Source organism: Solenopsis invicta, chromosome 7, assembly GCF_016802725.1.
Source record: "Solenopsis invicta isolate M01_SB chromosome 7, UNIL_Sinv_3.0, whole genome shotgun sequence".
NCBI classification, from domain to species: domain Eukaryota; kingdom Metazoa; phylum Arthropoda; class Insecta; order Hymenoptera; family Formicidae; genus Solenopsis; species Solenopsis invicta.
In genome coordinates, this window is record NC_052670.1 from 313045 (window position 1) to 595000 (window position 281956).

Consider the following 281956-nt stretch of genomic DNA (forward strand, 5'->3'; position numbering starts at 1 on the left):
GTTTAATTGCGTTTCAATCTCGCGAGATTTACGTGTTCGCTGTCGTCATTGCAAGCGTGTCGCGAATGTATATTTCCGAACGGCTCGGGCAGCCGGGGCAGCAGCCTCGATTCGGTTTCTGATTCGACTCGCGTCGTATCCACGCGGCGTCGATATGAAGTGGCGACGTTTGTATCTCTCGGACGCGTCGTCGGTCGTCGGCTGGTCGGAATCAAGTGAGAACCAGAACGAAAGGGTACAACAACAACAATACGGCGATTGTTTACTCTTGGGAGCGTCCAACCAAGTATCGCGGGTGTTATACGTGCATACGTCGTGTAACGGTTCGCTTTCGGTCGTGTTTCCGCGAGTGTTCATCTTCGCTGAGAGTGCAGTCGCCGCAGCTGGCAGCGAGGGAAAGCCCTCCTTGGCACTCCTTGAGACGAGCTGGAGGAGACTTGAAAGGCGTAGCTAGCGTTAAATTCATTGGCTGGGCAATCGTGTCGGTGAGTAGCTCCAGAAGTTTCTTTACGCTTCTATCACTTCTTCTTTCACTCTCTCCTTTTCTTCTATTTCTCTTCCTCGACTTATGTTCTGATTTTTATTGTCATCAAAGATGGATTTCCTAACGGCACAGATGTATGAATAATTCACACGATATGAATATTTTGAATAATTTGAATAATATCATGTGCTGTTCAGGTTTGTGAATTTTTACTGAGTCTCATGATCTTCGATTAACTTATCCTGTTGATTAAATTTAAGAATAGTCAACTACAAAACTTAAAATTGATTGTATTACTTTGCTTTTATTGTTTTATTTTTTGCAAATAATAATTTGTGTAAAATGTAAATTAATAATTGAGGAATTTAATTAAAATATTTAAAAAATACTCTTTAAATTTGAATCAGTAAAATCTGACTGATTTATAGTGCTATACTCATAACTGTTATCAATTAGTGATTATCACTGAAAAACAGTGCATACATTACTGCCTGATATAGTTATATGACTAAAATCAAACTGTCTTTTATATAGATATTCAAAATAATTATCACATGGATATTTATTTTGTAGACTAAAACCAATCTGGCTTATGCTGAAATTAAGATCTCATATCATGTATCATCTTAAAAGTCAAACAGACTTAAATATTAGATTCCTCTATCTAATTTTTATCTTAATTCAATATTGAGGTTGCAAATATTTTTATTATTGTGAACTCTTTAAAAATATTGCGTTGTTATTATCTCTAAGTAATTAATTTTTTTTAATTTAATAACTATTTCTCATACATCAAGTTATAAAAGTTCCAATATCTTTTAATTTCATTTTGTTTTCTAGCTGAAATAGGAGAGAAGAGATACTTGTTTAACAATCTAATGATTATAACACTTTTCACTATATGTAGAGATTTAGAGATACAATAATATTTTTTTCATTTTATCTTTTGTAATTATACAGGGTGTCCTCGTATAAGTGGCCATCCCCTTTTATCTCATAAATCAATAGAAATAGACCCAATAGAAATATTAAATTATATGATTTGAACTAAACTTTATTGTGAGTGGTCACTTAAAGAAATTATCTATGTTAAAGAATAGAGAGACATGCATGGCAAAGTGAATATTTCTATATAATAAAAGTTGTAGCGTTCTTTCTAATGAGTACAATGGTGTATGATATATCAAAGTTATTTTACAAATTATACAAATTATGTCTGTTTGAAATTTCATTGGCGAATACTATACCTTTTCAGTTTCAGTCCTGCAATGTACATGGTTAACTTCTGACTCTCACTTTGATAATTGACATGTAATATGTTGACATCTAATTATAATTTGTATAATTTGTAAAATAATTTTGATATGTCGTACATTATTGCACTCATTAGAAGGAATGCTACAACTTTTATTACATAGAAATATTTACTTTACCATACAAAAGTTATGCACGTCTCTTCGTTTTTTAATAGATAATTTTTTTAAGTGACTACTGTACTTACATAATAAAGCTTAGTTCAAACCATATAATTTCATATTTTTATTGGTTTTATCTCTGTTAGTTTAGTAGATTAAAGGAGATGGCTATTTATACCAGGGGGATACCTTGTATGTTATTGAATTTGTTTTTCACGAATTACATTTTATGTTAAAAAAGTAGTATGTTGTGTTACTCAAAAAATGTGGAATGACTTTTTCCTCTTTGTGTATTTCATTATATTAAAAGTTACTTTTTATATTTAAAATAGTGAAATGTATATGTTCGTATATTTGTATATAAATACCTGTAGCCAGCAATTCATACAATTTGAATATTGCGACATAAAATGTGTCTATGTTGCTTCCAAAGTTTGTAATATGTAATTATGTGTAGTACTTACAGTGAGATTATGTGACGAGATTACAATTATACATATATTGTATTATATTAGGTATCATTAAAATATGTTTATTTTTTTCTGTTGTAATAATTTCTGTAATACTTTCTAAATTAAAGAAATGATTAAATATTATTTAATATATTTACATACATAAACTATACATATATTATAAAAGAATATAATAAATTTGTACTATATAAAATTATATTGTCAATCTGAAAAGTTTTTAAATAAAATAAAATAGTGACTTAATATACAATATTTTGTTTATATTTATGAATAATTTTGTTTATTATATTTTCAGAATCATTAAAAAATGGAAGACAGTAGCAGCAGCAGCAGCAGCAGCAAACAGTGAGTGAATATAATTGCCTTGTAATCATAAGATATGACAAAAATGTAACTTTGTTTTGAAGCACCTTTATACTTGTAAAAGGTCAACATTGAGCTATGTAACCAATATCTTTAAATCCTGCAGGTAATTCTTGTCCAAGATAGTCCAAGAATAAGGTAGGTTAGATGGACAAAGATATCTGACGAATTGATTGTTCGCCTTTGTCTTCTAACTTCATTCTTTCTGATTACATAGCACGGAAGAGAACCGCTAAAACGTGGACATTACCTACAGGTTTTGTAAATATTGATTACATAGTTTGATGTTTACAGTTTCTGAACATAGAGGTACTCTAAGCCACAGCCAAATCGCAGCTGTGGCAGCTCTTAGGCTTTTCTCTGCTTTTACATACACATGCCAATGCGTCTTGAATAAAATTACGAAACAGCTGACAATTTTTATCACAGATAGAGCACACATAACCGTTTTGCGCCATTTCGTTCTTTGACGAAAGCTCTAAGTTAATTGCAAAAGTGTTCTCTAGTATAATAAATTAAGACATGTATCGTTTTAGCGGCAAACATTTCGGTATTGTTAGAAATTTTTGTTCGCAATTTAATGATATCACTAATCTCGTTAAAGTAAGTAAATGTATGATAGCGGTACTTTTAAATAAGTGAATGCATGATTTCTATATAAGAAATTTTTTACAATTTTTATATGGTATTGGAAAGCATGAAAAAAATCTCATTATCAAAAGATTTTAAATACTTTTGTCGATAAGTAATCTTTTGTAACATTATATGTAATGATTATTACTGTATACGGATTGTTTCTGTAGAAAAGTAAGGTAGTCGTCTTTATGAAAGGCGTTCCAGAAGAGCCAAGATGTGGATTCAGCAATGCAGTAGTTCAGATATTACGAATGCATGGTGTTACTTATGATGCTCACGATGTTCTTAAAGATGACAAGCTTAGACAAGGTAAACAATTTCAAATATTTGTTACAAGCTTTTGCATTTCTTAAACAATTTTTGTCAAGGTATTTTAATAAGAGAATAAGTTTTTATTTATATATGTATGTAAATAAAAAAGATTTAAGAATAGTTTAGGAATAGTTTTAGAATTAAAAATAGTTCGTATTGTAAAAAAAATTTATGAAACTTATATACTTTCATAAGTCTCATGTTTGTTAATTGTTATTGTTAATGTTCTTAGATACTAATATTTATTATTTAGGTATAAAAGACTTTTCTAATTGGCCCACTATACCCCAAGTATTTATAAATGGTGAATTTGTGGGTGGCTGCGACATACTCTTAGAAATGCACAAAAATGGTGAGCTTATTGACGAACTGAAGAAAGCTGGAATTACTAGTGCTCTTTTGGAAAAGGAAGAATCTTCTTAAAGTGGTATCAACAAATCTAAAGAATAAATCTATCTTAGGTATATTGTAAATAAACAGAAGGTTGTATCTCTTACTTATAGAAAGATAAAAGGTTGCTTTTTGTTACGATAAACATTTTTATTAATATTGAACATAATTTTAACCATTCAGAAATTATAATTTATATATATGAATCCAAGTTTTATCCAGTATTTACTTAGAAATTTCTTATTGTCAATTTGAGTACGAAACTCGATATTCGAAGAATTTGTTACAGATTTTCAAGTACTTTTCGAAGAATTTTTCCAGATACAGTTTTTGGAATACTTTCTATAACTTGTACATATCCCAATTGTTTGTATTTAGCTACACGTTCAGCGACAAATTCTTTTAGCTCGTTTTCGTTAATTTTTACTCCTGACTTGGGAACTACAAAAGCTTTTGGAATTTCACCATATTTTTCGTGTGCTACACCAATGACGGCGACGTCTTGTATTTTATTATAAGTGCGAATCACTTCTTCAAGTTCAATAGGTGTGACCTGATATCCTTTTACTTTTATTATTTCCTTTAATCGTCCTTTCACATACAGTAGACCTGTACATTTTACAACATATAGTATTTCTTAATTATTTTGCTTCAACTTGGTTTTTTTTTAAGTTTTTGATTAAAGTTATCATCTCTTGCCTACCATCTTCAGTGTAATACCCCAAATCACCAGTCTTGTACCAATTTCCATCCATAGTATCTGCCGTAGCTTTGGGATTTTTGTAATACCCTTTCATTACTTGCGGGCCGCGTAAATATATTTCTCCTATTTCGCCTACACCTAAATTTCTGCCGATAGTATCATCTCGCGTGCTTACAATTCTCATCTGTGTATTTGGAATCAAATACCCGCACGATGCCGGCGATATATTTGCAGTACCGACTGTAGCAAGAGGAGATAGCTCCGACGCGCCGTATCTGTAAACAATATGCATTTTTTTATTATTATTGAACAGACATTTGTAATTGTGTTCTCTTACGCTTGGATAAAAGACACATCGGTATTGAAGCGACTTTGAAATCTTGCGATGGATTCTTCCCCAAGTGGTGCAGCTCCTGACATTATTAATCTCATAGATTCAATGTGACGCGACATTAATTTCTCGTTGTTTTCCATCATCTGTATAATTGGTGGTACGGCATGCAGTATTGTACACCGATGATTTTCAAGCAGTTTTATAAATCCTTCCATGGAGAATTTCGGGAGACACACCAACTTAGCACCTATTCTATAATTATTACAGTCTACGTATTACATTGATAAAATTAATAAGAAATCTCTACGTTCCAAGTATTATTATGCTAGAAAGAATGTTTATGTTTTAAAAAATTATTCACAAGAAGTCAAAACCAGATGATTATTTAACATTACATAAATATTGATCATATTCAAGCATTCACATGTAGTTACGCAAACAAATGATCTAGTTAATCTATATATAGTATATGTGTTAACATACCGCAAGTAACAATACATGGAAAGTATCAATCCATACATGTGATGTACTGGTAATATTAATGGTATAATATCTTGATAATGTTTACTCGCTTCTACTCCAGGGAAGAATACTGGATTTGCACTTTGAAGAATGTTTGCAACAATATTCCTGCGAGAAAATTGCCTTCTAATTATTTGTATTGATACTTTAGCAACAGTATTGAATTTTTGCTATGTTAGGATTGATTTATTTCGAATTACACATTTAATTCCATAAAGTTTGCTTACCTATGAGTCGTCTCAACACCTTTCGGCATACCCGTTGTGCCACTGGAATAAGGCAAGAATACCGTGTCTTCGAAATTAATTCCGGTTTTTTGACTAACTGAAAAATCTTCGATGTCGTCGCGCATAAGGTTATCTAATTGGATTGTGCCTGAAATTGAGCCAGCGCCAGTCCCATCATTCACGATAACAATTGGTAATTTTATTTTTGTATTTTTCTCAATACTCGCTTTGACGTCAGTATATTTAGTTGGAAATGTGAAGATTGCTTCAGCTTCCACATTCTCCAATTGCCTTTTTATTTCATACACTGTGTGTGCTGGATTAATCAGAGTTGTCTGAAAAAAAAGAAAGAAAAAAAAGGAAAAAATTACATGACGATTCCAACAAGCTTATGCATTATAAAATGTATATTTTTCAAAATTTTAGTGAGAACCGTCACACGACTTACTAAATATTCTGCATATGTAAAACTTGTAAATGTAAGAATTTTATCTTACCCGTAAACCGGCTTCATTTGCCGCTAGTGTGATGATGGCATATTCTGGAATATTTGGTAAAACAATAGCAATGGTATTCCCCGGCAGTAACTTGCTTTTTCTCAAACTCGTTGCTAGTTTACCGCATGCTTTTCTCAACTGACCATACGTATATGATCTTCCAGTATTTCCGCACACCTGAAACTCAAAAAGTGATTCAAAAAGTTTTACTGAATCATTTGGTGACGTTCATGAACATAATGAACTCTTCTCATTTTTTTTTTATTTATTAACATATGTAGAAAGAAATAATTTATATAATTACACACTTTTATGATATTACGAAAAGTATCAATAAAATAATCCTACATACTATACTCTTTTTATAATCTTATATTATCTTGTTTGTATTACATACGAGAGCAGTGTGGTTTGACCATTTTCCGACTTTTTCCCAGATGAGGTCGTGTAAGTAAATATTCTCGAAACCACTTATGTCAGGGAATTTGCTATTCACTACATTGTGTGAATCGACGTTTAATTTGACCGTAGTCATATAATATCGATATTCAATCAATTTTTTCATACGATTTTTTGGCAATGCGTTAACAATGCGTTCTCTGATGCACTGATTCAGATTATAAGACGCTCGCACGAAAAGTGACAATTGTAGAATCATCATTGTGCAGATGTTAACAGAACCAACGTTTTGCTAGCAAATGTATTATACGCACTGTGCATTTTCTGACACCATATCTGGCATATCACACGAGTCACGAAGATAGTGAATATGTATATATGTAGATACGAGTATATATTCGATTTAATATGTATCTATCTTTCTTTCGTTTAATGCTGACTCGTTTCTTGATCTAAATTTTCAAAATAGAATTTTCTTACTACACACACACACATTCATGCATTAACAATGCGTTCTCTAATGCACTGATTTAAAATATAAAACACTCGCACGAAAAATGGCAATTGTAGAATCGTCATTGTACAGATAATAGCAGAACCAACGTTTTGCTAACAAATGTATTATGCACACTTTTTCTTGTGTTATCTGGCGACTATCACAGAAGTCATGAAGATATTGAATGTACAGAAAGATATATACTAATTAAACATGTATCTCTTTATTTTTCTCTTAATGCTGACTCGTACAAATTTTTTTTAATCAAAGTTTTAGAAAAGAAATTTTCTTACTACGTTTACACGTGTATTCGCATGCGTGTATGCGTACATGTACAGTAGAGTTTCCTTAATTTTGGCCGATGGGGCGATAAGAGCGGAAAGTTATAGAATACCCTTACCACAGCTACTTTGCTCGCGCAAGTACACGGTGATTGGTAGACTCGTGCTGTGGTGAGGGAATTCTGTAAAAGGAAGGGGTATGGTATTAGTGTTCATGAAAGTACGTGTGAAGGAATGCAAAGATTATGGGGGCCAAAATTAAGGAGACTCTACTGTACAAATATGTATATTAAAATAATTTGAATAGAGTAAAGTTGGTATTTACGCCGCGGGGGAATGTATGCCGCAGCAGTTAGAAAAAATAGAAGGAATAAAGATAATTTGCTCATAACCACTTTGTTACATGCCTTTATGCTATATTAGTATTGTATTGTAATTACAGTTCTTCATTGTTAATATTAACGAAAATATCGTGAATTGAATTAATTTTTTCATGTAGAAGTAGCGCGATCGTGTATTACCATCTACGTAAAATGATTATTATAAGAAATGTACAAGGCATAATGATTATTTCATGATATGTAAATGTAGAGCGATAGTAAAAGATGGAATACAAGCAAGATACAAGTGCATAGCTCTTGTATTCTTTATTTAATTTGATATCTTGTATATTTCACTTGTTTAGGATATACGGTCTTTTCAGGGGATTTATGCCGCATTTTATTTCTTTAAAATAAATCAGTCAATATTTTAACGCAATTACAATTCTTATCAACACCAGTTTGTTATAGAGTTCGACCAATCATCTTATAGATAAAATTTTATTAGTTATAATAGAACAAACGTAATTTACAATTTATTTAAAAGAGAAAGAAGAATGCGTTTATGAGATAGCAAGAGGGTTGTAGAACAACATTATAAAAAACATTTTTAATTATAAAAAATCACAAATCAATAATCCTTTGTAGATTTTACATATCAATAAGTGTAAACAAAAACATTTTATGAACATTTTATAAAATATATTTTATTTAAAAGATTGATTATCTAAAATAATTTTTTTGCTTTAAAAAATAACTTTTTAAAATATTATAATTTCTTTGCTATTAGGAAGCATTATGCACGATGAGATTGTAAAGATCTTAATACAAATGGCTCACTAACATTTCATGATCTCTCACACTACGTAATATAACTTTATATGCCGAATTCATACACACGTTACGGCACACATTAAATTCAATTACGTTAATTGAAAGCCTTCACATTTAAAAGATCTTTAAATTAGACTAAAGTTAAAAACTTACCTTCTATCATACTTTTCAAAATTACATAGAGAGTATACACTGTAAAAATCGCTGCTATCTGCAAAATTGAAATTTAGTTATAAAAACGCAATGAACACTAATGACCAGTAACCATCCCACGATGCTAAAATAGACTGTAACGAAGCAATTTTATTGGTTGCTCTTAGAATTCAACGCAAATTATATGACATATCGTGATATCTCATCACTCCACACGCGTATCTCACAACCTCCGTCTTTCTATGGAAACGCGATTACTTTTTTAATTAGCTTTTTAATTGGGAACGGAACACTGAATATTTCTTAGTTGTCCCGAGAAAGTGTGTCATCGCGAGTATAGTTCGATTACGATATACTTTCTACGATTTGGCTAAAGAATATTTCTTCTATCTTTTCTTTTGCTCGAAATTAATTATATGAATGATTTTCGAGTAATTAGCGAATGTTACGCACGATTGTATTTGGCGCCGGTTCAAGTTGTTTTCTATGTGCAATTTTATATGATTTTATATAAAGTAGTGAAGATATCGCGAAGATTGCCAAAAAGTGCATTTGCATATCTCTAAATTTTCAAGAAAAGACATTGTAATTGAAAAGATTTTACATTAACGCACTATGTTACGAAAATACAAATTATTTAAAGTATTATAATGTTGTATGATTTTATATGATGTTATAATATTATTTAGTAGTAAATAAAAAATATCTACATATCTACATATGTAATATATTAAACATAATATATTAAACATATATAAATAAGAAAATTATAATTGCTTATCTCGTTAAAGCGATATTTTTTTCATTTGTCACGTCACAATAAACACATACAGAAATTTAACGAAATTAATTTATATCATATTATCTTTATCAATGGTATATTTACAGACGTACGTATAGAAATATAACATATACACAAGAACATTGAAGAAATTGAGGAAATGTTACGATTGGAGATATAACTATTATATCTCTTTTTAATAATAAATATACAAATTTTATCAAGAAAGCAGTAATCTTACATTTGATTTTTATAATTTTGAAGAGTTGTTCGATATTTAAAGTTTTTTTTCTTATATCAAAAAGTGATGTTGATGTATCAATTATCTAATTTTGATACTCTTAATTCTATTGTGTTTGTGATAAATTGCTTAAATAAAAATGTTTATAGTTGAAGCATGATATTAAATTATATCCGTTTACAAAAGTCTAATTAGATTGTACAAAAAAATTGTCTCACAACACAAACATCTAAAAATAAAAAAATTATTTTTATTCAAAGATTGCAAGTATTAGCATGAAAGAACTATTGTTAGAAACCAATAATTTTGTAATTCGTGAGAATCAAAGAAAGTGGGATTGACCGCGAAGTGGCGCCCTCTCCTCGATGCCTTCGATCGTGAGCCTGCTGTCCTCACTGGTGCCTTTTTATCTAGCACGCGAGTTTTTTTTCTATTGCAATTCACATTTTCACAGTTTCTGCGGATTAAAAAAAAAAAATTATTTTGATTTTTATTGTCATATGTAGAGATAACAAATTTGCATAAAATCCATGTAACATAGCTAAATAAATATTGGCACACATACTATATAATAATACGTGATCCAAAAATTAAAATGTAGTTCATAAATATAATTCAATGTTATAGATACAAGTTATGCTAAAATGCGCCTTATCAATTTTTATAATTCTATTATCACAAATAGTAGCTCTTCTCGAAAAAAAAATTATACCATTTTTGTTGCATATGCGTGTGAATCTTAAACAAATGCATAAAATTTCACGATGTGAATACTAAGAATATTTTATACGGATTATTTTATCTAAGGAGGCTTTCTTTTCAAAATTGAGAAATTGTTTTAAATTTACGTCGTAATGTGAAGAGAGTATTCCTCAGAGAAAATTGCGTTTTTGTGAAACTTCGTTTTTTGCTTGCCTTTTGCTTCTACTTTTTTTTTTAATGCGTTCAAAAAACACTAACGACTTCAAAAATAACACTCATTTTTCTCAAAGGCATTTCCAATGAAAATAAATATTTGAATTGTGAATTTGTTTTTGAATACTCTTCCTACTTATGTTGATTTTGTTAACAAAGAGTTTGTTAGTAACAATATCCTTAATAATTTTACAAAATACGTATAATTAGTATTTTATAAAGACAATAATATTATTTTATCCGTATTATTGTTAGAATCGTTATTATTGTTAAAATCGTTATTATTGTTAGAATTGAAATATTTTTGCTCTTTATCATTTCTGAATTTTACATTTTTCAAATGAAATCCATTATTAAATACATATACCAGTGCTTTTACAAAATTGATATGTGATCATACATATATACATTACTGTTTTAAAAATCTGGAGACAAAACCTGGAAATTGACATTTTTATTTTAAGACTATTGATAGTAATTTTTGTTATTTTGATTAGAATTTATTTGAATTATAGTATTTTTTTCATATGTTCTCTGAATACACTATTTAGAACTTTTAAGAAAATTTTTGACAAAATATTTTGTTACGAATTAAGATTCGAATAAGAATCTTTGAGAAATTAAAAAAATTTTTGAGTAAGTGAAAAAAGAGATATACTTTGATAATTAGTCGTATAAAGTAATTGCTAATGCAAATAATTTCGATGATTAAAAATATATTTTTTGAATGAGAGATTTGTTTTACAAAAGCTCTCATTATATTTATCGAAATATTTACATAAATTTTTACTTTGATATTGACAACAGAATAAAAGACCGCTAATGTCATGATTGAGTTACAGAATTTAGTCATTGTTTATATGGGAAAAAGTTATTTTGCACGAAAGTATAACGGATCTTACGCGTATTCTAGTTCTGTCGATAGCGCAGAATTTCTTTGTCAACATCAACACGAAAAATCTGACACAAATATACTAGAAAGAAAAATTGTCAATATCCTTTGTGTAAGGTGTCAAAATGTAAATATTGAAATTTGTTTGTGGCTAGTCAGGATCACAGTTCTCGATCGAATGGAGTTTGCGTAAATTATTGAATTTCATGTCGCGCATTTATGTGTCAGCGGGTCACGTGCACGTGCATCCCCTTGGCAGTGAAAGGATTACATCAGGCGTGGAAATTGCTCGCGGTTATCATTACATCTGGTAGTTAAACCGACCGGTTTTCGGCTGTACATACATATAAATCAATGAGGTCAATCAGGTTGATCTGTCATCACATTACAAACCCGATGCAATTCGACTCGGCGCTGATTAGATCACTTCCGATTAGATCTCTTGCATTATTAGTTAGCCGAAAGGGAGTTTCGACGAGACGCGTTGCGGTAGAATGGAGCTAGAGAAAAGGGTGAGACAAGGGGCGGTTGGTTGCAAACTTGCGCGCCCCCCGCGACGCGACGCGACGCGACGCGTCGTCATGTGTGAGTGGGGATATGGTGTTTCTTCTTTCGGGGGTAGTCAGCGCCGCCACGGTATCACGCAGGGTGAGTCTCACTTCTCAGTCGCCACTCGGTCATCCTGCCGAACGGTTGGAGTTGGATTCGAGGGAAATTGATCTATTCGCGCGCTTATTCTCACGCAAAGTCGTATTTAAATTTGGCTTTTCCCGCTCCCTTAAGCTCCCGCTTCGGGAGCTTAATCGGTCTTGAATTCGTTGGATAAATTATTATTATTTTAACGCAGTGTTTGTATCCTCGCTTTTCACCGTTTCACCGTTTCACCGTTTTATCAGGATATACGTATCAAGTGCGATTTGTGCAATTTGTGTGTGGGAACGTGGTGTGCCGCAACCGGTCAGCGCGTGTGCACCTCACGACGATCGATCGACTCGAGATACGATACGATCCAGAGAGACGATGGACGATGGAACCACCCTCTCGTTAGACGACAGATAAGAAACAACAACAACACATGCACTACCGGTACGGCGATTATGTAGCGCGAGATCGGATTGCGATTACTCGATTTGCTCCGATTGCGCTTGATGCGCCGCCGGCTCGACGTTATAAAGCTAATCGAGACCGCGAGTCTATAACGAATCGCGCCGCGCCGCGCCGCGTGGCGCGTGACCTAGCTCGAAACGATCGTTCTTGCTCGGTCCTGAGCTGCTGCCTAAAGCTCAAAAATTTATTGCGCTTTCTGTAGTCGATGATTCTTGCGAGATATCGTCCTATTGTCCTAAATAAACGCTAAAATCCCTTAAATCGTTATATCAAATAAAGATTTTTAATCGCGGGATTTAACAACTCGGCAACTTTGCTTTATTTTATTATAGACGTGTATACAAGAGAACGAGAAAAGCAAAAGGACAAAAAAGAAATGATTCCTTAAATGTAATTTCGAGAAATTACCAATATGTCTTGTGATACGCGGAAAATGCATATTGTCCCCCCCCCCCCCCTATCCCATCTTTGTTTCCTTGCCAGTGATTTGCGTCACAACAGAAAAATCATACGAATATGATTTTGACGAAATATCCTAATGAAAATACGCTTAATTGAAACGTTTACATTATCAGAATCGCGTTTTCAAGAATTGTTGATTGATGACGTCTCTGACAATATTTATACTAAAGTATTGGAGCAATACATACAACGATACATAGATTTAAGAAACATACTAATATTGATTGCAATGAGTCGAACGATTATCCATTGTTCATTGATATTTGATTGTCAAGCTATAAATGATCATGCTATGTGTTGCTCACATTCGGAGAAATTTAACATTGTTATACCGTATTAGGAATCACAGTAAAATAAGTAAAATTACTAATGCGAACTGATAAACAACGAAGAGTTTGAAAAAAAAGCAAGAATAAAAAAAATTAGTTAAATATCTTGACATTGTGCATTTTTTCGCGTAAAGGCCAATAAACAAGAAATATCTCCGTTCGCGATCATACGCAATCATACGATTTTGAAGTATTTTGAAATTATTATACCAAGTGTTTTCCATCGATTTTCGCTTGGTTTTTGAGAAAGTATGTATATTTATGCGTTTAAACGGTTGAACGCGTTAAATTGTGACAGCTTTCGTAACCGATGGTTTTATAGGGACGATAGAACATCGAGTTTTGTCCGCTGTCAAGCGTCGACGATTGAGCCATTTCGATTTTATCTTGCGGAAACTGACAGCGTCACACAGATGCGACAGAAAAGAAATTAAGACTAGTGCAATTCTTATAAAGCTGCATTTCTTACAATGTAAATCCGAGGAATTCATACATATTCGTGCAGCTTAAGCAATAAATTTTTTCATTTTAATTATCGTTAAATGCAATTGAGAATTCTCATCTTGTATTTTTGTGCTTATAAGAATCATCAAGTCAAGGCATATAATTGAATCTTAATAACGACGTTCACTTTGTATTCGTTAATTGATTTGATTCTGATTTTTGGTTGCAATTTGTGTTTGAAATTGATTATAAAATTGCTATTTTGCAATGTAATTGGCAATTGATGCACAATCACGTTTGTAAGATTAATTGAATTTCAGTACAATGATTACATATTTATAATTCAAAACTTTTATAATGGAAAATACTGACGATCCTGTTATCAATAGTACACCCATGTGCTAATGTAGAAAGTCATCGTGATATTCTTACGTTCTCTTACTTATCGAGTGATTGCTTATGATGGTTTAAGAGGGATCGGGACGCATCATAGTCGATTGCGCTTGAATAGAATAGTCTGTGTTTAATCTTACTCTCCAAGAAAACCAAGGCGCGGAAGTCAAAGGTATCCGCCAAGTTTCATCAATTAAAGCTGTTACGTTGAACTTTGACAGCTTAACATTCTCGTAATAGATGAACGCTGGCTTGTAATTCATTGAGAGTTACCTAAGTGAAGTTAATAGACAGTAATCTATCACTGACTTCAATTTTGTTTAATACATTACGTTGTACATTAATATAATTAATACAATTTTTTACCATTTCTTTATTAACTATATCAATCGTGACAAGTTAACGAAAGGAAAGCAATAAATATAATAACAGCGAGATATAAGCAGCACCTGATCCTTAAATTAAAGAAATTAAGGAATTTTGAGATTTAATCGAATCTATGTGACGATTCATGAAGATTTATAGTGGCTGAATTATTTTTCGTACAATTTCTCGATACAAGAATGTTGAAATGTGAAATTACGCATATTTGCACCATTATATGCAATATTATATATTATTATATTTTGATATTATCAATTTTTGTAATTAATATCAATCCTTCAAAGTAATTTTAAATATTACTTCAATAGAGGAGAAGGTGGTATTACGGTCACTCATTTCCATTTTAAACAATAACTTTTTTAATAATTATTTTTAATTGAAAACTTTATGATATTCATCAAACTGTTCTTCAATAGATTCTAGACTCCAAATTATGACATATTATATTATTTATAAAAGAAAGTATAGCGACACTGCATAATGGATCGAAGTAATGTAGTAATATTTACAATAAATTTAAAAAATTGGCTTCAATAAAAAAATTGCAGAATATGTGCAAATGTATACGTTCACATGAGCCTTCCGTACATAATAGACTATAGTATTAAAAATCTATAATGTATGTAATTTAAATTATAATAAAGATTAGTAAAACTACAATTAACTTATCAAATAACTATTTTGATATGAAAACTTTGAAAAAGAAGTCGTATTAAGCTTATTGAAACGTCAATACGCATATTAGCCCGGTATTGTTTAACTTGACATAACTTGAAGTGTGTACAGCCGATTGAAAAGTTAAATTACAAAAAAAAAACACTCGAATGTACATACATTCGTGAGATAATACGCTCAAGTTTAAAAACAATGAGGAAGTAATTAAATGTACCTTATCAAAAGTTTTGAAATGCTCGAAAGTAAAAATGTCTTGTAACAAATATTGACTATTGTATATTAGCATCATTACATAATGGTAAGCTACTAAATAAATACTTCCATAATAATAACTAGAATTCGTCACTTTATAACAGAGATAATACGAGTGGTCATATCTATGCGGCTCGTAACATCACCTCTTGTACTAATTCAATTTACATGCTGAATAAAAAGATTTAGAAAGAATGATATTTGCAGGCTATTTATACTTAAATGCAACATTTGTGTGTAAACGATTTATATTTGTAAATGTAATTGTATTTGTTGTAAAATGTTTAAAAGTACAAAAGTTTAATGAAATTGGAATTGATTTGATCTAACGTTCTAGCTGATTAAAAAACAAAATAGAGCAACTGCCTGAACTCTCATTCAGTTTCCGCCGATCGATTAAGCGAGAAAAATCTTCACAAGCTTTTCCGCTCGATGTTTTCGTTTGCCCTTTAACTCTATCGTACTAGTTTTTTTATACAAAGAAATATCTCCAATTTTATCTTTTACATTTTATCATTCATCCGTTACACACTATTGATTCGATTTTATAAGTTTGTCAATATAGTATGCAGTTTATATCATAGTTGTAAAATTCAACGATTCTCTTTTCTCTTTGGCCATGTAAATCATTTTGTGACATTTTTTAGCATTTCTTTCTTTATATATATATATATATATATATATATATATATATATATATATATATATTGCAAACTTGTAATGCCTAATAGGCTTTGATCTAGATATATAATTTTATTACGTTTTGTTGAATTAAAATAACACATTGTATGATTATTTATTATAGATATTTATATATATTGTTTTTCTTGTCTAAATTACATACACATTGCAAGTGTTGCATTTACATGCATTATTATTTACAGTAGAGGGAGGAAGGGGATGATGGAATACCATTTTATTTTTAAATAATTGAGTAGTTATTGACACGACACAATTCTTATCAATACCAGTTTGTTAGCCAGATAAAGTTCTACCAATCGCTCTGTAGGTAAAAGTTTATCAAATATACAGAACGAATATAATTTACAATTTACAGAAGAGGAAATAAAGAATGCGGTTGTGCCTTCACTAATGTTACAAAAGGCACTTTTAATTATAAAAAAATACAAATTAATAAGCCTTTGTAGATCTTGTATATTAATGTGCTACAAAACAAAGTTTTAAGAACATTTTATAAAATATATTTTATTTGAAAAAAATTTTTTAATAATTTCTTTGGCTCAAAAAATAATTTTTAAAAAATAATTTCTTTGCTGCTGGTGAGCGTGACTCTCGTCTTTTCTCTACTTATTTCTATGACTGTGATGTGTGTAGAAATTTCTAAAATTTTTTCGCAAGAAGTAATTGTTTTCTTTTATTTTTTAAACGTAACATATAGACCTACTATTATTTGTAGCGTGTATGCGTTTTATAAGGAAGCAAAAAAAAATATATTTTACAATTTTAATAATTTATCGCAAGTAATTGATTAGTGTTTAGGTACACGTATTTTATTTTTATTATTATATGAGGTGTAATATATCCATTCTTTTTAAGTTATACAATTGTTGAAGAGATGAATTTGTGACGATTGTTCGATCGTTGTCCTTTTATTTCTCGTGAGCTCTTCTCTGTCTTTCTCTCTAGTCACTTTCCATGTATTTCGTCAAATAGATCGCGTTATGAATTTGTTTGCTTCCCGAGGGAAATCGAGGCCCGTGTATATATACATATTCTCCACCTGGCGGAATAACTACAATTTCTGTTCCGCTTTACCAATCGCTGCGATCCGATTTGCCGTTTTCTTTTCATGTATGCATTTTAAGTAATAATGATAACTCTGCCAATTTTTGCATTGAATTAATTACGACATTTAAATTGAATTTGTGATACTTTACACACAAAGTGCATTAAATTCGATTGATAAGTCGATAAATAAATGTTAGATTTTAGAAGAATTTTTACTTTATAACTTCACTAATACAAGTCTAAAATTTTATTTTTTATATAATTTTTAGCAATAACAGAAATAATTTTGGTAAGAAAGTTTTTGAACTTGTCGCCAACTGAGTGAATATTATATTGATTCGTGTGTTAATTTGCGAAATCAATACATAATTTTGTGAGAATAATATATTACAGCTAATTTGAGGAATATATATTATTTTTCACATTTATTATTTTAATTGCAAATTGGATTTTTATTTTTATAAAAAATAAAACGGCATTATGAAAAAAAATTGGATAAAAAATTGTAATAGATTTGTTAAAGTTGCAGATTATATAGAAAGGTAGAGAAAACACATTCCTCTGAATGTATTTATACTCATATGATTACGAATTTTTAGCGCAGGCGCGAAGTCGCTGCATAACGCTGTAGGTTGCAAAGCGACTGCAATTTTTTTGTATAAGCATGTCATTCAAATATCGGATCGTGTCGTCTGAAAATAGGCCAAGTGCATTACAAAGGAAAAATAAAAAGAAACGAGAATTTAGCGAACAGTTTATTTTCGGAATATGTAACACGTATTTTACATTTCATATTTTAACTGCTCTTTTTCTAGTTTTATTCTGTATGACTTAATCCAACGAGCTATTTGTCTTTACTGTGACAACTAATGTGTAGTCTTACGCGAATATCTCACATATCAAGCTTTGCGATGACGAGCTGACTCTTGGGTTAACATTGCGTACAGTACATTATTTTTTTGACGTTTTCATTATAAGACTTTTAATCTCTATATTAAAATACATTTATTTATGCTTTTGTAAATTGTTAATTAATATTGTAAAGACTCTTTTATTGTAAAATGCTACAAAAATATTTTTAATTTTTGTTAGCTAATTTATCTGGTATGGGATAGTATAAATTAACGTAAAAATGGTGCAATTAAATATGCACTTTTTTTAAATAGCTAATGAAATAATGTAATAATGTAATTGTAATAAATTATTAATCAAACACGTAACATACGTGAAAAAACACAATGTGCGAAACATTTCTCCTTGCTTAAAATAATGAATACTTGGTACATAGACTTGTGTTTGTTTACAAATATTGCATGCTTGTATTATTTCTTTCTTTTGTTTCTTACAATAGATGAATAAAGTTTTAATTGAATAACGCGTTCTTATCTACTTTTTCAGTTTAATTTTTGCTACGATACTTAATATTTTTCTTTTTTAAAAATGCACGCATTTTCGTGCTGGTCGACTGATATTTCGTCGCATATTTAAATGCCAAAGCCAAGCTCGCACCGTTCCGTGTACAAGACGCGAAATAAGAAGCGTTTTTGTACGTGAATGGTCAAGACGACGACAGCACTCTCGAGTCTCAACGCCGTGGATTCTTTCGTTCTTTTCGAAGTACATCGGAATTGTAATTCGACTTTTTTGGGGCTTCGCTATTTCTTCGCGTCTTGCGTCACGCGTCGCGAAACATGCGCGACATTATTTCGCTCGGTGTAACATCGCCAGCGGTACTTGGGAGCAACGCGTTTTCAAATGACAACAGGAAGATAACAATATCTCTGGTTTTAGTTTCGCGAAGACGTTTATTCCAGCATTTTTTTTTTTTTTTTTTTAATGTGAGATCATCTTGGTTGCATTTCAATGCAGCTAAAAGAATTCTACGACGTATTTTATTTCCACACGTTCAAAGATACTGTTTGTGACATAATTCGTGTTTTGTACAAGACAGAATAAATTCTGTCACGAATTCTTCGAATATCTTAAACAATAAATACTGTTTACGACTTAAAATTATCTAGATAAAGGTAAAATAAATTAAATATAAATGTATCTTATAAAGATGATTTAATTTTAATTTATCTAGACAAAAGATAAAATTATATATTGTCTAGATAAATTTTTAAATAATTCGCTATTGAACAAAACAATAAGATATAAAAACAATACATTCATCTTTTTATTTCTAAATCTTTGTTTCTTAGCGCTTTTGAATCGGTAAAGTTTTTAAAAACTTTCGAACCTCTCACTATTTAAAAATGTATATCAGCCAAGTGATGTTGAGGCGATCGGAATGATAATCTAAAGAGGAATCTCGATCTGCATAAAGAAAAATTTTCAAAGCATAGGTAACATTTTTCGTCTTCTTTGTGACCGAACGTAGTCATGTTGCAAAAAATCGCCACTTTGTAACCTCTGGTATCACTTTTTGCACGTTTTATGAGACATCGTCAGCACCTTTAATCAGAGCAGAACAAATTATTTTTGTGGCTTCAGTAACATTATTTCTTAATGAAGTGCGAAGAAATGCTTTTTGAACGTTCTTTACGTTCTATGCTTTGTCAAATGTTTCGAAAACGTAAAGATTCAATACTTGCAAATCACAAAAGGGCGGGGAAAATATTTAATTTAAAAATGCCAAATGTAAAAGCAGAGAATTAATTTAGAGCAAAGAATGTCAGTTATTGTTAAGAGATTACAGGGATTTTGTTTTCTAATTTTAAATATTTTGTTAGCCATTTTGGCGTTACATTTTAATGACGAAATTAAGAAATTTTTAATTGAACACTTTATGTTGAGATATTTATGTGTAACAAAATATTGTTAAAAAACTATCTGTCTAAACCAAACTTTGAAGAACTTTACAATATCGTCCTTGTATAAATTGCGTCAGACGTGCCGTGCGAAAGGTATAAGGCTGAACTGAAAGCATCTTCTCTCCTTGCAACTAGAAAAAAAAAGCAAAATATATTCCATTCTTATAATCTTTTAGCCATCTAGTCTCAGAATAGTCTCGAGAGTCGCTAATTTAGGCGATCGATCGAAACGCTTTGTCGAAAGTTTCTGCTTAAATGCGGTCTTGGTAAGTTAACTTACAAAGTGTATATCGGCAAAAGAAAATTAAAGACGAGTCCCGACACAAGACGCGTCTATATAATAATGCGAACGTTTAATCGATACATTTTAAGAAAATTTTAAGAATAATATGTTTTTGCAAGTTTTTTAAACAAGATGTTGCATCTTTTTATCTTATAAAAATTTTTATTAAACAATTACGTAATTATTAGGAATCATATAGCAACATGATTTCGATGAATGGTCGCTAAAATTAGTACATTCTTCGAAAAGCGAGCATAATCTTGATAGATTCCTCATTGCTCACGTAGTTTAGGAGATCGCGGAATGTCAACAGGCGACTCACCGAGCATTATTCGAGAGATGGGACAGATTCCTTCTGGCAGTCGATGCAAGTTAAACGCGAAGAGAAGACGGCATCGCGGCACCTTCGTCTATAGGTCAATCGATATATGCTCCTTTGAAATGAGAGACCGCTTCCTCCTCGAGCATATTAGCAAAATAGTTTGGCTAAAGCAATGCTAATGGTAAATCGAACCTTGCCTACGAAGTGAATGAAGAATCGTGTCTTTCACGTAAAGGTTAAAAAAAAGCGAAAGGATCAAAAGGCAAAGGAGATCATCTAAAAGTCATGCTTTTATCATCTTTGATCAATTTCACGTCAATTACAGTCATATGTTATTACTTGCAATTATAGGTCAATGTAACTTCCCGATTATCGATCGCGTTCGCAGTATGTTTGCACGGACCGATTCAGTATTATCTCGTTATATAACGCAAGAAATAACTTTCAATGTTTACGCGAATTATTAATGGCGCAATTATTAGTCTAACGTGAGAATAGTTTTCTTCTTTTTCTCTTTGCTCTCTTTATGGCACAGATCTATATTTACTACGTGTAATGATCTTTTTTTTTATTTATTATACATTCTATTATTCTGATCAATACTCCTATAATCGGTATTCATAGTCGATTCTTGTTTCAAGACTAGCTTAAGTAGTATCTTAAGATGCTATTATGACTTTATTAGTTAAAATTTGTCTAGATAAAAGAATAAAATGTACTTTGAATTAACCACATAATAAAGCTGGTTAATTTGACATCTTGTATTTTGTATTTACTTAATTTTTATTTCACTTTAGAATGATTAGGAAATTATATACATTTTCCAAAAAGTCAATAGCGTGGGACTGTGCAAATGTGTGCCGTCGTCTTTGATAACGTATACGTAAAGAAGGAAGGCTCTCTTTCGAAATGAGGATTACTCGCACTCGTTGAATTTTCTTACGCTGTACTTTACCGCGAGACTTGGTGGAATCGTTCCTATTCGACGATTGCGGCTGGGTCTCAATAGGGTCATTCCACTGTTTCGTAGTTGCTGATATGGACCACCAACCGAGAAAAGTACGATGTGGATCAATCGATCTCCAGAGAAAATGAAAAAAAGTAATAAAGCATAGGACGCCAAAAACGTTCCAGTGACGATGGACGTTTTATATACTATAACATATATAACCGAGTTCCTTTTAGCGAAGAAATGCTCTAGTACACTCTTACAGTTATAAATTAAATTGCATGATTAAACCATACTTTGCTAATATCATTAACAATAATTGAAACTGAATCTTAAAATTACTTATTTTTTGGCATTTAGATTACGCACAGAGGCAAAAAATGCTCAGGCTCAACTTTGTTGATGCGAGTAAATTCATCAAAAATTAATATTGACATTTCATCTCTTAAACCAACAAAATTCAAATAGACTTTTGCAATTTTAATGGAATAGGCCTACGGGGAAAACCACTAAAAAAAAAAAAAAAAAAAAAACACATCGACAATAATACCTGAAGGGTGATATAGAAATCTATTGAATTTAAAATATCTAACTAGAAAGATATTCGACCGATACATGTAACATACAATCTAAACAAAAAAGCCTATTCGGTCATAGCTGGATCTTAGTGCTTTATGTATACGTGTGATTTTATATACTTTCTCAGACTCAACCCAACTGCGCGCCGTTACTTTCGGTCATATAACACAGTTATAATCGAATAAGAGTTAGTAATATCACTTTTATTAAATTATAATTAATTTAATAATACTTGATGCTTACTAGCATTTATATTAACCCTTTTTCCCCTTAAAATATCTATATACACACACATATTATGTATACAACACTCACAATTAACATACGTATTCAATTTTTAAGTGTTACTTTTAAATTACATAATAATAATAATAATAATAATAATAAATAATATGACTCTGTAAACAATGAACAGCGCACGAAAAATATGCTTTAAAGCATTAGAGCATACAGTATCGAATACGATTTACAGCTATACAGTCATCTCTGAATTTGAGCGGTTTTTGTCTTTGCGTGGTTTAGATGTTACGACAGTAAGCAAAATTAGACGAAAAGTGCAAACCGGCTGCAGGCCCGAGATAAAATAATGGTATCCAATAAAAAGTTTTGATGTGCAGTTTGAGATGAATTTGCAAATATTGCTACGAGTTTGGAAACTTGAAATACGTGAATGTGAAAACAAAAGTTTCTCCTAATAATTTACACAGCGCTCGTCATAGAATTAAATCTAAGGAACATCTTTATTTGATTACTATGCAACGGAATACAGACTTGTCAATTTGATCATCGCGTCCTTATACAGATTTAGATTTTTTTAGCGCAAAACTAAGTTAATCGATCGTGTGCGAACTACTTTTCCACTTTAGGTCGACCTTCGTACGATATTAGAATTCTTGTAAATCCGGGCGAACTCGGCCTCTCTTTTCTAATATTGGTAACATTTGCCTGCACGCGAGGCATAAGTGCATTTATCCTGTAAACTGGGACAAATTGGAAATGTCACATAACGGCGAGAACATCGACAACGATGATATCAAGACAGCAGTGTCGAGGTTGCAAAGAGTCAACATTCTGTTTTCGGTCGTTTTCGCATTAACTTGAAAAAAAAAAAAAAAAAAACACGAGCTGAGTCTTTCATGTACGAATGTTAAATATCGGTATAGAAATTATCGGATTCAACTTTTTTTTTACATTTGTTTTTATTACTATCATTGACTGCGTTTACATGTCTTTAACACGACACTATGCATTTTTTTATTATATTATATACGTCTGCACATATTTTTTATAGCAAGAAGAATTTTAGTAATATAACACATTGTTTTTTTGTTCAATTACTTTTAGAATAAAAGTAAAAAGTAATAACTTTTGATCGATGTCGCGTTATTATTTGTATTCATTATTGCAATTTAATTTATTACTTATTATAAAGTATCCCGTTTTAATAAGATGCTTAGTTTTGGGTTATTCAAAGGACAGACTTTTCTTTAATTCGAACACTGGTAATACCACTCGAGTTTCTTCAGCATATCTTGGTATCCAACTAACCTGTCTAATTAACTAGCGCTTGATATTTTTTCTCTGACATTTCAAGTAATCTTTTTACGGAAAAATTTGCAACGATCATTTGAATTTTACAAAAAATAATTTTTTGCTATTTCCTTTAATGATTTACTATTTATAAATACTTATCGCGAAAATTTTATGATAACAAATTAAAAAACGATTTATCTTTGATAGATAAATTATTCAATTGAATTGCTAATTTTTATTCACTGTACTGCAATGATTTGTCATATTGATGCAAATTAGGTAATATATAATTCTAATTAGAAAATTCAAAATTTCCGTTTTTTTCTCTTTTGACTTGTTTTTCTATTTGACTCTATCAATAATCAACTATCTTTTAAAAATACTTTTGAAATTTCTCTCGTCGATTTCCTCACAGCAAGTACTCGTAAGTTAATGAATGTCGAGATGTATCGCTACTCTCATCTTATCATGAGTATCAAGCAGCAAAACGCTTTATGTCTTACATCAAGCCAAGTTTTACTTTTTACAAACTTTGAGCGCAATTACTCTGATTTACTTTTTATTTAAAGCGTATATAAGTATATATTTATTTTCATAGCTGTAAACAGAAATCAATATTATATCATTATTATAATATTTGGTATAATTAACTGATGTGATAATATGTAAAAAATTAATTAAAAGTTATGTGTATTTATGATTAAATTATATATTTAATCAAATAATATTTTTTTATAAATATACAATATGATTTAATTTAGGGGAAATTCACAGCCGGCATTGGTGTACAAAATTTCGGCAGTGGACTGCCGAAAAAAGTAAGCAGTGACCTATAATATTGACGGCATTGTCGTCAGTGGTTGGGGAGTGGTGAGCTCACTTCAGAGTCGGTTTTTCGATCATGGGGTTGAGCACAAAAATTTTTGAATACTTCGGGAAAGCTTTAGAATTCTTGTGCAGGCATTGGCGTATGATAATGGGCACGCGATAGTGTTCATAATTGCATGGCATTGCCTTAATTTTAATATAGGATTGACGGCATTGTAGGCATTGACTAACAATAAGCATTGTCGGCAGTGTACAAAAATGTCGGCAGTGTTTTACAGCAATGCCAAAAATCGGCATTGGTGTACAAAATTTTGGGTTCTGAATTCCCCCTCGGATTTAATTTAATATACATGAATTCATATAAACTCTAATCTGACTTGCTTCATATGAAGTGATAGGCTATTATTTCATATATATTTCATGGCTTATAATATTTATGAATACATAATACAAATTCACCGTTTTTGGTGCATACATTTTACAAAATTGTATCTATAACAAAACGATTGGCCAGTACATCACATAACAAAAAACATTAGCGAAGATTTTGCTCGCATTTATAATGATAGTAACATATGCGGAAATCATAATGTTCGCAAAAAGCATGACTACTGGAAATACAAATCTGACACTGTTATAAACGTTTGCATTTTGCTAATATTTTAAGAAAGCGGGCGGATTGAAAAGAAGAACGTTTCTGTTTTTAAAAGAATTGATTAATATATGCTGTGATGAATTAAATACATACAGATTAAGAATGGATAGATCAACATTTTTAAGTATTTTTTCAGTCAGTTTTTAATACAATTGGTGATTTAAATGTTAAAAGTAAAAATAATTTAAATGTTAAAAAGACGATTTATTTTCAATTGATAGGATTCTTATTAATACATCATCAATTATATAATATTTATTTAAGCAATGTTTAAATTACGTTAACATCACTTTTTTGTGTTTTATTCCTTATTTGAAATATATTTCTTTTGGAAAAAACATTTTATTTATACTTGAAAACAATATTTAACCATATAGCAATTTATAGGAAAAAAATGGGAAAAAAATGGGAAACGATTGAAAAAGTGATTTTACGTATGTCTAAAAATTTACAGAGTCAAAAATTTTAAAATTTAGAAAATATAAAATAATAATCTATGATTCGTATGTACGAACGCATATGTGTGTGCGCGCGCGCGCGCACGTTTATCTTAAAGGAGATATGCATGATAAAGATGTATAGAGATGCTAATAGTGATGCTAATATAGAAAATACACAATACATAAGAAGTCGAGGATTTAAATACAATATTGTCATTTATAGCTGTCTACAGTTTGCTATCATTTAAATGTCTTTAAACTGTCTAAACCCACTTTATGTGATAGTAGTAAAGCACATTGTGAAATTATTAGACTGGTTTAGGTAGCGGTAGATAGGTAGGTAGGTAAGTAGGTAGGTAGGTAGGTAGGTAGGTAGGTAGGTAGGTAGGCAGGTGTAAAGTATCATTTTACCTCAATCGATTCGAAATTAAACATGGAAGAGTGGAAGTGTACGTGCGAAAGGAAGTAATCGAAGCTGCCTTGCTACAACAATAATCGCGGCTATAGTTTGGTATGATGTCCAATGCAATTGAAGTTTCCGGGAATCTTATTACACGCGTTACTTGGTGCACGTTATGCCCTCAATTATACTTACAAGTATTCTTTTTGAAAGTTGATATCAATTTCGGGATAGTTAACAGCTTTTAATAGTTTTATCTTTTATTTCAAGGCAATTGAAAAGAAAATATGTATACGACTGATAAATTACGTGGCGGATTTTATCACGTTGTTTCCAGCTTGGGTTAAAATGATATCATAGAGCTCAATCGAATCGCAAGTTTATATCGAACGTTCCCCTTTGTCGCTTCTATCTTAACCGCCATACCATGACGGCTAGACTGTGCATCTCTGTATTTAATGTCGATATCTCATAAAGTTATATACATAAGAGATCAGTCAGCTCTAAATATTTTTTAACATGATATTCATTGTTGGAGTACACGTGCAGTTAATATTATACTAATCGAAAAGTTGTAACGAAGATTAGTTTGTTGCAAAATAATCAAACAAATTTGACACTGCATAATTAATATCGCTTTATATGTATAAAAAAACACGATAAGCGTCTTTTTTACTTGAACTCAATTCTCACAAATTTGAGAATATATAATACATACTGAAAATGTTAAATGCTATATTTATGTTATCAATCAAAATTTAACGGAACATGATATATTTTATTTTATTGTTAATAATACCGACATAATTTGTACATCTACACAAAAGCCTAATTAGTGACATTTAATTTATCTACAAAACTGTATCTAAAGATCATTATCATCTATATGACGAACAGGTGCTACGTAATATGCTCAATATACTCTGTACAATCGACCATATATACCCGCCTTGAATATATCGATAGAAATAGAATTAATCATTTCTACCATTTCTAAAAGATAATAAGCATCGGAAAAGATAATAAATATCTTTTCCGAATTAATAACTGATTTTATGTTTGAGAATTGCTATTTTTAGAATCAGAATTTTTAGAATAAATGACGCAGCAGCGATGCGGACGAGCGACGAAAGCACCGAATCGGAAAGTTCTCGAATAACATTAAAAGTTCAACTGCGACTGCTACATTTCTTCCAACGTGAGGAAGTTATATTAGTCGAGACAATCGCAAACTAGATAAAGCCGATTTTCGCCAATCGAATTTCTTTCAAGTAAAACGTTTGAATCAAAGAAGCAGAAAATCAAATGTTAGATGATGAAACTAGCTGTAACGTGATCTCGGTTGTCTATACCGAGATACCTTTCCACGTACTATATATTATTTTCCTCTATATTGCGTAATATTTATTTATATCAACTAGACGAACAATTATCTTTTCTGTTACAGCCTCTCGTCGCTCTCATCGTTTCGACATCGCTTTCGACTACCGTCGTTTGATCATCGATCGTCAGAAAAAGATATTTCTGTAAAGAAGGAATCGAATGCAAAAGATCATCGTGGAATACGGCAAGACTCGTCGAAAAAGAAGACTCGCGTGATCGAGTTGACGACATCAAAGTGCTTCTCATCGTAAGATAGCACGAGGAACGATCCACGCCAAACGATGATGTGACTGCTGGCAACTGACGTCTCACATCCGGTTAATCTCGAGCGAGGGATGTCCTCCTCCGCGGATACCTGCACGGACGCTGAGGAGGACGCCGAGGATGTGGAAAACGACGTCACGGGTACAACGGCGCAGTCGTCACGTTATCTATCGTCGTCGTTGTCGTCGTCGTCGTCGTCGTCGTCGTCGTCGTCATCGTCATCATCAACAGCAACAGCAACAGCAGCAGCAGCAGCAGCAACATCATCATCATCATCATCATCATCGTCATTATCGCGAATTCGTCGTCGTCACTGTCGCCGTGAGAGCGATCACTTGGAAGGATTGCGGTTAGATGGGTCATCAGTCGCGTATCGTCCGCTATCGTCCGACGACACTTCCGGGAGCATCGTCGAAGACTCGTGCCCATCGATGCGTTGGCCACGCGAATAAGAAGAAGAGGGCACCGTTGCGTTCACTGACAAGATACCTAATCATTCTCGAGGAACGACAGCCAGGTGGATCGATCGGCGCCGCACTCCGATCGATCGTCCTTCTCCTCTTCCTCCTCCTCCTTCTCCTCCTCTTCCACCTGCTCCTGCTCTCCCGCGATGACTCGATAGTCGGACTCTTTCAGCTGATATTCATTCCGCACGGATTCAACGAATTGTCCGACCGCCGCTGCCGCCGCTGCCGCCGCTGCCGCCGCCGCCGCTACCGCGTCCGTGAACGGCCGATCGATAGATCGGCGCGGTCGCCAACTGCAACAGCCAACAGTATTTTCGAGGCGAGGTCAAGAAAGTCGAAAAACGAATTCGCCGAATCGAACGTGCGCTATCGGGAGGCACGTGCGACTGGAATTCCGAATGAGTACAGAACGTGCATATCGATAAGCGAATTTGAAGCGCGCTCGAGGGTCTTCGAAAGGGGGATCAGCAGGGGGCTAGGTGAACCGACAACATCGACCAGCGACACGCCGCGGCTGCCAGTGGCCAACGCCGCCGGTGTTGAGCTGTCCTTTGGCTCGATATTAATCCTCCCGATTGAATGGTCGGCGTCGATCCGATTTAGAAAATCGATCCAGCGACAGGATAGTGGAATAAACCTGCTCGAAAGAATCGTGGGCCTGAAAAAACGATTCTCAATAATTGCTCGACCGATCTCCGCCTTCCATCGATTATCGAACGAGCGAACGAGCACACGTGTTAAACACGTGTTAATTGTTCTGCGCAAATTAAGCAAATCGGCAAATCAGTTTTTCCAGCCGTCTATTCTCGAGGCGATCGATTTTGACGATACGATCCATTCTTCCTTTTTCTTATCAAGAAAATCGTCGATTCATGTAGCTGCCGCGTTTCGAGCTGCCGTGATGACGACGTCGGAAAGGAGGATGTCGCTTAGATGACGAAAAAAGTTGTCACTCCTATTTTCGCCGTTATTTATTAAAAAATCATCGACGGAAGTCTTTTTAGACCTCCGTTCGAACGCCTAATGGGGTAGTAAACGGCACGCGAGGATCCACGAGAAGAAAAATCTCTTAAGAAATTTGCGGCCTTTTCCATTCTTCATTATTTTATTCGATCGAAAGTTTTGGTCGAGCTAGAAATCCTTGGCAGACACGATTATCTTCAACGTCGAAACGAAAAACCGCCAAAACCGAATCGAAACCTACCCCATAAATTTCATTGATTTGCCGAATCGAGCGATGATGATGATGATGATGATGATGATGATGATGATGTGAGAAACTATCGAGTGTTTTTTCTATCGAATGTGCTGCGGAATGATTTCATACAGTGAAATTGTAAAATTGTTCCCTCGAAAAACTAAGTGCTCGCTTCGGAAAGCTATTCGTTACGCGAAATAATTTTAACGCATTCCACATTTTTCCCGGATAAGTGTGCTGGCACTGGGTAATTAGTGCGCGTTATACGATATCAGTTTAATGAATCGCAATGGCGAATCGTCGCGTTCGAGCGTTATCGCAAACGATTCCAAGTGCGTGAGGTGTATGCCATCATTTTGTTACATGTATACCAAGAGATATATCTCATGTGAATACTGGTATGACAACGAGTGACAAGAGAAAAAGCACGCCAAGGATTTTCGCATGATGTATCGCAGGCGGCTATAATCATCGTAGCCGGCACAGGCCGGCCGAGATCCTGATAGCCATAGCAGCGACCAGGATCCGGGACCATTCAACAAAGAAAGGATGCCAGGGGGGCGAAGGGGCCTAGTAGCCCCTCAAAACACGTTTTTGGAGAATATCATACGACGCAGTAGCAGTCAACGTGAGTTTTTCCTTTCTTTTCTTTTCTTTTTTTTTTCTATCATTGAAAAATAAGTTAAAGACAGGACGGATATATATGTCTCAGAAAGTGATTGTTGTTATGCAAATCGGACTTTTTAGCGAACATTTTTAAGCATCCATAATTTTTTAATTATAAATTGATAAATAAGGGATCTTTATACACTTTGAAAGAAATCGAATAGATAATAAGACACTTTTTGTTAATTTTATTTAATAAAATTAATTTGAAGTTTAATTACAAAGAGATATAATGCACTAAAGATTAGAAGATTCGGATAATAATTAGCTAACCTCAGTATTATTTTGATAAAAAAATCTATCAATCGCAAGTTAATCGAGTGATCCGCCGTTAAAAAGTAATGCATGAAAATCCCATATAATCTTAGCTTTAGTGAATAAGCGTACAGAACTTTTTAATTTAGCAACAGAATGAAAGAATAAGTATAAATGCTAAGTTTTGAACTTTGTTATTTTTTCAAGTAATTTTTTATTTAATTTTAACCTTAAACAAGATGCGTTGTTAATTTGTCATTTTTATATAATAATCATTTAACGTAAAGAGAGAAAATATTATTATTAATTATTCATTAATACAAAACAATATTCTCTATTATAATTCTGCATAATTAAGCGAGCGAAATTAATAACGATTTTCTATTGTTGCGCAAATTTTATAGCATGGCATACAGTAACATTTCATATTTCCGCGTTTCAAATTTAAACATTATAAATAAACTCTTGGCAGTTACTGAAAGGTTAAATGAAGCGTGCAATTCGATATCGATTTCCCTAATTGGAATGTCTTGAATTTCCGGAATCTGCAGGAATTTTCTATATTTATATACGATCGTGCGCGAAAATAGCAACAGCGGTTAAGCCAATAAATGAAGGTGAATCTATTCGAGGTACATACTTGGATAATATTTTTCTAAAAAAAAAATATGCACAAAGCATCAGCATATATTTCAAGTATTATCAGAATTATGAGCAATTCTTGCTGAAATTTTAAACTTCGGGGAATCGATTAAAAGTTCAACAAACCGTCGAAAATGTTTTTTCTTTTGACGACAAATAATGACTAACATTCTATTTTTTATATACGAGAATTTTATATTTCTTGGCAAACAAAAAGGAGAGGCAATCGGCGAAATAACGAGCAAATTTTGAAGATGTTTTAATTAAATAACGTACATTGATTGTAATTTATTTACTCATAACAAACCAGTTGATTGGAACATTAGAAAATTGTTTGAAGTAGTGATCAAAAAGGTAAACCACGATTGACTCGGGCTGCATTCGCGGAGCGTGCTATCATTGTTATTGCATTTTATCTTTATTTTGCGTAATGATCGATAAGGATAGAATGACGGAATGTGCTAATAGCGCGCTCTATGAACACAGCCTTAATAAGAAGCCAAGTCAAGAGTCAGAACATTGCCAAATGATTAAAATATTTAAACTGTGGTCGTCGTAATTCAATAATTCTGCTGCTTTTCTGAACAAAGCTGCGTCATAGAATATGTCAACGGACGATTTCCAGTATTGTGGTGGTGTATATAGGCAGTAAATAACGTGAAAAATGAATCTCTGGCAGTTGTTTGTCCTCCTGAAGCAAGTGCACGTTTGATTCATGTATGTACAATGTACATTTACACTCAACAAGTTTGTTATGAGTAAATGAATTACAATCAATGTATGTTATTTAATTAAAACATTTTCTAAACACCTATAATATTTCTTTGTCATTCCGCCGATTGCCTCCCTTTTTTATTTGCTAAATATAAAACGAGCCTATCTAATTATTGACCTTGTTTATATTTCTTATTTGAAGTATCGTAATTTAATGAACATGCTTCAAAATAATAAAATTCTTTTAAATCGATCTAAAGCTATACGTGAGATGAGAAGATTATTCAGAATACATGGAGGATTATTTTAATCTGAAAATTGCGTTAGACGGATCTAAGTGAACCGGTTTAAACGTATTACGGTGAGAAGTTACAGACATTACGTAATAACGAGAGAATTATGGTGTTAAATGAGTAAAGGAGAAAAGAGCAAACTGTGTCCATTGCGTATCCATTGCGCCGCGGTGCGCGGCGACCGAGACATGCCAAGTTTTTCTATACCCTTCGTCGGCGTTTGTCATGTTTATGCGGAGTATCGGGGGAGATCTTTTTATGAAGACTGCGGAGTCTCTATTTCCTTTGACATGGAAGATGGAAATCCCTTGCCATTTCTTCGTAAGAATAATAAATCCTCTCTAACTTGGAGTGTCGCGCACGCACACGGGATAACGTTGTCGCTACGTCTCTTTTCCTATCTTCACGTTGTGCTGCCGGTTGTGCGTTGCGTGACGACGGCGACGCTTCGATGTAAAAACGATGTAGATTTATTCAGACTCGGTTCCCCCGGAAACTATTTTGCATGACGAGAAAGATGAGGATCACTCTGGTAGCGCATAAAGCGAATATATCAAATTTCAAATTGGTCGTGATGATTCTGATATTGAGCACTCTTCAAATAACTTGAACTTATCTAGCCGTTTTTTAGATCAATTAAATGTAAATCATTTTTATCTTAAATAAGATAAAAATTATTTAATTTTAAATTTATCTGAACAAAGATACATTTATATATTGCTTTATGTAGATAATTTTTAAGTAATATCTCTGTTTAGAACGATTAAAAGACATAATCTTTATTTCTTTAAAGTTTTTTTAAGAGTTTTTTAAATAATTTAATTTGACAAAAAAAAATACTCCTTTGTTTATTTGGATCAATACGCAAATGAAAATCAAAGGTGAAAAGAGAAAGAGAGAGTATATAACTTATAATGAGATTCTTTGTAAAAGTTTTTGAACCACTTATGGCTTTAGGCCAATTTTTACATTGCGCTATTATTTTCTAATAGATGTTATTACTTAAAAAAATTCTATACTAGGATAAATGATAATTTGGAAATTGAAGCTAACAATAAGAGAACAATATTTTATATTTATAAACGTTCACATTAACTTAGATAACTAGAAAAAAAATCACTCTTTTTTTTATGTAAAGTAAAGATTGAAATATACATTCTATATAACCTAGAGATAAAATTAAGTCATTTTTTTATCTAGATAATTATATAATTTTATATAAACGTACTGATATTAAATACGAAAATACGACAAATATAAAATATTTCTCAATATAATAGTAATTTTTTATATTATTATTAAGTTAATTTCAATATGAATGTCTCATAATGTCTCAAGACTTATTAAAACCATTATTTGAAAAAACTTTACAGATAAAATTCACTGATTGTAAGTAATTTTATGTGATCGAGAAACGTATAGTAACTTTATGGTTAAATCGGGTATGCGTACCTGATTTTACGTGGAGAGTAATTTATATCGGATTGGATAAAGTAGAGAAGCGGTGAACCGAAGGATTTATATCTTTATGCCGGAAGCAGAGATATCAAGCGTGCACCTTTACAAAGTTACAATTATCCTATTACAAAGAGAATTATAAAGCCATTGACGCAGGTAGCCAGGCTGCAATAATAATGTAACGGTAGGAGAAATTATTAGCGACAATGACAGTAGATATTTTTGACGACTCACTGCTCCGGAAGTAAATTACACAGGGGGCTGATGATGCCAATGCGCAAGAGCTGGTGAATAATGTACATACCTCTCCGCGTTCGCGCACGCATGCATGTGTATATCGCTTTGATGCACATATTATCGTGATTGGAAATCATCAATCAGAGAAATAGCCGACGCTTGCGACATATAATTAAGCCGGGATTTGATAGCCGTCTACTGCGTGCCCGTTAGTCAAACCAACACCAACTACCTATCGATAAACATCGAAACGTTTCGTGCCACTGTACAGAGCGAGAGGTAATAACTAATGTGTCAATATGTATGTATATTAGATCGATGAAAAAGATCTTTTTACAAATGTTACAAATGAATTTATTTGTAGTGCTATTATATTATTAATTTTGATTTTCTCTGATTGACCTGCACTAGAAATTTCATTATGCACACACACACACACACACACACACACACACACACACACACACACACTAGTTGTCTAGAAAGTCTATTCTTATTTTTTATATTTTGGAAACGGAAGGGCTCTTTTAACGGGATTGAGATTAAAAAGAATGGCCCTTTGAAACGATTGAATACATATTTCGCGATTTTTCATAATTTTCAACCATTTTTGAAATTTATATTTCAATAGGAAACAGATTTCATAAACTCTGTACGTATAGTATTGTGTATTTTGTGAGATAAAGATTTTTGTTGGTTTATCTCGCGAGTATAGGCTATATTGAGGAAAAAGTTTTATCTTGACTAAATTGTTCAACTTGATATTAAATTTCTTTAATTAAAATATTTATGAATTTACATTAAATTAAATTTCTTCAGTTCCAGCATTCATATGTATTTAGATCTTTTTTTTAATTTCACGCACAACACTTACATACATACAGATTATTTTTATTTGATATACCGCGCGCCCCCTTTATGCCTAGCCCTGGCGAATATATACTCGGAGGATTTATAATTTTCATAAAATATTCATGACACGTCGATGCAACATCGATGACGACCAATTGTGAATTAATTTAACCGTTATAATTCTGTTATTTATACAAATTGTTTCTCAGTCTCTTTCAAAGCAAATCTGTTATATTATGTTTTATTATTTTAGTTATCATAAAAGTAAACATTTAAAAATTGCTATGACAATCATAATTTTGTTACATTATAAGAAAACTCGTGGCTGCTCGCTCGTGGCAATGGAAGAAAGTAGAATAAAGCTGCGAAAAAGATAGTTTGATCTTATTAGGTTTATGGATATATAGTACGAAACGCCTCTTGAGAAATGATTGCGACAGACGACTGAATTCAGTTAGTATGTTTTACTTGTTACAAGCTTTGCAGCTTTGAAACTCGAGGAAAGTTGGAAAAGCGTGCCATATGCTATCTATTTGTAGCTATACATGACGAGTTCATAGCGTCGTTTTTATATTCGTACACTTATAAATAAAGGAAATTCACTATCATGACAGATTTCAGATTATCTTTCATCAAGTCCTATTATTATATTAACCATTGCTCCCTGTATCCAAGTTTTTGCATTTTGTTATGTCACAAATTTGCATATCTATAAATTGAGGCGATTATATTATAGATAACATGCATATGCAGGTGATATTGACATAATAATATTGGTTTTAGTTACAAGTATTTAATCTCTCTCTCTCGCTCTATATGTACATATACATATATCACAATAGGTAACAATGGTTAATAATGAAGCAAATGGTTATGGCAATTAATAGTGAACAAACATTTGATGAATATCGTAAACGAAATTTGTTTCATATAAATAAATTTAAATTACAATAAAACATTAAATAAAATTGTCGACGTAATACATATATCAATCATAAAAATGATGAAATAATATTATAGATACAGATATCTAAATGTAACTCAACACATCATTGCTGAAAGTACGTACAATTTCTGTTATAACAAGTATAAAGAACCTTTCAAATTTTGTACTATGAAATCATTTGGCTATTTAAAAATATAATAATTAAATTTATAATAATAATGCCATAAAAATATTATTTTTCTCATATATAAAAAAGAAAAAAATTACAATTTTTTGAAAAATTGCATACTTGATTGAATATAAATCAAACTACAATACGAACGATTAGATTCACTTTGAAATCATTCTCAGTGCAATATTGCCAAAATACATGACTTTTATTAGCCTTTTTTAAATATTAAAATTTTTTAATTTACAATTTTTAATTTTTTAGAGTCTCTTTGCAATTTTATCATTAATAAAAAATTTTTTAAATTAATTTATTTTTATAATGTTAACTTTAGATATTTTTATTATTTCAAATTATTCATTATATTCTATGTACATTATATTCTATCCAATATTATTAATTGTTTATTTTAATAATATTTTAATGATATCGCTAATCATTTGAACTTTACTCCATGTATCTATTTAAAATAATTATCCATTTATATATACTTTTTAAATATTTTTGATTGAGATTATTAGTTAACAATTAATGCAAATATATCGAAAGCATTTGTATCGGTTACATTGTTTGTTTAGAAATCAAAGTAATTATCTTTGATAAGTTCACCACAGCTTTATTGAGTTACAGTTTCCTTCAAAGTTTCGCGAATTCAATTTTCAGTTAAATTGCCAAACTGAAATATGATGTAAAGGATGAAAGATGATCGAGCTACTTAGTCAATTAATACATATCTACGCGTATAAAAATTAAAATATTTTTATTAAAATATTTACTATATATAATACATAAATATAATTTGCATAAATATGATTTTTGTTATACTATTAAAGCACGTTTTGTATACGTGTAATTTGTATTTCTCTGTACATGTACAATAAATTGATAACAAAAGTATAAGTAAAACTATTAGCAAGAAAAATAAAAATGGTATTGCTGCAATTACATCAGCGGATGGAACAGATAATAATGATATAGGATAGTTCTATTCAAGTCTATCAACTTTCAATTCTAATCATTTGAAATGTATTACAAGCATATATTTTTTTGTTATAACGCGAAATTAATTATGCAAAACACATGCAGCATAATTATTTTATTTGACGCTCTGAATGTCGAAACAGTCAATATTGGAGTTTAAATTGCAGTTTTATGCTTGACCTAGTATAACTTCTTTTAGTTCATGAGCTTACCCCCCGCGCGTGAACATCGATTCCAAGATATAACTTGCCAACCTGTTTTTTTCTTTAGCCTTGAAAACACATTTCTCTCAGGGCCAACACGAGCGTCTCGTATCGTGTCGTGCGCGCGATACTTTGGACGATTAATATTATCCCATTTCGTTCGAAGGAGAGCGCCCGCGGGATTCCGACGCCCACAAATATCAGATAGCGCCGAAAAATGTTTTATGAACGAAATTTATATCACTACTTTCTTTTCTGTTAGAAAAATCATCATTCTCCGTACGATCTCAGTGTATAGTTTAACATAAATATGAACGTATTTTTTTTTTACAAAAAACTGTTTAAAAGAAAATAATTGTTGTACAATAGAAATAGAAAATTGATCAGACTTATAGATACTCGCACTATTTTATCAGAGTACTTCAGCAACAAAAAATTTTTATGAAAATCGCAGAAAATCTTATCAAAGCATAGATTGCTAATTTTATTTGACTGATTCGACAGTATAATGTTAAATATAAAATAAGTATAAAATAAATAAGAGCGTTATATTTAGCAAAAGATATAAATCGAATACAGTAGTTAAATTGACGATGCTTGCAATAAATTGTATACAACGCGCGCGCGCGCATCCTATAGCTGAAACAAGCAAAAGTTACGTTGCAAAATGTATTTCTTATATATTAGAAATATAAATATTGGAGTAATGCAACATGAAAAAAGGTTTAACTAAATATTGTACTGTATTCCAAATATTTCGCAAATATAATATAATGTAACAAAAAGTCTGTTACAGTGAATTAAAGTGAATACTGAATTTACATGTTTGAACAAATAGATTTTTTTTTATTTAATCATTAGCAATTACCATAAATAAATTAACAAAAAATATACAATAAGACACGTAAAAATGTTTTTATTATTTATGCATTAACAAACATTATTAATAATTTATTAAGAATTGCAACAATATGGCATTTTTCGATTTAAAATTATAAATACAAAAGATATTAAATAACATTGAAATAACGTAATGTCAAACGTTTTACGATAGATATAAAAAAAAATAAATTTTATATGTTTATTTCAAAATTTTGGTAAAAACAGTTTTTTTTCATAAAGAATTGAATTTTTTATTTCGAAATCAAAAATGCCTGTTTTTTTATTTCTAATTGAAATATGCGATTACTACAAAATTCATAAAATTGCCACTGCTCGATAAGTCTGACAAAAACGCGATTATTTAAATTAAAAATTAATTAAAACAAAATTTTAATGACTTTTCGAAAGTCATTAAAACCAGAATAACACCATAGAACTTTGTTAATCCGTGTGCGAGATTATCTTTCTCGTTGCAAAGTAGGCTTTCCGTGTTTTCGCAAATTTTGTTAAAAAGAAAATTAGTGTAATAACAAAATATATTTCAACGTTGTATACTTTTTTAAAGTATCTTTATTTTATTGATAAAAATTTGTAACATATTTTTTTAATCAATTACATTTATATGTTAGACATTTCATAGAATCAATAACAATATTAATTCAATTTAATTTTATAATAAAATAAAGTTTATTTTATACGTGAAATGTTATTACAAAATTTTAATGCTTTCAACAGAAACGATATATATTGCATGTGTGTGCGTGTGTCTATGACATATTTGATTGGTTGCAACAATTACATAGTCTATTTAATTAAAAATTATATTTAATTTATGCACTATATAAAATATACACTCAAACCGCATGCAGTTGAACATTTTCTATAATATAAACAATTTACGGTTTTTTATTGGCACTTGTTTTTTTATGAAACGATTCCTTAGTTTCACTAATTCACGAAACTATCTTGTAAGGATGATTTTATAATAGCGTTCGAATAATCTACAATAAAAATTGTTAAAAATGTTTAATATTAAAGAAAATATATTTATTTTTATAATATATTATATTTCGTGAAACAGATATTACATAGTAATCTGACAAAATATCGTATGCTGTCGTTAGTTTAAATTTCTTTTAGTTACTTGTCCGCTAGTTGTTTCTAAATTGAGTACGATAAGGTGACTGAATATTGCAACTCGGGAAGTATCATCGAGATGTACGTTGCATGATTAATGACATCTCGTTTTTAACCGTCGAAATTATAAATTTACGAAGCTCGTAACATTTCCGTGAAAAGTACTCCATCGTGTTACAGTAGATATGTTATAACTTCTTTTCTTAAAAAAAAAAAAAAAAAAAATATATTACCGCGGTATAAACATATTTACGATAATTTACAAGACATTTTACTAGATACATAAAATAGGATGCCAGTAACTATACATTAATTGAAATAATTATTAGCTCAATATACATATGAGGACGTGCGTGCGCGTATTTACCTTGAAAATATTTTATATTAAAATAGAATTGATGGGGACAATTTTATTTTATGACACACCTTTTCTGATGTTATTGTTATTTGCCGAAAGGACGAAAAAGGTCTTCACCCCTTGAGAGAAGATCACCTGTGGAGAATGCCATGTAGGATAACTGCCGAGAGAATATGGCGTGTCCAGAATAGTATGAATAAAATATGTAACAAAATGTAGAGAACGTCAAATATGGACGATATCGACGTGCTTCTTAAATCGATCCGTTTTTTTGCAGTACTTTTATCAGTTATGAGATACCCGCACATCAAAATTGTTTATCAGATGGTATCAACTCTGCTACATTTTTAAATAAATATGTATGATTGAAATAAATTTTAGATTCTGTGTGCAAAGGAGAGTATGCATTTCAGATGATTTGGATAGTACGCAGGGATCGTTAAGTCTATCTTTTTTTTATTCAATTTTATTTGCTGAAAAAGTTATATCAAAGTAGTCTTCTAGAGTGTTTGAGAAAAATACATTTTAAACAGAAGAACGATTGATTTTATTACCTTGTCGAGCCATGACAGCAATGTGTTTAATGTGTTTTTTCTTAAAATCGTGACTTTTACTTGCACTAATTGTAAGTTTACAGTAAAGGCTGTCACTGTAGAACATTAATTTTATTTTTTTTAAATAAAAGTTTTCTCTGGATGCTAAGACTATTTTGACTATAATTTTTGAATTCAACAAGTGAAACCAAATGAAAAAAAGGTGAATTCAATGATCCTGTCTATCACTTTGTATCCATGCTCAATAATATTGTTGGTACCAATAAATACTAACAATTGATTGTGTGTAGTTTAATATTGATGAATTGATGTAGAATTGATGTATTGACGGTGATTCAAATTTTTTGATTCTCAAGCATCAATATTGCGGTGTAATAAAGATATTGACAGTGATAATGTATGCGTGAAGAGGGCCAGTTTTTCGTCAGTAGTTCTACAAAATAGATGACATAATCGCAAAATCTCCTCAGGTTATAAAAAATATTGATGTATACTGTCAATATTACCGATCAGTACTATTGAGCGTGCAAGATTTCTATAAAAGATTGCGTGATACAATATCTAATGTATATATTATGCATTCAAGATATAATAATAATTTTAGCTCTCTAATGATCTTTTTAATCATCTCTCTCTCTCTCTCTCTCTCTCTCTCTCTTTTATTCTCTTTCTTATTATTTCTCTTATTTAATTAAATTTTTAAATATAAAAATTCTAATGTATATATAATAATAAAAATATAATTTAACACGATTAAGAATGCATTCCATTGAGAAAGAATGAAGAAAAACTGTATGTATTTTACAATTTTTAAACAATTTAAAAAAAAATTTTGGATACGATAACGATAAAGTGTAAAGTGTAAAACACACCCTACTCTTTTATAGGTATACATCGCGTCATATTATAAGGATATATCGTCGAATAATCGAAACGTGTGATTGCTTATCTCGTTCCATTTAATATCACTAGCAAGTTATACGGATTTGCCTAATTGCACCAAAGATATCCCGAGAATTCGTAGAAGGACTCGGAGGAGGCCGGTATGTGAACGTGGTGGCACGCGTAATGCGGCTCCCACGTATAATTTCGCGATACATTATATCGCTGTGACAGCTCGTGAGCTCGCTCAGAGTCTGATTATCCCGAAAACAACCGCAAAGATTAATCATTGTGCGATATTGACGAAATAACGTGGTATCGCTTGTCGAGCGTCACGTGTGTCACCGCTGCTTAGAGGCTTAGCTTAGATGATCGCAGTCTCGCACGCGTAACGGATACACAACAATAAAATATTTATACCTGCGTGCATAGTCGATCAGCGCTAGCGCGCGAGGGAGGGTAGGACGGAGGGAGAAATACCTCCTCTATCCGGGCAGGAAACCGGAATAAAGGGATCGAAAGGGAGGGGTTGGAGAGGAAGGGTGAAGACATGGTGAGTCGGGGTCGAGGATGAAATTCACTCGGGCGTTTCCGCGGCTTTTCGGGCTCGTCCGCTGGGTCATTGGGTCAAATCTACGGTTACATCCAGTGTAGAGAGAGAGAGAGAGAGAGAGAGAGAGAGAGAGAGGGCGAGGGGTACTAGCAGTCATATACACTGTTATACGCGTTCACAATGCAAACTTCAACCTTAGCCGCCGCCGCCGCCGCCGCCGCCACCCCCAGCTCGTTATTCGATGCGCGCCTATTTTTAGAAAGAGCCGCCCCGAGCACGAGAGAAACCTGAGAATGAAAAGACGATGAGGAGAAAGCGAAAAAGAGGGAGGAGCAGGTTGAAGTAAACGTCTAGAATGAAAGGGGCACAAAGCTGCCACCACGAGTCGACGGCCCTCGAGCCTCTAACGATCGATATTTATTGTCAATCCAAGTATTGACAAGAATTGTCAACGTAAAACGTAAAACGTCCAGTGTCAATTATCGATCGTTTCTAACAATTTTCTAAACGAACCAAATTTTCGGATCTAATCTAATTATGGAGAATCGAGATTAAGTGAAGTCAGGGTGAATTAATTGCAAACATGTAAATAGCAAGAGTTGTTACACTCTTATCTTTATTGATTATCAGATAATTCTTAATGCCAGATATTACTCTTATCTATAATAAAGAAACATTTTAACGTTGTACGTAGTAAATGCCAAAACGAGATTATATTCTCGTTCTTTTTGCAGAAGGCAAATAAATTTTATTCTTACTTTACTTTTACATTTCTAATTATTCCTTATGTGCAGTTTGACATTTACTATGTTCTAAATTTTCAACATGGTATTTACTATTCAAACATGTGGCGTGCATATTCAACGCAGTTACTTCTCCGAGCGGTCTCTGATCGTTTCCGATTAATCCGTGCATTATTCTCGTAGCTTTCTCGTAGCTGTGTAAATTTTCAAGTGACGAAATGGAAGTGAACGAGGGAGTGTGACAGTCGCACACTTGTGTACGTTGCGATACAGATTGCTCCAAATGTTTAATTTATCTGACCTAGTAGACGGTTAAACGGCAAAAGAGAGTCTTCCTCTTTTAATGGAGACTGCACAATCGGATATTAACGTATTAATAATTCTTGCTTTTTCGGCAAAACTCGGTTTTTTGACAAAGCTCGATGGATTAATCAAAACTCGCTGTTCTTACGGCCGCGCTCTAATTGTGGGATCTCTAATAGTAATGAAGTGAAAGCGGACATCCAAGGATGTGTCTTTCAGTTATTATTTTATTAGCTAAAAGAGTAATCACATTTCACTTAATCACAGCGCAACAGAGGTTTTTCCTCTTTGCCGAAAGAAAGAGAGATAGAGGTTTCTTCAACCCTTTCCAATTATAACGTGAAGAAATTAACACGTTTCTACATTCTCGTTTTCTGTACATTTAAAACGAAAAATATTAATCTTCTCTATTTCTCCATTCTTGGAGAGACTTAATTACTGAGAATTTATTGCTCCTTCCAATTAAGTAAATTAATATACTCATTCCTTTTTATTTAGTGTAATATCCAGAGTGACAGAATGTGTACCTTCGCCGTGAAAAAAAATTTGCATACATATTTTGCATTGTCAGATTGCCCGTTTATAGTGATATATATGCAAGGGTACATAGAAATTTTTATTAAATATAGTGACAATCTCGTTAATTGCGAAAAATCGCGAATGCCGAGCATGGAATACAGGAGAATTTGCTTACACGACGATATCTCAACGAACTTGCGTTATTTCCATAAATTTTCACAAAATGTTTATAGTGTAACCATTTACGTTGGAAAAGACACTAAACGAATCTCAACAATGACAAAACGGCGCACTGCTGTAGTTGACAATCTTGATAGGTCAATAACATATTGATAGTAATTTGACCCCGGAGATCGGAACAAGTTGGCAGAGAACATCGCTGTCGCGTTTCGACGCTGCTGGGTCATTGGGTCAAACCAGCGGATATTCGCAGCGAACGAAATTGCACGCATCGCCTGTGTGTACGTACAATGTACTCGCCAATTGTTTTCATTTGTAGTCTGTAGAATTTTTCTTTGTTTTATAAAGGAAAACTTTGTTATAGTACCTTGCGCAGTATACAATACGAGTATATACCATTCTTCAAATACGATTAAAATTAAAATCCCATGTTACTTGAGAGGAACAATTCGCAATTGTTTACGCCATAGCAACTTAATTTCTTAATTGATTTCAACATTTTTCTTATGTGGTGGTATAATATGCTTTAGACGTTTATATTTAATAAATATCTGTAATTAATCAATGGTTTTTATATGCATTAAGTAAAAAAGTACATAATATATGTAAAATCATTTTGATAACGGGTGATAAAATTTAAATTTCTTCAAAAGATCGTAAAGAAATTAGAAAAAGTTGTTTACACGCATATGAAAGATTTTGTTGCACTGAAATTTTTTCAATGTTTTAAAATTCGTTAAGGGAAACCCGCTTGAAAAGGAAGAGCTTCTTTGTGATGAAAAATGTAAAAATGAGTATGGAAGAAACCGAAGCGGAAGACATGCATTGAAAATCTAGGTGAAAAGAACTTATGGCGCACCGTTTCTTACGTATGTGTATATGTATCTGTGTCTGTATCTGTATCTGTATCTGTGTGTAAGCCCGGAACAGCGAGGGAGAGTTTAAATTTGCATCAAGAATACTCGAAACGAGAACAGAATCTATCTTGCGCGACGTCGAACCTGGGCTACTCAAATGAATAATTGACGGAAACGTAAATTTTCAAAACGCGATCCGCAATAACTTTACGTTTAAGTGTTACTCGGCAACGTGGAATAACATAAATATAATAGGACTTCTTTCTAGCTAGTTTCTTCTTTCTCTTCCGAAGGAAACTAACATTTTTGTCCTAGTGTTTACGTAGATAATATTGCATGCATTACATAAATAAATTTACATACTTTCTAGACAGAAGTGAAATTAAAGTTGCATAATTTAATATGATTTGGTTGTATTTCTGCTCTTTATTAAATTATGATTTCTCTGGCTCGATTGTAATTATTTTTATACTTTTTTTCGAAATACAGTCAAAGAGAAGTTATAATGACAAAAAGAAGAAAAACCGTACGAAATGAAATTGAATATTATTGCTTTAGCAATTTTTCTATTTCTGACTTTGAACGCGATATAAAAAGATAATCTTATTTATTTGGAGTTTCTTTTTCCGTACGAAAGCTCTTGATCTTCCGCACAGTGGAAGCTGCTCGATAATAGATCAAGAAAACGACATCGTTCAATTTCTGACCGGGTAACTTTTTTCAATCACCTATATCAAGACTTGCGTCGTAACATGTATGTAACATTTAAGTTGAAATTTAATAACTATATTAAAATTCAAGTTTTTATATTTTCTTAAAATAATAAAGATGAAGTTTTTAAACAGTGATATTAATTCTATGAGGATATATCTATACCGCGATAATTAGAAGCAATTAAATTACCTGAGCTTGCAAAATTCGCTAGCGTGAAAATTTTGTTTCGTAGATATTTAAAAAATTATAACGAGTCGCGATGCTAAAAATACAATTAACTCGAACGCAGTCAGCGTACACGAAAAGCAATGATGCTTGCAGCTGAACGTGTGTATAATTATCCAACTTCATTATTTTATTTTCACCGAGATATACTCTTTGATTGCGTTTTTTTTAAAAGTTTCTCTAATGTTTTCTTTTCGCGTCATACATTTATAACAATATTACGCAATATATAAAATTGTACGAATTATAATTGATAGATACAAAAGGTAAATTAATTTATAACAATTTTATACGCGATAATCGTTATTTTTACCTAATACGCATATTGACTTTTCATGTTTGCATTTAATGGAATATAACTACAGTTCGATATTCATTTATCGCTTATAATAGAATAAAAAAAGAAAAATGATGAAAAAGCTTATTACAATTATGATAAATTAATTTTAAAAATTTATTTGTTACAACTTTAATCGGAAGTACTAATGAAATAACGATATTTTAATGAAAAACAGTTTTAATCTTGCATTGGTCAAGAATGTCTCTTGACAAAAGTAATTTAAACATTTATCCGTGAAATATAATGTCGATTTTTTTAATACAAAATTCTTCTCGGAAAAGACAAAAGACAAAGAGAAGATAGACAATAGTTTGATGATGTCGTTACCCTATTGAAATCGTTGAAGTCATCATATTTCAACTTGATATAAATTCTTCTTCTATAAATTTTGTACTATTTTTGATTCCATAAAAATGCGAATAATAAACGGAGAATAAAAACGACTAAGGTTGTGGAAGCGAAAGCGGTGTATGACAGGAGTTTAAATATGAGTATAATATTAACGGAATATAAATAATGAATCTCCGAAAGGAGTGTCGTATTCATCAATTTTCTTTTTTTGTTCAAAAATGTACGTTACACAATTCTCCTTAAATATAGTGATTGTTGTTGAGAGAAAAGATAATAATAAATGCATATTGATGCTCCGATCAGTAATACATAATAATTTTATAACTAATTATCTTTTAGACACACAAGTATATTCATCTTTTATATTAGACAAATTTTTATTTTTCTATATTTTAAATTAAAATCAAATTATCTTGACAAATATTGTGACTGATTGATAAGAGAGAAAGATATATTGTAGAAAGGTACTTAAACTTTCTCTTCACGCTCGGAATCTTTCTACGACACTTGGGTTCTTGTTCTCACCGTATAATTAAACGCTAATTCAATGAGAGTATTTGAAATTTCTACAAAATAGTGTGCATACTCGGCGTAAATGAATGCTTAATCTTCGTGTATATATTTTTGGATATAATTGTACTAAGAAACTTTATACAGACTCTCAAATTCACTTGCAAACTACTGTTTTATCGACATTATTATGATTTTTTTAACATGAATACCGCAGTGTCTCCGCAGCGAACATAAATTGAGATCGTTCCTCTGTACTTTTTCCTTGAACTCGTTGCAATAGTCTGTGAAACCTCGAAATAAACGATGGACACATATATGACACCACTGCTATAGTTGCATCGTAAAATCGGTTCGGGGCGCATTCCCCCTTGAAATTTTCAATACCTTCACCAATCTTATCTAATAAAAAAAATATAGTACACGTCTCTTAAAAATGTCGACATTCAGTGTCCTTTAAAAAATATCTTTTATATACTATTTGCATTTGTAAAATAGGCACAACGTATAATGTTTTATATTTTAAATGTTCTAAAAAAAGAAATATTTTTATAAGATAATTTTTTAAAATAATTGACAATTCTATTGAAAATTAATCATATGATGAACCGAATAGAATAAACAATTTAGAGAAGAAAGAAAGAGAGTGAAACAGTATCATGCAAAATGTCGCGCACATCGCAATGGGGATAAAATATAGCGGTTGCGCGTTGAAATATGCATTTGTCGTATATTACCAGACTCTACTTTAAAACCCTAAAACTGCAGAGGATCAAAACCGGATTTATTATTGAAGCAGTCATATACGTGAGTCAAATGAAGATAAATAACTGTGAAAAATATTCATGTTTAATTTAATTAATAATACTCAATTTTCACCACATGTGTACGTATTTTCAAATTTTTTATAAATAGAAAAACATTTGTGAGAGGAAGATTTATCTGAACGCGTGTTTAATTTTAATTATTTTTTGTTCCTGTATACTATATTTATTTAAAGAATTGTAAATTATATTCCGAAAAAATATTCATTACTAGCTTATATAACGCTTACTAAATAATATAACAATAGTAAAAATGCCTTGGAAATTGGCACGATAGCTATTTAGAATTTGTGTCAGAAGAGAAGATTTTCTCAAGATCGTAATGACCCTGAGGAACAGGATCGCTTATCCACATTTACAATCAGCGGCGTATATCGTAATTACATTAGTTTGCGACAAGTTAATTGTACTAGTGACTGTATCACGTTACAATCGAGCGCACAGATCTACGTGAATGCGTGATTTCGATCACATCTTATCAACTTTCTACGATCCTTACAAGTTTCACTTGGCGTTTCGACGACGGTGCTTCACGAGGCAGCCTTGACGGCGCGCGGCGCGTGGCGCGTGGCGCGTGGCGGTCGACGTTGACGAGGAGAATTCGCCTTCTGACGCACATTAAAGAACGAAGCGAACGACAACACGCGATCCGCGCGTCCTAGCGATAAATCATCCGTAATCATTGCAGTTTTACGAGACGGCGGGATAGGAGGTACCCCTATCAGAGAGGTACTGCGTGCCGTCCCCGATAAAGCGCGAGAAGCCTTCGGGAAAATCCTTTGCGAGCTTAGGGGACGATGTCGCGTGCGACGAAAATCCCTGTACCAACGAATTTAGAAACTCGCGATATGCTCGAATCGATTGAAATCGAACGACGAAATGCGGCACGAAACGTGCTAAAACGCCTATAACACTTGACAATTTTTTTTTATTCTAAAATTCTAAATAATCCTACTTAAAGATAGTTGGATACAATCATTTTTTAATTCTTTTTATTCTTCTTAAAAACTAAAAAGATTAATTTATAAACTTTGAAAACTTTAAATCATTTTAAGTCAAAAGTAAACAATTATTAATGACATACCATATCTCTCTAATTATCGTTTTCTAATTGTAATGGAATCTTTTTGAATACACCATACCAGTTGCCCTTTACTTTAGTGTCTGTATAGAATTTTATACACATTTTCAAATCATTTTTTAAGTTTATCTCTAGATTGCGCATACCCATTATTTGTAGTATAACTTAATTAAGTTTAATCATAATAAAGTTGAAGAATATATTTTTCTAAGAGACTGACTACACGTGTATCGTGTTCGTTCTACGTCGAAGCCTTTGCGAGCGGTCGACGCGTTGACAAAACATGTAAATTCAGAGAGCTTCTTATCGGATAAATCCTATACTTATACTAGTGACCGAGAGAAGCAAAATCTGTCCGAACTTACTTATCGAACAGAGATTATTGAAAAGGCAGTAACATAATGGTAGCACGATGATTTAATCCTTGTAATATTCCCCAAATATTCTCTCAAGTCAAATAAAATTTACTCGACGTTTAATTACTAAATTTACGTTTATGTGCGATTTTACGACAACTTTTTATTATGCTTATATGCGTGTAAAGGACGAATATATATTCACAAATAAAGTTCTTGCACTTTAAGACAATGCAGTATGTAAAATTCATTCTAGATACGATTTTATATTTAAAGGTGACGAATCAAACTTGAATCGCATTAGCTGTGAACAACTTGAAAATATTAGCAGTACTTAATTTTTTTTTACCCGATGAATCTTGTTGCATGGAGCAATTACAGTTTTTGATAAATTTTATCTCTCGCGTGCATTTATTTTACTCCGTCAACGCACTACGTCGCAGATTTCTATATCCTCTTTATGATCGCGATATATTAAAGCTCGCAGAAGCATTTTGCAGAAGAGAGCTGTGCTCGAATTGGGACGCCGCCGTCGCCGCCACCGCCGCCGCCTCGATTCCTGCAATACGCAGACGTGTGGCTCCGTCGCCGTCGTAATAACGCGTCGGATACAAAAGGAAATAGCAGCGTTTTTGATACCGGAGCTTCGCTGTGCACGATCGACTTTGCCTCGCGACTTAATACCATCTTATTTTGGAGCTTTTCCGCTTTACTTGACGAAAAATTGTGTCGCGATGGCGGACGTTTGATAGAGCTTAACGGAAACTGAATACATATTGCATTAAAATTATTGATCTTGAAAAAGTATTGACTTTCCTTATTATCATTTATATGATGGAGAATCTTTCTGTGACTTGGATTTTTGTTTTATTATTTTATAAATGTAAACTATCAGTAAAGTATGCGAATTTACACAGGTTTAAATGGTTTGTTGAAAAATATTTAAGTGAGTGGAAAATGTAATATTTGAAGTAGAGACTTTCTTTCGGGACTTTTATACAGTTATCGTGACTATTCTTACGCAGAAATGAAATATTTTTTTAAGAAAAATTTTAAAAAGTGGTTTTTCTAAAGAGGAAATGGTATCTTTGGCTTAGATTATTATGGAAGTCGAGCAATTATTCGTCAAGTAATTGAATGTCGGTAATAAAGATTATTACATCAGAAATTTATTTATTCATATATAATACGTAATGAGATAATCTGACAAAAATGACAGTTAATTTCATAATCTCGCGGAGAACTTAATATTCATTAAATATGTATAATCCGTCGCTACAGAGATATATACATATACATATCATCCCCTTTCCACTGTTCCCAAGTTTCGAGCAATTATTCATGCAAAGAATATGTATAGTTACTCTCCAAATTAAGCAACATATATCATACGATGTCATATTTCGTACTAGTAATATATCAGCTTTAATGTCCAATATTGCTTTTATTATTCAATATTATACGCAATTTTCTTTCTTTCAACTTTCTTTCACACTTTTGATTTTATTTAATAGTAACCAACTTTTTCTAATAATTTATATTTAATATAACACATACACACGAGTATACACAGGCTATGTTATGACTATATTATGTAAATGCTGAATAATGAATAGTATAAATGCATCTTATTAAGAAATCTTTTCGTATTTATAGTACTACGTTAATTATGTCCTAGGAATAAAGTAAATTACGACAATTCACATGTTGCGGCGTTGCTTTCACGTATAAACGAGTGATACGTATGCATATGTACATATGTACATATACAAATATGTATCAATATATGCATGTGTGTATGTGTGCATGCGTGCGCGCGCGTGAATGCTTTGTAAAACGTTATGTTATTACATGTATGTATAATAACATAATGTTTTGCAAAACCCGCATTATGCTAATGGAAAATATAATTATGCTGCATTGCGTTTGCGAGAATATGATAATATCTAAGTTATTTTATATCTAAGTTTTTAACAAAATCACTTTTCGTGTCTTCGAAACATGATAATTTTTAAAAATCCTTGCCCGAGAAAGAAAGGTCGATTTGCCAATTATAACGAATGCGTATTAACACAAAAGACCGAAGCTGAAAAATCAGAAAAAAATATGAATAAATTTTTCAATATTTTTCATATTTATTAATAAATAATGTCATCAACTTGGACACGAGGCGTACGTGAATATATTTGAATAAAATTCAATAATATCGACACATATTCAAGTATCCTTGACTGAACGTTTCTAAATACGATGTCAGTTAATTGACACTATCGGACATTTTTAATTGATCTATTTCCGTATTTCGACGGTCAATTAATTTGTTTTATATATATATATATATATATATATATATATATATATAAGCTGATTACAGTTAAAAGTTACGTGACGTGTTACATTATGGCAAGTTAAAATAATAAAAGAAAACAAATCTTTAATGTAATCAGCCTTTATATTAAAAACGAATTAATTTACTGTCGCAATGCGGAAACAGATCAATTAAAAACGTCCGATAGTTTCTTTATATATATATACGTATAGAGAGACATCAATTTTCTATACAATTCTATGTATATAAAATATACACACAAAATTGTATAGAAAATTGATATTTCTTTCACGAATACATTTCGAAGCAGTTGAAACAATATGAATTTCTTTTTAATCGTGTACAAGTGCATTTTTGATTAAAAAAATGTATGCAATAGTATTTGAAATAAATGAAAGTAATGATACTTACGGTTATTTGTAGATTTAAGAATTTTTAGTTGTGAAAAAAATGTCTATTTACGGTAAAAATATTTTCCCTAATTATATATAAATCAATAAAAATTTGATTTCGCTCAACAATTTTGCCATTCAGAAGTCGAACAATTTATTTGTAGAGGTGTCACGAACCACCTTGTCAAATCCATCTCGATACTGAACCGTACTCGAGTACTTAAGAGTCGCGAACGCTGGCATAAGTTTGTCCAGCGCAATGCAAAAACTCAGCTGTTGTATGCTAAGACCAACTGTAAGCGCATGCAAGTATATACTGGCTGCACCTTGACCCGATCTAACTTCAGTCGCGAGAGTTATTCGCGTGCGAATCAAGATTAAGTAAGGTCGGCCTGACCTTACTTGCTGCCGACCATCAGACACGATCACCACGTGCGTAATCGTTTTCTCTTCAGAGGTAGAGCTTGTCGTCTTTCTTAATATTCAACGATTAATTAGACTCGCGTCTATTTTCTTTTGCATGATGAAAAGCAAGATTAAGATAAAATTGATTGACGCACTTGACGTACTTTTTAAAATAATTATGTATACATAAGATTTGAAGATTTGACTCACTTCATAAATCTGATATTTTTACACAAAGTTGTAAAGTTATCATAATCATTATATCACTGATGAATTTGATCGTGTAAAATGATATAATATTAGTTTCAAGTCTTTGCATTCTATTTCGTGGTTTAGAAACACTTTTAAAAACATAATATTCTATAAGATTTTTTAACAGAAATTTTTGCTACAACTAGTATCACTATTTAAAAACTTAAAATACGCAACAGCTTGATTATTTATAAGTGACTTTTTATTTGCAAGTGATGTTCATTATTATTGCATCCAAATGTTAAATGTCGATGTTTAATATTACACATATCGATGAAATAGCTGCAAACGCTTTGTTATAATGAATTGAAATGTCGCACAAGTTGTACGTCTCAGTCAGTCAAACGATAGATAACTCATACATATCGTTAGAACTATAAAATATTACTTTCTTCGTGACAAAAAAAGGTTAACATCGCCTTTTGCGCAGCAAATTTGCGTGAGCGTTACAAATGTTGTTCTTCTTTGCGATCTCTTTTAATTGCAATTAAGAAATTACATGCCTTTGATCGATCTATTTTGTAAAAAAATAAAATTGAATCCACTATCTTTATTTTTTGGCATAATCTTTTCACAATTTAATCTTCCGTAATTGATTTTATTACTTAATGTCTAATTATTTTTATGGTATTATCATTATAAGTTACATGTTATATGTTACTTTAGGTTTTATCATATTTTTTTATCAATAGAATATTTTGGAATAAATTTTTCTTTGAAGAAAACGTAGTTGTGTAGAAGGATAGAAAATTAATATATAAGATTTCATAATTTTTTATGTAATATTCAGCAAGAGAGGAGAAAAATATTTTCTTTTATAAGATCGCGTGTAAATGCAGCACATCTTGTTAAAACTTGGTTCAAGCAACAAGATTCAAATAAAATGTTTTCATTGAAATTTGCACATTTTTTCTCAAAATTGTTAAAATAATGTAGAAATATACTGTAAATTATTAATATTTCTTAATGATATTTTTTTAACACTACGGACATTAGTTATATGTGCATTTATCGTTTATTGAAATAACGTTTACATAAGACGACAGTTTTACTCATTAACTTGATTTATTTTTGGGCAAAAAGCTCCGAAGTTTAAAGGTCAAATAACGTTGTGTCATGCAAAAGCGGTCACAAAGGAAGGGTAAATCCATCGAGAGATTACTCTGACAAGTTTGTATATTTTATATTTAAATCACAATAAATTATTTGATTTACTACTTTAATATTAGAAATGCGAAATCAAGTTTTCATAACTAATGGAACTCAATATTTTTTCAGTAAAATACTAGATATTTCCACGTAATAAATTTTCCATGTGTTAAGTATTAAAAACTTACATGGGATAAACTATATGACAAGTTCCATTATCTAATAATGTGTAGTTATAAACCATTCCAGAGGATAAGATAGTGCCACATAATTTGTCGTACTTGTTTATGTGTCCTTATCTAATACATTTTTCCAAAACTACAAGTGGATTACCAGCCAAAATATCAATTTTTCTAACAATAGGATAGCGAAACAAATCTTGTTCGCACTTGAATCTTATAACGTTTTGCCCGATTGTCTTGGCGTTTAAATTTGCTAAGTATGTATTTTTGTGGAAACAAATAATGACAAATTCCTAAATTTATATATAATATTTTTCTTTAAAAATTCTAAAATATTACTATTGAAATAAAATATATTGTTTTCCTAAACATTATATTGGGATTAAAAATATAAAATTGGTGTAAAGTTTTTTCTTATACTTTATTTATTCATTTAATATAAATTTTCTATCATACTAATTAAAACAGATGATATCACCTTCTTTATTTATGGTATATACATTGCGTTAAATAATTCTAAACTTGAAGGAAATCTTTATAATTTTAATAATTTTAATATTTGTATGTTTTAAAATATGGATTTAAATATCCTTTTATAACATTTTTTTTCAATAAAAATATATTTTTTTACATCATTCCGTATAAAAGAAAGTTTGTGAAATGCTTCTAACAAAACGGCTTCGTAATCCATCTCATTCGAAAAGAATAGAATTTGTGTTTTATCGAGATACGTGTGTCTAGAGTTGAAAAGGGCAACGGGTTATCGCACAGGTCATAAATTCATTTTCAGATTTACAAAAGGGTTGTAACGGAATCGTTATACGTTAATGGTTTATAGAAACACGAATTAGTGACGTGTAATGCGAAAATTTCTCTGCTTGATATAAGTGTACCAGGAAATTCTGGGAAAAAATATTATTCTATTTTATGCATGTCGAGTAATGGCGAGAGAAGAAGACTAAAAAATCTAATAGTTACATCGAATACTTTTGTAGGGCAACGTTATTAATGAATATCATGTTCTGCATTTACGTATAAAACGTTAGTATTGGATGTATTTCGCGCACACATTATTTCTACGTCAAAATAACTATAAGATGAGAATAAGATTTATGTCTTCTCAATGCCTAGGATCTTTTGCGTAAAAGAAGTAAATTGCTTTACCGAAACATCGTCTCCGTTTTAATTTAGAACAAAAAATAATACAAAAAACTCTTTTTGTTTTTAGCATACATTTAATCTTTTAAAATTCTCACGACAGTAATATTTGTCTTTTTTGTCTTTTGAAGTGTACGATAAAAACGTTGAAATGTTTAAAAGAATTTTCATTTTTGTATTGTAATTTTACATTAAATAAATACTTTTTTTAAATATATTTTTCTTTCTGGAAAGTATAAATGACTGAATTATATGAGCTATTCTTCAGGAATAGGTTAATAAATCATGGAATAAATTCTCCTTTGTCATCGTAATAACTAACGGAAATCGTCAGTCGCGGCAGTGCGGAGCGTTGCTCGAAGGCAATAGGAATAGACTCTCCGAAGCGCTCTTATGCCATCGCCTACTTTGTTAATTCTTCAAAAACTCTCCGTTCATCTTGAAATTTATCTCATGCTCGAAAGTTGCTCGACGCGATGGCGTCGGAGTTTTGAACCACTATCCATCCTTAATCTAAATCTTTTTAATGCGTTTCATCGATCCGCCTGGTCCGGAGTGGTTCACATTCACGGACTTCGATTCTCTTCGTATCATTCGTCTCAATTAACTTCCTCCCGGGATCGTAGCAGCATTAATTGGTCTGGAATCGTCTGCCGTAGTTCCGCAATTTTTCTGTTCTCTCTTTTTCTCTCTTTCTCTCTTTCTCTCTTCCTTTCGAAAATAGAACACATTGATGCGATAACACAAACACTTTATACATTGGCGGATGTAATTTAAACAGAGTTAACATAAAAATAAAGCATCATACAATTTTAAATTAAAAAAAGCGATATTGTATTTCACATCTTAGTTTTTGCTTTTAATAAATTGATTTGTATGCAAAGTACCTAATAAATACTGAATTACGTATCGTATATCATATCGCGTGAAAGTAACATGCGCGTCGTAAAGTTCAATTATAACTACGTCGACAATCTGATCGATCGATTGTAAGATTATATGCAACCGTTTTAATTCGTCTTCTTATCTGATTCAGGATATTTAAAAAAAAAAATTTTTTTTTTATTAGGATTATTTCTCATGTTTCGAAAATACAATAATAATTTTTCTTTACTTTTTATATGCATTGTATTTGATGTATTATATTGAATATATTTTTTGTATATAATCGTACAAAACATGTTACAAAAATATTTCTCAATTTATTGCTAACATAGACTTTGTCAGTAGATGAAAAGTAGATGAAAAATGATTCAATAAGTTTAGAACATTATTTAATTTTCATCACTTAACGTGCGCGCGCGCGCCCCCCCACACACACACTCTCTCTCTCTCTCTCTCTCTCTCTCTCTTTAACTGCATGTTTTTTTGTGTCAATCCAAACGAAGGATACGGCTTTACGAAAAAAGGGAAAGATGTCAGTTGCATTTCATTGGCTTCTAAGTAGAAAAGTCCATTAAAAGCATCCCCAATTCGCGTCCATGACTTGCGTTGGCGTTTACGTAGATGGTGCAACGTTACCACTGTGAAGAGAACAATCACATTCGTTCCATTATAAAAATTTTTCATCATTTTGCGATGCTTTTTTTAATGTAATGTTTGATTGACCTGAACATTATTCGCTGACGCGAGCGTAATTTGAATCGGAGCAAAGCAAGTTGTTACATTTATGCTTGAAAAAATCGTATTAATTGTGTAAACAGTACTCATAACAAATACAAAACGTGACGTGATATTAATGAAAAATAAATAAAAAAATACATTTTTCGTATATTGTTAATTATAGTCAGTATGATAACGAAACTGTGATATTATTTATTAACGATATTCTTTACTATAATATATTTTGTACATTACATTAAATATATGAAAATTATTATTTGAACAATAGGTAATAATAATGTTAAGCAAATATTTCCAATTCTAATAATATTTTCTAAAATTACAATAATAAATTATTTCAGCGGATAAATATTTTTTTCTTAATCTTGGTACACTTCCATGAAATATTATCATGACAAATTTATATTTGCACGTCGAACAATTGCACTGCAAAGAAGCGATCGTACATATTGCCGCATAAAAATGTATATAAAAATAAAGGCGACTAATTAAATTTCATAGAGAATTCTCATTCCGATAGTAAAAAGAGTTGAAGGAAAGGGAGAATAGATCGACGATGTTACAAGCAGGTGCACTTTTGATCGAGTATCCTCTCCCGAAAGCACTCTGAGTAGAATCGTTGAAAGCTTCGACTAGCTCGAAGTCCGCGTGTTGCGGATGTTGCAGGCACACTCGGTACATTACACGCCTGTATACAAGGGAACAGTATATATTTCACAACACATGCAGCAGGAATGCAACAGGATCTACTTTAGAGATCATATGCTCGGAAGAGCATCCGATTCCCTGTGAAAGAACTTGGAAAAGAATACTGTATAATAGTTTAAGCGAATCAGCAAATTTCCGTTTTGCATGCACAGTTAGTCAAAAAAATGAAGGTGAAAATTATTTGGATAAAGTTTTTAAAAGATTAGACCTAAATTCTGGAAAATGTTATTTAAAACATGTTTAACGTCATTGGAATCAAGCTGTCATCAGAGAAAAGAAAATTTGTTATTAATACAATTTGTGTATTAATACACCTGTATTTATTATAAATCAAGACGTTGATTGCTTCAAGAGAAACGAAAATTATTACAAAATAAGAGGTACCAAATAGAAGGAAAAACATACGAGAAAAATGTCGGATTACTTGCAATGCCAGTTATAGAAAATAAGCAAATTGCTGAAGATAATGAAATCTATAAACATGGAGAGACTTTTATCGTTTATTTTTATTTGGAGACATCAGGTTTTGCTATGAATTGCGACGTTCTACAGATTGTAATGAAATGTGGTAATTCGATATTTAATTAATATATTTATCCAAGTCGAATTATACCATCGCAAGCTTCTCAAGTGCACGGTATAACATTCGAAGAAGGAAATTTATTATTGCGTGGACAGCAAGTTGAAGCGTTTCTAAAACAAATTGTATTAAAAGATTTATTATTATACCTTAAATCATTTAATAAGCCATCTATTTTGATTGCTCATAATAGTTTTTTTGATGCACCTAGATTAATAAATCTTATGCAGGAAACGTTTTTCCTTAATTTTAAGGAGATTATTGCAGATTTTACAGACACATTAGCTCTATTTAAAAAAAAAAGTTTTCCGACAGGAAAGGCAAAGCATAGCTTACGTTATCAGCTTTAGCACACGATATATTAACTTTAGATATAAAAAAATACGCATAACGCCAGTTATGATGTACTTTTGCTAGAAAAGCTTGCAACTTTTCATTTTTAAGTAATACATTGCGTAGTAATAATGTTTCATTTAAAGTAATTCTTTCAAAAAAAAAGAAAGCTGATTTGAGCAAAGACGATATTTGAACTTTTGTTTTTTCCTTACAAGATTCTGTTTCAAAAGGTATGATAAAGAGATTAGCTTATTATAGATTACATTATCAGATCCTAATGGATACTTACTCTTCTAAAGAAATAGTTAAAACTATTTTTAAGACTTTAAGTTTTTAAGAAAGTATCACCTTCTTAATTTTCGCATCACGTACTAGCATACCGCTGGCCACCTTCCTTTAATGGCCTACTCTAAACAAATGGAAATTGGAAGGTGCAAGGATTATAAACTAATTGTAAGTAGTCAAAAACTCGTCAGCTCAGACGGAATCAGAAGACTTGTGGATTATTTCACAAAATTTTTTGTGAAATTGAGCGACTATGTTGAAAAATGATGTATATTATTATATATACTTTACTAAAATGTATTTGAGGAATAAAATAAATTTATTTATTTTACAGTTTAATTTTCCTTCATATTATGTGTACATTAATCAAACTTAACATTGTAAATTAATGGTATAATTTGCATACGTTCTCGGTTTGCAATTAGTAGTTTATCAAAGGGTAATAAAAAAAAACCAACTATCTTTTAAGAACATAATTTTTGATTTTATTTCAATATTCGCTGACGCATGCATAATAAAGTTCGAACGTGAAGCTTTCTCCACGTGAAACGTTTGTTATTCAATAGTCGTTTGTCGTATATAGCATCGCGACGATGTTGACTGTACGACGATTGTTAGCGAATGAGTATCCATGCACTTTATAACCCAAATCGTTAGACTATCGTTTTCGTTCAAGATTTAAGAGATACTTAGTAAACGGAGTCGGTGAAATAACGATCGCTTCCTCGCTTGTTATCATCGCAATTCTTCTTGCAACGCTCTCGAATTTTTGAGTCGCGATATTACGACTTCTGAGCATACAGTAATACTTGAAAATTTTATGAATTCTTCTCGCGCATTTATGTCGCATTTAAACGAGTGTTTGTGAAACTGGGATATTTAATCCTCATCACTCGCAACGTTCCTCACCGGTGAGAACAACCATTCGCGAAAGAGAACAACCATTTACGCACTTTTACGTATTTTACCTTACATCGATCGTAATAAAAGTTATTGTCGAAATAATAATTGTAATTGTTGCATAATCTGAACACGGGTGATTATTAACGTTGGTCACAACGATTTAACTGACTTTAATACAATAAGCTGTTATTAATCATCGTATTATAAGGTGATACGATTAATTATGATTGCCAGATAGATCATGGGTTTATTGTATGTTCACATCTGATAAAATAACAGAGAGTGACGGAGAATTTGTTTTTCGCCGTTTATAGAATACATTTGCCCGAGCTCCTGTTATTATTGGTGATTAAGTGAAACGACGCTTGTTAAACGCTAATATACGATGAGTAATTGGATAAGTACGATAGCGTGACTCGCCTTGCATTCTTTGTTTTGTTCCGTTTTCACAAAAATGCGTTATTATCCGGTATGTGTCCGAGCATGCTGTATTCTTGTTGTTAATTCTCCCTGTACATATAATTTATCGAGAAACTTTAAATGAACTCTAGTGCACGTTGAAAAACTTGTGAAACACCCATTTGCCAAGTAATGTAAATTTATATAATAAAGACAGTCTGAGAGAGAGAGAGAGAGAGAGAGAGAGAGATTTGTTCCAACTATTTGTAAAGTTAAAATAAAAAGAAATATGATAGATAAATATACTGGGTATGTGTATTGCAACTAAATTATTTAATGATTATCAACGGTTTTTTTAATAGCGTGACATATTTTTATTAATAATACATATAATTTATTTAAAAAAAAAAAAATTTATTTATAAAATATGTTGATTTTAAGACATGATCTTAAATATAAAAGATTGTTAATGAAAATATATCATTTTATTTGAAAAAAGTGTTGATTTCTAAATGAATTATAGGAGATACAATTTAAACGCTGAACAATATGAGAAAACGAATAAAAGATACTGTACGATTAAAAGATAAAGGAGTTAACAATAATGCATGTTTTATTATACAGGAGAATAATATCTCGTTGTTTTTTTCTTTTTGTTCACAGCCGACAGCAGTTTTCTACTAGCAAACGCCCAGATCGTCGACTTCCCGATTGTCTATTGCAACGAGAGCTTCGTCAAGATTTCCGGCTACAATCGTGCCGAGGTATGAATATGTTATTATAAATATTCGATTTGTGCTTTTTTCATTTCTTTCACTCTCACCGATGTCACTTGCGTATAATTTTATTTTCACGACGCATATTGCGTAAAATATATATATGAAACATGTAAATTTACATGTAAATTTACGAATTGTGTATTAATTAATTACATATTATGCCATAAATCATAAATTTATTTAATTTGTCAGATATTCATTTAATTTATTAGATTCAATGGAGTGCCAATTATTTGTACATGGATTATCTGGACATTGATTTTCTGCAGCAGATTAAATATAACACATTTAAATGGGAATACCATACAATAATCTACACGTTGCAATTATATTAAAAATACATTATTTTACGGGTTTGTTTTAATAACGTATATATATTATATATATTTAATAGCGTATTTCGAGAGCTTGTATGATTAATCGATAAATGTATTACTGTTCCTCAGCTTAACTTAAACGAATTATTATTAATATTTTTGATATTAATTATCAAATTACGCTTCTTCTCTTAAACTATTATTCTAATTATAGAATCAACAGGCATTGACATCGTAGCACATATCGGATTTTCTCAATCCATTTCTATGTTTACAACATTTTCGTATATTTCGGAATATCCCTCGATATTCAACTGGCGATACTATGAGCAATGGTTCGCTTACATCCTCTCTACCATCCTTTGCTCTCTAGAATGAAAGTGGTGCGAGTGGCGAGCGGATAACGGGATTTAGCGACTAGCAGGTTGATTCATCGTCTTCGATTTATTATAGTCGTGCATGTAGGAGGATATGTGCGAGGCAAGAAGTTTGGAGATGATATCACTAGCCAATTCCTATATCGAACTCTCTAACTAAAATTTAATCGTTAGTTTAACCCATCATCACATTAACAATCTATTTATTAAAATTTGATTATTTATCGTTTAATTTTAAGAAACATTATTTTATATTTATTACTGTTATTGCAAAAAAAAGTTAATAATTTAAATGTGAATTGATATAATAATTGGTAAATAGCAAGACTTGTGCCATAAATAACAAGCGTGCAATAGAGAAAATCATTATTATCATAATTTTCTCTTATTTACTTTATTTTACATTCACATTTGATTGCACGATTATTATATTTACAGCTTTGAAGAATTTGCTTGAATATAATATAAAACATAAATTCAGAAACGAAACAAATTTTCTATTAAAAAACGAATATAAATCATTTACTTACACAGAAATAGGAAAATAAATAAAAAATGCAAACAAATCTTGTTAGATAGAACTCGTAATAAAGTAACAGCACAAAAGATGCAGGCATAAAAATTAAAAAAAACTTTTTACACTTATATTAAGTTATTCTTGAATTATTTTGAATGTGACTCGACTCTCTACAGTTGATTGTGAGCTCTAGCGTCTCGACCAAAGTGATGACGTAGTAGCAAAAGCAACCACCTCGTTTCTGTAAGACTCCTAGTGTTCCAATCCTATTGTTTGAGAAGATACATGGATTTGGGGTTTGCAAACTCCATTACTGAAAACCGGATTGAGGATGCTTTCATGAAAGATTTACAGGACGAAAACGATGACGGTGAAGATGGTGAAGAATACGAAGAATCGCTCATTCTCGAGTTCATTCGAATATTTTGCAACAAATATACATATTATTTTGTATTAAACAAAATTACTATTATTTAACATAAAAATCAGACGTTTGAATGCAAAAATATTAAACGAGCTCGTGAGCTCTTTCCGTAATGAGATTCGTTTTAAGTAATAATTTTACTTGGTAATTTAAATAAAAATTTGCTGCATTTGTGACTTTTCGCTTGTTAGTTATCTCAATTTTATCCGCGTAGCCACGTAGTACTATTAAGGAAAATTACGTCTTTAATCCTATTACCTTCATCAGACTCAAAGATGTAATCGGGTTAATGTATAATTATGCAGTCATAGACCAGCGTTTCTTTCTTTATTTGGAAAATCTTCGAGTTTTCTTTAAAAATCGCATCCTCCCATATTTAAGACGATCGATAACATTATGCCTATGCTTTGTTATTTGTCCATTTTAAAAAGTATATATATATATATATATATATATATATTTTTTTTTTATTGTGTGGAAAGCGTGAAAAAGTGTAACTAACACAATAGACCCATTGCTGCATACAGAAAATATGCGTTATTTCCTACTGTTTTATCGAACATCTGCATGTTATGAATATTGAAACGGCAGATACAAGTAAAATATATTTTGGCCTTAAAAATAAATCTTTTGAATGTTAGTTTATTGATAAAATTAATGGCACACGAATAAATTGCAAAAGTTTTAAAGTTTTTTTTTTGCTTTACACACACACACACACACACACATTAAGCATATGTAGCAACACACACACACACACACACACATTAAGCATATGTAGTATCTCTGAATATCATTCTTTAGGAGATTATATATTATATTTGATTAAACAATTGCGCTATAGGACTAGTGAGATCGATTTAATAGGGATCAAAATTATTTCGTTCCTGTTGCATCTGTATGCAAATCGCGGAATTTAAAGGTCAGCAGCACTATGGGATTAATAAATCTGTTTCGAGGTCGAAAAACACGCTATCATCTATGTTCGATATCCTATCCGAATGGCACAAGCTGTTTCTCGCTTTCGTCGGCATTTGATAACATTTCGGGTCAACTTTGATCGACATTATTGACCCACCACATGATCGCTATTTAAAGAAATAACGCTTCGCAATGGCTTCTGTTTACAGCGTTTAATACGCAATCGAAAGTATTGCATTATATATTTATGATTTTCATACAAGTTTAAATTTAATACAATAAAACATTAATTGGGAAAATATTGTAGCTTTCTGTGAAAATAATTTATTCGTAAAATTTCCGGTTTTGTAATTATACCATACTTTTAACTGCCTATTTTTACGGCGTTGCACGTGCATACTTACACCGTCTCTGAGCGCCGTCTCTGATAATATCTATTACGTGAACAAAATGCGAGTAATAGATGTTCTATTTTTAGAGCCTTGAAAATTTCATAGTGTATAATTTCACTCGTGATTACTCGTGATTACACTCTATTAATACAATAAAACAACCGCGAAATTTTTATTAATAATTGCTAAACTATGCCAATTGTAAAAAATTAATCGATTTTTCATCAAGCATAGTAGCACATTTAATATCTATCCATGTGTATTTTGCAATTATTTATCATCAGTTAATATGGTAAAAAGTGTATACGTTATACACATATACATATACAGATACGCAGCGTACTGTAAATGAAAAAAATAAACTATGACGAATATGTTTTCAACGTTGCGCGTGTTGCCTATGTATTTTCAGGTCATGCAAAAGTCATGTCGTTGTGGATTCATGTACGGGGAGCTAACGGACAAAGAAACGATCGCCAGGATCGAGGAATGCCTCGAGGGTCAGATTCACGATCAATTCGAGATTCTACTATACAAGAAGACCAGTGAGTTATTGCTTTTACAAATCTCCGCATGAAAGCTTAAATGTGGTGTTCGTGGCTTTTTACGAGTATCGATGGTTTTCGACGTAGCCTTGTTACAATTGATATTTAATATCAGATTAGCAAAAAGGATCGGAATGTGATTGGTTCTCACCTGTGGATCCAATCAATCACATTCAATCGCTCGGCGAGTAGGTCTAGCCTAGCCGCTCAATGTGCGAAGAATAAATAAATACAGAGTAAATAAATACATTTCAAATAAAGAACAAAATGATAAATTTGTTTTTATTCTTATCACAACATAAGACGCGATGCAAGAAGATGAAATTATTCGCTCCTGATAGTCACGTACGTTATGGAAATGAAACTTTCGATTTTGACCAAATTCGCGTGTTGCAGCGAAAATCCGTCGATTAGACGAGTACGTTTTCCTTCGTACGTTCATCACGCAGAGTAATTGGATAGCCGTGCAAAAAGCAGGTCGGGAAGGGAGAGAAAAACTAGCCGTGGAATCTCGGGGAGTTATTGCGCGAAATTTGCATGCGCGTGTTTATCGGACCGGCATCTAGTTTCCTATTGCGCCGTCGTGCACTTTATGCATTGTGTACAGTACGGAAACGTTAGAGGTACCCAGCAATCAGCCGGGTCTATGTATTTAATGGAAAACAAAACGCCACCGCTTAGCGTAGAGGAACCAACGTTTTGCCAATGTAACAACGCCGCGCGCCACGCGCCGTTGCGTTAATTGGGATATGCGACCACCGCCCGCGCCGCCACGCTGCTGAAAATGCGCAATTTATAGCTTTTTCATGTACTTGTGGTAAAAAGCATGTAAATAAAAATAGTTGCGTTATACTTTTTAAGTTATACATAGATACGAAAATTGATTTAATAAATTTAAACACCTGTTTCTTTGCTGTTAAACTAGTTTATTTAAAATGTTACATGCGCAACGCAGATCGAATGAATTAGATAACGTTTATTAAAAATTAAATTATAAAAATTTACGCCCTGTTGCTCGCTCCTTCCTCAATATGTATATACTTTGTACTTGAAAAATCATAACGTTGCATAGAACGAAACATTTTTGTTGTAACAGAATTTTTATTTAAATATAAGGTTATAAATTTATTAAGCACTATGAAAGCGTACGCATACGTTTCAACGTTTGCAACAACAATATTGCTAACATCAGCAAAACCATCGATTCTCGTTTTGCGAAAATGCCTCGAGGCACGAGATGTATCAATGTGCATGTACAATATTTGGTGGAATATCGAAACGTAACTATCAGAACTATCTGCATACATCATCGATAAGTTTCGCATTTCGCTGGTCGTTTTGCCGCAATCGTGTCGCATCATCTTGGTTTAATATTCGCGTGTTGTCTCGTTTTGAAAAGAAAACTTTTCAAGAGTATTCGAATAATTTTCTCGATAAAGGGAAACATTCTCTCTTAATGCACGTATTAAACGTAATAACGAAAGACCATTCTGTTTAAAGGTAGCCCAAGAGGTATGTCTAGCACAGATTCGCAAAAGCGTGCTCGCAATTGCAACCAGTAAGTCATTCACGAATCTAAAATCTAAGCAAAGGACACTATATACGCATATAAATCTATACTACAGATATATTTATCACCATTTAATATTCTTATATCAGCAATTTCTTTAAAGAAAATTTAAATTAGTTTAATTTCATTCTAAATTTTTAATTCCAGCAATTTCTTGCAAAGACAAATTAAATTACTATTGTACTAGATTCTTTTTATACTGATTAGATAATACTGTGAAAAGGATAAGATATTTTTGAAATTTATTACAATTATTTCGCACCTTATCTTCAAATTTATCCTCTTTAAATTCTATAATTTCCATTATGGAAATAGCTACGTTCCATTTATAATCGAAACTAGAACGGAAAGATTATCGCCTTGCAATAGCATTGCCGATAGTTGTAAAAATAAATCACGAACATTATTTTTGCGCCGCTCGTTTGGCGAATTCAAGTATCTTTTCGTCGGAAAACCACAGTCGGCAGTCCTTATCGTCGGAAGGGACGCGGAGATAAATGCGATGACGCTCATTTTTCTCTTCGAAAAGAGAAGGAAAGTCACCTTTAGGATCAGCTTATGGTTAATTAACTTATAAATATAAGTATTAAATATTATAAAAGACAAATTAATTGTGCACTTATGGGAAATGAAGATTTATTTTCTAATAGTACATAATTTATTGAATACATACATATGTGTGTGTGCGTGCGTGCGTGCGTGCGTGCGTGCGTGCGTGCGTGCGTGCGTGCGTGCGTGCGTGCGTGCGTGCGTGCGTGCGTGCGTGCGTGTGCGTGTGCGTGTGCGTGTGCGTGTGCGTGTGTGTTATGTATTGTCAAAAAGAATAATCTTGATTCCAATTTGTCTGACTTTATAGATATTTCAAAATCTCTACTACAAAGTTTGGCATACATATAAATTAACGTTTACTTATATATTTCTTATAATTCATTCGAATTAATACCATTAGTATTTCTGTATATTAAAATTTTCAAATTTATAAACTAAATTTGATTTGTTATTGCAATTTGTTATTGACTCATCGTTGAACAGCAAAATTTTATAACTAACTCTTTCGTCAATTTTTACTAGATTATATGAATTTAAATTCTACGAATCATACATATTCAATTCAATTATTACACATCGAATGTGTTCCAAAATTCACTACAAGCATTGAAATCTATAGTGCATGTAATATAAACTATAGATTTTAGCGCTGACAGAATTAATATCACACAATATTAATATCTACTCATTAATACAGTAAAACTAACAAGTAAGACATATCAATCGATTGTCTCTCTTTTTCATTTCAACGAACTTTATTTTATACGTCCTGATATTCCACACATATTCTACGATATTGTTTTTGTTTTGTCAAGTAATGCCTAACATGTTCTATAACAGCACAATGCATGTCATATATTTACATTATTTATATTTAAACATTTAATTGGTATCCGCGCAAAGTTTAATATCGGAGTATTCAAGATAATTTTGTATATTTTGTGCACGGAAAGAGCAGTTTTGTTGAAATACAGAACTGAAAATAATTATATTGAACTATTTAAAAAATTATATCGAATATTTAACTTGGTTGCTAGAATGTCAAAACTATTTGCGGCAATGTTCTACATAATTATATTGATGGCCTAATATATAATTATTTTCTGATCTATATTTAGTTAAATTTTTAAATGTTGCAGTAAAATTGTTCTTTCTGTATGATAAATGTATCATCTCACATTTTTCAATCGATGACTTTCCAATATTTCTCAAAATATTTTAAATATTCATTATTATTTATTCTTTAATAAATTATTATTACATATTACAGCTATTACTAAATTTATCTTTGAAAAGTATTTTGGGGCTGAGTTTTCTTTGTTTAATTATCTTGATTAATTATGAAATTTCTTCTATTTCACTTTGAACTGGTTTAAAGCCGTAGTTATGTGCTCTCATAGCGATAACCTACACTTTTTATTATAATGGAAACATGGTCGTCGGTATTTCTGTTGTCGGTGTATTACGTTGTCGATACAGCTTCTCATATGTAGCTCGTACATTGTTGTCATTTGACAGGCTAACAAGGTTGCTTAATTAAGCCAGTTGTTGGTAAATATCTATGTATAGGAGTAGATATCAGTAGATGCAAAATATTATCGAACATTTATGTACCTATATTCCCTCGAATCCAAAATTTCATTTGTTTAAATTTTGGCTTTTTTTTAATTCGTGATAAAAAATTAACCAATATTGTTGTAATGAAATATTCTTGAAATATAAGAATGTGATTTATCAAAAAATATAAAGATGTTTAAGATATAAGGAAATTTTACAAAAGTTTTCTATTTATTCACATTGAAATGTTTTTTTGACATTACTATTTCAATACACGTAACAATGATATATTTTTATTATTGTACGTGCCTTTATTCCTCAACGCATTACTATTTTTTTCTCGTATTTTAATTCAATTTTACTCATTACCATTATTCGCATGCTTGCATGCTTTATGCTAATAAATATCATAAGCGAATCTGTAATTTGATTCTATTGGTCTGAACTTGTATACAGCTTCGATCCTGCATGAGCTATTATATATCAAATATGCAATATTGCGGACTAGTAAAACTAGTATTACAATAATTTAGTGCGCAATACGACTTGTCATTTAAGTTGACGAAATGTCGTTACATGTACAAGGATTATAAGTATCAACTTAGAATTTAATATTAACAAGTATATTATGCCTAATTAATTTTACTGTGTGTATAAAGTGATGCAGTAATGAATGAATGCTTTAAATTTTTCTAAATATTTTACTTATAACATTTGAGAGAATCTCGCGCGCATCGAGAAAAACTTTTCGTTTTTTTTGCAATAAAATATTTGATTTTCGCATTTTCTTATTTAAATGAAATAGCTTATTTTAACACTTCTCGTTACATTAATCTTGTAGTAATTTTATTATTAATTCTTATCTTTAAAAATTTGTTTAATTTGAAGCAGTAAAATGAAACAATGGTGAATTTTTATACTATTTTACTTTCTTCTTCTTTCGCACTCTTCTGACTACTGTTATAAAGCACAGTATTTTATACAGAGTCTATCTTTTGACATGCAGCATAGATTCTTCTAAATTCTAGCAACTGAATCGATGACCAGCTGTCTCGCTGATTCAATATAGTCTCTGCTAGAAAAATGAAATTTGCAATCTTCCTGCGATTGGTAGTGCTTGAAAGAATAAATAAATTAAATATATTAGATTATTCTTTCTCCTTTTCACACGTTGACGATGTCAGCGTTATATTTTTGTATGATCTGTAGAGACACCATTATGGCTGCTGTTGCAAATAGCGCCCATCAAAAACGAACGAGACCTCGTGGTCTTGTTCCTGTTAACGTTTCGAGACATCACCGCCCTGAAGCAACCAATCGAAACGGACGACAGCAAAGGCGGTCTCTCAAAATTCGCCAAGCTCGCCAGATCAGTTACCAGATCGAGATCGGTCCTAGTTTCTCAATTCAGCTCTCATCTGCCGGCCTTGAAAGACACACCTGTACCGACCACCACCAAACAATCGCATCTGGGTCATGTAAGTTGTGTGCTTTACAAATCTTTGTCATTTTTTCATCATTTTTATATATGTATTATATCGTTCTACTGAGATATTGGTGTAATTGTTTCGTTTACTTTTACGATATCACAGTATCCTTTTTTTTATTATGACTGAAATAGATTATATATAGATTATTGAATCATTTTAAAACAGTCAACATAATGAATAATGGTAGCCAACTTATATGTATATCCCATTTATAAATCGATGAAATGAAATCGTGTTTTCGATACTTGTTCAGAAAATGGAAAGCTGAGAGCACATCTGCATGAATTTTTCTTCAAAATCAACCTAGAAAACTTATACATTTGAAAGCTCTTTCGAGCGTGAAAAGTTAATGGAACCAAATTCGGTGTAAGTAAGAAAGAGAGATATCAGATAGATGAAATAAGAAATCGATATGTGTAAGCGATAAAAATAATTCCTTCTTTTTGACAATGATTTATTATTTAAGACCCAACATCTTTTAATATAAACAACATTTATGAAGAAATATAAAATATCTTTAATTCAATGAAGTAAATAAATATACGTGCATAAATGTATAAATGTATAAATGACATATGTAACCGAGTCAATTTTATGATTTGGTAATAATTATCCTTTTCACAGGGAGAATTTGTTTCCTGATAATAATAGGACATATTTATATATATTATATTTTTGTATTGTATTTTTTTTCAGATGATGACCTTAAGCGGCGATGTTATGCCACAATACAGACAAGAAGCGCCGAAAACACCGCCACATATTCTACTACATTACTGTGCATTTAAGGCAATTTGGGACTGGATCATTTTATGTTTGACTTTTTACACAGCCATCATGGTGCCGTATAACGTCGCGTTTAAGAATAAAACTAGCGAGGATGTTTCCTTATTAGTTGTAGACAGTATCGTTGACGTGATATTCTTCATCGACATTGTCTTGAATTTTCATACAACGTTTGTTGGTGCTGGTGGAGAAGTCGTGTCTGATCCTAAGGTAACTAGCTTTATATCAAAATTTTTCCATAAACAATTTAATTGAAAGGTAAACGTTTCTATTTTATAGTTATATTTAAAATTGCAAACGCTATAAGTAATTTTTTTAATAAATAGTTTTATGAAATAATTTATTCGCTTAATATAGTATAGTAAATATACAATAGTATAATGAAATTTGCTCTTCTATTAACAGTAAGCACATATAATAACATAACGCTTTGATAATTTTCAGGTAATCAGAATGAACTATTTGAAATCTTGGTTCATCATAGATCTATTAAGCTGTCTACCGTACGATGTATTTAATGCCTTCGATCACGATGAGGACGGAATAGGTAGCTTGTTCTCAGCTTTGAAGGTGGTACGGCTGCTGCGACTTGGTAGAGTCGTACGCAAGTTAGATCGTTATCTGGAGTACGGTGCCGCGATGCTCATTCTTCTACTCTGTTTCTACATGTTGGTTGCTCACTGGCTGGCCTGTATCTGGTACGTCATATTAAGGTGATTTTACCCTGCGTACACACGCGTATTGAAGGTAACACACGCCTCTCCGACCGACATAAGTACATGCCGCGTAATACATTACTGTGCAACATTACACACACACACACACACAGAGACCAAGGGTATCTTCGTTGTGTCACAATATGCTTCCATTTTCTACAAATTATATATCTCTGTCTCTTTTATATTATTATTATATTACTTAAAAAATTAAATGCTGACTGTATTATACATATATCATTTTATCGTCATTGTACTTATAAGAAAAAAATGAGAAAACTAAAACACGCTACTAACGCACTGTTTTTGTTTACTGAATACTTTTATTTACTTTTAAAATAAATGTATTATGAACGACGGTGAATAGCGAAAGAATACAAAGTGCTGAAACGATATATCCGATATAAAGTGATAAAATCATAGTTAAAGTTAATCGAGAGCTCGGAAAGCATTTGAGTGTACAAGCGAAAATGTTAAGCTCAACTCTGCGCGATCGTAAAAGAAATAACACGATAGCTGGCATCCATATATAATCTTTCGACATCGTATCAATCTCGTCTAATGGATCCGATAAGATCCCATAAGAAATCTCCTCGCGTTAAAGGTATTCGATAGGGAGATCGGATGCCGACAATGGGTTGCAATACTCTTGGTTGTGGAAGTTGGCCAACGTTACCCAGTCACCGTATAGCTACTTGTGGACCAATGCCAGCACCGCACCCGAACTAGTAGCTGGCCCGTCACGCCGTACGATGTATGTCACTGCTCTTTACTTCACAATGACTTGCATGACTTCCGTGGGCTTTGGAAACGTTGCAGCCGAAACTGACAACGAGAAGATATTTACCATCTGCATGATGATCATTGCTGGTACGAATACCAATATTATTCCAAACCTAATTGAATATCCATAAATCTATAATATTAGCCGATATGTAAAAAGGATATTTCCATCCTTTGATAAAACTAGTAGAAAAATACTCGCAAATATTAAATATTTTGTGTAAAAATTATTAAAATTGTTGTTTTTCTCTTTCTCTCTCTCTCTCTCTCTCTCTTTCTTTCTTTATCTTTCACAACCAGCCTTATTGTACGCCACGATCTTCGGTCATGTCACCACGATTATCCAACAAATGACGTCCGCTACCGCCAAGTATCACGATATGTTAAACAACGTGAGAGAATTTATGAAGCTCCATGAAGTGCCGAAAGCTCTTAGCGAGCGCGTCATGGATTACGTCGTCAGCACGTGGGCAATGACCAAAGGCTTGGATACGGATAAAGTTCTCAACTACTGCCCCAAAGACATGAAGGCTGACATTTGTGTGCATCTTAACCGGAAGGTCTTCAACGAGCATCCCGCTTTTAGGTAAATTTTATATATCGAAATTTTGTACTTTTAAACGATTCAATTTAAAAATTATAAATGAAATACATAACTAGATAAGTTTGAAGTATAATAATTTTAATTCCCTACGTGCGTTTACTATTTAGATTAGCGTCCGACGGATGTCTGCGTGCCTTGGCGATGCACTTCACGATGTCGCACAGCGCACCTGGCGATCTATTGTATCACACAGGAGAATCTATCGACTCTCTGTGTTTCATCGTGACCGGCAGCCTCGAGGTCATACAGGATGACGAAGTGGTGGCGATACTGGGAAAGGGCGATGTTTTTGGGGACAGCTTTTGGACGAATCCGACGATCGGCCAGAGCGCAGCGAACGTTAGGGCGCTCACTTACTGCGATTTGCACACGATCAAGCGAGATCGGTTGTTGGAAGTATTGGAGTTTTATCAAGCCTTCACAAACTCCTTCACCAGGAATCTGATTCTAACTTACAACTTGAGTCATCGGGTAAGTCTCTTAAATTTAAAAACAAAAATCGAATTTTGTTTGGAAATTGTAAATGTGTTTATTTATGTAAATTGATGTTCGCACGTGGACGTCAAATTAAACATGACAACATATAGATTTTGATTGTTTATTGAACTTTTAATAGATCTTACACTAATGCGATGATTTTCTTTGACTTTATAATTGGCAAACGATCAGAGTGTTTGGATACTTTTTTTTATTCTTTGCACAATTATGCAGTCTTAGTTAATAAAAACAATTGTGTGGCACACGGTTATTCGTTTATGAATAATCAACACATACGCAGAGAACGGTAAATCAACAATTATAACGACTCGTCAGGCACTAGACAATAGGCATTCAGGCCACGCAACAATTCGGCATTCTTTAATATCATAGCACTGAATTCATAGATACACGTATACACATAATAAATTTCATGATAAATATGATCGAATGATCGAAGAAACAATCGCGAATCGAAAGATGTCAGGCCGTTATAAAAGGGGACAAAAGTCCTGTAATAATATACTTGATAAATAATTATAAACAAATAGTCTTACACACAAGTTTGTAAAACTGTATGTGGAATTCACTCATGCAAACAGATAAGCAAAATTTTTTCACTCACTTTTACAACAATTTTCGTAATATAATTCGTTTCTATTAATGTGTTTTGTTTTTCGCGTTGCTATCACGTGAATTCGTTTCAAGATACACACGCTCGTGTAAAATGAGAAAAGTTTATATCGTAAATATTACTATATAATTATGAGTTTTTTAATACGTCTCTCGTACCCGCATATATTTCATTACAACTGTAAGAATCGATAACAATATTTATATAGATTTTATTCTGTGTAAAATCAATCGATCAATCTTAAATATCTGCAAATATCTTTACAACTAGCATTTTTTCGCGTGCTCTTTCTCTCTCTCTCTCTCTCTCTCTCTCTTTGCTCAAACTCTCATAAAAATCTCTACACATATCACAATTACTCTTGATCCTCACGAAGTCCTTCACTGTGTAACTTACGACCAGACAATTCTAGCATGACCTTCGATGTTGGATCTTGATCCAACACAGACTTCATTTCACGCACGTCTTCTTCCACATCCGGTACTGGACCGACTCCCCATACTTCGCAATGTTTGATTTTGAAGTCTTCCTTACCGCTAAGCTGTACATAATTTTGAAAAGTTGTACACGTCAAGCTCGACTTGCCGGTGCCGTATTCGCAATCCAACCAGAGGCCGGGATAATTAAGTTGCCCCCCCATAAGCAGGCCATTAGGCATCGTTTGCTGATGGAGATTGAGATATTGATAGTGATTGTTGTAATTTGTCGATGAAAATGTCAATATATCCGGCTCAAGTTTGAATAGGAAGGACGTTTGGTTTCCCATGAAATTCGGTCCTAGCTTCCAGCTGTCCGAAGCAAAACCACCAAACACATGGTCGTCCATATCTTGAAGTATGATAATCGTAGCACCTTGCATCGCGATCCTTCCTAGCATAGTCGAAAACGATTCGCCGTGCACCTGACTCGAAAATAGAAATCGCCATTCGTCACGTAATTCATGTGGCAGACTCAAATTTAGGAACAGAACATCTCCTAAACCTAATATACTTGGAAAGTGCGGTATATTTTCCAAACCTTTGCACAACGGCAAAAGATTCAGATCGTTTATTCGCGCTCCCGTATTCTTATCGCTACCCTTCTTTTGAGAGACTAGATAAAGATATTGGAAAACGTGTGATTGAATATTCTTGAACGTGGCAGCTGTCGTGAACCAATTTTCCACTTGATCGACGGTCAACGTATCTCCGTACTTGATCAAGTCCTCGCAAAGACTGCGAGAACGCATTCCTATGCGCCTGGTGTTGACGGTGCAGCCGATGCTACTCCAAGTGAGGTAATGCGCATTGCCGGAGTTCTTCTGCAGTCGCAAGTAAGAGTTAATCGTTGCTTGGAGATATTGAAGGAACGAAGTGGTGGGCATTTCATATTTTTGCTCCTCTTCCGAGAAACCATCGAAGATCAAGTTGGTGCGTTCCTCGGGATTACCGCGTACGGCGAAGACGTAGAGCCGACCGAAGTTTTCTCCATTGATGGTCGAGACCTTCTTTCCTGGATCGTGACAGAGAAATCGGACCACGAACTGCAATAACGCATCGTCCAAATGTATCGACCAATGTTTGAATATGTCCTCGCGTTTGATGGAACCTGAGCTGCGGGACATGGATTTAAAGAGGTTTTCCACTAAGGTCAATTCCTCTGTAGAAAGGATGTTTGACGAAGCAGAGCGGCTCGACCCATGACCCATGATCTAAAACAATTGCGTTACGCAATGTCAATCGCTCTGCTCATTTCGCTCACACAGCTTTTATTAATTTTTGCTAATTAAATTATTTTCTATATATTTAATTTAATTCTACTTGACTTTAAAGCGTAAAATTGTCGACAGGGTGCATGTTTCTCTAACTTTCTAGAGAGATTGTCAAGCAGCTGTAACATTAATGTACTATCAAAGTGCACAATCATTACAATTGTTGACGTCAAAGATAATAAAAAGAAAGTAATAGTCATAAAAGTTTTCCTTTGCTCCGCATATGTTTCGAGATATGCACGAGGCACGTTACGTTTGACCGGTATTGATTTTGAAATAATGAAAAAAAAAAAAACTATTTATGGCTTAAAGCAACATTATACTTTACGCACCTTTCGTACGAGCGAGCAGCCTTTCTCGACAGTCCATATACCTTCTAGTCTTCCATCCGGTATATGCCGAGGACGCGAGGCGAGGACACCACCCTGCACCTTTTTCGAATCGCAGCCGGCAGCAGGTGTCTCGATGGCGCGACGTTCGCGCGATGTTGCGCGTCCTACGTCACGTCTCGTCTCGTCACGTCGCGTCGACGACGACGACGACGACGACGACGACGACGACGACGATCGTGCGATCGTGCGATCGACTCGGACAACCTCACCAGAAGACTTGAAGGTTATGGACAACGATGGGCAACGCGCGCGCGAGCGAGCAAGCGGCTCCAAGCCACCAAGCGGCTCGCTTGGCTCGCTGCTACGAGTGCGCACTGCGCAGTCTGCGCTGATGTCGCTGTTTGCGCATCCATTATCGACACCTATCGACTTCCATCATTACGCCTGCGCCACCGACCTTCGTCTCGACGCTCTTCTCTGCGGTTTTCACTGGTTTTCACCGGTCGCCGCGCATATGCATCGTTTATGCATTTTCTGACATTTTCTCCATTTGTCATTTACGAAAATTGACGGTGAAATCCTGACGTTTGTCAAAATAGCCATTTCTTTTTCTACAACGCGATATAGTTGTGAAGCAGTGACCTAACAGCTAATCGTGAATTACTCGGAACAAAAATTTGCGATATCTTAGAAACAAAGAGAGAGAGAGAGAGAGAGAGAGAGAGAGAGAGAGGGAGAAAGGCAGAAGAAAATGTTCTCTCCCTCTCCCACCCCCTTCAACCCCTTACTTGCACTCTGTTCCACTACGCGCATTTGCATTGTTCATGCATGCGTCAAAACGTTTTACGCGCAAATCCTCATGGCAAGAAAAAAACAAGGACGAAATTTTCCGAAGGAAAGAGTTTAAAGAATTTATCTAGAGATAATTATCTCTCGCGCATTCATCGCATCACGCGACGTAGAAGGGAAGAAAGGACAGGGAAGGATGCGAAACGCGGTCTCGCTCAAAGGGAATAGGCGCGTTATACAATTTTCAAGCGGGAGTCGCGGGAGATGAGATGATCCGGCCTATGCCTGTGCACAGAGCGCATTCGAGATGACGCGCCTCTATAATACGTCAAAGGCAGCGAAACGCAGCGCCGGCTGTTTCCACGCAATCTTTGCACTGGCGCGAAAACGTTTCGCTGTTAAGTATCGTTTAAATGAGTATCGATTCTTTTGTTTTCCTCATTGTTGAAAACGATTACTTCAACTTATGTATTGAGTGTTGTAAAGCGCGAATCAAACTTGACGTGTGTCAATAGCATTCAGCAAATAGGAAGTTTGTTATTATTGTTACAAACAATGTTTGTAATTTTACAATTAGATATAACCAATATCTATACAATATGTTTTATATACAATATATCAATTTCCTATATTATATGTTTTATATACATACAATAAAAATTATATATGCTCTTTTTTTAATCATTATTTAATAAAAGGATAATTTTTATTATGCAAATGTATTAAAGTTGAAATTTGTGCACAGCTCATCTTTCGAAAAGTCGCCGATGTCCGTCGAGAAAAGGAATTGGCCGAAAGAAGAAAAAATGAGCCGCAATTGGATCAAGCTCAAGATCATCTAGTTCGCAAGATCTTCTCGAGGTAGGAAGATACTTTTGATTACTATCCCTCAGTTATCAAATACGATGCTTTCGAGTTCGATGTCAATTACTCGTCCTTGGAAAAAATATATGAGGAATCCATTCTGGAAAATGGAGAAGTAACAATTGTTTTTAAAAATATAAAAAAAAAACGACGTAAACTTTTAAAGCAACCCTTAATTAGTAAAATAAATGCCCGTTTCTACCAGTGTAGATTAACTTTGATCTCAGTTTAACTTACTTTTTATCTTTTTTCAATTCTTACAACGAGAAAAAGATTAAGAGTACATTAAATTGAGATCAAAGTTAATCTGCGTTGGTAGAAACAGGCATAAGACTTGAACTTTATGGAATGGATTTCTGCTGAGAAAATAATTATAATTGTTGCAAGCATTAGTTTGTAGTTAACGATTTCCGATTGCCATCGATGATTAAATTGTTCGAAAGTATTTGCTTCGACTCGTTTTGACAATTAAAAAATTTTATCGAAGCATGCGAGAGAGCGCAATTTTGCATTCAAAATTTTTTCCTCTATATAAAATAATCTAGATTTAAGTGAATGTAATTTCCCACTCGATGTGTGATAAATCATAAAATTCTGCATATTAATTCACAATATTCTTATGTATAGAGTATATGTGCACGCGTAAAATGATAGGTGATCTTTTTTCTAATTACGCAACAGTGTTGCGTAATTATTTCCATGCAGATTTCTTCCGCGCATTATCGTTAAAACTATATACCCAATGAATAATTTCGTTAAAATTTTATCCTTGCACCAATTAATTAATTAACATGTATTAATAATGTAGGTATCAAAATGGTTAAGAATCATTTAGTTTGTAAAAATGTAGTAACAATATAAATAATGGTACCCTTATAAGAATAACAATTAAACGGTTAACGAAAAGATTGTAAAATTGTTTATAAAAGACGGACTCGCGAAAAAATTTGAGTTTGTTATTGCGCCATCAATAGATCGTTTTAATATTTTTACATCTTTTTGCGCGTGCACATGCAACATCCTGCGTGACACGTGCGAAAGAGAAAGAAAAAGGGAGAAAAAGAGAGGAAAGAAGAGGAAAAATGAAAAAAATTAAACGAGAGTGATTAAGTGTGATTAAGTGTGATAGAGAAATATTATCGCGGATTTTTGTATCTCTCGTGGCTGTTGTTGAATGTGACTGTTGATCGTGTTGCTTGGCTGGCCTGTTCTTTTGGAAAAGGTTCAAGAGCGAAGGGGAAAGTCAGATCGGCATGACCAGAACCGTGAGCGGACGGTCTCAACAGGATTCCGACGAGGAGCTCACCGTGAACGTCCTACCACCCTGGCCGAGTTTTAGGCAATTTCATTATTTTTCTTACGTATTTATTTCTTCTCTAATTCTTTTTTTGCCGTTTTCCTCGCTACGTACACATCTTATTATTATTGTTATTATTATTATTATTATTACTATTATTATTATATCGTTATCTTTTGTCATTGAATTTATATTTATTACCATTATGGTTGCCGTCGTTATGACCGTGGCAGTTTTATTACCCATCGCGATGTATACTATATATTACATTATGCATATAATACCGGAATACCTGTTTCAATATTCGTGTACATGTGTATATATGTGATATTCATGAATATATACTGTATACCACGGCAGCGCGCGTGATGCACGTGTCTCCGCGGGTTAATCCCACATTTGCATTCTGATGATTCTCTGAGTTTCATCAATTAAATGCCTCATTGCATACGTTTGATCTCTAATTGAGCCACTGTTTGGCAACTGAAAAAAACATGATAATGAGAGAGAAGTAAAAAGTAAAATAATTTTATTTTTAAACAAATATGTTTTAAAGAGAGCTTTTACATGGCATATATAATGAAATGGATTATTTTTATAAATAAAAATAAAAAACTTATATTTAAGGTAAAATAATTTTTTTTTTTTTTAATGATAATCAGGCAAATAAGGGATTAAACTGCATTATCCCTTAAAAGGTAACATATACGCGCAGAATGTTCCTGTGTAACATGACAAACTTAATTCGACAAAACTACAAGGTGTAAAGAATTAATTTTTTTTCTTAAATAAAAGAAATTCTTAAATACATTATAAGATTATAAAACTTTCAAAAGAATCAAGTTTTTATTTAATTTGCTTTAAATGAATTTTGCTTTGATAAAATCTTAATTTGAGTTAAAGTGATTAACTCTGGAATCCAAGGAAGCGTAAATAAATTCAGATAGACTCGCCGAGACGATATCTCGATCCCAAATCAGTCAGTTTGACTTAAAATACGTTTAATCTAAAATTTGTCATTGTTATTTGAGAACATCCCGCACACATGCTCGGATACTTTTCCCATATCCATTTTCGATGCGATGAAGACGTAATGCGTCCCGTAATGTGCCAGCCGGAAGGTACCACGTACATACGTGCACTTGCTGTACACACGCTTGAATGTGATCAACGATAAATTTTCATTACACGTTTACGTCGAAACACGAGCAAATCGAGAGTGGCAACCGCCACGAACATTTCAGACTTCACATTTGTCTTCATCGAATTCATCTACGTGATATATAGTATTACGTATTTTATATTTTTTATCAAATAAAATTAATATAAATTTTTTACTTTACAGTACTATTTTAATGTCATTGATATAACTAATATTTATTAAATTAGTGAACAAAAAGTAAAAGTAAGATTTATTTAATATCGATTAATATTTAGAGATTGTTGAACAATTTTTTCCAATGTATAAATATCTCGAATTTTTATTCATTTTTAATGTCTAAACTGAATTTGTTCTATCAAAGATTTTGCTCTAATGAAGCTGTACTATAAAGACGCTTTGGTTTGTTCGTCCTTCCAGCAGCATTTTTACGAGACGTACATTTCATTTACGGTATATTATCGGCATCATTTTAATGATTCTGCAATTTTTAACGAATGCTAGAGTGCTGTAAAATATATGGCTTTACAAGGTCATGCGCATCTTCTTCGCATAATCATATATATATATTTTACAACTAAAAGCCAGAGTCATATAGCGCAAATTGCAGGATTTCGTACAGTTTTATTCCGTCTGTTATACAGCTTTGTAACTTATCCGCCAGCTTTTATTTTCAGCGCTAGAGCGAAATAATATAGTTGTGTAATATGCTATAGTGACACTTGGAATCCTTACAAGGTTTGTTAAAAAGCATAAGGTCTGAATCGTACCATATAATAATATATTTTATAAAATTTATATCATCAATAATACTTTTCGAACAAACGGCATTTTATCTACGAGTATGGTATTAAAGATTGTGAATATTTTTGCGTATAAAATTGCGCAAACTCGATTCTGAGAGGCGAGGTGAGAAACTGCCGAAATCCTGATGTATTTAACGAGCATCAGATTTTCTTCGATTTTTATGCAAAGCGAAGTGCATGTGACGAACGCACACACTCTAGTATTCAGATTTTTCTTTAGCTCCTATATAGTTGGATATCTTTATAAGAGTGCATATATATATATTTATATATATATATATATGAATATCAATGAAATATTGTCATGTAGCTGCCCGAGAAATTATCGGAATGCCAGAGAGGAAACTAAACGAATATCACGCTGCTTTACAGCTACAATATTCTGCTTTTTTAAAATTTCTATTATAATCATCAACGATTTTATATATATATACCTCGTACCTATGACTTTTTCATTCTTAATTGCCTGGTTTATACGCTTTCATCGCTAATTATTCCTCTCAAATTTTCATAGTCTTACGCTATTTTTCTATATAAGTAGCATAATTACAATATTATTTATACTCACTTCTCTCACAATAATTTTCGTAATGATTATTATTCCGACAACGGTCGAAAAACACTTTTATAGATAATAGACGTTATCTTCTTATTTACGTGCATGATAACATCGAGTTTTTTTTAAGTCATGATAATAATAAGAGATAATATAAACTTATTTGTTGTTTGTTATATAATACATTAGTAAATTCTACAATCAATAAGAATGTTTGTTTATTTAATCGAATATAAAAGATTTTAAATCGCTTTTGTCAATTCAATCGCATGATGACACTTTAATATTTTAATAAAAATTTAATATATACATTATATATATATTAGAACTTGGAAAGACAATTATTTTGTATGCAAATTATTTAGCGTTCTCGATCATTGAAATTTATGTAATTTATTTGATTTATATTATTATAATATTATTATAATTGCTATATATTAATATATACCTTTGGAAGATAATAAAAATTTGTATATAAATCGTTGATTGATTAATTTTCGAAAGAACGGTTGTGCTTTGACACATGCATTGTAACAACATTTCCCCACGCGAGCCTTATTTTACAATGGCGCTGTGACAGCATCTATAATTAATAATCATAACATAGCTATTCGCCGCGTTTAATATGTTTGACGAAGTGGCATTCCCAAAGTTTATCAGGCAATTTTTCATCCTAAAATATCGTTTTATCGATCCAAAATATAATATACCAAAGGAGAATAAACGTTGGTCGACACTGGTCGGTGTTATATATTTTCTTTAAAGAATGAATAAAAAATTAACTTAATTTTTTAATATTGTATTATTATGCATAGAAAAATACTATTATTAAAGTGTTTCTTTTTACAATTACTACGTCGCAAATGCGTTTATTATTATGAATTCAGTGGAGATGTCACGTTAGTCATGTACTAAAATTTATCAATTCAAGTATCTTCAATCTGTGTATCGTTCGTCAGCAGCATCGCTTTGCTGTTTTACAATTATCAAATTTAAAAATGTCGCGCATTACGATGTCTATACTATTATGGATACTATCAATGATACAAAAGCTCACTTAGAATACAAGACCTCTTAAGAATAAAAAAAAAATGTATCACGGCTTATCTCCACGATTTGAGTTGAATTAAAAAGTTGTAGCATTTAAAGAGTTTGCGTATGTAAGTTGAGTATACCAAACAGCAAATGTTATCGGTAGTACGATAATGTATTTTGATCGGTGAAAAAGCTACTTGTTCGTAAAAAGCACTTGGTGAAGTTGAATTTTTACCATCGGTGTTGCCAACGTTTTTCCGCTTCCCTCCCACATGTTTTGTCAAGGTTGTCTACCGTCGTGATCCCGTAAACACGTCGCACCGTAAGTTGCTCGATCGCCGACTAACCGGGACTATCTTCCCTTTTTTAGCTCTCGACAGTAGGCGGCTGTATTGTATGCTACGACGAGAATTCGGTTAGCTTGGCCTCGAACTAGTTCGGGGATGCACCGTAGATTCAATCGGGTCGGAAAAGAGAACGAAACTCAATTTATATAGAAAACTAGACAAATCAAGTTTTTTCACGTGAGAATGATCTTTTGTCCAGCACCCCTTCACCACACTCTTGTCCCTCTGTATGCATTTGTATTTTGCTGCCCTACTCCAAATCTAGGGAATAACCAGCCTTTATCATATCTTCTCCTTCGTATGTAAATATATTTCGCAAGTTGCTTGTATGTACACTAGAAGATAAAGGCGATTTTTTCTTTTTCTATTTCACGTAGGTTTCGTCGCGATAAACAACACACTGCCGACGTAGAGAAAGGCGACGGTAAAGATGCCAAGGATGGCGAAACGTCGCACGCTAAGAAACTCTCTACCACTGAGGAAGGTGGAACGACCGTCGCGAAAACACGACCCGGCAAATGGGGTCGTTTGTTAGGTAAAATTCAAATTCAATTTTTATTAATCTCAATTACATGGATGTACACACAATTAAATCAATCAGACACACGATGTATATTGCTTACAGCAATCGAAAAAATTGAAATTGTACGTTGACTAAAAAAAATTGTAATGCTGCAGGTAGCTCAAGTGTAGACTCCAGTAGCGAATCGGGCACGGTCGGTGATACGTTCAAGCGATCTCTTAGCGCGAGAGACGCGCGTCCGAGTTCCAGCGCCGGCAACAAGATCTTCCCGAAGCTGGGTAAACTGGAAGGCACAATCGAGGAGGGCGGCGGCAACGTTGAGAATTCAAAGAGTGCGCAGCAACAGCAGGTGCAGCAACAACAGATCCTCAGCGTGGATTCGAAGCAGCTGCAGCTGCGACGTCTAGAGAGCTACGATGGTGGTTTAATTACGCAGCAACCGAGTCACGAGCGTGAGATTCTCGCGGCGGTGCTGGAAGTGAAGGTGGATTTGAAACTAGAAGTGCAGAGGGTAAATCAGCGATTGGCTAAGATCGAGGACATGCTACAGGCGCTAATGAACAAATTTCCGGCCGCCGGAACATCGCCGTCCGGCGGCAGTAGTGGCGGTTCTCAACAACAAAAGATACCGAGCTTCGTTCTGAGCGGGATCCAGAGTCAGCGGGATTCACCCGTTACCCCGAGCGCGGTAACGTTGGTTCAGTCCGCGACTCAGACTGCCGAGTGCAGACCATCGATCGCTACCACGTCGACGTCCACGACACCGAGCGAGGGATATCGGGAGCAGTCGACGGCGACGGAGCGTGTGTCGAAGAGCGGCCAGGAGCACCATCATCATCATCATCACCATCATCATCAGTCGTCGTCATCATCCCGGGACGTGAACAAGGAGCTATTGGAGCGATTGGCGCAGGCTTCCACGTCGCGTGGTGACGATTCGAATGCCCTGGGACCGCTCATCTTGAGGAAGCGACGTAGCAAATCGCGCCAGAAGGGTGCGGCGCCACTCGCTCCTCTCGCCACACAGCCAATGAGCCCGTCAGAGGCCACGGAGACCACGCAGATGCTCGAGTGTACCGATGATCGAGATTCGAGTGGTGGACCGACTGACAGAGCTGTCGCAGACAGAACCGCTGACAGATCCGATCGTAAAAGACCACCACCCAGACCGAGGGAGTATTTGTGAAAGTTCTTTTCTTCTTCTTCTTCTTCTTCTTCTTCGTCTTCTTCGTCTCGAGACAATCTACCGCGATGCGGTCAAAAAAGTTTATCATCCGATACGCTTGGTAGTTTAGTTTTCTCTCGTGAGAATGTGAGTATCCATTGTACGATAATGCGCTCGCGATTATCTTATTCTAAAACGTTCATATATGTACATCGAACAATAGCTATTGTCTCGTTTGTATATTTACATGTATGATTGCTTATTACGTGGTGGTTCACTATTTCGTTGCAGCTGGAAATTTTAGTTGCTGGCCACCTCACTCGTGTGTTTGGACTTGTTCGACGACACGATTGAGTAAACTGATTCTACTACTCTTTGAATTGCGGACGTCATTATTAACGATATATAATGTATCGATAATTATCGATAATATTGTCCATATATCGACTCTGATTATATAAACATAATATATATTTCGAGAGAAAAGTTTCGCATTTTCGTTAATTGCTCTTCGAGATAAGTGGAACGAAATATGAGACGATCACAAGATTCCACCTCGAACAAATGTAATGCCAGCGTAATTCTACGTGGCCAAAAGCGACGATTAACTCAAGGAAACAAGGTAAATAAATGCAATCTTAAGTACGAATTACTCATTTGCGACGGCTTCTTCGAGACACATCGAAACTCTCTGAGGGAGTACATCCACCTTGTATATACGCGCGCGCACACACAAACACACACACACACACACACACACACACACACACACACACACACGCGTAGGTAGATATAACGATAGATTCACGTGAATCGCGTAGTTGGTTTTACGATAGCATCATTATGCGATTACACTACATTTCTAAGCCTTTCTTCGGCCACAAGAATGGGCCACGTCGACACCAAGCCAATATTTCTCTTAATGAGACAGCGTGGTATTTTGTAAATACTAAGCCAAGCATTCGCGCATTCGTGATATAACTTGTAACGGTGGTGTCTAACCAGATTGTCAAGATTGTATAGTCCAGACCTGACCAAGTACATTAATTTTCAATAAATATCATGAAACATTTTAGACTCGAAAATGTGAAAAATATGTTACAAAAATATAAAGCAAAAACAAATAGTACAATAAAATAATTAAAAGTTTTATATAAAAAATGAAATAATTGAAAATTATTTCTTTCAAAATTTCATGATATTAAAATTTATGATACTTGTTGAAGGCTAAAAGGTCTAAGCAGATAAGTAATTTTTTTAGGATCTCAGGTGATTGATTTTAAATGCAAATATATAGATTTTTGATTCCTGAAAAGCATACAAGTATTTTCGGAATAACTTTTTTCTTTGTAATTTAAATACTACTTTAAATATTTTTAATAATTAGAGTTCCAAATATATTTATATTGCATTCTTATATTGGACTAATTCTGCACGTTTAATCGAATTATTTGAAAGAATCAACTGATTAGATGGAGAGCACATATACGATGTTTAAATATATTTTCCTATAGACAGAATATGGTGTATTGCAATAGTAAATGTACCTGAATGTAAATTCGACGGTTTCATTGCATCGGTATAATTTCTTTTAGTAAAATTAGTCAAAGATTTTAACACACTTTGGTTTGGGCACTACCGACAGGTAAGAGGATTTTTATCTTGAAAAAAATATATATTCAGAAATCTTTAATTTAAATGTAGATTTACGTTTTTTTTTGTTTTACTTTAAATGCATTGAACGGTGTTATCGAATAACGCTGAATAATTAGAACAGAAGAGCGAAAGAACTAAATCGAAATAATTATCTCATATTTAACAAATGGAATTGAAAATATCGTCAAAGGAAAAAAAATATGATTATTCCGTTCAAGATGGAATCTTGATATAAATATCTGTTGCATATTGCAAGTACAATTAAAGGAGTTTTGATTGAAACCAATTGAAAATTTAAAAAGTTCCAATCAATTTCATATAAAATTTAATTATTTTTTAATAAATCTAAAATATTCCTGATAACGTTTTACGTTACTTTCTCACTTAATTGCTTATTAAATCTTATTGCATTTCACGTGACGAGTAATTATAAAGCAATGAAAGTGTGATTTGACTTTGAGAATTTGCTCTTCAAGTTGATGAAGTTGTTAATTCGTCAAAAGAAGTTTCTCGTGCAAATAGAATTAGTATTGTTACGCAGAATGGCGCTACGTTCGCAAATTCGTATTATATATATATATATATATATATATATATATATATATATATATATACACACACACACGAAGCCAAAACAGCAATATTAGATGTATATATCTTGTAAAATGACATGTATATATATTTGCATAATCATTGACCATACAGACGTGAGAAAACGCGTGCTGTTGCTGCTGCTGCTATTGCTGCAGACGAGAATGGCGTCTTTGCTAATAATAAAACGAGCTGACAATCAATCTTTTGCAAATATTTATTAGATCAAATTATTATATAATTATACGAATCTAAATTACTTGCCATCGCTACTTGTGGAGAATAGAAGAAACAAATAATTTGTATCAATAGCGTGCTATTTTTTTACTTCCTCTTTCATTTTAATCTCTTTACAGTTATACAATTGTAAGACATTAGTATTTTTCTATTCTTAATAATCGTGAAGAGCAAAGACACGATTCTCATCAGTAAAGACATTTAATTAAATTGAAAGTATAGACGCAAATACGCGTGCACACACGTAAAATACGCATACACATATATTTACGCGTGTACATATATAAATATAATAAGAGAGACAGAGAAAAAAGAATATGTATAAATAGAGATATATAATTTTATGTTATGAAGAAAAATTATTGAAAAATCGACAACTTTGTTAAATAGATTTTAGAGACAGAAATGATATAGCTGGCTCTATCATAGTTTATATACTTATACGCAAATAAAAAGATTTAACACTGTTGAAATTGTAGCAATTAAGCCAATTAAACGATTAAGTCTATTGAGCATCGATTTGAAGTGCGGTACGCTGAGATTTTTCATGCACCGATCATATCGCGCGGGCTGTTATACGCTAAAATAATCGACTTTTGCAATTTCCACTTAGTTTCGTCGAGGATTTAGACGGAACGGCATCTATGTAAATTTCATTCGTAACATGTAGGGTTATCATCCGTGCGTTTCACTAAATATATTCGAAATTGATGATTGATCGAACGGCATCGATGAAAATTTGCATTAACAAATATTAAATGACGAAAACAAAATTAATTTTAAATACTGTAACAAAGAGATGGATGACAAAGATTACTTTAGTTTGACTTTTTATACAACATGTACAGTTAAATTAAGTAAAAAAGTTCAACTATAAGACGTGTGTTTTGCAATACTTTGATTCGTGTCGGTTCTTCCGATAGGATCGGAATATTGCATATACATAACATTGCAGAAAATGCAGCCATAACTGCTACATCTGCGACTCATTACAGCACGATGAGAGAAGTTAAAAAAATGAAAATCCATTTGTCAATTACAACTGCCTTTTACTTCCTTCACGTGAAACTTGTACAGCACGGAAACGTACGCGATGTGAACCCAAACGGCAATTCTACGCTCCATTGCATCAAATTGTTCACCGGCTGTAATGCCGGTTTATTTGGGGAATGTTATTCGTAACTTCTATTTGTTACTGTGAAACGCGGCGAGACACGCTCATAATCCAACGAACCGTAAGTAGCAGATATGTCTTTTAGAATCAATGCGATATCGTAAGGCGACGGCGAAGAAAAGGAGAAAACGTGTATAGAGAATTTCGATTACAAACGCGAGCGAAAGTTTGTATTCGTTATCCAATTAATCCGTGATATTAACGCATGAATTTAACCAAGTTAATCACTTTTGCCAGGTCAGAGAAGATGATCTCCGTTAACTTTGAAAATTACAATCTACTACTATGTATATGTACGTAACAAAGGTTATCAGAAACGGAAAAAAAATTTGGCATTTAAATAAAAAATATTAATTGGAAGCATTACGATGCGCAAATACGATACGATCGTTTTTAAAACATAAAAATATTATGAATGTTGCATTAATTATCGATGGAACACTTAAAAATTGTTACCAGTTTGTGTTATCCTCTCTTTTTTTCTAATTGAATCATGTCTTTAATAAGGCATATATAATATTGCAGCTTTGGACAAATATTGAATATGTAAAAATAAGTAATCTATATCTCAGAGAGAAAGATAAAAATTGAACAAAGAATGGCTCATAAAATATAGTTATGCAGTTTTGAAAAGAATCATGAGAGGAAAGCAAAAACGAGAGTGTAAGAATGAATGTGCCTGCGTGCAGTTATATAAAAAAATAAATCCGTTTGCGCTCTGCCTCATTTGACTAAATTAGACTTGTTTTAATTTCACTGTCACCGTTTCTTTGCGTTAATAATGTTCACTTATCGAGAAAATCTATGCAATTTTGAGCTTGCGCTAGAGTTTCCTTTATTTTTTAATTTGCGATAAAAATTATATAAAACATGTAGCCGACTTAGAAAAATACGTTAACGCTGTCGAAACCTATTTAGAGATAGTCATATTTGCGAAAACATCGTGATTCACCCCGTGTGCAGCCCGGATAGGGCATTATTGGACATAAATGAGAGAGTATAAATATGATATTACAGTTTTTTACATCAGCTACTTCGCAATAATATGAACAATCATCATTCGAACGACAATGTTGTAACACGAGTCGTCGTCCCTGACCTTACGTGCTTATTCGCTCGAAACAAAGTTTCAAGAAGCAAGTCAATTCTCGCGAGTCGTTTCAACGAGTTATTACACGGCATGTACAAATCCGCGTTCGAAAGTTGCTGCGAAAGCTTTGCCTTGTCCTTGATCATCAATTTCCAAAAATACAAAGTTATATTATTTCCATATTATCATATATAATATTGTATTAAGCTTTAGATTTTAGAAAGAGTAAAAAGAGCCCTGTAGAAATGAAACGTATCGAATTTCATTATCGAGCTGATTTATCAGCGATATTCATGCATATTCAGCGATATAAATTAATTTTAATCAAGATCATAAAAAAGCGGCGATTTAAATCTTAGTATTTTTTTTTTTCATCTCATGCGACGTTGATTAAAATAAACTTTAAAATAGTATAATTTATGTATATTTTACCATTATGTTTTTATGTATACAACCATGACACGCTAAGTAGCATGTCGCAATCGCCGCGTGCGATCTCGAGAGCCTTAAATATAGAGAAATTCGATACGACGATGACGACGAGAGTGTTCGCAACGACCGTCGAAGAAGCCGTGATAGGTATTGTACGAATTTCATGAAAAAAAAAAAAAGATTAAAAATTGCAAAAACTATAAATATATAAATACATATATACGTACATATATAAATATATATTGATAGAAGGGGGGAAAAAGATTTTTGCTATAACACTTCGTCCATTTTTCTATATGGGCAGTTCGTTGCACTCGTAACACAAATCCTTGGCCTTGTAAATTATTGTCCTCTTCAGCCATTTTTTCTGACGAAAAATACTCCCTGTTTTGTAGTAGTATTGTAGAAAGTATGTACATGTGTATGTACATCGAAGAAATCGAACAGAATTAAACCGAACGAAATCAAAATTTGATTTTTACGCCTTTCGTAACTCTTTCTCTGTCTTTCTCATCCCCCCTCGCCTCTTCTTCTTTCTTTTCTCTATGCAAAATTGCCTACTAAACGATAAGCTCTTGAGGTTCGATTTCTACGATAGCGTGGCCCACTCTTTACGTAACGACAGAACTCTTGTAAAGCTTTGCGGGGCCCAGTGGAGAGCGATCTCGGGGGTAAATTCGAGTGAGAATTTGCGTGAGCAACTTCTTCGCTGATAAATTCAAGTTGGAACGATCATTGTGTGACGATTGATGATACGAACAGATGATACGTATCTCAGGTATTTTGATGTCGATTCCTGAGTGAAAAGTATGATGAGATCGGCATCGATAGTGACGCTGCGAGAGAACCGATTAATTTATTTGAGCGATTCAATGTTCTCATGAAAATTGTATCATTGCGTTTGCGATCAATTCACATATAGCATAATCGATTTGCGTTCAGCAAACATTTAGTCTTCCTATTGTCCCCGAATTCGCGTATTTATTCGAAGCGTCGACTGCGTGAAAAACACGATAGAAAAAAAAGACAACAAACGCGAAAACACAAAAATACGTCCAAAATATTATCCCGCAAATCGTCGTCAATGATCGCTCGAAGAATATTCTTGAGAAATCAAATTGTAGCATCGAACAAAGCCTGGTTAGAATACTCAATGAAAAAAAGCTGCTTTCAAACTTATAATAAAAACATTAAAACCTATACTTCCGCTGTATTTCACTTCAAAATGAATGTACAATATTTTTTAAAGATATATTATTCGTATCTGTTTGCTTCTTTTCTGATAAAAAATTGTTTGTCAGATAAATTATAAGTGCAAAATATATTTCTTAATATACATATACATTTTTATATTATGTTTCGCAACAATAGTCACTACATAATTCATTCCAGGGATGGCAAGTAACGAGTTGCACTAAATAACGCCGTTACTCGTTTTACGATCGTTACTTTTTTATAGTTTGGTAATAATGTTGAAATTTCTAAAATAATAATAGTAAGGCCAGGGTTGGTATAATCACTTTTGACAATTAGCTCGTTCATTGAAAAATACTAACTTGTATGTTAGCTTGTTACGTAACGAGCCAAAGTAACGCGTGACTTTTTGCGTTACTTTTCTTCGTTACGTAATGAGTTAACTAACGAGTTACTTTTTTCAATGAATATTGCACAATGACAACAAGTGGTTTGTTAAAAATGATTGTTTTCCAACTCTAGCGTTATTACCATAATAAAAAATTTTAACGTCGTTATTATAAAAAAATAAAAGTAGCAAAGAAGTAACGATTTGCCATCCCTGATTAATTCTAATTAGTTCTTACGTTAAATAAAAAATTTGCAAACACATATTTCGTTTTTTAGCGTAGACAAATTGATTCAATATATTTTACATTGATTGTCATTCTGGTGTTTATTCCGAAGAATTGACGACACAATTGATTTAAAAACTAATGTCACGTAATTACTTGGCTATTTATGTATGACTGTTTATGATGTACTATTTTAATATTGCTTCTCCAGTACGTGGATGTAAAAGCCGGGATCCTCGATATGATTGAGCGGTTTGAAGTCTCCGTAAATGGTGTGTTTCGCTCCGTGGCTAAATGCTTCGGTCAACATATCACGGAAAACTGTCAATCTGTGAGGATAATACGACAATCTGAATTCGCTGATATATTCAGGATTGTCTTTGTTGTTTTCATCCAGAGCGATCATGTAATCCATAGTAACAATTTTCGGTTTTCCGCCAACGTAGAGCACCGACGTCTTGATATCCGACGTATGCTCGCTCTGTGATACAAAAAGTTGACAATTTTTCTGAATAACGAAAAAGTGATGCGACAAGCTAGATAAATACAATAATTAGAAGAATTTTGTAAATTAAAACAAATCTATCTTGAAGTCTTTTAATCACTATATATATATATATATATATATATACATACACACACACACACACACACACCTCAAATACACTGATGATAATAAATAATTTACGTTTTTTCCACAATAATACTTACATTATAATATATGCATTTTGAAGGAGTTTGACCAGTTCGCATTATATAATCGTAATTTCTGTGATCGATGAGCAGTAAGCCTCCCGGTTTTACACAACGTTCAAAATTCGCCAAGGCTTGTCTATGGAACAATCAAATATTTAATGAGTAATCAAGATTCATAAAATTCATTGTATATTAATATTTATATCAAGTTTAATTTTAAAGATGGATCTCGTTAAGCACAGTTTGAGAACCAATGCTTCGAAGTTTAAAAATATAGATAATCTAATCTAATGATCTATATGTTGAATTTTAATACCTCTGCTCTCTCTGATCATCGTAAGAATCAGGCATGTGGGCAAAGCTGTTTCCCAAACATATAACAGCATCGAAACCTTCTCCAATAAGGTGGCTAATATCGCTGGGTAAAGTTAACCAATTTGCTTCTTCGATCACTGTTACAATCCAAAAGATCAAAATGATAATGATGATGCAAAGTTATCTTTTTCGACTTGTAGAAAACTTTCTTTTAAATCAGATAGCGACAGTAAAATCTTTGTTTTTTTTTCCAACTTTTCTTTAGGCCGACTTTATTGTATAAATATAATTTCTCAATATTCTAAAAATAATTTTACAAAAATTTGATAATTATTATTAATACAACTTTTAATATAATTATATTCTTCAATTTCATTGGCATATAGCGATTAGAACCACGAGGTCGAAGGCGAGGAAGTAGAAAACAAAAAGTGACGAATGACCTTTGCTGATAAACGTAAAGATCCTTTCTGTACTTCTATTACTGATATAGCAATCCGTCATAACGATAAGCAATCTGGTGACTGTTTTCGAACGATATAAAATTGCCGTGCTTTAAACTACTTTATCTGGTTTGGATTTCACAATGAGCATGTAAATATATGTATAGGGTGTCTATATGAAAAATTGGCTGCAACGTGTTAATGAAGTTCGAATAGGTGAAAAAAGTTGGCGTAAACTTGTGTCTGAAAATGCTTTATTGAAAAGTTATAAATGTTCAGAAAGATTTTCATCAATTGTTATAATAATTATAATAAACGTTTGAAAATTTTTTCTTTTGCAAGAATGCAGGCTTCTATACGTCGAACTTGACTATCGAACTCCTTTAAATTTTCCTGCAACATTTATTATAATTATTATAACAATTAATAAAAATCTTTGAACGTTTATAACTTTTGAGACAGAAGTTTATATGACCTTTTTTTACCAACTCGACCATATTAATGTATTGTATAAGTTTGATCTTTTCAGATACCAGATAAAGTTCGTAACGTTTTTTAAATTCAATGAAATTCAAAGGCACTGTTTAGATATTTGTATTATACATATTTATGTGTATAAATATATATCTTTGCGATGACTCGTGTCGCATGACTTGGATTATTTTTAATCAGCGTTATTAGACAACATTATTAGTTAACAATAACAAGTTTTATCGATGCAAATATCACGAATGCATTCAATATAATGTTAAATATATGATCTTGCATTATCGCATTGAATTAAGTCCGGAGTTAGATAATTTTGTTTTAAATTAAAAGTTAATTTTGAAAAGCTTTACTTAATTATTTAACTTCTAGCTTCTTAATTAGTTACTACGCAATCCTACTTAAATCCTACTTTTTAATGCATAACATCATGATATTTCTCAATTGGAATGAAAACAAACTTTTGCGTCAAGCTGTTATCTCAAGTTTCTATGCAACTAATTTTCATAAAATGAGTAACTAGATTAGCTCGTCTTCCTCTTCACATTTCAAATATCTTCCGTTTTGTACTTGTTTGGGTTCAATGAGAAATCCGATCTTATTAAAATATTAAATTTTAATATTTTACGCTCACCCCAATTATCGAAGGCAGGCTCCTTTCTACGCTCCCATCTGGATTTTAGTGCATATTTGAGCATTTTGTCAGACGCATCGACGCTGACGACTTGGAAACCCTCTTCCAGCAGCATTACGGAATCGATGCCGGTACCACAGGCGACATCCAATATTCGATGACATCCTTTTTGCCGCAATAGGCCCACTAAGAAATCCCGATAGTTTTGTGTACGTTGTTTTGTATCACCGATAAATATCTCCCAGACTTTTGCCGCTTTACCATCCGCATACTGATCCTTGACACCTTCGGCTGGTGTACCGAGAGAACGGGTACGAAATACGGAATCCACCATCGCGACGGAATAAGACCTTATTACGACAGAACTACGGAACCAACGCGTATTTTAATAATTAAGTATTCAAGCTTATTAGCTTATTAAAAGGGAATTACTCTCAATCACTTTTGTCTTTGCTGATTCAATCATCAGCGTGTCGAATACATAAATGTAAGTAAAGCATACTTGTCAGTCTTCCTTATTATCTATTCTCTTGCATCGCGAAAAACACATTATGCAAATATTGCATAATAATGATTTGACGAAAATTTCGTAATAATTGCGTTAAGATGATCCAGTATAACGCAACAGTCGGAATATAATTTTTCAATATTACTTGTTAAAAGTAGAAATTAAATGAATTTAAGGTATAAATTAAAGTGTAAATATATTTTACGTTTATCTTAAAAGCTGTTTGATTCTTTGTTTAAAATGTTATCATGTTGAAAGTGTAATATTTCATGTTGCAATATTTCTATATTTTAATTTAGGAATAATTGTATTTTTCTAAGCACATGTATAAATTAATGACAATATATTTTGAAATGTTTCATACTAATACAGCTAAAATATTTTTTTCAATTATTAAACAATTTCTTGTCTAATTTTATTTTACAAAAAGCTACTAAAATAATTCGCCATGTCGTTTGTATTTTGCCGAAATACTATTTCATTTATTTTGAAATTGCACACATAGTTATCAATACTTCATAAAGAGTCAGTACTTGTACACATTTTTCCTAATATATTTGTAAATATGTCTACACAATTGCGGATTATAATTTTATGCAAGATTTCGTCACGTAATTTAATAAATATTGTCCTATCTGGGCTACATTTGCTACTCGGCCATGTAGATTTAATCGCGAGTATCACTATCGTGCCTTCAATTTCAATTGTTCTACTTTTCGTTATCTCATGCTAATTATTTTTTATTACGACTATTTTTTTTAATCAAGATTAATTACGCATTCCAGCACGAGTTTCTATCCGCAAGATCGATCAGATGTCTTCATCATATCGCTCTGCATAAATTATAATTATCTTACGTAAATGTAGCTAAGAGCTACATAAGCTTTTGACATAAGTCAAGCGTGCATCAGGCTTACACAGAAGACAAATGAGAGAAGGATGACCTCTCCCTGCACGTTATAATGCCACATGTCTATTGGTAGTAATTCCATCATCTCCTAGTATTTTCTATTTGCTCCCGAGAACCCCGGTGTACTCTGATTAAAAGCGCGGGTGACGATCTCGATGAAAGATTAAAGGCGAAAGCAATCACGTAATTAAACATGTTAACGATGTAATTCCGTGTCACTGAAATTCAAGCAGTGACAACGGTGAAAGAAATACCTCTGTATTCATTGTGACAACCGATATTAATATACGATAATGATTTTCGATAATAATTACGACGTAATAACGCTCCGTTATTAACTATCCTGTATCCATTTGATAATAGATAACAATTTATGAAATTATCAAATTAATTGCAATAAATATATGTCACAATTATTAATTTCTTTGACTGATGAATCGTAAGACTAATTTGACCTTTAGCGCAATAGTCATTCGAGTCTGAGCAAAGTGCGTATTATAAAAATATCATGAAGGTGTGAAAGAAGAAGCTTCTATTCTTCTGCTATTTATTTGATGTTTTTCTCTTTTCTTTACCTTTCACTAATTCGCACGTTAAACTTTGATTCGCAATTACAAAGTAAAGATATATGTACATTTTTACAGAATTCACAGTGATCTCTTTTTAACTTATTTTTTTAACACACAACTTGGAAAAATCTGAATTAAGTGCTGAAAATTAGATTACATCGTAACTTTTCAATTATTCTTCTTAAAAAAAGAATGAATAAAGCCGCTGTTTTGCACTTTTGAGAACTTGTTATTTCTTCCTTTCTTATACGAGATATCGTACCTTCAAGTCGATGACGAATATGATGACGAAATTGTGCGATTCTCGTTCAACGTTGAATATCAATATGAAAACCCCGCGCTAAATGTGAATGAAAACTGCCGCAGTGATATGGCAATCATCGCATTTATATACACTGTGATAAATAAGAGTCGCTGTGTGTGATAGCGTACGCGGATATGCAGACTCATACATGGCCGTGCTAATGACTGTATCATTGGATTACTTCTCAATGTGATGTAATAATTTCCACATGACGCTGACAATTTGGTTTAGTAACGTTTGATAAAAGTGGGCGGCTCCAACTCACATCACGACATCATCCGACAACGGAAAAAATTTTCTTACAGTCCCGATTATCGAAATTGCGATCGCAAGTCGCCAATTATATTCGAACATTTAGCAAGTGCCTTTACTTTATGTTCGATTGTCAATTAAATGTCGCTCACGCTAGTGATTCGAGATTCTCTCTTCACAATCAGAACATACTTGTAACGCTCCTATTCTTGTGTACTATCTTTTATACACAATAAATTTTTATTGCAAAAACGCATATATGTACATATGTAGCCAATGCTTGATTAGTTGAATAATTTTCTTTTTTTCATAGTATACTCGCTATACAACCGGCATTTCAATACGTTCTATTTTATTTCTCGTATTAATCAATTTCAATTAGTTAAATCTTTCTATATTAACAAATTTTTTTGTGCTTCCAAGTCCAAGTTTGAATAAACAGAAGACAGCCGTTGAAAATTCGGACCTTCTGATGTGTCGGTTACTTCGCTACAACATCGCAATAATCAACAAATTTCTATCATAAAGTTGTACAAATATTAATGTCGCAAAATGGTCGCAAATATCATATTTTTTATATATCTAAGAGATACGCTGCAACACATAGTTTATTACGTTAGATTACGTCACTATTAATAGATGACAACAAAAAGGCATTCTATAGATATGATGCAAGTGATGACTTGCACGTCAATGATCTATAGAGAATAAATAAAACTGCGAAAGATAATCATGATTGAAGCGAACATGTATTCTTACAATATTTGCTTGTACTCTCAATATGTAATATTTCAATAATTTTAAATTAAAATAGATGTTGGATCACGTTCATATGTTAAGTAGCAGTGTTCTGAAATATGTTAATAATATTACATTCCAAGAATAATGGATTCTTTATTAAAATCAACAGAATACTCTTACATTTGTTATAATTACATAAATACATAACAATATAGGGTGAATCAATTATTCTTAGTTTATTACGGTATTTTAAGTACTAGATATTTTACAAGCATAAAAAATGCATTATCATTAATTCTTTTTGTAACAACAGAAAGAATTATGTGTGTATTTGTGGAAAGCTTAGTACAATGCAATGACAAGTTCTGTCGTAAAAACAGAAATAAAAATGTTTACCTCTATAAATATGAACGACAAGGCTAGGTAATATCTTCATTTTAGCTGTAATTAATCTTATAGAGCACGCAATATGCTCAATTATAAATTGGCAGTCATATAGTTAAAGATCGTTATGTATCATTCAACCTCTTATAATTTAAACTGTTTTTAATAACTTATATCTCAAAATGTTTAACTATTAAGTTAAATGCAACAAAGTTAACGATAGAAAATATTTTTTCTCATAAAAGAGAAATTTACGATATGAAATTAACATTTATACGTGGGAACATTTTAATGTAACGTTATTGTTCAAATAGAAATACTTTTAAACAATAAATATAAAAAACTTGAATAGAGATGTTTCTTTTAATGTATGATTTCAAAAAATTCTATTTAGTCATTTATATTACTCTTATATATCTTTCCTTGAAACAGAAATAGGAAATCGTGCTCTGTGGTACTGTATTTTTCCTTTTAGCGAAACTTTTCAGAATTTTGCCATTAAATTTATGAACTTTATTTAGAAATATACACAGAATCTCTCCAGATGTAACGCTTATGTAAAAAGTATTGATTAAATGACGTATGTGAAAAATGTCAGCGTTTACAAATCAAGATTTTCCATAAGTAAATCATCGATTATGCTTATTAACATTCTGAGTCGTGCACAACAAGTCTGTCGAGTGCAATAGATTAGTTAAAACACTAACAAGATTTAATTCATTTTCTGAAACTATGCAATGATCGGATGAATGTTGAACTATATCACTTTGTCAGTTGCAGCAAATTTTTCATGCGCTCTCACCCAATCCCCCACTTTACAACAGTTCATACTCTCATATATTCTTCAAATCATCTGGCAGGTCGTTTTTAGGATGTTTATTTTCAAAATGTTGCTTATAAGTCTTTGGATCTGGCATTTGGGCCTGAAAATAAAATAAATATGTCAAATCTATATCGATGAGCTTCCAAAGATGTACAGGTAGATTCTGACCTTGCATACACTACACACGTGCACAAGCGCTTTCTGTGCTGCCTTTTTTTGATCATTAGCACTGTGTCCTTGCTGTTTCTTTAATTTTGCGCTCTTTTCCGCCGCCTTGGCTTGAGACTGTATCTTCTGTTGTCCGCGAGCCATTCTAAAATCAAAGAGAATCCAGAGATAAGTGGAAATGTAATATCAGGCCTGTTATTTCTAGTTGCAAACTCACACGATTCATCTTTGCTCCTTTTCTTTTCTCTATTCCATTGAAGAGAAAAAGAGAAAAGATGACTTGTGCAAAAAGTTGAACTAAAAACAATAAACTTGGTGACAATAACAGCAAAGCATCTTTTTCACAGAGTAAAACATTAAAACATCAAGTGATATTGAATTTAAAATATTAACCATACGTATCTAACTAATCATATCCTTTAACGGTTATCATCAATCCTCTGTCAATACGACGCTTTCTCTTTCTCTGTCTCTCACCTTTCGAAACGGAATACAAAACCATATTGTACTCTACCTAGTTGACGAAACGACCGAGTGATCGAATATTCGCGGAATTTACGTTTGCCGAGATCGTTCACGTGCCTCTTCACCGCGACAATCGCCTCTACGGCTCGGAGTAAAGTGTGTGTGTGAGGTCACTTTCGACAGGTAGAAAAAAAGTGCAGGGTAAACTTTCTAGCTAGGACGACAGAGAGGATGAGAGAGAAAGACTACGAGAGAGCTCGGAGTTTGTGTGTCATCTGGAAGCTGTGTTCTCTCGCAAAATTTCTCTCTCGTCTCTTTTTCGTCGCACATCGGTCACGTATCCATCTCGTTTCAAGTGTAGATGGTGTAGAGTAGCGCAGCTGAACTTGACGTCTTACCTAGCCGCTTCGGCGACTCTGATATCTCGAAAACGGCCGAAACGATTCTTCCGCGACGATGGAGGCGCGGGCAATGCTCACCAATTCTTCAGGCGCGGTGAGAGGGACGAAGAAATTGAAGAGAAATCCTTCCTCTGGGGGGGAAAAGCCAAGGCGAGCGGCGAGCGGAGCGCTCTGGAGCTCGCGTCTCGCGTGAGTCGCGTGCAGGAGGAATAGCGGCCGTCAAACGGTTCCGCGTGTAGCGCGAGTGCCGTCAAGTGCCGCCGTGGCCCGTGGCAGCTAGCAGCTATTCGCGCGTACTGCAGCGTACTGCCAGGTGCCAACCCATGCGATGGCACGTCTCCTCACCTACGGATGATTCGGCTACGAGTTTCCGACTATATTTCCTCCTAAGCTCGTCAAGCCGTTCCGAGTCGTTACGCGACAACACGAATTTTCTTTTTCGACGATATACATTTAAGTTTTTATTGTTCGAATATCAGATTTGGAGCGCGTTTCGCGGCATGTGTTTATTCGTCCAGGACTGCGTTCCAAAACCATACTACAGCAACTAAAAAGCTGTAGCCTGCGTTCAGCAGAAAAAGCAGCTTTGCAACTGTTGTAAAATTCTTTAATATGATTGGCTTATGCATGTAGATCCGACAAGAACCGAGGGCAAGAACCAATCGCATCCAAGAATTTTACAACAGTTGCAAAGCTGCTTTGCTGAACGCAGCCGAATCATGTCGAGACCGAACAAAACGTTTCCAAACAAGATCGTCTTGGACAAGTCTTGACTTGAGATTTTACTCAAGCAATTTGCTTAATTCATGACTATGAATCTAGAGAGAGCAACTTAAGACGATCTTGAAAATAAGTCACGACTATGAATGTAAGGGCTTCTGTATCCTTTCTTATTTTTTTTTCGTTGAAAAGAAAAATAAAAAAAAACTGTGTAAGAAATTCAACTAAATAGGGGATCAATTTTATAGGTTTGTTCGCGTCGCATGTTCCAAGAGCACTTGAATCACTTGGATCACTTTTATCACCAATAACAGCATTAGTTCTAATGCTGTGATTGGTGATAAAAGTGATCCAAGTGCTCTTGGAGCATGCGACGCGAACAAACCTTCTATTATTCTTCTTGGAGAAAATTACAAGTAAATTTACTAGAATATTTGTAATTTCATTGATCAAAAGCTAGTGAATTTGCTCACTTTTGTAATTTTCACTCAACTTATGTGATATAGAATCGACTCCCAGAACAGACTTAATGGAATGGAAAATTCAATCACAAAGAACACACAGGAATATTTAACCGCAATACGAAAACAAATTAAAATGATATTTATTAACCTTGAGAAGCGAAAAATAGAGCAATGAAGATTTATATGCGTATCTTTTAGAAAACTGTATGAGTGAGGTGCGTCACAAGTTTATACATATGCAGAGAGGGCAAAGGTGAATACACATAACCAAGAGACACCATTTTGCACTGAAAGAACTGAGTGAACAGCTGCATTAAGATATTTCTCTGCACATTAAGATATTTCTCTTTTAATAAAGATATTGTTTATTATGGCGACTATAACGAAATTAGCTAAAGTAAGTTACAAAAAATTAATTAAGTTCTTTTTAATATACATTTAATCTTTTTTAAAAAATGTTTTAAAATATATTTTTCTACTTTGTACATGTAGTTTACTTTGCATTATGATAACATATCAGATAAAGTAATTTCTTAATTATTAATAAAATATGAGTTATATTTTTAATACATACTTTTTAGAATTTTTAAAAAATGATTTTTAAAAAATTTAGCTTTTTAAGTTTGATTAAAATCATGTAGATAATATCTTAAAAGGTAACTGTTTTTCTTTTTTTTTTTTTTCAGATGAATTTTATGAGTAAACGCTTTTATAGTTCCAAAGTCAAATTAAATGACGTCGTAATTGTCAGTGCTGTGCGCACTCCAATGGGTTCCTTTCTTGGATCCCTCTCAAGTATGTCAGCTACTAAACTTGGTGCGATAGCTGTACAAGTAAGGTTTTGACATATAGACACTTATATTAACATTTATAATTAGCCTATGAATTATAAACATTTCTGACTATATTATTTTTTTTTAGGCAGCTATTGAAAGAGCTGGTATTGCCAAAGAACAAGTTAAAGAAGTGTTTATGGGCAATGTCTGTCAAGGTTTTTTGGGTCAAGCACCAGCAAGGCAGGCTGCATTATTCGCAGGTTTAAAAATTTTTTTTTGTTGAGAACCATGTTTCAATGAAAGAAAAGATATTTTGATTGAAAAGCTTTATTAAATTATAATGTCAAAAGAGTATGTATTAAAGATTATTATAGATATTGTTAATTAGATTAATATATTTATTATTAGGTCTTCCAAAGTCAACAATTTGTACAACTGTAAACAAAGTTTGTGCAAGTGGTATGAAAAGTGTGATGTTGGCTTCTCAATCTCTACAATGTGGCCATCAAGAGATTGTTTTAGCTGGTGGTATGGAATCTATGTCCAATGTGCCATATTATTTATCACGCGGTGAAACATCATATGGTGGAGTAAAACTTGAGGTTGAGTTTATTTTCAAACGTTCAACGCCAAGTATATAAAAGAAACTTGACGGCCCGTGCTTGCTTACTCTTATTAGTTTATATAGAACCAAATTTATTTACCAAGAAAGGACTTGATTTATAATAGATTTAATCACATATATTCATTTATATTTTTAATGGCTAAAACTTATTTTTAATAACTAAAATCTATCAGTTTTCATCATACTATTTTTATACATACAATATTTTCATTCTTTTATTAACTTATCTAATAACTTATCTAATTTTTTATCTTTATTAACTTATATTATTAGATAATATTAAACTTATCTAACTTAGTTTTTAGTGTCTAAACTTCTAAATTATATTATATTTATTATTTTACGTTATTACAATATTATTTAGTTGTAAGTTTACTGCTATATTAATCTATACCGTAATCTCTTTTAAGTATCTGACTCCCTCTTTCTTTCAATTTTATCTTTTTACACTTATTAGTTTATTACTTCTTAATGCGTGTGCGTGTGTGTAGACTTTTGTAGAACAAAAGTATCTATATATTTATATTTACAGCGATTAACATACACATACTTTAACAGGATGGTATTGTGTTTGATGGATTGACTGATGTTTATAATAAATGTCACATGGGTAACTGTGCCGAAAATACTGCTAAAAAACTCAATATCACTCGCCAACAACAAGATGAATATGCTATCAGCAGTTACAAACGCAGTGCAGCAGCTTATGATAAAAATGTATTTAAAGATGAACTCGTACCTGTCAATGTACCTCAAAAAAAAGGCAAACCAGATGTTATTTTCACTGCGGATGAAGAATATAAAAGAGTCAACTTTGAGAAGTTTGGCAAATTAAACACAGTTTTCCAAGTAAAGTAATGCTTTGATTTATTCATATTTATAAATTTTTGTCTAACATATACTGTATACATAGTATATGGCAACAGGTGGGAGAAAATTTACAAGTGATTCTAAGTAATAAAATGAAAATCAAAATTAACCAAATTGCAATTAAGGCTTCCGTTTTATAAATATTTAAATATTCACATAAAAAATGTCTAAAGTCTAAAGCACACGAACATGATTAAAAACAAAATCTCAATTAGAATTTTGTTATTCTTGATTCGTGTGTTTATCATCTCAAATTGCTTCTCAAAATTTCTCCCATCTATTACTAAACACCTGTATAGTTTCTGTATACATATTTTTATTTGTATATATACAGAAAGAGAATGGTACGGTGACAGCTGGAAATGCGTCCACTCTAAATGATGGTGCTGCTGCTTTAATCTTAATGACCAGTGACGCTGCTCGAAAACTGAATTTAAAGCCTCTGGCTAGAGTTGTCGCTTTTCAGGACGCGGCAACTGATCCTATCGATTTTCCGATCGCCCCGGCTTTTGCTGTTTCACCGGTAAGTTGTTTATTGATATATGATCGATTGGAGACTTTTTGAAGATTTTTAGTAACAATACTATAAATTTTTATTTATACACTTTTAGTTGCTTCAAAATGCTGGAGTTAATAAAAACGATATAGCTCTGTGGGAGATTAATGAAGCATTCAGCGTGGTAGTTGTAGCAAATCAAAAATTACTCGACATCGATCCCGCCAAAGTAAACGTTCATGGTGGTGCCGTTTCGCTTGGACATCCCATAGGGTAGGTTATTTTAATATACATATATATTTCATTGTTTTACTTTAAACACATTATGAAATTGATACAAATCTTACAGCATGTCAGGAGCACGTATCGTAGCACACTTAGTGCACGCTCTCAAAGCTGGAGAAAAAGGCGTTGCATCGATTTGCAACGGAGGCGGCGGTGCGTCATCAATCTTGATTGAGAAATTGTAAGTTCGCAAATCATTACAATTGCCATTTCAGTTTGCACAAACTGGACGATCTAACTACTATCATCAATGATATAAATCGTGTATAAAATAGCAATTATTTTTCTATTACAAAATTGTATAGTGTTAAAAAAACAATATTATAGATAAAAAGCTTCATAGCTTTTTTTTATTTAAGTAAGATTATTGTATAATAATAGCGTTTTACATTTTTCTATGATATATATGTAATGTATGTTATATAAAATGACTTTCAATTAACATATGAAAGTACACATTTTAATGAAGAAAATATATCTTTTACTGTATACTTTTACTATACATTTTATTACTGCTCAAAGTATATATCTCGTCCAAGGTAGTAAGCTGACGTAAAACGATATTTTGACATCACAATGACCTAATTTGTTACCTGAGGTCGCGCTATATTGTTGTGATAATATAATACAGAAATAAATCTTTTTTCAATCAGCAGTTTGATAAGTTTGACTGATTTTTACCTTGAATTGTAATGTGTAAAGAGATCTCTCAAAAGTGGAAGCATTGTATGATTTTTAGGTGTCACCCGATATCTTCCCCACCAAAATTAACATTATACACAAAAAGCCCGTGTCCACTTTGCGACATTTTAAAAAACGAGCTGCGTTTACGTTTTGCCGGTCAATATCAATTGGAAGAAATCGACATCACTGCACAAGAAAACGAACGGTATTTCAAATTGTATAAATATGATATACCAGTCCTCTTTTTAGAAGGTCAGTATCTGTGCAAACATCGGTTAGACGCCAACTTGTTAGAAAGGAGACTTAATGAATTGGTTTCAAGGAAAGATAAATGTACACATTAACAAGACGCTAACGTTCGTCTAACGTTCGTATCATTGTCATAAACGTTCAAATTTATTAATTGTACACACGTATATGTGTATGTGTATCAATTTTATTATATTGTATATATGTATAAAAATTACGTGTTTTTTTTATAGAATACATAATTTTGAAGACATTTGAAATAAGAATTATATTCATAGTAAAGGTTCATGTCTATGGTTGCACCTGAGCTGATAGGTCAGGTGATTGTTCGCAAAGGACATCACTGGACCCGAGATTCGACCAATCTCGATGCTTCCACGTCCGCCTTCGCATCCGTTCTCTCTCTCTCTCTCTCTCCCCCCCTCCTCTCTGTTCAACGCAACGTTTTGTCTTCTTTATCTTCCTTTTGCAACCAGAAGGCAACACGATTCTGTTGACGATTATTATATTATTATTCCAAATAAATAAGTAATGGGATATTAATTATTTGACAAGTCCTGATGTTTCAAAATTGTATCAAATCGAGCGATGTTCCTGAATATTTAAATGCAATATTGAAAAATCGATGTAATCTTGATAAATTTGAATTCTAATGAATGTATATGTAAAACTATACTAATTGTTGCAATGATAGAATTGTAATGGTGAAAGATACATTTTTTTCCATACATGAAAGAAAGTACAAGAATGATTTAAATTTCTACGGAAGTAACACTCCCCCTCTCGCTTTTTCTCTTTTTCTCTCGTTGATCTTTTCAATCACTCACATGTATCAATTAAATTCTATTTTCCGGCAGATTGATGCTCGTATTATAATACATTGTATCATAATGCATTTTTAAATATCGATTGATATCTAGCAATAAGCGTCACGAGGGTCAACGATATTGCCGGAGCAATCTCGGATCTGTCTCGATGTTTGCGTTCGTTCGCCTTACCTGTTTCTTTCGTTCCAACCCTCTCTCCCTCATTCCCTCGTTTCTCCTTCACCGTGTCACTCACACACACACACACACACACACACACACACTCTCTCTCTCTCTCTTTTTCTCACGCGATAAACCAGACTCGTTCTTTCTTTCTCTCTCTCTATGTCTCCCCTTCCGCCGCGGCGCGCGTGCGTGCGTGTGGGTGCGTGCAGCTCGCCGACGGCGGTTGAATTGGTGAACGGACGTACGCGGACTCGCAGTCCGTTGCTCGCGCTCGCGCGTCGGCAGCTCCGTTCTTCATCAGTGCGTACGTGCCTTACGCAGGCACCGTGAAGCACTCGTTTTAAAATCTATAGAGCGGTTACGTGTGGCACGCGCTCCTTGCGACAGCGGGAAAAGGGGGGAAAAAAGAGTAGAAAGATTGACGGATAAGAAGGGAGGAAGAAAAAGAAAGAAAAAGAGAACGAAGCAAGGGGAGGAAAACTTGATGGGCAAAGAGAGAGAGAGAGAGAGAGGAGGAAACGAGTCGATAAAGAAGGAGAATAAACAAGTGTGCGAGAGAAAGAGTACGGAGCAGAGAAGAAGAACGAAAGGGGAGAGAGGCCAGCGCAATCGTTCTTTCGAAGCGAATCGCGAAACGTCGGCGAGTATTCCTCGCGAGTGCATCGCGTTTCAGAATTTCGCGTCCCGCGTGTGTGCAGATCTCGTGAATAAACAAGAAAGATAGAGAGAGAGAGAGAAACGAAGAATAAAAAGAGGACTGTCGAGCTCGATCACATCACAAACTTTATCTGAGGGGCTGAGGAATCTTTCTTTCCGGCGAAGCCCCTCGGTATTTCCAAGCATCAACCAGTATCGTGAATCTGGAGTGAAGTAATTTAGAAAAATATCGATTTCGTTATCGATTAGCGTCCATCGTCGCGACTTCGAATCGGGACGAGAAACACAATAAATTCGTCGCGTCCGTGTGGCACCGGCCGTCGCCGCTGCTGCCGGTCACCCCACCGGAGCGTGAGTCACGCTCGCTCGACGACCCGGTTTTGTTATCGAGGTGAACGTGGCGAATGCGAACGAGAAAGGTCTCTCCATCGCGCCGCGCCGTGCCGCGCCGCGCCGTGCCGCGCCGTGCCGCGCCGCTCCGGTATCGACGATCGAGCGCGCGAGAGTCGATCGATCGCGTCTCTTGGTCTCCTCCGCGAGAAAGATCGCAAAGTTAGCCGCGAGTCTAGTGTCGCGATTCTCTGCGAGAATGCGAGAATGCGAGAGTGCGAGAAACGGAGCAGCGTTGTAACATTTTTTTGCTCGAGTGGTGAGCGCAGTTATGCTGGCCAGCGCAGACACTTTTGAGGAATTTTAAACGACAAGTGCGAGCCGAGAGGAAGAAAGGGAAAAGACCGAAGGATATTCGAGAGAAGAATCTCTTTGGCTCTCTCGACAAGAGAGCCGGTTTGCGTGGACAGAATCTTTCGTGGGAGAGAGAGAGAGAGAGAGAGAGAGAAGCATCAAGTCCCCGCAGGACGAGGAAAGAAGAACGGGTGGAGGAAGGCGCGAGAGCCCCCTCTGGATACAAGGGAGTCAAGGGACATTCTCGCCATTCTCGCTAAGCGAGGCGAGAATGGAAGAGAAAACCGTAAGCGTCCACTGTTTCGTTAGACTCAATTTTTTTACGCTTCTCGACAAGGTCATGCGCGCGAGTGGAATGACCGTGATTTAAACCCGCGTAAATTATCGCGGCCGCGTGCGTACGTGCACGCGCACGCGCACGCGCGCGCTTTCGCGCCCGGTTGTCCGACAGTCCGAGCCCCGAGAGTGAGAGCAGGTAGACGCAGGTAGCGACGAAGAAGAATCCGTTCGTTATCTTTTCTTCTCCCGACAAATGCCGGCTGTGCCCTGCGGTCCGCCTTGGTACGACTTACTCGCCACGCGGACCTCTCCCGCTTGTGCTCCGACGCGAGTGATACGAAGGTATGTACGAAGTTATATATTATAAATAGATATTCGAGTGTGCACAATGTACGCGAATGCAACGTGCGAGTGACTCTCTGCAGTCGACTCTTGCACGAGAGTCGACTTCTTCACCAACAGTTTAGATTTCTTTTCTTTTCTTTTCTTTTCTTTTCTTTTCTTCCTACACAAAGAAACACCTGCTTTGGATTATTTTCAAATGAAATATATATAAACAACATTGCAACGGTAGAGTGATGCCTGGTGAACATTTTTCTCTCAACTTTTTATGTAATTTTGCAGAATTTCTCTACAATTTTAGAACTTTCTCATATTTTTTATACGTATTGGAACACTTTTCAGAAATACTCGGTAAGTCTACATCTTTTCTCAGAATTTTTCATACATGTTAATTATAAAATATTCTATCATTTCTGACGATATTAAATTTTAACAAATATTTCTTCGAATAGTATTATTGAATTATTATATTTAAGGTTAGATATTTCAAAACGTCCTTTCCGATGAAAACTATAATACTCGAAATACATAGTACACATACTGTATTATATTGATTGTGAGTAAAATTTTCCTCCTCTGAGAGGATGTTTCAGCTTATATAATAGCTTAGATGTAAATACATGTTTATTTAGTACAAGAACCACTAATTTAATTGAAGCATTATTTTTTCTTATAGAATAAATATTTATTTAACTAAATATTAGTACTATTCGAATAAATATTTAGTAAAAAGGAACTTTTTTCTCTCAGTGTATAAAATGTAAAAAAGTTTGAAGTATTTTTTACTGATGATGGGATGAAAAATCTGAGAATATTTCAGAATTCACATGTATGAAAAATTCTGAGAAAGATGTAGATTGAGTATTTCTGAAAAATGTTCCAATTCGTGTAAAAATATTCACCAGGGATGCTGAGTAACGAAACGATGTTGATAAAACGAGTTACTCATCTTCTTTGAAGAAGACCGACCCAATGTCCGCGTAAATGTTTATCTAACCCGATATTACTTCTGTATATTATTTCTCGTAAGTAGTAATAGTGAATGGCCAATGGTGACAACCAGTGACCACAAAGTGATCTTTCGGTCTTCGAGTTCTTTCGCTTTTACGACACGTAATACTTTCACATCGATACAATACACGCTTTTTTTCGCGTATTGCATAAAGCGAACAAACTTGAGACTCTTATTTGCAATAAAAGTATCGCATGACAAGCGAATAGCAAGAGAGCTGCGTATCATATGAGATGCGTCCTCTCGAAGCGGAGAGCATTTTAACGCAAAATATTATAGCAAGATACATACGCTAGAAAAGGAAATTGAGTTTCCTGAGTTGCGTTTATATATGTTTTTAACAGCCAGATGTGTGCGCCAGCAGAGACGCTCGAAAGTGGTTGACCTTCGAGTGCAACGTCGATGGACCTAAAGACTCCGGCGAATGTCAAACGACATCTTTACACTCTTGGGAGTAATATGCAATTTATTTTGTTCGTCCAAATATATTAACTGACCTTAACGCTAAAGCTCTCCTCCCAAGCGTTCAATACACACGTATACAGTACATTGCTCCCAAGCGAAAGTCAGTTCGCACCTACCATGTTATTTATTTATTTTTTTAATTATTTCCATTGATATCAGATCAGATTTTTTAAAGAAAAGTTATTCATTTCTTTTTTTTTGTAATTTTATATTTACTCTATGCATTTTGATTATCTATAACTTATTTACATATTTCTGTGATACTCCTAATAAAACTTCTTCATTGCCACAATGTCCGATTGCCATAGTTATTCGCGAAAGGTAACGAATGGTGCAGTTAGGAACAACAGGTGATATCCTGTTTATCATTTCGTTGCCACACGTGTTTTCAACGTTTACGACCGCGATCCAGCTGCGTGCGCTATATTTGCTCAATGTACCAAAACTAAATATTTTACTCTGACCCGGAAATTGAAATGGACAAAAATTTTACAGTCATTATCGAAACTACTGTCGAGATTCCTTTACTTTATGAACGGCTTTTCGCATTTTTGCTCGGACTTGAACGCGAAAAGATCACAATTTGCCGAGAATGCAGTGATGAAATGCCAACGTAAACGCTTTTATGACTATTTAACGTTTTAGAATGAGCTATTCTGGTCTTATCTCAAGGTTGAGTTTATACTAATCTCCAAATTTATGGTTTAATTAAAAATACAAATTTTTAAGAATATTGAATCATAAAAGTGACAATAAAATTCTACTTGTGTAATACTTATTCACGCGTTTTAATGAGTAACGGTGGGTAAAATTTGCTTGAAATTTTGATGAAAGTTAATACAAAATAATTTGTATTAAAGATAATCATTTTTATTACTGCACACATAGCCATATAAACGTAATATAATGAACTCGTGACTTATGAATTTGCTTGAAACACGCTAGGATGATAAACCGAAAAATTAAATTGTCTTGCATATAACTATACTATTAGTTATACTATTCTATTTTTTTATCAAGTATATATTTTAAGCATTGAATTATTAAAATTGAAAAATTTAACTTTTGGCTGGAATATTATAAAATAATAAATGTAAAGAAAAAATAGTAAAAAAACGTCTTGACGGTTGTCAAGATTTCTTGGTTTACAGACATCTATACGACAAAATGAATAAATGATTTTGATAGATTTTCAGTTTAAATTATAATGCATTTTTAATCGAGTGTGCGATCGTGTCTTTTAAAAATTATTTTTAATAAGTAAAGTAATGCCATTCTAAAATTAATGATTAAATCTTTTGATAAAAATTTGATTGATTCTTTAGTTTTCGAGATATCCTGACAATTATTTAAAAAAAGTATTATTTTTGAGAAAATCATATTTTTTTTTCAAGCTCAGAACACTCTAGACTATAACATTCCATATCAATGATTCATGTTACGGAACTCGAGTACCGTGTACCTCGCTCGAGTGACCTGAAGCGCTCTTAAAAATGTTCTATAACTTTATTATGTCTTTTAAATTTAATTTAAATTTAAATTTAATTCTAAGAGAAAATTTTTCTCCTGTATATAGGCTTCTTGCTTATGAAGAAAAATTACACGAGCAATCGTTGTTTAAATTATTAAGACTTAAAAAAATATAGATATATGAATACATAATTTCCAAATCATATAGTGTTATAAATGATAAAAAAATTATTCGCATTATTTATTCGTCGTAGCCTTGAGCTAATCAATTAACACGGTGCATTTTTTACGACGTTGTAATTGCGATGCATCAGCATTGTTTGATAAGGGGGGCATTGCCTGCTCGAATAGAGACAACTCGAGTCTTTATTCACGATATCAAATCATCAACTACGCATGTAATCCCGTACTTGTTATCCGAGTCGCGTGTTAATGTTGGTATTTTTATGTTCGGTCGATTGTAAAACGCAAGCTCGAGTGCGATAATCAAGGCTAGCTCTATATAAAGCGGTGAATGTCGAGGGATTTTCAATATCTTTTCGAATTACATCGAGCCATGTGAATAGCGCGCGGTGTCTCGCGAGGTCGTATTTTTAAAATTGAAATAGCAACGAATGACGATAATGAGAAGAAGCCTGAAATGCACGAGGATGCGGAAAAGGCGCACTAGGAAACGATCCGATCCGAGGCGACGTGAGTGCATTCTTGAAACGTGGGAGCGACTCTCGGCGCGTAGCAATAAAAGGCTATACAGGGTGTCTCCGGCGTCTATATACTTTCCCCAAGTTGTAAAGAAAGACCAGTTTTCTCTTTGCTAAAATACAAAAGAAGAAACAAGTCAGATATTGAAAATAATTATGTTAAACTAGGATATTGTTGAGCTGGCCCAATTACTGCTAGTGTTCCAGACTAGAAATTCTTGTTCTTCAATCTTAAATAATTTTTTTCAATTAAAAAATCAAAATTTTACTTTTAATGAAATATTATAACGTTAAATAGATTCCTTAATAATTAAAGTTTTTATTTAAAAATACACACAATTGTGTAATGATATGATTTATACATTCAAAAGTGGAACAATAATTGAGCTTTTTGATATTCAACCAACTTGATTTAGATAGTTTAACAAAATTATTTCCAAATTTGTATCTAACCTAGTTTTTACCTATAAATTTCAGCAAAACTGGTCATTTCGTGTACATTGAAAACTACGTTGCAATAGCGATCTTTATCTGTGAATCGATGAAATAATATCTTTCGAGCAATTTGAATTGCAAGTAATTGTAATTTACAAGAAAATCACAAGTCAACGAATATCGCATGAGAAGTGAACATGTGATTCAGATATGAAAGCTACTCTACTGCTCTATCAAACTTTTTTGAGACTCGCCTCTTTCATCTCTCTCTCTCTCTCTCTCTCTCTCTCTCTCTCTCTCTCTCAAACTCAAACAATTAATTATAATAAGCAACAATATTCAGTCGCGAATCGTGGAAGGAAGCGTAACCCTCGACACACCCTGTACACACGGTACGAGCGCGCGTGTCGGGCGTATATGACCCCCGCCTTGCTCTCCCGCGTGGCGCGATTAAAAGTTCAATGAACTGCGCGCGATTCGCGGTATGGTTGTCTCTCCCTTCATTGATCACCGCGTCATGATGAACGATTGGCTCGGCGATGAGTCAGAGTGCGGTACGTTCCTGGCATCCGGCGAGACCTCGGAAAGTCGATCTCGCGCCGCGTGCGGAGGAGACGCACCGCCATCGCGCCATGTCGCCGCATCGCTGAGGATTGCGTTAATTATCGTTGAGAAAGTACCGTTCGCGCAATATGTATTCGCACGCGAAGCGTAAAGCGCGCGCGTTACTCGCATCGTTCGCCGCTGATTTTGCCGGCGTTTTTTTTTTCTTTTTCAACGGTCAAATCCAAGATCTGACCGATTCGCTTCACTCTCGGTCAAGTGTTGGATAGGCGTTAGATAGGCACAAAACTGTAATTTATACGGTGAAAGCGCTCTCTGCGTGCGCGCGGATCTACTTTTTTATTTAGGGACAACGAGCGTCCGCTGCAGAGTCATTTTCATCTTTTTACGATTCTCTCGATGACGATTGTCGCTCTTATGAAAAGAACTGTTTTACTGAAATATCTAAAAATTTAGTTAGATATAGATCTGAAAATAATTATAAAGGACACTCAAGGATACCGAACGATGCTACAGAACACTTTTTTAGCAACCAGCTTGAAGCGTCTTACACAATTATTTTCATCGTTTAATAAAACGATTTTTAGATTTGTAACTAATTAAATTTTCGAGTACTGTGACAGAAGCTTTCTTCCTTTGTACGTTTATGTAATATTTACCGTATTATAAATATATAAAATTATCTACATAATTATTTAAATGAAGACGACTTAATAATTATATTCTTTTACTTTTTACCTACATGTTAGATAGATTTTTTCGAGTATAATACTTATATCATTGTCATCATCGGTGTAAGTGGAGCGCATCTTTAGTTGTAGACAAGAGAGATATGTACGAACGAAGGAGCGTGAAATATTACAACGGTTATATAATAAATATTGTGGATTGCGTTAAATTAAAAATATAACAATTATCGCATTAATAGCAGGAGTCTAAACCTTAACATTGAACGATTGCTCGCAAATTGTGCAAATTTTTTCTTCGCGGCACTTTGTTAACTCTCTTAGCCGTAAAGTTCTATTCGTAATTGATTAGTGTTGCAAGTTGTGATTAATAAGTTTGTAAGTGGCACAGGAAAATAACTCTTACGATACCATTAACACATATAACGTTAGTTATTGTCTAGCATTGCGAGTCTCATGGTCTCGTGAAATAACAGATTCTGCTATTGTTTTTAAGCGGCCTCTGTCTTGCGTGCGTGCGCTTTTCAATTTCTCACCGGTTAACAAGGGCGATTTTTCTTAATTCACATGTAGAAATTATGATTATATTTAACCTTTCTTGCGGTCGCACCTTTTTACCTATCCTTCTGACGAGCGGATGTACGCGAGTAGATGGCGACGACGTATCATCAAGGCGGCACATTTAGCCGCGTATTTTATAACGTTAGAGACGAGAAAAAATCTCCTCGGCCGTAATCTCATTAGAGCATGCACGTGGAGGAATATTTAAAATATTTGAAATAAAATTTAATAAAGACATACGTGTAGTTTGAAATTTCTTGGGAAAGAGTCGGAACTTTCAGTTACGTACATTTTTCATTAAATTCACTCATGCAATTTAAGTCAACACGACGAGTATTCTCATTCGTTAAGTTTTATTGAAAACAAGAGAAATATCTTCTTGTACTAGAAATTAAAGAGAGAGAGAGACACAGTGCTTTTTGGTTTCCTCTTGACGTTACTTTGCGTCTTGGTACAGAATAGAAAGTAGTAAACGGGCGACAGCAACGTTGTTAACTCAACTGAACGTGAGTGGAGTGACAGAAAGCCGCCCGCGCCGCACTAGTCGAGTAATTGTATACAATTACATCATTTGTTTGCTTTCTGGCCGGCCGCGGGTCGTGAGAACGGGGTCTAACTGAGCGTTTAACGGCGACGAATAAATTTGTGTGCACGTCAAATGAATTCATAACGGCCGTATGTGTACACGCGCACATCGCGTCGCGTCGGTGGTAATTAATCAGCGCGAGCCGACGCTGCGTGAAACGGTAAGCTCCGCGGATTTCGAGTTGCTTCGGAGCTTAAATAGCATTAAATAGAATTTATAGGATTATTTACAACTTTATTTGTTTAATTAGCTTCGACACTTGTTAATTCCTCGGAATTGATGACGTATGGACGTTAATCAGCGAGAGGAATAGAGGATGCACCTTAATGGTGTACATAATCGGAGAAAATTCACTTTGTCGACGAAACGGCACGTACACACAATGGAAACGTGCCAAGATTGTTACGAACTCATGACAGTGCTGTATGCTAACGAATCAGCGATTATTCAACCGATATAGCGACGACTCGTTCGCGGTATGCACACTTAATTCAGTGACTAAACGATACTCTGCCGTACGTTATTTATTGGTGGTTTATGAGCCGTAATGGAATAGGAGTATATATCGACTGGTCTTGCTTCGCGTCCGATCTCCTTTGAAGTTTCCGCACAGGAAATGAAAAAGAAACTGTTTCCGTCGGCGGAGGAAACATCAGCGGGAAGGGATATACAATATATTTCTGGTGCGTGGACGCAGTTTCCTCATTGATAGATTCGAAAAAGGCACACGTTCGCTACTCGTTTGCGTTAGCGAAGTAGTATCTGAGAAAGGCTCCTCGAGTGAGATTTCTTATTCAGACTTGTTATCGATAACGGGAGAGAAGAGGTCTTGCGACGCACACTAATAATACAAAACTGTTTGGCATCTGGCACATCGCTGAGAGTTGAGAAAATGGAAAAATGATGAAAAAAGTCAGCGATGATTAGGAAAGCTTGCCGCATTTCGACATTGTTGAAAGTTAGAAATAATTCAATCGTAAACACAACAAGCACAATAAAATATACAATGTATTCCACGTGTACAATGTAATCTCCAGTAGCATAATTTATTGGCAATGTATTTACATTGAGAATACGTTGGACTAATATTACGCCAATAAATTTGCCAATGTTATTCTACTAGAGATATTGCAAAATATTTAAAAAGTTAAACGAGAGTGTCGTGCATCAAGCAACGTCAATGCTGTATGACGTCGCAACAGCTTACGATGTTACATTTGGTGCGAGTTGCGAAAAAGGAAGCCATACAGTTTACGTTCGAATCGTAAAACTATAAAAAAATAACTGATTGCGCGCCATCGATGTTTGCCGCTAAACGCACTCCGCGCGTCACGCATCGGTCACTTAGTATCTCGTTGTTAATCGTCGTTGACGATTACGAACACTTATGATGATAGCGTCGGCTTCTCTTCCTCGGATCTCAGTCGTTCCAAATGCGGATGAGCTCACGATCGTGAATTTGCGACATGGCGAGCATACTTTTGCACAACCTTTTCCGGTATATACGAAACGGTGAGTCGAAAAGAAAAAAGAGCAAAAGAGAGAGAGAGAAAGAAACAGCCCAATGGATTAGCGCGAGAGTCTGATATCTGTGGCAGGCTCGAGCAAGATATAGCGGTCAATCGTTGAGAGAAGCGCGGTTTACGACCAGAAATTTCTTGAGCGGGTCAGATGAATCTAGGACGAGTTCATAAGGTTGCAAAAACCGCTGACACACTTTACTCGGTTAATCTGAACATCTCGGATGACTCTCGAGGTGTAATCGTTGATTTGGTTAGCTCAGATATCGCGTAAATCAACGCGATGCGTATACGATTTTATTAAATACTTGGCTTAGATCGCAAATATTTATAAACAACGTATGAAAATATATGTTAATATAATACACTCCGGAAAATAGATTGGAAAGGAAGAATTTAATAATATATAAAACGCAGATGTAGTTTATAGAATGGATTAGCATTAAAGAAAAATTGTAGTTTTCCGGTGATATTAGAAATATATTTCTTTCTTTTATTATATTTACTATATCGTTCTTGAACTATCGACTAACAATAAGATTTCCGTCCTTGAGCGGTGCATCATTCGTTTAATATCAATTAACGAAAGTATTCTTTATCGTTGCAGGTGTAAATCGTCGCAAGATGGCGTACAACGAAGATGGCGATCTGATCGATCTTGGAAACGATGCGTGTGTGCCGCGAGTCACCGAAGATGATGCTACATCCGACGAACAGGAGCATCTGCTGGACGTATGTCCTCCGAAATTGGAGCAGAAGCTTTCCCTCACCAGGCAGCAAGAGCGAGTGCTGAACAGTAGCGATAAAGATGACATCCTGGTGACTCTGGGCCACGATCAAGTGGTACCGATCCGCAAAAGGATCGACGTAGTCTCGTCAGACACGATCAAGCGGGTGCGCAACATCACCAAGAATTTAGAGCCGGTAATACGCAAGAGCTGCTCGGGCATCAACGAAGAGAGCCAGCGGGACACGGTGGATCACGCGGCGATATCGAGCGAAAGAAGGAAGAACGCCGCTCCAACGGCGAGACACGAAGACGAGACGTACGAAACGCGGGAGATAAACGATGCCTTTGATTTCCTTGCCGAGCACGATGACAACGAAGACCAAGCGGAAACGAGTTGTGATCGCACGAGGAAGCAAAATGTCGAGTCGAATCGTGCAACGTCTCCCATGCGTCTCCTGATGGAGAAGAAAGAGAATAAGGTCAGTTACCTGGGCTTCGAGTCGTCGTCGTCGTCGTCGTCGTCGTCGTCGTCCAGAACGTCATTGAACGAAGAAGCGAATAGTAAAAGCGACGTGGAGGAGAAGCGAACGACGAAAAACGCCGTCACGCCGGACGATCCGATCTACGAAGCCTCATTAAATTTCAACAAGTTTCGCGAGAGGAGCTCGCCTAAGAACAGATCCGTTTCCGTCGATTCGGAACCTCGTGCGAGAATCGCTCTCAAGAGACGCGGCCAGAAAGATGTCGGCGCCTTCGAGCGCGGAAGCAAGAGGCGTTCCTTTCAAGAGTCGCATCGTAAATCGTGGACGGAAGGAACGATCCTAAATCCGGCTTTTACCGATGGGCTTCCTGGTATCGATAGATCCATCAGTCTCAAGGAATATCGCTGCGTATCGTCCATTTCCAACGTCGATCATGGGACTTGCAACTTTCTCACGAGGTACGATTGTTTTCATTACGTTTATATTGTCATGCCGAGCGCTTTTACGCAACAAGTTTTACGTTGGTAAAAAAAAGTGTCGAGTCCCCGAGGCCTTGGTCTTTTCAATTAGAATCCGAGAATTTTTTTCAGACTTTTTCACGTTAACTAGCCCACTTACTTTAAAGGATGTATGAAATTTAAAATCCACAAGTGGAATGGAGAATCAAACACGAGAGCCGTTATTTATGTGAATCATGTATTCTCTCATGCCATTAGAAAAGAACGAAATTGAACCTAACGCCACTTTTAACTCAACTCTCCGCAGATCACGTGGGGATTTTATAATCCACAGACGATTTTTAGATTTTGAATTATTCGGTAGATGGACGATAAACGGAAGAAATTGACTCTTTTTCTTAAAAAAAGGACTGAAAAGTAAAGAAATTAATTAAAGCAACTAACTTGATTAAAAATCGCGATTAGAAGGTATACTTTAATCGAATTAAAGTCACGTTTTCTAACTCGCCGTCTCGAAGACGACGATATTTTAGAGAAATTCCTTGATCTCTCGTATTTGGTTAAAATCTCACCTGTCTTCGTAGCGGCTTCTCACGGTGAACACACGCTCGTATCGGTAGACCGACGACCGACTCGGATATAAGAATTCGCGTAGGTAGACTCGAATGCGTCGGCACTCGGGAGAGAAAAGCGCGCTTTCGTGCCGGAAGTATTTACATAGGCCCGAGCCTAACGAGCATGCAAACTGTTTCGATTCAAACTCGCTTGACGTGCATATACGCCTTAGCGACGATGAGAAACGACGCGTGAGACGCGGGGAATCTCGTCGATCGAAGTTAAGACACTGACAATGAAAATGCAAATCTCCTTTGACGACCGCGAATGCATTACGTATGCCCTACCTTTCGAACTATTAGCATAAGTGCAAGTTTGAGAGATCCGCTTTCGAGTGGCTACCGCGCCGAAGTGAACTCGGAACACTCTCGTTCGAATCACTCTCAGTTTTTAAAATTAAAACTTTACGCCGGATCTAGTCGCGCGCGCTCGCGCGCAGGCACGTGTATGTTTTCCTTTAATTAAAAAATTGAGAATCAAGAGACTTCTTAAATTTCAGAGATTTACTCTCTCTAGAGATAGTGAAACTTTCTAACGATTGCGGGATCAGAGCGATAGCGTGAACATTCGGAATCTAAAGGCGGACGCATCGGCTCTCACCTGAAAAAAAGGAAAAAAATGATTATTACAGTCAGGCCGTAAAGGTAAATGACATCGTGTAGCGTGGATTTTTACGATGATTCGCGATACGGTATCGCGCGAGCCGGACATTCACGTAAGCGCATGGACATGCGTTGAATTAAGCGGATTAAGCCTCCGTATCAAATCGAACGCGCGCCTTTCGGAGGGATGGAACATTACGTATGACATGTGAAAGCGGAAAATTCTCGTCCCTGCGTGCCCGGCATCGCAATAACATATATTATATGAAACTATAATTAACCATAAGCATACCGATACGAAAAGAAAAATAATTCCATTTCTATTGTAGTTTTCTTTTTTTTTTGGAGATTCTCCAGCTCAAAACATGGAAAGGAGTTATATAATTTTTCATTATATAGCTTTCAACAAAAGAGCTTTTAACATTGTCGTAAAATAATAAACAATAAACAAAATTTAAATAATAAAACTGATAAAATTTATTATTTAAAAATATTTTCTTTATAATATTGATAAATATTGATATGGAAAAAATTTAAAAAAAAATTGTGTATAATAATGTCTTAAATATAATAATAAGCATCGTCACATTTTCATTAGTAAATAATATTGTATTTAAAGAAAATTTTATAATTCGTCAACATTTCATACTCTTATGAAAATGAAACTTTATTTTTTAATTCTAAAAAGTTTTCTTTAATCTTAATTCTTTCTTATGAATATAGCTTTTCAAAATTATTACATTTTGTTTATTTGATTTTTTGTTTTGTTTTATTTGATATAATATATGTTTTTTCCATAAGACTTAGAATTTTAGAAAGTTATTTAAAGAAAACTAGACGATCAAAAAATTTAAAAAAATTCAGGAATGCTTATAATATTAATCGTGAACTTATTCTCAAAATTTGATCAAGTTCTTATATTATCTGAAAAGATTGGAGAACCTTCTTATAATAGCTCTGTATTTCTGTTGTTTTTTTCGAAATAATATATGAGAATACAATATGTTGTTTCTGGTAACGAATGAAGGAGCTGTTACTACCGTCTGCTCTTTCTCACGAGTGAACGCGAATCGGATAATTTACTAATCGCCCACCACCCTGTAACGTGTCTATAATTCCCTGTAATTCCCTTCCGTTTGCTCGTTAACGCCGCACGCCGCACGCCGCGCTCCTGGAGCGATTCACCTTCGTATCCGTGGCCTTCTCCAACAATAGCGAAACGGCCACTTTTGTTCCACGTGCGGAAATAATTAATAACAATAGCGGTGCGATACCGATACTGCAAAGTGAACCTTGGTTGTCCATAATAACACTACTGCGACATCGTCGCTTGATATGGGTGCGTCGACAAAGGGCATGACCGCGTTTAGAAAGTCACTCCTCGGATTAATCCGCAAATGGTCTGACAATGAGCGAAACGCTGTAACGCTTGCCAGAGTATCTTTGCCAGAAAGACAAGGTAGATGAGTATGAAGATAATATAAAGAACCGAGATGTATAGTGATATATAAAAATGAGAATACGTGAAATAAAGGACAAATAGCCTCTTTCCTCTCCAGGAAAGAGTAAGAAGTCTACGAGATGGAAACTCATTCGTTGAAAACATAAAAATTTCCATCACGGCACATTTCTCGCTTTCAAAATAAATGTGATGAGTATAGATGAATTTAACACGCAAAGATTCTTATTTATTTTAAGTTTTAATTTTTTTTTAATGTATATATTACGCTTATGTAGTACAGTTTCGTTTATAATTGAAGTGAATTTTGTTTTGTACAAAAACCAAACAAATCTAAAAAATTAAATTTTTAGGAAACAAAAACTCGTCTTCATCATTTATTGTATAAATATGAAAATTTTTCTCCGGACATATAATAGGCATAAGCACAAAGTTTTAGGCTTTAATATTTTAATTAATATTTTAAAAATTTATAAAAAAGTAGAAAATTGATGAACTTATTTAATTCTTGGGGAAATTTTATATTTACTATTTATATGTCCCGTTTTCAATTTGATTCTTGCCGGGACGCAATTGTTCACGATGTGACGCTACTGATAAAGAATGATTTGATGCCATAATCTAGATTAAAAAAATAAACTTGTTTGATTTATGTAGGAAACCCTTCAATTGTAACTGTAAAACAAACACGGATTTGTTACGTTATTAAACGCTTAAATAATCGTATGTTAAAAATTTAAATTCAATTTATTTTGTTTCGTAAATTTTGAGAGCTGTTTGTTTTGTCAATTATACGTAAAATTATCAGTGATGATTATTCGTGCAGAAACACTTTGTGTTCCGATATTTGTCGAAAAAAGTTTTGGGGCCTCATGGCCCCTTCAATAAAGGACATGCAACGACGCAAATATCGTTATCGATAAACAGACTCGCTGGGAAAGGGCACGACCGCGTTTAGAAAGTTGGTTCGCGGATTGATAGGCGACCCGCGCCGCGGGCACTGCGAAAGCAATCGGGTCATCAGGCACACGAACACACGGCCTCGCCTCTCTCTCTCTCACTTCCTCGCGCAGATACGCGGGTTTGAACAACAAAATTCAGTTGTTATATTGGCGAAATACTTCCCACGCGCGACTCGCGCACAATAAGGTGAGAGCCGTGCCATGTCGGTCGGACATTACGCATCCGGAAAGCCACGTCGCAGTTATGTGCACTGCCTTGTGACGAAATCCCTCAATGCATCGCTGCACCTTCGCGATGCGAGGCAGTTTCCAAACGAAAAATCTACGATTCGCAGTTAGAGAAACTCGGGATTAATTCAACACGCGAGATTAATTGAATAAAAAAATTAAATTAATACCATGTGTTGTCCATGAAGTTTGCTTATACTGTAAAAACAATATATAAAATTCCGTGAATAACATATGTAAAAATACCTACATTGTTTACAGTGAAAATATATAAAAACATATTACTGTTGAATGTTTTTACAAAAAAGTAAATAAAATAATAAAATCAACAAAATAAAAAGTAATTTTTGATTGAAAGAAAAACTGAATGAATAATTGTAATTAATTACACTTTTAACCAAAGATTGACAATTATTTATGATTATAAATACCAGCCTAATTGTGCCCATAATTTAATATTAGATGAAAAATTATGTAAACGTACAAATTTTTATATTATAATATTATATAATATTACATAAACATTGTACAATACAACAGAATGGTAATATGAATATTAGATATATATTTGCACTTTTATGTTCAGTAATATAGATTCAGACAATTTATACGTAATTTGTTTACAATTTATTATTTACATACAAATATTTTAAATATAAATTTACTTTTACTTATTGTTTAATTAATAATTATAAAGAAGATTAATTTTATTTATAAGTTATAACATTTTATTCTTACACGTATAAATATACAACTTTAATAATTGGTTTTAAAATTACATGTAATTTTTTTTATAGTTTACACCTATTATAGTACGAATCATGTTTGTTTGCATTTCAAGTTTTTATTCCGTAAATAACAATTTAAACATACTTTTCGATAGTTTTTGAGTAACGCGCGCGTGTGTGTGTGTGTATGTAAGATATTATAAATTATTAAACTTCTATAATACATAATTCCGCTAAATAATCTACTAAAACCAAACTTAAAGTCTTCTTACTATAGAGATTCTGAATTACTGCATGCCTTCTGCATAGCGTCATAACCGGCTGGACACACAACACAATTCAAAGGAAAGGAAGTACAGAGCAAGTACAAAGACTACAGTGGACAAGAAACCTCAATTTTAATAAAGAAAATAAATCCTGGATCTATAAATCAAACATTTTATAAAGAATATTATTTATACTATAATATTTATAGTATTAATAATGTTTTTATGTTGTTTGAAAAATCAGGATTTTATTTATAAAGAATAGAACAATAAAACTTTGTTTATAAGATTTTATCCAATATTTTGTAAAGATTAAAATTCTGACTTTTTAAGCAGAATAAATAAGACAACATGAATACAATTATAAAGCCGTTCACTCTCTATTACAATTTTAATGTAGGTATTTTATCTTTGAATTTTATCTTACACTAACAGTCGAATGCAATTTTTTCTATAGGCAAACACATGTGTGAACAGAAAAGAGCACTGACATATAGTGAAAATGATATATTTCGCACATATTTTTCAGAAAATAAAATCTTTCTTGTAAAATACATTATTCGAATATACATATATTTAAATAATTTACTTGATATATAAAATGCGTTTGTACATGATCCGCAAAATATAGCGTTAATCGTACTTTCTCACAATTTTCTTTTCTTTCCTCGAGGGACCTGAATCATCCGCCGTAATCACTCTAACCATTATCTCCCCTTCACCCCCGGCCGCACACCTGTGAATGACTCAATGCTCTATGTTTCGAGGCACGAGGAGAAATTACCGGAGCTTCTCCACCCACATTCCTACGATTATCCTTCTACAATTCGTAATCGCGCGGTAGGAAACGTCTCCGCCGAGGGTAGAAGCCACCAAGAACGCACGGCTCGCGCTCCCACACGTGGGTAGGGCGAATAGCACGATCCGTATCCTGCTATCTCTCGTTGTCTCGGTGGCCGGTGACGGATGTGGGGAGTGCGCCGCACCGCCAGGAATCCATGGGGATACGGCGCGTTAGCTGTGCAACGATATTACGTAGGCGCGGTTTTTTCATTATCTAATTAACTTGAAGTTTTAGCCAATAAACTTCACCTATGGCACCATAACTCCCCACACTTATTTTTGTTTACCTTCTTCCCCACCTATGGGCTTGTGGAACCCTGTAACTTTGATGACACGCTATATCTTTGAACAGAAAGCATATTTTTTAGCTCTTGATATTATAAAATCGAAACGAGACTCGAATCGATAATATTTTATTTCCAAGTAATAACAATTTTTTTTTAATTGTGTTAAAAATTTGCAAACAATAAGTACTTTGGATAGTTTTTTTTTTTAACCTCAAAAATACATAAAAATGTTACAGCGATGTAAAAAATTGCATAGGGTACGTTGTACCCATATGTGGGGAACGAGGGTAGTCTAAGCACAAGTTAAGGAGATAATGAAAAACCGGGCTGTGTGGTGGGTGTTCGCTCGTAGACGTTGCATTTTCGTAGCGGAAGTCACGGTACGCGGGTACACGGGGGTCGTGTGCGCGAGGCGTGGAGCCCGCATCGAGGTGACATTTCTTCTTCCTCTCGTTTAGCCTTCCGTGACGCTTTCGGACGCCTCCCTCGAAGCGGCACGTGCTATTACCAAGGAGATCCTCTTTGAATGATCTCTCTTTTTCGGACTCTTCTCATTCGCACGCGCGTTTGATCGTTACATCGTGGCTTTCAATCTCGGCTTCGGAACAGAGAGAGACGCGTGCGGATGCATAAAATCGGGGAGAACACGACACAGAGATCGAGTTCATTGACCCGCCGCGCCGTCACGCGCGCTTTCATACGGAAATTTTTCAAGTTCGGACAGAGAGGCGGGAAACCTGTTGCTCCCGCGTAAAAAAAAAGTTGTTTGAACTCTCGTCGTATAAAAAACAATTTTTATTATGTGAGGAGAAAAACCTTTGTCGAGAAATCGGCTATTATTACCACAAATAAATAAACGAGAGAAATAATATTAACAATACAAAAGGTAAAAAGGGTTCTTCAAATAGATGACAAAGAAATGTACAATACCGACGTGAGTCGCCACGGTTAACAATGCGCGAGTTTAACAATATACAAACGTTTTGATTCTGGGATCTTCGGATCCTTTTCAACGAGTAAGCAGCCAATAAAGCGATATGGAAATAGGGTAACAGACAAATAGGCGAACCAGCGCGATGTCTCTGCTTCGAACAATTGTGATTCATCCTGAATATCGTCAAATAGTAAAGAGGTAGATGGGAATCGAATGGGAAAAAGGTTGAAAATAATAGTTTCAAATAAATAAAATCTAAAATATGTGAAAATGTAAAATTACACATTATGTATCGAGTGACACGAATCCCATCGATTCCACTATAAACTAATTATTGGTCTATTGATATTTACCGATTCTATTTTTTTTTATAGCCGCAAGATACATGAATATTTTTACCCTATTCTCTCGTAAAAGAAAGTTGTATCGTTAACATTCAGGTTAACGTTGCAGGCGTTTCGATGACACCCGCATAATTCGAGCCGACAAAGATAAGATTAAGCCCGCATTTTTGTGTTTGCAGACAGGAAGCGGCGGAATCGACAACGACCAATCCGGCGTCCGAGGATGTCTGCTCGGAAGGTTCCGAAGTGGATTGGTCGTGGCTCGAGGAAGTGGAGTATCTACGAGCCGCGGAGTCACTCGCGGCTGCTGGAGAACATGGCGAACAGGGGGGGAAGGTGGGGGCGGGGGCGGGGGCGGTGAACGGCGGCGGCACCCCCACCAATGGGAGCGCGGGACGCAGGCGCGGCTGCGAGCGTCGCGAGACGGCAACGGGCCGCAGTGTCGCGATGTCCGTCGCCGCGACGGCAAAGTCCCTAGCGAGTGGTGGTGGCGGCCCGCGATGGCCACCCTCTGGCGGCGGCGGCGGCGGCGGTGGCGGCGCGCTTCTCCTCGATCGTCAAAACAACAATAATAACAATCGACGCAGCGGCCGCGGCAGACGACACCGTCGGCATCGCAGCGGTAACAGCAACAATAACGACGACGACGACGACGACGACGACGACGACGACGATGATGAGGCCGCGGCAGCGCGTTGCAACGCTACCAACGAAGCGGTCGATCGCGAAAATCGCGACGGCGCTATCGCGACGACGAGAGCGACGATGACCGCCGCCGCGAATTCGTGGATGCGCGCATCCATGCGGCGTCTGCGTCATCTGCGATTACCCGAGAGCGCCAACGATTCGGCCACCAATCGGCGCGCCGTAATCGTCTCGGCGCCGAATTCGTTGCCGGATATCGCGCTGATCGCGCCGGAGATTCTCGCCGCACAGACCAACGGCAGCGGCACTTCCGGCACGCTGCTCCGACCTTCGAGCGCTCCCGCGAGAAACGCGACGGCGAACGGTGGTGGCGTCGCGACGCCGCGCCGAGCCGGCCGACAATTCGCCGCGGGTAGATCGCGAGGGACGCGAAATCGCGAGGCATCCTCGAGGCGGGCGGCTAACCTCGGCTCCACGATCACGACCAGTGACACCTCCACTACCATCACCACCACCACCGCCGCCGCCGCCGCCGCCGCCGCCGCCGCGTCCTGCGGCAACACGACCTGCTCCAGCTCGTTCGCCGGTGCTTCCAGCAGCGCGCCCTCCAGCACGGCGACCAGCCCGCAACGCGCCGCTTCGAGAAGGTAAGTGCGCGACGAATTTGTAATTGCCTCTGGACTTTTTACCTTTAGAAAAATATTGAGGTACCAAACGCGAAACTGTAACGGCATGCTAAACAATGCACAACGCTCGTAGAGAATAATTTTTCATTGACTCTTACTTTTCGAAATAACGGGTTGCGTCATTCGCTAGATCGGTATCGATATAAATGCTGCTGAAAACTTAACGCAAGGCAGGATAGCAATCTCTGCGCGTCAGCTTGAATATTCTTTGTCACGCTAGATGTGCAATATCCGGAGGAGATAAGTTACTACTCACGGAAAGGCAGACGCGCGATGGTCGCGATTAAGAAATGTTCCGTGATCAAAAAGCGTCGTTGTGGCCGGCCGGACGCGATGTCCGAACGTTTCTCAACATCTTTTCTGAAAGGCGCAAAAAGCGCGATCTTTATGGCTGGCTGGATTTCTCAGAGTCCTCTCCGGTTCTTCGTCTTCTCTCTCGACCTTGCCATCTCCAGATCTCTCGCCGCACAGTCGCCATACTCGGCGGTGCGCGGCGGAAGCGGGAATGAACGTTAGCGATTCGGGTGTTACTTGTTGCTGTTCGTCCAAGCTTGACGAACTCTCTGACGAACGCTCGGTGCATTGGCACTTTGTTTGCACAATCGCTTCGGTCACGTAACTTTGTAGTGTCGTGGCGTTAGAAAATAATTATCTTTGCACACCGGATTCTTTCTCAGCCAAAGTCCCCAATTAGGCCTGTTGAAAATCGATAATCCTTGCACGTACCTCGGCGTTCTCGCACAGTTGGATATACGTAATTGTCGTAATTGATTGGCAACGATATCAGAAACTGGATGTATCGACGATCCGTGAAGGACGCTACGTGTCTTGCTGTTTGCACGTTGAACGTGATAAATATTTTAACTCTCGTACGAAAGCAATCCAATCTGCTGTTTGATGAACCTTAATTCAATACAAAAATAAAATCGAAGGAATGGACTATACATAAAATAAATATACTCTAAAACTTTATAGAAATACTTAATTATTAAACAATGAGAGGAAAGGAAATATTATGAAAAATCGATATCGATGTGCAAAATATAGAAATATATAAACAGAAGAAAGTAGTATCGAATCAGCAATCATTGTCTTATATAAGCGAGAATATTCAATTTTCATTAAAGAATTTGGTAATCTTGTACAAACATTATTTACTTCAAAGAATTTTATATAGTTTGACCAAGAAAAATATTTTTATTTTTAAATACGTTTAATAATTTTCATGAATTGAAAGAAAAAAGTATCGAATTGGAAATAACAATAGCTTCAAGCCAAGAATTAGAATTTTTTAATCCTATTATTATCAAAACAATTACATTTTACTTTTACTAGATGAATATTATAATATTGAAATAAAAAGATACATATATGTATATAATTTAAGATTATCAAATTCTTTAAAGATTTTATATTTTTTGCTTGTACATACCCTATACAAGACAATGAGAGTTGATTTGATAGTAATTTTTTTCTGTGTAATAGTATGAGAGAACCGTTTTTATATGGTATAGTGTCTATGTTAGAGTTTTCAGTTCTTTCCTTCTATTCAGTTCTTTTTATCTAACGGTCCTTGATATGCGTCACTGACTGTGTTGTCATACATTTCAATTGCAAGATTCATTCGTTCGCAATGTGTCTGACTATCTTGTTTTATGTCCCTCTTTATCTAAGAGAAGTCGAGAGAGAAAAAGAGATTAAGAGGGACACAAAATAAGATATTTTGAATTATTTTGAATCTATATTTTATTAGTAACACACTGTATTTTATTTTTCCTCGTATGATGCTTCCATGTTAAAAAATTGTTGGTGGAGAGCATTACACGTACTTAACTAACCATTTTTAATTGCTGCGATCAGTCACATCAGTGACCCACATAGAGTCCAATAATAAACTTTTCAATGTCGCCCGTAGGTAACTGTAAATTATATCTCGTTTTCTAGCATCAGGTTTAACGAGTCCCGTTTATGATTGATACTAAAATCACCAGAGTTTCGAGTTATCATACTTATTGCAGTGTAACCGACACTTTGTCAGCGACTTTAATCGCGATGCACCATCAAATATATGCCACATGTGAGACGTAATTTATCGTGCCAAGATGAAACGGCAAATCTTTAAGTATAATCATGAAAGATTTGCTATCATTAATCTTCCAAGTTCTTTCTGTTAATATTTTATCCTTTGTTTAGAAGAATCTCTCTGTTAGATAAAATTATTGTTCTCGATAATAATAATAATAATACAAGATATCTCGATTCACAAACAATTTGACGTCGCACGAAATTCAATGTTTCGAGCGCGAACAAATTTGAAATATCGAAGGCCGATAATAAGTTTATAAGAATTCGATTGGTCAGTCGTGTCAATCGAGCAATCCGATCGCGTGAGGACAAAGATTTCATCAAAGTCGACGATCTTGAACGTCCTGAGATTGTTTTGCTGTCAATAAACCGTGTAACCTGTTGCACAATCCGCTCTCCTGAGCAAGCAGCAAAATCTGTTGAAGGTGACGACGAGAATCCAGTTTTTCCGCACGTATAGCGTGAGAATGCAAAGCAACGGCAATTCTCGTAACGGAAATGCAAAACGGAAACGATTCGTTACTCCGTGCGCGATGTCTATTCGGATGCGCCTATTAATGAATTTATCAATATTTAAGAGTGTCGATCGGCGAGAGATCTCCGCTCGCGATCGGCGTAGAGGGCTAGGCGAAGACTCGGCGAAATTCTTCGCGCGCACCGCGGACCTGTCGAATATCATCCCTCATTGAAATCTCGATTTAGATGCGCGTATTAGGCACGCGTAGAACTCGAGGCGTTCGCGTCGAACAGGATTAACAGGATCGACGGCCATCTGCAGAGCGCGCGACTCTTCTTCGCCCGAGGCGGACGAGGCGGACGAGGCGGACAAGCGCAATGAACGCAGCGATTTCGATCGGTTCGAGTTCGTGAAACGGCTTGAAACGGTTTCCCTGTCAATGAACCGTGTCGAGCTGTTTCTTCGTTCTTGGAAGCTGCGATTATCTCGATTACGTCGAGCTCCCACCGAGAGAGCGGGAACGGTCATCGTCGATCGCCAATTATTCCCCTTTCATTAAGAATTTTAATGCAATTAATAACGTGACGTGATTATCCTCGTGTACGTCACGTTTCTGCAATTTAATGCGTCCTATATTTTCGAGAGATAATAAATCCAGTTATGAACTGACTCATAGTTGAAAAATACACGTTGACGATATCTACGTTGGATTTTATTTCGATATTTATTTCCAAGAATTTGTTAATAATTATTTAGATTCACACGTAAGTGGAGAGAATACCTTCAATAGTTTTTCTGATTTTTTCAGGGTACATTCAAGAATAAAAAGGTATAATAAAATTTGATGAGACAAAATGATACCGTTTCGTTGATATGAAAATTGATATGATTTCTCTTCCACGAAAATTTAATTGACTGTAATTTTTAAACGCAGAATGTCCTGAAATTAAATGCCAAACTCTGGGAGAGTGTAAAGAATCGATAAATTAAGAAAAAGTCTTACACATTTGCTCGTTTTGAAGAAAATTGTAATAAACAAGAAAATATGGGTAAAAAAACTTTTCGCGATTTTTTCCAAAACGAAGAAATAAAACACCTGCAAATCTATAAAAGATTTTGTTCGTACTTTATCGATTCTCTACACACTCCCGAAATTTTGACATTTAATTTTAAAAGCAAATTCTGTTACATTCTATTTAGGCGAAAAATAACCTGTTTTATTTACATCCTTAAAATCGTATCCGCGATTCGTCGAAATTTTTTGTTTGTTGAAGTTAAATATAATTCGTTTTCGTTAAAAGAATCCATTCCCGTTTTTTCAATTCAAGGAAATGTTTGCGCGTGTAAAAAATGCGAATAATTGCCAAATAATTGATATCTATTTGTGTCGTTTTTTTCTGAAAAAAATTGTGTAGAAGAAATAAAAAAGTACTGCTCGTAATAACTTCTCTGAGAGAGAGAGAGAGAGAGAGAGAGAGAGTGTGTGTGTGTGTGTGTTCACTCTCGAGATTATCGCACGATATAAGAAGGCGTTAATGAGAAATCTGAATCGCGATACAAATGGTAACAACGCGTTGTTTTGTAATTGCGAAGAATTCTTCGACAATGGTCGGTCGTATTTGGGTCAGTCGGCTGCTACGAGAGTAGGCAGTACCGGGTCGACGACGGTGCGCCGCGCCGCGCTGCCTCATGTAAGTTACCGTAACGGTATACCGACGATTATAGCCGCGAGGATATCCCGGCGTTGGTGTTCTATAATTGTCTGGATGAGTTCGCTAACGCGAGAGGCGGCACAAGCGCGATTTTATTCTCTTCGTCGCGTTTAACGACTTCTCTCGAGAATTTCAACGTCGCCAAGTTTGAGAAATCCCTTGGAATAAAATTCCTCTAAAATAAATCTCGATTCCGAGTGTATTTTATTTGTAGTCGAGTAAATTGTCGTGTTGTTCTCGCCCATCGTTTCATGAGAACGAACGCAACACGTAGCACGTCGCGTTCGGTCGTTGCACTTAATTCTTTGTGCATACTTGCTTTTTCCATCGTCTTTTCTCGGTAGTCCTATTGATCTCGGTGCGAGGGTCGTGTGTCGTCGTGTCAATGTAAACGGCGACTTTTAACGCGTATGCAGACAAGCTTGTAAATTCAAACGTGACTCGCCTTTATGATCCAATTCACTAATCTTGATTTGTGCATTTATTTTATCTCTACAATCTATGGATTCTTTTTCAACGTTTGTCAATTGAAGAATGGACGAAAGTCATTAGATAATAAAACAATTATCTTCGTGAGATGCTCGATTTATTTCTGATTACGAAAAGAAAGAATTCTTTTAGATAAGAATAAACATATGATATTGATTTCCAGCAAACAAGGTGACGTTAAGACATTTTTAACACGTCATTTCATGTCATCTTGTTTACTTATTAATAATTATCTAGCAATCTTTTTGTTCTTGTTTTAAACATATTTACTTAAAATACTCTTTAAAATGTTTGAATAATAAAATTTTTTCAAAATTAACTTTCAAGTTAATTTAATCCTTCAACCGAGTTAGTTATCCATTCGTGCAACTTTTAACGCAACTAAATTAATTTTAACTTTAACTTGATTAAAAAGATGTATTAACTTATCCAATCCTGAGTACAGTAGAGTTTACAATGTAATAGTAAAGTCTTTAAGTAAATTTCGGGAAAACGCAGATAAAAGAGACAGGTAAAAATTCGGAATAGCAGTGACTCGACATAAAGAGTCGACCTCCGTGTGCGCAGATTGTATCGAGACGAAAAGCATTCTTCTTCCTCTGTGCCGACAACTCTTGCAGTGCATTTTTTGTCGTCGTGCAGCGTAGATCTTCCGTCTTATTACACGGTCCAGTTCAGCCACTTTCGCGAGCATCCTTTGTTTTTTGAAAAGTACCGTACGCTCTTATGTTCGCGTGTTCAACGCTCGTGAATCTTCATTACTTTGCCATCTCAAATTATCAACGATTATGACGTTTTTTCGTCAATCGAGACGTGTTATACTCAACGAGTAAGTGCTCACTAATATTTCAAAACTAACGTTTCCGTGTAGAGATGTTACTTTTATATGTTCTACGCTTACGCTATACGAAATTTAATTATTTTCATATATTTCTCAAAGAATTTTTGATTACTATGTTTTTTGTGAAACGAAAGAGAAACGAGAAATATTTTACAATTTAATGCAACATTAAATTATCTTGCAACATTTTTTCAAGTATATCCTAAGATTCTTTATTTCCTCTTAGAAATTCGATCGGCGATTGGAATTAAATAAATATGTTAAATTTCAAGATCAACTGCAACGTAATTGTTGCAAAATGGTTGTTTTATTTATAAAGCTACCTATAAATAACAGTGCTAATCGCTCTCGCTTCGTACATGCTTACACGGGGTTTCAAAGGGAATTTCGTAGCAACCGTACGATGAAAGGGTCAATGGTGATATTAGGGTCGGTATACCTAACGTACACATACAACGAGTTGTTTGTACTTATTGATTATTTCTCAGGTACACAGCCGCGTTGCCTATCGTGAGTTCCCCCAGAACAGGTAGACACTGTAACGGTGACTCCGGGCGTATCTAATCTCCCTTCCTGACCCTAACGATTTTTCTTTATCAATAAGGTGGAACCGAAGGTGGAACCGAAGGTGGAACCGAAGGTAGAACCATCACCGGCCTTGTCCATAATAATTCGAACGTACTGAAATTTATATAAAGAAAGAAAAATCGCACCTGTTACGATTTCATAATTTTCAATGTCTGTGTAAGCATTGTTTGATCATACCGCTGGCGTACACAAGGCATATCCGGTGTACTCTATAGTCTTCACCTGTCGCGAGAACAGATGATTTCTTGAATGGACGTTCTCCCTGATGTTACAAAAAAAACATGCCATTCAAAAGAGAAAAGAGAAGTAGTGCATGGTCACAGAGTATTATTGTTTTAACGGGAGTTTGTTACTGTAGGACTTGGGATGTTTACTAAATTAATTATTCAAACATTGCAAATTTGATCGATATCTATTAATAAGGAAAAAAAATTGTTTTAATTACGCTTTATTTGAATCCGATATCAAAAGCGGACAGAATTTTAAAAATAACTTTATGATTATAAAACTTTGTTTTAATTTAATTTTTAACAATGCTAAGTAATACCAAGTTTTCAATTTCGTTCTATTTGAAGTTCATGCTAATCGAATGGGATGGATTTATACTCAAGTTTATTAACTTTCAAATTCTAATTATGAGCCCTGTATGAGATTACTATATTTTTCAATTTTAGCATTGTTGGGTTACATTTAAATTAAACGATCCACAAGAATTTCTAAAATCGAGTTTCATGATAATCAAATTATTTTTATGAAATTTAGCCCGTATATTAATTGAATTGTGAATTTTAAAATTCAAAGACCAGAAGCGAATTCAACGATTTTGAAATTTCTTAGAAAACCAGGTCTTCCATAAGCTATTTAGTTAGAAAACTCTCTTCAAAGGGTTAATTATATTTAATAAATCTCATTATACATATGCAAATTCTATGGTTATGAATGAAACACAAACATGACAAAACATACAGATGTAGTACGTAATTTAGCAAGAAAGCTAAGCAATTAATATAAGAAATATAAACGTAAACGTCGTAGAATACATACAATGTATAATAATCTTACGAGATTGCGAATTTATTTGTTCCGGGCAAGCCATACTTACCTTTCATAATTAGCTATCTGGTAATATGCGACTTGACGCTCGAAGGATTTTCCGTTTCCGCGAACTTTCGCTTTTCGCGGACTTCCGAACTTGGGTAGCTTTGCTCTTTGGGGGGTAAGGATAGGTTAAGCATGTGGAACGTGAAAAAGTGAATCGCTCTGATAACCGACGGTAGGCGGGCAACCGGTTCTCCATCATTCTGTAATCTTGTCTCTCCTCCCAGAAACTTTCCCCGCGAATTTTTCGAAATTTTTTTCCAATCCCAATCGGATTTCACTTTGTAAGAGTCTCCAGTGCTGTACAATCGAACTTTTCAATCTTCGAATGTTAGCTGGAAATCAATAACTAAAGTTTTAAGCAACTTTGCGGAAGAAAGAGTATAGAGAAGTGAAAGTAAAAAAAAAAAAACAGTCTGCGCATTATTCTTATTTTGTGACAGACACATATCGAGTTCTCATTATTGTTTGCTAAATATTAATTGCTTTTATCGAATACTTGTGCTCGAGTAATGGAAAAAGACCGCGAGGCGGTCATATCGAGGTGGCTGACGAAAGAATTGCAATTTATGATTCGTCCGCGTGCATTTTATCACGTTCGCAGCGGCTCATCATGCTCGGCTAGCTTTTTAAGCGCGCATCCGATTCGCGATGCATGTGAGAGATTTATGAGGCGCAGTCTCCAACAAAGGGATCTCGAGGCCAACGTGTTATTTTGCGTTTCGGATCATCTATCCAGAATTCCGCATATCGCGCGTACTTCGCGAGAATTCAATTTCACAAAGACGCGAGACGGTCTCAGTGACATTAGCGAATCCCTCCGCGAATGTCAGCCTCGTTAAATTCTCGATAGATGCGTGCACACGTTTCTCTCTCTAATGAAATTTAATTATTGCGTTAAACGAGTGGTATTTCAACGTACAATTCTCACACGAAGCTACGACGCAATTCTGATATCGACGCGAACGTCTCTGATTCACGTCTCTCTGCCTTAATTCTCCTTGTCAATTCCACCGTCCTCCTCCGATCTCCGACAAAGTCGAACTTACGCCGCTGCTAGTCTTACGCGCGCGGCTCGCGCGCTTGTCAGAACGTGAGCGAGCGAGCAACGTATTCTCATCAGACAGCCGGTCAGGAGTCAACGGTTGTTTCGAACCAATTACCCAAGTCTGACAGGCCGCGCCGACCGCGCGTTGTTCAAACGCGAACGAGTCTCTCTTTGTGACGTTTTCGCGTTACTATGGGAACGTTCAAACTCATAAACGCGTTTACTGCTTGAACGCACGTCTGCGACTGATGTATATCTCGCGAGATATCTTGGCGAGCACGCGAGTTTGCTGCCACCCTCGCGATCACCTTTTACCGTAAAAGACAAAAGTTTTCAACGTATCGTTCGATCTGTTCGATAATAAAAAGTATAGTTTTTTACGAGTTTCTTTTACGTACTCATCAAGTTTAGATGCAAACTAGAATAATTTCGACTCGAAATTAATTTTCGATTTGAATCAACTTTAAACAGTTTGAACTATTTGATTATTTCAATCCTGAGATTCAATCACCTGACGTTTCCGAATACTTTTACCAATATCAGGTCGCACAAATTATGCTTTAGCTGTGATTATGACGCTAATTTAGAGATCAAGTCATGTAATGGTGGACGTGGAAAATTAACGAGAATATAATAATCGTCGCTTTCTCTAGCGCTTAATTATTATTAATCGCTGAGACATTTACTACACTCAAGAGTATCGATTCCACATTCATTGGGAGAATCTATTCCTCTTCGAAGGAAGGCACTTTTACATCCGGCGTGGCGGTGCGGCACGCGGCGCGCGGCGCGGCGCCTAGAAACGCTGGCTCGTCACATGCGTATCCAAATGGCGTATTTAAAAAGCGATAACAACCGGAGCTCGAGCGTGTTATTCTTCTTTCAGACTTTCGTGTTCCCCGCCAGTCACGGCAAGCGTAATCGGTGCCTCGGCTGTACGAGAAACGTCCTGCACGGTTGCAGTTCAGGAGAGCAAAGCGTGGCCGTAGTAACGAGTAATTAGAGCGTGACCGAAGAAGCTAAGCGTTACTTTTCATGCTTTTAGAAACGCTCGGCCTTCTCTCAGATAAAATCGTACTTTAACCGAGAGATTCGCTCCTTTCGCCGCGCGTCGTTACGAGAAAAAAAACCAAAACATGTCTCGCATTATCGCGCACATTGTATCCCTGTCGTTATGAGAACGGCCTGGAGTCGCGTGCACCTTTTGTTCTATGGCAATTAAATTTTATTTTTTTTTTATTTTTTTTTTTTCGAAGAATATCACTTAATAATTTAACAGATGAGGTTACGCTTACCCTCGCTTCGCAGATCTTTTCTGTAACGGTAACATTTTATGGCTGCGGGACAATGAAAAGTACACGTTATTATCTCAATTCCTTTATATTCTTCCTTCAAACTAGCCTCATAATTACGTGCGTGTGTGATCACATTCTAGAAAATGATAAGAGCCCGTAGCAAATGGATGGGGCGTCTCTGTCGCACGCACTTTTCTTTGTTTAACTTTTCTTCCGAGACTCTCAATCATTTTCAGAATTCTTTCAACTTAAACTTCTGTAAAGCATTAGATATGGTCACCTTTGCTCGTTTCACGTGGACGCACGTATCTATTCCTCTTAAAGCGTCAGGTAGATCGAGCAGTTATGGGGAAATGCGCCATCGTTGGTCCTACTCCGACTTCCTTTTTTGGACGTGATAGCTTTAAGATTTGGTCTGAGTCATTCAGCCATCTCTTCGTGACTACGCATACGCGAATGTACATCTATTTCCTATACTACTGCGTCTGCTTGAATTAGGCTAATACAAGGCCAAATTTTATCCTTCTAATTTATCTAAAGAAACTTTGATCTTCGAAATCAAAGCTACACTCATCAGAATGGATATTAATGTGATAATAAGGCGATTTTTTTACTTATAAATGAATGAATATTTATTCGTTCCCCTTAGAGTTACAAATTTTTTTTAACACAAACATCTTATCTTTTACTTTTCATTTTTTTACTTATGTTGTTTCTTAAATAACCGACTTAGTTGTCACACTTTATTAATTATGCGTTATATTGCGCTTCAAATATTTCTTCAACATTTGGGTCTTTATTTGACAAAGGAGGAAGTCTTATTCACCTAGCAGCTCGGAGTCACGCAGGCTTAAATCCGCGCCATTGCCTCTTTGTTTCCGCGAGGATGCCTCAGGAATCTTAATCATGCCGTGTCACGGAGCCTTTCTCAGAAGATAATTCGGCATGTACGGCATATTCAAATCGCGATACATTGCAAAAGCGACATGTATCGTGTTAATTTCTCTCGTAATTGCGTACATATACACCGTAATAATTATTATTAGCAGACGCGTAAATTTCCGCGGTTGTAGGAACATCTCGCGAATAGCAAATAAGAGGATTATACGAAACGATTAATCGAACGAATTAATATATTACGGGAGAACAGGTGAAGGACGTAGCTATTGAATTTTCGACAATTATATGTTGAAAAAAGATTTGAAATTTGATTGTAAATTCTCGACTATTTGATAAGAAATATGAGTGATTCATAATTTTCATTAAAATAACCAGACAAATTTGATTATGCGCATTTGGTTTACAGCCACATTGAAAATATGACCTGATTGCATTAATTGGAAATCTGATATTATAGATTTTATCAATACGTCTTTTATTACAAACAAAACATTCGAATTATTGTAGGAATTATTAGGTTTTTGAACTAAAAATTATACTATCAAAAAATACATCTTTTGTTAGATTCTGAGTGCAATTTTGAAGATTTGTAAGAGAAACTTTTCTATTAGATTATAAATAATGTATCACAATGCTGCGCCTCTTACTCTATCTTGTATAATTTTTTTTTTGTGAGAAATAGAATGCTGTCAAGTATCAATTTAATGACAGTGTTGCGTACTGATATATACTAGAAGTTTTTCACATTCGACCAGAAAGTGTTAATCAAATCCTTTTAGTTATTATACCTAAATATTCTGGTTACATATCAAAATTATAATTATAATTAGAATTTCTATTTACTTCCTTAAAAATTTGTTTAATCAAATATGTCTTGTTAATTTAACAAGACATAATTGTTTTTTTTTACAAATATATGATTGGAATTAAAATCTAAATTAAACCAGAATTTGTAATTAAATTTTGTTAAGTAATAGAAAAAAGATAACGTTTGGCAAAGGATGACGAAAAAAAAATCAATCGTAAAATATGTTTCGCAAGTGCGAATAATCAATTTTCATTTCTGGCAATATTCCGCCTAATGCTTTTAGTCGCTTGTACAACACGAGCGTGAAATATAGAGTCGTTTTAACAGCGTTTTCGCGTCGACGGAAATGACATTATCGGGTAGGTGCGAATAATAAGTGCACCGAGCAATGCAACTCGCGGATGAAAGCAGAGGAAAAATCGCTGCTTGCGCGTATATGCGAACGCAGTAAATTTTTCGACGATCGAACGTCGCGTTCGCCATGCACTTTCTGGCGCGCACATGTGGTTGTTACACTCGCGTATAATCTGCATAATAAATGCATCGTCGACTCGTTGGATATGGGCGTGTGCATTTCTCCGTCCTTCGTTTCGTCTTTCTCTAACCCCATCCTTCCGTCCTTACTCGATACTGCACTCGGTGGTCAGAGTGCGTGGCTCCGGTTCGCCTTCCTACGCATGATACCTTTGCCTTTACGAAACTGCGATACACTCGTGTATTGCATACACGACGAGCATGCGAAACACTGCTCGTGCGCGAGTTCGTGGATTATAAAACTCCGGTTATGCGCACAAAAAAAATCTCTTACGTTCCTTCAATTCGTAAATGAATCAAAATTCAAAATACAATGTAAGTCAATTTTTGTCGAAACTGAGGTATGCAGAATGAAATATGAGTTTCAGAGTCAGAGAAAATACAATACACATCAGCTTCCTTTAATAATCACATTAGAATTATAGTTAGACACTCATTTCGTAAATATTAAGTCTACAAATATCAAATCATTTACATGAAAAACTATAAGCCAGTGATTGTTTTTTTTTTATATTACATTCTATAAAAACAGACTCAATAATGCATCACTTTACCAGAATTTCAACTATTACGAGTGTGCTTTTTATAAATTATATGTTTTTTTAACAATAAAGTTATTAAGTGTTATCTCAAGATACAACTTGTTATAAAATTTTAAAATTCTTAGAAGAGTCTGTCATTAAATTTGCAGAATTTTCTAATTAAAACACTTTATTTTATATGTACGAAAATGCTCTTTTCATGGATAAACATACCTAAGTCCAAACTTTCGAAATCAGTTTTCTTTTTAGAGAAAAAAAAAGTTAAGAAAGTGATACATTTTTCACTCATTTAATGTATAAGATAACGAAGCATTTTTTAACATATTTTTAATTATTTGTAGCACTGTTGTAAAAAACTAGAGATAGTTCTTTCCAATTCTTCAACAGTAAAATTTTTTTACTAATGTTTTTTTAAATGACCAATTCTATTCTCAAGCTTAAAATTTTCGCTGTGCAACGTTATACATATTCGTGCAGGAATTAAATTACTGTTACGATTTAATGATGTGCAAGCTCTGAGTGCACAAATTCATGTGGGCGTTTAATTACGGGCGATCCGTGTTGCTCGTTTAGTTCGTACGGAACGTTTTTGTTAAAATTCAAAACTGAACCTCATTTAATATTAAATCTGCGATTTTATTACGCGATTGAATAATTATAGGGGATGTCTACACTGCGTCTGAATATAAAGACGTTGTTATAATAGAATGTGTGTGTTTTTTACTTCCTTTTACAATGCTTTTCTGTAGCTTTGTATCTGCTTTTGTACCTGCACACATTACAATTTGCAATTATTATTTTTTTTATCATTAATTTTTTAAAATTCTATTAACCATATTAAAAATTTAAACTTTTTTTGCAAGTAGCATTATTCTGATGTTTCACTTTTTGAGGTGCTCTCTTTATAATACTTTATCTGTATATAAAACGTCCCTTATTTCTTATTCTTTAATAAAATTATCATTATTGTTTTTATTATATTATTGAAGTACAACGGCTGAATGCCATAAGATCTTCAGTAATATCGTACGAGGATATCGTCTCTTCTTGTTGATAATAATAATTGTATAATAATATTTTATTTATTTTGCGCAATTTTTTTCGGAAAACATTCATTTAACCTGTAATACCTAATATAGGTGTATGCGTTATTACATTTTACTTAATCAAGCATATACTTTTAAACGTGTATATTTTTATACGTATTTTACACACATTATTTTTCTCAGATACAAAATAGATCAGGTAAAATAGGGAAGTTAAATCGATTTTGTACAATCCAACTCGAGGCAGTTTATTGCATCAGGAACGAGAGAGAGAATTAAACGACAGTTGGCGCAGGTAGCCGTAATTTCTGCGCGCACAAATCCTATTAGGCCTAGCTGCAGGATGCAATCAGGAAAATACCGTTAAAGTCGTATGAGTGGCGTCTCGCCCAGGGATATGAGATATGCGTGATTCAGTGGATTGAATCAGCGCGCCGGTAACTCACGCGTGATTTCCTTAAAATGACATGTCTCGCGCTTCGCAGTTCGACCATATGTTGCTCGAGTTTTTCGTGAGAGTTTTTTTCGCGAAATCGGGAAGTACGAAAATGTGTATGCTCCCGCGACTTTTGGATCGGAATACGTTTGTTCGAATTTGTTTCTTTACTTGCAAACAAAAAGATGTTCCAAAGCGAATTTCTGGAACTATTTCCGGGAATTGGAATTCTCAACATGATTACATATTTATCAAGTAAAGGATTGTGTTCAATGGAAAACAACTTACAATTAGTGTAACGAAACATCGACGATTTATGAGCAATCAACTTTTTAACAAAAACTATAATATACTTAGCTTGTATTAAAATTAAAAGTAAATTAAGATAAGAGGGCCAATAGTACGAGCAATTATAAAATATATGTATGTAAGATTAATACTAATATATGTATAATACTAATATATGTGTTTTATGTATAATGATAAAACGGAACATTTTATTCGATTTTTGTGTCAGCGGTTGAAACAGACTCAATTAAATCATAAACATCCCGCTTCATCACTGGTTGTAAATATATAGAATCACTGCATTAATAAATGAACGAATACAAAAACAATTTTAGTGATTATTCAACGAATAAAATTATTTTTTGATAAAATCATTTTACACGATTTCGCACGCGTTTTGCTCACTAACTCTTGACGTATTCGTAAATGATCAACACGTTGCGACAATGTTTTCGCGTCGATTACGCAATATTCATAATAAGGATAAGATATACCCTTTGTTTATTTGGAAATGTTGCATCATTGAGGTCGAAAGCGCACACCGCGCACGCAATCGTTCGGCGTATCCCATTGAGAATGAATGACAGTGTGCTTTCGTTCGCATATTACTATCTCCACTTACAAAACAAAGGCTCGGGATTCGACCGGCGCGAAAAGAGCGCGGTGTCCAATTTCCCGCTCTGCGGGTATCACGTATATGTTTGAATTATGGATCATTGTGCATTTACAATCCTCCATACGTCGCGCCGGTTTCGCGTGTTGCACGTGAACAAGCATATATATATATATATATATATATATATATATATATATATATATATATAGTATATGTATGTACACATATAATTACGCATGAAGCATGTATAAACTCACGGTTAAAATAATCAGGCCAATCAATGAATTAAACAAAATTAAAATGACAATTTAAAAGTTAATATTATAGATAAAGTTAAATAAAGTCATATATCTTAAATAATTACGGTCTGATGAAAAGTAATTAGCTGGTGAATTAAACCGCGTGAGATTTAATTGTTCAAATTATGTAGATAAGTAAGCTGTTGACATACGCGCGGTCCTTAGTCAAATATCTCGTAACTGCGAAAACTTAAAAGACTGTACGTCAATTATTCTGCTATGAGTTTACCAGATAAGCTTATTACTTGCCGTGATACGAAACTTTCAGAGCAGTTCGAAAATTCAATAAATTTCTCATCAGATAGTCCGTTAGTGTTATCGCCTTTGGCGAACTTGTTCAAATTCATTTATGTAGCCTTATACCGAATCTACTACGACATACGTACTACTACATATCGCGTCGTAATCAAAATCATATGACGAACAAAACAATGAAGCAGGACTGTTAAAATTAAAGTGAGTTTGATGAACAAATAATAATAAATGGACAAGCAAAATCCATATTTAAAGAAAAGTAATTTAATAAATTTATCAAAAGATTATCAGAAGATTAATTAAAACTGTAACTAAGAATTATTACAAATATCAAATGATTGGAGAAACTCCTTTTGTCCGTTGTGCAAAATCATCTTTACGGACGCGGAAGGTAGAATACGACGATAATACGATTGCCGATGCAGTTTTCTAGACAGGCTCAAATGTTTCGTGTTAGAATCGTATTATAATCAGATTATTGGAATTCCTTTTTAACCCAAGAGATTTACACGCGTCGCCGAAACGCGAAAATGAATGCCAGGAAGTACGTTGCTCGCAGCTCGACAAAGTCGAGGCACATGTACACTGACGTTTCTAGTCTGTTCTGCCTGCCAACTGTTAGTTTATAACGGACTCGTCGACCCGTTACCGTTGATACTTCGTTATCCTGCCATAGTCATTCAGCGGACGATTTCGCGAAGAGTAATCTCTGAAGATCTCTCGACCGTTGCACGTTGTGTTGTCCCGGCGCCTGGCCGCTGTCGTTATCCAGATCCAGCACTTGCGATTCGCGTGCATTTTCCACACTTGCCATTCACAGTATGTAACATTGACGACGACGAGGACGACGTGTATACTCCGATAATGCAGGCGGTCTGGTGCACAGCTGCACTCGTCTAACCGGTTATACGGCGCGCTGCAGCCGACAGAAAAATTGATAATCACTTATGCAACGGTCACTACCGATCGATCGTGCGTTTTGGCACATTGGAACCCTTGAAAACACTCGTGACTCGTGACCGTAATCAGTGTCGATCAGTTATATAAAAAAAAATTAACTTGCAAAATTGACAATTTCTCATGACAATGACCTCAATTTATATATAAGAAGAATCTTCTCTTTATTCTCAAAATTATAGTCATGGGACAACATGAAGAATTTTATTATAATTATAATAAAATTTAATAAAATTTAATCAATTTACTTTATAATATAAAATAATGATTAATTTTTGTAAAATTTTACTAAAAATATAGTAAAATTCTTGTTGTCCCATGGCTACCATGACTACTATTAAGTAAATTCTAAAAGAAAAAATTCTTTCTATGTGCGAACGAGTCTGAATTAATTGCTTGTAATTATCTCAAGACGTATCAGTAACATCGCATGACGGTTTTATGTATATTTTTTAGAATTGGGAAAGTTATTTTGTAGAAGTAATTACAGCAAGTTGAATTAGTTTTTTTTCTCTCAAAAAGAAATTAATTACCGTTACAAGTTGCCGACTGTGAAAAGTAACAGTTGTAGTCATTCAGAAAATAATGAACCGTTACATTTTAATTACTTTTTTGTTAATATCTTGTAATGTTTATTGCTACTTTAAATATAAAGTCTCACATTACTAAATTATTTTAACTACACACACACACACACACACACACACATATATATGTAGGATACAATAATTAGAATAAATTGTTGTATTTATTATACTAAACACTCGGTTACATGCTAAATGATTTTGTATATGATTCTTTTATGCATCATTTATACATATATCCGGTGTCAAGTGTTACTTTGCAATGAGAGCGAGGAACTGTCGTTTATGCACTTGCATCGTCGTGGTGCATCTTGCATAGCCACTTCTCAGTTCGGCTGCTATCCTGATACCGTGGCTGCAGGCGCAGCTGCGCCGACGTGTCGCAACCGACATTGTGAGAAAGAGAACAACGCAGAGCCGCGAAACGGGACAAATCGAGAGGTATTCACCTTCAAGTATTTACATAAAATCTCGTCGAGCTCGGCGCTTGAGACAGCGTCTCTCGCGGGAATCGCGTTTCTCGGACGCTCATCTTCTCGCCGAATTCATATAATGCTTTATATGCGGTCGAATTTCGATTTGTCTCGATCTTGGCTCTGTCGAAATATTTATTCAACGCACCAACGCGCGTTTCTCCCTTACATCACCGTGATCAGCGACGAATTTATCCCGCGAGAGAAGAATTTATCTTGCCGCAAAATAAATACTCGAGTCAATCTTTTATTATGATATGCAATGCAATCTTGTCATAATTTATTAATTTTAATTATTTGAGATCTTCAAAAGTCCCAATACTTTCGTAAGGGAACTGAGCCAAATAAGACATAATATATATTGCTTTTCATTACAGTTGAACGTACAAATAGTTTGTTCGATAATGAGTTTGGTTATTACTAGTAAAAATAATGCAGTTGACAGAAGTGAAAATTACTGGCGTTGCGTTTCGTTTCTTCCACCAGTAAAACCAGTAGACGATCCCGAATATTCCGAAACATTATAAAAATTTTCAAGTTTAAAATTGTGGATATTTTAACATTATCCCAAGCTTGTAGTAACATTGCAGAAATCTTTTGTAACTTCCGTACAATATTACAGTGTTTCAGTGTAAGGTTTATGCAATGTTTCTGTAATATTCCCTGCTTAAAAAGTATAAGAAATCGAATAAGAAATAATAGAAACGCATAAGTAGAAATTTCATAGAAATCTTGTGTAATTTTACCTGAACCTTTAGGCTTCTATTAAATTTTTATATGTTTCTATCATTTCTTATTCGACTTTTTAAGCAAGGTTTCAATGTTGGATTGTGATTTTAAGCATCATTTTGTACAACAAATTATATTCATGATTAATATTATTAAAATGTGGTTTTATTTTATTTTAAACTCTTCCCCTTATAACATCTATCTGACTTATATGAGACGTTTTCTGAAAGACAGAAAAAAAAATTTTATTTAAAAGATTAACTAAGGCGCGCGTGCACGCCAGTTTATACCTCCCCGCTCGGGTCGTTGACCGCACACGGTCTCGCAGACAGGCGCTGCCACTTCCTGTTTCCGACGAAAAAAAACGCCATTTCCTATTTCCGGTGAAGAAACGTCACTTCCTGTTTCCGGTGAAAAAAGCCACTTTTTGTTTCTAGCAAACAAATCTCACTTTCTATTTTCGGCGAAAAAACGCCATTTTCTGTTTTCTGCAGAAAAACGTTACTTCCTGTTTCCGGTGAAAAAACGCCACTTTCTGTTTCCGCCGAAAAAAATGCCACTTCCTGTTTCCGGCGAAAAAACGCCATTTCCTGTTTTCTGCGGAAAAACGCCACTTCCTGTTTTTGTTGAAAAAAACACCACTTCCTGTTTCCACTGAAAAAAATGCCACTTCCTGTTTCTGGCGAAAAGACGCCACTTCCGGTTTTCAGTGAAAAAAACGCAACTTTCTGTTCCCGACGGAGTCTATCTCGATGCGCGAGACTACCGCGACGACTTTTAGGGAGATCTTCTTGCATCGCACTGCATTACATACTCTCGTAATGCATTTGCAGGATTAAATAATTAAAAAATTCAAATTCAAATAATAAAGTTGATAACTTTTAACTTAACTTAAATTAATTTTAAATGATTTAATTTTTAACTTTAACTAGTTATTTTTGTTTAAACACATAAACTTTAATTTATTAACTTTTTAGCAAAGTAAAAAATTTATTTGTATAAAAAAAGGTTGTAAAATAAAAATTTTTAAAAGGACAAAGAAAAGAAATAAAGTTTAAAATAAAGAATGAAAGAAAAAGAAAATAGAAGAGCGAATATACACAATAGAATAATAGACATTTTTAATAACTTCTAGATTACGTGTAATATTTTAAAATTTTGATATAGAAATAAAAATTTATTTAATAAAATATTTTTTTTGTTTTTCAGGAAAAATCACATGTAATAGACGAATAGATCTTAAAAAACGTTGGATATAAAAAGGAAAAGAAATAAAATAATGAAAAATGAAAAGAAAAAAGAAGGGAAAGAGTTTAAAATTAAAAAAATCTATATTTTAATAATATTAATCATTAATATAACATTTGTTATAAAAATAAAAGTTAAAATCATAGACCAGCATTGAAAGATTAAAGAAACATTGCATAAACCTTACATTAAAACATTGTAATATTGCATGGACGTTACAAAAGATTTCTGCAATGTTACTACAAGCTTGCAATAACGTTGAAATGTCCGCAATTTTAAACCTTAAAATCTTTATAATTCGGACTTTTTGAGATTTCGGACTTTTTGAGATTGTCTACTGAGAGTTGATCATGAAACTTTTTTCCTAGGGCGGAAACGTGAAAAGTGAAAATTTCTCCATTAACTTCAATGGAAAAGATTTTCACCCTTTCACATTTCCGCCCTAGGGAAAAAGTTTCATGATCGACCTCCCAATTTTACTGGTGGAAGAATCGAAACGCAACGCCAATAATTTTTACTTCTGTCAACTGCATTATTTTTACTAGTAATAATCAAACCCATTTTCGAATAGAGAGTGAATCATCTTGCTTGATACACTGGGATCTACCGGGTTGTCATGCACACTGTTACCTGTGAACGCGAAGTGAGCTTCGAGTATAAGTCGAACGCATTTTCAAATATGTAATTCTTAGTCCAAGAATAAATAGCTTTCAAGTAATATAATTGAGCTTGTCGTGAGAACAACATGATATTAGAAACAAGAATAAAATATACTTTGCACAGATCTATTTATTATTGATGCAAGTAAACAGTTTTAATTGAAGAGAGCATTTCATACTTAAATGAAAACAAATAGCAATCAAGAATAAAAATATACATGAATGAAGAATTCATTTGTTTGTGTGAAGGAATTTAGAAAAGACGACGGGCGTAATGAGCGTCTCCGACGATGGGCGCCTTGAGTAATCCGTAAGCCGATGAAAAATGGCTCTTGGGGATATTTTCGAGCGTGAGGACGCATTAACCCTCAAAATGTTTCTTTTCATCACTTTTCTGAATAAAACGTGATCGCGCATTTCCTTTTTTTACCCTGCCACGTCCGGCTTGCTCCGGTTTCACGCTCTTCCGTATTCATGTACCTCCCTTGTTTCTTTCTTTCTTTATGTCTTATCCGCGTGCATTACATGTCGTGCATCCGGCAATCGTCAAACAATGTCTGGCTATATACGTATATATTGCATCAAAATACAATACTGTGGAATAAAATATACGTATACATATATGAAGGATATGTGGAGGAAGGCCGATATCCTCGACATATCATTTTGTTTTTGAATTATATTTTTTAGACGGAAACTAAAACTTTGGAAACATAAATATAAATTAAAAAGCATCTTCCAATAGAGAATAGCAGGTTTTATGATGTTTTGAATATTACAATAGCTGAGTTTTTCATAAGATAAACAAAAATGAGCGTCTGACAAAATAAGCCCCAACATTGGTACAATAGACAGTAATGCTACTTTTTTTTTCTTTCATATGAATCATCTATATAAAGTACTTATAAGTTAATGTATGCGAAGGCTTTTAGAAACCTTTCACTTCGATGTAAAACATTTTTTGTCGATTTATACAAGTACCTTACGCTGTTCCGCAAGACGCAGTATGTAGCGCGATGATATATAAAAATTAGATTAGGTTACTAACTTAATAGATAGACCTCATAATACTTTTATTCTATCTTATATGGTTTTTCTTATAGTCTGTATCTTATCGATAGATGCCAGTTTACATTACATTCTGATTTTATATTTAAAACTACATTATGAAAAAATAAAAAAGAGAAAAATATAAATAAAATACTTTTTAGGATATTACAAACATATAAAATGAACTAATATTATTAATAATATTCTTGCTATTGTTTAAACTACGCAATTTAAAAAAAAAAATTGTAAAAATACGCGTTTAAAGAATTTCTTTTTTATATAGAATTATAGAATAATTTTATATAGAATTTTTTATTTTTTATATTGAATTTTATATTAAACCATAGACATATAAATTATGAGTTTTAGTATTAATAAAGTGCAATGTTTAGTTTTGAAAAAACAAATGGGTATCACTTTTGAACTACGTCGGTTGGCAACTTTCCTGTAAATTTTTTGTTGAATGTTTTATGTGGTACCTGAGGCGTCCCATAAAAGATGTAACGAAAGAGATTGTTCGCTAAATAGAAAGGTATCGGCCGATCGTTCCGAGCTGGATGAATATTTCATGTGCATGTACTAATAAATTGTATCGAATAAAGAACCGCACGAATTCCTCCGATCGGTCGAGGTCCGTGTATATCAATACAAAATATTTGTTATTTTTAGCACGATTTTAGCGCAACACTTATAAATCTCTCGTACGTGTAACATTAAAATTGTATTTATACTATAAGAGAGGATGATTTATTAAATTGTCAGGCACGTATTTATTAGAGAACATCCACTGAAACGCGATGCAGCCGAGTGGAAGACAATTTTTCGTGAAAAATCAAGTAAAAAGAAATTTCGGATTAGTTGGCGTAGGTTTTGAATAAGGAAAGTAAACGTGGTCTTATTTGACTGTGTATTAACACCTGCACACGGGCACGTCTATTTGCTAGTAACAGACGTTGCATGTAACCTTAGAATTTATTCGATGTCAAATATTGCCGTTGTCAATTTTTTATTTTTTAAAATGGAAAAATATAACAGTAGATACGAATAGACTCGATAATGCCAGTTAATCATTAGCAATCTTCCGAGTCATTAAGCCTTTCGATACGTATTTCGCAAGACTCAAGATGATTAGGCACGGCATCGTTAATACCTGTCGCGAATCGCGTGTTGGTCGCTCCCGCTCTCTCTCTCTCTCTCTCATCCAGCCGATCATCACGTGGTGGTATCCCATCCATGTGCGTGTACGACTACATATTAACGCATAAGACTCGCTCCGGGATACAGTTATTCGACGCGAGAGTCAAGCGAATTCGGGCTGTTCGCGTCAGTCGCACGCCGCCGCCGCGCCGCTTCGCCACGGACACGAGCACAAACACGACGACGACGACTATCATCTTCAAGGTTCTCTCGTTCGCGCACCTGAGGAGGTAACGTGGTCAGTCGCGGGCGGGCGAAGACCTACCGCGTTCCGGTGCGCGCAGTGAAGCGGTGCCGTGCGCGCGTAGTGGCTCGTAACACAGTTGGTCGTTCGCCGCGCGAGCTCCGGTCACGAGAATCGCACCTTCTCGCAACGCTGGAAATCGCTTCTCACTTCCGGAGAGTCGAACTCTATTAGCGGGCCGTCAAGAGTGAGCGCGCTTCGCCTCGGTCTTGATCTTGTCCTTCCCTTTCCTGAAGAGGAATAATGTGTGGCAGAGTGAACAATTCTTTCGTTAAACGTTCGATTAAGATGATTCTTGCCAACTTGAACTCGCTTCTTAAAATTCATCGTGTTTTCGCCGTTTGCAATGTGTGGTGAACGGAGGAGGCGAGTTGATCGCTCCACTTGCCGTAATTGTAATAAGGGACTTGAGACCGCGGAATAACGAGCTATGCGACTTGCAAGGTAATATACACGTAGGTCTCACCTACGCGACTGCGCTTCGATCGAACGACGAGTTGCGACGAGTCGCGACCACTCGAATCGAATGACAGTGACTTAAGGATGTTCGCAATACTGTCGCGCTGGAGAGCGTTAGTCGAACGCTCGTAGCTGCAACGGGACAGCGTCGATCGAGAGCAATTATGATTCGGCGATTACTCGTGAAGCTAATTGAGTCGTCATTGAATCTTTCGCGTCATTGAATCTTTTGCTGTTCACAGCGAAATAACGGACGCGCTACATCGACATTGACATTTAAGTAGGCTGTCTAGACTGCTCTTTCGATAAAAAACAAGTCCTTCGGAATATAAATATCACTTTAACAATTAATTAACATGATAATTTCCTCAAGAGGCTAAACATATTAGTCATTCACCAGTTGGTATGGATGATTCGTCCGTCCGCGTATCATCGGGTATCTTATTTTTCTGAAATAAAGGCAGCATTCCGTTTCTCGGACTCTCTACTACAACTAGCAGCGTACGAACGACGTAAACTTGGTTTATCGGCGATGACAACTCGATTCGGCATGCTTCTCCGTTCCTGGGCGCTCTCGCGGTATCTCTATACCTCACCGAACGAACGTAGACCGGATTCTCTCGTCGAGGCGAATCTTGGTGGTCGCTCCGAGTCCCCTGTTCGCCGTTGTGGACAATCGTGCGATTCGACGTGCGTGTCGGACACCGACGTGACCGCATTGCGGTGTGTATAGTACGTTCGCGCGTATCGATTAGCCGGCAAAGTTTCCGTCGTAAGTAAACTCGCCAAGTGACCGCGGTGAGTCGGAAGATCGAGGGGATCGAAACTTTTCTGGGCGGCTATAGGTATAAGAGCGGCGCGATACTCGTCGTAAATTCTTTTCTCATCGCGTTGGACGAGGAAAAGAAAATACGAGTGAAGCGAAGAGGCTGACGGATCGAAGAAGAAATTCCTCAGGTTTCGAGTTTCTTCAAGGTGAGACAAACAGCACAACGAGTTTCGATGTTAATGACTTTCGGCAAGAATTTTAACAGACTATTAATCTTTCTATTTCAAGTTCATATTAAAATTGAATTTCAACCATCACGCTTCTTATTTTGTTTTCACTCTGGAATAACGAAATTAACATCGTCAACGTGGAATTATTTGAATGGAAAAGAATAGAGTGTCTGTGAATTTGAGTCTCCTTATTTAAGACGTAATCGGACGTATAAAATGAAAGAAAGAAACGTGAAACGTTATCTCGGACGATTCATGGACATTTAAGACAGGAGTCTTAGCCACTCTCTACTTGTCGAGACGTATTAAGCGAGAAGCGAGAAGCGAGAAGCGAGTGTCTCACGAGTGGCTCTCATCATAATCACCTGCGATTATGGTCTAACGACAAATCGCTAAACCAGGGTTAAGTAATCCTCGGCATTGTTCGTGTCGCGCGTCGAATGTGCGACATGAAAAGTAACGGGTATCCCGCCATCCCGGCCGCGGGTGTACGACACGATTGTGTGCCACTACGGGAAAAGAGAAGCGTGCAGGTGGGTGCGTGAGCGAAATAAAGAGCCGCGCGTGACTCGCTAGCCGCTAGCGGATGAGAGGGCAGCAACGAGGAGAAGAATTCGCACCGCGCGGAAACGGACCGTTTCGAAATTCGATTGTTTCGTGGCTCGTTAAAGCCGTCGTGGAACCTTGAACGGTGGCCATAGAGTGTGTATTTTGCGCGCGGTTTTCCTCGAACTACACTACAATTCCCTTCGTAACGGCAACGACGGGAAAGCGAAGTGCGAGACAAAGAGAATACACCGCGGGAGGCGGCAGAGTCTTTGTTCGCTGACCTGGACCGAAATATCTAAAAAAAAAGAAAACAATCAGATTATCGTTAACGGGATGTTACGAGGACGAGTCTAAGATTCGGGAGTGTATCGCATATGTACATTTCGACCACGTTCGAGAGACGAAGAACCCGGTAAACCATCCGGGAAGGAAGAGAAGCAACGAGCAGCGATTAATTAATGATCTTTTATTCCAAAGCGGAACTCGTTATTAGAAATTAATCGAGCGGACGCTTGCGGTACCTTGGAAATCAGGGTTATTTTATGTAACGATTGTACCAATCCGTGAGTGAAGGTAAAGAGGAGGATGGACTCGGCTCGAGGAAGTTGCATCTTCTTACTCTGAAAATAAGGACGAGGAAAGTGAGATCGCATAGAAGGAGAGTTGACAGAGAGTTTCGTCGGACGACGACGGTCGTTGACGTCGCAACGTGACATGCGATGAGGATGAACCACGATCCAACAATTTGTCATCAATACTTCTACCGCAGTCAGCGGCATCGCATGAGGTATCGAAAGATTCCAAAATAATGTGCAATACATTTACAATAATAAATAAAAACTTCCGTTGCTTTCATTATGCTAATCGTCATGGAAACCAGTTTGAATCGTGCTTCGCGCGTGAATAAACCATCGATTAGGGACGATGAGCGTCAGAATATTTCTACTCAATTAGTAATAAGTACCCAAAAGTGAAAGGAATCAGTGCGAGAAATATTAACTTATTTTTCTATATTTATTTAATGTCAATTAAACTTGCTAATTTTTAAAAGTAGGAAATGATAAAAAGTGAGTTAATCTTGATTGACACACATTGATAAATCCTGTTAAACACCGAAATTACGTTGGAACTTTTTTAACATCTCTATCATCCAGCACGTAGCTTCGCTTTATTTAGCAGACATCGTTAACGATTCGACACTAAATAAATTATTGTGTTGCAACAACTTTCATCGGAACGTGTAATTGATAATAGCAGGATGCGAGAGGAGGACGCGTGGAAAAATTGCTTACCGAGATTAGCGAGAGCTGTTTGCACGGGAGATTCGAGGAGCAAATTCACGTCCGAGGGCCGCGGCGCGATGCGGCGATTACGATTTCATTCGCCGTGGTATCTTTCTTACAGTTTTACGGTCGTCCGATTACACGCGAGCGGCTGGCAAACTCAAAGATGACTCCCGCTTCCTCTCGCGCGACGCATAACGCTGCTCTTACCGTGCAACAAACAGTTTCTCGTTGCATCTCGGCGTAGCGCTCCCCAGCTTCGCGGCATCAACTTAACGAACCGTGTCGAGCCGTACTCGTAACGTCAGTCGCCAGTTACGGCACGGCGCGCGGCATCCCGTCCCCCCAATTGTCCAGCGTGTTTTACACGCGAGAGGATTCGACGACGATTTCGTGTCGACAACGTTTATTCGCCAAGACACATCCGACAACTATTTACGGACGATCAATTTGCACGACGAACGTTCCTTAATCCTTAATAAGTGTCTTTATCAGCAATTAGGTCTAATTCATAATTAGAAAACTATCCATATTAATATATTTAATAATCGTTAAATTGAGTTGATTTTCACACATGATGTAGCTCATAATCGGGTGAACGAAAGATTATGGTAATCAGATTGCGGCGAAACTTGTGTTCTGTACAACTAACAAAGCTTCGATAAGTTTAGACAATTTTTCAAATGTATCTTATTCAATCTTATTATTTTTCAATTTATTTGGAAAAAAAAACAAATTCATTTCGATTATTTCAACGATTCCTTTCACTCATTGTTAGAATCAATGATATAGACGTGACAAGAGACTCTATTAGAGATCACTTGTACTCTGATTACATTTGTAGATATATTCTTTTAATATACATACATTACATGAATGCTATATATAAAATAAGATTACTACTGTGTAAAAAATATAAATCATATGAATTGAATACATTTGTGCAATCTGATCACCATAACATCTTTTGTTTGCCAGATTATTAATCGTCGTACGTGAAATCGTTGAAATTAATACGAAATTAACATTTAATATAAAATATTCGATTGATGGGAAGTTCGTCGTGTATGATGACTCACACAGATGAATTGTTCTTCTTCCAGTATCTTATCGAATATGAAATTTTTTTCGTAAGTTTCGTTGTTGACCACTTTCTCGTATGTCAAGGTCGCGTCATGCGATATGTTCAGTAAATAGTCGCGTCGTTTGGCGCCGGTTTAAAATTTAACATAAAGAGAAAACGAATTCGACGAGTTCAAGTATTTCAGGTTTCAGTAAATTAAAGAAATTCTGAAAAAACAACGGCCATCGAATGTCGGAATGTCTCACCGACGAACGACTGCGCGGCTTTGCTCGAGTACAGAAAACCGAGCGGTCATCGACGTCTCGTAAAATGAATGTATCTCGACCTTGCAGCCTCTCCTTGAAAAAAATTGCATAGCGACGTCGACGCCATATAATTTCACGGATGTAGGCAACGTTAGATAAAAACGTGATGTATGTCAAGCCAGGTAGAATACGCTACCTGCGGCTAGATCGAAAAGTGCCAGCTACTTTTTCGTAACGTACAGGTAATAATGGAGCTCTATGGATAATGTAGCATTTCCTTCGACCAGTATGGAGTAACCGGATTCCTCGAGCACGCGATATTTCATATGATGTCCCTCGCTTTTCGTTCCTGTTCGATTTGCGTTGAATTTATTCGTGGAAATCTTTCGGACTCGGAGTTAATTTTCCAACGTGAACAAATCGAAAAGAGAAAAGCGGTCGTTTGTAGCGTGTCGCAAATGTTGCATTGCGGGAAATTAACGCTTCTTTATTATAATAAGAGGACGTGACATATCTCGCAGGACGGCAACGTTAACTTTCTCGTGTAACAGCTGTGTCTCGGTGTCGCAAAGCTCCGTGCGCGACGCGACGTCTCTCGCAGATCTTATCCGTAACGGATTGCGGCAGAAACTCCAAGTCGAAATCGTGTTTGGCAAGACGCGATTAGATTTTTTTTCTCACGGCAACAGAGTTGAGTAATAAAATAAATTCGCTATTCTGTTTCTGTAAAACCGTCTGCATCGCCGCGCGCTGGTGCCTTAAATCAACTATTTAAATTGAAACAAAGGCGACTAGAGATATCTGTAGATCGAGGCTATCGGATTCAGCGTTTCGGAGAGTGATCGTACGTACGATCAGTCACTTTAGAGAGACAGTACATTTAACCAGCACAAATATGAGACGGTCTATATCGGTCGCAGCAATTTAACAGCTTGAATAGTTTTGATGCTCAGAAGCGTGTACAGAATCCTCCCTCCCCGAAAAACTATTGAGTATTTTATTGCTAAAAGGATAACATCTCGCCCATAACAATTCGAACCTATGTTTTGTGCGGTCCATTTAAAGTTTGTCACTATTTAAAAATAGTATAGGAAAATCACTGTTTTTTTACTTCTTTTATTCATATGTAGAGTCACTGCACTAATCAATGAACAAATAAGAAATTGGACCAGTCAAGGAACAAACATAAAATAACTTAATACAATTATATTTTCAAATAAAAAAATTACATTTTAATAAAATCTCTATGTAAATTAGATTTCAACAATATCAATTAATTTTGCAGTTTATTATTTTGAAGTCTTATTATTTTAATAGTTTTTCTAAACAGTCATTTATTGGCGACTGTTCAGCGATTGGTGCAACGACAACGACCCTATATATTTTTTAATACAGAATATTTTGGCCATCTTTAAAATGAAAAATAATGAACAAAAGCAATAAAAACGATGATTTGTTATTTAAAAATATTTTCTTTACATTGGTAAATATTGATGTGGGAAAAATTGAAAAAAAAAAACAAACATATACTATAAGAGTTTAATTTGTCTTAATTTTATAAGCGTTTAAATCGCTTTAGAATTCGTTTAATGCGTGACTTGTGACTCGGGCGCACAGTCGTGCGTGCGTCATGTTTCGCAAACTTAAATCCCTTAAAGTTCTGTGCAAGAGTAATGTAAGGTGATACATTTAAAAGCAAACACAATTGTCTTTAGAGAATTCGGTTCTTCGCGATAATGTAATGAATAGCATAATTCGTGCTATGCACGCGTACTTGAAAAGTTAAATTATTTTGTTAAAACACATTTTTAGAACAATGTTTCAACTCCAAAGTTATTTTTTTAATTACTTGCAAAAAAATAAGTATTCTAATGAGAATTCAACACACTGAAAGTAAAGCTACACACCGAGCGATATTTTTATTCTTCTACAATCAATAATTATACTAAAATCGCATTTAAAAAATAATATAAAACTTTAATAATTTAAAATATTTAACTAGAAAACTTCGTTTTTTTTTTAGTTATATCGTAGCAGCAATATCTGAAAAATGAAGGGAAATTAAAGACTATTAAAGCGGGATTAAATTATTTGATCGCTATAAGCGAATTTTCGGCAATTTCTCTTATTTCATAAAATCGTGAAATTATATAAGTAATTTTCAACACCACAAATTATGCGGGTGAAGAAACCGCATTTGTCTGCGCACGCTTATGCAATATCAGGATTTATATATACAAAAGCTATTTTGACATACGTGTTGTGTTGTGTGACGAATCATATTTATGATGCGATTTGTGTTTCCTTGAGATTATTGAGTAGACCCTCGCAGATTAATCAGAAAATAATGTGGAATCGAACAAAACATTCTTAATCGACATGACGTTGTTTCCTTTTACTTCTCTAATTATAAGGATTGTATAATGATTTTATCTCTGATCTCATATTGTAATTATGTAGATATTATTCGTATAAATGTGTACGCAATGATATGATAAAACAGCAGTTTTTGTTAATAATTATTTCTTTTGTGCATATCAATGCATATGTGAAGATATGTCTATAAATAGTGTCATATGGCTTGAGAAAAACATCGACGCGACAAATTACCAAGATAGATTCATTACTTGTTGTCGCATTCAATTTTGTTTTCTTGACATTTTTCTTTGTCCCTTTCTCCCCGCTCTCATCTGTCTTTTCAACATTAAGTAGATTTTTTTCATATCAAATATTAAATGTTGATATGCGATTTAATAAGAAAAATTATATCTTAAGGAATTCATACTTTTAATGGAACGAACGAAACAATATGTGCTAATCAGATTCATCTTTTCATTATTTCTGTGGAGCGCATTTTCATATTCTTTTCTACGATTTGATTGTAATTGAATTAATTATTTGAAAAACAATCAAATCGAAAAATCTCACTTTTGGAGAATTAAAAACGAAAAAATTCTAATTTTACTATGCAATTATAAAAATCGTTAAAATATCTAAAAAAAAAATGCTTCATTATCTTATACATTAGTTGAATAAATAATTGATTAATTAATGGAATAAAAATGAAGCATCTTTTTAAATATTTGGTTATTCGATAGATAGCGGATACGACAATGAAAAATTTTCTTACGTTCTCACGATGTAATCCGTCAAATGATTTTATTCGATTTCTCAACAAAGCACATAAGAAAAATGTGCGTGAGTTTGCATCTATTCTTTATTTCACCGTATAGCACGCGACGTAAAAATATACTTGACGACTTCACGCACCTACCGAATTTCGAGACGCTCATACCAATGACAATACGAACGTGTTTATTGCGCAAATATTCAATCTCATGGTAAATACAAATATTTATCGATTCTGCTTCTGAACAATCGTTCAGGTTGACACGCCGGCGAGCATAAATACAGAACGCGGATGTTTGTATTCTGCGATCGCGATGCAATTTCTTTCTTGAGACCTTGCAAGATCGCCCGCAGCTGTCCGTATATCCTTGAAATCTACGCACGAGGGGCATTTTTAAAGCGTACGATTATGTGCACCTGCTCATTGTATGGTTAACTAAAACAGTGCAATTGAACAATTTAACTCGGAACATTTAAACTTAACTCAAATTTAGTTTTTTATTTATGTACTAAGTGCATACGAACATTGCTTTAAAACTAAACAAAAACAATTCAACTACAAGAATAGATTGATCAGATATGGTTGTTTTTTAACTTATATATATTTGTTTTATGTTAAAATAATAAATTTTGACACATGAGTAGAAATTCAAAATTACAAAATATTCAAGTGAGGGAACTGGATTAAATTTGATTTGATTCCGTTGATACTACTAGTTTGTAGTATCAACATCAGTACGGCAACAACATATATCATTGGCAGTGTAATCATGTAATCTTTTGAAATGAAACGTCAAATAAAAAGATATCTTAATGGTGTAAGTGTAATAACAAAGAAAATAATAAAACATCTTTATATACTTTTCGCAAAGGCTTTTAAAGTTTCTCTTCAAAGTCTATAATAAAAAATATATAACGCTTAAATGAAAATTTGTCAATCAAATGAACCGTACATCGCGGAGTAGGGATACTAAGCACTTGATCAGTTTCTAACTGATCAAGGATCAATTCGTTTTCTGCACATGTGCTTCGGCCTTGCTAGAAAATGTCATTGAAATCACCCAGATTCCTAATACGACGCGCTCGCCTTGACAAATTTTATCAAGTTTATGAGAGACTAAGCGAGCGATCAATATAACTATTTTCCCCAACGAGTCGATAAATGCCGCTATCGGATATGCTCTGTCTTCTAAATAACTAAGCGTTTATGTGAGGCGAAACCTTTGAGTCAGTGCTGTCGAGCGAAGCTCGTCACTTTTCAGATTGACGCAAGAGCGAGCAATTAAAAATTAAGAGTAAAATGTCAAAAGAGATATTTTTAATTTACATTATACAAAAAGCTTTTGCGATCTTATCGTTACAGGCATTTTACAAATTCTTAGATTCTGTTGCTCTCGACAAGAGATACTCGTAAGAATTAACAATTGGCAATTTCAATGAAAATGACATACATCGCGCTGATTTCGCATGCGGAAGACTTTCCAAATCTTTTGTATCGAAAAAATTACATTCTTGAAACAAAAGGACTTATTTTGCTCTAATATACATTCTTATTGAATATTCTTCTTTTATCAAAAGAATATCATTTGAGAATAAAATCTTTTTTTCTAACAAACTTTTCTGGACAATGATATTCCATACAAATCGTGTTTCATTTACCGTTTGCAACAATTATACCATAATTTATCAATTTAATAGCTAGTGCAATCCAGTATTAATGGATGAGAAAAGAAAAGAGATAAGGTGAAAAAAACAGCTAACTTAATTGCCTCAGACAACATGCATGTTTTAAAGATTAGTATTTCTTTTTTGTTTCTATATTTAAGACTTTCCTATGATCAGCGGAAAACAATGCTCGTTCCCATAAGATGTAATATTTAAAAATTACAATTTCTTCATATTTGTGGAAAATCAATCTTAAAGAATAAAAAAATTCTTTTGGCATTCTTATTTTAGAAGTAACTTATAAAAATTGGAGGAAAATTCTTAAACTGAGAATAGAGAATATTTTGGATGCGTTGAATTAGCGATTTGCGTTTTATAGTTGAATAATCGGGTCGAGAGACACCGCGCCGCGCCGCGTCGGCCGCCTCGCGATTTACCGGTTCAACTGTTTCGCGGGATATTTTCATCCAAGTGGCCAGCCTCGATCGATCGGACTGACCCAAGCAAAATCGGGCACAGATCCCCGAGCCTAGTCGGAGCGAGCGAGCGAACGGAAGAGAAAGAGAAAAGGAGACCGTGTGGTTATCATGTCAAGAGTGTGCGGCAGCTCGCGTGCGCCTAATCGCGAGCGGCATCGGTTAAGGGGCTGGCTCGGAGTTCGCGGTCATTAGCGGTGACCACGACGATTGCCGTATCGATCTCTCTTTCAAACCGTCCCGCGTCCACCCTTTGTCACCTCCTCGATTTTTAACGACGACGCGCGATGGGCCTCGCGTTTCGTGCTCTCCGTAGTATCCGTGACGTCAATTGGAAAAAAACGATTTGACTCGCTTCTCAGTACTCTGTGCAGTATTGCGTCGACGATGTCGAGTCGATAACGCTCCCGTGCCGACGATCACGATTTTCAGAGCTTTCTCGGAATACTGCAAATAATGCTCGTAAAAATTAGTCAGAGTCAAGACTAGCAACACACCGTAGAGACAACGTTCGTGTTAAAATCAATTCTCTCTAATTAAATTGATATTTACATTTAGCGATTTTTTATTTATATCTAATCGCTAATCAATAAAAACATAAATAATAATTTGCATGAGACGCATTAATCAGTCGGTTCTTCAACAGGATATGCAATTCATATTCAGTCTTTAAGATAATATATTATATAGAGTTTAACGATACAGCTCACGATATAATTAATCGATAAGAGTTTATTACTATTTTATTATTTATTATTTATGTTGTGTAAATTGTTATATAGCTGTTAATTTGAATTGTTTGTTTTTTTGCCTCTGGCATGTAATCGACATGAATTCGTCGTTCTCGTGCTGCACAGTTAGCATCACGTAATTCCTACTCGAATTTTTCAGTATATAAGCGGATCGACGATAAAAACATTCCAAAATTATTCATATTTTATGGTAATACCACTATAAATAATGGTGGCATAAATTTCTGTGGCGTTAATTCGTGTATTAAATATTTCACGAGACTTTTGCAATCAAATGATGCTGGCATTAAGACGGAACGATTCAATAAAAAAGTAAAAATAAGAAAACTTGTTTTTTTCTGGCTACATTGATTGATCAAAATCAAGTTTTATCTTTTATGTCTTTTACGAGATTTCATTATAGCATTAAATTATACACTGAAAAAAAAAATTTAACAAATATCTGTTTGAATAGTTGTAATAAAATTTACTTAATGCAAATAAATATTTGTTTACAGGAACCACTAATTTAATTTAAATATCGCTTTATCGAGTAAATATTTATGTGCCGTAAGTAAATATTTCATTGCAACTATTCAAACAAATGTTTATTAAAATGTAATCATTTTTTTCTGTCAGTGTAAGTAAATTTTATAATTATAAAACTCTAAAATTAAAAATTGTAAAATTAAACATCTACATTCTCTCACTTTTCCTAAATTAAAATCAATATACATATATAATCTAGTAGCAGCTCATTATCTTATTAATAAATTCAATCTAAAGAGAAACATGGAAAATGTAGATAAGATAGAGTTATGCTATATGAATTCAGACGTGAACATGCTGTTGCTCTAGCTACGCAAAACATGTATATACTTACTTTCGACAACACGCGCGTCTAAAGAACGTTTAAAATATATCTTAAAGACGTCATTCAGATATGCGTTACTGTCTGAGTCATGTTGGGAAAAATAGCATTAATGAGCGCACAACTCAACGTGTTCAGTAAATTTCAAATTGGAGAAGTGACACAGGATTTTTAAGACTATTGAGAAGATTATCTGTCTTTTAAAAATAATGAATTTACAGCTTAAAATAACGTCAAAAATAATGTATTAGTTCCTTAATTAAATTATGTAATACATGCGTTATTGAAAAGCGAACGTTTTCTTCTAATCCAACATTTTGGCAGCACCGATTTAATATTTCGATGACATTATTTACACAGGTTATAACCTTAGGAGAATTATAAATAGAAAACACAATTATAATTATATGTTTATTTAAAAATAATTATTACTATAAATAAAAATAAAAATACAAGAAATAGAATTACTTAAATAGGGAGCACGCGTAACTTTTCACAGCATTTTTTATTCAAGCGTGATTCTGCGAATATTTCTTTTACAGAGTAACTTTTCTTATAAAACATGTAATACACGTAAAAAGATTTCTTCAACGTTCTTTTCATAAACAACGCATGTTTAAAGCAGCACGAGATGATACGCCGACCAAGTTACCTCTGCTTCGACGCGCAGCAATCACGATATGCTTCATCTCTTCTATTTTACCTCTCCATCTCGCGATAACGGTACTGATCCGACGGTCAATCTGTTATCGGCATTACCGCGTGATCTACCGGGTATGTGTGTGTGTGTGTGTGTGTGTGTGTGTGTGTGTGTGTGTGTGTGTGTGTGTGTGTGTGTGTCCGGCGTCGCGCGTGATTTAAACCCCGTTGGGATAATCACGTTAAGTAGACGATAGAGCCCGCGGATTGTAATTCACTGTTGATTTTCTTGGTGTATCATCAGCGATCGCCTTGTTGGATTTATACGATCGCCCCTACCACTCGCGTGGATTATTCGTTACGGCGATTAGGCCAGGATAGATTTCTCGCTCCGGCTAATTTTAGCGCAGACAACGGTGTCTTCTGCGTAGAACGAACGCTTCACCGGCTATATCCATCTGTGTAGGATCAGTCGGAAGTTTACGCGATAAGACCCTTTCCGCATTAAGACAGCGGCGTGCGAGCGATAAAATTGTACTCGACCTAGTTTTGCCGCGGACTAACGTGACCTCAGAACTTGAACGGCGGCTCGTAGACTACGATCGGAAATCGAGACGAACGCGATAAAATCATCGCGCAAACGCTAATGCTTATTTTATCACGTGCAAATGGGATTCGTTACATCAATTACAGATTAATTTCATGTCACACGTACTCTTCCTTCCTTCTTTTAAGAACGAAAATAGATTCGACGCTTTTTAAACGTCAAATAAATTAATAATACTTTGTAATAATGACATACATATAGATAAATAAAAATCATAGAGATATATTAAATAATATTAGTCACTATTTAGATTTGTTAAAAAAATTACCTTATATGTTAATGACTCGTAATAATCATGTACTTTTATGGTATCGATTACAGGACATGCGAGAGGCAGAGAGACGCCGACAGGGACGAGGATGACGACGAGGATGAGAATCCTCTGGGGAAGTGGCCTCACGCCCTCAGTTCGGCCTTCGCATGTCTCGGCTGCACTCTGGGGCTCTTTAACATCAGCAGATTCGCCATTCTTAGCGTGCAGTTTGGAGGTGAATACCATATAACGCGTGCGCCAGCCGCAAGAATGTCACAAACGCACCTCGTGAAGACTACGTTAAAATGTTTCACTGAATTCTCTCTCTCTCTCTCTCTCTCTCTCTCTCGCGCGATGCAACAACGGTCAGGCACGAGATATGAGGACAAAGAAAATTTGTGACGCGCGTAATTTCAAGGAGAAACTGAAAGCGGTCTCGTTTCGACAAGGTTGAATTTCGACATTTTCAGCACGCAAAAAATGCCAGATCTCTGTGTATTTATTCGTGACTAGCGAAATTTATACGCAATATGAACGGAACTTTCATGTGGAACCGGTCATAACTGTCCAAAATTAACTTTCCTTGAAATATGTAGTTAAGCACAAAAATCTAAGAGACTCATGTTTTTGAAATATCAATCCAATTTGAGATTAAAAGCAATCCCACAGAGGTAACGATTATATTTGATTTTAAGCAATTATCAACAAAACAATAAGATATATAAAAAAATGTTTTAGACACGTTTTTTATGTACTTTATAACTAATATTAATAACAATACTCTTTCATCTTCTATAGCTTTGAGAGGTTGTTTTACCCCTAAAATCTTAAACTGTTGAGATAAATTGTTTGTAAGCAGGTAATTCTTTTCGTGATAACCCTCCTCTCTTTATTTTATGAATGGCTTGTCCAATTTTTATGGAACTTAGCTTATTTTTTAATTTTAACATTTTTAAATTACATTTAAAGGTTACATTGAGCGATTTCGAGAACCTTTTAAAGTTTCAGATGTTTTAATAATCAGATTATTTTTAAAAATATCTGTTTGCTATATATTGAATTTTGAATTTTGAATTTTAAAATTCCGAGGCCGAAATCGAATTTAGCAATCCCGAAAACTATTAGAAAACAAAATCTTCCAATAAGTTATTTTGTTAGAGAGTTACCGTTCTATTTGCAAAATGGTTACTTTTTAATCTTTTATTCTTTGTCTTCTCTTTTTATAGCAAACTTCATTGTACAGTTCCTGATCTTATCTCTCGTGCTGGGCATCCCGCTGTTGACGTTACAAGTATGTCTCGGGCAAAGATTGGCAGCCGGTACCGTGGATATGTGGAAAATATCACCACTTTTTCATGGCGTTGGCATAGCTTTGCTCACCGCGCAAGCGTTCATCGGTATCTACAGCATAGTCGGTGTATCGTGGATGTTCGTGTACTTCAGGTAGATTTTTTCATGTGTTTAAATACATTTGAAAATGTATCTTTGAATTTATAGCGATAAATTTATGCGCTAGATTTATGATTCGAAATTTGCAGTTTGCATGGCAGATCAATAGACGCGGATCTATCAATTCATATATAATGTATGCTAAACGCTAATTATCTATTATATTTATTCTATCTACTCTATTTATATTCGTTTATGTCTTTTGTTTTTAAACGCGCAATTCTATATTTATGTTAATAATATACTAAGGATATTTTTGATAAGGATGTTAATCAGTTTGGATTTAGATAAATTAATCGATATCATTTTAAATTGTAAATCGCGAATTACAAATGATGAATCGCAAACTTTTATCTGGAAACGCGAATTATAATATAACTCGTGTATAATTTGAATATTCTTTATGGAAGAAGTAAATTACATATACATATAATAATAACAATCGAATAAATTGAAAGGATAAATTATGTCCAAACAAGCAAAATCTAAAAAAAAAAATTACAATTGAAGTAATCCAAGATAAAAATAATCTAAGAGTGATTATGATCAAATTAGAATCAAACTTAATTGATGATTAATCTGATTGGTAGAATTTTACTAAAATTTTTAATTGTACAATTTGACGATCCCAATCTAATCTTTCTTTTCATGCGTCTAGACTAAGATTGATAGAACTTACAAAGATCTATTTTTAAAAATAACAAATATTCACATTCTACTTAACTTTAATGGAAATAAAAAAATGAAGAAGAGAGAAGAAGGGAATTAAATAAATTTATCATTTATTATTTACTACAATTGATTATTTGTAGCACTATTATAATATTATATCACTTAATATAATTTTACAATTGTAGTTTACTTCAAAACTGTTTATTTGATTTTAATTCCTATCGTCGTTGAAAAATTTTCCACAATCCATCGTTCGAAAATCCCTCTGGGGCTCAATTCTGTAACCACTCACATATAGAAACGTATATGTAACGAAGGTTTACATATAGATACCTGTGTACACATATATATAAATTTTCAAATGTAATTCCAAGTTTGCATATACGTTTCTCTTACGAATGGATAGAGAATCGAGTCTCTGACCTAGAGAAGAAAAAATTAATAATTTTGTCAGCAAAATAAAGATATTAATTTTCTAAGTAAAAGTTTGATCGATGTTACTCTCTAAATTTTGATGTGATTTAATGGACAAATTCGTATTTGGGCTTACTAATTGTAAAATACTAATCCCAAGTTTAGTAGGTCAAGAACTATAATGAATATCGTAACTCGTTCTAAAAATAATGTTAGATTAATAAACATCCTTGCGATGATCTCAATATCTCTTTCGAATCTCGAGGCTCTTCCGTCGCTCGCATGCAATATCGAAATAATGTCACGCCGTGTTGATCAAGTGGGACAAAATGCGTGGTACATTGATTGCAGAGATTCGTTCATAACGAAGCAGGACAAATATAGATGGGCGGAGCCGTTTCTTCTCTATCGGGACGACAGCCGTCCCACGCACAACACCACCACTTCGTACAAATTATACGAAACTGTTCCGGATTACTTCAGCGGCGTTGTACTACAAAGGCATCATTTAAACGAAGCTAATCCTGGTGTCGTTACGTTGAAGTTCCAAGTGGCCTTTAATCTGGCCGTCGTATGGATGATCGTGTTTGTTTCGCTGAGTAAAGGTGAATTTTCTTACGAAAAGAGACACGAACATTATGTTCTCACTAGCTGACAATATATATATTTTTTTTATGTCGCATCACTATTAACATACACATTGTTGGTTCAATATATCAGAAAAGTAATTAAATTAAATTATTTTTATTTTAATTTAGGACTGAGATCTTATGGAAAAGTCGTATACGTTTTCACCCTAGTGCCCGTATTTGGCACGTTTATTCTTTGCACGAAACTGCTTGGACTCACTCCGCCGGGCTCGATACACCAACTTTTCCCCGCCACCGTTTGGAGCGAATTCTTTATTAATGGCAAGTCATGGGTTGCTGCCTCGAATGAGGTCTTCCTCACGTGGGGTCTACTCGGTGCGGCCGCTATGCAGGTATAATATTGTCGCCTACAATCGCACAATGATTATTTAACAAGTACAACTTACTTTCTCCTGATAGTTATTCTTCGATTGGTTGTAACACTTAAACATTGGAATACTGCCAATTTCAGATAGCGGCTCATAACAAGCACAAGCATCTTTTACAGCGGGACACGAGCCTTGTGGTAATCGTGACGTTTGTAGTTCTCCTTCTCGGGGCTTTCCTAGCGAATACTTGCGTACAAATTCTCCGGCATCACGGTTACGTCTACACTACTAGTTCTTTCGGTAAATATAGTCGTTTTATATATTATATTACCTCGAGTAATCGAAATCGATCGCCTGTATATTCGCACGATTCGGATAATTCTCACGATTAATTCTCCTATTCGGATTTCAGAGAGAATATCAGGGTATACGTTTATGAGGCTTGCCAATCAACCAGCACCGTCGGGATACAGCAGCACGCCCGAGAGATTCATGCCTCATGCATCGTTTCTTCTTGGCCAGCGTGTAACGCGACCTGGTGTGGACACGAGTGCCGAGTCCGGATACCAGGTGTTACGACTAGCTACTGAATTAGTGCCTTCGACGTTGGCATTGTTAGGCACCGAACAAGTGTCGCCCTTCTGGGCGGTCCTGTTTTACTTCATTCTCATTTTATTTGGAATTGCACAACAGGTACATATGTTTTTAGAAAGCTTCTATACGCCAAAACAAATTTTCTCTTATTATTTATTCTTGAAATTATGATTGTGCGATAACATCATAAGACTTTGAAGAATTTTACCATACTTTTGATAAAATGTTAGCAAATTTTATTAAAATTATATTTTACTTTACTTTCAATTTTATTTTACTAAAATTCTTGAAAATGTTGCTCCACAACTACCATGACTTTGAAAGTAAATTCTATGAAAAAAATTTCTTCATGTACAAATATGCGATCAAAAACTGTCATCTTATTGTTAGTGGGGAATATGTAATCGTGAAGATACTTAAAAGTTTCGTCAATATTTCAGTTGGCGATCTGGCACTGTGTAATAACCGGTATAATGGCAATCAATACGAAAATGATGAAGCTCTGGGAGACTTCGATCACATTTTTTAGCTGTGCTTGTGCCTACATACTTGGATTACCCATGGCTACAGAGGTATGTTAAAATTCTTTATAATTCGAAAAATAATGATCTTTGACAGATTTATCATCTTATCTAAAAATATTGACACACATACACACAGAGTTAGATAATAGCTAGTTAGAAAGTTAATAACTTTTAACTTAACTTTAGTTATTTTTAAAACACAAACTTATTAACTTTATTTCTCAATTAAAAATTTATCCATGTAACAGAAACAAATTGTAAAAGAAAAAATGCATTCTCATATAAAAATAATATTTCTGTTATTTTATGTAAACTTAATTCACATCATAAAATATTAAATTAAAAATGACGATCTACTTATATTGTAAGAGTAATCTATTTTTTAATAAATTACGACATTTTAATTTAATATATGATAAATAATACTTTTGAAAATTAATTTTTAGTCCAACTACAATTTATTTAACACAACTTTTAACTACATTTTATGATGTATTAATTTTAATTTAATTTAACTAAAAAAATATTAACCTCCCTCACTCTGATTTAACAAAAAATGCAATTATTTACGATCACGCAAAAATTTATATTGTTAATAACATGTACGTTACATAGAAATATCGTATTTTAATTTACGTAGTGTATTATTGTAACGCGATATGTGCGTGATACAAATATGTAACTTGACTTGGGTATATTTGTAACATTATCTCTATCTTTGGATAAGGTCCCCAACTCTTATCAGATATAGCGCACAATCTTTCAGTCCAGAGAATTGTTATCAACACTTGATTTTAGTTGGCGCTACGGCGTATTAGTATCGCAATCGCATCCGCATTAAAACGGAAGATGAGTAATAACGTTCACTCGGTAGTGCGTCGTAGCGTGCCTTGTTATTTTTGCAATGAATTTTTAGAGGAAAAATATTTAACGGAGCACATAACGCATTGCGCGGCAGTTCTGGAGGAGTGTCCCAACCAATGTGGGGTTTACGTTCCCAGGAGAAACTTGGAGGTACACGAAAAAATGTGCAACAAGGGAACGTCAATGAGAAACAACCAAATAAAGGACATCCAAGATTCGGTGTGGAAAGAAAAAGTGTTCTCGATATTGACGTTATTGCGTTTGGCTATCGATCAAGGGGAAAAGGAGCGGATTCGTTTACAGGATGATCTTACGAGAAACTTGACTCTATTGCACTCTCAGCAGGAATCTTTCGCCGCGTTACAATTGAATATCGAGGAAACGGTCAAGGAATTTCGCAACAATCACGCGGCGTTGAATCGGAGATTGAATAATTTGGAGATGATCACTAACGATATGCAACATTGCACTACTTCGAATTTACGCCAAATTTCCGAGCAGTTGAAATTATTGCAGGGGGAATTGACCGACGATCAAAACAAGCACGTGTGCATGCCGAACGATTGCTTTCAGGATTTGAAAATCCTCAAGACTTTCGTCGCTAAGGAGAGTATACGCGCGAGCGATATATGGCAAGAACATTCGCAACATGTCAACGATTTGAAACTGGAATTGGAAATGAGATGTAAGAATACGAAGGAATTAATGTCTAAACACGATGCTTTATCAGAAAAGGTAAATAGCTTGTCGGAAGAAATTCGTAAACAATCTGAGAGTGTGGCCAAACGGAAATCGGAAATAAAAGGTCTGAAGTTTCAAATGAAGGAGAATCTGAAATATATCGAAGAGTTAATCATAGAAAATTGTAGACCGGAACCGTCATTGAGTTCGTGTTCCTGTGAAGGAACGGAAAACGTCTCGACAAACGGCCGTATTATATGGCGAATCGATCGTTATAAGGAAAAGATGAACGAGGCGAAGGAGAGCGATCGCGCGCTCTGCAGTCCAATATTCTACAATAAAGAGTATGGTTACACCTTGAAGCTAGAATTGTTTCTGAATGGTAAAGGACAATGGAAAGATCGTCACGTTATCGGATGTTTGCGCGTGGAGAATGGAAAATGGGATCCTCTGTTGGATTGGCCCTGCGTTCTTAGAGCTGTCGTGATCCTACGAGACCAAGACAATCCCGCGAACGATGTTAGGAAAATCGTGAAGACTGTCGGTAGAGATAAGGATGACTCAGATCTCGATAAGGAATCTGGGCTATACATGTTTATTCCTCATACTACACTGAGCAGATACTCTGGTTATACAAAGAATAACGTTATGTTTTTGGATATTCAAGTGAAGGATATAAAGACAAGTGCTTCGACAATGTCATTAATGACTCAATAAACTGTAAAACTTCTAAATGTAGTAATAATGACAAAAATAATTATAAAAACATTAACGTTAAATGGTAATCATTTCAATGGGAAAATATATTTAGAAATATAGGGATCATAATATAATTATCATCTCACAATTAAATAACTTGAAAAACCCTTTTCATTTTTTTAAATATTTCATAATAATTTTATAATAATTTCAATAAAAGTGCTATTCTAAGTTTTATTTTCATTATATTGCTCTATATGTTCGCAGTTGGGTATTTACGTCGTATACTATCTCGATTACACCGTCGGCGGAGCATGGTGGATAATTAGTTTATACTTCATGCAAATTGCCGCCGTGTTTGCAGTCCGTGGACGTCCCCACACCGGCGAGACAGTTGTCGCCGAGTTATTCCCACCGACCGGGCGATGCCTCAGGTACTGGGCCGGTCCTCTTCTCTCCTTCACGTGGAACGTCGTTCTCCCTGTCACGTTAATGGTAAATCAGTTCTCACTTAAACGCAACGAAGCTATCGAGTAGCCGCAGTCACGTACGGAGCGTATCATCGTTATTGTACTCTGCAGGTTCTGACTATCACAATATTCAAGAGCAGCGACTTCCGAGAATTGTACTCTCATCGTCGCACGAGCAGAGATTATTGGGCCGTGTGGGCAAGGCAACTCGGCACGGCGATTCAACTGACACCGATACTCATGATACCGGCAGTGGCTGTCATACAAACATGTCGATATCTGAATAGTGGACCACCCGATATATTCGACGTAAGTATTTCCGCTTGCCGAGTAAACTTGAAATACTTAATTACCATCGCCAGAAAATTATTAACTAGCGCACGATTGGCAAAGAATATAAAAACAACTGTCGTTCAAAAATAATCATTGAACAACGATGATGTCGTAAACGGTGGAAGTGAAACTTACAATTAGTTGGGTTTCTTACATATATTATTAATGTTTTTTTTTTTTATTGTTTATATTGGTATATTTTTTTTATTATACGAGGTATTTAATAATAAGTGCATTATCTCTTGCAGACAGATAGAATGGTTTAAATTGAATATAGAAAAATTCTCTGTTGTTTTGTGATTTTCTCTAACAATTAATGAGAAATTAATTAAGAGAGGTTTCTAATTTATTTTTCAATCTCCTTAAGATTCTTTGGAATATTTAAGAACCACCTCTGTATATATTGAAACAATCTGTATATATTGAAACAAGAGAATTTTTCTATTCGGTTTAACATGTTCTATCTATTCAAAGAGATGATACGTTTATTATCAAACACTCTGTATTATCTGTATGCTAGAAGCACAATTACTAAATGACTAATATATATTTCACACTATCTCTTTCTGTGTTTTTGCTAACGATAGAACGAACAAGTGGAAGTAACAATAAATCACTGTGAACAGTGTAATGGCGTAAGTTCTCTAAGTAATATTTTTCTGCGTTTATATATGTTGCAACAACTTTGCGGTATAATGCGCTCTATAATAATCTTAATCTCTATACAATTAATTATAGATTGTAGATAAATCAAATATATAATATACATGTTTAGTAGGCCAAATATTTATTCTCAATGGAACAATGTTTTATTTTTGCAGAGAATTCAATTGCTCTGTCGACCACCGCTAGAACCTGAGGATCCTCGTGACGCGCACACCCAAATTGGAAGCGACACTGGCACCAGCCTACACGGAAACGGGATCTTGCCTGCCACAACCACGGAAATACCATTCGAGGATCCGCCGCCAAAGTACACGCCTCCGCCGAGCTACACTACGGCGACCGGAGCACGGATCGCAAAAATGCTGCGGCAGAGTTTCCGACGGAGTGTACGAAGAATCGCGAACGTGCTGGGAGAGAGCAGCGCACCGCGGCAAAGGCCAGCGTTGCAACCGCCGCCGCCGGATTACGCGACTGTGGATTACGCGACTGTTTTGGTGGAAATGAATAATCAGAGCGGCGGCGGCGCGCAAACAATGCCACCGATACCACGCGACCACGTCGCGATCCACGTGCTGTCCGAACCGCGGCCGGACGTGACGAACATCGGCAGCGCGAACGCGTCGACTGTGGAACGCCGTCATCGGCCGAATACTATCGATCGCACCAGCAGGATTGGTATCACGACGAGATCGCGCGTGATCGAGCGCACCCACTCGACCATCGACCGTGGTCGTCGGCCGTGCGCGAGCCTCGCTGCCACGCACACCTTGTCCGGCTCGAACCTGACGGCCACCGATGTGGCGAATTTGTTGCGTAGCAGCATACGCAGGGGCACTGCGAGAACGCAGCAATCCTTACGTAGGAGTTTTTGCCACGAGGAACCGACGACGGCAGCGTCCGTCGAGAATCTAGTCGAGGCCGCCGCGCCTATCGGCGAGGACTCCCTGATCCTATCGAAGGACGCGCATCTAGTCCCCAGCGAACAGGTCGACGACCGCAACTGTCGCGATAGCGATAATCACGGCGATCACGGCGACAATGCGGACGACGGCGACGAGAAGAAGACTGCGAACGAAATGGAGAGTTCCGTTTCTGTGATATAGACTGATACGTCGGTCGTGGTGCGCGAAACCGACATTTCGGGATCGGGTGACTCTGCTTATTGTTAGCGATTCGCCGCTGCCTCTCTCTAGACTGTAATTTCTATTTGTAATATAAATGGAGAGAAAACTTCGTTAACCGGCGAATCGAACATTGATCGACACGATCGCTTCGGACAGTCTCCAAAATGCTTGAATCCCCTCGAGATTAGAATGTTGACGCTTTGCTCCCGTACCCGAATAATTGCACGTGCTTGTTACTACTCTGGAGTATTTTTGTGTTCTTATTATATTTATTTCTTAATATGCGATACCTATGTATACAGAGTGTCTTGAATTTAAATGTTAAAACTTCGAGAGCGTGTGGGAGATTAATAATGAACTAAAAGAAAAAGGCTTTTTTAATGATTTATCCATTGTTTCTTCGTTTTAAAGAAAATCGCAAAAAAAACGAATGAGTCATTTTTTCACTTATTTATTTATACGTATTTATTTATGTTGGCTTTCTTAAGGTATTGTTAAAAATGTTGATCACTTGTAACAATGCAAGTCTCGCATCTAGCATTGCTCGTATTACAGTCAAATACCGCTCGTATTATTTTTAAAAGATATCGAATTTAGTTAACCTCGAGATTACATCAAGAAATTGAATTTTAACAATTCAATTGGTTTCTTGAGTCATTTCACAAATGACAATTCATTTCTATTAAAAATAATGTGGATGGATGAAGCACACATTTACAAAATATATCAAACTGCATTTACAAAATGGATCAAATTAACATTTATAAGAAGAGGAATTGTTAATTAAAGAAAATATCATGTATAGGCTCAATGTAAACAAATAAAGTAATAAATAAGTGAAAAATTAAAAAAATTTTTATTATTTTGTGATTGTTAAAAAAACGAAAAACTTATTTTTTTTCTTAGTTTATTGATCTTGCCGTACACACTCCTGAAGTTTTGGTGTTTAAATTTAAGGCATGCAATATATAGGCTGCATTCCAATAAACACTTCCAGAATTGAAAATCCTATACACGTTATGTATACTACAAATTTTCAGTACTGGCAGTGAATTTTGGAACGGAGCCATATACATATATGTATAATATGCGATACCTATATATTTTTCTTCATTAAACGTTTAGAGAAAGTAACGTTTTGCATAATGCAGTTTGATGCATTTTTGCATATCTCGGACCTTGGTCTTACATTTCTCTCAACGTTAAAGCCAGGTATACGATTTTAACCTCATAATCATACAATGGATGCAATTTTTTCTTGCGCTGAATATTCAATAATATTCAGAAATGGATTTAATTGCGGCTCCAAATAAGTCATGTAAATACGGGCCTTTGATCCCTTTCGATATATAGTTTAAGCAAAAGAGAATTATACTGTTGTTATTAATAAAATAGTATAGTACTCGTATCAAGAAGTATATTAATTTCCTGATTCTTCTATTTTCTCTGGAGATCATTTGGAAGAGAAATGATCGAGTTAAACGATTAGAAAACGCGTGTAACGTATCCATATACTTTTATTCATCCTGTAAATACATGTAGTATTTTAATAAATAAATAAATGTAACATTTTTAAAATTGCGTTAGTTTTAAATTGGACTCGTTAGGTATCTCAAGTTTGTCAAGTGAGAGTGCATATTTTGTTACTTCTTTGTGTTATTATATTTCACATTTCTAAAACTTTGATGTCACTTTAAACAAGAAAACTTAATCTACAACGCATGGAATAAGACACATCATACGTTTAAAATTTGAAATATTTGTAAAAAATATGAAGTTGAAGTAGTTTACTAATAAATTCATATACTTCTTTTATAAAATTTTTCCATTTTTTAATATAATTTTATAATTTTTTTTTTAATTTCTCAAATTTTTTATATAATTTGGAACTATACTTTTTAAAGAATGCCACTTTTCACAAAATCTACATCTTTTCTAGAATTCTTCATATTTATTATTACATTAAAAGTTATTTTTGAAATATTCTAAGACATTTTATTATATGATTTCTGAAAAGAATTTATAAAATCCACAGAAGAGTTTAAGGAATTACTTTTAGAAAAATCTTAATAAATATTGAAAAATTCTTCCATGCATAATTCAACGAATTAAAATTATGTCGCGACGTAATAATAATCGATCCATATTATAATTGTTTCAAATATCTAACTTCTAAAAACTTAGAAATTTATAATTTAATATGAATAATGCTTTCCAAAATTAATTTTTTACTCATGTATAATGTAATTAAATAATTTTATAAGCCACTGGCTGCATTTAGCAGAAACCAACACAGGTTACAGATTAGACCTTGGAAAGCACGTCACTGCATGTTGGCACACCTGGTGAAAAAAGCGCCGAGCGCGCGTACACGAATTTCAAATCGTTCCCGTCCTAACGGTTTTCACGCGACTGATTCGACTCGTCGCACTGTACCGACGATAATTTACGCAATGGGAACGAAACGCAAATACTGAAATGTGGAAGCGAATAAACAGTACGATTGAATCGACTCACCGTTCGCCGCTAGTCGCTCTGTCCAGCTCCTTCTCGGCCACAGCTGTCGAACGTTCGAGATTCAAGATCCTCCCTCACGATCCTCCTCCTCTTGATTCACACGAACGCGCGATATTTTCGACACTCCTGCTCACTTGGTACTCACACCCGTCGAAAACTCGAGACGAGATACGGGATACGGGGCAAGACGCGACTGTCGCGTTGCCGGTGGCGATACAGAGGACCCAAGATCCTCCTCCCAACGATTCGTTTTGATTCGCATTTGGCACTCTCGACATTCTCTATACTCACGCGCTCGGAAACTCGAGATACGAGCTGCAACGAAGAAGATACAAGAGACGATTGAACGCGACCCGACTTCGCACACCATGCCTCGTATCCGACACGACGACACAACAGATGTTGACGAAAGCCCGACACTCACATTTCATTTTTGGCACTCTACGGCACATTCGCTCGCGTCGAAAAACTCGTACGGGACGACGGAGATACAAGTTAAAATTGCTTGAAATGCGCCGCGACCTTTCGCCGTGCTCCCTAACCGACCGATTGCTGGCACGGCGTACTGCGACTACTGCGTAACTGCAGCGGTAGCGGCGCGCAGGCGCAGCCACGCTCCAGTCACGTGAATCACGCAGCTACGCAGTCGAGCTGGTCGGTCGGGCAGTACGCGGCACGCCGTGCCAGCAGTCGGTCGGTCAGGTGGCACGGCGGAAGGTCGCGGCGCGTTGCGTCCCATTTCAACTTACATCCTCGTCGTCCCGTACGAGTTCTTTACGCGAGCTAGTGTGTTTCAAGAGTACCGTGGAGTGTCGAAAGTGAAGTGAAGTGTCGGATGTTCGTGCCAACGTCCGTCGACAGTCGGATACGATGCATCGAATTTTAATGAATTAAAATTCTTCCAGACATAATTCAGTGAATTAAAATTATATTGCGATCGACATAATAATAATTCCATAAATGAAAATTATACATCGACAAAAATAATTCCGTATTTCTATTATGTTGCACTCATAATTTTAATTAATAGAATTTTTTTATTATGTCTGGACATAATTTTAATTATTCATTTAAACTCAGAATTTTTTTGAGACAATTATTTTTTTAAACATTTTAAAGCAAACAAGATTGATTCGTCTTATTTTGTCATCTCGAATCACTAAATTTTCTGCCACCTATTGCCGAACACCTTGTATGCAGATTTATTTATCGGAACTTGTGAATTTTTTTAAATATTTTGTATATATTAGGCGTAGGATACGCCCTCATGGTCATATCTTATACAACATACATTCATGAACATTCAGAGTCGGTATCGTCGGTATACAACCCAAACTATCCCAGCATATCCCAGATTGGAGGATCGAGGGAGCCAAAATATAAAAATTGAAGAAAAATCCTCGGATGTCACTGACAGTCACTGATGTCGGGCAACGTGTCAAGTGTCATCTCGTTGCACTTCATCCGTCATCGTCGAATTTCAGGAATATGATTTGAGACGGATGTCGTGCGACGTGCGACCGACGGAATTAGCGTGATCCACGTACTTGTGTCTCGTGTCGTGTGTCCGTACTGTCCGTGATTCAGGACACGTCGGCACCGCTCGGCACGTCGACGTCCCGCGAGAGACATGTACATCGCTGTCCTGTGAGACATTCGCCTTCGTGACTATTCCGTCGGGACCAAGATGCCAGAACGAATCGAGATCGGTACGTGATGCACGATTCCGCTCGCGATACATGAGAATCTGTTGTATGTTTCTCATTTAAACGGAGCAACACAACCTAAAAGTGGGCGACTTCGACCAAACTCTAATTAACTTAATCATTATTTCATTCAACTCATTAAATGATACATTTATTTTGTTAATGTGTATGGAATTATTAAAGTTTTGTTATTTAACATATGAGAAAAAAGATCAGAAACAAAGAATGGTTAGTAATTCTACTTTAAACAATTCTAATTGCCAATTGAATTAGTCATTGATTAACTTGATTTGGTGATTAATTTCAAGTAACGCCTACACTATTTTATTAATACGAATGGAATTGTTAAATCTTTGTTATTTAATATGTGGGAAAAGATTTATGACATTTAATATACAACAAATTATATATTAGAGATTTTTTGTTTTGAAAGTGGTCGATTAAATTAAAATTGGTTAAATTAAATTAATCAGAGTTTGGTTTAAGTCACCCTAATGTGAACAAGTAATCTATATTGTGAGATCTGGGCTTAGAAAGGAAGAGATAAAAATATTCAAGATGATATACAATTTTATATCAAAGACAAGGAATGTAAAATAACTTTTGTTTGAAACTTTGTTTTTTCTGTGCATTCTTTTACAATTTTTGAGATTTTTGATATTTGCTAGTAAATAAAACAATTTGTATGTCGATTGAATATTATTATACATATGTTAGATTTTGCAAAATATTATTTATTTTATATTTTTATTTATTTTATAATATTGCATTTGATATATTTATTTACTAAAGTTTTATATATTTCAGGTGTTATTCCAAATAATTTGAGACACGAAGAGACTATAGTTCAAATAGCAGAAGCTCTGGATAATCTGGGTGATGCTGTTTCATATATATTTGATTGCATTGACAGGAGACTTTCAGAGAACACCCAGAGGTAAAAGAGAAAAAAAATGAATCTACCAATCTCACCACTTTCAATACAATTGCTATTTATTGCCTTGCTTAATTATACATGTGTTTGTTTGAATATCCAGCGATAATATTTAAAGAATAAATTTGTCTTTGTAGATTAACCAACATTAAAGAAAGAGCTAGGAAGCTCGAGGACAGATTACATTATTTACAGACTAATTTAAATCTGAAAGCTGTGAAAATGTATTCTGCCGCTAAATATCCGGCTAATCACACTTATAAAGAGTATCAAATGACGATACCACAACGCGAGCGTACCACCACTATACCGAGCGTGTACAAGTGTTCCGTGCCTATAAAAGATATTCCCGAAGCATACTTATCATCAAATTGTAAGACGGAGGATGGCCAGTACACCGCAAATATCAATCTCCAAGAAAAACTCCAATTTTATCACGTACGATCAAAGGCTGGCAAAAAAGAAAACCTTGAAGATGACATGGAGCCATTCCCGCCGCAATTATCCTCAGTTAGCGCCCTTCTACTGTTCGATAGCATGGATAGTCCATACGAAAAAACGTCCTTGCGATCGCGTCAATCTGCTGACAAGCAGCAAATTGAGGACGCTCCAGATTCGATTGTACAGCCGTGGCTTTCATCAGAAATGGACGCATCTTCCAACTATTTGTACACCCCGATCCTTGGAGAGGTAAGATTCTCATATAATTTATGTTAATTGACAGCATTTGTACTTGTGTTATTGATTTAAAATTTACAATTCTATGATTTATTTTCACATAAAATTTTTATGTATTTCAGGTTCCTCAAATAAATGTACCGTTAACGCTGCCAGATCTACCAGGCATTGTGGATGATGAAAAATTTGTGCTCGATCTTAACTCCCAGAGTCCTATCGCGCCGTCGTCTGCGGTCACAACGCCTACCGTTCGTTTAGATCTACCAACGCCAATCAGTGACGAAAGAGATTCTCGGACAACTATAGATAATGTCCCACACTTGCCTGTTCTAACTGGAGCCACGTCCGCCATGGCAACCGTATCATTACCTGCACCACCGCCTCCACCACCTCCTACAACCTCCATAAATGCAAATAGTGCCTCGAGCAACGAAAAAGTGAATTTTCAACAAGTTGTGGCACCTCCTCCGCCACCACCTCCACCACCTCCGCCACCACCGCCACCAATTGCGGAACCGACTATGCCTATGTCTCCTGACGATTCGAAAAAAAAGGGTAAGACTGTGTCGAACCGTCCACCTGCGACAGCCGGAATGGATGATCGTTCCAATTTAATGGCGGCGATACGAGATGCTGGTGGAATAGGTAGGGCAAAATTGAGGCCCACTGTACCAGACGAGAAAAAGGACGATCGATGGTCCTCGGCTTCGGTCGGTGGAGATCTGATGGCGGATTTACATGCGAAACTGGCTCTAAGACGCAAAGGTATCGCTGGTTCCACGGTAGGCGCTTTAGAAAGAATGTCGAATTTGATACCGCCACCCCCAAAACCGAATGAAGCGTCTGCGTCAGACAGAAATTCCGCCACCAGTGAATATGACTCTCAACCAGATACAGACGATTGGGAAGAGTGATTACTGCTATTTTGATAATTGATAGAACGGTGTACCATTGAACAACTATTGTGTAACAAACGAAAAATCATGACAAATAGCTTAAACTAATCAGCATCTGCGTGAAGACTCAGGGGAATTTTTTTTATTGGATAAATCCAACGAAATAGGAGGATAGAATCGTGATACGCAAATCTAGTTATTTTTTTATTCGACAGAGATCTGAAAACTTCCATTTTAAATTCACTTTTATCCCATAGCTACTAATCATGCTTTTTTTCTGCAAGAGAATAATTAGTATGAAATCTGTATTGAACATATAATTTTGATAATATTACACTAATTTGAGCAAAGTAATGTTACATATTTATGTGAATAAATTATAAATTATATCTTCTTTCATAAGAATGATAAGAGGAATTGTTATAAAAGAATAAGTAACAGAAATAGAAAATTTTATTTTGTGCGTTAATACATTTTTTCAGAAAATTATTTAATTATTTATTTACATTTATATTGTTCTTAAAAGTCTTGTACAGAAGATTGCAAAGTTTTTTTTTATACATAAAGTATATTACAAAGCTGATAAAATTCAATAAAATCCTGATTGTATATTTCCTAATATGCAATATAATGTACAATATATAATACGAATGTAATTAATGTATATATACTGTTACGTTAATAAAATTTTATATTCACACTGTATGATACACAATACGATTTTGTGACATTCAAATTTGCACATATACAGCAATTATTTAGCAGTCTTTCAATACGCATCTTACGGAGATTTTAAAGTAAATTACCGACTTTTTCTCATTTTGAGATATCTTTGTAAATTGACTTTACAAAAGATTGCAAAATTTTTTTACACAATTAAAGTACGCATAAAATTGAAGAACCCAAAAGACGATTTCATGCTAATAACGAACAAAATTTTTTAAACATATATATATATATTATTTTGTAAAGTCTGTAAAGTATGTGTATTAATTCTGTAATATCAATTCAAAAATATTTTAAAAAATGTCGGTAATTTGCCTTAGGATTCCCTTAAAAATTATTAACATCGCGATTCGCAATACATGATATGTTTGAATATTTGAAATTCTCTTTACAAATCTATACAATACCCTGATCTCGTACTTTCATTTGTTTCTTTCTTACATATGTATGTACATGTGATGAAATTTAAAAAATTTGCTTTTCAAAGAATATCTTTCTTCGCATATTTCCAACAGTTTTAATATTCTACGTATGTATTATCGGTTCGAGATACATACAATTAAGACTTATTTTCGAAATAGCTGCAAGGCAAGAATAAATTTATGTAATCTATTTTTATCGCAATAAAATTAATCACTTTGCATCTGCTGAACTATAGTTTGAGATAGGGCCAACGAATATCGAGAGACAGAACACTTTCCAAAAATTCTATAACTACATCGCACGATTTAAATTTATAAACTTGGTGCGATCCAGTTCAAAAATTTCATGCAAATTTCGAAGCCCATGAAACAAGCTGCGTTTGCGGGAAAAGCTCGTAACATTACGGGCACGATGCCCTTGTAAAGCGCCATTGGTCCCTCATTTTTCATCAATTGAACAAATACCTCGCGTATCCCATTTTTGTACGTGCCTTCTGGTGCTGTATAATAATAAATATCACATTGTGTATTATATATTGTTAATTAATAACAATTCAAGATCCAAATTCTTCAATTAGAATCTCAACAGAAAAAGAGAAGAGAAGTATATACGTACCAGTCTGCAGGCGACTTTTTAAGATATCAGGTGGCATCCCCACCAACCAATTTGCAATGCCCGCACAACCGCCGGCCGTTATGGTAGCCAGTAAGCTAAGTTTCCCTCCCTCTGGGGTAAATTGTTCCTTTAGGTATTCGTACGTCATAAAATACATCCCACTGGCTGGAATATCTGCAAAAAAAAAAAAAACATGTAAGGTACAGTGAATTAGGGATCACTCGAGTATCCTTGCGTGAACCGAAGATGGCATGTAAACATTATGTAGAATTAATAATAGCGAGTAGAGCGTGTGGGCTGGCAGATAGAAAGCATCCTGTTTGATAGGAAGTACATCAAAGCATATAGATAACAGTTAACAAAATCCAGTTTCCTTCGGGCCAGTGTGCTGCTGCTGCTGCTGCCGCTGCTGTTGATCCTCAGAGTATTGTGCTTCGTTTCAAAATTGTCATAAAGTGAAACAACATGATGTTTGTCCTGTTCTCTCTTGTCGTCTTGTCGTTGGTACATACACATTTTAACACCTTGTCACGCACATCATTACTAAATTCAACTTCAGTAATTTCTGTATAATTATTTTGCATACACAATGCATTGACAATTAATCCTATAGAGTGCTATTTATATTTTTCTTATATTATCTAAATGAAAATTCACCCACAAAATTAAAAATTTTTTCTACTTTATAAGTTGTAAAGTGTTAGAATAACTGAACTAATATTATTTTAATATAAACATAATCTTATTAAATGTTATTTTAAATTATCAAAATTTTAATAATGAAAACTGTACTAAACTTAAATAGCACTTGAGTGAAAATTCTCTCATAGTAGTACTCCAGAGTTAATATTAATATTAATAAATATATATATATATATATATATATATATATACATACATATATATATATATATATATATATATATATATATATATATATGATTATTCTATCAAATTATGTATTGCACATTATAGATGAATTTTAAAAAAATGACAAAATAATTTATATAAGTGTGATACATGCTGTTGCAATAATAAAATCACTGATTTAAATGATATTGTATTCAGGATCAATGTATGGGACAAATTATCGATATTGGTGATGTGTGGGAAATTGGATGCCCACAGGGATGTACTTGTGAGATCCAAAGGTATTCTGATTTATCCCTGCATCAATGGGCTGGCACGAACAAGAATAACGATCAGGTATGAATAAATTACACAAGCAATCAATATATTATTAGCGTAATTTAACGTTTTTTGATCAACAGGCTATATCAACCGATGATGTTGATTTTAATATGAACGATAATCTAATGAATCATGAATTGCTGAAGATTGCAACATGCGTGATTGTTGACAACTCTGAAGAACTTTTGGCTAAACTGCCTTCAGATATACAGGTCATATGAAAAGCATATACAGAGGTTAGACAAAATAATATGAACATCCAGAAAATACACTTCTTCATATTTTTTTATTAATAAGAAATTGATTAACCTACAAGTTGTCTTTAATAGATTCTTTCCTTGTAGAAAGAAAGTCATACTCGAATAGTCACCAATGGAACGTTGTACTATTCTTTTAGCAGACTATTTTTTAATTGAATTCAATGATTATATAGGTCATGTTAAAGAAAGAAATTTGCTTCTTATTCTATTTTCCAAAATTGCCCTCTGTATTTTTCAAAACTTCAATTTTAACTTCAACTTTTTCAAACCTTTATTTTTGTCGGTCAGTGATCTGACTTACATATTATCGAGTCATTGTGAGTAATTTTGAAAAACACAGTAAAAAAAAAAAGATTTTCTCCAATATCTCTTGTTTTGCGAAAAGAATGGTATATTATACTAGTGACTATTTAAGTATTACATGATCTTATTGTAAACAAGGATAAAATTTATATTAGAAACAAAAATAATGAGTCAATCTCGTATTAATAAAACAAGTAGTGTATTTTCCAAGTATTTTGTCTCCCCTCTAATTTCGTTTATATAATATATCTCTCATATTAAAACTCATCTTGACGTTTCATTAGGTTTTGACATTACTCGAATCGGGAAGCGGAGATGTTGATATTCTTCTGCATGCTACTGCATTCCAACGATTCACCGAATTGATATCGCTAGACATTCAAGGGATAGATTACAGTGATCTTTCCATGAAAGAGGCGAATAATCGTACAGAGAAAGGCGGTATTATTCTCGCGCCTGATGCATTGTATCCTCTAGGATCTACTTTACTGTATCTAAATCTGGAACGAGTTAAATTATCAAATTTAAATTTGTCAAACAAGGACAAGGCAAATTTGGTAATCAAGCCAATGAATTCGCAAAAAACAGAAACGGTCGATGAAAATCAGATGGCCGCGAGCAATACCAGCCAGCATAAAGGACACAGGCTTATTTTTCTCAGTCAGCAGAACAATGAGGATAAAGAGATATTGCCGTATGATTTATACAAGCAAGAATTGGAAGGCTATAGAGAAAATGTCGATCTGTTCGCCGCGCTCGGTGTGTTGACGCATTTAAGAGTATACGATTGCGCATTGAAAGATATATCTTGGCACATGTTTGACGGCCTCAACAGCCTCCTTTATCTCTCACTGGAAAAGAATAGTTTGAAGTTCGTTCCTGAATTCTGCTTTTATGGCACACCAAACTTGAGATCACTATCGCTGGCAAGCAACGAATTATTGACCCTGAAAAGTGTAGATCTGGCGGGATTACTTATGCTGGAACATCTGGATTTAAGACAGAATAATTTAACATTCCTATCGGAATTATCGTTTCCACCTTTCCCGGCTCTCGTAAGTGCCGATTTCACGGACAACCCTCTGGATTCCATTTTTCCAAGGTAATGAGTAATACTATTAATGAGTAAGACTATACGCGATGTGATTAAATCTGGAAACTATCGTGTATTTATTTCAGTACCTTCGAGATCATGAATACGACAATAAAATTGTATCTCGGAGGTATAACATCAAAATTGAAACTACAGAAGAACTCGTTACTGGGACTACGTCGAGCTGAGATATTACATTTGTACAATCTAGAGATACCTATATTAGAACGTTTCATCTTGCAAGGATTACCATCGCTGACGCATCTTAAGATGCGAGGAAACGTTTCGAGCATCGATTTCGATACGTTCGTCGACCTTATTAATTTAATAGATCTTGATTTAAGTCATTGTCATGTTCAGCGAATTTCTATGGATGCTTTCTATGGTTTGGAGAAAGTTAAGAGAATTGATTTATCGAACAATGATCTCGAATCTGTGCCACCCGGTTTATTCACTGCTCAACAGCAGAAGGAATTGAAAGAAATTATACTTACAAAAAACAAATTAACTTCGCTACCTTTAGATTTCTTTAGAAATTTGAGATTGCCAAATAAACAAACGCGTATACAAAATATAAGATTAGACGACAATCCTTGGGATTGTGCGTGCGCCATGATCAGCTGGAATCCTAATCTGGTAACTAATATTATATTTGATCTTTATTAGTTTAAAAGAGTTTTCTACTTTGCTTAATTTTTTACGAGGTTTTTAGGAATTTTTTTTTATTTATCATTGTTTGAAGATTACTTTCTTATTTTTTTTATAATTAAAAAAAAGAGATAAATGTGAATACTAATTTATTAATTATAGATTCAATTTATCGGTGATTCCAAATCTCTCAGTAGATTGAAATTACTTAGAATTTAATCAAAACACTTGCAATTATAATCAGAATTAAAATTAGCTTAATAACATAACTTTTCATATTTTTTTTAAAACTCAAAATATTTAAAAAATAAAAGTAAAAATTAAACTGTTTTTTAAATAAATACCTTTTATTTATTTATTGGACGAAATAAAAAAATTTTATAAAAAAAATTAAATAAAAAAGAAAAATTTTGTAAAATATTTATCTATCTTCTTAAAAAAAAATCCTAAGAACTTCTAGAAAATCAACATGACAAAGTAGAAATCTTCTTTAATAAATAATACAAAAATCACTAATGATTTCGTGCAACGCAGGTAAACAGAAATAAGGAAACAGCTCCACGCTGTTCAACGCCAAAACGATTGCAAAATTGGGGAGTTTTCTATGCATTGCGTAAAGGTGGTTTGCAATGCAGAAATCCGAAAAAAAGGTACCTTCGAAAGTTTCTGAAAACGAGAAGCTCTGACGAAGATAACAATATCAGTTAGCTAATCTCTCTTTTCAAATTATATGTACATGTTGATATACATGGAGAGGATTATGAAAGACATATATTAAAAATTTTTATAACACATCCTTCTTTAAAAATGCATTTAATCCTTCATTTTAGAGTAATATCTTAAAATGCTAAAATATACCTCTGTGATTGGTTTAGGATATTTTAAGATTGTACTTAAGATGGTTTTAAATGTAAGAATGGCCTAAATTATAAATATAATACCTAATTATATTAGTGCATATGTAATAAGCTTGTGTGAAAATAATATTTTGTTTCTTCTGATAGACTGTTGATATACAAAGGACTGCTTGCTCTACAAAGGTGATCCTTAAATATTCTAAAAGATTTTAGGAAGTAATTACATTAATTTAAAACGAAAACTTCATACGACCATACGTCAGGCTTAGTTTCAAAGATATTAGTTGACAAAAAGAGATAGAGCATAATTTCATAGAGAAAATTTATTTCTTTTGGTGGAATTTTTGATTACAAAATTTATTAAAATGTAATTGTTTAGTAATAAAACAAAAACTGAAATAATTTTGAAAAATAAAATAATTTTCAAGAGAAGAGAATTATCCCTTACAATTTTTTTAGAATATTTGGGATTATCCTGTATAAAACCAGTAACATGTGGTAATTTTCTAACGTAATTTTATAAATAATATATATTGCATGGGAATTGTGTGACGTTATAAAATATGAATCATACCTCTTAACAATGTGGCACAGGTGCCTTTATAAATACTCCTGATGCCTCCTTCTCGATATAATTGTTTCGCGCAATCCAAAGGTCCACTATATTTCGGCTTAGCATCCGCATGCTGTATTTGTAACAGACACTTGATACGTTCACCGGGTGCCATTATAATAGTCGTGAAAATGCCGCTGAATGCGCCAGCATAAAACAACTGCGACGTCGTGAGTTTCTCGTCTGGAACCCTCTGCTGCAGCTTCTTCCCAACACTGTACCCAAAGAAACTTATTGCGAATATTGGAGCAACACCAGATAATGGTGCGCCCATGCCTAAGAACAAATAATGAAAACAAATTCTAATAAATAACTTTCTCTTTAAAAAATATACAACTCTCTAAAATATAAATTAATATAAAACAATTCATAAAAAAATAAACTGTCCTTATTTACAATTATCTGTCTGATTGAGTTATTTTGAATAGTGTTTGTCAAGGTTGGATAGATTATTTTCTTAACTAAAAGTTTATTTTCTTAAATTAATTACATTAATCAAAATTCCATAAATCAAAAATCAAAGTAATAAAAAGTTAAAATTAAAATTACTTTTAAAAAATATTTCTTAATTAAATTAAAATAATTTTAATTATTATAATTTTTTTATAATTAACTTTACAGTAAACAATTAAACTCGCTTAAAAATAAACAATGGAACATATTATACATTTTATACATATTATACATTTTATTTTATTTATAAAGAAAGTATATATATGAACTAATAAAGAAATATAATTTTCTAGAAGAAAATCTGTATAACAAATAATAATTGTAATAATGTATAATATAGAGTGCTATTGATATATTATATTCTTATAGTATGCTATATTATATACTTATAGAAAACATGTTACAATTAAATAATTATTGAATTTTAATAAAGTATAATTACAAAATGCTTATTGTTTAATCTTCCTTTTAAATCATTACATTTGCTAGCAAAATCTTTTTATTCAAACTAATAGAATTACATACTATACATTACTATACATACTATAAGAATAGTAGATAATTAATTCATTTGAAAATAACTATGTTAAATTATAAGTTATTAAATATTCAACTATTAATAATCAACTCTACTAAATAAAATATAGAAAATTCTTAAAGGAAGAAAATATCTTCACTTGTAAATACCCAAGTTATTTCAACACTACTTATATATTACGTTACATCAAGTTTGCAGATTCTAGAATATTAAATTGCCTGTTTCACCTTGTTATACAGATGTCAAAGTCCAACCGATATATTTATAACAATAATTTAAGAGAGAGAATATAAAAATTCTTTATAATGCTCTACGTTGAAATTCTACAAGCATAATATGACGATATTCGTGTGAAGTTCAGCACAAACATAAATACCTTTGTATAAACCACGTATTCCCTCTTTGGTAATTGTTTTCTTAGCACAGTCCCATGTACCAGAGTACAAAGGCAATTCGTTAGGTCCTGGCACTGGCATTGTCTGGAGTCGTACCTATATAAAAAAAATGTCTTTTTTACACATATGATTCTTGCAGAAGACAAATAACAATATTCAGAGAGATTATAAATAGGAAAGAGAAAGCAGGAACATACAAATTTTACATTTAATTTTATTAAATAAACTAGTAACAAATTAAAGTGTAACCTCACCTTTATGGTGTCCAGAGGGTGGCCAGCTACCACGGTGCACACCCCTCCGAATCCACCGCTTAAGAAATATTTAATAGGGCTAACGTTATCCGACATGATTACTATGTGACTGAAAGTTTCTCGGTAAAAGAATTAACTGCTCTAAAACTTGTTGGGAAAGCTAGGGGTCAAAGTACACCGGCAATTGGCCCTTGACGTATCGGGATCGGAAATTCCATTAATCGCTCGTGACGTTTTTCACGATGTTTTACATAACTTAATATACATCCGTATTTATGTTGCAATGACATTTTAATAACGAAAATAAATTTAAGAAATATCGTCACAAATATATATCACGAGCGTAGAAAATGATTGGTCTGTTCTTTCGAACAGCGTTTTGCTACACTTTCTGCACTCGAAAAGAAGACGAGTATATATTCAAACATCATGAAAGAAAAGAAGAATAGAACAAATATTGTTCGTTTTGTCTCTCGGGAGCTGCTCGGAATGGTTCCGAACGAACCCAGCAAACGAAAAGATTGACTTGACAAAACATACGTTAAAGTAAAGTGAAATCAAGAAATGTCACATAACAAGATGCACAGTCCTGCAAATGAAAATTTTTCTCAATTTTTACACGAATTGGAACGAAAGCGCCATAGCTGAACTACGGCGCGCATTTAAACACTTCGATCGCTCATCGAGCAGTAGTCGAATGTGATTGGTCGGATTCGCTGGTGAGAACTGACGAGACCAATCACGTTCAAATCTCTTAACGCGCAAGCTAGCCGTTTTATCGTGGCGTTTGTTGACAAACAATCGGTAATCGATAGTATCGGTACGCGTTTGAATTTTTTCATTGTTTTCTGAGTGAAATAATCGTTGCTTGCTACTTGCTACGTAGTGCCAGTCTCTAGTCCTACTAATAGCTAATACATCGGTTGTCGATTGGTTATTGGAAAATAGACACTCGCTGTCCTGGGAAAATATGAAGACGCACAACGAAACTTTTGATCGTATATAAAAATGTAAGTATACATATATCATCACATTGCTGAATAGATATTTTCAACTTTTTTGTATAATATTCACTGACTTAAGGATTTTTTAAACGATATTAATTAATTTTTTATTTTTCGCAGATTTTATAGCCATTACTTTTCATTAACATTCACTTGTTCTTTGCAGTCTATCTTAGATAAACGGTCGAGTAAAGATAAACATTTCAATGTAATTAGCGAAGAACATGTCGACGAAGATTTCGCGAGGAACATGAATGTAGATCATCGATAACACGAGATTTTATGTTGTCGAGTTATGAGGTATTACACTTTCCGATATAACGATGCTATTTGATTCCAATAATAATTTTAATATATTTTAATAGAGGAAAAAAATGCATACGAACAAATGATGAGATCTAGGTGGAAACGTGTCGATGCATATTTCGACAACAATGACACGTATCTCTTGGTGCATCAGAAACCAAAAAACGCTCAGCAGTATGTGAGTGTGGATCCTACTAGAAAATGGGTCCTACATTGCTCATATATATGATTCTGAACTAGATAGCAAATTTCTCGATGCCAATACATTTCCTAATATTAAAGACAAATCAGGGAACTAACATGCTGATTTTAAATAGTACATTTTTCTCTCGAATTAAGAAATTGAGAAAAAAATAAAAAACTTAATTGTATTTTGATTTGTATTACACATTTAAGTTTTTACGTCATTATTTAATATACGAATAATATTTTTGTAGGAGGAAGAGATACAAATAAGGGGCAACTCGAAGAATAAAGACAAGATTCCAAAACCAACGAGATGGAGATCGAGATTGAATTCAAGAAATGCTTGACGCTACTGCCCAAGTAGTCACAGTAAAATCAAAATTGTGCTTATTTACAATTTATGCATAATATTAATACATTAAAATACTGTTTTGTGGAATAACGTACATAATTAAGTCTATAATTGGCGTCCTATTATAATTGAGAATTATGGAATAACTTCTCTTTTTATGTTTAAAATAAGAAATCTTTAAATTCCATTTACAAGTTTGATTGTATAAATTATAAAAACTAACGATGCAGAATCTAATTTAAAAATCTGTAATGGGCAATTCTCTTTCTCTCCCCTTCCCTTTTTTTTCTCTACATCCTGCACAATATTTACAGCTTCATAATAAATACACATGATTAGTAGTAAAATATAATGAAGCTTTAGTATAACAATATTTAATGTAATATTGATACATTTTCCGTTGCCACTTTGCTGCTCCTCACTAAATGATATACGTAAAAAAAAAAATTGAATCGTAACGTAATAATTTTCTATTTTTGCTTTTAAGAACTTGCTGAAAAAATATATTTTATCCTGCTCTCTTCTAATCTAAAGGAAGATGAATAATCGAATATTAGATTAATTTATTTTTTAGTACGCTCTGGTCTGATACTCCTGAATCACGAGTATGAGACCATGTCTTGGTACGCGTATGGACCTAAAAAGAATGGTTGACTTATAATTTTAAGACGAGTTCTACGAATTAAATCTTTGTCTTTAGTAACGCACAATAACTGTCTTGCGTCTCAAGTCTTAAGCTACGAACAAAATCTCTTTTTAGTTTAAGACTTGAGACAAGACGGTTACTGTCTTACTAAAGACAAAGATTTAAGTTGTAAAACTTGTCTTAAAATTATAAGTTAACCATTTTGCTTAGGCTCTTTCAAAAAATTTTTACGCATTGTAAGCACTTGGTTCGTATAAAATCCGCCAGTACTGAAAATCTAGTTCATGTTACGTATACTATTAACACTTTTGAGTGCAGTGAGTTTTAACCCAATCCGAATTAGATTAATGACGTCACAGACTCTATTTTAAATTCTGATTGGATGATTTAAGATTATGGTGTCATTATCCCACCTTGAATTGGGTGTAAACGCACTACACTTGAAAGCGCTGTTGGATGGGGTCTGTTCGCATTGCTTGCACTTTTGTGCTCAGTATCTTTATTGTCTCTTTCTTTTGCGTTAGAATATATATTTATTTCAAATGCAAAAATTTTTGAAGACTTCGAGCAACGCAAATAAACCCGTTCTGCTAAACACGGCTAATTTTCTGCTGTGATGATGCATTAACACGTGTCGCGATTTCATGGCGCAAACATGGCGACAAGCACACTGTACTCTCTGTACTTTGCGTGTGGAGCATCTCTGTTCCTATATTTTTAGTGTATGTACGCAACCATACGCGACAGCTGGCGACACGTTGACTGCTTTTATGCAAATGTAGACATTGCAGTTTTGATACAATGAATATGTAGGTTGCGAACATGCGATAATTATTGACGTTTGATACGTTGATGAATACATACTATTGAGCCGGCTTTGGATTAACCCAGTTTCTTTCGTTCGACGAAAGGTATTGCACGTTTCATTTATTTATTTATCGAAATTGTTAGCTAAAAATGGGACAAGTCAAAGTTTCGTGTTAGCGAATTATGCGGCGGTTGAATTGCCAAGTGTAATTTACTGTCGAAATAATACGCGTCTGCTAGATTTTCAGAAAATCTCACATTACAGCTCCGAAAATCAATAAATGGTAACATAAATGCTTATATTTTTAGATATATAATTTGAAGATGAGGATCGTACAGTTTAGAAGAAATCGCTTGTTCCACATATTGATTGGTAGCACCTTGGTGTTGCTAGTTTTGTACATTCTCCTTGGTTCTTCGGACAATCATATGAACAATATAAAGGAATATTGGGCACAAGGTCTTGGAAAGAAACAGGTGAAATATTTATTTTATTTTAATGTAGTTTATCTTATACATATATTTATATGCTAAAAATTTGTTGTTGATTTCTAATAGGCAAGATGTCTGCAGTATTATGGCAGACATAAACAAATTTGCTCACAGATATTGTGATAAATCCAGTATCATCCTTACTAAAATATTATTTTACCAGCAGAACTGCTAATATAATTTGCTGTCACATTATATTAGTAGAAACTGAGTAGAATTTGTAATTTTGTAAACATTTAAATGTAATACATCATTTAAAGAAGTTCGGTAATCTTTTTATATAAGAATTTAATCAAATTTTAAGAATTTTAAGCTTATGATTAATATATACATACTCTCTCACTTTTTTCAATTTTTTGAGCATGTAGTTTTCTTTGAATAACTGTCTAAAATAGCATTGAGTCTTGTGAAAAGTTTTAAATAATTTAATTGCAAATATAAGAATTTGGAAAACTATATTCATGAGAACAAATAAAGTTTAAAGAACACTTTTTGGAATTAAAAAAAACTAAATTTTACTGTTTTTTGTTGTGTTAGAGTATGAAATATTTATGAATATAATTTATCTTTAAATGGCATACTAGTGGCAATGATGCTTGTTGTTACATTTAAATCATTACTATAATTCTTTTTCAATTTTTCCCATTAGTATTTATCAATAAATATTTTTAAGTAATGTTTTTATTGTTTAAATTTTGCTCATCATTTATTATTTTAAAGATGGCAATACCAAAAATTCCAAAATTTTTTAAAAGTATAAATAAAAAATTACATGATCCTTCTCCACTTTTTTAAGCTGGAGAACCTCTTTAAATGATTACAATATGACAATTTACTCAATTTCTGCTATCAATCATTATATTCTATTAACCAATTCTGCATTGGTGTCCTATCAACAAAATTTGTAGCAAAATTGTAGCTTTTAAAATCTGTTCTCAATGGATCTAGCTAGCCAGGGATTTTCAAGTACTTTCATTCTTATTGCATCAAATCTTTTCTTTTAATATTGCACAGGTACCAGTGTTTGTAGAAGGTTTAGGAAATTATGAACCACGTGATATACCAGTTAGATCTGGCCCTGGAGAAGGTGGTAAACCACATATTTTAAGAGATGATCAGCTAAATGATGTTCAGCAATCAGAATCCGATTATGGTATGAATATGGTATGTTCTGACGAAATCTCATTGTCAAGAGCGATACCAGATACCAGACCTGCAGAGTAAGTCTCATTTCGTTCAGCTAATAACATTGATTTCTGATCTATCTTTTAATTTTTTGTGTTTCTCTTTTATTCGTATGATACAGATGTAAACATTGGAACTATCCAGAAGAATTACCACGCACCAGCGTCATTATAGTTTTTCACAACGAAGGTTGGTCTGTTTTACTGCGAACAATCCAAAGCGTTATAGATCGCACTCCCTCAAAATTTCTCGAAGAAATTCTTCTTGTTGATGATTTTTCTGATAAAGGTAAATGCCTATGTAAAACGTATGTGACAATTACAATAGCTCTATTTGAAAAGTTTCATAACAAATGTGTTGATAAATTAATATTTTTCAGAGAATTTAAAAGGTGATTTAGATTCCTATATTGAACAGTGGGAAGGTAAAGTTAGATTACTTAGAAACTATGAAAGGCAGGGTTTAATACGAACGCGATCTCGAGGAGCACGCGAAGCCAAGGGTGAAGTAATAGTATTTTTAGATGCTCATTGCGAAGTCAATGTAAATTGGCTTCCTCCGCTTTTAGCACCAATTGCTGAAAATAGGTAAAATAATTCAATTTACAATAAAAAGTAAAAATATCGACGTTTTTATATTTTGTATAACTTGAGAAAATTGAAGTATACTATATATGGCGCGAGACGCGACTGCGCCTCTTGATATTAATAGATAGTACACGATAATAAATCTGTAACTTCTCTATTACAGAAATGTCATGACTGTTCCTGTGATAGACGGCATTGATCATAAGACCTTTGAATATCGTCCTGTATATCAAGAAGGACATTTATACAGAGGAATTTTTGAGTGGGGCATGTTGTATAAAGAGAACGAGTTGCCTAGACGAGAAGCCAAAACACGTGCACATGATAGTATGCCGTACAGGTGCAATTTCTATTTCTAGTTTTGTTATAAATATTTTTATAGCCTTGGCCAAAAATATTAGGGACCTATATTTTTTTCATTTAATAAAAAACGATGTAAATAAAAGAATTTTAGATAAGTAAAAAAAAAGTATAAATGCCTAATATTTTTTTGGCCAAGGTTATATGTTATATTTATGTAACTATAAATATTTTTTCTCCATCTTTAGCCTAAAATGCTATATATTTATATATGGACTTACAGGTCACCTACGCATGCAGGTGGGTTATTCGCGATAAATCGACAATACTTTTTATCATTGGGTGGATACGACGAAGGACTGCTCGTCTGGGGAGGAGAAAATTTCGAACTGTCCTTTAAGATATGGCAATGCGGCGGAAGCATTTTGTGGGTACCGTGCTCACACGTTGGACATGTTTACCGAGGATTCATGCCTTATACGTTCGGTAAACTTGCTCAGAAGAAAAAAGGACCATTGATAACTATTGTAAGTGAACTGCCATCTGTAGATACATAAATATATACTAATAAGATAGAGGAATAGTCACCAAGTGAATCGTTTTTACAGAATTATAAACGAGTTATAGAAACGTGGTTTGACGAGAAGCATAAGGAATTCTTTTATACTAGAGAACCTCTAGCCCGTTTACTCGATCACGGTGATATATCCGAGCAATTAGCCTTTAAGGAACGCAAGAAATGTAAGAGCTTCCAGTGGTATATTGATAATGTAGCATACGATGTACTAGATAAATTTCCAGAATTACCACCAAATATTCACTGGGGAGAAGTAAGTTTGATCAAAAATATATAATAAATGCATATATTTGTATTTTCTCAACAAATTTCATAATTTTCGTATTAAACAATATTCTTTTAGCTACGAAATGTGGCAACTGGATCATGTTTAGACACTATGGGTCATGCACCACCAAGTCTCATGGCTACTTCCCATTGTCATGGGTTTGGAAATAATCAAGTAATTTGCAAATATCTCGTTTTTTATTGTATTTTTATCTAGCTTTAGTAATTTCCTTATTTCATATTATATTACTTATAATTTTGCATTATTTCTGATTAGCTTATCAGATTGAATGCCAAGGGTCAATTAGGTGTTGGTGAGAGATGTATTGAAGCAGACGGCCAGGGTGTCAAATATGCATTTTGTCGCCTAGGAACTGCAGACGGTCCATGGCAGTATGATGAAGTGAGTTTATATATATATATATATATAATACAGATATAAATCTTATTATCGATGTGTTATCGATATGTGCTAATTTGTATTTGCAGAAAACAAAAACTCTATTACATAGAGTACATAAGAAATGTATGGCACTTCATCCCCAAACTCAACAATTATCTCTGATGCCGTGTGACATAAACAACACTTATCAACAATGGAGTTTTCACCAAGTCCATCCACGATGGTAATATAAAAAAGAGAGACCAAAACTATTTATCAAAATTTGTAAATTATTTGAGATTATGTGGAAATTTTCGCAAGAGAATGCAAAATTTATCTAGTAATGCAGGATAGTTTGGCATTTATTTGCGAATTTATTATACGTTAGTGTGATATAAATAAATAATAACTACAAAGTTGAATATTGACATGCTCGAACAAATATCTAAGAGCAACCACGAATTTTATATATGTTAAAAGTGAAACTCAGGAGGTAAGCACTCATTATAAAGTGCATAAAGTAAATTTCAAACTTGATTTATGAGCTTCTTGAAGTGTCTATATTTAAATATTAATTAAAATAGTGCTTGGATATGTAATTTTTTTTAAGCAGAACTATCCGATTAAAGAATATTGCTACTTCTTTACACTGACTGATACATTAATGAAAAATTAGTATTAATAGCATTTATATATATATTTTTTGATACATGATCTTCCCATTGCTACTGCCAAGATTTCTTCCTGTAACATTATTCCTGAGATGGATTAATTTGTTAAAATTTCAGTTAAAATATTTTTAAATCTTGAATTCGGAAAAATTTGTGGATTTTCATATTGTTCGAGAGATAAAGGTTTGATATCGCGACACATAGATTTATATTCATTTCTAAATAAAAATTGTAATTTATATATAGATATTATATACATCTGCGTGAATCTTATGCGAGAATGTGTGTAAAAATTTATATATAAAAAAATATGTACATTCCAGAAAGTTAAAATACTTATTACATATTTGTAAGATATTTTTATTTTTATACTAGTGAGTCAAATTCTTCATTATTATTATTAAACATTTTACACGTTTAATAATCGGAGTAATATAAGAATTAATAAGTCTACAAGCATTATTGAAATGAAATAATTAAGAATTAGTAACGTAACAAAACATTTTCTCTTATTTTGTATATCGAAGTTTGGTTTTTTTTTTATAAAAATTGGAAGTATATTCTTTATTTTATTAAAAATTTTTTGCTATTTTACATAAAATTTTATGCTTGTTAATGTTTGCTTTAGATTTATATTTCACATATTTTAAATAATTTATCTTTTTATTTTTATTGGTCAAACAAGGAAAACGAAAAATGATTAATACAATGATATTATGTATATTTACATATAATGTATGGAATAGTTTCTTTTATCATATGAACGTTCTCTTTTTTGATTTTTGCAATTTTGATATGTAAAATTTTGAGATTTTTAATGCAGCTATTATATAAATGTACTTAATCACATTTATGATTAATTACATTAACGATGGTTACATTAAGTACATTAACGACCTGATTTAGAGTTTAAAAGCAATAGATGTGATTGTGCAGTTGGTTTATAAAGTAAAATAAATGCAATATACTCTAATATCGATAAATATATATTTTATTATCTACAACATGTACTTAAAATATTTAATTATTTTTCAGAATTCTGTTGTAAGAGATTATGTATTTTGATTAAATTAAGAGGATCATATATATGTGCATTATGTATAAATCTTTCTTAGATACAAATATTAATATTTAAGACTTCTTAAATTTACCACCTCTTCCTTTTAATAAAAAAAAAACTAAAAAAATGAAAAAATTTTTTAAATTAAGAGAATCTTAAATACCGATCGCATTACAGAAATAAAATTAATTTTTGAATTGGTTTGACAGATCACACAATTTTGTTGTACAAGAAAAGTACGCACTAAATAAAACTTGCACAATATAGATTTTACGCGAAAACCGAAAGAAAAAAAAGAAGCCAGCTGAGAGTGGCCATGCCCAGCCATGCCCACGATTTGGGTACAATTTTTCGAGATAGCGTCTCGAAAAATTAGCTAAAATTCAACTCGTGGGCATGGCCACAGCTAAATTTCTTTTCTTTCTTTAGATTTTCTCGTAAAATCAATCCTATTCAAGTTTTTTTTATACATACTTTTATTATACAAAAGGATTTTGTGATCTATCAAACCAATTCGAAATCAATTTATTCTGTAATGCAATCGGTATTTAGGATCCTCTTAAGGTAGATTATTAATAATTTTATATGCTCTTATGTTCACATATTATGCCGAAATAAATACGAATTATTATTTCACACTAAAATGTTTCACATATCTTTTTATTGTTCCAAGTGTGACATATTAAAAAAATATTGCATTACATTATGTAAAACTTTTGCAAAAAGCACGTATGATTGCAATTGTTAATGTGTAGACTTTCAACCAATGAAATAAACGTGATGTACGTAAGTCTGTAATGAAAATGATGTCACAAGGATAATGGAAATCATAAAATTACATAAATATTATACATTGTTAATTATACTTACTGCAAATACGGAATCAATTTTAACATTTTGCATGTTATGATTTATTGAATTGTATTGACAATGTCATCAATCTTCAGTATACTGCGTACAGTTTCAGAAGCAAGAGTTATTGAACTAGTAGAAACTAACAATGGTTGAATCACGTTCTCCTCCAATATGTTAGTGATGGCTCCCTTCCGGACATTAATTCCAGCTGTTACTTCACCCTTTGCATGTCGATTGCGAAGCTCAGTTACTGTAGCTATTGGATTCAAACCCGCGTTTTCGGCTAATGTCGACGGAATCACCTGCAATTTATAAATTACAAGATTATTAATTAACATATTAATTATTCAAAGCTATTGTACATCTATGAAATTTGGGTTTTTTAGGTAATGTGTAATGTTTTTGAGATGCTGAATGATAGTCCAATGATAGAACAATTGTTAAAAAATTTAAGTTATTAGTCTTGTTATAATATTCTCAATTCAAGAAAATTCTTCAAAATTTTAGAAAAAAATATTTTTCTGATTTTTTTTCTTATTGTATTTTTTCGTATTTTTTTAAATGTCTTTTTATTAATCTTTACGTTCGTGATTATACAAATTTCTTTCACATTTAAGAGCTTTAATAAATAATCCATTGATATAGTTTGTTATCATTATGCTCTTGTTTTCTATACTTTTTGGAAAAAATTTGATTTTTTCTCAACTACATTTTTTTAAAAAAATTAAAATATTAGTATCTTATTGTCATATTTTTCGGGAAAAAACGGAAAACTTGTTTTTTCTCATTTTATTTTTCTGAAAATTTAAACTTGCAACAAAATAACGACAATACGAGCCGACATTAGATGTAACATTCAGTGTCAGCTCATCACTATCGACACGATCAGTACCAATGAGTATACCCACTATACATATAATTTAAAAATTTTAAGCAAATAATATTCCACTATGGAAATATACATTAAAAACAACAAGATAACTAGATAATTATTTTGTGATCTTTAAAGGTCAAAAACTAAAATAGTATGGAGAATACTACAATATTCTTCAAATAAATTTATTTACAAAAAGCTATATAGAACACACTAACCTCAAGCGCATTCGCAAAAGCCTTGATGCAATATGCATCGATTCCGCCTAAGGTCACCGCGTATTCTCCCAATTTCAAAGCCAATTCAATCTCTGGTGCGCCACCACCGGCGATCAGTGCTCTTTGCTTCACTAAACACCGAATGACACATAAGGCATCATGTAGCGATCTCTCTGCTTCCTCTAACACTAATTTATTGCTACCACGCACAAGAACCGTGACGGTTTTCCCATGATTTTGGATTCCTGTGATCTGCATAAAAAATTATTAATTATATACTTATTATTATATTATAACACACGCATACGTGCGCGCGCGCGTGTGTGTGTGTGTGTGTGTGTATGTTCGATTACAAAATAAAAAAAAAGTTAATTGTATATTATAATTTCTGATTTTCTAAGCTAAGCGGATGCACCTTGACAAATTTCGAATTTCCAGTTTGGACTTCTTCGCAGAGCTCCGCGTTGACAAGATTTTCAGGCACAAAATGATCCAGCGACGCGATCGGCCTGCAACCTAGCGTTTTACACACAAAAGGAATGTCCTCGCGTTCCACGTCTTTTATCACCATAACCTTAATTTTGTCCAAGAAATGTATTGCGAGATCGCTAATAGCGTCACGCAAAACCGACTTTTGCACGAGGAGTACATTGCAACCTGATTTCTTAATCTGTTTTACAATATTCAATATGTAAGCACGTTCTTCCTTCAAAACACGATCCATCGCTGCATAGTCAGATACAACAACATTATGATCCATCTAAAAGACATAAGAAGTTGATTATTCCTCTATGCAAAAACATGAAAATGTATTTAGAGATGTAAGAATTAAGATTTTTTGACACTGATTTGAATCGAATTGAACCGTTGAAACGTAACTTTTGATTAACAATATAATTGTAATATATAGATAATAAGACTTCTATGTATAAAAAAATAATATTGATTATACAAGTCATTTTGATTTTATTTGTTAAATAATTTTATTGAGATTGTCAGTATGTGTAATTCGCGTATTTAAACCTCTTAAAAATTTTCATATATACAATAATTCAGATTCTATTCATAGAAATTCAAATTCAGATTAAATCAAATCTTACCTGATTCGATTTAGATTCTAATAGTTCGCACATCTCTACTTGTATCTAGATCTACTAATCTACCTATTAATCACAACACTTACATCGGTTTTTGGTGGTGAAATGCAAAACTGAATTAATCCAATTTTAACTTTCTCAATACGCTTCGGGCCGTTAACATTACAAGATTTTTGAGTAAATATTAATCCATCTACTAATTCAGTGTCTTCGACAGTACCTCCTAACTTCTTTATCACCTTAATATCCTGTGAAGAAAATGCACATAAGTAAATTCATGTTAATTTGCTTGTCTATTAAATAATATAATAGTATGTGTATGTGTATACATATATACTCACACACATCATACAAAGAATTTGTTCTTACATGTAAATCAACAGACACTTCTTTTCCTTCTTCTGTAACTTTCAATACTGCATCCACGGCGAGAGGTGCAAGAAGACTAGATTGTTGATGTACAACCTGTTATATCAATAATAAGCATTGAATCATTACACACACGCATATGTACGCACACACATGTACATACAGGGTTCCTACAAAAAATCAAACAAATCCAAAAAGTTCAATTTTCAAGAATCAAAAAACTTCTCATCTTTAAGCTGTCATAGTAGATATGATACTTTTACTCCTGACATATAAGTGTAAAAATAAAAAGTTATACGCTTTGATTAATATTTTAAAATTAAATAAAAATAATGAAAGGTTTATTTGGTTTTTGCAGAAATTTCACATTTACTATTTAGTTATATTTCCTGTTTTCTATTTCATTCTTGTCGAAACAAAATTGTTTACACTATTGTAAAAAATGATTGGCAACATAACCCAGATTAAAAAAAGGACTTGTTTGGTTTTTGTAGGAAGCCATTCATATATGCATGTGTGTGTGTGTGTGTGTGTGTAAAGTAATTTTACATAATTGTATATAAAATACTGTATACAAAAACTGACAAAGTATAATATTATTGTATCAAACGCATTTTTAAATATACCTTGGAATTAAGAGATGTTGCGGCAACCTTTACAAGAGATTCCTTATCCGTTAAATCAACAGATATGGACATATTTAACAAAATTGATACTGCTTTAGATGCCGCTTTTTGAAAAGCATCGCTAATTGAAGTTGGATGAATGCCTTTTTGCAACAAACGTTCGGCTGATTCTAACAGTGATCCAGCTATTACAACGACACTTGTGGTACCATCGCCAGCCTCTATATCCTGAGCCTTTGACAACTCGACAAGCTAAACACAAGACATATATATAATATAAACTAAAAAAAAAAAAACATAAAATTTTAAGTAAAAAATTTATTTCTCACCATTTTTGCAGCAGGATGGATCACATTCATCTCTTTCAAGATAGTAGCCCCATCATTTGTGATAGTAACTTCTCCATTACCAGCTTGAATCTGCCAGATTTGCATATATGTAAAAATGAATTCATTTGTATACAGAATCTGTATACAATGTATACAGATTTCTAAGTACAAAATATCCTTTATAATAACATATAAAAAATAGTACTTTATCCATATAAATCTACATATTTTGAGTCCAATCACTTTTTCACTTATTTAAAATAATTTAAAAAATCTCAAAATTTATTAACATAGGCCATTATTCATAGTCAATTCCTATTTAAAGACTGTCAAAAGCAATTTCTCAAAAAATTAATACTTTCCGATTGATTGATGACATCTTAAAATAATATTTAAAAGTCTTAAATATAAGAATCAATTATAAATACTGGGTATATTTTAGAACTTTCAATACTGCAAAATGGTTCTTAATGCCACATAACACGCACACATTTGAATAAGAAATCTCTAAATGTTTTTCAAATTTTCATTTTTTTCTCATTGACACCCTAGTAACTATATATAATTTTGTTAAATAACAAAAATGATAAATATAAAATTTACCATCTTATCCATCCCTCTGGGTCCAAGACTTGTACGTATCGCATCACTAACAGCTGCATAAAAATTCATATATAGTAATTGAATTATAGAAGTAATTATTATAAAAGTTTATCCATTGTGTAAATAATAATAGATATAAACATTGTCAAAAAAAATATTTTATAAACAAACTTGCTAGAGTGTAAAAATATACATAGCAACACTTTATTTATGTAACGACACACAATGTATTTTTACACATACATTATTTATTGCTTTTGTAATTAAGTTTAATTATTGCATGAGTATCAAAAGTAATCGACTTTCCATGAACACTGAACATATTCAAGTTCGCAAAGCAGTTTGTTGAGCAAATGCTGTGCAACACACAGCAATCAAATACTGCTAAATGCATGTACTTCTAAACCAAGACAGACTATAATATTTTTGTTGCAATTATATATTAGAAGTCGCTGTCACTACTAGAAAATAATAATATATTCCCACAATACATATAGATTTTTTTATTTCCTAGTAGTACATTTTGTGTTTTTAAAAACATTTCTAGTATGTTACTAAAAATTAATAAAGTATAAGTAATATAAATATATATGTTAACAAACTAATATTATTAAATTTACAGGATAAATTTTAATCAGCTCATGATACTATCAGCTCATGACATTATCAGTTATTTAGAAAAAATTGATTAAATTCAAGTTTTGATTTTTGTTTGAAATAAAAGTAAAATTAACTTGTGTTGTTTCTCAAATCAAAACTAAAAATACAGAGCAATATAAATACATATGTAATAAGAAATATCAAATTTACATCATAGATTAACCAATAGAAAACATTTTTGTCAAAAAACAAATAAACAATCTACACCTATTAACCTATAATAAACTAAATCGTCAGCTAGAAAGCGAAGATGAAACTGATCAAAAGGTAACTGATATGACAAACAACTAACTGTTACAGTTCAATACATTTGATCGATAAACATAAGTAACCGCTTCGCCGGCTCGAACGTGCCCATTGCTATATAAGGTAACATTTTCGAGATCTCGGCTTCGCGCGTGGTCTCCATAGCCGATCGAATTGCGAACACTTTACACGACATAATCGAAGAAACTCCAAATTATAAATCAAAAATCCTACCTTTGGCAGCATTGATATTGCTGCTACGAATGTCAGCGGGCTTGCTCTTGTCCTTATAGGCTTGCCCATGAGACCCACGGCTATCGCCATTCTCCATCGGCTTCCTCACCACGTTCTTAGTCATGTCTCGAGTAGGTTAGGGAAAAAATACTCTTCCGCCTCTTTCGAATAGCGAAGAATAGCGGTTAACGCGATGTTATACAATTCGCGATTATTTCACACCTAACGATAAAACGTTGATGCAAAAAATGCGAAATGCGATATTTAACGATATTTGCCGAGGATAAAACACGTCAATTCAGCGTTTGTTAGAGCTAAAGTGAGAAGATGAGCGACAGCGAGATTCAAGACGCGTGCGCGGCGCGGCCACGAGTAGTCTGTTCTTTTCAGCTGTTTCGCACAGTTCATCTTGCACGATGCGCGCTTGCGCGGCGGCCATATTGGCTTCACGCCTCTGTCCCCTAGCCGCTGTCCCGTGTCACTCAAACAGCAACAGAGAACAGAGTCGATCGAGCGGGCGAAACGGCGCGACGTCGCGACGCGTCACCATACGTTTCAACTCGTATCTTCGTCGTCCCGTACGAGTATTTGATGCGAGCGAGTGTTGGCGAGTGTTTCGAGAGTAGTGCCGTGGAGTGTATCGAAAGTGACGTGAAGTGTCGGACGCTCGTGTCAACATTCGTCGCTTCGGACGCGATGCATGGTGCGAGGGATCGCGTCGCGTTCAATCGTGTTTCGCATCCTCTCCGTTGCCTTCGTTTCGAGTTTCCGACGCGCGTGAGTACCGGGAGTGCCCGGAATGCCGAAAACGAAGGGTCACGTATTTGTGCCAAGTGTGAATCAAGAGGAGGAGAATCGTGAGGAGGATCTCGAGAGCTGCGGCCGAGATGGAGCTGGGCGATGAACGGAGCGACCAGCGGCGAACGGTGAGTCGATTCATTTGTAACTACTGTTTATTCCACCCCACGTTTCGGTATTCGTCCCGATTGCGCTCGCATAAATCGCAACAAGACGAATCAATGAATCGCGCAAAAGCCGTTAGGATAGGAAAAATTTCAAATTTGGCTACCCGCGCTCGACGCTCTCTTCGCCAGGTATGCCAACGTCGGGCTACGTACTTTCCCAGGTTCAAACGGTTCAACACGCGTGCGCAATTGTCATCGTAGTGTATGTTCACGTTTCAGAGATGGCGCGGTATCAGCTAAATTGTAGACATGAACGGCATGACCACTCTGTCTTCTTATTTCTCCCTCTAGTTAAAAGTCGACAGTGAAATATTTTTACAAGCTATATAGCGATTGGATATACGTTTACCAATAAACCGATATCTTTAAAGAAAACGATGAATAAAATTATTGAACGAATTAAAGCCGATAAAGTATAGTTTTGTAATATTAATGTATATAAATCAATTAATTATATTAAAGAATTTTACAACAGTTGCAAAATTGCTTTTTCTGCTAAACGCAACTCAGTGCAGTGTTGTCTAGAAGCAAGTCCTCATGGATAAATTTTATTAAAATTATAACGAAATTTTGATGACATTTTAATAACTTTTTGTTAAATTTCATGTTTATTTTTCAACATTTCAACTAACAATTTTATAAAAATTGTCGTCAACAAAAATTCATTAGTTTTCAGCGAGATTAATTTATTATGGGACATGTATGACATTTACAGCGTTACATAAAAAATGGAGAACATTTAACATATTTATCAAAACTCATAGAGATGAGATTGAATGATAATAAAATTACGGAGTATTCCATGATTATTTTTAAGAGTTATTTTTAAGAAGAAAATCTAAATTAAACAATTCTAAAATAAAATATTGTTATCGTCAGGATTTCATGCAAACGTTATATGTATTATTATTAATTACGTAATGCCAATATAGTTTCTATACACGAAAGATATAAAAAAATAGAAAAAATGTATTATATTCAAACGTTTTTTTCTAAATATGTAATTAATTAATCATTATATTTTTTATTAATTAACATGAAAAGATTGATCATTTTAGACAGAAATTTTATAGAGAAATTATATATATTACAATTTTTATTAAATTAAAAAAATATAAAATAAATAATTTTTATTTCACACATTTAAATAAAATATTATTTTTTACTTGTTTTATCAGTGACTATTTTAGTTTCGCCCCTACAGAAATTTAATACAGTACTGACAGTATTAAATTAGCTAGTGATTATATAATTATCTACTTTGAATATTAAAAGTTAATTAGCTACTGGCCAATTTAATCCCGCGAGCAGAAAATGTCTCAAAGGGGATTTTTCGCAATAGATCGATGAGTAAGGGCGCGCACGTATTCCTCCCTGGAGCCCCTCCTATTCGGGCGTTCGCGTAGAGCCGGTCCTGATGGCGAGAAGCGTCAACAATCTCCCTCCCTTCTCCAGTCCCCGCCGATGGAGTCAGAAGCACCTGTTGCTCGCCTACCTGTTTTACTCGCTCCTCGCTGGCACCACTTCGTCAGTACCAGTCAGTACTCAGTACGTCGCGCGGCGTTACGGCGGGGAGATCCTTTCGCGCCCAAGTAAACGCGTGTTTGTGAAATCGCGATCCACGTGAAGCGCGTATGGAAAAGATGCTTCGCCGCGACGGCTGAAAAACACTCGTGAGAGAGAATTCGATCTTGGTCGGGCGCCGCGCGCCGCGCCGCGTCGCGCCGCGCCGCCGGTCGAATCTCACGCATCTCACGCGACCGACCCCCTCCCCCCGGCCCCGTTCTGTTCGCACGATCCGCAAACCGATCGCGAGCTTCTCTTCATCATCGTGGTAACGTTAGAAGGCCGCGTTCCTCGTCATCTCTATCCGTCCACGACGCATTTTGCGCCGCGCGCCGCGCGAGAACATTACGCGCGCGCGCGTGCTCAAACGCGCATCGTTCGGATCGCTTGCCGCTTCCAAGTCGATTCCACACCGATTCGTCGGCCTGGGTATAGGAAAGTCCCGGAGAGATAATTGACAGCTATCAATCGTTTCCTACCTTCAAATATTCGCATTCGGCAAGCAAGGGATGAGATACGATATAGAGGAATAACAGTGAATCCTTCGGAGCATCTTGCCGCTTTGCGTTTTGCTTCGAACGGATCGCGGTTTGCGCGCGCGAAACTATGCGACGAAATTGACGAAGACACGACGAAGAAGGAAAGATAGAAGGAGAGCGAGTTACGGAGGCAAGTCGCGCGCGGTAAGAAGGCCTCGCGACGACCGGTTGAAGCCGCGCGAGAATATGCGCGAGAGAGACTGATCTGAGAGCGGGAGCCGGGAGCCGGGAGCGAGCGAACGAGCCATGGAGGACGCAGCAGCAGCAGCAGCAGCAGCAGCGCGGGATGCCTGCTTCGGGGCGGGCAGCGTGGCCGGAGCCGTGATCGGGACCTTTCTGACGACGATCCTTCTGCTCGCGGTCGCCACGCTTCTCTACAGGCAGTGGCGCCGACATAAGAGTGAGTCTCTCGTCTTTCAACCTGTTGCTTCACCGACCAACTCCGAGCACTTTTCCATCACTTTTTTTTTATAGCTTTCGAAGCCCAGGCAGGAGGAACTTTAGTTTATCGTTTTATAATTATTATTTTACGAACAAAAAGGGAAAAGTACTCGTGTGGATTATAACATGATTGAAAGATTTTCTAAAAAAACTGAACGAGTCGGAAAAGTTAAATTTTTAGGAAACAAAAAATTTCTTATGTTTAAACTGTTGTAGAAATATGATCGTTTTTCTCTGCGCGTATTTAATAAATAAAAGAAGGGGTTGTAGGGTTTGTTTAATATTTTAAGAACTTATTTAAGAAAGGAATAATCAATTTTTAGACTTGATTGATTTTTGTAAGAATTATATATATATATAATCTATTTACCTATAATTTTATAATAGTACAAATTTACCTTTTTTATGACATTAGTAATAATAAAGATAAAGAAGGAAATATAATTTAAAGCATAAAGCAATAATTTTTTTACTTTTGTTTACAAAATTTTACAAATTGTTTCTAACAAAAACATTCTTTCATGTTTCTTTTTGCATAAATGTGGCAATTTTTCGCTAGATATATAATAGCTAAAGAAAACAAATTTTAGATTTTTATTAATATTTTAAGGACCCACTTAAGAAAAAATGAAAAAACGTTCGGACATTAAAAAAAAAATAATTTTCTAAATACGTAATCGTGTTAGAACTTTTATGCATATTTAAAGCTGTTGATTAATTTCCTTAAGAAGGCGCATTATTTTTTATAAATTTTCGAACTCAGCAATGACTTGGCGAAACAAGGAAAAGAATGCATAATATTCTTTGAATATATTCCGCCTAAATGTCAAGAATTAATCTATGAGTGTTTTCCGCATTTAAGAATGTGGTAAAACGCATTGCTTCTCTCATTAGGAGACGACGCTCGAAAATATTGTTCTCTTGAAAGAAATAAAACTTTGTTCTTTCAATTAAAAAAAGATAGATGATTACGTCGTAGTTTGCTGCAGCACAATAAGCCGACGTCATTCAGAGAAATAGAAGCGGGTGGGGATGCACTTCACACTTCGACGAGTATCCCAGTTTGAGCATTAATTGACGCTATTTTTAAAAGTGTCTGCCATTGAGTCTCGCTGTATTACTTTTTTTTCCTCCGTTCGGCGAATTTTCTTGTTAATTTACGAGAGAGCTCATGACTTATTTAATTCAAATGAAACGTTTAAATGACGGTTTGAATAAATGTTCTCGTGCATAATTAGAACGTTCGATTTACACGTCACGTTCGATTAACGCTTAAAGTTGCGCGACGTGAAAAATTTGGCGTTCTGGGAAAGGAATTGAAAGTGATTTTACATGCCTTGACACTTTCCATATGAATTACTGGTGTAACGAGTCGCGCGAGGCGAGTTTCCGCGCGAATTTTCTCGAGCGATCTGAGAAATCGTTTCGCGACCGTTCTCTTTTAATTTGATTTCTTAAACAGGAACTCTAAGATCTTCGGTATGGAAGATTGACAAATAAAAAGCTTTTGCGTTTGAAAAGATTTCTTAAGAGAAAACTTTTGTTTTAAAAGATCCGGGATTATTCATATAATAATTCTAGTGGCATTTTATACAAATAGTAGTTCTATTAGACTTACAAGCGCTGCAATATTCTTAAAATATTATACGAATATTATTGAAAATGAAAATAATATTTTGAGAATATTATCTGTATTATCATATTTCTAATATCATTTTATTATTATGGAAATATTGTGGTAATGTTACATTTCCGTTTTATATAATATTCATTATATTATTTCAATATCCGTGGAATATTATGAAAATGTTCTACGAATATCATTTTGGTCAAAAACTAATGTGAATTCTTATGCATAAAATATTCATGAACTTTAGAATTATTACATTTAAAAGTTGTAATATTCCCAATAACTTTTTTTTTTTTTAAACAAGAACGAGACTAGTTCCTGGTAGTTTTCTAGACACTGAATACGGATCGAATTTTTTTTAATTGCTCCGTTACAATTTTAAGAAATTTGCAATTAGAAATTTAGAAGAAAGAAGTCTATTTTCACATATTACATTAACTATGTAACTATGACGTATCGGAGAAATTTTATTGTGATAAAAATCAAGTACGTTGTTAAGACTTTCAGCTATTAAAAGGAATTTTTCTGTCAGTTATGGTTAATAAATTTATGTTGAATTAAAATTTATATTAGCTACATAATAATTCAAGCAACATTTCTCAAATATTTAATGTAAAGTTGCGAAAAGAGAGTTTGGTTTTAGTCGTAAACATACATCCAAACGCGACGGTTTCATTCTGATTATTGAAAGATATTGTTTACTCTTCGATCTCCGAAGAGTCGCTATGTTACCTCGTTAGAATATTGCATTCCCGCAGCTTCAGCTTCGTGACAATCGGCCGCATTTTTGTCGAGATTTTTGCGTGATCGCTGCCACGCACGTACGATTCGATCGGTGAAAGTAATTTAACACGCCAAGCGCTGTGGCGAGTATACCGGTATCTGTTACGATATTTGACGCTGGCGAAATTCCAATGTTACACACGCGTGCGAATATTAGCCACGATATCTCCACGATCTCGCTTTCGTTTGCGAATATTATTACCGTTTTGTCGCTCCGCCTGAACATCAGGATTTCCGACGTATACTTGTACATGTGGAAAAAGCCTCAACGTCGTCGTCGTCGTCGTCGTCGTCGTCGTCGTCGTCGTCGTCGTTTCGCACGGCAAATTTAAGAATGGAGAAGCGGCTCTCCCGCGTATTAAAACCGCCGATTAATTTCCTTTAAGGAACGCGTTATTTCCCGCGAGGCCAAATTCCCGGAGCCACCGGGAATGACTTGGCGAAACAGAAGGGAGTAAAGAATGTGTATTCCTAGAGGAAATACCTTTACCATTGTAACTGCAACACTGGTGTGTACAGCGTGCGAGTGCGTGTGTGTGTGTGTGTGTGTGTGTGTATGTGTGCGTGTGGGACGTTGGTTTCCTGGCAAATTCCTACGCGCGGGTATCAACGTCGCGAGCGTTCGCGAATCGCGACAAGATTTACGTACCTAAGGAGAAACGCGGAAGCGACAGGTATATCTACTCGTACCTCTTCTACCTGTTCTCGTTCATCCTCGGCGACGCCGAATATTCGACGATGGAAAGCCGTAACGGAAAGTTCGTAGTAGGGAATCCTTAGGCTATACCTCGATAACGTCGACTCGACAGACTTAACAGACTTTCTCAACTTGAATTTTCCACTACAATTATCAAAGCAATTAAAACAATTAATCGCTTCGCGCGCATAATTTTTTATCAAATTTACTTAAAGTGCTAAATTTTTTTCAGATTTTCTTTCGTGACCTTTCATATAATATGTAAATGAATAAGTTTATCAATTTACATACTTTCCTTCTTCATGTCTTCATTTATGTGTAGTATATTTGAGTTGGTTATTTGAAAAACAACACGAGTCAATTTTTATCGACATTGAAATATTAGGGAATCCAGAATTAGAAAAGATAAAGATATACAATTTTCTTCAATAACCTTCATTAGTTAAGCATTCATTTCCTAGATACCGGGTCTCCAATTCACATGGGAATAACACCATAATGACCGTGTTTTCCTCTTTATTTTCTGTAAAATTACATTCACTAGTCGCTTTAACGTACTGATTTTCCATGTTATGAATTTGCTTTTTTTATGAATTGTGTATATTTTTCAACAATTAAATATCTCTATTAGGATACAGAATCTGTTATTTTATCACATCCTCAGAAGGATATGTCAACACATTACAGAATTTTCTAATTAAAAAAGCTCTATTTTATACGTACGAAAATACTCGTTTGAAAAACAACTTTTAAGTCAAAACATTCAAAATGATTATTTTTTTTAATAAGTTTTAAAAGTGATATACATATCACTCACTTAATGTATGATATAATGAGGCAATTTTACATATTTTTAATGATTTTTTGCACTGCAGTGATAAAAGCTACACAATTTTTTTAATTCTCCAAGAGTCAGGTTTTTTTATACTTATGTTGTTTTTCACAAATAATTAAAAATGTACTATAAATATAATACTGTAGATACATTTATACATTTTTACTATATGTATATTTAAATGTAACAGAAACAGATTTATCGTCGATAGTTGTAGTGTTAAATTTCGAAATCCTGAAGCATTTATCATATATTTGTTAAAAAAAAGGCTTCGCAATTTTGCCTCTAGGTCTATGGAGACCTTTCGGGGCAACTTGGGAAACACTAGTACAAGCGATTAAAAAAAGTAATACACAGATCAATTGGCAATTCCGATACATAATAGATTCGTCCACTCGAGTGGTAAAATGCGCGTTCTATTATCGCATAAGAGGTCTGCGGCGTGCTTTAATATGGCCTCTAATCCTTTCGTATTGTAGCCTATCGTTTAAATCATATTAACGATCTTAAAACTTATACTTATCGCACTGTTAGAAACCATATATACTCTTTCCATTCCCAATCAATTATTCTGCAGGCGATCTTTGATTTCAGAGATTTGTGAACAATAAATATATTCTAAGGCCGGTATTCATAGGCGTGGGTAATTTTCAATCTTTGATTGAAAGAAAGAAAATGAATAAATGTATGAATGAATGTGTAATTAATTGTGCTTTTAATTACGCAAAGAATAAAAGTTATTTGCAACTATGAATACCGGCATAAGTGGAATCAATCTGAAGTGAATAATTTGCAAAGAGAATGTCACGTAGAAATTTTTTTTCTTTTTATTTTATTTTCATGCAATTTAAAAGCTAAGTATGTTAGTATGTAATTTGTACAAAATTTACATAGATATTAAACATATATCGTTAAGGTACACGGAAAAAAACATGGAAAAAAAGTTCATATTCAAGTAAATATGTTTATTTTAACATCATTTCATTGATTAAAAAAAAAAAAAAAATATTTTCCAAGTTTCCAAATAAATTATTTTAATTAGCTAAAACTGTTTTCAATGTATTAACAATATTTTTCGGTTATATATTGTTCTTTTGTCGATTCGCACTTTCCAGTGTTGGATTACAAAGATTTTTAGGTCATGCGTAATAGGACCCTTTTTCTACATTCTCCTTAATCTTGCGCTCGTGCCGGTTTCCGCGCAATCGCTCAATCTCGACGTAACAGCCACGAAATTATTTCGACGAAATTGCAAATGTCACAAGAGCGAGATACGTTGCCGCGACGTGTCCGTGTCTAAGTTCGAGTAAGTAATTCACACCACGGTGCAAGTTGCAAATGTCATGTACGCGTAGGTAGACGCGCAGGCATCATCGTTGCAAATAAGGGGGGTACCTCTGATCCTTTCGACACACGACCAACGCGACGTTCGCGAAGGCCACGGCGTTTAAACGTTTGCGAGAGCATTGGACAGTGAGGACGATTTCCTACGCGCGTATAGGAATCGACGATTATGCGAAATGTCGAAATGAATTATGCCACCGCGGCATGCTACGATCCATCCTGAGGCGCCGACGCGGTTTCCCCGCAGCCACGAAGATGCTCGACATGAACAAAAAGCCGTCAGAATCATTGAATTATGAAAAATATTTATCGCAAATTGACGACTCGCATTAATGATTGACTATTCGATGAAAGATTCATTCCGATTCGGATATTGTCTAGAGAGGAACAGCGAGGAACGCGTTCGGGCGATCGTGCCGCACCGAATTTTACATTCCTGATTGCCAAGGTGGCACAATTTCTGATCTGTCATCGGACTCTGCCGCGTCGCGTCGCCGGGCGCCGAGGGATAACGTCGTCGATCTACCTCCGGGCGGTTTGGTTTAAAAAGCGGAGGCAGGTCGATCGACCGTGCGCGCGCGCGCGCGCGCGGCCTCATATACCGGTTTTCGAGCGAAAACGTGGATCATCCACGCTGGACTGTAGGTCGAAAGAAAGGCCGATCTCAGGGGCGCTCGTTAATGAGTGGCATTGTGCGCGCGCGCGCGCGCGCCCGTGCCTTAAAGGTACACTCGCGGTCGGCGATAGACAAGCCCGGCGAAACCGGCGAAGGTCTTTAGAAAGTGTGGCGGCGGCTTCGGAATCCCCTGGCCGGGTCGTTGTGTCTGATACCATACCGCAGGCACGCCACATCGCGCGTCGATACATTCATACGCGTGTGCGTTATATGCGTGCGCGCCGTGCGCCTCGCGCCGCATCGCATCGCGTTTTAAGACCGTGTCACACCGCCAGTCTTAAGGCTGTCCTTTGAATCGCCGCGCCGATTCAATCCGACCCAATTCAACGAAGAAAGAATGACTTTCTTTCAGTTTACTTGCTGAACTTGTTGAACTTATTGTTTTCTTTACACATTAGAAATAGCAAATCTGTTAATCGGTTTAACATCGAAATTAAAGCAATTGGAATTACTGCTTTGTAAGGTTTTATAAAAATACTGAAAGCTTTTTTCAGAAGAGCATTCAGATTTCTATCTATTTGAATTCGTTTTTGTATGCTGGGTTATTTACTATTGGATAATTATCTTAATTAAGTTAATTGTCGGTAATCCCAGTGTTAATGAACGGTTTCTAACGAACGGATAAAAGATGCAAAAGACGAAATTGAACTCGAGTAATTGAAATCAGAACGCTTCCGTGAAGCAAGACGAGAATATCTCTATCCGTGGAATATTCCTGGATGAAACTCTTCGCGTTGCACGTATCGTGTTTAAGAGGAAAACAAATATACGCTCGATGTAACGAACGTCGTAATAGAGGATCGACTCTCCGCTCGTTACCTTCGGACTTTCATCTTACGCGCTTCCGTCACATTCTTGTCAGTTCGGTCCCGGCCAGTCCCGGCTATTAGATATGCGTGACGCGGCCTTTACTCCTCTTGAACGCGAGACACCCGATAATCTTCGCACGCACACGCGGTCCACGCGTCATTTAACCGCGCCGCGCACCGGTTCTCTTGCGATAATAAATTACTTTTATGAAATCGCGTACCGACGCAACGCGACGTTGCGAGAATCGGATCGCGCGTGATCCGGACGACGCTCTCTCTCTCTCTCTCTCTCTCTCTCTCTCTCTCTCTCTCTGATGATACACGTCGCATACACGTCGCCGCCTATGTCGCGGAAAAAATGCAGACATCCGCGACGTACGCCGTACGTGAGCAAAGATACCTAAAGACACCCGGTACATACGGTACACCCTGTGCAACGGGGCACGAATGTAACACGCTATATTTGGTTGCTGCTCGACCATCGTTTAGTTTACACGCGTAACGGCTATCTTCTGTTTACTCTCGTATGGAGGAGCCTATCGATCCTGTCAGATGCTTCGAGACATGTAATGTAAGGAGCCTCTTTCGGAAAAGATCGCGCGAATTTAATATAAGATGAGAGCGATCGATCGAAAGCAGACGAAAACGGGATCAACGCGTGGAAAAAAAACGACCACCTTTACTTAAAATTTCCAGCCTCCCAAAGTTACAAAAGTCCAATTAAATTATATACTAATAATAAAATAAATATCGATATGTTGCAATAAATAAAAGTTCCAAGTTCTAGAAAGAGAAGAATCACACTTTACGTGTGCGTCTGCATCTGTGGAGATTGATTTCAAGTACATCGCGACGAGAAGTAAGGTGGAATCGGTCATACCGAGGTGGCAATAAACGCATTAAAATGGTGCGACAGGAGTATAACAGGTGTTACGACTGTGGGCGGTGTGGGCAGTGATTACAGATTGTAAAAAAGCGAGACATCGTTTTAATCGCGACGATTAGTCGCGACCTTAAAGCCGAAGAGACCGATGCCTTATATGTCGCGAGAGTGCACGTCGATCCTCGAGATAGAAGAGATTGAATCACCGCTCTGAAATTGTACTTTTCACGCAGCATCGCGTAATGTCGCGATGGGAAAGATGTGATACATATCAGCGAATATAAATTCGATTCTCGCACAATTTCTACAATTATGTCATATCGTTAAAAATTGTCCACGTAAAACCATCTTACCACTCACTACGCTTCGAAAGTTTCAACGCTTGAGATTTCTTGCATTTCACGAAAGGTTAAATATAAAAAAAATTGTGAAAAAATTTTTACGAATCAAGAACATAACATTTTTCTCTTTTTGTTTCGTAAACTCTATAGTTAAAAAATTGAAATACATTTTATAAGAAATGAGTTTTTACACAAGTTTGATATCATTGCACCAATTTTTTTAAAAAAAGAATTTTAAAACTTGGAAAATCTACCTACTAATAAAACAGAATATCGTACAGACAAATAAGACAAAAATTCAAAGTTCTATAATATATTTCCTCTTTAAAATATATTTTGAAAAACTTTTCTATAATTTCTTTTATCGAGACACTTGACTTTCTGTGAAACGCGAGAAAATCTCAATATTTTTGAGCGGTGGTTGCGAAATTACAAATTGGCATAAACTGTTACACTCTCCCCCATTTAAAAATCTTTTCACGTAAGCGATCCAGAGATTGTTTCCGATGCTAGTTAAATGTTTCCTCCGTCCGATCGAAGGAAATGTCAAAGCGGTGGAAGAGAAAGCGTGCGAAGGAAATTATCGGTGACGAGAGGATGCATTCGCGAAATTTGTCAGTCGTCGTGGTAAAAGGACGACGCGAATCGCATTCGAATCTGGGACAGCTCGTATGAGAATTGGTCTACGAGTTTCCCACACCTTCCATTCGCTCGGCGCGCGCAAGAAATCTTGATGCGCGCCGAGAGACGGGAAAATGGATTAATAGCTCGCTCGCGAATTACGCTCGTTGCCAGTTGCCTACATCGCGCGCATCGACGCGATAAATGTGCAGATAAAGATCGCGTCGCGATCGAAGGAGCACGTGGGGGGCTAGCTGTAGTTATTTCCAATACAGAATATTAATTAGAATAAAAAATCTTATTAATCATCAAAGAACAATACGATTGAAAATTTTTTTTAAATTGAATAAAAAAAATAAAATACGTTACACTGGTCTACAGTCAAAAAGCCTCTGGCTGCCGTCTTTCAACTTCTGGAATAGAGTACAATAGAAACGTCCTAAAAATTGAACTCTGATATATTGTAGTATTTCCTGTTGTATATCTTCCAACGTCTCGTTGACAATATTATTCTATTAAATACGCGGCTGTAGTAACGCGAAATGACGCAGTTCCATGAATCACGATGTGCTCGTAATCAGATCACATGTACACACGTATACAAACGCGCGTGCACGAGGACGCGCGCTTTGTCCAATTTTCATTCACAAACGAAAGCATTGTAGGACATACAAAAAAAAGAAAAAAATAGAGAACCGTACGCTCGAGGCCGGGCGGTCGGGCCCATTGGCCGATGGGATTTTCGCTTTTCATTAGACACAGAAGCGCGCCCATTTGAACGACTCAATTGGAGCGGCAAAGTTTCGATTGGAGCGCTAATAATGTCTTCCTGTTCGAGATCGAATAATGGAGTACTTCGATTCATAGACACGCTTTTGACCATTGAATTCCTTGGGATTTATCGGGATGAAAAATTTGGCATACATTTTTGGAATATTCTTTCGCACAATTTCTCACAGACTTGCCCACAAGTTTACTCGAGTTCGGTGACATTGTGGCAACGATGAAAGATGAAACTTGATCAACTTGAAATTCAGAGTTTTTCTTACTAAGACTTACTTTCTGATAAATTCTTATTAAGACTTTTAACAGTAAAATAAACTGATGATGGAAAATATATAGAGGGGATAGATAAAATAATGTGTAAATACCTAAAAAATACTAGAATTAATAAGAGATTATCCTACTATTTATCTTTAATACAATTTTCATCCTTATTTGGAATAAGATTATATAATTCTAATCAATAACGCAGTGTTATATCATTCTTCTATTAGCAGAACACCTTTCAAAAGACATTGAAAGTTACTTAAGAGATAGTGGAGGAGAAAATTTACTTCTCATTCTGCTCTTTAAAACTACTCACAATGATTCGATGATATTTAAAGCAAAGAGTTGCGCTAGCCGGGAAAATGTTCAAGATTTTGAGAACAGAGAGCATTTTGGAAAATAAAGTAAAAAACAATTTTCTTTTTCTAACAGCACTTGTATAAGCAATTGAAAGATGTTCTGCTGAAAGAACAGTACATTCCATTAGTGATTTTATTTCAATATGGATAGAATTTGTATTAAAATAGCACTAATCTTTTATTAATAAAAAAAGTTGTATTTCCCAAGTATTCACATTATTTTAAGTATGTTAATAGTAAAATATGCACGGAAAGGACGATTTTGTTGAAATATCTACAAATTTAACTAGACACAAATTTGAAAATAATTTTGACTATGAAAATAATTGTGTAAGTTTGATATTCATAGTCGTAAATAATTTTCAATCTTTGAAAGAAGAAATGAATGAATGTCAGAATAAATCTGTAATTATTATAATTACGCTTTTAATCAAAGATTAAGAATTATTTACTTTTTTTTTAGTGAAGCATCATCCTCATGTTCAAATGTTCTACAGAATTATTTTCTTCAATTCTGTTTTCACATTTTCTGTATTTAGCTAAAGTTTCGGATACTTTAGCCAAACTATTCTTTCCGTGTACTGAAATCAAAATATGTACGTACCAATACTTAGTTTTTGTTCTAAAAATTAATGAATACTTTTTGGAAGGTTTTATAACCTTATTAAAATTAGATTTGCATTAACAGTAGAATCTTGTAATAATTTTGAGAAAGTCGCCAGTTTTATATTGCATTGTTAATTCTTGCGTTTGATAATGATGATTTAATTTTTCGTCGAGGGAATTAATTCGAGTTGACGAAATAAGAGCTTTTTAAGATTTATTTCCTCAAAGAGATTAGGCTAATCGCGCAATCTTTCTCAAGATTGTTCGGACCACACCATCCATTATTCCGCTGTAGAGTCAACTGTAGGGCGAAATGTGGGCGTAGAGAGGAAAGAGTTCTGCATCGTTATATATACGGCAATGGTACCGTGCAGGCAAAATTGCATTGTACGCGCGGTTTCATTGAACCACGAGGTAGAGGAGGAGGAGAAGGTAAAGCGGAGCGAACTCGCGGAATCCGGGCGCACAGAATGCAGGACCGCATAAGAGCGCAGCTTTATCTGAGCGCCCGCGTATGAGAGCGAGATATCGGCGAACGGGTTTCGCGACTCGACTTTGCAGAACGGAGTTCGGCGAACACGTACATACACGGTCTCTGCCTTACACCGGGTGTCCTGGTGATTTTTGCGCGACTACCGGCGCGCGTTTTTCCGGAGGAGAATGACCGTAGTGGGAATGTTGATCGATTCACCTCACTTCTGCACGGATCAATTCCGTGGAGCGGTACTTGGTTCAACTTTTCGTTCACCACAACGCAACGTACATACATACATCTCATTTGCGTTTTATATCGCTTTTTCTTCTTTCTTTTTCTCTCATTATAATAAATTACTCTTTTGATTTTGACGTTGATAAAGAATAAACTAAAATTATGTAGAAAATTTATTCGCCTGTTCTGTCACGGCTGTCACACGATCCGCTGCTTGAAATTATTCGAAAAGTATAATAATACGATTTGTCTGATTAACGGCAAGAATTATTTGACTAATTAAACGATCTTATCATTTCAACTTTGAATTTTTATTAAAATTTGAGAAAGTAAAATAAACAGGTGGAAAATTACGACAAATGGCGTGTATCCGAGCTATGAGCTCTCATCTGAAGTAGGGCAAAACGCGAAGGCTACCAATTGTAGACGATACGGTAAAAGATAAAGCTGGCAACTGACAACCTACTGTTATTTGACACGCACCTCTTACGCAATAATAGTAAACGCATTCCTCTTAGCATATCCGCATTTACTCATTGGTGAAATCTAAAATTGTACACAAAGGTGCGGAAACATCTTTGAGTTATGGAGCTTGTTCTTCGACTCTTATGAGAAATAATAATTGTTTGAAATTCAATCCGGGAAATGTATCTTACTTACATGTTATTCAGGATTTGTTAAATTGCACATCATATGATGTATCTCTATATTAAATTACATACAACACAATATTTCACAGAGTAAATGCTCAGAAATCTATTTGAGATATTCGATCTCTCGAAAATTTTGAATTCTCGTTGGAAAATCTATGAAAACTTATATCAAAAGTGTAATGATCCTAATGTTAAAAAATTCTTCTTATTTTTTTATAATTGAAATACTAAATATATATTTATACTTTATAAGTATAAATATTTACAGAATACAAATATTCTAAGAATGTTTCAAGTGTTTTACTAAAAAAATTTCTTCAAGTTAACGTAAAACGTTTTACACATGTTTTAGATTTTACATAGGAAATTTTTATCATAGTTATGTAATATATCAAATTGACAATAATAATAATAATAATTGATGCCTAGATCGATAGCCATTTTAGTTTCTTACATTTTGCTCCCAAGATGCAAAACTGTTTCATTGCTTCTTAATGTCTTCAACAAATTATTGACATTTCTTCCGCATCGATCGAAATGCAGTTGTCTGATGTGCATTAATCATTTATTAATAAATATCTCGTAGTTTTTTTTAGTAAGTTTTGCGTTACCGGATATTTAACACATCCATGCAAATTACAAAACAATTATCTTTCTTTCACTCTGACGTATCCGGAGCAGGCAGGGGATTGTAAGAGTGCGTGCTTCTTACCGAAGGAAGATCTTCTCTCCCGGAGGAAGACATAATAAATGTATCTTGCAATGAACTGGCGCGCGGCGCGGCGCGGTGGCGCCGTGCTTCTGCCAGCCGCTCATTCAACCGATCCCACTTATTTCTCGATTGAAACGGATTATGACAACGTGAAAGAAGGCGAGGGAATGGTCTTTTTATCTTCCCTCGAGATCGATACGCGGTGTTCCGAGGCACGAAATTATATAATGAAAAGCAATCCCACGTCGCTTCGGTTCGGATCAACGAGATCGACGCGATTCGACGGTAGGACGATCCCCCCTCCCAGATCGTCTCTCGTTTATGAAAGTCTCCTACTTTTCTGGCGTGGCGTTTTTTCTTCATCTTCTTCGCATCTCGAAGCGTGATTTACGAGTCACGCATCCTAGCGCGCGAGCACGCGCTTTCTCATCTATGTAATTTGATTTTCTACGTGCACGTGGCAACATGAGTTTCGCATTTAGCGAACGGGAGGTATTATAACGCTTAACTATCTCCGTCGCGCGCATGTGATACCAGAGATTAACATACTATTACCGGAGTTATACACGAGGATAAAGGTAACCGAACGTGGCCTTGAGAAAAATGAAAATGAAAAATTGGCAGAAGCTTTTCGCTGGGGCGTCAATTTTGCCAATTAGTTTGGCGTGTGTCTCCGACGCACACAATTGCGATGAGATTGACGTATCCTCATAACGATAAATTCAGTGAAAATATAATACAATATATAATGAATAATGGAACAGGAGAAGCGTAATGTTTCCATGGCGAGACTTTGCAGGGAGCTTAATTCAGCTGCTTCGTTGCTAAATCGCGGAGACGTAATAATTCAGGTGTCGTTGTTCGATAGTTTATTATCAATACACCATCGGGATTCCAATGCTACGGCCGTGGCGTTTCAATCGTTAGCGGTGACAATCGTCTCGTCGTCGATAGACGTCTCCGAGGAACGCGCGCGCGGTATGTTTGCATGTACATTTCGCCACGACGCGCTTACGGTGTAAATAACAATGATAATAGCGCGTTATCACGCGCGTTATAAGCCTGAATGCGACGGTGAATACGACGACATGTGATTGTGCGACGACGTGCGCGACAATAAGCTCTCGAGAGCGCGTGATAGGGAAATGCCATGGCAAGGTGGTGTGCCCTCTTATCGTTACGATCGAGACGCCGCGAGATGTAAAATAACGCGATGAACTATTAATATATCTATTAACATCGCGTTATCGCTCAAAGGTTTCAGCACACTTGAAATTTTCTCGTGTTTCAAGAGATTACTACATTATATATATATTTTTTAAATAGTTGCAGCTTTGTTTTTATATTTAAATAATTTTTTACATCTCTTTAATTTTTTTTATTATTTTAACATTCTTTGGCATTCGACATCTTTTTCTAATCTACGCTAGTATAGTGCCATATTGTTTTTTATTTCTTCGATACATCTCGTTGCCTTGTTTGAAAATTCTCAACTTTTTTCTCACAGTTTACAGATATTCTTTTCCTGTCTTTGCCTTTTTTAAGTATTAGGTAGGTGGCATAGGAATGGCCACAGCACCCCAGCCAACGCGAAGAAATGCAGGATTAGAAATCTTGTTCTGGAAGAGAAACATAGAAAGTGTTGTTCACGAGTCTTAAAGTTCATTTTGTTTTACATTTCTTTATCTCCTAAGGGTTGAAGTAAAATGTAAATTTAAATGTAACGTAATATACTTATGAAAAATATGACAATAATAATATTTCTTTGGGATGTTGTCAACATCTCACCTACTACCTACTTAAAGGCGAGCTATTAATAGAGATATTTTAACAAATGATTAATATCGTAGTACAAAAGCGAGAAGTGGAATACATCTGCACAACGAATAGGAATGAAAATGTACGATACGCAATCGATGAACAGCATAAAGTATAATGCAAACAGACGAGCGGTCATCGATACGCGACCGAGCATGAAATAGATAAGCGAGCTATAGGGGCGCGGAAGCGAAGGGGCGCCGCTCATTCTTTAATTTCTCATGATATCGATTCGAGCTCACGTTTATTCCGCACGTGTCACGTGTGCGTCCACGTAGGAACGAGCACTTACACGGTGCAATGAACTCGCCGCATTCTCGATTCGGCCGCGGCAATTTCGCCAGACTGCACGACGTCCGTGCGACGTCCTCCCTCTCGTCGCGAGTCCTGGAAAGTGGGTGAAAAAAAACGCGAGTTTCTCTCGTTACCGCTTCCTCGATTGTCGATGTCGCTCCGCGTCACGCGTCATCTTCGAGACGAATAGACCGTACAGACGGATAAACGGGGATGTTCTCCCTATGGAGGCAAGAAAATATTTCACGTCCCGCGGTCGTCCTCCCTCGTCATCGATGCGCGTTTCGGAGTCGTCTCCCGCCTCGCGGCCGCGACACGAATATACGGACTTGAGTTAAGGCGGCTTTTTTTTCTTCTTTTACGAACGCCACGCCTCGCATTTCTGCATAATCACGGCTGTTGTCATTCCCCTTCCCCGCGACGTGCCACGCTGCGCGAACCCTTCTCTTCCGTCGTCGTGGAGCTGCTCCAGAGAGGGACCCCTCCCTTCCTTCGATCCCCGATACCTTGCATAGCTCTTTTCCCCCGCTGCGCGCTGTCCTCAGGAATCCGAGTACGTTGCCTGTACTACAATGTGGATAGTAGCGGGCGAACCGGTGCGATTATCCATTATCGAATGTACCGCGTCTCTAGTAACAGGGAGAGAGAGAGAACAAGCTTATATGCTATAATGTTGTGTATGCGTTTACGTTGGACCACAACCGAGTCTATGACTCTCGTTATTGTTGTATCATCATCACGAATTTTCACTTTAATCTTTTCACGATGATTTGATTGGACATTTTACGACGATTTAAGCAAATTCTCCAGTATTTTCACATAATATAAAAGCTTGATCGAATTTTGAATATAAATTTTTAATTCCTGTGAATGTTATCAAATTTTTTTGAAGTAGTTTTCTTTAAAAATATCTTTTTAAAATAGCATTGAGTTTTAAGTTATAATAATTAAATCGCAAATAAAATATTAGAATTTTGGAAAACTATATAAGAATGTATCGTTTGAAGAGTATTTTGGGATTAAAGAAATAAAGTTTCATTGTATCATTTTCATGTAAGTGTATGAAATATTCATGAATTATACAATTCTCTTTAAATATTGATTTTATCAATATATGTAGAAAATATTTTTAAATAACAAATTGTGTTTATTGCTCAAATTTTGTTTATTATTTATTATTTTGAAGATAATTCTAAAAGCTTCTCCTTGTCAAAAAACATAAAATCAAAAATCTCTCCCTATTTATTTAAACTGATAAATTTCCTTAAATATTTTTGCGTACGTTTTTGTTATTTTAATCACAATTGAAAAACTCTTATTTAAAAAAAAAGTTTATGGTTATTGTGCCTCTTCTCATATTTTTCTCATTTTTCTATAAATATGCAAATAAGAATCTATATTTATGTAATACGATTTAGTCATTTGTCTTAACTTGTCGAATTGATTTATTCACGCTATTAATATTTTAAAAAATAATGTGGCTTTAAATAAGATTTTGAAGAGTTATTTTAATACGGAAAGATTAATAAATCATGCAAGGTAAATCTTAATGCGAGTGAATCGTTAGCTTCGCGATAAAATAAATGCAACCGAGATTAGACAAGAGTTATTAGTTAATAACAATCACCAACAATCTCTAAATCTACGGAATACATATATATCTACAATAGATTGCTACGTGTAATATTGATTACACATTCCACGATTGACACATTATCTTTGTTTATTTTGCGAGCGAAGTCACCTCGATGAAATCGATTGTAAGATAGTCCCATAGAGATAGATAGAACCGTTTGATCGTCGATAGTCAGGGCTAATAGGAAATTATCAGGTCGTTTTCGGAACGACTGTGAAATTGCGCCACCCTTGATAAAACCATTATCCAAAGGGATTAAACGCACGTGGTATTTATTCGCGATATTATTTAGAATAACTTAGTCTCGGATCAAGTAAAAACTGCTAATTATATGCACAGGAAAAGATTAGTATCAAATTAACAATTCATTGATTTATATATAAACAAGAATTTATAATCTCAAACAGACATCATTTTGGCAGACTTGAACAGAAGAAATTTTGTTTCTTTATGTAAACAAATTATGTCTGTTTACGATTATAAATTCTTCCAAGAAGATTTTACATTCTTGATTGCATATGAAACAATAAATTGTTGATTTGATACTAATTTTTTTTCTATATATGATAAATCGGAATCGCAAAAGTTGAGTAATGTGAAAAAAAAAAATTTTGCATGTATCTCCTTTTTTACAAACGTGACAAATGATCAGTTGTACGTGCAAAACTGCGAGCGAAACGAGATTTTGATGCAAATACTTTGACTCTGCGATTCATTTTGATGTTTACCGCTGTCCAAGCGTAATTATGTTTACCGTGAAGAATTAGAACAAATAGGTCAAAAGATCAAGTTCGGCCTATGGATGATGATGAATGATGATCGACGATGAATCAACAATATTACTTATCTTTAGCATTCCTGCACTATCGTACATGCCACTTAAATGACCTTCGAGATTAATCATTGAATCGGGGAGTATATACGATGTTAATCGACATGATTTTATTTGTAAGACATCTCGACATCGTAAAAGAATCAAGAAATCAATCATAATAATAAACATTTAACAAGTTGATAAACATACAATTCTAAAAATACGATTTACAGTAATGTAAATTGTTTACATAAATTTTTATCAATCTTTCTTCATTGAAAATTTAAGATACGCAAGTTTTTAAAAATCTCTTTCCAGAAATATGAAATTTACATTTATAATATAATTGGCCAAAATCACGCATGAAAGGACTCGCTCGTGCAGTGTTTTTTATTTTGCTTCTAAACGATTTTATTTTACAATTCGAGTCCAGCATTCTGGAATGTCCATTCGCGTGAAAAATACAACGGGTGTCGCATCGATTGATCCCCATCTTCACCGCTATGCTTACGTCCATTTTTGGACCACCGGTGAAACGAGATGAAGTCGATGATCGTCACGTACGAGCCGATATTTATGGCACACCGCCTTTTTTGCGTCGCACCGCGCTGCGCCACTCCACGCGACCTCGGCCGATACGACGTGACCTTGAAGAATGGCGAACCGGCCGTGATGCGATGCGATGCGATGCGATGCGATGCCATGCGATGCGGCAGGTCCGTACCTAAATACCAGATCACTGGAGTGTGGACGGAATTGCTTGGGCGTGCTGCTCCGGGGCGCGTCACTCGAGTTTCTTCTCGTAATTCACGGAAGGTTGCGCAAGGCTAACGACAGTATTCGCACTGGCCATTTCTATTCTTCTTCGAGCGCGCGCACACATCGTCCAACTTTTCTTTCTTCAGACAAAAATCGGGCCTCGTTCGATCGATCACGCGGAGAATTTTTCCAAAATTTTCTCAAATGTGAATGACGGAAAGAAGCCCAATTTTTCGTAAATTTTGACGATAATCACATCTAATAAGGAACTATACACGTCAATAATATTGATCGTATAAGGTTGTTAAAATATTATTGATAGATGCCATCAATATTATTGATTCAATTATTACTGATCAGTATTATTAATTGTATATAATTCCTGTAATGGGGAAAAGAAAAAAAACATTTAAATTCTTGATCTATAAAATCATTCTTTTTCGAAAAATAGACCAACATCAAAAGATTCTATTTTACATTCTTTGTCTGTTTTTAAATCCGTAAAATATCTAGAATCTGCACCATTTTGCATCGGCAAGGACGCGCGTTCTCGAGAAGTCACATTTCGCATGATTCACACCGGCGCAAAACTATATCCGGTTCCACGACTCCATGGACATTTCTCGACGACGTAATATCGTAATTATAACATCGGTCACGCGGCGATTAATTATTCATTTGTGGAAAATATCACGCCGCGAATAGCGCAAATACGCACATACGTGCGACTCGTTCGAAAACGCAAAGTTTATCGATAGCAAAGAGAAATCGATTGTACAAAATATGATACACTTGAAATGACTCATTGTTAGCGTAATCCACATAGATAATTAATTTGAAAATAATTGGCTACACCCACTTGGCACGTCACGCACCTACTTTGAAATCTGCTGAAGTAACCAGTTTTATCGTTGTTTAACACAAGCGGTTATGACACAAATTGAATTCTTTTAACGTCTCTTCGCTTATCTTCCTGCCTGTTTTTAGCCTTGAAAGTTAAGACGGTCTATTTACGCAAAAATCTGACACGCTTCTACGTGTTTTGCATTACGTGTCTACTGAATATAAACTAAAATTTGCATTGTGGAATCGTATCGTCCAAAGAAATATGAAATTAATTAAAATGACCTGGTTAGTGCTAAAATCTGTTGTTTTGCATCGAATTGAATTAGCGAATTTTTATTTTCAAATAAAAAAAAATGATTGAGAGAGAGAGAGAGAGAGAGAGAGAGAGAGAGAGAGAGAGATGTACGCGACCGAGATTTCACGATCCTTTCCACTTCCAGAGACGTTCCGGGCTTCCTTTCGCAAAAAGCCATTATCTTCACGACGGTCGACGTCGTCGCGTCATACTGTTGCCTGTAAACGGCGGTGGGTCACGAAACTAGCACATTAAATATTTACACATAAGTAAAGTGCGTTTTAATCGTTGAGAAGATCTGCAGCGACAATAGTATTTTCCAACTCCTAAATTCCGACGTATATCATGTTCTTCCGCACAACTCGCTTCGAAGCGATTAGCAAAATTCGACACGTGTACTGCGACCATGATTTTTTATAAAACGACAAACATCCTCCATTCGTCTAACTTTGATGATTATGAAAAAAGGGGAAGGGGATAAATTGCTTATTTATTTATATCATTTTACTTTTATTTTTTTTTAACTTTTTATTGAATGTAATTTTATAAATCTGTTTCTCTACACAGAAAAAAATTCATATCAAATCAACAATCATATATTCCCATATGTAAGCAAGAATATAAAATCTTGAAAGAATTTGATAATTTTAAACAGATATAACTTGTTTAAATGAAGAAACAAATTTGGTCAATTCTTGCTTATATATAATAGTATAAGAATATGATGATTGATGTGATAATTCTTTTTTGTAATACATAATGTGATATGAAAAAGTAAGAGATATACTTATTTTCCATAGATTACAGCTTTGATGTTGATGAGAATTTTCATGCGCAAGGAGTTTGATAATTACAGTTTATTTCAAGATTCAAGCTCAATTCCCATCGTTGAAAAACGTGTCGCAATCCAGCAAAAATCGAGTCGTGACTCTTATCAATGGGTCGCAACCCATACTTTGAGAATCTTTGAATTAAATATTGCAGCGTGGAAAATATATATCGCCCCAGGCAAACTTGATTGAACTTTTCTCGCGGCGCGACGAAAGGTTCGCTAATAACGAGCATTTTCTCGTTATCTCAAGCGTTCGTTGGGCTGCTAGAGCCGTAACGAAATGTTTTCTTTCTAAAAGAAGTGTCACTAGCGGCCGATCATGTCGGCGCGGCGACCCGTCGAGAGCTGGGCTTCCGAGACGAAACGAGAAGCAGATCAGACGGATCTCGATAAGAGCAACGCGGTTAGAAGTAATAGTAGGGTGTGTGAATCGCGACTCGAAGCTCATGGCAAAGAAGAAGAAGAAGAAGAAGAAGAGAGAAAGACGCAGGGTGAGAGAGAGCGAGCTAGCTCACCTTGGCGTCCATGGTATGCGCTCATTGGCGTCTCTCGCAAAGGCGTAGCGTCTCTCGCGAGTCCCAAGCCGCGGTGGACGGGTTTGATGGTTGGCTGGTGTCTCGATAAACGATCTCCGGGCTGAGTAGAGAGAAAGAAAGACAGAGAGAAAATAGTCGCTGTGACAGCGCCTTTATGGCTATTTGTATCCTTCAACCGTGTCGTATCGCCGCGAGCGCATTTTATGCACGCTGTAAAACAATCCATAACCCCGTTAGAGCTGTTGACGTATTTCGTATTGCTGCGCACACCTTGTCTTTCATGAAACGTCCATTTTACGCGGGAGACATCATCATCAGCTGTAAACGGACGAACCGTATCTACGACGATCATCGGGATGAGATACAAGCGCGAAGATGGAGACGCGCGAGACAAACTGTCTTACGTATATATCTTCTTCATTTCAGTAGCTCACTCATTTCAGTAGCTCACCTAATTGCTAAGACGAAGGTTGAGAATCGCGGGAGAATTAATTTCCTTTAGCACAAAAAAATTGTCGGAATTAGATAGGTATCCCGTGTCCAATTTTCATATCATTAAAATCAATTTTGTATAAATTGTCTTTTGTTCTGCTCTCTGCCCGCATTCCTTCGGCGCTCTCTTCTAAATTGGCTCAATTTTATTGAAAATATGTCAGCCATTCGCGGTATTATTAGCGGAATTCTGTCATTCGAGCCATGAATATGGAAAACAGAATGCTTGTTTGGTATGCTGACACATTGCTGAATCGCATATATCGGCCTGGACTCAATGGACTACGTAACATGGCAAACATTACGTATACGAGACTACTGTATTTAATAACTGAAAGAAAAGCTACAATAATTGAAAAAACTGAAAAAATGTTTGTGTTATATTGTTACAGTGTAATATTAACGTTACATAAAATTATTATTTTTCTATTGTTACCTTTACTGATAACCCAACCAAAAGAAGCTGCTATAAAATTAATTTCATCATTCTCTTACCTTATTAGGCTGAACTACGAGAATGGAATAATAATTAGCTAGACTCGCACAAGTAATGTTGATACGTAAGAAATCTATACACCTTTTTTAAACATCATCGTTTACCTAACGTAACAACACGCTTAAAGTTCATCTATCAAATATATAGTTTACTGTTAGCAGTTGAAAATAAATGTCTGTGTTGATCTTAACAATGGAAAATATTGAGTATCAAGTTAAGATTGTTGTTGACGTTTATCTCAGATATATATAGGACATAAAAGACGTGATAAGATGAGGATGACAGGAAATTGAAGTGATTTTTAAAAAATTATTACAATCTCATTCGATACATTTTTGACGATAATTTTTTTATAAATTCTTGATAGGATTTTTTAACTTTAAAATAATTTTTTAACTTTATCATAAAATCATCGAGCGAGATCATAATAATTTTTCTAAAGTGTTAAAGGTTTCTACTTGCTGTTATCTTGATTTTATAATTTTGTTTTAAAGAATACGCCTTTTGCGGTAGAGTTAAAACCTTGGAGCAAACAAAATATCTCGATCTTGCAGAAGATTGTGTTGAAAAATAAAAATGATTTTAAAATAGAAACGGTCTTTCATTGTTAAGCTAATTATTATCCCACCTTCGTACTATTATAGTCGAGTTTCCCACGAATGGGGAATCTCCGAAAAAAAATAGATAAAGCGATAAAGAATAGGATTGGAGAAATTACCTTGGCAGATTTCGCCAAATATTTTTCGCCAGTTTTACCACTGTCGTATGCAGAATTGTGCTTCTCTCTCTCTCTTCCTCTCTGAAAAATTCTATCCAGCAAGCCGATTCGTTTCGCGGTATCGCACGTCGGCGGCAATGCAAAAGTATGCGCATCGTTTTACGGTAGGCATATCGATGCCCCTTCCCTCAGGCGCATCTGCATCGAGAAAATGCAGCCCGGCACGACGACGACGCGCGACGCGCGCACGCTCGCGCGCTCTTAAATATTTTCATTTACTCGGGGAGAAATATACGATACGCGTTCGCACGCGTCGTAAATTCTTCTACCGGCTCCTCTTCGAGCAAAGACTTTTCTTTTCCTTCTTTCTTTCGATTTTTTTCTGCCTTTTGGTCGCTCGTCCAAGTCGCAGCTTTCCAAGTCGAGGCGCGTCGCCTCAATTGTGCATACCGAGCACGATTACTCGCCTCATTATGCGTTACGCAATACAGAGGAAACGAGAGGGGAGAAAAAAGGGAAATACAGAAAGAGAGAGGGAAAAAGGAGAGGAACTAATACGCACATATACGCACATATACGCACTTATACGCGATATTCATGTATACGTGTATATGAACACGCCGATAAATAAACAAATGCGTAGGTGCCGCGAATACGCACAGCGAAAGCGCAGCTCGAGGAATGCCGCGCCCGTCGCGACTCGCGACGCGCCGGCAAAAATCCGGGACATCCTTGCGCAACAACGTTGTGCGTATGTACATGCGTACATACGTACACGATAGAGTAAAAAATAAAGATAGAACTTTTTTACTCGCGCGTAAATTCGCACTTGGGATATGCCGTACGTGATAAAACGTTCACATTTACGTCGCAAACAATCCGAGTGTCAATTTAGCTCTTACAATTAGTGTGCGTGACACGGATATATGATACTACGGTAATACGATTTGTCGCACCGCTTATATAGAGACCTTCTATGATCAATAATATCGATTATTGAATCAAATATTGACAGCATGCATCAATATTTTTACAATCTGAGGTTATTTCTGCGATTATGTTAGTGATTGTAAAACTGTACTGACGTGTCTCTTTATACAATTATTATTATTGTATCAATATTCCTATACAGCGATACTGGAGATCGATCGTGTATCACATAACTCGAGTGAAAATTACAAAAGTGAACAAAGTCATTAATGTGTGTTAACTAATGAAATTATAAATATTCTAGTAAATAGTTTGTAAATAATTTTTTTTATTATTTGTTCATTTATCCATAAATTATAATGTAACACTAAAAAATATTGAATATTGATTTAACATAAAATATTTAAATAACATTAAATATTTAAATTACGTTAAATTAACACTCGGGTATGTTAAAAATTCAACACATAAATTTTAACAAAGACTATTTTTAAATACAGTGTCTTTTACTGTGTATGACTGCGGACTGTGTATCCAGTTTAAAAAGGAAAAATGACAGGAATTTTCTTTAAAAATTTTCCTTAGAAATTAAATTATGTTAAATATTATTTATAAATAAACTATAAAAAATACAAGAAAAGAATTTGTATAAAATTTCAATAATTATTATCTCATACATAAGCAAGAATATAAAATCTTTAAAGAATTTGATAATTTCAAACAGACATAACTTGCTTGAAGAAATTTTGCATGTTAATCGTTAATATGTTAATCGAGAAAAATATATTCATCTTTATTCAATAATAATTTTCATGAGTTGAGAGGAAAAAAGTATCGAATAAAAAGTAACAATAGCTTTACCAAGTATGAGAATATAATTTTAATATAACTATTATTATCCAAACAATAATATTGTTCTTTTTAGGTAGTCGTTATAATATTCAAGTAAAAATGTAATATTTTGCTAAAATTTTAGTTAATCAAACTCTTTAAAAAAGATTTTTTATTCTTGCTTACACATGAGACAATCATCGTCGATTCGATAGTAATATTTTTCTGTACTTGGAGAACGAAAGAGAGGGACTGCCGCCGGCCGCGTGCGCAGCCGTCCGACACTAATGTATCATACAGCATACAGCGTACAACGTACCTGGATACGGTCAGGTCAGGTGGATAGATATCGGATACGTAGCGGGACCATGGGCGGTTTCAAAGAATGCGCTTCCTTCCTGTTGATACGTCGACTACACCGTACTTGGATACGCGCGCGTGATCGGAGATGCACAATCGCCATTATATTTTATAAGTAACGTACCACGCTAATGAGTCACACGTCGCAATTACGATTCCATTCGCGTGCCACGACGAATCTGCGAAGAACGCGACGAGCGGAACTAGCTGTCGCGAAACGACTGCGGGCGCAACGAGCGAGAAATATTTTCCGATGACTTTCAATAAATTCTCATACTTTTATTTTTAAAAATAATTATAGCCGAGAGATTTATATAAGAGAGATGTTAAAATTTGTTAATGCTTTTTTCAAAGGAGAAGTAAAAACATCCTCTTTTAGACAGAAAATAATATCAAACATTTATGAAAATTAAAATATATGTACGTAAATTATATTCTTGCTTATACATGTGTAATTTAATGTTCTTTAAACAATTTGGTAAGCTTAAATTTAAGCAAAACATTAATTTTTATGTTAATATTATAATACTCATCACAATGTTTTGACATTAATATTACAAAATTCCAATTTGGCTTGAAGATATTGTTTTTTTTTTTTGCGTGTATGCGTTATAGAAGATGTTCGATTTTCTATCGATCTCTTTTCCCGTAACCGGCTGGTCGTCGAATTATAGAACGTTACATCTATTTCCGCAGGTAAACACTTGGTGCTGGTGACAGATCCCGAGATTGCCGAGGATGCGTACGCCTTCGACAATCCTTGCTTCAAGGACGCCACGCCTGCGGCAGTCGGTCGCGTCACAGAGAGACCGTCATCGGTTGTACCCGGGGACACACCCGCGAAGGATTCCACGCGATGGTCCACACCCTGGATGTCCCTGGGCCTCGGCTCGGCAATCCGCAACGATAAACGTCGAACTCTCGACGACTCCTGCGTCGGAGTAAGTGCTTCCCATCTCGTTTTTTTTCCTTTTTTTTTCTTGCAAATTTACTTTATTTGTTACTTACATTAGTATCAGTACAGTCGATCTTGATCTTCTTTAATGTTTTATTCCTCTTTGTAATAAAATAGTTAAGAGTTTAACGAGAAAGGTGTAAAATTGATTTGCATGAGAGAGAGATTTTAAGTGAAGACACCGATTAACTTGGTAAATCATTGAATCTAGATTTAGTTTGATAACTGAAGTTCGATACTATGAAAATCTCAGCAGTCCAATATCTTTTAAGTGCCACGATTAATTCTCTTCACATGAAGACGATACAGTTTTACTCCTGTACAAATACATAAATATATATGTACGACGGCACGACGTCTCAGAGAGTGTGCAGTTTTAATTGAAGATTATCATTCTGAATGACCGAGCTATTGCGCCAGGTAGGCAATAAATTCCGCGATTGAACTTGGAAGTGTCACGATAATAGTTCTCGTTTAGTCACGCGATAATAGCTACGTGATAATTGCAGGATGAGGTGGATGAAGGCGGCTATGTAACATTTATAATTCTCTATGATCTAATCCGATTTGAAAATATCCTCTTTGCAGAGATTAAATTGGCAATAATTTCTAGAAAATTTCTAGTAATTGAATTTTCTCGTCAAAATAGCATAGATCATTAAATCATCGAACGAAGTAATATTCGATTGTCATGATAAAATCGAGATGATGTCATATTAATTGAGACTTTATCACCTTTTCATATCAATTTTACGCCACTGTGACTGTTGCGTGTTACTTGGAATGAATCCTGCTTATATTAAAACATTATTATGAAGACAAATATGAAAATACAAGTGAAAAGAGAGAGAAAGAAAAATATAACTGTAGATAAAAATTGCGAATTGAAGAACAGTAATTTTTTAACGCGTTTGAATTTCATCATCAGAATATCATATATCATGCTTATTAAAATATTTATGAAGACAAATTTAGATATATAAACGAAAAAAGATTGAAAATGAAAATAAGAGGAGCTATAATTCTTCAGCTAGAAGAACGTTGCCAATAAAGATAAATAATCTGAATGTCCGAATAGTCTTGTCATAAATAAACTCTTCATTAAGGTAGAATCCGAAAATTTGAATATCCATCAGCTACAATTTATATTCTGACTAGTCAATTTTACGCCAGTGTGACTATTGCATGTTACTTGGAATGAATCCTGCTTATTAAAACATTATTATGAAGATAAATACGAAAATGAAAATGAAAAAGAACAGTCATTTTTGAACGCGTTTGAATTTCATCATCAGAATATCGTACATCACATCATGCTTATTACAATATTTATGAAGACAAATTTAGATATATAAACGAAAAGAGATTGGAAATGAAACTAGAAGAACGTTGCCAATAAAGATAAATAATCTGAATATCCGAACGGTCTCGTCATAAATAAACGTCACGTCACTTAATAATAAGTCAGAATCCGAAAATTCGGATAGCCACAATTTATATCCTAGCTATGACATATTGTATACGTACGTGACGCAGCCGGACGTAATAATAAGATCGTCAATGAACACGACTTCTCTTTCATAAGAATATGACGTATCGCTTCTTCGTCACTTGTCCCTGCGTTATTAATTCGTCATCGGTCAAGTTTCCGTTCATTGATCGCCTCTCGTCGAATCGCGCGCGGAAATAGCGGGCTCAAAGAATCCATCGTAACGCGCGCACATGTGATCACGGCGAACACGAGTTACACGCAATAATGCGACTCCCGTGGTGAGAGTAGTGGAGTTTTCATGACCCGTGTAACAATCGACCCGTTTGTCTCCTTGCTTCAGCCCAAGGCCACCAGGGTCAGCTTGGTCAATCTGCGTAGCCGTGACTTCACCGGCCTGGGTTTTAACGTGTGCGGCAACATGAGGGAGGGCATTTTCGTCAAGGACCTACTGCACCGCGGACCCGCATCCGAATCCGGACGGATACACCCTGGTTAGTACTGCCAGAATCGAAGCGAGTGTTTAGTTCTAATATTTACCGGCTACGTCGAGGATTAATTCGTAAAAGTTTAAAAGTTCATTCTTGATTTCAAGAATTATATGTATAATGCTTGACGTAATTTACAATGTTTTTAAAGATTAAGTACAGGTTTTAAAGTTCTCAATGCAGCGTGGTATTTATAGTTTTAGAATATATTTATTGTTTTATATTGAAATATATTTTAATTTTATATTTATAGTTTTACATTTTCATTATTTAATTTAATGCTATATATAGTTTTACTATTTTTTTTTTTTTTAGAATTTTCTTTAGTTTTCTTTGTACTTAATCTTTAATTCTCGTTTAAAAAAATACATCACACATCTATCTCCGGTTTGATTGTCTTGCGATTAGATTTTCACGCTTAATCTCGTTATCGTTTCGCTTGACGGCATAGCGAGGATTTTCTCTTCACTCGCCGTGCCGAGATTGAAATGTAACACGATTTCTGTTAAGAAAAAGCGATCGCCTCACCATGATTATAAGCGAACGAATTATAATTCAATACCTTAATTAACGAATGGACGTGTTTTACTCGATGAGAGCCGTCTCGGGCTCATGAGAATCACCCATATACCTACATTCCGCAGTGAAAGCATTGTTACCGCCATGTTCGAGCATTTGATAATGCGTGTCGTGAGACAATTAAAACGGAGTATTAAGCTTTCATTAAAGTGTACTTGCTAGCATAAGTGGAATGTGCGCATCACCGTACTACGATGCCAAATGGCCCAGTTTGACAAAGGCAATGGCTGTATATACAATTTTTCAATCCCGAGTTAAAAGCGTAATTTACAGAAAACGCCTTTATCCGATGATTACTTGGGTATCATCTAATCGCAAATCTAATTTTCCATTCGTGTAAAATGTAAAATATCGCACGGCTGGAATTCTTAAGAAATTTCGATTTCTTCTGGTAATTTAATGCACTTTCAGTCGTTACCGTTCAGTCTTGATTAGGAATGCGCGATTCAAAATGTATGCATGAAAGTATTAATTTCTCAATATTCAATGAAATTTGTTATCTACAAGCTAATTCATTTTAAATTTCTTAGATGAATTTCTTGAAAAATATGGAAAATACGAAAGAATGTATCAAAATTTACAAAAATTGTACAATTTGAAGGATAAATAAAGGTAAAATTAATTTAAAAAAAAAAAGATTTCTTAAAGTCATATAAAGATCATCAATTTTTTTAATAAAATATTATTTACATAATCTATTTTTTTCCATTATTCTGCACACAAAAGTATTAAAGAGTTATCAAAAAATCAGTAGTTTACGAGATACTTTATGTATACTTTATTCTAACATATTTCGACATATAATATAAAATATCTTGTAATTTATTAATTATTTAATAGCATCTTAATACTTTTACAGAATAATGAAATGAATCAATTGGTCTACTACATCTTTCACGTATGTGAGATGTAAATGTAGTATGTATATGAGAAATTTCTACTGAAAAGAAAATGTATTAATTATTTCAAGTACTTACTGAACGATAATTTGGTGAAAAAAAATCGCAGCTTAATTTATCAAAACGTATTTTAAAGAGAAAATCAAGTTTCCAAACCATTTGAGGTAAAGTTACAAGAAAAATTTCCATTTTAATGTGCGTAATTACAAAGTTGAAGTTTTTCTATTAACTTTTTACGATTGACTTGGAAGTCATCTAAATAACAATCATTGTTGAGAAAAAGCTTAACAGCGTTTATAAACTGAAATTTTAAACTTCAAAATGCGCTTACAGAAACATCACTATAAACATTTTTTAATAAATTATATACGTTTAAATTTTATTAATTTTTCAATCAATTGGACGTGACGCTTTAATTTAATGCGCATTGTTAACTGTTATTAGGTGTACAACTTAATTTGGTCCGTTTTTTTGCTTGAAAAACGCATTTATTTGAACGATAAAATGAATTAATACTTTATTCAAAGTATTGACCAAAGTATTCGCTAAGCACTACTTTTTCCCATCTTTCTGGCAATTTATGGATTCCGTCGCGGAAGAAGCGTTCATCTTTTGAAGTCAAGAATCGAGCCAATTTTTGATACCCTGTTCTGAAGTGAATCGTCTTCTAATCAAAGCGTTCTGCATCAATCGAAACAAATGGTAATCGGAAGGAGCAAGGTCTGGGCTATTAGACGGGTGAGCCAGCACTTCCTATTCGCTATTTTCCAAATAGTTTTTAACCGGAACAGCAACATGAGGCCAAGCGTTGTCATAGTGAAAGATTATGGACTTGTGTCTAGTCGCATATTCTGAACGTTTTCAGCTATAGTTCGCTTTAAACGGATCAATTGTTGCCTGTAGAAGTCTCCCGTGATGATTTGACCAGGTTTTAGCAGCTCATAGTGAATCACACCCTTCTGATCCCACCAAATATAGAGCATTACCTTGGCACCATGGATATTCGACTTCGACGTTGATGTTCCCGGTTGGTCGGACTTTACATATGATTTTTTGCGTTTCGGGTTGTCGTAGTGAATCCATTTTTCGTCCCCAGTAATGATTCGATGTAGAAAAGACTTCTTTTTGTACCGTTCAAGCAACATTTTGGACATTCAAAATTGTCGTCCGATATCTCTCTGTTACAATTCGTATGAGACCCAATTTCTTTGCTTTTGGATGTATTCCATGGCTTTGAGTCGTTTTGAAATAGCTTGTTGAGTAACTTTCAACGTTTTTGCGAGCTCTTCTTGCGTTTGACACGAATCTTGATCGAGTAATGTTTCTAATTCTTCATCTTCAAACTTTTTCGGTTGATCCAAACGCTCTTTGTCTTCAACACTAAAATCACCACTTTTAAACTCGTCGAAACCATTCTCTGCAAGATTTATCCGATGGTGCAGATTCACCATACACTTCCACAAGCATTCGATGCGCTTCAGCTGCACTTTTCTTCCAATTGTAACAGAAAACGTTTCCGCAAATGGTTCTTATTTGGAACAAAACTCGACATTTTCAACGCAGTAAAAATTAAACTTGTTGTGAAAAACTCAAAGGCTTGTAAACAATATTTAGTTGACAGATGTTGACACTTCACGATACAGCAAAAATCAGTTGTCGCCGTCAACCATTTATAGCATCTAGAGCCATCTTTTGAAAACGGACCAAACTAAGTTGTACACCCAATATATTACTATTATACAAATTTAATAATTTAATTATATTACTGTTATATAAATGTAATAATTTGTTATACACATGCGCAAAAGTAAAAAGGATATTTGTTTTTACGCTAGAAAAAAATAGATGAAATAGTTCAATCACGCTTCTTTCTTTTGGTTGCAGGTGACCGTATCTCCAGCGTGAAAATCAGCTTCCGCAACATGGTATACGAGGACGCATTGACAATCCTGAGCTACGCCTCGCCATACGACGTAGAGCTGGAAGTGGAGAGCGGTGGCAGCGGTTCCAAGCCAGCGACGTTGCTGAAGAAAAGCGTGGGTCCGAGTCCGACGAGGATCTGCCATCCTCTCTACAGAAGCCAATCGATTCCGGAGATGTCGCGGGGTCAGAAAAGTATCGCGAAACGGCTGTTCATAGCCGATCCGAACGAGTCCGTGGGATCCACTTATTCGACGATGAACTCGACTCTGAAGTCTTCAAAATCAACGCCGGGTAGCGGGCAAAGTCTCGAGAGGCGTCACGACGAAGTAAAGAACAATCACCATCACAAGTTCGGCATCAAGGTGTTGCCGGCGTTGGACGGCACCGTGCACCGCATCGAAAATCAAAATGAGCACAATACAAATCTGGAAAGAAGGCACTCGCGCAAGATAGACGCGGAGAAGTTGCTGACAAATAGGCAATCTGAGACTTTGAGCGACGCCGACGAGAAGAAGCTCTGCAACGAGCATCTTCAACAACGCGCGAATCACGAGGTCGTCCCGATAAAAATTACTGTTGACAGCATCCGTAACGTCGACAAGTCGGACGCGTCGGACAAAGGTGAGAAGAACTCGGTCGATGGAGAACTCAACATACCATCGGAGGTGCCGACGGAGGTGCACAACGCGGCTATGGCGGCTCGTAGAAATCGAAAGAGCAGTTCCGAACCTCTGATCATACAGAAGATCACGCCGTCCGATTCTGACGGCACTAAGAGTCCGCAGAAGAACAAGCGGAAGGCACCAGCGCCGCCGAAGAATAGCAACGAAATCACGATGCCGTCCACGAAGAAAGATGCCATAGACACCATCGATAGCATTGCCGATTACACGGAATCGTTGAGCGATTACGTGAATAAAGCGCGCGAGAACATCGACGCCGCTGCGGATGCCCGAAGACATCGTCTAGAGAATCAGCCGATCAACAGACGAAATTCCGAGTCGGATACTGACAACGAAATGCAAAACAGCTTTACGATCGAGTTGAATTCGGCGGACATCACCATTCATCGCACGCCCGTGCCGGAGGCGGACGACGACGAGGACGACATGTATAGAAAAGCAGCCAGCCTGGGCGACCTGTCCAAGTACGAGAACAAAACCGCGGCGACCCTGGAGAGGGCGCAGAGCCTCGACATGAGCGCCGAAACCGGGGCGAAGAAGCGCAAGGCGCCCTTGCCGCCCGAAGACATCAACGAGTCTACGGAGGATCTTACGAAGCTCGATCAGATCGATACGTTCGATCGACGGAAGCTAAAGAAATCGAACGAATGGGGCACTCTGGAGGATGTGATCTGGAACGAAAATGTCACCGAAACGGAGGATAAGACACGTGGAAAAGGGCGTACGAGAAAAAAGAGCAACGGCACTTTGGAGCGCTCCAAGTCTGCTGTGGAAATCAAGCTGAAAGAAGACGACGTCGCTACAACGGCGACGACGGATGATGACGAATCGGAACTTCCGCGGAAAAAGCCCGGCGAGGAGGAAATTTCAAATGAGGAAATCGACAGCATCGAGTTATACAATCTACCGTTGAGCAAACGATTGACCGAGGAGTTTATTCGCACCGAAAGGATGTTCAATCCGGACGAGGACAATTCCTTGGCCAGAATCGTGAACGACGGCGAGGTGGTGAAGAGTCCAACCCCGAAGGAAGTGGAGCTAGACTTCCAATTAGCTAACGAGAAACGATCTTCCGAAAAGAGCAAGCACGAGGCGGAGGCCGGAAACGAGCCGGATAGTAATTCCACGTCGGACAAGTCGGAGGACTTTAGTCGCGCCCTGCGCTACTTCGAGCTGCACGCGAGCGGCTCACCGACAACAAAGATCAATCTGACGCGGCTGGATGCGGCTGGATGAGTTCAGGGAAGAAAGAGCACCTGTTAACGACGCGTCTCTTTATGCCGATAGACAAGTAGTTGTGGAAGAACCCATCGTAAAAGTGACCGTAGATCGACCAGCGGGTTGTCGCGGCTGCGAAGATAGATACGGCCAACATAGCGCCGAGTGCAAGCAGCCGAGTGCAAGCATGAAAAGCACGCCGATCGACAGCATCGCGTGACCGTTCGATCCTTCTCAGAGGATAAAGAAGTAAAACGGACATCCACATCGACGCATCTGCGAGTGCATGCGTCCAAATCGGAATCGTCGACCGAGCGTGACAAATTTCAGGACGGAGAAAAGAACACGGAGGATAAGAACGGTGATAGCTTCTCCACGTTTCACGCGCATCGGACAAAGTTCGAACAGCGGGGTACAGACGGACACTCACCAGTCAAGACGAAATCACTGACCGACTCCACGTTCGCCGATACGCATTTCGCCAGACACATCATTAATGTCTCCAGCCGCGAGAACGACGACGAGGAGGAAGAGGACGAGTACGAGTTCGGCTCGAACGTAACGGCGAACAGCAAGAGCCCGCCCTCGCCTAAGGAAGACCGTCACAACATCAGCAGCGTCAGTGTGTCGAGCGGCGAGAACAGCGAGGACAGCGGTTTGGTCCGAGAGTCGATGGATTATAACAATCCGCAGAATACGGAGAGCCATCCACCTTTGCCTAGTACGCCCGTACCGCCAAACACTATCCAAAAAATGACCTACATTACGGAGATCAAGGTGTCGCCCAACAAAGAGGGCATTCGCGAAATCGACAGCGAAAACGAGGAGATAACGACGGGGACCAACGGTGAGTCGCGGAAACTGGCGCGACACGAGATCAAAGTGACGTCGAATGGCAAACCTACATCTGGTAAGAAGCCGCCGGTACCGCCCAGACGATCGGACGTGACCAAGAGTCCGAGGGAAGACCGGACGGACAAACAAGTCGTCTACGTGTCCGAGTATAAATCTGCGACGGGCAAGGGAACTCAGATCTTAGATGCGCATCCAGGAGCAGATGTAAAACAATCGGAGAATAAAAAATTTGAGCACTGGATCTTTAGAGCTGACAAAGAACAGAAGAACTGGAGCCCCACTTCCGGCCAACCGCAGCCTGTAACGAACATCGTTCTTTCATCCAGGGATGATACGAATTAAAATATTCACGATCCTCGACTTCCTTGAGACAGAACGCCAACAGAAGTAATTGTATATCACTTAGTTCAGAAAAGAGCTAAGTGAGCTAAGTCTTATTTGAAAAATGTTGGAAATGAGATTTCTTCGTATGCGATATTTTTTACGAAGACAAATAATGATTACATCGATTAAGGATGTATTACTCATATAATTTTTGCAAAGTAAATAATTGAAATTAGAAAAATGTTAATATTTAAATTTTAAATAAACTATACATATATATGGAAGTTATGTGAATAACATCATGTTTTTATTTATCTTATTTGTTGTTAAAAATTAAATTATTTTAAAATACAATAAAAAATTAAAAATTTTTTTTGCATAAGAATCAAGTATTCAAAATGATTTATGCAAAATGTTGTTGTGATTCTGAAATTAGTAATTGTTCTGTAAATAAATAGATAAATATATTTTACTTATTTACAAAACCACTAATCTCTGCATCACTATGAAATTTCACAGAAATTATTTTGAATACTTAAATACTTGTATAAAAATTTCAGATTTTTGTCAGCATTTTTTAATTATATTTCCATTAAAATTTACTTAAAATTCACTTATTAAAATGAATTTTTATTCAGATATAAAATCGCCATCAAAAGAGCCCGGCTGTTTTATGCTTTCAAATGCAATATAAAACAATTTATAATTTTTTCAATGTTTTGAACATGTGCGTAATACGTCCTTAATAGAAAAACGATTGTATTATTGTTAATAATGTTCTTCGAGTTTTCAGAAAACTTAAGAACTTTTGGATAACACTCTTTCTAGGATAACCAATTTGTGCAAAAGTTTCAAAAACCAAGGCTACGTGCCGTAATAATAATTTTAAAATAAATATTTTTATATTGATGTATATAAAAATTTTTGCATCAATTCTAGATTTCTTTTTGTTTTTGACTTGGTTCCCTTTTTTCAGTCTTCAATTCAATTAGACCTCAATAAATGATGTAATGATTATGAAAAGTGAGAACACTTGTAAGTCTGAAAGGAGAGAATATGATTAACTTTATGTCACGTATGTGTTGATGCATTTCTTGAAGTGATACGTGTTTCACACACGACATGTATTATAAAATATGTAAATACGTCCCAAGCAACAGTTAGATGCAAAATACGTTTAATAAATGTGAAAATACCAATTTTAAACGTCCAAGCTGATCATTTAAAATTTGATGTGTTTTCTTGAATTATATTTTTGTGACAATAGCACAAAAATATGTTAAGTGTAAATGAGAATATAACAACATTGAACATTTTATTATAAACATACAATAACACTTGTCACCGATAAAATCATTAACATTATTGTAGACTTTCGTAAATAGCGACAGGTTCGCAGATGGCCAATGGCCACTATAGTGCCTTTCGGAACAAAAGGATTAATAAATGTTAAATAGGCGTTAAAAATGTTTGATAAACATTTCTATACATCATAAAAACGGCTAAATGTTTTTTAAACGTGTTTAAATGGTTCGCTTGGGATTATGTAAGCAGAAAAAAATTTTTTATGACTTTACTGAGAAGTTTTATCTTCCAAATGGGGGAATATCTTCGTCTAAAATGTGAATATGTAAGATATTCAAAATTATTACAACACAATTTTTTTTTTTAAAGTGAGAGTAGTGATATTATTTCTCAGATTTTTATATCAATTTGTGTTTAATTTGTTTCTTCTAATTTCTGTGTGTAACTTATCTTAGTATCTTAGGGCCAAAAGAATCGATAATATTTTGACAAGTGTCAAGTATCGCTGTGTTACAAATACAAATAATACAATGAGATTTGCTCTAGATATATTTACAATATTATATTTATTTATACATTTTAGATCAATTGAAAATTAATTGAAAAAATATCCATTATGTCAATAATAAATACGAGATGTATCGAGATGTATGCGAGATAACCAGTAGAGTGCTGAGAAACTACGTGCCATAAAGAGTAATTATGATTAAAGGAGATTACTTGAGGTAAAATTGAACTGTAAATGCATGTAAGATTTACAGTGTGCGTTATATATCCGATCGATCATCATGTGAATAAATAATAAGTTGTAAATGCGATAATCGTGCATACTTTTTTTTTCCAATTATGATTGTGTCGTACATAAATGTAGGCCAGTGTTTTAAATGTGTGCGATTAGCGAACTCAGCGCATTTTATGGAAGATATCATACATTTTTCATTAACTTTTATTTTCCCTTTTATCAATCAAAATAATTTTTAATAAAGTATTATTAGAACTGTTTGCTAATAGACTATATAATGAGATAATACGTAATTCTAATTTATCTAAAAACTGGCAGTAGATTTTTATGTATTTTATGTATAATAACCTCCTTCTCTTTTTTATTTTTTAATTGTCTGTACTCTTGTCGCACATTTAATGCTGAATATGATTATTTCATTCTTATGGGTTAAAAATCATTTTTATATTACATATGTATCAAGTGACTCAAAGTGAAATAATCACATTTTATGCAAAATGTATAGCGAAGACTCAATTTTTTTTTAATTTGTATTCTTTTAATTTTCAAATATTTTATAATTATTCTCTCTGTGAAGATAAAAAAATTACAAATTATTTTATTGTTCGCAATTTAAATATTTTATTTTACTTAAGGATTTTATATTGTCCTATACGTCCATTATGAGATAAAATACAAATAATTTCGTCGATAAGACGTTTGTAACCAAATAACAGACCGTGTAACAATAAACCGCGTAGCACGTAAACAAAATAATCTGTAAATCTGGAACTTAATATATGTAATGACTTTATGTTTATTAATGTACTAACATTTACGTAACTTGTAATTTTACATGTAAGTGTTTACGTATATTGTGTGAGTATTATCCGTATGAAATACAAAGTAAATATAAGTCATTGCTAAAATCTTACGCATAATTGTATTATTCGCTTCAGATACATTGATGCTCAAGCAAAAATTGGGCATGTTAAAACTCTTTCAATAGTATATGTAAAAAGAAAAGCTTTTTTGCTGCCTGATTAGAATCTTTCTTTTACGGCATCTCGCACCGTATCTTTTTTTTTTTGTTATCTGATGTTCTTCGAAAAGACAACAGAAATTCTAAAATATATTGGATTTACTGTAACGTGCGATTGACATCAAGATACGAATGTTTCATCGTGTATTACTACTGTATTATTAATGAAGTGAAATATTATTGCTAATTGATGCAAGTCAGTCATCGAGTCTTTCTTGTGTACGTTAAATGTAATATAATTTATTTCAAGACTAACATGTTGGTAACATACGCTATTGTCTATAATTTGTTAGTAACAAATGTAAAAAGTTTTAATGAATAAAAGTGTATATTTTTAGACATATTTGTATATTGCAAGAATATATTTTGTTATGTGATAGATCTTCGTGGAGAGATAAAGATTATTTTTGTTTATTATATTACACTTTGAGAATAATTCGTATTAGTTTAAAAAATAAATATGTAGACCTCAAAATCTATATAATCAAACTTAGTTCTATACAAAATAGGATAATCTTGTTGGTAAAAAGAATCAATAGTACAGCAGCTGCAATTAATAACACAGTTACATACATTGTTTTATATACATGTGTTGACCATTTTTATTACATAAGTCTGTACAGATTTCAAAAGAAATTATTATAAAAAGACATGATATGTGTATGTCTAAACATTTTATTATGAAATATATATGCATTAGTTTTTTATGCATTTTTAATCTTTCTTTATTTTTAATTATTGTTTGTCATAAGTTGACATATAATAAACTAAATGTATTTATGTGAAGAAAATTTTCTTTACCATTTAATCTTATATTAAAACTATTTTTAGTATTAACTGTAGTCTATGCTTTTATTTGAACCTGATATTTGCATGATTTTTATGTTAAATTATATAATGTACTAATAGATACTAATGGATTAACAAAAAATATGTATGATAATTTTATAGCAATACACCTTAATGCATTAATGTCTCTTATAATAATAATTGCAAAATTTAATTTTTTTAATATCCAGTTCCACCATGGTGTAATTCTTAAAAAAATATATAAAAAGATAAAGAGTAAGTTTTAAAACAAGATCAAAATTAGTTTACACTTTGTAGGAAATGAATATAATTATTTACACAAATCTATTTGAATACTTGCTGATCTTATAATAATATAAGATTATAATAAATTATTAATTTCAAATGCATTTGCATTACAGATGGTTAGAATTATTATGTAGCTGACTGCTTATAATTCTTTGTACTCATCAGTTTTTTGCCACACATAGCACATATAGCTTTCTTATATGCACAGGACTGGCAATAATGGGATCCCACTTGGTGAACCTTCTGCCTGCATATTCTACAAATCTCGAATTTTGTGGTGTATGGGTTGAATCGTGCTTTTCCCGCAGAAAGAGCCTTGTTCTCACCAACCTTACGACCTCCGCTCTCTGTTGTATTCCTTGCGCCCGTTTTCCAAGGATCTGGAGTGATAACCTTACCCAATTTCTTTTCACACTTCTCGCAAACCATGTTGAGATTTCTTATTTAGAAAAGATGTGCAAACTAAATAATTTGAAAAACCTGAAAATTGTGCATTGTACCATGAGTATTTAAAGATAAATTATTTTTATAAATCATTTTTAAATCAAAGATAAAATTATATATATTTATTATTTATATTAATTATATATATTTATTATTGTACCTTGAGTCTCTAGGTTGTAATCCTTTAATTTTTACTTGTTCAATTCTCGTACATGAAATACGATGTATCTTTTCATTAGAACAAAAACGCCGAAAACCAAATATGTCTGAAAATAATTACACAAATCGTACATCAAATAATGGACGTATAAAGACATAGAAAGTTTTTAAAAATATGATCAAATATTATTATCGTACATACCTTGAATTTTTAGGTTATAATCCTTCTACAAGTTATTGTTACTTTTATTACGTTCACGCGTAAAGTATCATGAATTTTCACTAAAATATATTTTCAGTATTTAATGTTCTCCGATTTCTCTGAGCAATTGGGAAGATTATTGGGTAATTATTCAGAAGACTTTCACCACCTTTGATATTGACGAAATTAGGCTCATTCGACGCATTTTCACACGAAATGAACGAATCTGGTAGAAAAAAGTGTCGCTCTGCCCCGCGAACCGAGATATCAAGTGTTAAAATTGGCGACTATTTAGGTTAGGATATCATCTGTCATCTCGGCGTAATGTAACGAACTGAGTATGCGCTGTGGTCACTGATCACGTGTCACGTTAGCATGCATACACACACGCACACACGATGTGATATTTGATTAGGGGTGCAAGGGGGTGGGTCGTAGGTCCGCCGGTAGGGGATCTCGCTCACCTCGCTTTACAACTTATCTACGTGAATAATCACAAACATGATCACAAATTGATCACAGTTATAAGTGGTTATAAGTATACGTATAGCCAGAAACAGCCAGAAACTTCTCTCTCTGGCATCGCTTAAGATAAAAGGATGAAAAGGATTGCGCTACTATCAACTACTATAATATTATAGAGCTCTACTTATTAAAAACGTGCATGCATGTATAACGAGTGTTCTTGCATACACAAGTATACCCAACATAAGAAATTGATTAGTTAAAGCTACAATAAAATAAGTAACACGGTATTTAAATCAATTGATAATAAGTTAGGAGAGAATTGAGGTTATGCCGCATCTGCTTCGCAGCTATCTTTATCGCATATAAAAAAATATGTTTTTGTGTACACTCTACCCGAACCATGTCGGATGCTTTTGAGGAAATACAAGCGATCAAGATAAAGAGGAACAGCTATCGTGAGAAATTACAGAAAAGAAAACGCGAGAGGCATGAATTGTACACGCTCACCTCCACGCCGGTTTCATCCACCTTGACGGCAGAATCGACGTGTCCTGGTAATGAACGTACTGTCATGATTACGTTATTATTATTATTATTATTATTATTATTATTAACGTCTATAATGTTATTGAGGTGAGAAAAAATTGGTTCTCAACTTTGATGTACGAATTTGTTACAGATTCTAATGCATCTTCACGCTCAGATCACAGTGAATATGAAAGAGATGTACTTTGCATCTTGCACGAGTCTATGCCTAGTCTACCAATAACATCTGCAGACTTGATAGACCAACTACGTAAAAATCTCAATGCTGATGTATCTTCTTCAGACATCCATAAGATTCTGGAGAAGTTGGCTGCACAAGATATAGTTAAGTTAGTAAAAATTATTGCATTATGTAATGCTATTCGAATGAAAAAATTTTTAATGAAATTTTGATGAAATTTTAATAATATTTTGTTGAATTTTGTTCTTTGGAGGATTTTATATTTTGGCTCGTAAGCTCATCAAAATTTTAATATAATTTTATGAAAAGTGGAACTTGTAATTAAATGACACTGATAGATTATTGAAAATTAAATGAAATATTGATTAATATCTATACAATATATAAAATATTTATGATTTTTCCTTGCAATTACAAACATTTATTATAATTTTAATAAAATTATTATAATTTTAAATGTTTTAATAAATAGTACATGTTTGTTTTATTACATGTAATAGTACATGTTTGTTTTATTACATTTTTATTAAATTCTTAAAATATCTATTTTTCATTAAAACAAACAATAATCTTTTCAGTTAAAGTATAATTAAAATTTTCTTGCATTATCACTGAAATTTCATTACACATTAATTTTAAATTTCATTAAAATTTTTTTTATAGTTATTTTATTAATATGATATATTTAATATAAAATACATTGTCTATAATATCTTTAGGATTAAAGAAGTTACAGAAAATGGAGTATTTGGTTATACGGTGTTGTCAGTAACAGAATCCCAATCTTCATGTCAATCTCAGTCCGATGACACAGAAAATGCTGAAAGCATAGAAATGTCTATGTCTGAGTTAAATGATCATGTGCCTCCAGAGAAACAGGCAAAAGTCGAGAAGAAAAGCACAGAGGACATCATGTCCTTGATTTCGATGCCAACTATCAGAGAAAAGGAGAGTAAAAAAGTTGGCGAACAAATCCTGGATCTATTATCGAAGCAGACTTCCAAGGAGAAATCTCTGGCTGAACGATTTCGTTCTCAAGGAGGTGCTCAAGTCATGGAGTTCTGTCCACACGGTACAAAAGTAGACTGTATGAAGTTGAATGGTGGCCCAGGATTCGCGGACAAGTGTAAAAAGTTACACTTTAAAAAGATCATACAGAGTCACACAGATGAATCTTTGGGAGACTGTAGTTTTCTCAATACCTGCTTCCACATGGATACATGCAAGTACGAACGTGAAAAGTGCTTTCATTTACATACAGTCATATTTATTTCCTAGCACAAATAATTGTAATTTGAGATTGTGCAGTAAATTTCAAGATTACATCTACATAGATTATTTATGTATTATTTACGTTATGTTTACACAAATCTTTTTTATGTAGACAATACAAACAATAAATTATCATTAATTAGATAACACAATATATAAGAAAATAATCAAGTTTAGAATTGTTAATATATCTAATTTAATCTTTAGAATTGATAACAAAAATATATATTATTAAAAATTAAAACCAATATGTAATTTTAAAATAGATCTATGCGTATAATTCTAAATAAATCGTACACATACAACTTTAGCTATCTCTATTTTTAAGCTAAGAAAGATTTTCAACTAAAGATTCTTTTTTCTGTAGATACGTTCATTACGAAGTCGATGGTCCTACAGCCCAACCGAAGGAAATCAACGATTCTGATAGTCCAAGCAATACCGCGTCGAACAAGACGTTGAACTTGGATAGCAAAAACGGCAGCGGTAGCAGCGGCAACGTAGGTAGCGAGTTGACTCTGTATCCTCCACAGTGGATCCAGTGTGATTTGCGTTACCTTGACATGACTGTTCTTGGCAAGTTTGCTGTAATTATGGCTGATCCGCCATGGGACATTCATATGGAATTGCCTTATGGCACCATGTCAGACGACGAAATGAGACAATTGGGGATTCCGGCGCTCCAGGATGAGGGACTCTTATTCCTCTGGGTAACCGGTAGAGCCATGGAGCTCGGAAGGGAGTGTCTGCAGCTGTGGGGCTATGAGAGAGTCGATGAAATCATCTGGGTCAAGACCAATCAGTTGCAAAGGATAATACGAACCGGTAGAACGGGCCATTGGTTGAACCATGGCAAAGAACACTGTCTGGTTGGCATGAAAGGCAATCCTCGTATCAATCGAGGATTGGACAGCGATGTGATCGTTGCCGAGGTTCGCGCCACCAGTCATAAACCCGATGAGATCTATGGCATTATCGAGCGCATGAGTCCTGGCACCAGAAAGATCGAATTATTCGGTCGGCCGCATAATGTACAACCCAACTGGATTACGTTGGGCAACCAGGTGGACGGTGTTCATCTGATTGATCCACAACTTATTAAAGCCTTCAAGAAACGTTATCCCGACGGAAACTCGATGAAGCCTACTAAGCCATAAAATTATCCTCGGCCAATAAAAAGTTGAAAGGAGAAAATACGATCAAATTTCTGAAGAATTTAATAAGTTAAATCGGTTAAATCTTATTGTTTAAAAAAATTTAGACCAAGTGTTTTTAAAAAAATGATTTATATCTCTTTTGTACACAATGTATTGAATTCATTATAAGAATAACTTTCAGACATTATTGTTACACTCTCAAGTATAATATTTAAACTTGCCAAGTTATTTTTTTTTTTATATTTTTCAAAAATTTTATAAACTGTGATTAAAATCTTTCTATCTAAATAGACATGACGTTTATCGATAATAAATTGAGACCATTTCACGTTTTGTTAGTTTATTGCAAGAAAATGTGTATATAAATTTTATTTATCATATAAATATATGCTAATACAAAATGAATGCATATAACTATATATAAATATAAGACTGACGTTCCGTGAATATTTTGAGATGGATAACATTTGTACATATATATTACACTATTTTTAAATCATGCTTCGCCCAGCATGTACGTACACACATCCACACATACACACACACGTGTAAGCTGTGTGCTCTTAATAAAAATTAATTACTGAGGAATATCAATGCGGATTAAATCCTTGGAAAAATAAAATCAACTTTTACGACATATAAGTCAATTCATCTTTGCGCAATGTCATTGCGGATTGTAAACTCGTGTGTTAATCGCTTCATATTATTTACGTATGAATACAAATTTTTCTTCTACTACTTTTAACTTATATTACTGTTGTTAAAATGTGTAATACAGGTATCTCTTGATTAACGACGAGATTTAGTTACAATGTTTCAAAATTTTAGTTATACGTCGAATTAATTACAAGTTAAATACTGATTGTTTAAATACTGATAAATACACTGACGTATTAGTGGTATTATTTTAGTGGTGTTATAAATAAAATATTGGAAAATTATTTTATCACTAAAAATGATTATAGACTTCAATTTATCATTTTTGACCATTTAAAAATATATTTGATATTGTAAAATTAATATTTAGCTTAATATCTAAAGGCCGAGAAGCCGATATATCAGCTCTAAAGGAGTCAGCTTTTACATGGATCATTAGTATGGCATATATCTCAAAGTTTTAAATTGAAAACTATACAAGTTGTCCGAAAACCACCTCATTCTATAAAGGTTAAACACAAATTAATTTTAACAAGTGATTATTAATACTATTGAAACTGTTTAAATACTCTAAAACAATACTATTGCGATTGTGCACTATAAATTTAAAAATTCACAAGTTGAAGTAGTCATAAATACCAAGATACCTGTACATTGCTATTTTGAAAACTTTTATTTATTTATCATTTTCAAGTATAAAATATCAAGAAAGAAAATTGCAACGTAAATAAAAATAATTTTTCGTTGCATTAACTTGAAATTTTTGTACTAATTTTATACTAATCAATTAATTGTTCCATCATATTCATATAATATGCCAACAAGAATGATTTTTATTGAAAAGTTTGTGAATGACTTTTCACTAAATATAGCCAATGCTGTTGCGTTTTTGTTTGAGCAAATTCCTCTTTATAGAAAAAGAAAATAAAGTGTCGTTTATACTGCTAGTAGAAGTTCTCCTGCGTATCGACGTCTTCGCAACGCAATTATTTGACTCCGGTAACTCTGTGTTGTTCAACAAGTTCTCCTTGTCATCAGTGTTGAATAGTTTATCTGGAATGCCCACTCTGGAATGTATTTTATTGAATGAATCGATCCAATGTCTCTTTTTGTGCCCATCTTCCATTACGAAAGAAAATTCTCCGATCTTGAAGCAGATTTCTGTGGTATTTTTATCCTCCACTTGCACATACATCTGTTCCTTGGATATGACGGGAAAAGATAGATTGTACTTTTTGATAACACGCCGCGTAGGACGAGTTACCACGAAACAAGTGTCAAAAAGGAAGCAGTGATATTTCTGCAAAGACATGAGTTCATATCAATTATCTATTTAAATAGATAAAATTTATATACGTTATCTTCTACACACATTATCTTTACACATAAAAATATATTTATATTGTATTTTTAAGAAATGCAATTACTTAATTTACTTTTCTTCTTTTAACGATTAACTTGAATAAAAAATATTTTCTTGGTAATAATCTTAAAATGTACTCGTCACAAATTTTAGAAAAAATGTTAAAAATGTTTTTTTCAAAGAATATAAAATTTAAAAAAAAATCAGAATAATAAGCAAATCAAATTATTTTAATTAAATATTTTTGATTAAAATATTAAATTTACTAAGAATCAGATTATTTTGAATAAATTTGAGTAATATTTTACTTAATTCAAGTAATTTACAATATGCATTTTCTGTATATATAAGAAATTGAAATGTGAGACTTACTATTCCACGTGTATCCTTAAGTTGGCCTTCCGTAATCAACTCTGTTGCGTTGGCGATACAATTTTCAGGATCGTGCTCGATCTTCGCATTTATTTTCGACTGAGCAAGCTTGCATTCGGCATCGCCCATTATGTTATCAATGTTCTTTAACAAATCCGACAACATTTTACTCGCCTCTTTCAACGGTAAATAATCTACGTCGGTAGTAGGCGTATATTTTAAGATCTCCTTCACTAGCAGTGGATATTTCACGATTCTTGAGCGTGGCACATCAAGGTAAGTCCATAGGTCGACGGAATGTGGTGACTCTAAGCGCTTCTTCAGAAACGACTGGAATCTCTTATTGGTAAATTTCTTCTCTTCCAGCAAATGCCTCGCCCAAACCAATGTTCTGCATCTTTCTAGATATGGTTCCTTTAATGTTGATAACTGTGAACACGATAAAATTAATTATTTTTCTTATTACCTATGATACACAATGGATGCTTTCATGTGAGAACAGTGGACTTGTAATTGATGAGTCTTAAAGTTGATCTCTTATCTCATATGCAAATTTTTAAATTCATAATCCATGTTAGTTAAAGATAGAATGCTCTGACAGAAATCTTTCTAGTTCTCCTAGTTAGAAATTGTTAAAGTTAGATAATAATGAAAAAATTAAAAGTTAATATCTTTAAACTTAGTTCAAACTTCAAACGAGTTAATTTTTAACTTCAACTAGTTATTTTCAAAACATATAAACTTTAACTCGTTAACTTTTTTTCTAAGCTAAAAATTTACCGATGTAGAATACAAAATTGTAAAAGAAAAAAATATATATATATTTCTTTGTTATTTCATATAAACTATTTTACAAATAAAATATTAAATATATTTGATAATTTATATTGTAAATAATAAAATCCGTTTTGTTTAAAGCAACTTTTAATATAATTAATTTTATCAAATCATTAATTTTAACTTAAATTTTGTTTAAAAAATATATTAATTTAAAAACTCTATTCATACACAATGATATTGACAAAAAAAAAAAATTAACTAACCCAATTTAACAGGGTTGGTGCCATGGTCTTTGTGAATCCGTATCTATCCCGCAATTTGAATAATTCATCCCTTAAGTTACTATGTATTTCGATGAGATTTACGAGATCGCCAAAGAGTGTAAATAATTCTTCGGATGTGAACATTTCAGTAGCTGACATCGGTTTGTAGTACAAATCTCTCAGCATATAGAGCTCATTCAGCAGCACATTTTCACCACAGTATAACTCGTAAATAGCTTCTTGTCGCTTGATCTCACTGCGACTTAATACATTGTTCAATCGCTCCTCTCCACGCGGCTGTGCAATGTCTGATACCCAACTCCTGATTACCAGATTATTACAACTTTCAGTAGTGTTATTCAATCTGAAAAAGAATAATTTACTGTAGAAATTATGTTTTCCCTAATAAGTTAAAGTATTTAAAGGTATATTTTAGTAAAACATAAAAATGACTTGTTTTTTGGAATCTCTTTAAAAAAACTATTGTACATATTCTTCTACGCTTTTATATACTTACTTGTTCATTAAGTAACTATCTACAAATTTAGGCATGGTTAAATATTTATTAATTTTTATATAAGTATCACCCTTAAACAATTACTTTTTGCGTAATGTTCTTGTGTCTGCTTCGTCCTCAATGATGGACAGATCTGCAGAGTTTGGCTGGATTGTGAAGGACCTATGAAGAGTGTTTCCAGTCTTACTTGCTGCAGCAGAAGAAAATATGCTGCTGGCAACTTCTGTGATTCTGCGACGCTTTTTCTTCTTACCCATGTCAGAGTCCATGGATATGTCCATTGAGCTGACACTCATAGCGTCGCTCTTCAGCCGTTTTCTTGATCTCTGTGGCAAGATATTTTAGTGTTTTTTTAGCAAGTCAAGAGCAAGGTTAACAATAAAAGCAATCTTATCGTCGTCTGGTCATACAAGATTCTGGCGAAACGGCGATAAACACAACTCTGGTGTCATTCCAATTACAAGAACAAAAAAAATTGTAGAGGAAACAAGCGTTACCATAAACCCTCTATACACACGATTGAGTTATTCATATCTTGTACATTTGTTTTCTTTAAAAAACTAAAACTATTTTAATTATAACATTTATATAAAATTTTTGTTTTAAATAAATAATCAATATAGTTTAAATACTTTTTAAAGATGTGAGGTATACGTAAGTCAAGTTGAAGTATTTTTTTTATACTTGTAAAAGAACAAAAGTTTTTGAAAAACAATGGGGTTTTTTTAAGTTTCATCAAATGATCCGAAAAACAATGTGTATACAGAAGGTTAATGACATTAATATTCGAATGTCGGTTACAACGACAACCGATCATACAAGCCATTGAAAGATAAGCTGACACACTCACCAGCCAAAACCTTTTTCGTGGTTCCTGGAACGTCTCCTTGATTGTCGTGTTGCACTCATCGTCCATATTATTATCTATTATTTAGAAGAAAAATTCAGAAATTTCAAGCAGTTTAGCTCTTCGAGCCGTACCAGCCGTACACAGCACGTTTGACTTTACGGATTCCGCCGGGACGGTTGTAGCGGCCCCATTCTACACTTCACGTTTCCACACCTACACCTACACCTACACCAACAACAGAGCTTTATTATGATATTTATAAAGTTCAGTGTATTTTAGATTTAAAAAATCAATATAAAATCAACATCGATATCATTTTAATGTTGTAACAAAATTTTTTAATAAAAAAAATAAATAAATAAGGAAAAAGTTTCCGTGCAGAAAAGGTAATCACTCTAGTTTGCGTTCAGAAACATCGTCCAGATGCACCCAGATATTATTTTATTCTTATTTAACAAGTAAACAACAAAGTAAATTGATATTTCTAATATTTCTAAAAGCAGCCCTATATACATATTAGTAAGAGGGGGAGAAGATCCTTAGAGTTCCTTGTTTAATAAATCTTATAATAATTGCTATTTTTGATGTATGTATGTACATACGCAGCCATTCACGAGATTTGTTTGTGTTGCATGCTCCAACCAGCACCAACCAGAGAGGAACCTTTCTACTGCAATATACTTCATTCACCAACGCGCTCCAAACGTATTGGAGCGCATTGGAATGAATAGGAGTATGTTCCAAAACTCATCTGAAAAAGATACTCCGACTTTTACTCCACCGTACTCCACCGTCCTTCGTTACGTTTATTTGACACTTTCCTCTCTATCTGCCACTTTAGTCATGGATCGTAATTGCATACAAGCGACTGGTATAAGCAGCGTTTCGAATATTTGACAAGGCGTGTCCATTACGCGAAAAATTAGTACACGACGTTTTGCATACGCTTCGAAATATGCAAACGTGATAAGTGAGTATATTTATATAAATGTGTAATTAATTAGTCTTCCTAATATTGTAGCACAAAATTTCAGACCTAATAACAATTACACTATGAGTCATAATGTAGTGTTTGTTATTAAGCTTATAAACCTATTATATTGGCGTGCATTTGCTAATGTGATTCAACTATTGATGAAACAATAAATTTATATGGAAAACAGCCAAAGCATTTCTGGCAAAATATAAAGTTAGTGCTACTCGCTATTCTATTTATATGATGTCTGTTCCAGAATTATTAAATACATATCGTTAATTACATTACGTATTACAAGGAATTTGCATAATTGTTTAGCTGTGAAACATTTATATAAATTGTAAGTATAAATGAACTATTATTGAGTCCTTTATTTTATATGGCGATTGACCATGTTTGGTTTTGTTTACAAGTGAGTCAAGATGCATTATGGAAAGAAGTCTCCCAGCATGGGAACACCGTCGGTGTATTCTCATGTAACCACCACTCGCAGCAGTGCAAATCTTAGATCGTCGAGATCCGCTCGCAGTGTCAAAATTCCTTGGTATCAAAAGCCAATGGTGACAAATGCTATCTTCCTTGACATTCAGAAGGGTGCTATGTTCACTGCTATATTCTCATTGGTATGCGTTTAATGAAAGCAATCTTTGAAAATGCTTTCTTATGCTTTAAATATATTATAGAACAAATATTCTTACAGTGTCTGGCCTTCTTTACAATATGTACAGCTATTTTTGATATCTACTGTCTCTCACAAGCTGCACCTGGTTCCACACATTATGGATATTATATCATATCATATGAGTTTGTTTATGTGGGCAGTCAACATGGTAAGTTCATTTTTTAATTTAACACTCTGTACACACAATTTGACAATTTTGTCCTGTAAATCTTTTTTTAACTAAGAACATTGTTATTAGTCATAACATTTATAGAGAATTTATTTCTTAATAAACACAACACTTACAAATACTGGAGATGTTAAAGAATATGTAAAAGTCATTAGAGAATTTTTTTATATTTTTATAAGTAATGAAAATGAAAGTAATTAACTCAAAAGTATTGCGATCCAATGTGAGTAAAAAAAAAAGTGCCGAAAAATCATGTGTGTACAAAATATTAAAAAAGTCAATTTTGTAAATGTAAACTCAAATTTTAAAAATTGATTCAATTATAGAACTATGTATTATCTGTCTTTTTTCTTGTTTTTTTTTCCAGTTCGAAATGCTCTGATCGTGTTCGCATTATTCTCTATGTTGGGCGGAATAGTCGTCTTTGTGACTTCTCTAATGTTGATCACCGCTCTACGAAAAGAATACGAAAAGAAAATGATGCCGTGGCTATACAGTTTTGCTATTTTCACTCTTTTCCGATTATTTGCTTTTATATTCTTCAGCATTGTAAACGACATGATATTCGCCTACAATATCATGATGTGTCTTCTATGGATAGTATTTGTCTGTATCTCAGCATATGGTTGGCTCCTCGTATATTCTCTATATATTGAACTATGTGATCTAACAAGATTGGAAGATCTGGCTCATCTGCGGGTATGATATATTTATTTTATACTATAATTATATCTGTAACAAATATCTTGATTATACGCTGCATCATATGATTTAAATTTAAAACCTAAATTTAAATGTTGTTTCAGATTGGTACAATGCAGTCTCTGAATGCATCAACGACACACTCTATTGCTGGTTCTCGGCCTACAACACCTCATAGCGCAGTATCAACCATGCCTGTTAATTAAATAAAATATATGGTACATATATCATTTTTTTATATTTAATAGATAAAAAAGATATTTTTTAACTTTTTTGACACAATTTTTTACAAAAAAGAAAAATGTTATCATTTCTATTGTTTTTCATGCTTCATTAATCATCATGTTCACAATGAAAAGAATTGTTTTTTACACATATACACACATATATTTTATATCTTAATACAAATTTATTTTGTTAATTTTGCAATAATTTTCTTTTTTTTTATAAAATTATTAAAAAGTAATTTGTACAAATATCTTTTTTGTCAACTAAATGTTTGATACATACACGTTTTTTAATCTATCTAATATATATTAAGATAAAATGATCAAAGCAAAGACAAATTTTTTAATTCATCAATTGATTAATTCTTTTATGCGCAAATACAACATTACTTTGTAAAAGCTAAATTTGCGCATAATGCGTTTGATCGATCGATGATTTAAAAAACTTGCTTTAATTCTTCAAGTTAAACGAAGTCACTGCCGCCTGTATATACGGACTAGTACTACGCACAAAGAATTTATTGAAAGAGTTATATGTATATGATTCTTGCAGTTAAACTTTTTAACAATTTTACAATGAACAGACAAATTAACATATATAATAGTACGATTTATATAAATTTTTATTTGCTATGGCATTTGCTAGTAGATATATTTGCGAATTTATTGCGATATAGTTCCGTCCACGTATAAAATAAATTAGATTTAAGCATATGTAGCACAAGTTTTTCTCATAACGTATATTAACGTATATTCCGTCCATTTGTATTATCGTCTAGAGCTTTTCCTATGATATGCTATCGTATCTCACTTATATTCTCATATATAAGTTTTTCTGTAATATCAAAGTGTTATTAAAATTAATATTATATTTACAAATATGAAGAATATAATTATTATGCAACTATTTTTGTGATTAATTTTTAGGTGAACCAAAGTGTAGTAATTATAAATAAGGATTTTGTCTTTAATTGATGTATCCAAAAAAATTTGAAATTCATGATTTTATTTTGAAGACAAGCTAAAGTTATTTTTATTGTTATTTAAAGAACAATTAAATTAATGCACACAATTGTGACAGTGATAAAATGCAAAATTTATCTTGTCATCTCTAGATTGTCATTAATTAAAACCTCGTGAAACCCCGAGCGAATCAGAGGCTATTCTTCCTAGAAATCTATTAAAATTTTACATTAAATGGAAATTACATTCAAATATAATCTTTTATAATATTTTCGTAATTTTACGTTATTATTATTTTAGAATTAGATGTTTTACAGTAATTTATTTACATAACATTTACATAGAGCAGTTGCACTTTTGCATTAGTAACGTATGTTTCTTTTTGAGGTATTACCTCTTACTTGGAGATATGATATTCTCAACCTTCTTGTGAGAATATTTCGCATAATCAATATTTGAAACAAGTTTGTGACAGAAGTGATATACAACAGAAATTATAATAAGTAAAAACATTTATCTTCTCCTACGCTGTACATAGAAAAATATTTTCGTAAAATATATTCCTCGAAGAATTATTGATTTTTGTGAAGTTTTTGGAAAGAAAATGAAATAAATATAATATTTAGAAAAAGGTTATATAATTTTATTAATGTATAAGAAATAAAATATTTTTTTGATTATTTTATCCAGGTTTAAACGTATATTTTTTTAGCGCCCCGTTCCAGGATCCATTAAAAAATTCTCCACGGTCAGCATGATGGTCCGTGGAGTCATCGAATCTGTAAAATGACAATATATACTTAATTGTGTATATAAAATAATTGTGTGACTACCGAAAGTGCCGAGTTTAATATTTGAATTTTGGAAAAATACAAAAATTATACAGTTTTGAAAACAATTGATTTTTTTCAATAAAAATTTCGAAACTTAATTGTTTTATAAAAATCTTTTTAATTAAAATTTTAAAGAAAATTTTAAAAATTGCTCGATAGTCGATAGGATTTTATTACGACACAATGACACAGATTTTCATAAAAAAATATTAAAAACTGTTCAAGTTATGCCAACATTGATGAAAAACCTTGTATTTTCTCGAGCGCTCACATTATTGCCCATAACTTCATTATTTTTACAGTTTTTATATTAATTCTTTTTATCCCATTATTTTTAAAATTGTAAAAAATAATTCAAGAAAAAAATCGATTTTTTTTAAGTTGAACTATATAAAAATCCTTAAGAAAAATGATTATGTTTAATTTTAGTTTTCTTCTTTTAAATGGCCCAGTAAGTATAAAATCATTACTAACGATATTTGTATAAAATATTTAACATTGTATACAATATCAATTGATATCTTTCTGCATGTGGCTACACATTTGAGCATTGTAGCGTCGTTTAAGAAAATATACCGATTGGAGAGAATCAGATGGAAATAGAAGTTTCATTAGTTGAATGACTCGTTTGCGCGTTAACAGGTCTTATCGTTTCAGAGGAATGCTTCGACTTTAGAGACGTTTCACTCCTGGTAGCAGGCTCGTCCTCGGAATCCGTGTACAATTGCCGTTCTTCAACACGGCGTCTCCTCCAAGTGTAATCTCCTGTCACTGTATGGCCGACTAACAAGATCGCTCTACCAAGTAAAGTTAACAGGAACACGCCGATCATTGACAAGGCCTGCTGGATTATACCGAGTGCCCCTGTAGCAATATACATAGCGATGGCCAGACACATGGCGAAGGCTGCGTGACAATAATTATCGCCATTTGCTGATACCCGAATCGGCGAGGAAGAAAGTTACGCGATATTTGCTTTAATATTTACAATCTGCTAAATTCACACGCGAGATGTATCTCGCAATCTGATTCATTTATTTCCTGCCGTTGGAATAATTATCATGAAAACGGCGTTTTCTTTATCGTTGTGAAAACTCTTAGTTGTTACCCGATGTAATTATGTTTTTTCTTATCATATAATAGAATTTTAAACATGATATATTTATACCTTATATGATTTGGGCCCAGTCGCACCAATGTCATTTTGGTTTTAAGCGAGACTTAAACATATGTTTATATATCTTTATGCGTCTTTAGTTTTCTTTCTAAATAAAGACAGAAATTATATTTAAGTTTTGTTTAAAACTAAAATAACATTGATGCAATCGGGCCTTGATGACAAAAGAAAATGTTAACATAAAAATTTTTAAACATAATAAAGTGACGTAATTAAATTTTTGCTTTTCATAAATAGCTGAGTGAATCTCTATTGGATATAAGATAAAATATGCATTAAAAAAAACTTTTATGTTTTATTTTTTTAATTTGATTTTTTTGTGAATTGAGAAGCAAAAATTCGATTTTTATATATAGTGCGTTTGTTGCTTCAAGTTATTAGACAAAAAAGAATTCGAGAATAAAATATGAATGGCTTAAAAATTGGTAAAAGTTAACAATTATTGTGTCACAGTTAATAAAATTAAAAATTATTTGAATATTTTTATATTTGAACGACGCAATCTCGAATAAAAAATATTTAGAACGACACTCTCTAAAGGATGACACAATATTAATAAATTCTGCGAGATATTAAAAAGTCAAAGTACAAGACAGCTGGCGATGTTACGTATTACTGATCCTATCAACCGGTTTGGATAAGCGGTTCTTGAATGAAAATTTATATATAACTTATTGCTGTCATGAAGATATTTAATATATATACAGGGTGTTCATTAATGGTTGTACTCACTTTTTACCATAGGAGCATGATTTGGATATGTATTTCTAACTTATTTGGATATGTATTTCTAACATATTATTATATTAGAAATAACAAATGCGTGCTCCTATGGTAAAACGTGGAGACAACCATTAATGAACACCCTGTATATTTAACATGCATACACACGGAAAGAACAATTTTGCTATAATACAGATGTGAAAATAATCACGTTGAACCATTTAGTAAGATCCAAATTGTGTAGGATGTTTAACTTGGTTGCTAAAATGTCAAAACTGTTTGCAGCAACATTATTATGCTTGGACGTTCTACATAATTATTTTGATGATCCAACGTAAAATATAATTTTCTGTTGTTTATCTAGCTAAATTTTTAGATGTTGCAGTAAAATTGTTCTTTCCGTGTACACTTTTCGAAAACTTAATTATAACCAATCATTTATGTGACGACGAAATTGTAAGTGTGGCATTTTTCAAATATAGGTTCCTGTGATTCATCTTATGTTTTGACATTTTGTGCAATAGATAAAACAAGTTCACCTCGTGAGAAGACAATAAAAATGTAAAAACAAAATGTTAAAAGCCACTGATAAGCCGCAAAAATATAATTACAGTTCTTTATTTCTGTATTATCTGTCAAAAGTAACATAATAGCATTACACAAGAATTTGAGTTGCGTAACGTTACGGGTATAGACGTTATGCTGCGCCTGTGCCACTATTGTTTAAAGTCTTTGAAATACAAATAGCTGACGTCACGAAATATCATTAAATGCATTTAACTGCGTCGCCCAAGTTGGAAATAAAATACGCCGGACGTATGATCCGCTCAGTTTAATTGGACTTTATGAACGTTGAAAGGGGTAAATGAGAAATTTCTTTTTTACTTCATCTGTTTTATCGTTGTCTTTTTCTACTTTTTATTTTTCTTTTTTCTTTTTTTTTACACAAAAAGTTCAACTTGCTACCAAACATCGCTTCATTAATTATGACGCAACTGTCTCGTAAAGGGGGTGCGGACTCGCCCCCGCGATGAAGAGCGTGTATGCGCCGCATTCGGCCGATCGCGCTTCTAGAACTTATCGATTTCCGCAAGCTCGGCGTTCCTTGGTAGAAAATGACGCCATAAACGACCACTGGGCGGCTTCGACTTTGATCTTCCTCCATTGGCCGGCGAACCGGTATAAACGTTGCTTACTCGCAACTCCTTTCAGTTGTGTTGTTACCCATTCACTGTACACTTGGTAAGTGATCCACGTTTTTTTTATTCCCTTACTATTCATAATATCTTACAATTTGTTAATCCGCTAACGCCGCGCAGTCGAATGGCGTATGCTGGCAATTTCCATTTCCATTTGCATACTTTCGTTTACATTTTATTTTCTTTATCGCTCGATCTCTTTCCTTGGCTTGTTAACGATATTACTATTTATCAAGGATATTAAATGCATTACTTGTGGAAATATGATCTTTTCATTACTATTGGACATCTCGACAGATTCGTCTTGTCGTTTTAAAAACACATTATGACACGTGTTTATAGTAAAACTATAATAAATATTAAAATAATATGATTATTTTACGTATAACGATATGTTACGAGCGTAGGTGGGTGTTTGACACATCCTACCTTTATTTTATCACAGGATTTAACCATTCGGTGGGAAACCAGCTGATGTCAGCTGACGATTATAAATATAAGTCCGCGATTATCGTATCGAACCCACCAGACACGACAGCTGATTGCATTAATACGAGTCGCTGCGATTGCGTTAATGTAAATTTACGATGCACATTTGTTCCAGTTGATTTTTTACGCAAATAGGATTGCTTTGGTTGCGTAGACATCTATTAGATATTTCGACTGTATGTATAATAAAAAATAGAGGCGAGATTGATAATTTTATGAATGCTGCACACGCTACTAATTCAAGTTTAAAAAAAAAAATTTAACAGTTGCTAAAGCGCTTGATATGCAATATAAATCTTTTTTCTTAATATTGCTTGTAATTAAAAAATTATTAAAAGTTTTTAAGAAACATAGTCCCGATTCAATGTCTATCGACTCTCGTCACAGTTTAATCTCCTCGTTCCTTTTTCAATGTAATAACGCTGTAAAATAATAACGGCTGCAAAAATAGCACCTACTCGGCTAATTGCAATTAACGTTAATTGACATTATTGATCCGTGCAAATATGCAAAAATTAAATCGTCGGACGCGGCCTACCGCAAGTAGCAAATAGGAGGAGTTTTCCCACACACCAGCCGTCATTTAACTCGCGTAAAAAAATTTGTTCGCGAATCAACGATTTTCTGAGCAATTAAATGAGCTGCAAGTCGAGTTTGAACGAACGGGGTTTATTTATACGAGGCAAAAGCGCAGCACCAAATCCACGTTACGTCGATTCCTCCAAACACTTACGCCATATATACAACCGTAAATAAGCCGGAAGCAAATACCTTCGCGTGCAATTTTCATTTTACTTCGTCACACACATGATCATCGTAACGTAATCCATCGATTCCGATTCTCGCGACGGCACGAGAAAGCCGGGGAGTCTTTCGAAAAATAATGTATGAGCTTGAGCTTGAACTTGACCTAGACCGAAATAATCCGTCCTGCAGCTGCGTCAAACAGCGTTCCGGTAAAAAGAAAAATTAAACTCAATTCTATGTCAAGAATTTCGAGAAAGTAAAAAAAAAAAAAATTAAAAATTTTTAAATAAAAGGGAAAATAATACATGTAATATAATTGTTATATATGGCACAACAACAATTTTGATGAATTCTATTGGAGAACGATGTTGATAATAAAATACTTGGTCACTCTTTCCACAAGCGTACAAGTATTTCGTCATTTTTTGTCAACGCGACAGAAACAATTAATACAAGGCTTTCGTTTCGTATACTTGCACAAGGATACCGTAAGATTTCCGCATTTCTCGAAGGCTATCCCGATTTCTTTGAAAGAACAGAAAGCAACAAGCTAAACGATTAACTCTTTATGTGCGATTGAAAAGATTTAATTCAATTTACGTTTATTTGATAGTATAAAATTATATAAAAAATAACACTGCACGATTTGATAATATTGTTTTGCAAATTTCTTTTTTTCGAGAAACTAAAAGTATTGTAATTAGTTGTAACATTTATATACATTTTTTAAAATAAACAACAATACAAATACTTTTTAAAGATGTTAAAGTTTATTTAAGAGTCATTGAAGAATTTTTTTATACTTGTAAAAGCAATGAAAATTAACTTAGAATTGTCGATTGTCATGTATAGAGAAAGTGACGAGAAACGATGTGTGAACAGACGTTGCAAGCAGAACAAAAAGTCATCACGACTGCAAAAAAATGATTATAAAAAGTCATTTTTTAATCAATAACAATTTACTTAAATGTCACTTTGACGTTACCTGTGGCTCGTTGTTCTGTTTGAGGAGTATTAAATATTACGAGTATAAGAAAAAAATTTGTGTAAAAATAAATCTCGAAATATAGAACAATTCTCAGTTTCTGTAAATTTTGTCAAGTCCTTGAAACGACAGTTAAAAGCATAAAGCCCCTCGTGATGACAGTTGGAATAAAACTCTACCTACTCTCGCAATGACAAACGCATGTGACGTTGCGGAGGCACGACACCCGCGTCTTCGTCACGGATCGAAAATAATTCAAGCGCGGACTTTGTACTGCGTTCTTTACGAGCGTCGGCGACGTTCATTCTCTCGATACGAGTTTGTGTTGGTAAATTTTAAAACGCACAAGCACACGAGATGATTGTTTGGACTATGTACTGGAACTTTCAATTCGTTCGTTACGTAAATTGTTTCAACAGAACTTGGTTAATCAGGTAGCCCATATAAATTCATTTACAAAGTCAAAGAAAAAGAAGTAAAGCATCTAGTCGTCTGCTATTTACGTTGAATGGTGCTAACTATCTCTTTTCAAGTTTTAAAAAAGGCTGAAAATTTGTTGACGCGACCCTTTCCTTAATTGACAGCAATTGAACACAGAGAATATATTGCATAGTGACGATGCATTGATTTTGATTGTATAATTACTCGTTTAAGCTCAATAACAGATCAACCAGTTGCGATTGATATTCAATAGAGAAACGCGCGGTCTACAAAGTACAACACGATCGAACAAAGTCTGCGAATATCGCGCTGCGTCGCGTCCTTTGAACTCGGAATGTCCATCCATTTATTTAATCTACTTATCCATATTTATCAACAATTTATATTGCGACATAAGTAATGGGTCATTATTATTGCGATCATTATTACTGCGACTCCAATTACTTTAGCGATCCCCTGTAACGTGTAACACCGCAGCCAAGCAGTACAAATGACACATCTACCGATATACATGCGAGAACATTAGCGTCGTTAAGCGTCGTTAAGCGCCGAGATGTTAATCATTACAACCGCGAATTAAGACGTTTACGCCGAAGCTCTCTTCTCAATATTGGCAAGTTACAGCCAGCCGAGCTGGCCAAAGTTCCGTCATCATCCTGGTACGGCGTTCTATTTCGGTCGGCCAACCGTGTGCCAAGATTTCTTCTTTCGGGGGCAGAAACTAAGATATGCCCGACGCGGCATCACGCGTCTACAATGCAATCTTAGAAAACCCGCCGTCAACGTAACTTGGCGCGAGACGCGACCGAGCCTCTTGATCGCAGGACACACGTGTCGTGATAACGACGACGGCAGACGAAGACGGATCTACTCGTTACTAATCACGATTAACATTACGGTATGTCATTACGATGATCTCAACGCCCTGTGAGTGGTTCGCGATAACACGACGTACATTATGTACATTCAGTACGAGAGTGGATTTTCGACGCCGTTCAATGGTCATTGATCTTCGATAAATGCGCGTTCGAGTGCGTTACCTTCGGTCGCGGCGTGATTACATCGTGGTGTACTTTTGTATACTGCTTATCAACCGCTTCATTTTGTAGAGTCAGAATCACACCACGGCATTCCCTCATTGGGATAAAAGTAGCGGCTATCAGCTTAGCGGCGACAGTCGATCGCGTTCGCATCGAGTCAATTTCTCCAGTCATATATATAATACTGTACGACCTTCTCTACTATCGTTTGTTCGCAGGAAAATAGTATGTATAAAGAAGTTCACCATCGGGAAATCAAACACGAGTGCTCGCGATCGGGATTACTCCACGCGTATCCCGATCACTTCAGGGAACCGTGTCTTTAAGACCACCAGGTGAACTCATGAACATCTGAACCCTTGTCCCCCTCTCCCCCCCTCTCCGTCCTCTGGTAGGACTTTGTATATAGTGTACATAGAATCGCTCGCCTAAAAGAAAAGAAATCCCGCTGGAAGGGAACGAGCGAGCTCGAGGGACTTCTCACCGTCACGCAAGGGAGATATTAGCCGGAAATTTATTAAAAAATCTTCCACTATCCTCCACACGCTCACCTTCATTTACCAACGCCCATTAGCAGTGATAAAGGGAAGAGAGAGAGATCTTGAAAAGAGAAAAAGAGAGTGACCAAACAGCAGAAATCATGAAGCAGGGAATGTCGGACGACTTCTCGCTTGGCGTGAAACTACTTACCGCGGGTACCGCGGCCTGCATCGCCGATTTAGCCACTTTTCCATTGGATACCGCCAAAGTCAGAATGCAGGTAAAAATTGCCTTACGTTTCTCAAAATAATTGTGTTCTCTTCTTTGCTATTCTGAATTCATTTCTTTAATAATCAAAATAATTTTTCAAGATCGCGGGAGAAGGGCAAGCCCTGTTACTGGCATCGGCGGAAGGGCCGGTCCTCGCGGTAAGAGCGAACCAGCCGGGATTGTTCCAGACCATCGCGAACATCGTCAGGATCGAAGGCGCAAGGTACGTTGTTCGTTATTCTAATTATAATTTGAAAATAAAAACGATGGTAGGTAAAACAATCTTATTTGCCTTATTAACGCTTGTATACGGTATTTAAGAAATCCGTAAGTGCAGAGCTTCCTCTTACCTAAAAATGATGATTCAATTTAAAGCTTGTATCTTGAAAAATATTTATAAAGCAATCACTCGTTAATAACTGTTTCACGTGCTATCGATCTCTCTGAAATATGATATGTTCTTCGCAATATACACCAACTATTATTATTAATCAATTTTCTTGTCCCGGCGTGTGCCAGATCGATTCGTCATTTTTTTAACTAAATTACACGTATAAAACAATAAAACGATTTTAGGTATGGAACGAGTCCTAATTATGAATCAAGTTTGCAAAATTAAATGTTTTACAGACATATATAAAATAACATTAATAAAAGTACAGAAAATATTTTACAATCTTTAATATTTTTATATTTATTGTAATATAAAAATACCTTTTTAATCATTGCTAATATTTAGGAAAAAAATAGAAAATTACCTTTATCATCTTATGTTAGGAGACAAAAGATTGATGAGAAAAGTTTTACAGCTTATTGTTTTTTTTTTTTTTTAATTTTGCTCGATATCTGGCACACGTGCAATAAATACTCATTCTGGGAAATTTTTTAAATATCTATTATACGATTAAATCGAATAAATATAATTTTAATTTTGCTCTTCGATCGGATGCCGTAGACAAGTGTTCGCCTACGTTAATTTATGTGCAAGTAAAATAAGTAAATGAATACGATTAGCTCGTAAAAACTACGCATTATATTTGAAGGTTGAAATATATAGAACGAGATAAGCATAATAAAACTTGTCGATGGCATTTCTATCAATTCCTCTTATTATTTTATTAACTTTACAAATTCTTATTTTTATTTTTATCTTGCACGCGCGGGTTGTCTTTCTTGTCTCTGTAACTTTCATTAACGCTCTTCACAAAATTCGCAAACTAGATATTCTGTTTCGTTTTTGTCATACAAAATTTATGAATCCATCTTCATCAATTTCTGAAAAAAACAATTTGTGATGCGATCAATATGAACGGATACGTGATATTTCTCGTAAACTTTATGCCGCGTAAAATGTCACGAAATTTCTTTCTATATCTTTTGATAGCTGTCACTCACTGACGGAATTGCTTATAAAATTTTGAAAGACAATCCGCTTATCCCTTTTTACACACATTTCCCCTTCGTGATACATTTCTCTTAAGTTCTCACGTAGTTTCTCTCTTTTCTTTCTTAGTTTCTTTTTCGTTGATTTGATTTCATTTACTTTGCTTATATGTAGATATATAACGATTTACTTTCCCAATCACTGGTGCCTTCTTCCTTGTTTGGGTTTTTGAATCGTGATACAACGTTAAAATTCGTGGCCAACTGATGCACGCTCTCTCTTGATTATTTTTCGGTTCTTGAGCCGCTTCTCTTTTCTCTCACGCGCCTCCGAACTGTAAATCGCTTCGTGAACAAATAGCACTGACTTTTGCTAAAGCATTAAATATATAGAATATCTATTGTAACAAAAAAGAAAAATGGGATGAAATCGTGTTAATAGGAAAAGGGGGAAGAGAAAAAAAAAGAAAGTTGCGCAATGTTTGCGTAAAAGGAAAATAATATCTAAAAAAAGAAATTGTAAGACAGAAAAAGAGAGAAAGAGAGATGTATAAAAAACAGATGCCCTAGAGATGAGTTTGAGGGTGAATTATGAGGGCGGTGAGCTTGAGCGAGGGTGGTTACAGGAGCCTGTACGGAGGTCTATCCGCGGGACTCCAGAGACAGATGTGTTTCGCCAGCATACGGTTGGGCCTCTACGACAGCGTGAAGTCAATCTACGCTGGAATTTTCGACGGTACATCCAACTTATTGATAATATATCTCCCATGATATATATGAGAGTAATCGCGTGTGTTACAATTTCATCGATTCCTCAAACACGCGTACAATACACACACATATGTACGGAGTGTCCGGAAAGATCGAGGCCACAAACTACGTGTCAATGAGGTCGAGCAAGTGAAAAAAGTTCATATAAATTAATATTATAAAAGTTCAAAGATATTTTTCAATTGTTATAATAATGATAAAAAATATTCAAAAATTCTTTCTTCCACAAGAATGTAAGCTTTTATTCATTGAACTAATGACTGTCGAATTCTTTCGACAGTCATTCTTCTAATATTTATTATAATTATTGTAAGAATTGATATATAAAAAAATGTTTGAACGTTCATAATTTTTTAATAAAACATTTTTGAATATTTTATATGAACATTTTTTATCTACTCAACCTTATTAATACATTTATATAAGTTTGGCTTCACCTTCCTGCACACCCTGTATACATTTGTACGTCATGTACAGGGTGTCTCAAAATTTACGAATTAAAATACCACAGCAAAAAATTACTAAAAAATAAGTTATAAAAATATTTGCCAGTTTTTATACCGGGTTAATTTTTAAGATATAAAGGTTTGCTGGCTTACTATAGTAAAACAGTTGCCTGTCCTTGAAATCTCAGAAATTATTGCTCGAAACGAATAATAAAACTGACAAATAGGTTTAGAACTTTTTTTTGAGAATTTTCTTACTGATATTTTGATTTGCAAATTTTGGGACACCAAAATATATAATAAAACGCACGTTTCATCACGCATACGTACTAGTGTTAGACAGTGTTTGACTAAATATAATTTTAAAATTGTGAAATAAAAAACTAAAAAAACACTAAGTTAACAGTGACAATTAATAATGAATGTCCAACACTGTACTAAAAAACACACATTTTTAATGGATGATTATACCGGCCATTTGCTTTATTACGGTGAAAACTTTTATAAGCTTCATACCCGAATTAGATCGTTTTGAATCGACATGGATATTTGAAACATGCGTTATCACCTTCATCGTTTTCGAGGCTAAGAGAGAAAGAAAGGGAGATTAAAAGAATAAGAGATAAGTTAACGATCAAAAAATGAAAATGGGAGAAAAGATTGAATATAACAGCAAAGGTGAGGACTCGAACATCTCTTGTGACTTTTACTCGCTGGATCGGACAATCGTGAGACTATTATGTATTTATACATTTAACTCCACTTACATTCGCAGAGAAGCTTTGATTCGTCAAACTGTTCTTTTTATCTCAAATCTTTTTGTTTCAAATGTATCTGTTTAAATGTAACGAATTATTGTAAGATACTCCATCTTTAACAAATTGTTGTGACTTTTCTTAAACTTGGCTTAATCAAACGTATTTGTAGTTTAACGATTCAATCGCTATGCCTATTTTCTTCGGGGCATTTCGATATCGTTAAATTTGTGATTATTGTTGGAAGTTGCTAAAAATATATGTAAAAATCAATGTGCAAAATTTTGTAAATTACTTACAATTCGTACATTTTTGCGTATGCACCAATATAACAATACTATTCTGTAAGCGGTTTTTCTCTTTATTTTAAGTAAAGTCAGTTTTAGTATTCCGTAAGTTGTACATGTGCAGACAAGTATCGACAACGCCGTCGAAAAATACGATAGAATGACTTTACGAATAATTATCTCAAATTTAAAATAGAATTCCGATTGGATCTTTTTCTATTTTTACAAAATTGACTTAATTTACGATTATTATCTTGATTTGATCGATAAGAATAAGATTCTTATTTTCGAGATTATCGAGATGTCTGTTCTCGATAATAATTTATTATTCGCAATTAACATGAAAATGAGTCAAAGTGACTCTGAAAAACTTGTTGATGTTTGTGATTCGAATATTAAAGACGTATCATATTAATTCTAATTGGAGAAGAAAAGAAGCAATAAAGTGATCGACGCGCAATTCGCGTCCATCTTATCTCGCTTCTTAATTGGTAAATTATCGGATCGTAACTCTTTATCATTGTCATTTTATTTCAACAGGTAACAATAAAAGCGGTACGTCCATGAACGTCGGCGTACGCGTCGCCGCGGGATTCACGACGGGCGCTTTAGCGGTGATGATCGCTCAGCCAACCGACGTCGTCAAGATCCGCATGCAGGTTGGAAATAACGGGCGATCAACAGTGAGGTACAGCTCCACTCTTCAGGCATACAAGAGTATCGCCAGTGGAGAAGGCGCGAGAGGTCTTTGGAAAGGTGAGTACTACTCGTTAGAATTTGTTCGTAAAAACAGTATTAGATGAAACAAGACTTTTAACTTCTTTTAATTTACTTTTCTGTCACGCGTAGGACTCATACCAAATATCTCGCGAAACGCCATCGTGAACGTGTCGGAGATAGTATGTTACGATATCATCAAGGATCTGATCCTGGATAGCGGTTATCTTCGCGACGGGATACCGTGCCACTTGACCGCCGCGACAGCCGCGGGACTCTGCACCACCCTGGCGGCGAGTCCCGTGGACGTCATAAAGACGCGTTACATGAACAGCCCCGCCGGCGAGTACAAGGGCGCGATAGATTGCGCCGTCAAGACCTTCGTCAAGGAGGGCTCGAGCGCCTTCTACAAGGGCTTCGTACCGAGTTTCTACCGCCTGGTATCTTGGAATATCGTACTGTGGGTCACCTACGAGCAGATGAAGTTACACTTGAAGAAGCTATACGGCCACGAATGAGATCTTCGATCACCGAGTCCGATTATTCCGTCGAAACGGCGCGAAAATTAGTTGTAATCCGTTGTAATCTCTCTTGAGTTACCTTCGAAATTTACACGTCCGTACAAGATTAACGTTCGCTTAGATAAACCGTACGAATCAAACTCATAGGTAAACTCGATGGGTAAACTCGATGTTCCGCCGTGCGATGCAATTTCACCTGACGATAAATATCTCACTACTGCTTCTTTTTCGTTCGTTTTCCTAAATGCAAATGTGCGCGTATCGATGTTTATTGAATTATTCAATGATAGGTTGATCAACAAGAATTATTTGCACCGCTGGAAAGCGATCAGCAGAAAGAAATAGAACTACAATCTCATTTGGTTTACTCTAGTTTTCATTCAAACGTGCACATACGCACTTACACCGATAAAAACAGTTAGGATTTCTTGATAATTTATATGAAACAAATTTATAGCGTTTTTGATTGCAGGGTTTCAACCCAATCCTAGGTGAATTAACATGGAATGTTGCTGGAACCGTCCAATTAGAACCTAAAGTAAGGCATGTGATGCCATTAATTCACTTCGGAGTAGATTCAAACTCACTGCAGTCAAAAACGCTATTAGATTGCGTCTGTTTTATATATTTATAATAAGGCGTTAGGCCATTTCTCGATAAGGATTATACGTGGATTATACTATGATTTCACATCCCTAACGCGCCAAATAGACAATAATGCTGTCGAATTTCATTCCGATATCTTTGCTTAAATCTATTGTAGATAGAGTCTCGTAAACAACTGTGATCACAGACTAACGAATCCTCTTTTTAACATCGTGTTTTGTATCGCAATTTTTTGCATGTACAACGTAATCTCGATTCAGTCAATTGATATTATCTAGGGCACAATTTATATTGTAATTTAATTGACGAATTTTTAAAACTACATTGTCATTACAAATAATTTAGTCTGCAAAAAGCAGCGTTGAACATTTTTTTACAAAAGAGTACGTGTTTGTTATTTTTATTGAAATACAACATTTGCCAACTCTTACGAAAGGACGATGCGATTTGACATCCGTGTGATACATGCGTATCGAATTTCGACAACTATTTATCTTAAAATGATGTATGTGAATGTAGTATACTATATGACTGAGCTATTGACTGCACACAAGAGTCTATTCAAAATTAGATTTTTTAATAAAACATTTACTTTAAATAATAAAGAAATGCCGTTAAAAAATAATGCAAGCAACATATATTACCATAATTCTGCAAACGCGAAGATATGCAAAATACTGAATGTAATAATTTCTCTGCTTTCAAAATTTCAACACTGATATTAATATAATACGTTGCGATATTTTATAATTATTTTTAATTATTAAAAAAATGTAATATTACTTAATATAGATAATTATTTATTGCGACATTTAGCATATTTACACTTTCCAGATGGATTATTATAAGTCGACTTATTAATTTTTTATTATAAAATCACTGAAGCAATTTATTGATCTTCTAAATTCTTTCATTACTGTACGTTGCTATGTGTTTGCTTTGAAAATGCCTACATTAAAACATTGCTCAATGCAATAACACTAAAAATTTCCAAAACTTATAATTATAATTATATTGATACGCATGTAAAGATGTCATAAAAAACTGAACAGCTCACTGTTCACGACGAAACGCTTAGAAGGTCTTAGGACAAGGTCTCATAAAAATTTACAGGGAATCACAACTCGTTAACATTTATTTCCTATATTTATATAATCGTATAATGTGTACAAAGTATAGAGCGAGGTACCGTATTAGGGAATGACACAGCTCCCTTTTATTTTTGGTATTATCTAAACCTTTCTTTTACAGATGATTGAAATTTTTCAAAAATGTTAAGTTCTCTAGGTGCCATTGTTTTATCACCGCTAATAGATGATTTCGTGACATATTTCCAACTTTTTATTTTGGAGCTAAATAACTGTACGCGGCCATATTAACTTAAGTAGCTGCTCTCACGTATTAAATCTATAGCAAACATAATCTCGTTTACCATGGAACTTGATTTGCGAAATATTGACTTCCGAGATACATACATATGTACAAATAGACTTTACGAAATGTAAATAGTATTTTCATAGAGAATAGCTTTAAATGTTTGTTACCAGTGTTTAAATAAATATTGTTCCGTGTATCTCTCTTTGCAAAGTGTCGAGTATTTCTTTGCACTACGTCATTTTATTCAGAATTGAAATAATTTGTGTACTTTGTGTTGAATTTAAAATTTAAAAGTGCAGGAGAGTAAACGTTCGTAATGAATTTTATTGTTGAAATAGCTGCTTCGATACTTGACTAAAAGGTGCAGTCCCCTAAGTCTCGAAATCGGAATCATTGGATTCACTACTGGAAGATACGTCGTCGTCCATACATCCTGATTCCGCGAGAATATTTTTCTCCATAGAAATTCTAAAAGAAGTAACAAGCGCAATTAATAACGAACATATTGAATTGATAAGCCAACTGTCGATTAACTTAAAGAGTAATAGATGAATAAATCAACTGATAGCTCTTTTCACTTACTGGCCATTATCATTAGTTTACAAAAACATGTTAGGTTGATCAATAACGGGGGAAAAGGGTAACATACATTAACAATGTTACATACAACAAGTTAGCGAAAGCGTTAAATTAGTATTATACGCGCACACGGACAGTCACACACAAATCTTGCCTTATAATACAATTGTTTAATTATCTCGTTTGCTAAGAAAGTGCCGTGGTATGATGTATAGCGTGTTTATCTTGAATACATTTCGGTATCTTCCGTGACTTTCTTAAAACACACATTCTCGGGCAACAGGCTTGCTCTGTTGATCTACGTTGAATAACACATCGATAATCTTTTATTACAGCCCGTAGAAAATTTAAACTTTGAGAAAATTATTTTCTTCAAAAATTATAATCTTAGAAAATTATGTGGGTAATTATTTAGATTTTAAAATAAGGGACTTACCTCGAACCTTGAGAAAAATGTACTCATTCGTTTTCGAGTTATTTAAGCGTTAAAGTTAACGAGTTGGGCTTCATTCTATTCTTGTTTATGCTTAATAAACAATAAAAACAGATGAAAATAGCGCTTTCAATATGAATCGGACCGTGACCTTAGTCAATATGGCAGATATCTTAACAGCTCTAACTCATTAACTTTAACGCTTAATAACTCGCTTCGCGGAACAGATCACGTTTTTCTTCCAGATTCTTTCATTTTGAATAGAAACGCGTTGAATAAGTATATTTTTATTAAGATTTGGGATAAAGCCACTATTTTAAATAATTACCATGATTTGTTAAACGAAATACTGTATCCTTGGAGACACATTTTTTTCTTAATATTTTGCAATTTTTTTTTAATAGGTGGATTCTATTTCATTCAGTTGTGTCTCAAGAAATTTATATTTAAATCGATTTCTATTATATTTTTATGAACAATCAATTGATAATATCACGGTCAATATCTGAACGTACTTCCCAATAGTCCAATCGTCACCGCCGTCCTTCATCATAGATAAAGCTTGGCAGAAATCTCTCCCAATGGCTTTGAGGTGTTCTGTGTCGAAATGTAACCCCGCCAATATGCCTTGATCGCATCCACAAAAACTGCTTTCCATCGTGTAACTTCTGTTCGAATAAAATGTTAAATGGCGCGGTGCATCGATATTCTTTCAATCATTCACACAAAAAAATAAATTCTTAATTCACGTATATTTTTATTCTTGAAAGCTATTAGTTTTTATTTAAGTATGGAAATGCTCTCTTCAATTACAACTGTTCACTTGCATCAATAATAAATGTATCTGTGCAAAGTATATTTTATTCTTAAGATCGTATTCTCGTTTCTAATATCATATTGTTTTCGTGACAAACTCAATCACATTATTTGAAAGCTATTTATTCTTGGATTAAGAATTACATATTTAAAAGAGCGATCTCGACTTATACTCAAAGGTCACTTGTTTCGCGTTCACAGGCAACAATGTGCATAACAACCCAGTGGATTCTAGTATATCAAGCAAGATGATTCACCTTCTGTTTGAAAATAATTTTGGTTATTACTAGTAAAAATAATGCAGTTGGCAGAAGTAAAAATTACTGGCGTTGCGTTTCTTCTACCAATAAAACCAGTAGACGATCCCAAATAGTCCAAAACGTCATAAAGATTTTCAGGTTAAAAATTGCAGATATTTCAACGTTACCGCAAGCTTGTAGTACCATTGCAGAAATCTTTTATAACTTTTATACAATATTACAATGTTTCAATGTAAGGTTTATGTAATGTTTCTTTAAACTTTCATGTGTTTTGAAAATAACTAGTTAAAGTTAAAAATAAAATTATTTAAAATTAATCAAGTTAAATTAAAAGTTATTAGCTTTATTATTTAACTTTTAAGTTTTTAATTATCCAATCCTGCAAATGAGTGCTTGTACGAGAGCTTGTAACGCGGTGCGATGCAAGATCTCTCTAAAAGTAGTTACGGTAGTCTCGCGCAGCGAGAGAGACTCCGCATTACGTGCATACCGTCTCTATTAAAGCCCCACTCGGGTCGTTGACCGCAGACGGTCCTGCGTCAGACAGGCGCACGTGCTTACCGTCTGGGCCGCCTCCCCACTCTCTTCAGCCGACGGAGAGTGGGGAGGCGGCCCAGACGGTAAGCACGTGCGCCTGTCTGACGCAGGACCGTCTGCGGTCAACGACCCGAGTGGGGCTTTAATAGAGACGGTATGCACGTAATGCGGAGTCTCTCTCGCTGCGCGAGACTACCGTAACGACTTTTAGAAAGATCTTGCATCGCACCGTGTTACAAGCTCTCGTACAAGCTCTCATTTACAGGGTTGGGTAATTAAAAAATTAAAAATTAAATAATAAAGCTAATAACTTTTAACTTAACTTAGTTACTTTTAAATGATTTAATTTTTAATTTGTTATAACTAGTTATTTTTAAAACACATGAACTTCAATTTATTAGCTTTTTACCAAAGTTAAAAATATATTTGTATAATAAAAAGGTTAGAAAAAAAATTTTTTTTAAGAAGAACAAAAAAAAAGAAAGAGTTTAAAATGAAAAATGAAAGAAAAAGAAACTAGAAGAGCGAACATACACAAAAAAATAATATACATTTTTAATAATCGCTGGATCAGGTGTAATATTTTGAAATTTTGATATAAAAATAAAAATTTTGTTAATAAAATATTATTTTCTTTTCTGTCTTTCAGAAAAAATCACATGTAATAAACGGATAAATATTATGAATTAAAACTTTAGATATAAAAAGGAAAAGAAATAAAATAATGAAAAATAAAAGGAAAAAAAGAAGGGCAAGAATTTAAAATAAAAAGATCCATATTTTAATAATATTAATCATTAACATCACATTATAAAAGTGAAATTTAGAATCATAACTCAGCATTAAAAGATTAAAGAGACATTGCATAAACTTTACATTAAAACATTGTAATATTGTATGGAAGATACAAAAGATTTCTGCAATATTACTACAAACTTGCAGTAAGGTTGAAATGTCTGCAATTCTAAACCTGAAAATCTTTATGACTATCTTTATGACGTTTCGACTATTTGAGATCGTCTACTGATTCTACTGGTGGAAGAAACGAAACGCAACGACAGTAATTTTCACTTCTGCCAACTGCATTATTTATACGTGTAATAACCAAACTTATTTTTGAACAGACTATCAATGATTGAAATAAGTGAGGATACACAGTAAAAAAATAAAATGCTAATTTAACACTTTTGTATGTCCCAGAAAGTTAGTCCACTTTAAATTTTAAGTTAAAATAACTCAAAAGTTAAGTTAAAATAATTCTTATTTTAACTTAATAATTTAAAATAAAAGTTATTTTAACTTAAAATTTAGAGTGAATTTTCTGGAACATTTTATTTTTTTTACTGTGTAGTTTCGTAAGTGAAATATATTATATTCACAGAGGATGCTTTCAAAATGTGATTCAAACTTTCAACGATACGTAAAATGTTCAGCTCGTTCCATTTAACTTATATCCATAATTAATAGACGGCCGACTTTGCCATAGTGATAGAGAAACGCCGGTTGCTTGTACACTCAGGCGGATTTGCCGCGACGAATCTGCTGCCCACGAGCAACATGAGTGAAATGTGCGATAAATCCGCCGTAGCAGACCCACCCGCACTGAAGGAAAAATAATCCTAATACATGCATATTTAATATTAAACAAGAGCAATTCTATTCTTTAAATAAAGTAAAATTTGTTTTTAATTAAGAATATCTTTTTGCTTTGTGTTAAGAATAATTTATTCTTCATCAAAGATTATTTATTCTTGGCGCTATTCTAAGCATAAAATATGTTTAGATTAAAGCGTTTCTTTAAGAATTCATTTTTTTGTGTGAAGATTTCATCAGAAATTATATAATAAGAATCTGAAAAATTTTCTGGAAAATTACACAGAAAGTTTGAAAAATTTTGCAATTTACATAAAAATTCTGACACATTATTTATATGAAAAACTTTGAGCAAAATGTTTACGAGGGTAGCAATATCGACTTATATAAATATAAATGCAAAAGGGAATGTTTTACCAAAACATTAATTTTGATATTAATTTGCTAAACGGCATACGCGGATTTAAGTTGCGAGAGAATCGATCTTTTTCGCGAGACACGCGTAACCTCGACCTTGCTACGCGAAATCTTATTGCCAGCTCAGATCCCAATCTGCCCATATAGCCGGTGCAACGCGCGGCGCGCGGCGCGCGGCGCGCGGCGTTTACCTCGGAACACCCAACTGCCGCCATACAGCGACCCTGGCGGTGGATTCCTTGTTCCTCTCGACCTTGAAGGAACAGAGCGGCAGAGCAAAAGCCGGCGAAGTCCTCTGCATAAGGTGCGGTAACATCTGATACAGAAAGAGAGTTGCAAAGATTACGAGATCGCGTTGACGAGACTTTGATGCAGGGAATCAAAAGGTCCGAGAGAAGAGGAACACTTTCTCGGAGCGCAGCTCGATGAGTAATGACATCAGCGTGGCGACGGACGGCGACGGACGCGCGAAACGAATAGGCGAGACCGTCGCCGTCGGCGAGTAATTGCTTGTGCAAATCGAATGTTCGCGTTGAAAGGACGGTCTCGCTGAAAGTGATAAACGTCTGGCGGGCCGGCCCGGTGGCAGGTAAACGTAAGGATAAATGATGCCGCGCGCGAGATCTAAAAAGATTACCTAGCCTCGATTCCCTTACCAAATACTGCACCGGCTGGTCCGGTTTCGCCCTGTCCGCGGCGCTCCAGGAACCCGACCTTGAACAACCGAACAGAAACACGTTCTTCCTTCGCGAATGGCCGTGGTAGTCGACGAAAACGTGGGGCGGTCTCTGCAACACCCTGGCGCAATATTCCATCAGGCCCTTGGCGTGATAGATGACCGGATGATATATCCGATTGGGACTGCTCCAGCGTCGGTTCAGGTCCTCGTTCGTCAGACCGTATCTATTGCTGTCGACAAGCGAAGCGACGTATACGTTACACATATACGCGGAATCGAAAACAGACGCAACGGCGAAGAAGGGAGATGGACTTTTGTCTCATAAAAGAAATCGGACACCGGTTCTATACCCGGCATTACACTTTGCGGAATGTTACGATCACGACGTTCGTAAGATCGTAACGTTAAAACGCTAAAATTGTTAAAAATCACCCTCGCTGTTACTCGTACGGAAACGTATCGTAAACGTGTCACGTCGTCAACTATCTCGCGAATTGGAAATTCCGAGCTAGCCCTTTTCAATGTGACATATATTTCCTACTCGTTTTTACGGCTTTGCTCCGTTTCAATATTCACCGTGGATGGATTCCGAATGACTCCATAATGAGGTAATTCTAACGAACGCGCTCTTCGAGCGTTTACGCGCTACGCGAGAATACCGGAGATATTTATGCGTCTCTTCGGAGAGGTAATCTGCGAGCACACATTATTTATTAACCAATTCCCTAAGACGCTCGTTTGGATTCGCGACGTAAAATATATCTGGTAATTTCCTAACGTTCGCCGGAAGAATTCGTAACGTACATACAGCGCGTTGCAACGGATTATGCAACGGCATAATGGCCGACGACGATTCGACCGGCGCGGCGCGATCGACCCCCCTCGCGAGAGATCATTTTCTTTTAAGGATTCAACCACGGTTAGAAGGACGTTTCCGGCGGCCGGAAACCGAGTCGGAGGAAGTGACGCCTTCGTGTCGCGCATAGCTAATAGCGGGGGCATGGTAGGTGACAGCCGATGAAGACTGTCGCTTGAATTATAGCTGTCCTCCTGACGTCCGCCGGACCCGCCGTTCGCGTCACCCGGGGACCGCACTGATATCTCTTCAATCTTTGTGGAATGTCAAAGAAGGCAGTTCTTTTTCGATCTCTGGCCAAGTAAAATAACGTTACGTGCAATGCAAACCTTTCGTCAAAGTTCTGTGAAAGGACATTGGAAAAATCCATTTCGAAATTTTTCAAATATCTTTAGCCTCTGTTGATAGACTTGTTTGTTTATCTAACGCGAAAATACATGACGAGAGCGACGACTGCCGTCCATACGCCGCGATGACGATGTAACGCTTGATGGTGTCCCGCCGAGAGAGAGAGAGAGAGAGAGAGAGAGGACGTTCACCGTGGCGCGCCATGTTCGCAGAAGCCGACAGCGAAAGAGGACAGTCATTCGAGATAATAGATCTCATGATGCACATGCAACGCCAAAAAAGCGGTCGCGCCGCGCGCGTTTCAGAACGCGCACCGAAACGAAATTGCGCGGAGAAGCGCAATCGCTTCGTCAGGTAATGCCATTAAGAACATTCAACATCTGACGGGCGAGAGCATTGCATCCGCGAACGGGTTCCCGTTCCGTCTGGAGGTCCGAGATACGATTTCAACGCGAAAAGTTTCCCCTTTCCTAAATTTAAACTCGGGAAACGTGAAACGAACTGGCCTTTCATTAAAATTTAAACATTTGAAACAAGATTATATAAAATTATTTCCAATCGCAGCTCTCTCAACACTATATAGGAATAATAAATTTACATTTAAGTTTCTATAATAATAATAATAGTAGTAGTATCTTATATTTAAGGTACAAGTAGAAGCACCGAATATAGGCATCGAATGCATACAATAGGCGAGACAACAGTGAGGACGTTGATTGAAGCTTTACCTGAGAATTGTAACTAGTATAAAACGATTATACGAGTACTTAATATTATTACGTATTATACAAGCATCAACAAGAAATAATAAAATCACGTTTATAATAAATAATAAAATTGATACAAACAAAGGTGGAAAGAGAGAAAGAGAGAGAGAGAGAGAGAGAATAGAAATGAGTAAAATAATGATAAATAAAAATAAAAACTAGGGAAATAAAACAATCTCTTACTTCGCTCAATAGCTTGCTAAACGTCTTAAAATCTTTTCCAAGTTTCGACGACGGTAATGCGATGTAGAAAGGCTGTAGAGAGAATTTGAGGATGAGTCACATGTTTGGAAACGTGTGATTGAATGACTATACAACGAGAGTGTCGCTGTTTTATTAACCGATATAATGGCTAGCATCAGTCTCTTCGCGTCGGCTGCCAATGTCAATGACTCGGAGGAGAGAGCCTTGACTGCGAACTTGTCCTCTCACCTCTGTGAGAAGGAGAGATCCTGTACAAATTACACGTAACCGACCGTTCGTCTCGGATCTGCTCCGTGTCAAACGTTCAAAGGATACCGACTCTTAGGTTACGTGATATTCCACGAGTACTTGACTAACGCAACTGGATGAATCATAATTCGAAAAGTCTGTTGGAAATTTGGTTGGTAAGCGCTTTAATCGCTCGTAAGCGATCGTTCACAGATTGTTCGCCGCGTACGAACGACAGACTTCTCCGAAGTTACGATAATCGTCGATGGCCATTAGGCTCGTACTAATTTTGCCTTTCCGCCCATTTGAGTCGACTCGCGTTACGATCAGTTACCTTCGCGTAAATCTAGTCGTAGAAAAATAGCGCGCGGCGGCAAGAACGGCGGTGTGCGGCCGCACCGGCCGGTGCGGCAAAAAAGGGAGGCCGTAAGATATCGGATCGCGCGAGAATTCTCGGAAGAAAATCGAAGAAGAGACTCGAGCGGAAACGAGAACTCGCGCGCGGTGTGCCCGTTCTTGCGATCGTAAAGCGAAATCCTCTCCTCTCGGGAACTCGCGGGCTCTTTCCTAGGGCCCTTCTTCTACGTATCGCGTATTTCTTCCGTGAACTTTACTACCATCATGTCCGCTCGCATCTATCTCCGTCCCCTTTTCTAAAGCCTGTGTGCCACGGCAGCATTTTCTCCGAGGTTATCCCGGGGTTTAATCGTGCAGCCGCCGCCGCAGCGGACGTTTTTCCCCCCTCGCTCTCGCCCTCGCCCTCGCCTCGGCTCCACCACGCGTTTCCACGCGTCTCTCTAAATCTCGCGCGTTCTCATGAGCGATCTTGTCGCGCGAATGCGTGTCGTTTCGTAACACGTTGCCAGCATCGTTACGCACGCAAAAGTGCATAACATCCTGATGTATATCGCAGATGTCATAAACGTCTTTGTATTACGAAAGTGCTAAAGAAAGCGCGTTATATCTCAATGTTTGTACATTAAATTATATGGCTACAAAAATAGCCAAGGGAATTGCGAATCCGGTAAGAGATGTATATAAGATAACATTTTCAGAGAACGAGTCGAACGATCCATATAACAATTTTCTCGAGACGCGGCGGTCATTTCTCGCGAGACATCTAGCTTAATCAACGCAACGTCGAGGGACTGTTGCGAGCGTTAATTGGAAAAAGACGACAACCTGTTTACCTCTTTACGATACTAAAAATACCGCAAATACGTCGGTCGTAACGAGATTCGACATCGTCATTTTCAGCGTTCCAGCTTATTCGGAGGCACGCGAAGCATCTAAGGACGATCGAGGCTCATGGACATTCTGGACGCGCAAACATGTACGCGCCCCGGGTGCAATTGTGGAGCTGGGGCTGCGGCTGCGGCTGCGGCTGCGGCTGCGGCTGCGACTGCGGCTGCGGCTGTTGCGCCCGAATGGAAGAAACCGAATGACGATTCTCTCGCGAATCGTCGTGTAAGGACTAACTGCACATTAGAATATTCGTGACCGGTCTCGATTTGCATTCCTCTTTCGACCCAAGGTCTCCGGCCGGAGTCGACCCTTTTTCTACGCCCGGCCTTTGCCGCCCTTTGGCGAGCAAATCCATTCGCTTCTTCTATGCCTTCCACCTCTCTCTCTCTCTCTCTCTCTCTCTCTCTCTCGTCAACCATTTCTTCGAAGGCACTCGTCTCCCACTAAAATGCGCGCCGATGCGATTTTCTCTCGCAAGGAACAAAACGCGCTGCTTCCTCGCGAGTTTTTGTGAGTGCGAGCAAGATTCTAAGCGTTAAGAATGTTTTCCGAAGCTTAACGCGTCGATAAAAAGTGACGTTATAAATATACACGGGACGTGGTGTGAGCAAATGGCTGAGACTATCGTTCGACGGAGCCTCCAATAAATTACTCTAGAAATGTGGATCAGCCAGATATCACGGTCGTTTTAACGAATACTCGTGGATCAAATGATTCAACGATATCAACCACTTTTATTGGTCTTCCTTATTCCCTCTAGTTGATCCTTATTCCCTCTAGTTGAGGAGACGCGATATTACGCGAGACTGAAGCGACTACGCTTGTCCGAGGCAACGCGAAATGCCTTCGACTCTCTACTTGCTATCGATTAATTTTCTTAGAGCGACCGAGTGTTATGACGATACGATTTCCGGTCGCACTGTTATCGAAACGATCACTGATAAAACTGCTACGTATCAGAAAAGAACTGCCGTTCGTAAAATTATACTGCTTTTACCGGTTTTTCCTACGCACACTTCTTCCAAGCTGCCGAGTTCAACTAATGCTGACGAAATAAGATAAAATACTATATCATTATTTTTAATTAAATTTAATTTATTGTGTACCCATAAAATTACCCTAAAAAGAAATGTCAAGTGCTCGAATACGATAAATAGGAAGGCACCAACGTTATAGGTGCTATGAAGCCCAGCGGTAACTACAATTAATCAATTCAGTGATAAAGTAACATGTACACGCATATTATTCAATTATTTTTTTACATTAAAAATACATATTGCACACAATTTTAACGCACACAATTTTAACGGCATTCAATTGCTGTTAAAAATGTGATTTTTAAGTTACACATTAACTTTAATGTAAATTTAAAGTGAAAAACACGTGCATGGAATTTAGTGCACTTTTGATAACATTAAATTTACATTAAATGTACATTAAACGTTTTTAATGTACCTGCTTGAAATTTGCTTCCATTACATAAAATTCTGCTGGTGTTTTTTAACAGGCGCACACTGGAAGAAAGAGAAATACGATAATGCGATATAGTGAAAAGAAAATAACATTTTATTCGCGCAATTGTTCGAATAGGAATAAATCTCGTATTAAGCTGATCGAGGCCCTAGCAGGGCACTTTGTTGCGCACGTCGCGTCGCGTATATGTTCAATCTGCATATGTAAGGATAATGGTTGCGCATTGCCGCGTGTAAATTATTTTTACATACTCGGCATGAGAGCGCGCGAATACCTCGTGAACCTCTACGTACTCGCGCGTGTAGAAGAGTATTTTTCTTGGAAGAAAAAACACGCCACAGCTACGACCGTACGTAACGAGCTGGTCGATCGTGTTAAAACCTGCGGGAGGGTGAGCCTCTTCACCTCGACCCCGTAATCGTGAGCGAGTTCACGGTTTCAGGTTCTAGGTCGTCCTCTCTCAAACCCCAAGCACGTAACCGCAACAAGGACGTGAGTAAAGAGGCCGCGGTTATGCGGGATTATCAGCTCCTAATGATTCGCGATCATCGCGACTCCTTATTACGGGTCATTCGAGCGTTCCGTCGTTAATTACAGCGCGACGCGCGACGCGCGACGTCCGTCTTACGTTGAAAATAAAAAAGACAAAAAAAAAGAAGCAAAAAGAGATCGGCGCACTCAATCGCGCCCGCGACATTACGTATTCCGCGTATGGTTCCATCACGTCACATTCCGCGCGGCTGCTATGATTTCATTATATCCCACAAGAAACCAACTGTCTAAATATATCTCCAGCGAGACAGCGTCTACATAATAAGATACGCGGGTACGTAATCGATGAACCATGCTCCGGAGAAACGATCGGTAGTCGAAGGCGATGTTCTCAACTTGGAGCCATCATACCGCCCACTGCTCGTCTTCTACGTCGTAAAGATTGATTAACCGGACAATGTAGTTACGCAAGGAAAAACGTGAGACGCCAAACGCTATTTCACGGTTGCGATCTCCTGTCGCGCGCGTTTCATTATAGTCTCATCAAATCTTTGAACAGAAATCCAATATTCCGAATAATTACATAGTTACGCTTATATTTCGAGATTCCATTTAATCAATTTTATCATTTCGTGGTAATACAAATTATTTGGGTCTCACAACGTTTCACTTTTAACAATTCCTCATTCCTTTTTATAAGAGAAAAAAAGAGTTTTAAAATTTCTCAAATTTGGAAGCAAACTTCCCGAATAGTTTGACTCTCTAAAAGGGTTACAAGTCGCGTCGTAAAAAATATTTCAAGGACTGAAATGTAGGTGAGAAGCACTGTTTTAAGAGCCTCCAAAGAAAATAGTAAATCTATGAGCTGTTCTGGTACTAACTGAATTATGGCTCCGAAAGAATGAACCATAAAAAAGTGTGCAAGGTCGTGCGGCCCTTTCGTACTACGAAGTCGCTCGACCACTCCTGCATACATTTATAATTGGAAATTCTTTCGGGATAGAACGAAATTCTATAAATAGTCACGCTTTTTTTGGTATCTTTCTTATCCCTCCGCTAGCGATTCCTTTCCTCGTCTTTCTCGACGTTACTAGACTATTCTTGAGAATCGAAAACGGAAAGCGTTTCGTCGCCAGCTATTGGTCGAAGACCGTCGTAAAAATTATTCGTAAATTTTTGCAAATTAACTTACGATAAACGATGTAAAATCTAATGAAATAATCTAGCTCTCTTGAAATTGACACGAAAGAAAAATGGTTTGGAAAATTGTCACGTCGATTTATCATTCGTTTACCTAAAATTCATCCCTTATCGAAGAGATAATTAAGAAAGATCTCACGCTCCTTCGATAAATGACGAAATGCCGCATGAGGATCACTGTCCTAGAGGTATCAAAATGGAGGAGCAAACGCCGACGAAGCCTTCGGGGCAGTATGGCTTCTCTGATCGTCTCGGTCCGAGGCGGTTCGCGAGAGCCGAGAGTTCCGTACACATAGAAAAAAGGAGAGGGAGAGAAGCGCGCTCGGGGAGAGAAGAGACGAAGGGAGTCGCGGCGCGGTAAGAGCAAGGGTGGAAGAGGGGAGGAAGGGTCCGGACGAGAAAAAGATGCGAGAAGAGATGCGAGCGAGGAAAGGAAAGAAGAGGGCCTTACATAGCGATCGCTGGCAGGGCCTGAAATAGACCTCGGCAAGAATCCCCCTGTGGCATCCTGTCCCTCGCCTCTCCTGTTCCTTCCAGCCACCTTCCTCTCTTCTTCCTCTTGGTCGCGCTGACCGCCGCGCCGCCGCCGTTGGCCGTCGCTGCCCGCCACGCTGGTACCCCG

At 34.8% G+C, this 281956-nt stretch overlaps 20 protein-coding genes and 2 long non-coding RNA genes across 44 annotated transcripts in view; 12 read left to right on the forward strand and 10 right to left on the reverse strand.

Moving 5' to 3' along the window:
* The first annotated feature begins 3083 nt into the window (after positions 1-3083).
* Positions 3084-4218, forward strand: LOC105193480 (glutaredoxin-related protein 5, mitochondrial). Its single transcript, XM_026135663.1, has 3 exons — positions 3084-3338; positions 3539-3680; positions 3937-4218. Exons 1-3 carry the CDS (start codon positions 3258-3260, stop codon positions 4104-4106), a joined length of 393 nt encoding a protein of 130 aa, XP_025991448.1. The 5' UTR covers positions 3084-3257; the 3' UTR covers positions 4107-4218.
* LOC105193479 (4-coumarate--CoA ligase 1) lies at positions 4203-7017 on the reverse strand. The gene is made up of 7 exons (XM_011157930.3): positions 6754-7017; positions 6357-6533; positions 5860-6194; positions 5594-5740; positions 5114-5362; positions 4777-5051; positions 4203-4682 (listed from the first exon to the last, which is right to left on the reverse strand). Exons 1-7 carry the CDS (start codon positions 7015-7017, stop codon positions 4357-4359), a joined length of 1773 nt encoding a protein of 590 aa, XP_011156232.2. The 3' UTR covers positions 4203-4356.
* Positions 7018-11607: 4590 nt separating this feature from the next.
* On the forward strand, positions 11608-88521 carry LOC105193589 (potassium voltage-gated channel protein eag). 7 transcript variants are annotated; one of them, XM_039452154.1, is made up of 15 exons: positions 11608-12754; positions 27716-30208; positions 59730-59830; positions 63206-63338; positions 64839-64850; positions 68224-68492; positions 69201-69500; positions 69735-70003; positions 70611-70876; positions 71090-71375; positions 71501-71864; positions 76121-76236; positions 77462-77578; positions 81817-81974; positions 82118-88521. In XM_039452154.1, the coding sequence occupies exons 2-15, from the start codon at positions 30130-30132 to the stop codon at positions 83146-83148; spliced, it is 3501 nt and encodes a 1166-aa protein (XP_039308088.1). In that variant the 5' UTR covers positions 11608-12754; positions 27716-30129; the 3' UTR covers positions 83149-88521. The 7 variants fall into 7 exon arrangements, with proteins under 7 accessions (XP_039308088.1, XP_039308090.1, XP_039308089.1 ...); XM_039452156.1 differs by having other exon boundaries at positions 11609-12754; positions 69735-69988; positions 82118-83148; XM_039452155.1 differs by lacking the exon at positions 64839-64850 and having other exon boundaries at positions 11609-12754; positions 82118-83148.
* LOC105193481 (MTOR-associated protein MEAK7) lies at positions 72011-74949 on the reverse strand. The gene is made up of 2 exons (XM_011157933.3): positions 74587-74949; positions 72011-74194 (listed from the first exon to the last, which is right to left on the reverse strand). The coding sequence occupies exon 2, from the start codon at positions 74189-74191 to the stop codon at positions 72860-72862; it is 1332 nt and encodes a 443-aa protein (XP_011156235.1). The 5' UTR covers positions 74192-74194; positions 74587-74949; the 3' UTR covers positions 72011-72859.
* A 1088-nt stretch (positions 88522-89609) lies between the features above and the next one.
* On the reverse strand, positions 89610-95883 carry LOC105193482 (glycine N-methyltransferase). The gene is made up of 5 exons (XM_011157934.3): positions 94939-95883; positions 92690-93054; positions 91128-91263; positions 90827-90947; positions 89610-90596 (listed from the first exon to the last, which is right to left on the reverse strand). Exons 2-5 carry the CDS (start codon positions 93021-93023, stop codon positions 90309-90311), a joined length of 879 nt encoding a protein of 292 aa, XP_011156236.1. The 5' UTR covers positions 93024-93054; positions 94939-95883; the 3' UTR covers positions 89610-90308.
* A 964-nt stretch (positions 95884-96847) lies between these two features.
* Positions 96848-98746, reverse strand: LOC105193483 (zinc finger protein 706). Of its 3 annotated transcripts, none has more exons than XM_011157935.3 (3): positions 98212-98746; positions 97349-97493; positions 96848-97280 (listed from the first exon to the last, which is right to left on the reverse strand). In XM_011157935.3, exons 2-3 carry the CDS (start codon positions 97490-97492, stop codon positions 97191-97193), a joined length of 234 nt encoding a protein of 77 aa, XP_011156237.1. In that variant the 5' UTR covers position 97493; positions 98212-98746; the 3' UTR covers positions 96848-97190. The 3 variants fall into 3 exon arrangements, with proteins under 3 accessions (XP_011156237.1, XP_011156238.1, XP_011156239.1); XM_011157936.3 differs by lacking the exon at positions 98212-98746 and adding an exon at positions 97863-98184; XM_011157937.3 differs by lacking the exon at positions 98212-98746 and adding an exon at positions 97826-98181.
* Positions 98747-99450: 704 nt separating this feature from the next.
* On the forward strand, positions 99451-103105 carry LOC105196921 (acetyl-CoA acetyltransferase, mitochondrial). Its single transcript, XM_026135658.2, has 8 exons — positions 99451-99795; positions 100085-100231; positions 100320-100434; positions 100583-100776; positions 101358-101648; positions 102004-102192; positions 102281-102438; positions 102515-103105. Exons 1-8 carry the CDS (start codon positions 99769-99771, stop codon positions 102633-102635), a joined length of 1242 nt encoding a protein of 413 aa, XP_025991443.1. The 5' UTR covers positions 99451-99768; the 3' UTR covers positions 102636-103105.
* A 1486-nt stretch (positions 103106-104591) lies between these two features.
* On the forward strand, positions 104592-171100 carry LOC105193487. 3 transcript variants are annotated; one of them, XM_026135689.2, is made up of 14 exons: positions 104592-106337; positions 114945-116007; positions 123455-124567; positions 160143-160309; positions 161301-161517; positions 162961-163214; positions 163368-163591; positions 163711-163867; positions 163980-164260; positions 164602-164733; positions 167197-167424; positions 167511-167708; positions 168320-168367; positions 168554-171100. In XM_026135689.2, exons 2-14 carry the CDS (start codon positions 114962-114964, stop codon positions 169499-169501), a joined length of 5013 nt encoding a protein of 1670 aa, XP_025991474.2. In that variant the 5' UTR covers positions 104592-106337; positions 114945-114961; the 3' UTR covers positions 169502-171100. The 3 variants fall into 3 exon arrangements, with proteins under 3 accessions (XP_025991474.2, XP_039308087.1, XP_025991473.2); XM_039452153.1 differs by lacking the exon at positions 104592-106337 and adding an exon at positions 109584-109977; XM_026135688.2 differs by lacking the exon at positions 104592-106337 and adding an exon at positions 113109-114329.
* Positions 171101-173073: 1973 nt separating this feature from the next.
* On the forward strand, positions 173074-176955 carry LOC105193490 (WASH complex subunit 1). The gene is made up of 4 exons (XM_011157944.3): positions 173074-173748; positions 174553-174682; positions 174817-175369; positions 175480-176955. The coding sequence occupies exons 1-4, from the start codon at positions 173727-173729 to the stop codon at positions 176269-176271; spliced, it is 1497 nt and encodes a 498-aa protein (XP_011156246.1). The 5' UTR covers positions 173074-173726; the 3' UTR covers positions 176272-176955.
* LOC105193489 (congested-like trachea protein) lies at positions 176689-184993 on the reverse strand. The gene is made up of 5 exons (XM_011157942.3): positions 184623-184993; positions 184350-184464; positions 182944-183258; positions 178018-178191; positions 176689-177901 (listed from the first exon to the last, which is right to left on the reverse strand). The coding sequence occupies exons 1-5, from the start codon at positions 184716-184718 to the stop codon at positions 177714-177716; spliced, it is 888 nt and encodes a 295-aa protein (XP_011156244.1). The 5' UTR covers positions 184719-184993; the 3' UTR covers positions 176689-177713.
* On the forward strand, positions 178382-182306 carry LOC105193488 (leucine-rich repeat-containing G-protein coupled receptor 6). Its single transcript, XM_011157941.3, has 6 exons — positions 178382-178521; positions 179086-179223; positions 179289-179420; positions 180056-180873; positions 180951-181500; positions 182047-182306. The coding sequence occupies exons 1-6, from the start codon at positions 178483-178485 to the stop codon at positions 182218-182220; spliced, it is 1851 nt and encodes a 616-aa protein (XP_011156243.2). The 5' UTR covers positions 178382-178482; the 3' UTR covers positions 182221-182306.
* A 376-nt stretch (positions 184994-185369) lies between the features above and the next one.
* Positions 185370-186715, forward strand: LOC105193491. Its single transcript, XR_850596.3, has 4 exons — positions 185370-185632; positions 185793-185926; positions 185992-186110; positions 186370-186715. It is a non-coding gene; the product is annotated as an uncharacterized LOC105193491 (long non-coding RNA).
* Positions 186716-187798: 1083 nt separating this feature from the next.
* LOC105193492 (N-acetylgalactosaminyltransferase 7) lies at positions 187799-192730 on the forward strand. Its single transcript, XM_011157945.3, has 11 exons — positions 187799-188027; positions 188233-188400; positions 189430-189635; positions 189722-189888; positions 189980-190187; positions 190351-190527; positions 190771-191014; positions 191096-191317; positions 191408-191506; positions 191609-191734; positions 191821-192730. Exons 2-11 carry the CDS (start codon positions 188248-188250, stop codon positions 191959-191961), a joined length of 1743 nt encoding a protein of 580 aa, XP_011156247.1. The 5' UTR covers positions 187799-188027; positions 188233-188247; the 3' UTR covers positions 191962-192730.
* Positions 192731-194072: 1342 nt separating this feature from the next.
* On the reverse strand, positions 194073-199915 carry LOC105193493 (T-complex protein 1 subunit delta). Its single transcript, XM_011157946.3, has 10 exons — positions 199556-199915; positions 198416-198468; positions 197813-197902; positions 197484-197735; positions 196858-196953; positions 196575-196736; positions 195807-196151; positions 195392-195643; positions 194315-194601; positions 194073-194236 (listed from the first exon to the last, which is right to left on the reverse strand). The coding sequence occupies exons 1-9, from the start codon at positions 199677-199679 to the stop codon at positions 194356-194358; spliced, it is 1620 nt and encodes a 539-aa protein (XP_011156248.1). The 5' UTR covers positions 199680-199915; the 3' UTR covers positions 194073-194236; positions 194315-194355.
* A 1945-nt stretch (positions 199916-201860) lies between these two features.
* On the forward strand, positions 201861-238970 carry LOC105193494. Its single transcript, XM_011157947.3, is given in 6 exon segments — positions 201861-203025; positions 228128-228372; positions 230219-230369; positions 233726-235662; positions 235664-235840; positions 235843-238970. Coding segments are annotated over 6 exon segments (3684 nt in total). The 5' UTR covers positions 201861-202871; the 3' UTR covers positions 236863-238970.
* A 555-nt stretch (positions 238971-239525) lies between these two features.
* LOC105193497 (cysteine-rich PDZ-binding protein) lies at positions 239526-242169 on the reverse strand. The gene is made up of 3 exons (XM_011157950.3): positions 241816-242169; positions 241615-241720; positions 239526-241490 (listed from the first exon to the last, which is right to left on the reverse strand). Exon 3 carries the CDS (start codon positions 241437-241439, stop codon positions 241137-241139), a length of 303 nt encoding a protein of 100 aa, XP_011156252.1. The 5' UTR covers positions 241440-241490; positions 241615-241720; positions 241816-242169; the 3' UTR covers positions 239526-241136.
* Positions 242170-242277: 108 nt separating this feature from the next.
* Positions 242278-246027, forward strand: LOC105193495 (N6-adenosine-methyltransferase subunit METTL3). Of its 2 annotated transcripts, none has more exons than XM_011157948.3 (4): positions 242278-242846; positions 242963-243158; positions 243730-244236; positions 244650-246027. In XM_011157948.3, exons 1-4 carry the CDS (start codon positions 242684-242686, stop codon positions 245437-245439), a joined length of 1656 nt encoding a protein of 551 aa, XP_011156250.1. In that variant the 5' UTR covers positions 242278-242683; the 3' UTR covers positions 245440-246027. The 2 variants fall into 2 exon arrangements, with proteins under 2 accessions (XP_011156250.1, XP_011156251.1); XM_011157949.3 differs by having other exon boundaries at positions 242283-242837.
* LOC105193498 (rho guanine nucleotide exchange factor 3) lies at positions 245763-251002 on the reverse strand. Of its 4 annotated transcripts, none has more exons than XM_011157952.3 (6): positions 250844-251002; positions 250242-250466; positions 249476-249717; positions 248875-249196; positions 247832-248260; positions 245763-247396 (listed from the first exon to the last, which is right to left on the reverse strand). In XM_011157952.3, the coding sequence occupies exons 2-6, from the start codon at positions 250305-250307 to the stop codon at positions 246959-246961; spliced, it is 1497 nt and encodes a 498-aa protein (XP_011156254.2). In that variant the 5' UTR covers positions 250308-250466; positions 250844-251002; the 3' UTR covers positions 245763-246958. The 4 variants fall into 4 exon arrangements, with proteins under 4 accessions (XP_011156254.2, XP_039308151.1, XP_039308152.1 ...); XM_011157951.3 differs by having other exon boundaries at positions 246959-247396; positions 248875-249238; positions 250844-250997; XM_039452217.1 differs by lacking the exon at positions 250844-251002 and having other exon boundaries at positions 248875-249238; positions 250242-250307.
* Positions 251003-251054: 52 nt separating this feature from the next.
* On the forward strand, positions 251055-254011 carry LOC105193499. The gene is made up of 6 exons (XM_011157953.3): positions 251055-251211; positions 251474-251557; positions 251631-251840; positions 251918-252047; positions 252436-252767; positions 252875-254011. The coding sequence occupies exons 3-6, from the start codon at positions 251640-251642 to the stop codon at positions 252974-252976; spliced, it is 765 nt and encodes a 254-aa protein (XP_011156255.2). The 5' UTR covers positions 251055-251211; positions 251474-251557; positions 251631-251639; the 3' UTR covers positions 252977-254011.
* A 3284-nt stretch (positions 254012-257295) lies between these two features.
* Positions 257296-259875, reverse strand: LOC105193501. The gene is made up of 2 exons (XR_850598.3): positions 258322-259875; positions 257296-258239 (listed from the first exon to the last, which is right to left on the reverse strand). It is a non-coding gene; the product is annotated as an uncharacterized LOC105193501 (long non-coding RNA).
* On the forward strand, positions 257780-269409 carry LOC105193500 (mitochondrial uncoupling protein 2). Of its 2 annotated transcripts, none has more exons than XM_011157955.3 (6): positions 257780-257935; positions 261813-262354; positions 262446-262567; positions 264354-264463; positions 266527-266742; positions 266836-269409. In XM_011157955.3, exons 2-6 carry the CDS (start codon positions 262235-262237, stop codon positions 267219-267221), a joined length of 954 nt encoding a protein of 317 aa, XP_011156257.2. In that variant the 5' UTR covers positions 257780-257935; positions 261813-262234; the 3' UTR covers positions 267222-269409. The 2 variants fall into 2 exon arrangements, with proteins under 2 accessions (XP_011156257.2, XP_011156258.2); XM_011157956.3 differs by lacking the exon at positions 257780-257935 and adding an exon at positions 259874-261452.
* Positions 268948-281956, reverse strand: part of LOC105193503 (cytosolic carboxypeptidase 1) — a 40355-nt gene continuing 27346 nt past the window's right edge. For 5 of the 8 annotated variants that reach the window (XM_026135670.2, XM_026135668.2, XM_039452243.1 and 2 more), the window contains 4 exons: positions 274499-274751; positions 274034-274158; positions 270735-270887; positions 268948-270084 (listed from right to left, as the gene is read on the reverse strand). In XM_026135670.2, the coding sequence (XP_025991455.2) occupies positions 269973-270084; positions 270735-270887; positions 274034-274158; positions 274499-274751 (643 nt within the window). In that variant the 3' untranslated portion in view covers positions 268948-269972. The remainder of the gene's footprint in view (positions 270085-270734; positions 270888-274033; positions 274159-274498; positions 274752-281956) is intronic. The other 3 variants (XM_039452241.1, XM_039452242.1, XM_039452244.1) reach the window with 3 other exon arrangements.

What these genes read in the sequence shown, in the direction of transcription:
- LOC105193483 (XM_011157935.3), bottom strand. Translation starts at nt 97,492, where the DNA reads ATGGCTCGCGGACAACAGAAGATACAGTCTCAAGCCAAGGCGGCGGAA. An exon ending in ACGTGTGTAGTGTATGCAAG is followed by an intron (nt 97,281 to 97,348) that starts GTCAGAATCTAC and finishes TTTTATTTTCAG; the next exon opens with GCCCAAATGCCAGATCCAAA.
- LOC105193479 (XM_011157930.3), bottom strand. Translation starts at nt 7,017, where the DNA reads ATGATGATTCTACAATTGTCACTTTTCGTGCGAGCGTCTTATAATCTG. An exon ending in CAAATGAAGCCGGTTTACGG is followed by an intron (nt 6,195 to 6,356) that starts GTAAGATAAAAT and finishes CTTTTTTTTCAG; the next exon opens with ACAACTCTGATTAATCCAGC. An exon ending in GGTGTTGAGACGACTCATAG is followed by an intron (nt 5,741 to 5,859) that starts GTAAGCAAACTT and finishes ATTTTCTCGCAG; the next exon opens with GAATATTGTTGCAAACATTC.
- LOC105193500 (XM_011157955.3), top strand. Translation starts at nt 262,235, where the DNA reads ATGAAGCAGGGAATGTCGGACGACTTCTCGCTTGGCGTGAAACTACTT. An exon ending in CCGCCAAAGTCAGAATGCAG is followed by an intron (nt 262,355 to 262,445) that starts GTAAAAATTGCC and finishes TAATTTTTCAAG; the next exon opens with ATCGCGGGAGAAGGGCAAGC. An exon ending in CGCGAGAGGTCTTTGGAAAG is followed by an intron (nt 266,743 to 266,835) that starts GTGAGTACTACT and finishes TGTCACGCGTAG; the next exon opens with GACTCATACCAAATATCTCG.
- LOC105193497 (XM_011157950.3), bottom strand. Translation starts at nt 241,439, where the DNA reads ATGGTTTGCGAGAAGTGTGAAAAGAAATTGGGTAAGGTTATCACTCCA.
- LOC105193498 (XM_039452217.1), bottom strand. Translation starts at nt 250,307, where the DNA reads ATGGACGATGAGTGCAACACGACAATCAAGGAGACGTTCCAGGAACCA. An exon ending in ACAAGAACATTACGCAAAAA is followed by an intron (nt 249,239 to 249,475) that starts GTAATTGTTTAA and finishes ATTCTTTTTCAG; the next exon opens with ATTGAATAACACTACTGAAA. An exon ending in TTAAGGATACACGTGGAATA is followed by an intron (nt 247,397 to 247,831) that starts GTAAGTCTCACA and finishes ATGTCTTTGCAG; the next exon opens with AAATATCACTGCTTCCTTTT.
- LOC105193589 (XM_039452154.1), top strand. Translation starts at nt 30,130, where the DNA reads ATGCCAGGGGGGCGAAGGGGCCTAGTAGCCCCTCAAAACACGTTTTTG. An exon ending in ATCTGGTACGTCATATTAAG is followed by an intron (nt 70,004 to 70,610) that starts GTGATTTTACCC and finishes CTCGCGTTAAAG; the next exon opens with GTATTCGATAGGGAGATCGG. An exon ending in CTGCATGATGATCATTGCTG is followed by an intron (nt 70,877 to 71,089) that starts GTACGAATACCA and finishes TTTCACAACCAG; the next exon opens with CCTTATTGTACGCCACGATC.
- LOC105193481 (XM_011157933.3), bottom strand. Translation starts at nt 74,191, where the DNA reads ATGGGTCATGGGTCGAGCCGCTCTGCTTCGTCAAACATCCTTTCTACA.
- LOC105193495 (XM_011157948.3), top strand. Translation starts at nt 242,684, where the DNA reads ATGTCGGATGCTTTTGAGGAAATACAAGCGATCAAGATAAAGAGGAAC. An exon ending in GACGTGTCCTGGTAATGAAC is followed by an intron (nt 242,847 to 242,962) that starts GTACTGTCATGA and finishes AATTTGTTACAG; the next exon opens with ATTCTAATGCATCTTCACGC. An exon ending in TTCCACATGGATACATGCAA is followed by an intron (nt 244,237 to 244,649) that starts GTACGAACGTGA and finishes TTTTTTCTGTAG; the next exon opens with ATACGTTCATTACGAAGTCG.
- LOC105193487 (XM_039452153.1), top strand. Translation starts at nt 109,899, where the DNA reads ATGACGATAATGAGAAGAAGCCTGAAATGCACGAGGATGCGGAAAAGG. An exon ending in ACGATCCGATCCGAGGCGAC is followed by an intron (nt 109,978 to 114,944) that starts GTGAGTGCATTC and finishes TTATCGTTGCAG; the next exon opens with GTGTAAATCGTCGCAAGATG. An exon ending in ACTTGCAACTTTCTCACGAG is followed by an intron (nt 116,008 to 123,454) that starts GTACGATTGTTT and finishes TTGTGTTTGCAG; the next exon opens with ACAGGAAGCGGCGGAATCGA.
- LOC105193482 (XM_011157934.3), bottom strand. Translation starts at nt 93,023, where the DNA reads ATGGTGGATTCCGTATTTCGTACCCGTTCTCTCGGTACACCAGCCGAA. An exon ending in GCCTGCCTTCGATAATTGGG is followed by an intron (nt 91,264 to 92,689) that starts GTGAGCGTAAAA and finishes GGATTGTAACAG; the next exon opens with TGATCGAAGAAGCAAATTGG. An exon ending in GATGATCAGAGAGAGCAGAG is followed by an intron (nt 90,948 to 91,127) that starts GTATTAAAATTC and finishes ATTGTTCCATAG; the next exon opens with ACAAGCCTTGGCGAATTTTG.
- LOC105193492 (XM_011157945.3), top strand. Translation starts at nt 188,248, where the DNA reads ATGAGGATCGTACAGTTTAGAAGAAATCGCTTGTTCCACATATTGATT. An exon ending in CATGATAGTATGCCGTACAG is followed by an intron (nt 190,528 to 190,770) that starts GTGCAATTTCTA and finishes ATGGACTTACAG; the next exon opens with GTCACCTACGCATGCAGGTG. An exon ending in CAAATATTCACTGGGGAGAA is followed by an intron (nt 191,318 to 191,407) that starts GTAAGTTTGATC and finishes ATATTCTTTTAG; the next exon opens with CTACGAAATGTGGCAACTGG.
- LOC105193499 (XM_011157953.3), top strand. Translation starts at nt 251,640, where the DNA reads ATGCATTATGGAAAGAAGTCTCCCAGCATGGGAACACCGTCGGTGTAT. An exon ending in TTATGTGGGCAGTCAACATG is followed by an intron (nt 252,048 to 252,435) that starts GTAAGTTCATTT and finishes TTTTTTTTCCAG; the next exon opens with TTCGAAATGCTCTGATCGTG. An exon ending in AAGATCTGGCTCATCTGCGG is followed by an intron (nt 252,768 to 252,874) that starts GTATGATATATT and finishes ATGTTGTTTCAG; the next exon opens with ATTGGTACAATGCAGTCTCT.
- LOC105193488 (XM_011157941.3), top strand. Translation starts at nt 178,483, where the DNA reads ATGATGTTTGTCCTGTTCTCTCTTGTCGTCTTGTCGTTG. An exon ending in CGAACAAGAATAACGATCAG is followed by an intron (nt 179,224 to 179,288) that starts GTATGAATAAAT and finishes TTTGATCAACAG; the next exon opens with GCTATATCAACCGATGATGT. An exon ending in CTGGATTCCATTTTTCCAAG is followed by an intron (nt 180,874 to 180,950) that starts GTAATGAGTAAT and finishes TATTTATTTCAG; the next exon opens with TACCTTCGAGATCATGAATA.
- LOC105193493 (XM_011157946.3), bottom strand. Translation starts at nt 199,679, where the DNA reads ATGACTAAGAACGTGGTGAGGAAGCCGATGGAGAATGGCGATAGCCGT. An exon ending in TCCATCCTGCTGCAAAAATG is followed by an intron (nt 197,736 to 197,812) that starts GTGAGAAATAAA and finishes TCTTGTGTTTAG; the next exon opens with CTTGTCGAGTTGTCAAAGGC. An exon ending in CAACATCTCTTAATTCCAAG is followed by an intron (nt 196,954 to 197,483) that starts GTATATTTAAAA and finishes TTGATATAACAG; the next exon opens with GTTGTACATCAACAATCTAG.
- LOC105196921 (XM_026135658.2), top strand. Translation starts at nt 99,769, where the DNA reads ATGGCGACTATAACGAAATTAGCTAAA. An exon ending in CTATAACGAAATTAGCTAAA is followed by an intron (nt 99,796 to 100,084) that starts GTAAGTTACAAA and finishes TTTTTTTTTCAG; the next exon opens with ATGAATTTTATGAGTAAACG. An exon ending in GCAGGCTGCATTATTCGCAG is followed by an intron (nt 100,435 to 100,582) that starts GTTTAAAAATTT and finishes ATTTATTATTAG; the next exon opens with GTCTTCCAAAGTCAACAATT.
- LOC105193490 (XM_011157944.3), top strand. Translation starts at nt 173,727, where the DNA reads ATGCCAGAACGAATCGAGATCG. An exon ending in CTTTCAGAGAACACCCAGAG is followed by an intron (nt 174,683 to 174,816) that starts GTAAAAGAGAAA and finishes TTGTCTTTGTAG; the next exon opens with ATTAACCAACATTAAAGAAA. An exon ending in ACACCCCGATCCTTGGAGAG is followed by an intron (nt 175,370 to 175,479) that starts GTAAGATTCTCA and finishes TATGTATTTCAG; the next exon opens with GTTCCTCAAATAAATGTACC.
- LOC105193489 (XM_011157942.3), bottom strand. Translation starts at nt 184,718, where the DNA reads ATGTCGGATAACGTTAGCCCTATTAAATATTTCTTAAGCGGTGGATTC. An exon ending in ACCCTCTGGACACCATAAAG is followed by an intron (nt 184,465 to 184,622) that starts GTGAGGTTACAC and finishes TTTTTTATATAG; the next exon opens with GTACGACTCCAGACAATGCC. An exon ending in AAAAAGTCGCCTGCAGACTG is followed by an intron (nt 177,902 to 178,017) that starts GTACGTATATAC and finishes ATTATTATACAG; the next exon opens with CACCAGAAGGCACGTACAAA.
- LOC105193480 (XM_026135663.1), top strand. Translation starts at nt 3,258, where the DNA reads ATGTATCGTTTTAGCGGCAAACATTTCGGTATTGTTAGAAATTTTTGT. An exon ending in ATATCACTAATCTCGTTAAA is followed by an intron (nt 3,339 to 3,538) that starts GTAAGTAAATGT and finishes TTGTTTCTGTAG; the next exon opens with AAAAGTAAGGTAGTCGTCTT. An exon ending in AGATGACAAGCTTAGACAAG is followed by an intron (nt 3,681 to 3,936) that starts GTAAACAATTTC and finishes TTTATTATTTAG; the next exon opens with GTATAAAAGACTTTTCTAAT.